The sequence below is a fragment of the Melospiza melodia genome, chromosome 4, assembly GCF_035770615.1.
Source record: "Melospiza melodia melodia isolate bMelMel2 chromosome 4, bMelMel2.pri, whole genome shotgun sequence".
Lineage (NCBI taxonomy): Eukaryota > Metazoa > Chordata > Aves > Passeriformes > Passerellidae > Melospiza > Melospiza melodia.
The window spans coordinates 8,058,073-8,346,430 of NC_086197.1; the positions used below are offsets into that span (position 1 = coordinate 8,058,073).

General features: G+C 40.0%; 1 protein-coding gene and 1 long non-coding RNA gene across 5 annotated transcripts; one reads left to right on the plus strand and one right to left on the minus strand.

Moving 5' to 3' along the window:
- Positions 1–4,571: 4,571 nt before the first annotated feature.
- Positions 4,572–110,102, minus strand: GRM3 (glutamate metabotropic receptor 3). Of its 3 annotated transcripts, none has more exons than XM_063153776.1 (7): positions 109,408–110,102; positions 71,030–71,127; positions 50,991–51,594; positions 37,189–38,044; positions 15,587–16,653; positions 11,923–12,097; positions 4,572–5,119 (listed from the first exon to the last, which is right to left on the minus strand). In XM_063153776.1, exons 3-7 carry the CDS (start codon positions 51,486–51,488, stop codon positions 5,046–5,048), a joined length of 2,670 nt encoding a protein of 889 aa, XP_063009846.1. In that variant the 5' UTR covers positions 51,489–51,594; positions 71,030–71,127; positions 109,408–110,102; the 3' UTR covers positions 4,572–5,045. The 3 variants fall into 3 exon arrangements, with proteins under 3 accessions (XP_063009846.1, XP_063009847.1, XP_063009848.1); XM_063153777.1 differs by having other exon boundaries at positions 71,020–71,127; XM_063153778.1 differs by lacking the exon at positions 71,030–71,127.
- On the plus strand, positions 109,493–221,224 carry LOC134417051 (uncharacterized). 2 transcript variants are annotated; one of them, XR_010027491.1, is made up of 6 exons: positions 109,493–109,612; positions 131,418–131,626; positions 183,740–183,878; positions 186,447–186,554; positions 193,007–193,351; positions 221,209–221,224. It is a non-coding gene; the product is annotated as an uncharacterized LOC134417051 (long non-coding RNA). The 2 variants fall into 2 exon arrangements; XR_010027490.1 differs by lacking the exons at positions 183,740–183,878; positions 186,447–186,554; positions 193,007–193,351; positions 221,209–221,224 and adding an exon at positions 160,026–161,137.
- Positions 221,225–288,358: the final 67,134 nt, after the last annotated feature.

A 288,358-nucleotide genomic window follows, 5' to 3' on the forward strand; every position in this document is an offset into this window, starting at 1 on the left:
GATTAAGCACATTTTACTGGTGTCTGCATAAATTATTGGCAAATTAGCAGAACGTCATTGTCTGAGCTTTGGCAGAGCTTGCTAGCGGGGAAATGCACAAAGAATGTGTTCTGGCTTGGCTCCGATTGTGTTACTTGGTGTTTCTAATACTGAATACAATTGATTAACTTTTGGGGAAAACTATGTCTTAGAGCCGCAGAGGGAAATTACTGAGTAGCTCCAATGATCTATAATCTTTATTCAAAGAAAGGATTTTACTATTTGCTTTTGAAAAATAGGTTCTGGGATTCTTTGATAGTAGAGGGGAAAGTTTGCAGGCTTTGTCCTTCCAGAGCCAGTAGTACCTATAAAATCAAGGTAATTAATTATAATCTGATAGCAGCAGATGTCACCGTTTAGGAGCCCGTGGTTGTTGACTCTTCTCCAGCAGTGACCAACACAGATGCTTCAGTGTAAGGGTGGAAGCAGCTACAATTCATGCTGACACCCCAGTGGGGATTTCCTCCTCAGCAAGCAATGCTGCTGGTTGGTCCATGAAGCATGAAGGACTTAAATAGCCATTCTAGATATTATTTGACAGCTCTTTGGGAAGTATGTAATCTAAATATCCCTTGTTTTGGTTTAAAACCATTCACTCTTGTTCTGTTACTGCCTGCCCATATAAAAAGTAACTCTTTTATAAGGCTGCAATGAGGTGTCCCCAGAGCCTTCTCTTCTCAGTGATAACCTCAAGAGAACTCTTGTGATGTTCTCCTTATCTTTGATGGTGTTCTCTCTTAGTCTTTCCCCTTGTGTGCTCCATTCACTAAATTCCCTTGGTTTTATTTCTTGTTGGACGCTTGGGAACTGTGCTGTTTTGGTAAGATGTAAGGGGAGAGGAACAGAAATAAAAGGAAGCCAACTCATCCTAGAACATGCAATGTGTGTCACAGTATGCAGTGACATCCCCAGTCACCTGGCTGGGTGTGCCCACACCGAATTCACGCAGCAGGAACAAGGGAGACACAAGGATAGAGGGGTTTATGGGCTGCCATTGTGTTTTGGTTATTCCTCAGGATCTGTAGAGTTGGAGCTCATCAGGAAGAATTCTTTAAGGTCCGTGTACTGTGAGACTGATGCTGTAACAACACCTAAAAGCCACAGCAGGGTTTTGTGATGTGTGTTTGCTATCCCATCCTTTTCCTCTTGCAGAACCAGCCCAGCCTGGTCCTGGCCTTCTCTTCTTGCAAGAAGAAAGCTCAGTTTTGCCTGTGTTTGTGTGGCTGAGAAGCTTTGAGCTGGCTCTGGATAAACAGAGTCTTCTGCCCTTTGTCTTGTAGACTGCAGGCATCGGTGAGTAGGCAATGGCACCATGGACTTCAGACTGTATGTGGTGATGAGTAAAGGGTTTCCTTTGGTCTCCCTTACTCTAACTGTACTAATTGGGTGAAAGATTGCAGTGGAAATGTCCTTCGAGCTGAAATTTCTGGGTGTGGTCAGGGTATTTTGGACATATTTTTTCTGATTTCCAGAATTTGTTCCGTTCTGGGGGGACATAAAATATTTTAAATAGCTTTTAATTTTTCAATTTGAAAAGACAATTCATTTTTTAAATTAATTTGGCTATGAGTGAAACCATCTGTGTTCAATTAATTAAGGAAAAACAATCGCTGGAAGAAAAAAAAAAAAAATTTGGTTTACCACAGTAGACTTTGGTCTTGCTTTCAAAATTGAAGAATTGAACTGAAGATTTAAAAACCAAACAACACTTCTAGAAAAACCAAAACAAATCACCAAAAACCACACCCAAACCCATGAACAAAGACAAAACTCACAAACCTTGTTTATTTCAGATTGGCCTGCAATAAACTTTTTGAGTCTTATTTTTCTATTCTGCTAATAAATAAAAAGTGATCAGTTTTTCACAGACCTTTCTGCAATTGTGATTTTTATCAGAGAGCTGAGGTACCTGGAACTTATGACTTCTGAGTAAAAAACGGAAGTTTTCTTCAACCTCCAGTTAGGCATTGTAGATGCTGGGTTAAGCCTTTCTCTCATTTACAGCATTTCCTCTGATTTCAGCGTTTTACTCCCTAGTGTGCAGGGCTCAGAGCAGTGTGATTGCTCCCAAGGCTCACAGTCAGGGTGCTTGGGAGGAACTGTGATAGGACCCCTTCTGCTTTGAGGTGAATTGCTCAAATCTATAAAAATGATGGGAAAATAAAGATACTGGAAAAGGTTTGTACTCTAAATTCAAGTTTTACATAAATGGGTAAAAAACTATAAACAGTTATAAATAGAGAAACTAAAATAGTGATGTGAGACAACAGCAAAGGAAAAAAAATTTAAAATTCCCTTTCTTAAAAGGTTTTCATGCCCGTATGGTGTGGAAAACCTCTGCTTTGTCGTTTTCCTTTTCTGTCCTGCAGTGTTTTGAAACTGGATTACATCATCAGGCAATACCAAACAATCTGCATCCGTGGACATCCAATGGAAAGTAGTGAAAGTCTTTCAAGACAAAGCCAAATAAAATACAGGAATGTCAGGAACATTCAGTGGGGATGGAAGTCCAGAGCTCTGCATGTTTTGGTTGTTGGGTTTTTTTGAATGAAAACCCCACATGCAAGTGGCTTTCAAGCCAACTAAGTATTCATAGCAGGTGTTCAGACACAGACACTGGGTCATTTTCTCAGTAGTGCTATCAAAATGGATGAAAACTCCAGCACAGTGAGATCCTCACCTGCTATAAATTAACTTCAGTAATGCCAATTTCGATTCTGGGGCTGGAATTCATCTGACACAATGCCTTAATTTTCAGTGCAAACTCTGTGATCTGTGCAAGCTGTGCTCGCCTTTATTTGGAGAGTTTCATCCCTGCCTGAAGTGTCTGCCTGAGAGAAGCCAGGGGAATTATCTCTACTTCCTTCCACTGAGTTCAAAGGGAGCGGGGCTGACAATCTCAGATGTAGCCATTTACTTAGTCCTTGTAAACAGTGAGTGTTAGATGAGGTGCATTTGACCCTGGTTGTGGCTTTCCATAAAAATTGAGAAGAAACTCTCATTGGCCTGGGCATTTTTAAGAGCTCCATAAAGACGAGACATCCGAATTATGGTCAGATATTCTGACTTTTTGTCACATGTGACCAGCCTCTCAGTCCACAATAGAGCACACCAAAGTCAAATGAATGTAGCTGCTCAACTTGAGGTGCTTTAAGAGGTCTGGATTGGAAAGGAAGACTCCCAGCCTGTCACAACTTGACCCTGGGCCCTGCATCAAGGTGAGAAACAAGCCTGAAAATCAGGCATGCCAGAGGTTGTGAGAGGAAGAAGCTGAATGCAGAGCTCTGCAGGTAGGGTGGGCTGATCTATTCTGGGGAAGGTCACAGGGATTCCTGCTCTGGACAGCTCCATGATGCAGAGGCTTAAATGGCTGCCTCTGCCATGGAAGTGTTGACATCAAGTGTTCTTTGCTGGTGGACATGTGGAGCATGTGGACATGCTTGTAGAAAATACAAGCATCCATCTGTAAGTAGGAATTTTAAGAACCTGCATCTTTAATTTTTGCATTCCAAGTAACAGCTACCTCCTTTGCCAGTTCAGCCCTAAAGGACTTGCAGCTTTCCAGAAATCTGTGGAAACACCTGCAAGGGCAGGAGAACTGGGCTCCAGAGAACATGTACATCCCACACCACGCATCCATGGTCTCTGACTTTCAAGCCTCGCTGGTGCTGCCTTTGAAGTCAATGAGAATTTTGCTATTGACCTCAGCTGGAATGAGATCAATGGGAACAAGCCCTTAGGTAAATATGCTCAGACACATTAATCAAAGGTGTGTTTGTTTCCTTAATGACTTTTTAGACCTGGCAGAAGGGAGGATTTCAAATTGTTTCAATAGAGTGAGGGCAGCTTTAAGAGTGCAGTTTCAAAAGTCAGACTTTTAAGGTATTTTGCAATTGTCTAAGTAGGTGGTATGTATGTCTTGAAGCATTTGGTTTCAACATAAAGGTCACCCCAGAGACGTGTGTAAATGCCTCCTACATTTCTCTTTTTTGATTTTCTGGTCTCTGTGGTGCTCCAATTACCTTTCACAGCACTGTTGATGCAGACAAGCTGAACCAGCTTTGTTTTGGCTGGAGATATTAAACAGTCCTACCTAATTTTCTGACAGATTTTCTTCCAACCTAATCTAAATTCTCTTTGTTTTTATATGCTACCAATCTATTCTGTTCATGACAGCATTTAGTCGTGCCAAATGAGTGAACCAGGAGTCAAAAATTTTTTTGCTAACATCTCATTAAGATGAAATTAGACATTTTTACATTTGAAAATTACCCTCTATTTTAATAACAGAAAAAGAAATTGAGGAGCTTAAATAATGTGGGAGTTTTTAAGAAGAGGGAATTTCTATGTGACTTTGAAAGAGCATTAATCATAAGCACATATATTGTGATATGGATTTCATAACACAGGCACCCACCAACACACAAATACCTGATTTTTTTAATCCAGAATTTTTTCATCCTTTTTACCTAACTCCTCTCTAGAAAAATAGAATGACCTTGAGAGAGTAAGAAACAAAAATGAAACCATGCTGAAAAACTTTTATCCTTTTATTATTGGTGCCTTTACATTAATACTGGTGTTTTGTGCTGAGAAAACCAACCTGTTACACGTAAGGTAACTGTAATATACAACATAGAAATGCAGTCTAAGTTAATTACAACAAGGAGCTACAAAAAAAATTCGTAGGAAAGAAGTCACCTAACATTGCAACTGTGCTTGCAACAATCACTCCCTTACTGCAGGACTATGCACATTGTGAACCATGGTTATTTACATGTCCCTTACAACCGTTAACAACAGAAGGGCTAAAATCAGTCTAAAAAGTTCCAGAACATCACTATATACTGTACAATCCTCAAAAATAATTTATTACACTGTTTCTAAAAAAAGGTACTAATTTTGCTTGGATGTCTTTTGTTTTCTGGTGTTCTCTGGAGTGCACAACATGTGCAAAATTTTTGCCTAACAGTCTAAAAACTCAAGAACTGAACCACGAGCCACAATCACAGAGACGAAGTGGTGGAGTCCAGAACTTCCCTCCCGTTGCACACGGTTGGCACGTACATACTGGCAGATGCTGGAAGAGAAAGAGAGGGGAAAATCAGCTGATTTCAGCACAGCAAAAAGGGGCAACATGCAGGATTAGAATTTGTGCTGGTCTGGAGCACCTCACCCCATTTAACCAAGGTGCCTAATGAAAATATGTCAGCAGCAGAGCTGGTGGAGGTGCTGCTTGCATCTCTACATGGCAACTCAGACCTCAGGCTGAAGCATCCTCTGAAGAAATCTGATTTCACTTTGCTGCCCACTGGGAGCACAGAGGGTGATTACACTTCTCCAAGAAGTGTTGGAATAAAATAAATGATTTTTTATTTTTTTCCTCAATGATTCTGTGCCACTGGGTCTCACTTTGTAGCACTTTGCATGGTAGTGTGAATTAATACAGCTATAATGGTATCAAAATACCTCAGTAGAAAAAAGTGAAGCTTTGGATTTTTTTTGTGTTTTATTGGCAAGAAATGCTAAGGTCTGATCCTTTGAGTTTTCGCATAATTGGAGCGGACATTCATGAAGAAAATAAATGTAGTTTTAAACCCAGGAGATAATCTACCATATTAGAATTCTGTGTCAATCACCTTTTAATTAATAAAAATAAGAATTCTAAGAACATACTGGGTGAAGGGAAGAAATTTTTTAATAACTGAATTTAAAAGCAAGATTATTTCTCACCTAATCCCAGAATAATTTCTGCCTATAATATGCTTCACTTCTAGGAGTTCTGGATCAGGATTCAGCGTGCATCCAGAGGTGAGGACCAGATTCTGATCAACTTGTTTACATTTTATACATCAGTTTTTCATTGCTTTAGTGTTATTAGGAGACAATTAATCTGAGTATAACAATCTGTTTCCAAATGTATTTGTATTTTGAGCAGAGAATATATTGCCCTATTCTGCTTAAGTCTGTGGATTCTAATTTAAAAGCAAATTGTTTTGCCCATCTTTGTTAAAATTATCCATTGGGCATCAGGAATGTGTTTTCAGATACTCTGTGACATCTCTGCTCAGGGCACTATAGAGCTGCTTTTTGAAAGATACATTAGGTTAATGGTAACAGTGACCCAGAGAAATGTGATGCCTTCATCAGAGAAAACACACGGCAAGCAATGACTTAGTAAACTCAATCACCCAGTGTAAAAAGCAATTTATGCAGCTGACAAGGGCATGCTCAATCTTCCACATCTACTGCTGGCTGCACTCTCAGTTGCACACTGGTTCTGTAAAGACGCCCAGTATAAATTTTAGAAAAATTTATTCCTTCTTCAAATCAGCTGGTATTTTTCATTCTTTCATTGACTGAATTATTAATATTTCATGGAAAACAGAATTGCTGTAACAAAAAAAATTTAGAGGGATCTACTAATAACTAATTTAGGGGACTAACCTACTACTTAGAGGGCAGGACATCTTCCTGAAGCAGGAGACCCAAGAACGAGCCCCTTTTCTGGATTAGGTCAATGGAATTTGGTCTCTCACAACAAGGATGTGTGTTGTGAGTCACAGGTGTGGAGGAGCTGTTGTGTGTAAAAGACCACAGGGCATCATGCCTGTGATTTCTAAAAATTAATTTGTATTTTGTATTCTGGTTTTATATTCTGTTTTTAAGTGGGTATAATGTGGCAGCACAATGAGCTAAACTATTTTTAATTGTTATTTTTATTTTCTACTTTTTGTTGCAAAACAGAAAAAATCAGTTCTGCTCAGGAAACGTGATTCAAATCCCTATTCTACTGCAGTTTGGCTACAGGCAAAAGCATTTTTTTTCCATGAACTTCAGTCGCTTAACCAGAATTCTTTTAGCTTCAGGCTTGCTTTTTTTGAAGTCCAACACACTGACAAGCATGAATAGCTCAAATACTATGGTAACTGGGTCAGGAGGATATCAAAATTGGACAGAAATATATGGTGGTAGGTGAGAAATGAGTGCCCTTGCCTTTTAAGTTTTCCAGGCTTCCTGCACAGCATGGAGCTCTCTTGCAGTGCTGGGATGCAGTTATTAACTCTGCTGGGTGGAGTAAAGTGCTCACACTGAGCATCCAGCTCTCCTGAGACAGAACAAAAGACTTTGCTTTTCATTACAGACCTCAGCAGTGTTAATCACTGGCCCTGCAGGGTTCTCAGCTGCACTCTGTGTCTGATACAGCCGCCAAGGGCTTTCCTGGAATACTGCTGCATATGCAAGAGACACTTTACCTTCATTCTGTGTTGAGACCAAGGACAAAGTGTGACATCAGCAGAAGCTGGTTTGGCTCAAGTTCATGCTTTTGATCTCTCTTTTCCTGGCTGTCCCTCATTTTGCTTAGATAAACCAAGGGAAAGAACCAGAGGTACAATGCAGGAGCCCAGCACTGCCGTGGTGACCTTGCAGCTTTGCCTACACAGCCAAGAACAGGCAGAGCTGAATTTACTGCCTGTGTGCCGCTTGGAGCCATAGAGCCAGAGAATCTCCTGTCTTGGAAGGGACCCACAAAGGGTCATTGAGTCCAATTCCCCTCTGTGCACAGGGCAACCCCAGGAACCATGCCATATGCCTGAGAGCATTGTCTCCTCTACTCGTGCTCACAGCAGGACAGCTGTGAGTTAATCTCTGTTGTGTCAGGGCTAGTTTGGAGACAGGCTCAGGAAAATAAATTCAGAGGGAATAAAATTGTCAGTCTGGCTATAAAAAGTAGGTTCAATTCTCCTTGTGTGTCAGGACCCAGGACATCCCTCTGGCTGTCCTGAGCAGACAAGACCCCTGCCAGGAGTCTCAGAGATCCCAGCACAGAGCCCAAAAATGCCTATGGTTTTGATTATGACCCCTGGAGCAATTTACCAACCTTAGATGAAGATCTGCAAGCCATGACAAATTAATTAGAATGATAGTGAATTTATCACAAGGTGGAAAAGTTTTGGGGATTTTAGAATGGGGATTCAGGGGAACAAGACGGAAGGATCTGGGTGTGTCCAGCCTTTCTTCTTCTTGGCTTCCATCTTCGGGCTGGTGTTGGCACTTTTACGTCGGTTTAGAGTAGAAGCTCACTGTCCAACATAGGTGATAGGTATTGGAAAGTAATTGTAAACATTGTACACGTAGTTTTAGTATAAAGACATAACACCGCCCTGAGGCAGGCAGAGTGCCTGGAACTGTCTTGCTGAGCGGATCTCGGCTGGACAGGAGAAAGAATTTTATAGATAGGATACAATAAACAACCTTGAGACCAAGAACTGAAGAGCTCTGACTCCTTCTTCAACCACTGGGATGGGAAAAGGGACTTTAGAACTTTTCTCAGGGTCATTCTGAGCAGTGAGAGATCCTGACACTTGTGACCCCTGTGCAGGCCACCTGGAGGAGCTCAGCTCTGTGGGCACTCTCCATGTGGACCTAATTTGGATGAATGACATCTGGGTGTAAAAGCTTAGTCTGGATCATGAAGGTGCTTATGAATTCAGGAAGGTGAGTTCTCTGTGAAGTTTTATGGGTGCTGAAGCCCATAAAAGAGGAAAACGGGGGAACATCCCAATGGGGGAGGCACTGCGGGGACAACAGAACTTAGGCAGCACATAATGGGAATTTTCAGAACCAAATGGGAATTTTCAGAACCGAAACAGTGTGCACAAATATATACATGTTTCAAAACATGTCATATACCCAAGCACACTCTTACCCTGCCTTTGTTTGGCTTAAATCTATATTCTTTTTCTAGTCCAGACTTCGTCTATCAAAATGATCAAAGCTCAACACTAACACTTAGACTCCCCAAAAGCATCCTGTGTGCCACCTTTTCTCAGAGTGACCAGATTTCATGGTTCAGGAAGCTGTGTTAAAACTGTCTGTGTGTCACCTGTTGTTCAAGAGCCACCATGCTCATGGCATTCATGTTCACTGGAGTGAAGAGATGGTGGCAGCCCTGAGATGCAATGGAGGTGGCAATCTGTGGAGACAGGAAAAGCACTGACCCCTGGAGCTCAGATAATGCTAAAGAGATGGCTTTTCAAAGTTACTAGAATGCCCTAGAGCTAATTCTGATGAGTTTGATATTAAGAAGTTTCTGAATGATGAAAAAATGCCATCAAGACCAAAATAAAAACAAGCTGACCTCGCCAAGGAGTGATGAGAGGGATATTTTAGAAAAAGATTAGAACCAATTTGGATAGAAACCATTTTAGAGTTTTATAAAACACTAAATAGTTAAGAAAAATGATGGAAATTTATTTTAAATAATTATAAATTAATGGAAGGGAGTAAGGGAAGATTTTTCATCTTGAAAATATTGTCACTGTGATAGACAGTGCTATTTTCCAAAATAATTGTCCTAGATGGAAACTATGGGGCTGTTTCCTTTGTGTGTGATGGACTTTTTAGCCCTACTTCCATGTCTTCCCATGGTCTAAAAAGCCCAACAAGGTGAGCAGCCCTGATTCAATTAGGTGGAAGCAGTAAAAGTAAATAACTGCAGCAACCTTTCCAAACAATGAAATTGTAGGAGGTTGCAAGTCTGGATTTTTATGCTTTTCTTAATATTCTGAAGCTGTTCGCAAGCCTGATAATGCAGGTTTTAATGTGAAGATGTGCACTGAGGATGTCTCTCTGCTGCCTGCATGCTTACACACATGTTATTCAGCCATTAAAATTAAAGTATTAAATTCCAAAATTCAATCCACAATCCAGTAGAAAGTATTTATGAATCAAAATTATTTCTGACTAAGCTCATTCCATAGCATGAGAGTGTTAAAAAACTTGGAGAGACCACTTACACAAAATTGATAAAGATTGAAAAGAATCTCATGGGGCTTACCATTTCACCAAGGGGCCACACTTCTAAGAGTTTTTGGGAAATGATTGGTCTTTTGGGAGTGTTCAGCACTTCAGGCACATAGTGCCATCCCATTAAATTCTCCAAAATAGCAAGGAGTGTTTGCTCTCTGGTGCCAGGACCGGATGCAGTCCTGGCTGATGACACTGGGGACCTATAGAGCCAAATGGCTGATGTCTTGTTAGGGGACCCTGGGGATTCCTGCAGAGTGTTTTGGGGTGAGAGAGCCAGGAATGGCTGGGATCCCTTCACTTCCTAATCCTGCTAATGTGATACACAGGAGGGTGCCAAATTGCTGCCATGCTCTGTCTGAAATCTGAAGTGCTTGAGACAATTTTGAAATTTAAGTGACACTCAAAAACCTCAGGCTATTGTTATTGTGAATATGCTGGAAAAGCCTTGCTCTCTGCCCCCCCTTTCCTCTGTTTCCTATTACCCTCCTCTTTATAATTGTAGTGTGCTTTTCAATTAGATTTTCAGGGTGAACAAGCTGTCCAGAGAGTGTTCAGAGAGCTCTGTGGATGGGGTGCTGTGTGCTCCCATCTTTGATGAGTTGAGTTAGGTAAGCTAGACAAAGAAAAAATCCCAAACAAACATACAGGTGACCTATTCTTTTTTTTTTGTAATCCATAAAACTCTCTGAGAAACTCACCCAGAAAAGCAGTGACAGCCTCAAAACAAAATCACAGCTTGTGATGAAGAGAGTGAAGATGAAGGGAAGAAGGGAATCAGAGCAAATGAGTTGTCCTCGCAACAGAACACTGATTGCTTCTCCAGGCTGTGGCACTGACAAAGGCCATTGATCACGCTCTGCATACAGATGCAGCTTATGGCATCTCTTGGATGCATTTTCTGCAGACTTGGAGCCTTTCCTTGTAATGCAGGTGATGAGCCATTGAGAGCACGCTGTGTTGTGGCCCAGATCCTGTCAGTGTGCTGCTCTGACAGGAATCCTCCAAGGCAATCTGCTCTTGTCAGAGCGACAGTGGGACACGGGGGCTGCTTGGTGTGTGCACCAGGCTGGAGCCAGGGCCTGCAAAAACTTCCTGCCGACTTCAGTGAGCCCCAGAGCAGGCTCTGAGCTGACCCCAATGCCAGGGGGATGAGTTTTCCTCTCCAGACGCAAAGGAAATGCTGCTTTCACAGGGTTACATTGTCGCCGCATTTCTCTTCACAGAGAAAAGCAAGGCACAATTCTTCCCAAGAATATCTCTGGGTTTCACATTCTCTGAATGTCAGAGAAGGAAAAACAATTCTTATAATTTGCTGTGCCTGTGTTTGTGCAAAAGTAGAATGCAATATTGAGATTGTTTGCCCAGAGTGATGGTGTTTTGTTTCCTTGGCCTGTCAGGGCCAAGAGTGTGTCTGTGGGGACTGTTGGGTGACACTCACGAGAGGAGGGCAGTGGAGTGCTTGGCAGATTCAGTTTAGATGTAATGTAATATAGTGTAATATAGTATAGAATAATATAGTATAGAATAGTATAGTATAATAAATATATCTATTATATATCATATATTATATGTTATATATTAAATATTATATATTATAGATTATATATCATATATTGTATATCGTATATCATATATTGTATATTATATATTATATATTACATATTATATATTATATATTATATATATTATATATTATATATTATATATTATATATCATATATTATATATTACATATTATATATCATATATTATATATTATATATAATATATTATATATATTATATTATATATTATACATTATATTTATTATATTATATATATTATATTATATATTATATATCATATATCATATATCATATATTATATTACTAATATAATATAATATAATATAATATAATATAATATAATATAATATAATATTTAACCTTCTGATAAGATGGGGTCCTCCTCATAATTCTCTCCCCTTCGTCAGGGCTTTCCCTGCAAATTCTACATTACATAGTTGAGCCCCCCTTGTCTTTACCCAAACCCAGCACACCCCCACAGAAAGGTGGCAGATTTGTTACTCACACTGGGAGTAAGTGGTCCCGGTGCCACTGACACTGAACCTGTTGAGGTGGAGTCTGTGAGTGACCACATTCTTCTGAGGCTGGAAAAGGATGATGTGCACTTTGGGTGCAAACAGGCAGCCCAGCACAACAAAGCCACTGAGACTCACAGAGATGCACATGGTGGTGGTTTGCACCTAGGAGAGAGTGGACACAAAGCACTGGGTTTCAGTATGGAGAGCTCTGAAATGCCAAATATTAGAAACATTATTACATAGCAGCATGAACCGCTGTCCTGGGAGTTTGTAATTGTGCAGGTTGGTGTGAGCCTCTGTTAAATCCTTATCATCCACAATCCCACTATCATGGGAATGAGATGCTGATGCTGGTAGTGCCCTGTGTCTCTGCATCTCAATGTCATTAATTGTGTTCTCCTTTGTTTTTGTACAGAAAGGATAGATCTGCTCTCTTTCTCTCCTACCCCTGATCTCTAACTTGATGAGAGAGCCCTCTGTAGCGCTTGTCATGCAATATCTGAGCCATGTTGGCAGCAGTGGGAACCAGCTCACGCAGGGTGTACATTGTGTGGGTTAACATCAGTTGTCTCATGCAAAGCATCCATCTGAAAACCGGTATAGTCTCTAGCTCCAGTCCTAATCAGAGAATTGAGTAAGCCTTTGCAGAAATATAGGTGTGATTTGGAGTAAAGAACATATCTGGTGACTGTTTTCAGACTGGGTCTGAAAGGTGCCCTGATTTTGAGACATCTCTTTTTGGGCTCAGAAATGAATTGTTTGTAATGCTGCAGGATTTTAGAATAGTTGCCTTGGGGCATTTGTTAGTATAGCTTTGCTGGCACTGTCTATCTTTTATTCTTTTTATTCAATAGTATAACTAGCTGCCAGTTTACTGCCTCATTTTCAGTTTATATTCTTTTCTTCCAAGCAGATTCCTTAATTAAGATGTTGAATTAAACTGCTTTAAACTCTGTTGCTTAATTTGAACGATTATACATCTATGGCTCATTTTTCTTTAGTTATACTCCAGCAGTTCTTTGAGATTAGCCTTCTTCCATGGGAATGCTTCTCATATCTCCTTGTGAGAAATAATTGGCGCAAATTGGAAAACAGAGTAGGGAATGGACATTGTTGCTTTATTTATATACTGAGCACAACTGGTGTTTTGTCATCAATGAGGATAATTAATGTGGTCATTTAATAATTGCTCTTTGCAGATTGTGGGTGTTGCAAGCACCATGGAATGTGCTCAGCTTTCACAGGGTGAGTGAACAAGGAAGATCCATCAGAGCCTGCATGATAAAGGAATGCCTTAGCTTCACATTCTCCTTCCCCTCTCTGCCTTTTGTCCACGGAACTGTGCTGTCAGGTCAGGTGGATGTTGAACTGGTGCTGTATGGGTAAGACAAGAAAGGAATTTTCTTATAAAATAAGAGTAAATGAAGCTACCTTTATTTTCCTTTGTTTCAAGTTACGTTTTTTTCGCTATCAAAGCCCTCTCCCCCCACCCTGCTTTTCCTAGTGTTTATGCTGCCCAGAGCAGCTCAGCTGTGCTGGCATAATTATACACTCAATCAATTAAATGATTTGGGTTAAAAATAGCTCCATGCCAGAGGGTTCCTTTTAATCCAGGTCACTCTGGTGGTTCAGTGTGTAACCCGGCCTCACAGACTGGGCTGGTGTGCTGGCAGGATGGAGGGAATCCCACTAGACCATGACTTATGCTAAGGCACAAGGACAACAGGGAGGAACAGTTTTGGGACTGCCAGTATGGCTTCACCAAGGGCTACAGATGCCATTTGTCTGGAATTCTGTAAAGCCTTTGATAGGTGCCCCCCAGCACCATTCTCTCTAATTGGACAGGTATGGATTTGATGTTAGGTGAATAAGATATTGGTTGGATGGTCACACCCAGAGGACAATGGCTCGGAGTCCTGATGGGCATCAGTGACAAGTGGTGTCCTTCAGGTGTCCATATTTGGACCAGTGTTATGCAATATCACCCTAAATTACATAGATGAAGGGATCAAGTGTATCCTCACCAAATTTGCAGATAACTCCTGGCTGAGTGGGGCTGTTTCTAATGCTGTTTATTGTGATGCTACCAGACTAGGGCTACGTTAGGATGGCACAAGTTGATTCAGAGTCAACATGTGACACCACATGGAAATTAAATTTGGGCTTTTCAAAGGTACCCCAGAAGTGTAGACTTGTCATGAAAGTACCAAAAAGAAGTTAAAAACATTTTCTGCTCTTTTTGTAGTACTTGAGTTGGTTTGTTTGGAACCTTGTATATAAATTCAGTTCCTACAAGTGGTTCTGAAAACTCCACTCAGGAGATAAGGCTGAAAAATTCTGCTTGAACAATCAAGTCATGCTCCTCTTGGCCATTAATGTCTGTACTGCCCACTCATGTGACTGTCTGCACTGATGTTTCCCTCCTCCTGTGTCTGTCTTCCTGATTGCTTTGGGTGTCCAGAGCTGTTCCCTAGTGCCTTCCTTAAACTTTTCCTTCATTAACTTCAATCCATTACTTGCTATTCTAACTTCTCCTGAGACTGAATAATCCCTTCCTCTCATTTTGTTGCCTTGAAATTATTTATGGTCTGTGATCACGTCTCCCTGGGTTTACTCTTGTCTAGACTAAATATATTTAGCTCTTTTACTGTCACTCTGCGTGTCTCTCTGCGTCATTTGTTACTTATCCTTGTTTTCTAGAGGTTTTCAGTACATTTCAGTACATTTCCAGATGAGTAAAATAGTACTAAATATATTATTCCAGGCCACATCAAAAGTATGTTAAGTGACATTATTAACTCCACAGTTTTATATGCTGTTTCATGTACACACTCTTGGCAATAACATCCCCCTAAGGTAATCTACCTTTCTTCTGGGCAGAAAGTTGAACTAATTCTCTGCAAACTGCTGCAAGGACCAACTCACACAGTCACTTCTCACATCGTAATAACTGTGAGATTTCCAGTGGAGCAGATCTGAATCTTTTTTCTGAGACAATTCCCTTCTCTTCAAAAATACGATTTTATTGAACTTGAAGCTTTGCAACACTATCTGACCTGACAATTTAAACGCTTTAGTGTTTCTAAAGTTTGCTAGTGAAGGCTGACCAATATTTGCTGCTCAGTGAGGTATGTGTTTTATAAAGTGCAGAAAGAATAAAAAGTTCTGTACTTAAACAGAATATTTGTTGAACTTTTTTAAAATAACCCTGTTTCATAGGAAATTTTGAAATTTGATCCTTATATTTTTATTTGAAGGAAATACTATGCTTTAATACCAGATTCTTTTGCAGAGGAGACTGGTTAGTACAGATTTTATTTTAAGCGGAATTTCTGCCAAATAACTCATTATGACTGATTTTAGGTCATTTAGGGCTGTCACTTCAGATAGTGATGAACCCAAATGAATACTTAATCCATATGTTACACCTCTATTGCAATCAAATTAACAGAATTAATCCCTTTCAGCTCTGACTGCACATACTATTTTTGAAATTATAGTATGGTGAGCCAAAATCTGGTAACATAGAAAGAGAACTTGTTTGCAAGGGACCCAGGGCCAAAAGAAGTGACAAAAAGCCTTTAGTGAATGCTGACATGGTCCTTTAAAGTGTTGCATATGATTTATGGAAACAGATGTCCAAAGACTTACTCTGTAGTCACTGGATGTCACATAAAATATGGGGAGAAAGGCCAGCCAAATGATGCACGTTGTGTACATTGTGAAACCGATGAACTTGGCCTCGTTGAAGTTCTCTGGACATTTCCTGGTTTTGAAGGCATACACAGTGCATAAAACCACGAGGATGACATCGTATGTCAAGGACATCAGCATACTGGAATCTTTGACGTTGCATTTCAGGATGACAGTCTCCCTCTTCTCGGGAAGCGTGTATCGCCGGGTGCCCGGCGCCTCCAGGATCAGCCACACGGACACCACCACCACCTGCACCAAGATGAGGCTCAGGCAGATGAACACCTGAGAGCTGGGGCTGATGAACTTGGGCCTCTGAGCGCCGTTCTTCACGCCATCGAATATCCTGGCGATGCAGTTCGTTTTGGTCAGGAGGGCGGAGTAGCAGACGGCAAAGGAACTTCCCAGCCCCAAACGGCGGAGGGTGCAGATGGCTGGAGAGGGCTTGGCTATGAAGAAGAAGGTCATGCTGTAAGACAGGAAGACTCCAAAGAGCAAAATGTAGCACAGTTCACGGCCAGAGGCTTTGACCAGGGGCGTGTTGTTGTGCTTGATAAACACCCCAATGACCATGAAAGTGCAAATAAAGCCCAGGCATGCGATGGTGACAGGACCTATTGCCCAAGCATCTTCCCACTTGATGTAGTCTTCTGGTAGGTCATAGCAGCCAGTCAGGTCAGCTGTGGGCCATTTTCCAGGCCCGCAGTCTGCACAAGTGAATTCATCAGCCAGGTACTCATAGGTTTCACAGGGGATACAAATCCAGCAGCAGACATCTCCTGGTTGCATGTTCTTCATCTCATTGGGAGCGCAGGGGTCGCTGCACTGGGAGACAGGGACAGAGTTCCTGGACCAGTGGATAGAGTCTACCTCCAGTGACAAAGTTTCTGCCCACTGACCAACCTTCACGTAAGAGTATCTGTCTCCAGTGAACTGGAAATTGAACACGTTGTATCGTCCTATCCCGTCCCCATAGGCATCAAATTTGACCATGCTGTCTGCGTCATTGGGAGGGTTGAATGGAGCTGAGGAAAAACAAAAAAAGAAAGAAATAGAGAAATGTTATTACCAAAGCTACATATGGTATTTTTTTCCAGCCCTTTGGCAAGCACAGGCACCTGCTTATAGAACTCAATTCAGTTTTCAACAGTAAGTCAAGAGGTTTGTGTCTGTCTCAGTTTTGAACTTGGGAGAAGAGCTCAGATAATGGAACTCCACTTTACATTTATAAATCTAAGATTACCAATGTCCTTACTTTATTTTGTCTTGGATATGAAGCAGTTCCCTAATTATTTCTCCCAGTATGCATCACATACTGCCTCTCACATTTTCTCTTGAAAGAAAGAGGAGGTCTGCTCCTGAGTCTCAGCATTTTTTGGTGAAACTTGGCTGCCATGGTATAAGAAAAAATTAAACAGTTGGGTCATTAAATGACAGTTTTGATGCCAACAGTCTGGAATGCAGTTGAATAGAGGAATAATTTTAGGATGATGAAGAAATAACTGTGAAATCCTCACAAATTTCTTTCTATGTCTTTTTCTCTTCTCCCTGTGTTGTAAGAAGTTTTGAATACCTTCTATTTTGCTTCAGTTTTACCAATTTCTGATATTTCTTGTATGGTCTGAGGTCCCCAGCACATGCTGCTTTGGTCCGGTGTCTTGTTTGGAGAACAGATGATCAAACCTCAAACTGAATCTGGGACTTTCTGTGAATTCAATATTGCAACACTTCTAACTGGTAAGCTCTGCAGAGTTTTGTTTTTCCTCCAGCTGAGGCTTACCCAGGGAATGAAAAAATATTAAAAATCTGGGAAGAAATTGAATTTACCATGTGATTTATTGGTCATTTACTGTAGCATCAAAGGTAAAAAGCTTTACAGGCAGGAAGCAAAAGGATTTTTTTTTACCATTGATGAACAATAAAGGTGATTTTATTTCCCAGTGTCTTTGGCCATAGAAGTGGTTCCACTGTCATTGCTGGAATAAATCTCTTTCCCTGCCTCTGTGTCTATACTGTGCTTGAGCTTGAGCAATATCGTATAAGGGTGTAATACCTTCCTCCACTTCAATCTCCAGATACTTTGGATTTCTTCTGGTGGATTTATTTAGCTTCTTTAAAACACAGAGGCCAACTTCTTTCACCTTTATTCCTGCAGAGCATTACCTTATTTTGAAGGACTCTGGCTAAGGTCAGTAAAAGGGACACTGGGTGTTGGCACAGAAGCCCCAGCTGGAGGGTTGAAATTGTGATCTGAGCATCCTCAGGTGCTGCACTTGGAGGGCATTTCCTCCCAGATTTCTTCTTATTGTAGGGCAAAGTTGGAATATAATTTACAGCCACCTGCAAATTGAGTCTTCTGAGTCTTCTGAGTCAAGACTCTGCTTGTTCTCATCCCTGCCCTCTCCTGCTCCTCCCCACCTCAGCTGTGTCAGCCACAGTGGTGGACAGCCTTGGTTTGCAGGATTTCAGAATCATGGAATTGCAGAATAATCCAGGTAGGAAGGGACCAGCCCCTGATCCAACCCCCTGCTCAAGGAGGGCCATCCCAGAGCACATGGCACAGGATTCATCCAGACAGCTCTGGAATATCTCGGTGAGGGAGGCTCCACACCCTCTCAGGCAACCTGTGCCAGTGTTCAGTCACTGCACACAAAAGGAGTTCCTTCTCATGTTCACGTGTTCAGTTCTGTCTTTGCTTCTGTCTTATTGCCATTGAGAAGAGCCTGGCTCCCTTCAGATACCCCCACACACTGATGAGGTCCCCTCTCAGCTCTGTCTTCTGAAGGCTGAACAAGCTCAACTGCCTCAGCCTTTCCCCATAAAACAAATGTTGCAGCACCCTTATCATCTTTATACCCCTCTGCTGGACTTGTCCCAGGAGCTCCATGTCTACCTTGTACTGCATAAATTAGGACTGGATAGCCCAGGAATCTTTAAGAAGTTTATTTTATCATTTTTTTTGGTCACTCTTGGCATCTAGTTGTAACACACTGTAGTCCAACAAGACCTCTGAGAGCACAAAATTAAGAGCAACATAATCCTCCCCCAAATGGCCAGTTCTGCTGGAAGTGACATGCTCTAAATTAAACAGGTAGATAAATTAAAAATATAGGTCAACAAGAAGAACATGAAGCAGCTTTCCTCCTCTCCCTCCTCCTCCTCATGCCCAGGCATGCAGGTTCCCTCATCCAGGAGCAGCATTAAAACGAAATCATAATGCAGCACTTAACAGCTCCTCAATAATGTGCTGTCATTGCCAGTGTCTTATTTCATTATTCATAACACTTATATAGATTGTAGGAGCTGTTAACACAGCAGCCCAGCTTTAAGAGCCAGTTTATTCACTTCAGTGTTATCCAGGCCAGCTCCTGAGCTGGCTGAGAGCCTCTGACTGCTGCTGGCACCAGTGGGGCTGCAGGTCAGGAAGACAAAGTGCAAACTCCTTCTGTGACATCTCCTGTCAAGGGCATAGCTTGAAGGCCACAAGCAACCCAGTGCAAGTTACCTGAGGGTCTGAAACACCAGCACTTTTCAGGAAAGAATTCCCTCTCCATAACATGTTTAACAACTTCTTATAGAAGTTCTGAGATAATATTTGTCATTTAAATCGAGAAAAGTATTTGTCATTTAAATAGAGAAAAGTATTTTCCTTAGATTTTGCAGGTAGGTTCACAAGGCAAAGCAGGTAATTTCACACAGAGTTAGCTTGAAGCTCAAGTATAATTGCCTTCCATAAGGCTGTTCCCACGCTACAAGAAACAAAAGATTTTTGTAGGACAACATGTTCTAAGTTAACCAAAGCTTGCAGCTTGAAACGTTCATTTTTAGGGGCTGCTGATAGAGGAAAATAAATCACCCACTTTCAGATGGAAAGGATGAAATCATTTAACCAAACAATGATGTATTAAATTATAGTATGGTGAGCCAAAGCCTACAAATGAGCCCACTGGGTGGCAGCAATTAATATACCCACTGATTGCAAATAAAACCACTAAGGCATTTTAACGTATCATTTATCAACATGTTCTAGATCCTGTAGAAGCACTCCCAAAAACCAGTGTTTTCACAAAATATGATGCAATAATAATCATAAAATTAAGATGTTTATAGGCAAGAAAGATGCTTATCACAAGAAGGCAGGATCTTATGTTTTAGAGTAAAAATAACAGTTTTTGCAAATTGATCTTTCCAGAGATGATGTCAGGCTGTCATAAGTCACTCTGCAAATTCTTTTGTATATCTCAGTTTTTAGACCTGAGAAACCTGCAATTTGTATTGCAGGTATTTCTGGCAGGTCTATTTCAGAGTTGTAGCTCAGCTCTTTTACATCCATCCCTTGGGAGAGGACAGACAAGAGTCCCTGGATCTCATCAGCTGCTCGCTAAGAGGCTGAGTGACAAAATGAACTTTGCCTCCTTTGAGCCTTTGAATCTTCTCCTTCCCTTGCACTTCATGAAACGAGCTACTCCTGTGTAAAGCACTTATACAAGAGGAATTTTGTAGAAGAAGTTACCAAGGAAAAGAAAGGATAATTAGAAAAGACCTAAAGCAGTGATGCTTTGTGCTCCAGCTTGCAGCATTTCAGCAATGAAGGTGCAGCAGCAGTGGCATTTATAAGAGCAGGAGGGCAGAAGGCAGAAATCTTTGGAACCCCAGTGCAGGCAGCTCAACTCTGTCAGCTCCCTGGAGAAATCCTGCTGGAGGAGAGGATTCCACTGTGCAAGTGGAGGACAAACTCCTTCAGCTTCAGATAAGAGAGGAATAACTGCAGATTTATGACATTTAGTAGCAGATACAGATAAGAATATAAAATAACATCATAGATTTTATGTAGTGAATAATGTAATTTGTTTCCATCTCCCTAGGTGGGATCAATTTTTCCAACATTCATATAACTTGCAAAAATGTGCTTATCTGCTGTTGGAAGCAGGTGAGTTGCTTTTATTTAGAAATCTTTAATATTTTTGGTGTCAGTGATGTACAGCTCTTGGAGACATGAAAAATTTCAGATAGAAAGTTCTGGATGGGAGATTTCTTTTATTTTTGGGCAAAACCTTTATTTGAAGAGGCAAGATGAGAAATACATTTAAATACTTCTAATTCTGCACAATGCCTCGGTTGAGTGAAAAACACTCCAGGATTTTTTAACAAGGAATGAATAGATGAGGAAAAACAAATCAGTTTTCATCCTAATTAGGCACTGGAAATCTTTTAAGAGGCCAAGCAGCCTAAGGAAAGATGTGTGTCATCTTAACTGGCTTGGAATCAGATGGGTTTTGTTTGTCAGCAGCATCTTTGGGCCAGGAAGGATATTTTGCGTGGAGTCTCTCATGTGTCTGGCACAGATTTGAGTGCGTAGATGCTGTCCCGTAGAAAACATCCTCAGGAACACTTCCTGGTAGGAATGACGACAGATATCCCTACATCCAAGAACATTCTTCATGTCCATTGAAACATGCCTCTGTTCTTTCTTTGCAGAGTGCGTTCTTTCTGAACAAGGCACAGATTACAGAGGCACAGCTCACTAGCTGGGAGGTAATTCATTAATAGCAAGGCTTGATGAAAGCACTGCAGCTTTTCAGCTTGGCAGTTGGGAGATTTCAGTTGGTTCAGAAAGAGGTGTAAAATGGGCTATTGGGTGCACTGAAGGTACCTTCTTCCACAGCTTGTTGGCCCCAAAGACTGTGAGGAGATCCTGATTAAATAGAAATGGAAAAGTAAAGAGGGAGCAGGCTGGAGTTTCTGGAAAGTTGAGTAAAACCTCCTTAGTCTCACTAGGTGGTGCTGCAAAAACTCCAAACTCCTGATTTAATGTTGAAAAATAAGAAATTTTTTTATGTAACAGAAAAATATAGTTATTTTTTAATCCCCCCTACTCTTCCTGTTACGTATTGAGGGCAATGCCTTTTAAAAACACTTTCATGGAGAGCCTAGATAATAATATAACAGGACATGTTGTGTTTGTCCAACAGGCTCATCTGTGTGTAGGATGCCTTATCTTGAAAAGTATCAGAAAAGACCCTGAGAATGTACATTTCTTTTAATTCTCTTTTATTTTTAGCTCAATATGCCTTGTTGAGGTCAAAGTGACTTATTTCTGCTTGGCTGAACATTTAGACCAAGCAACAGAGACCTGATGCACCCACTCCTGTTTCAGCTTCAGCACAGCACAGCTGGTTTCATACATGATTGACAGAAGGCACATTGAAATTTGGCAATTTAGAATTTAGTATGGGGAAAGATCAGAGTGAAGTGTCACTAGATTGTACCTCTCCACAATTAACAAAATACCAGTTTCCACAGAGACCAGCCCTTTTAATCTCTGCACTACTGTCTCTGGATGGGTTTTGGTCATAGGAAGCATTGCTTCTTCTCATTTAAGAAATGAATGAGACAAATGAGACAGGTTAGTCCTCTAAAAATGTAATTTTCCTATCTATGTCTACAGACTTTCCATTCAGGTCTGTGGTTAAGATAGACACTTGCTGTAGAGAGTTTTGAAGCTAGTTGTAGACCCCCCACATCTTTTGCACTAGTCAGAGACAGAAATGTTTTTGTTGCAAAGATGTGCCAAGGGATAAATGTGGATGAGTTATCCCCACACTTGTGTCCTACAAAAGAGAATGAGTATTGAGTATTTCTAGGGCTCACTATAGAGTGATATCTAGAATAGCCCAGCCAAACTGTCCTTTTTCTGTTGACCACCAGGAGAGTGACTATCTGAAATACACCCACTATTTATGTATCTGGAGCCAAGTGGGATGAATATCACCAATGTCTGGGGCAGAAAGGCTCCCAGCTGGAGCATCCACGGGTGCAGCCTGTCCAAGCTCTCTGCAGTACCTGAGAGCAGGTACCAGGAACATTTGCAAAATAAAATAAGAAGGATCTGAAAAATGAGAACAATTCCTTCAGCTTGTCATTATCCTCATTATCCTCAGCCTGGCTGAGCACGGAGCTCCCAGCCTACCCTTCCTGTGAATTGCTTGCCTCGAGCTCAATGTTTTACATTTCCAGGTATGTGTTGTCCTCTTGCTTGTGCAGCTCTTGGGCATAAGTGTGGTCTTTAGGACGTGGGGAGAATGAAGTAGACGCTAAGTTACAAACCTTCTTTAAGAAAAATAGGAAATTGCCCTTATTTCTTTTAAGGAAATTTAAGGAATTAAAAAAAGGATTTAATCTTAAAGTGTTTAGGTTTCAAGACATGGAAGTTAAAAGCATGTAAAAATTCTGCGCTCATTGTATTTCTCCTTAAAAATACAAACAATCTCCCCTGAAATTAAGAATGTTTCTTGCAGTTTTTCAGTTTAACTTTTAAATAAAACAAATACGTATGGAAAATCATCCAAGGTGTTTTTCTTTTTTTTTAAATGTCTGTTAAGTTGATAATTAATATGAGTAATTCCTGCGATTCCAACATAGAAGTGCCTTTCAGTTGATACCATTCTTTTAATTTAAGTTTATCCACTTAAGGAAATGGTTGTCACAAGAGGCAAAATGCATGCAATGTAATTGAAACCAGCAATCAACTTGCAATTACAAAGGAAATTAAACCATGACTTCAAACTGCCTAACTCCCCCCTCAGGCCAGCTCCCTATTTTGTATACAGAAGCAAGGGGAACCCATTCCCATTATGAAGAATTATGGCCACTGTTTGGGGTGGCAGCACAGCTCAGGAGCTGGAACTGTGAGCTCTGGGCTGGCCTTTGGTAGCTCCTGAAATGTTTTGATCCAGGGAAAATTTGAGTTGGCTGGTGGGTTCTCTGTCAGATGCTGGACATTAATGTTTCTCTCAGAGAACATGATTGATTTTTTGATCGTGATTTTCTGTCAGTTCAGGGGTTATGGGTGCCCTGTGTCCAATTTGAACATTTGGCTGAGGGACATTCCCATGTAACCTCCTCAGAGCTGGGCACTGGTGCTGGGTCTTTTACCCCTCTCTTTCCAGTGCATCCAAGGTGCAGCTGGAAGTTATTGAAGCTCTGTTTTAATTTTACTAAAATTTACTTTTGGACTAAATCTAGGACATGGTTATATCACAGGGGCATGAATGTTTCTCTTTTTGGAGGCACTGTTTCATGATGTGCTAATTCCACCCCCAGACTGAATACTGTACTGTAGCTGTCTAAGGAAGTGTTAAATACCTAATAATATTTTTGCCCTTCTTTGTCAGCCTGAAGGAAATATGAATAGATTTAGTTATTAAGATATTAAAGGAAGTTGGTTAAAACATTCTCTCCTCTGTGGGGACTAAAGGATTAGAGACGTGTTTCCAGACACAGCTCTGAATAATTTAGTTAGATAGTTTGCCCTTAGAGATCAGAAGCAAACGAACCATGAAATAGACCCTCTGGCTGTTATTTCCTAATTGACTTGATATGAAGACACTCCCAAATCAGGTGGACTGACATAGATTTAATTACTTATACCGCAATGCTATTATTTAGTAGTAGTAATATTGTAGCTGTGACAGTCCAAGATACAAGAAATTTTAAGTGTCTGAGAAAGGCAGTATTTCTCATTTGTCTCACAGATGGAAGAAGTGCACAAGCTTTCAGGCCCAAGGTCACTCCATGAGGTCACCAGCACCATTGCTCAATAAATTTGACCTCCATTTATTTAGAAGGAACAGCTCTGCTCCGAGTTTAGTATATCAGGTTTTTATTTCCTGCTGGAAACACAATTTCCCTTTGCAAACAGCCTCATTACTATCCATTTGCAGAGTAATTGCTGAAAGCTTTTTGTTCACTTCTTTAGAAGTATATAGTTCAGAAACAGAAGGTCTGATCGAGATGCAAGACAAGATATGACAAAGAGATGTTATGCCAAAAGCTTCTTTTTTTGCAGATATGTGGGCAGTCTAATAAAGGTATTGCCTCTTCTTGCAAATCTTATGACTCTATGCTATTATTTTTGTTAAGGAGCTACTGAAAACTCTAGGCAATCACCCTACAAATTGCTAATAATGAGGTAATTTGCAAAATGAAATTGTATTTGCAGTAGGAAAATAAAACCCTAAGTAGTGAATTCTAAGGAGTGCATGTATTTGAAATAATTGAAGCTCAAATTTATTGAACATTTTGTGGAAAAAAGGGAGCTGTAGAATGCCTCAGAGCTGGAATAAAGACACAATACCACAGTGAAGCACGGGAACTTTTAGGCTCAGACATATTATCCAGCTCAGTTGTAGCATTTGGCACATCTGACATGTGCAGGTGGAGGACAAAGAATTGGAGTACAGCTGGAAAGGTGAATGTTTCACACATCACATGGTGTAAGATTCTGGAGTGGACCAGTTTTCTCTAGGAATATAATATGTGAATGAAAAAGAAGTGACCTATATTTCATGAACAGAAGTTTAATTAGAGTGTCTATTTTGGGAGTGCAGTTTGCTTACAGACCTCCTATGGAGAGTGGAAAGAAATTGGCAGCTCCAAAGGTGAGCTCTGACTAATGTGAGATGCCACCAGGGAGATGGGTAACTTCCTCCATCAATAGTTCTCCAGTTATACTACAAAAGTGTGTCAAGGAATACTTTATTTCTCCACTGAGAAATGGTGAAATAAAACTAATATTTTCAGTAAGGCCCACCATACACATTAAATATGCTCATCTTCTCTTATAAAGGTATGAGCCTGGATTTTATTTTTACTCTTTTCCAGTGGCTGGAAATGCACATTTACTGAAATTGCAAGTTAATTCAGTATTCAGCAGAGTCCATCTCAGCTGACCAAATGCTGAGTCAGCCAGAGAAGGGAAAGTGGGCTTCTCACAACAATGAATTTCAGTTAAAAGAGAGTCAGAAAAAGGATAAGTCTTGGCTTTTGAGGTTATTCCTGAATATCACACACAAGCTGCCAAGGTAACACGTCATCTCTCCCAGCATCTTCAGTGTTCATTTGCATGTGTTATGCTACAATGCACAACCTGCCTGTCCTATTAATACTTGCAAATTCTTCTGTTCTCAGGGATAAAAGATAAAGCTGAGAGCACAGAATCATTTTTGCTAATGCTTTTCTCCACTGCATCAGTTCAGCGACAGCAATCATTGGACCTCAGGGGAAAATGTAAAATGAAAATGTTGATTTATTTGCCTGTTTTATGGTGGAAGCAGAGACACATTGATAGGATTAGGCTGATGAAATGTTTTAGAGATCTAGAAAAGACATTAACAGTACTGCCTCAAACCTTCCTCTGACTTGAGATAATTTCTTCTCCAAAGAGCATTTAAAGATGGGCTTTTTATTCTTTCAGTTACTGGAGCATTAACTAGCCATTAGCTATTTATTCAAATGGATGTGCAAATGTAATAGAGGAAGTTTAACAAACTTTTTCAGCACATTTTCATCAGTTCCCAATACCAGTTTCATAGTTTTTTTTTAGTCACAGTCTGGTAGACATGTATCCTGGTACAGCAGGGCAATCTTTGACACAAAGCTGATCACTCGGAGCAGTGACCAGCTACTGCCTTCATCAGGGCAAAAGAGAAATGTCATGGAAAATTTTTAATTTTACAGAAACCACAGGTAAAATTTATTATTTGGGGCATATGGTGTATAGCTATTTATGTCAAGGGAAGGAACCACAAGAGCTCAACCTTTTGCTGTTACAGGCAATGGTATAGTTGCTGCTTAGGAGAGTCAAGCAAGCCCATCCCATAAATTTCTACATATGATCAGGCATGTCCTGGTTTTTTGAAGGAAATTAAAACTTGTAAAAGTTAGAGCCACAGAGAAGGTGTTCCCACAGGAAGAGAGCAGGACAATTCTGTAGTAGAGGTACAGGAAGATTCTTGAGGCTCCAGAGCTGATCAGGAATGGTTAGCTACTGATCACTACACAAATTAAACCTTGGGAAAAAGGGAAGGTGGTTTTTAGGGCATAATTATAGAAAGAAGAGCATGTTTGCAACATGTGCAAAACATCCTGTGAATGGTGAATAAACAAATGCAGGAACAAGAAGGTACAAGGCCTATAACAGCCTTTTCAACAAAAAGAACTGGGACTGTCCCCTGATCGTGGATGCTGGAACTCACCAGCGCTGCTACCTGAACACCAGGAGGTTCCCCCTTCCCTTTGGTGTGTAAAGAGCACTGGTTTTGGATTTGCTGCCCACCCTTTATAAATGCAACCTCAACAGGCATATCTAAAGTATTATTTCTTATTACAGAATTGAGTTAAGCAGAGTGAAATTTTAAAGAACAGTGAGTGAGTGCTCCTGTGAATGTGTGTGTTCATGCCTCTCTGTGTGTTTTCCAACCCATACAACAAATGTGGTTAATACTGGATCACAGAATTATAGTGGTATCAGATGTAGCCCTTAGGAATCACATTCCACCCTGAAAATTCATATTCTCTCAGTACAGAGTTATATGGGATTTCTGTAGCAGGTAAGTCCTTCATGAGGACTCTGTTCAAGCCTGGGCTTCGCACAGCTTTCTCACACCAACAGTTTCCCTGTTTCCTCTGAGCACAGTGCTTTCCCCTCCCTGAATAAAACTATGATGTTTTCTTCACTGGGTCTCATATTTCACCCACAGAACTGGTAAATATTTCCTATGTACAAAGGAATAGTTGCCTTTGCTTATTCCATCAAATTGTCTGGCATCTGTGTATAGCAGCAAGTAGAAAAATGTACTGCATGAAACCTCCATTGAATTGAGGAGCAATTGCAGATGGAAATACATTTAAAAAGTGAATATCTCTCAGCCTTCAGAAATGGTCATGAATTTCTCTTAAGAAGTCTGCTAGATGCATATGTGCCATTATTCTAGAAGAGATGGGATGATTAATATATTGCCAAGTAGAAAGATGGGCTTGTGCAAGAAAAGCAAAACTCTAGGAGATGGAATTCAGATGCAAGTCTGAGGGCAGAGGCCTTCAGATTGTGAGGTACAATAACCTCTGCTTTCCATCTACTGGGTGTTTGCAGCCACCATTCCCAATCCCACAGCTTCTGTCTCTGATCTGTTCTTCACATGCATTCAGAAAAGAGTGAGCTTTTGTGTGGAGACCCTACATTCCAAATTACTGATCTTGGTAATTTGTTTAAAAAATACATGCCTTAAGTTTAAGGATTTCCATTTGGAGACATGGTCCTTTCTGACTTAGTGCTGATCTCCTTTTCATCCCAACAGAGAGCAGGTGAGCTGTCCATGGATGGAGCAAAAAGCAAAAGAGCAAATCAAATGATTGCTCCTATAGCCATGCTACAGCTGGGATTTCATGGACATTTCTGTTAGAAGTTTCTCTGCCTCTGATATCCCTGTGCATGAATCGTTCCTCTTGCCTTGAAGAATTTTAATATTCTTTGTCTTCATTTGTTATATGCTCACACAAATACACTTTCAAGGCAGGAAGAAGGAAACAAAAGGAAATGACTCACCCAGATAACAGCAGTGAAATGTATTTTTTACATTATATTCTATATCTGCTAACTAAATAACCATAAATATTGCAGTGATGCCAAGGCAGATATTCTCTGAGATGCTTTTAGAGGCGTTTAGAAACTTGGCTCTGACAAATGAGGAAATGAAAGTCATGCACATTTGTCTGTCAGGTCCATCCAGTTTGCAGATGATGGGAGCTGTGTAGAAGGTCAGTTTGTGAAAAGCACGCATATGTAAAAGCTCCATGAAGATGTAGAGGTGGTTGCTTTTTGAAAAACTGGGAAGAATTTTGGGAAAGATATGTTAGTGGAAAATGTACACAATGGCTCTTTTGAGTTTGGGTTGAGTTTCTTTGTCCCTTCTCTTTGTCCCTGGATCACTGAATGGTGGAGGTTTATTGCACTGAGAATCAGAAATGGAAAAGATAAACTTGAAGGGAGTAGTTCAGGCTTTGCAGAAAGCTGAAATAGATTCACATGCTCATCTGGGCTGCAGCTTACAAGTACAAATACAGCAGTTGTCTTGGGACAAGTTTGTCTGCAAACTTGCTATGTGGAATTGATGTGGGATTCAGGCCATGATCTGTGTCCGGATAGCAGCACCAGGCTGGGTTGAGTGTCAGGGTCTCACTAAAGCAGCTCTACTGCTTTTGTCCCTGTTTGTGTTTAACCACTGTTAGCCTGGAAATATCTTTGTACTGTGCTCTACTGGGTGAAGTAATTATCTTCCAGGGGTGTTTTGAAATTAAAGTTATTTAAAGGAGAAAAGATACTTTTCTATAGATTATGCTTTCACTTCTACCCTTGTAGTATAATTATTTGCTGCCAACAAGGATATGGATTTTATAAAAATAACATTTAGTTATCTTTGGGATTAGACAACTGGATTTGTGACTTTCTGTAGTTTTTCTTTATCACCTTTGGAAAAGATGAGTTTTCTTGGAGACTCCCTGGAAATGCAGGGCACACCTAGATTACTCAAAAGAATAGAATGGAATCACCTTCTCATGCGCTGTCCTCATCCTCAACACTTCTGTGCTCATGTTCTGAGCCCAGCCTTTGCCTTTGTCAGCCCCTATCGGAGAATCCCTGCATGCAAGTGAGACTAACTGATATCAAGTGTGGAAGTGACAAAGTGCTCTTCTGTAACAGGTGATAGAGAAGAATCTGGTCTTTCCATGGGCTTTTCAGAGCCAAATTAGAAGATAAAATGTAAGGGATAGGAATCCTGAACCAAAGTCTTCTTTCTCACCTGCCATCTTCTCCTTCAAGGTCACAGGAAAAAGCAGACCTGACATCTCTTTACTTATGTGTAAACATTTCTCCCAGGTAAATCTGCATGAAAAATAAGAATATAATTCCATGGTATGTCCTGGGTTGCCCTCCTACTGTAAATCCCAGTAGGATTTGGAAGGGGAATAGGTGGGGGATGAAAAGATTGGATGAGATATCCTGCTCTGAGGACTTGTACTGACCTTTGGTGTTAGGGATTCACATATCATTTGCCAGCAAAACAGAAGAGAAAATAATAATTATTATAAAACAAGCATCAGGCAAACACAGGAGCCTGTGATTTAGAGAAATTAGGTTACCAAGCCTTCTGTCTTTCAAATATGTGCTCTGAAAGAAAATCATTGCTGTTTGCCAGTCATGTGTTTCTCCACAAACACAGGGTGTCTAATCTCATCCTCATTTACACACTCCCATGGATGCTGTGAAATCTAGAGATTTATGACTGCCTAAAGGCTACATTATTAATAGGAGATAAGCAGCTGACTATAAATTACATAAAAGGCATAGACTATATAATTTTATGTTCAGTATTTCATAGCTCAGCTGAAGTGGTGGGTTGTTTAAATATTCAAGTAGAGGAAATGGAGATGGAGATCCAGTTGCAATTTTAGGGATGCCAAAGTACTTTCACCTAATTATGCCACCATAACAAGTTTTGGGCTGTTGCTGGCCTGTGGTTTCTGCAGGCTTTCCAGGAATGACACCCAGCTGGGTAAAGGCCAAAGGCAACATCCTTGCAGAGACTTCCTGAGGACTGTGAAGAGAAGCTGTTGCTGCTCTGCATCCTGCTAATGCTGCAGTTCCCATCCTTCTGTCCACGGGAGCTCAGTGCCCACGCCAGGCAGAGAGCAGTGGCAGCCAGCACTGGTGGCAGCAGGCAGTGGTGACAGTGGTGGCACCAGGCAAGAGGACCTTGTCCCCAGTTGGATGGGGAGCAATGGCCCAGCACAGCTTGGCCTCAGCTGCTGGAGCTTATCTCAAGGGGTGAAAACACAATTCAGCCTCTGCTCCTGCTCCCTCAGGCTAATCACTGTGACTCAGTGACAAAGGAAAACATGAAACAGCAGCTTTTTACCATGGTCTCTGGCTTGATAGCAGGCACCATTAGCAGGTATGTCACTGACCTGCCATCATGGTGAGAGAAGTTTTAATGGGAATTTTATTTGGAACATGTGCCCTAGAGGTGATGGCACCTGTGCCCCTCTGCCAGCCCAGGTATCCAGTTCACAGGGTGCAGTGAGTGACACACAACACTCCCAGAGTGCAGACAGTTGCTTGCCATCATGATATCTCAGACCTAAACTAGGTGTTGAAAAGGTTCTAGACTATTTTAGTTTCAACCAGTTTACATCTATAAAGACCTGAGCAAAATCATCTGATTACACAGCTGCCTTACCTTTCAGGAAGTTAGCTTAGAGACCACCTAACCTGCTTTATTCTTTATTTTTATGATTTAATATATTATGAATCTATAGCATGCACAATCAAAATCTATGGAAATGCATATATATATATACTAATATATATAAATATATTAGTATATACACATACTGAGATCTTCAGGAGGACTAAGTATAGATTGGCTTATTTACTCTTGGAGGGTAAATTTATGTTATGTGTATTATAAATTTATATATATTATAAATTTATATTTACTCTTGGAGGGTAAATTTCTATTATATATATTATAAATTTGTATATGTTATAGATTTATAAATAAATATATATAAAATATATAAAATACATATATACTCTCATATATTAGAATATACACATACTAAAATCTTCAGGATGACTAAGTAGAGATATTGGCTTATTTATTCTTGGAGGGTAAATTTACCCAAAGTAAAAGAACAGCAGATCCTATGAGGCCTCTAAAGAGAGGAGGAAGGAGAAAGTAGATGAGGCCATCAGGATTACCAGGCCATCAAAATCTCACTTCAGCTCTCTGTGTATTTACACCAATGTAACTCCAATACAGAGAGAATATGGGAAAATACTGTGCAGCTTCAACTGTTCCTCTGCTCTGGAACAGCAAGTCTCAAGTGTGCTTTCAGAGACTGTCCCTTATCTGCTTGCAAGGTTTTAAACACTATGACACATTTGTGGTCCCAGGAAAAGGCAGTGATTTTTTCCTATAAACCCTAGACATCTTTTTCATGTATATCTTTAATTAGCATCTTGGGGAATTCACTCATTTTCCTTGCTTTTATTAGCTACAAATCCATCATGTATTACACTTCTACAACTTTCATGATTAACAAGTGGATGCCTTCTGCCCATGTGAGCTTTGCCTCCATCTGAAAGAGTGTTCTGGTTTATTCTACAAATAAGCATCACCAGGAAGGCCACGAGGACCTCCCTGTTACTGAGTGCTGAAGGCAAGGGGGGTCTGACCTGATGAGAAGGAGCTCCTGGATGAGGTGATGGAGCAGCAGGGCCATCTGCTGCAGAGCCTGGGCCTTGAGCTTTAGCCCTTACAGGTACTCCCTGCTGTGAGTTCATAGCTGGCCTTTGAAGTTTCTGCAGCTGTAATCTGCTCCTGATAGCAAATGCAGCATTCCTTTGGTCTGTCTCCATGCAGCCTGCCTGAGCACTGAGTTTTGAAGTGCATTTCTGACAGGAAATATTTATGGCTAAATCCCAGAGCAGGGACCATGCAATGCTGCTGTGCTCAGAAGTAAGGTGACATCTGCTTGTTGCAGACCATGACTGCAGCTCTTTCTTACTTGGATGGAACAGATACGATGGAAATGGTCTGTGAAATTGTGTTCCCAAAACAGAAGTCACCAGTGCTCCAGAATAAATGAGAAGGTGAATTTGTGCTTCTGCTTCATGTTATTTCAGTGTTGACTGGGGCAGAGTGAGGAGGAAGAGAAGGAAAAATATAAAACACATAGAAATGTAAGACCAGGTAAGAATAGAATTTTTTTCATAGAGTCCAGTGGAGAAAAGGGGAGAAATCAGACCTGACTTACAAGCCTTTTCTCATTTCGAGTAGTCATTCTGGTTAGCCAGGGGAGAGGACTTGCCCAGGATAAGCTATCTTTGATGACACAGGCTTTTCTGTAGAAGAGATGGATTTCTGAACGCAAGACAGAAAGATCCGTGACAGTGACTCTGGTAACTCAGGAGGGAGAAGAGGATAAGAAAAGACACTGAGTACTTTAAATATGCATTGCCTAAAATTTTTAATGATCTTTTTTCCAAGTCTACTACTTTAGCCAAATTCCTCCAACTATTAGCTGTGCAGGTTCAGAAAACTGCATGAGACACGTGGACATGCGTACATTCCAAAATCCAACCCCCCTCTGCCCATATGCTCCCCCTCTCGACTGAGGACCCTGTCACAGCATCAGCCCTTACTAACTGGAGTGGGAAAAGCTGGAGTCCAGCCCTCCAATCATGGGTTAACCTGCACAACAAATAAGCAACCCTGGAGCTAATGCTGGTCTTTCATTATCATGGCTTCCCTTCCTCACCCTTCTCTTCCAGTCAAATGCCCTGGAGGAGCAGCTACACCAGGCAGCAACATGTAGGGCACAGCTGTGAAGGACCCTGCCACTTTTTTATCCCAAATGATGGACACCCCTCTCACACTGTCCTGGCACTTGTCAAAAGTGAGGCTTGCAGTAGTGCTGTGGGCAATGACAACATTGCTTTTCTGTGTCCTGCTGGTGGTTTAAACAAGCTAAGTTAGTCAGCAAAGCAGTTTGCTGCACTGTCCCCTCCACCCCTGTGAGGGAGCAAGGCTTCTGGATGTGTGGGTTCATCCCTGGAGCCCCTCTGTGTGCTGCCCTTCACCAGGGCATGGCTGGGTTTGGTGAGAAGTTGAGTTTACTCTGTGCTCTCTGCCAGGGAGACCTTTACTTTTGCTCAGCACTTCTTTGTTGTTCTGGTAATAGAAGTTAACAGCCTCTTGAACTGGCATCTCTTTATCAGCAGAAAACCATCATGATTTAGAACATCAAGTGCTGCACTTGTGCCCTCAGGAGGGAATGTAGAGGATGGGAAGATCAAGAAGATGAACCAGCCTATATCTCTTTGAAAGGCCAAACAAACACTGAAACTGAGTACATTTATCTAAGGGCTGGACTTTGTATTCTCATATCCTGCTGCTGGAAGCTGGAATTAGGCACAGGTATCTCTTTTTCCTTTACTAAAAAGATTCAGAATATCACGACATTTGTGATATATGTCTTACTGACTTGCAAGAAAATTATGTGCCTGGTGTATCTCACAGGCAATAAGGAGTGAAATCTCACCCTGTCTTCATCCCACACTGCAGTTCTGTGGAGTTATTTTGATTTAATGAAAAAGGAGAAATAAGTAGGAACCCAGAGATATTAGTGAAATTACCTGTCACACAGCATGTCAGCAGCAGTGGCAGCACAAGGATGTACAAATCCTGCCAGTCTCCCACAACCACTCTGCTGATAGCTGGTCCCTGAATATTTCCTTGTAAATCACATTATTGCTGTTCCTGGGACTCTCACTTCAGGCTTTCAGCTAAGTGGCAAAGTGAAAATAAACCTTAATCACTCCATGCTCCATCTGTAGTCAGTAGCAAGGGACATAGGAACAAATCATACCTCACACGGGCTGGAGCACATTCTGTAAGTGCTGATCCCTTCCATTAACTGTAATCAAAGACTAATCAAAACTAATCTGAGTGTGAAGGGTAAATGTCTAAAATTGTTCCATCCCACACCAGTCATAGGAACTCACCCAATCATTTACTCAGACTGGTGTGTGTGAAATTCATGTTCCAGCAAACTGGGGCAAGACATTCAGGGCCATTTGCTTGGCTTCTTCCACCATTTCTTTGCTTCATTTCTGTGCTTGCAGGGCTTATCTATGTGGACCTCTGCCTTTTAGCAGAGGAGGCATTGCTTAAATAGCTGCATATGTGTTTGCAAATATGGTTATCACTGCTCTGTTTCCTGCCTGCTTCCTTGTGGTGGGTCTGGATGGCTAGCCAGGCTAAAGAAGAGAGAACATTCACAGCCTGACTGGTTGCAGTGCAGCTGCTGGACTGGTAACTTCTGTGCCACCCTCTCTCTGTGCTGGGAAAACACTCAGGTGTGGCATTCACATTCTCTGAAAAAATCCCTTCACCCAGGATTTTTCCCCTGGGAAGCTGAGAATCATCAGAGAAAGGGGAAACAATTCTTATCTTATTTACTTCTCCTGTGTTTTGCTCATCTGGAATGTGTTTGGTGATTGTTTACCCACAGGTGATTGTTTCATTGCATTCTGCTGTGAGTTGCTTTCACTCATTGGCCAATCAGGGCCAAGTTGTGTTGGGATGCTGGAGAGAGTCAGGAGTTTTCATTATTAACTTTTTAGCCTTCTCTAAGTATCTTTTCTGTATTCTTTAGTATAGTTTAGTATAGCATTCTTTAATATAATATAGTATCATAAAATAATAAATTATCCTTCTGAGAACATGGAGTCGCATTCATCATTCCTTCCTTCATCGGGGCACCCCGCAAATACAATACTCAGGTTTGGAGGTGGAAATATAAGAGCATCATTGATCAAATGTACCATGCAACAAGGTCCTCACATTGCATTAACAACACACACAAAGATCTTCTTCAGCCAGGAAAGAGCAAAGAATAATTCTTGGTCCCATAAAAAACAATGACAAGACTTATTTGTATTAAAATCTCACATATGTATTAATTCTTCACACCCTTCTGAAAGGAGGAAGGGATGGAAGACTTGCTTAATAACTCACTACATAAAAATCACTCACTTGCTTTAGAAATAACTTATATTAAGACAGGGATTCACATTATAATGGAAGAACTAATAATAAAGAAGATGAGCAAATAATGTTATAAGCTGTTAAAAAATGTATATGGAACAAAGCCATTGGAGAAGAACTTGACAGGTTTCTTAATGTTTTAAATTGGAAATGAAAATTAATGGGAAATAAAGCTCTTCAGAGTTTCAAAGATTTCCATGCTGATTTTTAATACAATTAATTTGGTTCAAAAAAGAGCTTTCTGTTTTCAAAACTGAAAATTTAAAGGCTTCAATTTTTTTCCAACTTGAACAGCTTCATCTCCCAATTCATAAAAAAATAAAAGTTATTTCAGTCAAAATTAAAGCTATTTTTCCTGGCTCTAGAGAAATAAAAAAAATTTCCTGAGATTTTGGTGAAAGAAAATTGGGGTTATTTTGACTTTATATCTAGATGTTGAGTGGGAAAATGCTTGGGAGCTTAAAAATATCTGCATGTTAGAAAAATTATTAAGAATCCTATATTTAAACAAAGGTTGCTTAGTCTTAAGGCTGGAATCAATAGTATTTTCATTTAAGCTCATAAAAATACCTGTGTTGTCAGAAAAATCTTCAAAATAATTGAAGTTTAAAAGATTGAAGTGCCTACTCATTTAGGTGGTCATTACAGTAGTGAAGCATTTCCCTAGCAGGGACAGAAGCACACCACTGCCTTCCCTCCTGATCAGCATGCCAGGAATGAGCTCCCATGAAGTGCTGTCCTCCTAAAACCAATTGATTTCAACAATTTAAAGACATTCAAGTATCTCTGAGGATAAGTGCAGGCAAGCAAGAAAAGAGCTTCTATGTTGTAAGTGCTGTGAGGAGGGGAAAGAGAAAGGACTATTCTTAATTTCTAGAGGTCTAAACCCAAAAAGTTTGTTCTATTGTGACTTGAGTACTTGGCTACAGCAGCTGCATCCCACTGGGAGCGGGAAAAGCACCAGGGGTGTGGTTGATAATATCTAGAAGTGATCTGGGTCAAATGCTGAGAACATCTCTAAAGGAGGGGAAAGTTCAAGCTCCAATTCAACAGTTTTATGTAGTTTTCAGTGTTATTAGCATTGTACAAATACTGAAGGTCTCTTGGGATTGAGCATGCTGCACCCTACACATGTTTATCCTTCAATTCCTCTTGGAGCTAGGTCTCACTCAAAGCACAGTGTGATGGTTCCTTACTATCAACTCAGGCAGTTGAGAGTATCAGTTTCACAGTACATAGAAATTCAAGTTCAACCTAGATACTTCAGAAGAAACTCAGACATGAAGAAACAAAAAGGCAGGATGTTCTACACTTTACTTCTTTCCTCTGTAGATCTATTTAGCTCTGCTGAGGTGTAATATTGTTATGGCATAGTATTAAAAAAGCTAAACTCAGCCTTATGTGGTGGCAAAACCACAGAGATGCCATGTGCTGCGCAGCCAGTCCCCATGAAGTTTGCTTATATCATTCCAGATTGATCACCCTCCTCCACATCTCCTGCACATGTTTAATGTAGCTTTTTTATAGTTTGCCATTAAGCCTGTAGTTCCGTTACACAGGTAATGGCACTACCCCATATATTTAAATAGTTTATATACATCTGGTTCTATGACAGGAATTATTACTTTACTATTGCAAGGACATTGGCCATGGTCCAGCAATTATGTAAATTTGCAGCAAAGCGAGGGAGAGAAGGCCAAGTCTTGGCATGGGATTAGCAGGCGGCTGCCTGGTGTAGCAGGTGGTGAAGGGACCATTGGCTTTCAGACATGCCCAAACTGGCTGTGAATTAAATGGGTGTTGGTGTGTGGAATTTTAAAGGATGGAGTGCAATATTGCCAAGACCAGCTGTTACCACCTTCACCTCTTCCTTCTGCTGGAAGCAGGAGGAACATCAGCCTGTTTTTTTTAGGATTCTCATCAAGCTCCTCTTCCTTCTTTTTTCTGCCTTCTTGTGACAGAAGTGACCTTGCCTGTACCACCCTGGTCTGAACTGTGTAAATAGTTGCTACCAGGAATTTGGCTGGTTGTTACCATAACTGATGAACATTTCCTTAATTACACTGCTTAATTACATTCTCTAGGTACCAAAAGAGGAGGTATTACCTGTAAAGTTTACTTTCAGGAGATAATCTTTGTACAGCTTCCTGCCATCCAGATGCTTCATGGCATCACAGAGTTTGGTGGTGTTTGGGCAGAGAGTCCTCTGCATTTTATGCAAGGCGTGAGCCATTGCATACACAGCATTCACAACAAACATGATCTTGGACTCTTGCTCGTAGTTGGAGCTGTTGATGGTGAAGTGCTTTTCACAAGCTTTTCTGTGCGGTTTCCGGTTCTGCAGGTTACACTGGAATTTTTGCTCCCAGAAGTCCTTGAACCAGGGGTTGCGCCTGTTGTTGTAAGGGCTGAGACTCTGGAAGTACCTGTCAAACTCTTTAACCGGGTGGGAAGCGAGCTCCAAGGTGATGGCCCCGGAGGCGATGTGCTCGTTGCCCTTGACGATGCTCTCCTGCGCGCCCCAGCCGTCGCTGGCGATCCAGGTGAAGGACACGTTGAAGCGGTTGGCGGCCGCGATGAGCTCCCGGGAGTCATCACCTCGCATGAAGAGCACCACCACCCTGGCGTTGGGCTTCTGGAGCAGCTCCCTGATCACACCATCATAGGACTTCCTGATGTTGGAGCGTCCCACCTTCTCGGAGGTGGCGATGCAGATGTTGCGCAGGCGAGCTTCCTGCTCGAAGGCCTCGATGCCCGTCTCGCCGTAGTCTCCCTCGGAAGCCACCGTGGACACGTAGGTCCAGTTGAAGAACCGCAAGATTTCAGCCATGGCTTTGGCTTGGTAGAAGTCCGGGGGCACGGTCCGCGCGAAGTAATCGTAGCGGGATTTGTCGCTCAGCTTGGCGCTGGTGGAGGCGTAGCTGATCTGGGGGATCTGGAAGAGTCTGAGCAAATTTGCCACCTAGAGACAAAGCAGGGTGCATGGGTTATTAAAGAGGGGTATTTATAAAATGGAACAGAAATATTTAGGGAAAGGCACTGACAGTGTTTTTTAATGAGAGATGTTCTGGCGATCACAGATTGAGGGTGTTGATAGAGGATGTTAATAACAAACTCCAGGGAAAGCATTGCACTGAGCATATGCACAAAACCTGTTCTGATGCCCAGTTAATTCCCTGGGTCCTGCTGGGACTGTAATGGACCTTTGTTTTCATGAAACTCAGCCTGTTTCAACAACAGATGATTAGACACAAATGGACAGTATATTTCAGTTTCAGACTGTGTTCCTTACTAAGGCCTGGGCATTTGCATGCCTTTGCTGTTCATAGTAGGATTCATCTTCTCCAAGATTCATTCCATTTGATGACCAAATACACTAATAAGACATAAGTTTCTCTTTTGTGCAAATATCACAAATATACAGGCCTTTTGTAAAACTTTCTAATTTCAGTTAATCAAGCTAAGTCCCCACCTCTCCTATCTTTTACTCATTTGACCTTTTTTTCTGAGACATTCTGGCTGCAGACCAGCTGAGATGGCACATTTTTTGCATGTTGGTACTCTTCAAGTGTTTCACACTGTCAGAGTACCACAGAATCGCATACTCACAGAATCATAGAATGGTCTTAATTGGAAGACACCCTCAAGGATCATTGAATCTGACTTTTAAGTGAATGGGCCATGTGGGAACCAAACCCATCACCTTGGAATTATAAGCACCGTGCCCTGCCCAACTGAACTAATGTCATGTTGACCTACAGTTTCTAATAAAAAATAAAAAAATTTAATAATCTCTATTTATCATTCCCGTTTGATTTATGTGGTCCAAAGTCCTACTTTTTCTTTTTCTTTTTTTCATATTTGACTATGTCCAATACTTAAATATTTCCAAATCTACTCTGCTGCTCTCACAGAAGTGCCACTCTTGATCATATCTGGAAATAAATGAAGAAAGGTTATGGCATTTTTTTCCTATTTTAGTTTCTTAAATGACAAAGAGAAGATTGGTGACTGGAAGTTCTGTCCAGTAAATAAAATTTGAAGCTAATCTTAGAGTACAGCCTGATGAAATAATTTGAAAAGCAACAATGTGCTTGAGATTTCTGCACTAGTGTACTCGAAATTCCCAAGGGAAACTTATTAAAAATTGCCCAATCCTTTAATTTTTTAATCTTCCCCAGATGTTTCTTTGACCAAAGATTGTCTGTAAGAATTCAAAGGCAAAGGACTGTTTTGAAAAAAATATTGTAGAAGAGGCAAGTTTGGAAGTTTCAGACATCAGTAGCCCATTAGAGAGTCTGGTGGAAAAAAACCAAAAAAACAAAAAACAAGCAGAAGAATTTTGTTGCTTTTCAGCAACCTGTATGACTTAGGATTTTATAGATTTAGATTCTGTCTTTTCTGTGATGCAGACACTGAACTAGTGCCCTTGTAAACTGGGGTAATCTCATCTGGGCCAGACTCTGCTGTGAGCCACATATGTACAGGGGCTTTCACAACCTCTGGACCACATGGAACTGAGGACTTCAGGAGGTTCTTATCCTCCTGTTCTTCTGCAACACCAGTAAAGACCGAGTGTCCTGTCCAAGCTGTGGAGTTGAAGTTTGCCTTCACAAAAACACCATTGTTAGTGTTTTATTTTAGTTTAAGCCAAAACAAAACCTTTCCTACAGTGCTTGGAAGGAGTATCCTGGATTGTAGCTGACAGTGCAGTTTTGCCAGTGGGTACAGGCACAAGGCTGGGAATGCTGCAGCTGAACGAGTTACTGTCCCTCAGAAAGAAGCTGTTGTGTTCTCAACCTCCCTGCTGGATGGTAACAATCGTTAAACTGCCTTATACTGGAAATGTGGGATTTAATTTGCATCTGGTGATGGAAATGAACAGCTTTAAAGCAACAGGATCGGAAGAGAGGCTTGTTCTGTCACCAAGGTACAATGGATGCTTTGAGCATTGTTAAGTCCCTGTGGCTTTGTAAGTTTGATTACATGCCCACATATCCACATGGTTTGGTTCACATGTCCTCTCTCAAGAGCACTCCGATTTGGAAATGAGAATGTACTCCATGTAGCTATTCTGGAACATTTCCTGCAGAACTGTGTGGGCTGGAATTGCTATTCTTGTCTCAGTTTATTCTAGCAGGAGTTATTTCATTTGTGCTAAACCATAATGAAGATATGCACACATACCATTCTGCATTTCCCCCCTCAAATTTGCTAAAGAAAAAGTCCATTTTCAGCAGCTCAGGTAATGCTGGTCAGTGAGTGGACAAGCCTTCAACTCATCAACTCTCAGAAAGGTTCTCCTAACAAATACGGCAACTTTATAGCTAGTTTGGTTTCATTTTCATTTTTTACTTTTTCTGTTTGTTTGTGCCTTTTTAATTTTTTTTTCTTTTAGTCTGAGAAGCAAAAGCATCCATAGAACTGCTCTCCCAGTTTACATAGGGGCCCTCAGCCTTGGAGGCAACTATATTTCCAAGGTCCCTGCAAACACCTGTAATTCTCATTCCTGTGCTCTAGGAGAAGAAAGTTTTCATGTGTTTACAGCTGTTTGCTGTAAAGCTCTTCATTACAAAGCTGTCCAGATGGTAGATTTTTCATGGACTAAAAAAATACAAGGAAGTCTGATTAATCATAAAGAACAGTGACCCAATCATCCCTGAGAACTATTACTGCTCATGGAGTTCAGTTAAGTTGTATCTGTTATTAATTCAGATCAGGACACTCATGAAATTCTCAAGTGGGGATTTTCTGGAATATTGTACATTGTGGTATTAGGGATGTATTTTTCCAAAAAGCTCAAGTCTCAGGCACTTAGCTGATGCAATTGATTTCAGAACAGTCCCTTTTCCCAGCCATTTTCATGCTGATCTGAGCATTTGATAATGAAAATATTATCCTGGTTAAGAGGCTAACAGTATCTAGCAGGGTCTGCAGAAGAGCTGATATCTAAGACTGTGTCTGCTCAGGGAAGTGGAGGACAGTGGGATGTAAACCAGAGTTATGTGCACTGAGATTGAACCACCTGAGGCACACCTCCAGTGTAGCTCCATGCTGCCTTGGCATGTGTGGAACAGCTTCAAAATTGCAGTGCAGATCCAGCTTTTGCTCAGTGAAATAATTTATTCTGGCAAAGCTCCAGGGAGCAATTTAATCAAGCCTTGGTGCATGCAATTAGTGCCTGAAATCCATATGTTGGTACTTAAGCAGCAGTAGTAGCCAGGTTTTTTCACTGTCAAAACTGGTGGGCTTTGCAGACACCTTTGAAGATAAATCTGGATGTTCTGCATCTGCAAAACTAAACCAGCCACTTAGCAGAGCTTGCTGTGAGTAAAGGATGTGGATGAAATCTGCATTCAGAGAGATGGGAAAACTTTATTGCTCTTGTGCTGCTGGGTTTATTAGTGCAGCCACCATCCTGGCTCTCACTCAGCTGCTGGGATGGTGATTTGGTGGGTGATTTGTTGAGCATGGCCGTAAGTCCAGTGCCAGCCACAGGGACACGCTGGCACCAGCAAATCCTGCAAATGGAGCGGCTGTGGCAGTGCCAGGGGAAACCAGTGTCCCTCTCCCTCTCTGCACCTGTCACTCCTGCTTCTCTGAGCTGCAGGGATAGCATAAATGCTTGTGAGATATTGCCAATCTTTTTGAAACACTGAAAATGGCTTCGTAACAACCACCTGCAAGGAGCCATGAATTAGATTCAGCTATCAAACACATGAACCTGTGTTTGGTTGTATTTGTGGCCATTCAAGAATCCTGCTGGTAAATGGAGACAGATAAGCAACACCTCTATGTCTCAGTAATCTTGATCTATCTTATGATTTATTGAATCTCACAGAACATTTTCTTTAACCTTTATAAGATTTTTATTTTTGCTGGCAGTAGAATTTATTCTGATGTTTTGGTTAAAAATTTCCCTTTTTAATGGCCCTGAGATTATTACATTGATTTTTTTGAATGTGTATATGGGACTGGAAAACACAGGAAATATTTTGGACAAAAGAAGGAAAGATAAATCTCAAATGTGTTAGATAGAACAAGTAGAGTGTTTTTACCACAATTCACAAGTGTGTATTGCACATTTGTTGGACAGAGGAGGCCCCTTGTTAGATGACAGTGCTCTCTGCCCTTCTGAAATTTAACCATGAGAGAGTCTCATGGCACTTAATGTGGCTTAATGAATCTAATTTCACAGAGCTCCTTTGAGACAGGGAAGAGCTACTCTGAACAGACGATAAATTAGGCTGTGGAACAGAATAACATTAAGGTAAAGTTTTTTCTCTGCTGAGAAACTGGGCAAATTTCTGTCTCTCTGAGCTGCAATCTGTCCTAATGGAGATTCTGTTGTTGCCTTTGGTCTCCTGAGAAAGTCTTTCTGTCTCTGGGAATAAGTTGCAAGTCCAGATTCCCACAGCAAGACCATGGCAAAGCCATGTCCCAAGGTTTTTCCTAATTTCATTGCTATAACACAGGGCCTGAGCTCTTGCTTTGAAAAAACATGGACTGTGGCTAGTGTATGTTTTATCCAGTTCCTAAATGATCTGCCTTGAAATCTGTCTTGTTGCCTTTTTGTTATTATTTGGGCAGCTGGAAGTCAAACTGCATCTAAAACATTCATACCAATACATAATACAGGGTTTTTTTTCCTGATTTAATTGTTTTTTTGTTTCTAAAATATAAAAATACACCAAAAGTTTGGCAGAAAGAGCTATTTTAGAAAGGCAGGAAAGAAACACTTGTTCTGAATGGGCTGGGATGTGGGTGTGTGGTGGGTGGCAGGCATAAACCTAAGGTAGAGAATAAATGAGGTACCTCTCTAGCCAACAGCCTCCTGTGCAGTCTCCCCATGGTCTCAACTACTGGAATGTACATTTTTTCCTCAGGTTAAAATCTCCCTTTTTTCCAATTTATGAGTATTTTTTTCTATCCTCTGGTCCTGCATGATGTTGATAAAGACATTTACTTTGTGCTCCTCAGAGCAAACCTGTACACACTGAAAAGCTGATATTAGTTTCCCACCAAACCTTCTCCAGGCTAAACACATGCAGTTCCCTCAATTTCTTTCTGTAGGGTTTGTGCTCCTGATTATCCTCCCCATTATTATATTTGTATTTATTGAATCATTCTTTTACCAAGGGGCTGAAAGTTAGACGTAACACTCTAGATGCGGTCCAAAGAGAATAGAATAAACAGAAATACTTATTTCCATCTGTGTACTGGCCATGTTCTGCAGATACAGCCCAGCAGGCTGTGAGCTGCCAGACTGCATCTCTGGCAATAAACATGAGCAATACTGAAAAGCTGGGCTCCACCATAATTTTCCCCCTTCTCTTGGGATTTAGTAGGCTCCTACCTGGGGACAGTGTGTCCCTGAGTGACTCAGTCTGGACACTTCTGGCATCCTCACATAATTTGGGAGTATTTAGGAGGAGGAGGGTTCAGTGATGCAGATGCAGCTGCTCACCTTGGACCCAAGAAAAAATTTACTCCAAGCTAATTTGCTTTCAAAGGGAAATGAGGACCCTAAGGGCCTCACTGCTTTCAGACCTGAAAAATCTTTGTCAGCCTGCAACATCACCTCTCCCTAACCCATTTTTAAATGAAGGGTGCCATCTCTGGGATATCATAATAAGCACTAATGAAGGCAGTGGCTGCACAGGGGCTGTGTCATGACCTGCAGCAAAAAGCACCAATTTGGCTTCAGCAGAACTGCAAGCACTGACCCCAGAAAGTCACTGCGAATGCCAATATCCCAGTTCTTTAAATCACCAAAGGTCACTTGTAAGGAACTCAACCAGATGCAGTGAGGTTATTTAGGAATCCCAGCCTGGCTTTTTCTCCTGTGGAATCTTATGGTGCATTGCAGGACTGAAGTGATTTCCATCAGCTTTTACACTCTTTGGTATTAAGAGACCTGTTTCCTACTTTGTAGGTATTGTTCCTTAACAAAATAGCTTCCAAAAGATAACTGAGGAAAAGATAATTCACTATCAAACAAATAAAAAATGTCTGGCATTTTTTGTTAGTGGGAAGAGGGGTGAAGGGTGAAGTCTTGCTCTTCTGAAAATGAGGAGCAATGAAGCTGGGAAAAATATAGTTAAGTGTTTGCAGTGGACTCAGTAGCTGCCACACAGAGAGAAGCAGTGTTTGAACTGTGAAATAACTTCATCTGCAAAATGAACATCAGAAATAAGGAATACTGTCAGAATAACAGCTAGGATTTCTGCACAGGACTTGAGATTTTCTTTTCATATTTGTGTCTGTCCTGTGCAATAAAAAGCAAACCATGGAGGGCATGCAGAGAAATGTTGTGCTTTGAAGGAATTGTTTGGAAATCTTTTTTCCTGCAGGGGAAGGCACAGTGAGCTGTCACATATGCACTCTGCCTCCACACAGCATTACTGTTGCAGTGAGGTAAAATGAGCACCAAGCCTGCACCTGAAAAGAGACTTGTGCAGAAGATCTTGCTTTGCCTGAGAGTGCAACTCTTCTCTGAGACTTCATAAACCTGCCTGTGACTCATGTCCCGTTTACACAGGATCAGAAAAGGTACTAAAACTGGGGCTGTTGGTTCTAAAGGAACATGGAATTGCTTCTGGAATTAAAAGAGTTATCAATGATAAATATGGTAATTTGAGACTTGTTAACTGATGAGTAAATCCTAGTCAGAAGGGGTAGAATAAGTATAGGTGATGTCTAGGTGACCCTAGCTAGTTCTTATTCTTGGCCACTTTCTCTTGTAGTGACATCCTTTCCCACTTGGAGCAGTTTATGGCTCTCTACAACTCCCTGAAAGGAGATTGCAGTAGGTGAGGGTTGGTCTCCTCTCCCCTAACAAGTGATAAGACAAAGGGAAAGGGTCTCAAGTTGAGCAAGGGGAGTTTAGATTAGATACTAAGAAAAATTTCTTCACGGAATTGGTGGTCAGGCATTGGAACAGGCTGCCCAAGGATGTGATGGATTCACCAGCTCTGAAAATATTCACAAAACATAGATGTGGCACTTGGGAACATGGTTTAATGGTGGGCTTGGTAGTGCTGGGTTAAAGGTTCCACTCAATGATCTTAGAGGTCTTTTCCAACCTCAACAATTCCATGATTCTCTCATTGTATGGTAGAGCTCCTTCCTTCTTACCTGTGATCTCAGTGGTTACTTATCCACCCCTGTAAAGTCTTACAATTTCCCCTTTGCAAAAGGACAAAATGCACACACTTAGGAAATAAAAATTATAGCCCAAAATGAAATCAAAATGATTACAAAGTAATCAGTTACAGTGGGATTTTCAGAGAAGCCAGAGGGAGGTACCCACATTCCTTTGAAATCTCTAGGAATGAAATGCTCAGTGTTCTTTGGGCATTTGAAAACCTCAGCCTAGTGGCTGTTCAGGTTCTGAATGTGGAATAGAAACAAAGAGAGGAACAAACAGCAAGGATCTGGCTGAGGGGTGGTGGAAAGAGGGGAAGAACAGAGATAAAAGAGGGGAGAGTTTAAAGGAGACACATGGAAGCTGGCAAGTGCCTGTGTGGCTTAAATGCTGGTGGTAGGTGGCCCAGTTCAGAGAATGGATTTTTTAGTAAGAATCTGGTTCACTTTCACAAGCACAAAATCACCAGAGGCTGTCAGTCCACAGCACAAATGGGTTGTGTGGCTTGGCAAACCTCTGAAACCCCCTGCCCATGTCTCCTGCCCACATCCCTGTGGGGTCCATGCACAGTGGGACAGAGCCCTGTATGCTACGTTTTGTTTACTTTTTGGTTCATTTAAGGATTTTACACTATTTTCAGTGGTGATGGAAGTCAGCAGCTATTGTTAAGACTCGGGTTGAAAGACGGTTTATTCTTGGAGGAAGGAAATGGAGGTGATTAGCTTTCAGGCTCCATGAGCCCTTGGCAGACTTTTGTGGCTAAGGAGAAATGACAGCCAGGAAAAGATTGCCAGTAAATGAGTACATATTTTGAATTTCATGCCAGATGGTCACTCAGGAGTGGCTTTAGCTTTTCTGATAGCAGTAATGCACCGTTAAACCTGCTGCAGTCGTTTTGTTACAGTTTACTTGAGACACAGCACAAATAGTATATACACAAATAGTAGTTTTAGTTTAAAATCAATAAAAGCGATGATGTAGATCAACACATACAAAAGACAGGTAAAGAATATTGCACATGTATATCCAAGCAGCATTTAACCACAACAAGCCCTGGAACTGAAGAGAAGACAGCAGGGCACTGGTTTCTGTTCTGCCATTTTTTCTGGATGAGGCTCTAAATTGGAAATAACTTTTGTGGTTGTGATCTGGAGGTATTGTGTGTTGACAGCCAGGTGACAGCCAGGATAAAATCTTTACATCATGTCAATATAATATACATAGACATTAAAAATCCAGCCCACCTAAAGGAATGATTTAATTTTTTTAAGAGCTGACTGCAGGGAATGGACCCTAGTCTTCATTTTCAGAAGAAAAATCCAGTTTTCAGAAACAGGGAAGAACAAACCCAGCACTTGAATAAAGGTGTTCCTGCTCCCACATGCATATTCCTGAAAAGAGCAGACCTAAGTATCTCAAGCATGGAATTGGGATTGGCTATGCAGGTGCTCCTCTGCAAATGAATACTGCCTCTGTTTCTTATTATCTTTACTGTGTCAATCTCTCCAAGGAAAATATGTTTGAAATTTCTGTTGTAAACTAAGAGTGGATAACCTGGCTCAGATGAAAAGCCACAAGCCCAAAAAAACCTCCCCAGATTTGTAATTCTTCATTTCCTGATGCTAGATTCAACTCAAGTCAGAATTTTATTTCATGAAAACAGCTTTTTAATTTTTTTTTTAAACATGAGCTTTTCCATTGACTAAGAATCCTGGCTTGAGTTTTGAAGAATCAAATGCTGTGCAGATTGGGCTCACTGCTAATTTAAACACAACATCTAAAAACTAATTATCCAGATCATCATTAACGATAATAGCCTAGTCTGACCAGAAAATAATTAAGCATTCTGCATTCTCTTGTTGTTTTTAGTCTCTGCAAAAAGTGCCTATCTTACATACTGACTCAGTGGGGAAGGTGTTCATTGCTGATTTACCAGCAAAATCTTTTATTCCTTAGTGGAAGGGTAATGAAAGAAGTACAAATCTGACAGCAGGAGCATCATGAAGTGATTTGGCAGACAGCTGTCCAGAAAAAAAGCAGGAGAGGGAGGGCAAAGGGAGGGGAAGAAAAAATATTGAAATATAAAGACAAATTCACAGGAGGGGGAGAAAAAAGCCAGGAATAATTTTTGTCTGAAGAACTCAGCATGTTTTATTTTAAGGCTAAGAAACTGCACTGTGGACTTTATGGTGTTTACAGCTCTCAGCAAAAGAAAAATGTTTGCCAGGGCTACATCTGGAAGCATCCAGCACCCTGGATGCTGCTTGAACACTCAGGGAAAGGGGTGCTGAGCCTTGCACACACACCCCTGGTGGAATATTTTGACTTTCAGCAGTGGTGTGATTCCAGTTGTTACTGGAGCTACTCTGTCCAGGTGACTGGCTCTGAAATTGGTATGGCACCAAAATGCTTGCCTTTAATGCTTGAAAGTCCTTACAATTTCAGGCTTGAGTCTGCAATGTCTATTATTCTTGACAGGGATTTTCTTTTGAAAGAGAACTTGTGACTGACTATCTTAGCAGGATGGGCAACAGGAGTGAATAGCTTAATTGTCTTTTCTAGGCTTAATTACATCTTTTTTATAGGTGGTGTGAAATCTAGAGGAAAGCTAGAAAAGAGAGACTGAAGGAAGGCCAACACAATCCATGTAAAGAGAGAATAAACATCTGAACACTTTTTTCTAGAAGAAAAAAAGGAAGATGCTTGATGACAAGTTGAATGATTTGTGAAACTATTTGTTTTTCTGAAGAACAGTGTTAAGAAAGATCTCACTTTTAAAAACTTTTGATAAGTCTAGGGAAGATCATAGAGTAATATTAGCTATAAGTATTGTTCCATCATCCTCCTTAGGTTTTAAAAATTGGATGACCTACAGATTTCCATAGACCTATATGACCATTTTTTACATGTACTGATTGAGAAAATCTCTAATCAGGACTTCCAATTTCCATTGGACAGCTGCTCCAAAAATAGATTTTGGAATATGAAACATCTATATACACTCATCTATATACACACATTTATATACATATATAAATAATGTATACTTGATTTGTGCTGCATCCAATCTACTGCCTCAGATATGGATTTAGTTTCAGTGATCACCAGAAATGGGCTTCAAAGGGACAGGCTGACAGATCTTGTGCAAGAGGCCACTGAGTACTTTACAAATGTGATCTGACTCCCTCTGGGTTTCTGGGAGGGAATGAAATACCTGCACAACCTTCTCGGCTGTCACTACTTTTATAGATATGTCTTTTAGGCTACCTTATATCTTCATGTCCTTTGGACACACTTGAACTTAGAGTAGACTGAGGAACACACTGACCACAAACCAAAGGTACAGCAAAAAAACTCCCACTCCCTCACCAGTGGGATAGGGCAGTCATATGATGCTTCAAAGTATTTTGCCCGCCTTCAGAAAGTTGTAGCTCTGGGAACTGCTGAACCACAGGAAGTATCTAATAAAATTTCTTCTTTTTGTTTCTAGTCACTTCTGGAACTCATTCAGCTTTTAGTGTCCACAACAACCTACCATTTGCTGGTTTCATTTGATGCATTCTTTGTGTGATTGGAAGAGACAATGAAAAATGATTTCCTTAACAGTTTGTGCTGCCCAAGGTTCTGTAGCTACCATTTCCCCCCTTCAGATATCTCTTTTTCAGCCTGAAACTTACTTGTTCTTTGTGCTCCAAGTGATCAGACCCACATAACTGGTGAAGGATACACTCCTGCTCTGCTAGCTGGTCCACAGAGGGACAAAACCACTTCTGCTACAAGAGATGGCTGAGGTTCTGCCCTGCAGAAACTGTTCTCCTGCAGTATGGGTAAAGATTTGCCCTTATATTCCCTACTATGAATACAAAGATGGGTTACACACTGGAATGCAAAAGGAAATAAAACACAATTTCTTTAAATTCTTCTGTGCTCGTGCATGTCCTATGGGATCTGACCATGCTCCCAACTGATGGGATTTTATGCCTTCACAAGAGCAGCAACCAGCTCCCCAGAGTAATTCTGATTGAAATGAACATTGGATGAACTCTTGCCCTATTTATGAAACAGGCAAATGAGGTTCTGTGGGCTTTCTGTCACTTCTGGGATAGTCTGCAGTACACAAGAACTCTTATTGCTGTTGACACTGGTGCAGCCATTAAGGCTTGTGCTCAGTCTGGAAAAATGTCCTACACTGAGTCTGAAAAAACATCCTGCACTGTCAAATCTTGATCCCTTTGGAAACCTGCAGCTGACCATGAAGAAATACCAGATGCAGGGTCTTAGTCTGCATCAGTCTGGGCTTCAGACAGCACCCATTGTGATTATGAGTCGTGTGAACTGGCTTGTTTTATTTGACCCAAAATAATGTGAGAACAGAATCACAGAATCATTTAGGTTGGAAAATATCTCCAAGATCCCAGAGTCCAACCTTTGATTGATCACCACCATGTCAGCCAGACCTTGGCACTGAGTGCCACATCCAGTAATTTCCTTAAAATATCCAGGGATGATGACTCCACCACCTCCCTCCCTGGGGAATCTGTTCCAATGCTTAACAGCCCTTTCTGTGAAGAAATTCTCCTGATGTCCAACTTGAACCTCACTTAGCACAGCTTGAGGCCATTTTCTCTCAACCTGTCGTGGGTTGCTGGGGAGAAGAGGGCACCCTTCATCTGGCTAACTTCCTTTCAGGTGTTTGTAGCTACAAGGTCCCTTCTGAGCCTCCTCTTCTCCAGGCTAAACACCCCCAGCTCCTTCAGGAGGACACTCTTCACCATCTTTCCTGTAGACCCTTCACCATCTCTGTTGCCTTTCTCTGGACATGCTCCAGCACCTCAATGTTGCAATGAGTGGCCCAGAACTGGACACAGGATGTGAGGTGTGGCCTCACCAGTCCCCAGAACAGAGGTCCCTGCCCTGGTCCTGCTGGACACACCATTGTTGACACAAGGCAGGATTCCATTGGTTTCTTGGCCACCTGGGCACACCTGGCTCACGTTCAGCCACTGTCAGCCAGCACCCCCAGGTCCTTTCCTGCTGGGACAATTCCCAGCCACTCTTCCCCCAGCCTGTTGTCCTGCAGGGGGTTGTTGTGACGCAAGTGCAGGACCTGTACTTGGCCTTGTTGAACCTCATACCACTGACCTCAGTCCATTGATTCAGTCTGCAGAGTCTTCCTACCCTCCAGGAGATCAGCACTCCTGCCCAGCTGAGTTCATCTGCAAACTGACTGAGGGGACACTTATCTCCTCACCCAGGCCATTGATAAAGATATTAAACAGGTCTAGCCCCAACACTTAGCCTTGGGAAACCCTACTAGTGACTAGAAGACAAGGATTTATTTTTTAATTTTAAATTTCTGTTGTTAAAATGACGAATGTTATGAACAGGCAGCATGGCAGGAACACATGTTCAGACATGTAGGTGGTATCATTTATGATTGATGTGAACATATATGTGCATTTTAAGCTGTAGAAAGTGTCATGAAATGCAAAGTTTGAAATAAAGTTTGTAAACTTCAGATGCCTTCAGGGTACACCATAACAAGAAGAAGTGGACAGCTGCTGGAGGTTTGAAATACAATAAGTATTTTAAAGAGTGAATCGAACTAATGTAAATTCAGTACAAATCATATGCTAGCTTGACGCCTAGGGTAAAGTGATCAAGCTAAGACTTGCTTTACTGGCAAACTTACATAACCACTGGTTCTCTCACTGGAACTGCAGATTAACAGTTCTCACCTGGTGGGGCTGCTGTGACTCACCTGTATGGAGACGCTGCTGTAGGAACCACCAATGACTCCTGCAATGAGCAGTGGCAAATTCTCCTGGATGGCATAGGAGCCGTCAGGGCACATGTACTCAGTTTCATCCACTTTAGTCAAAGATGCCCTGACAAACTCCAAAGACTGTTCTAAGGCATATGTATCCCTGGAACACGTGTCCAGGATGTGAACTCCAAGTTTAATTCCCGGCAGCAAGTAGTTGTCTTTGTTGATTTCATCAATTGCAAACAGCATGGCCTCCAAGCGCTGGATGCCTCGGTCTTCATTGATTCTCCCACATTCTTCTATCCCAGTGCCTTTCTCCTTGATTGGGAATAAGCCTCCCAAGACCAGGTCTCCTTCTATCTTAATTTCCTTTCTGACAAAGCTGTGGTCACTTAGGGAAAGGAAAACTCCTTTGGAAAATAAAGCTAGCGCAACAACTTGGAGTCTGGTGAACATCTTCATTGGTCCTGTTTTAGCCGCTCTAAGAAACATTGGTGGGAGCAAAAACACTCTTCAGTCCTTCTGATCCATTGCCAGATATGAAGTGCTGTCCCACAAGCCAGTGAAGAACAAGCCAACAGGTTTTTCCACTGGACCTCTAAAGAAGAAATGTAAAGAATTAGAAAAGGCAAAAGGAGACACAGGGATGTGAGATGCCTTAATCATACAGCCACCCCTCCCTGAGGCAAACAAAACTCTTCCAAGCAAATTAAGGTAAATACATAAATAAGTAAGAGAGACATGAGAGAGGAGAATGAGAGACATGACAAGAAGGAGTCTTGTGTTTGATGCTTGCTCAGGGCAGGAAAATGCTTGCGGCTGGACTTTCTCTCTTTAATGTTAATCGCAGCTCAGGGCTCAGATCAAAGGGAGAACACAGCAGTGATGTGTGTGCTTAGGATATGATTTTACTCTCACTAACGTCAGGACAGTTTGCCAATGACCTGAAAAGGAGAAAAATCAAACCTGAGAGTGAAGATTGCAATGTAACAATTTTGTAAATAAATATGCACATGCAAAATCTGTTTATGCAGCACAGATGCATGACATGTCCGTGGATTCCTTGTCAATATCTCTTCAAATTTATCAAAGTGGCTGCCTTGAATTCCCAATCCTGAGATGAATTGTGTGGCAATAGTTAAGCAGAACACTTTAATAATTTATTTCTGTACTTACCTTTTTCTTAACAGAGTATATACTATTAGAGTTGCAGGGTTATCTATAATTTAGAAACACTTAGCACAAAGAAATTGAAATCAGCAACAATTAAGATTTAACACTGAATAATGAATGAGCATGCTTATTGCAAGGCAGTTGTTTATCCTAGCACAATTTCAACATTGCTGTACCAAATTGAGTGAAAGGATAATTTTTTGTTCATATTTATTCCAACATTGTTCTCTCATAAATCAATAATGGGTCAGATGCACTGTTAAAGGTCTCCCTCTGCTATCTGAACAGTCTGAGCTGCAGACTGTCTCAGCAGAATTTTCCATTCAGAAATGTCAATGGAAAAAAGGCTTCCTCATCCCTAAATGATCTTTAAGTAAGTTAGTTTGTTTATCACATGTGGATTATTAAACAGGTCCAGAAAATGTATTTTCTGGTAATTTTTAACAGAAGAAATGATGTTGACTGTGTTCAGCAGTACTTTCTGTATCAGACTTAGTACTCTAATTTACCAAACATTATTGAATTGTAAAGAGAGCATATAAAATGGTGATACTACCCCATTGGAAATCATTATCAGACAAAAATGTGACATTTGTCACATAAATAGTTGTGTTAATAATTCAGTTCCATTGCTTTCACGGCTAATCCACTGTTTAGATAAAAACAGGACTTGGGAATTTTTTTAATGCAATATCCATTTTTTTTACCTCTGTGGCTTCTGTCGCCACTGTATCTCAGCAAACATTCATACATGCAGCTTTATAACAGTGGCAAAATATTTGTTTTCCCTGTTTCACACTTGGGAGAAAGAGACACAGAGAGATGAATTGAGATTCTCGGAAGATTCTAAATTCAGATTTTGATCTGCTCAGCACTCACAGTCACTATGAAATTTGGAAAGGTCAACTGTGCCCTGAACCCCCAGGTTCCCACTGAGTCACTGAGTCTGAAAACTTCCTAACCAAGTTCTTCCAAGGCTGTTCTTGAGTGATTTACCTAAAGTCATCAGCACATTCAAGAACCAAACTTTGATCTTTCCCAGTGCTCCTCTGATACCTTAGCAATAAACCTCCCTTGTCTCCTACTGCTCCCTCTGGCATTTATGTGAGTCTTTTATAAGGTCATATTAACCCAATCTGCTTTCAACAGCTCTTCAACACAACCAGGAACAACTGAATTTCCCCAAGAAAAGGCTTTTAAATGGGGCCCTCTAGAAGGTTTTCTGAAACTACCCTGGGACAGATCTAGAGCTAAAGCAGGGAGGATGCTCTCATTCCCTTGAGTCCTTCAAAAGTGCTGATTTCTATAAATGTAATCACCTTTCACCTCGCATCTCCTCCATGTCTCAGGAATGTGTGAGTCTCTGATACATCAGCAAGAAAGGATAGAAAGGTACTGAAAATTATTTCAACATTGCACTTGGACAACTGATTTCCTCAGCAAAGAATGCAAAGGATTTCTGTGTTCTGTCATTTATGCTTGTTACAATGGTACTGCTGAGGGAAACTGGGATCAGTGATGGGATCAGTCCCTGCAGAACCCAAGGGCTATTTGACCAGGTGAGGATTGGGAATGACCATTTCTCTGATTCTTCCTTACCACTTCATGTTGGCAAGGTCTGAAGGTGTCCAGGGACGTGAAAGGAGGAGGTGGGAGCCCCATTCAGGTTGGAGAACACAGGTGACTGATCCCCACAGTCCTGCTCTATCTGGGGATACACAGCTTGGTAAGGGGTGTCCATGGGTGGGGGCCACCCACCTGCACTGATTGTCTTACCCTCCCCAGCGCCTGTGGGTTCTGAGCTTGTCATGGCGGCTTTGAGACTACAGGGTGACCCCATGCATGCAGAGTCTTGGTTCCCAGGAAAAACATTGTACTTTATGTGTTCAAATTCTCTCTTTATAAATGGGAGACAGCAAACAAAAACACAGCTTGTGGTATAAAGTGTCCTTCTCTCTTCCATCAGACTTGGCAGCACTGCCATGTAGTGACACTGAGTGTCCTGCTGGGCACCAAGGATGCTGAGTAGAGGTTCAGAGTGAAGGTGTTCATGCAAAAGCTGATTTGTCAGGGCAGGTTTCCCATTTGGGTTGTGAGGGATGGGTGCCTGCAGGGTTTCTCATGGGTGGGATTTCTGGAGGAAGCTGTGAGGCAGATTTGGGTGGTCACTGTGGAGTCTCTGAACAGACATCTTGGTGGGTAGGAGACTATTTTAAAGCAGATCACAGCGATGGGCTTGCAGCTCAGTTCCTCTCCTGTTCTCTCTGGTGTGCACCTCCCACATGCTTTCTCTGCAGCTTGTGTAACTCAGGACTATATATACAAACATTTCATACCTATTCCAGGCTGATACTGCCCATATTCCTCCTCTTAAACCTGGTGAAGATACCACTGAAGTAATTTCACTACATTTATCAGTCCTATTGGCTTTTGCAGAGCTGTCTTCTACTAAAAGCATATTTCAAAAAGAAGTGCTTGCTGATCAAGTGAAAATTCTTTTATTTTTTGTTTATATTTAAAGTTTTAATGTCAGCTACAGGCAGGGTTGTGTTGTTCTAGGTATTCTGTTAGTACTGCATTCCTGCCCTATAGCCTTTGGATCTCTGGTGGAAATAGAAGTAGAGTCTGGGTGTAGAAGCAATGTAAACATCAACATGGAAAACAAACAGGCTGAAGGAGAAAAGTTTCCATATCTGCATCAGAGGGTTTCTGCCAGCATTGCTCTATCTGAACTTTAGCCAGAAGGACTCAGCTTGTGAAACATCCTCATGTGGCACTCCAGACCCCCTTCTCTTTGCACCACAAGAATCCCACAGGGGGAAGCTGCATCTGCCCTTGGGGGACACTCAGCACATCCCTTACTGAAAGCAACTCACTTGTGGACAATAGCAGCTGTGCTGCCCTCACTGGAAATCCACTTACCTCTAGGTCTGAGTCATCAGCTTTGGTGGATTACTTCTCTGTGTGTGAAAAGTTGATTGCAAAAATTTACTATTTCTTGGTGTAAATTTGCTTATTTACTAAGAATGGGTACATTCTTCTTTCTGTGAAAGCAACTAAACTGAGAAAGAAGTTTGGGGTCTGGGATTTCTGTGTTCAGTATCCCACTGATATCATCTCCAAAACTAAACCTGCCTTCCAGGGCTATATTCACATGTCAGCTCTGGTCCTTTGCAGGCCTTCTGTGTGCAGCTCACAGAGCAGGTCCACCTGTGCTGTTGGTTCAGAGATGAATTCTTATCAGACTAAGCATTTTCAGCCTATTTGTCTTGTAGGTGTCAAACTTCAAAGGGAATTGCAGTTGAATTTTTCATTTAGCCAGATGACTTATAAATCAAACATTATTGCTCATACATCAGTGGCAATTTTGTCCCTGCCTTCCATCATACCAGCAGCAATGCCTGGTACTGGCAATCCAGCACCCAGTAGCCATGCATTTTCCAATCTGCCATTTATGAGGATGGAATGGGAAGCCTTACAGAGCTGAGGCACTTCAGATTGCCTAGCTATTTTTCAACACCATTAACTAATGAAAAGGGCAATTGTCGCAGACATTTTTTATGAAAAATCCTTTCTTTAGGATTTTTCCTCCTGAGAAGCTGGGAGGCCTCAGGAACAAAATGTAAACATTGATTATCTGCTGCTGTGGAATGCAACAGGTGCATCTGTGATTGGTCTCATGTGGTTGTTTCTAATTAATTGCCAATCACAGTCAGCTGGCTCTGACAGAGAGTCCAAGCCACAAACCTTTGTTATCATTCCTTCTTATTCTATTCTTAGCCAGCCTTCTGAGGAAATCCTGTCTTCTATTCTTTTAGTATAGTTTTATCGTAATATATATCATAAAATAATAAATCAAGCCTTCTGAAACATGGAGTCAAATCCTTGTCTCTTCCCTTAACCTGTGAGATCCCTGTAAACACGGTCACAGGCAATCTACATGACAGGGCTAAAACTCTGGAGAGGTTTCCTCTCCTCCCTACCATGTGTTCTATCCTAATTTTCCCCACATTTGCTCCCCCTCACAGTATTTTGCAGGGCTCATCTGTTTATGCAGCTTCCCGACAAAGGATGCAACAGGAGCTGACGTGGGTGCTGGAGAAGATTATGTTTAGCTTTATTGTGGGTGGCTCCCCCTTGGCAGTTGAGGGTTTATACTGCATTATTCAGAGCTATAATGTGTTATTGTGGGGCCTGGAGCCATATGCCACCTCGGTATCACCTGCTGTCCTTTGTAAACTTTCTTTGGAGGAGAACCATGCCCAGTGTAAGGTCACAGAGGAGGTTCCCACCACACCTGTGCTGTCATGGCATTTTACAAATATTGAAGCTAATAGTTTCATCAATAGATCTTTCTCCAAGGTCACCCATCAGTGAAGTATCTTTCCCTGAGCCCTTGCTGTGCCCTACAAATTTTATCTTAGGGAGGCAAATTTTTAAAACAATTCAAATTTCAGCTCAAAATTCCAGTGTGTCTTTCAAGAGTCACACAAGAAGCTGAATGCCAAGATTCCCTTCTCTCAGAGATCATGGATAACTTGCACAGTAGCACAGATCATCCAACACATTTATCACATTTATATGTGCCCTGGCAGAGCTTGACCTTAATGCCTGATGAGAACTGCACTGAAACATAATGTCTTATTTAATCAGAAAAAAGTGACAGACAAGCTTGGGTCTCCTTGCCAATTATAATTAGAGATGCTGTCACCTCTGGAAGAGAAATATTTGTAAAGTGACCCAAAGCTTACAGTGACAGACCTGTGCCAAGCACACAAATTGCTCACACCCTGATTCTGGCTGGCTGAAATCTGGTAGCTTCAATCAGGACATAAAAGAAAGCAAAGAAACAAACAAACCTCGGAAAAGTTGCAGAACACGTGATGAGGTGGAGAAAACAAGGAAATTTCTTCTATGGAAATTGAGAAACTCCTTCATGAAATCTTAATCAGGTACTGGCATATAAATTTGTTGAAAATTAATGAAAGTGCTTTAAATTTCAATTGTTGGCTGTTACATCTCAGATTTTTTTTCTTGCCTTGTAAAATATGACAAAAATGGCTTTCCAATTAGGTACTTTTGTGAATTTCATTTAATCTTGAAAACCTGCACATGAAAAACATCAATTATTGCAATTAGCACCAGCAGCAGCATGAGGCTACAAACCATACAAGTTCATGCCATGTCTAGTATATTGTAAAAGAGTTCAAAAAGCCCTAAAAATTTAGGGAAAATTTCAGTATAAAGACATATAAAGTAAGAGAAAATACATCAGAGTAGGAGTAAATCACCAGTCTTAAAATAAAAACTTATATTCTGTTGCTTTAGAACAAGAAGAAAAATTCAGAACACTGTGTTACTATTTGCACTGTGTTAGCATCAACATCTGATGCTTTATGTTTTCTACAATGTCAACATAGAGCAGATGCCCAGCCCTCTCCTCAGAGATCTATGATATGCTGTTTCAGGAAAAAGGATTTAAAATATTAATCACACGGGAAAACAGATGTCTTTGACGTGTTACTCTTCAAGTTTCCAGATATTAAATAACTCTATAGATTAGAACTAGAGGTATTAATTCAGCCTGGTGAGGAACAAGGCGCCCCTGAAGATAGCCAGATATTAATATGGTGTGGAAAAATGAATCTTTGTTATTTGTTAAAATACATGAGAGCATTTGGCCCTGTCTGAGCTCTTCCAGAGTGAGTTTGGTCTCAGGAGAGGGAGTTACAATGAGCAGACCACCAGAGGCAGAGCTCTGGGTCAGGCCATGCAGGCTCCTAAATCACTGGAGTTTCTCCCTGCTCTGACAATGAGTACATTCAAGTGCACTGAGGAGTCCAGCCATGAGCCCGAGGCTCTGTGCCATCTGGGCAATTTGTGGTGTAATGATCTTGATGTAATGCAGGGTTAGACCTTTGAAAGTCCCACCATCTTCCCTTCTGTCTCCTTTGGAATCAGCTGAATCCTACTGCTTTTTGTCCATCTGCTCATTTCTCCCAGGCTCTGGTGACTGCTGAGAGCCCACCAGCAGTGACTGCAATGAGCAGGCAAGGGCTGTGTGCTTATTGATTGTGTGCTAGCTGGCTTTAGTCTCAGCCTTCACCTGTGATCCCAGAAAGGCATGGAAATGGGAAAAATGGGAGTATAAAGCCTTTGGGGACAAAGGAGCAGCTGTCTTCTGTGACCTGTGGATGTCACTGCAATTACTCCTCCTAGGTGGTGTGGGGGAGCACCAGCACCAGGCTAAGGTCAGCAATGTCAAATGCTGGGTGAGAGAGGTGATGGCACAAGTGAGGAGCAATCTTGTCCAGAGTAAACCATGATGTTTCCAGTGTCATGTGCTGGGGATGAAATATTTAGCTAAGAGAAGCTTTAACACTTGTGCTTAATGTAAGTGAGGCTTAACTAAGTGAAGTTAACACCATCCAAAGTACAGCCCCCCAAGGAGTATCTGTGCATTTAGTCTTTAGACACGTATTTAACCTTTCCCTCTTAATTGATTCTTTACCATCTATTTTTTTCTGCCCACACAGATCGTTGCTGCTTTGTGCCCCTAATCACTTCTCAGCTCTCTGCAGTGCCTGCAGGGTTTTCCTTGAGGCTGCACCTCCCCTGAACCTGTGTTCCAGCTGAGGAGCTCTGCCTGGGCATTCTTGGCTCACGCCAGAGTGAGCTGCCAGATTTCACTCGTGCTATTGTGCCAAGATGTTTTCCTCATATTTTGGCAGTACAGAAAATATGGCTGAGCCTCTGCATATGTGGAGGGCAGAGAGTCCTTTGCTAATATTGTTTTTGTTGAGGCTTTGGCTGGCAGCACAGGCAGCCTCAGAGTCACACCAGCCTCACAGGGCAGCAGTGTGCACCCTTTTTCCTCTCTGGCTGCATGTGTGGTGACTTCTGCTGCCACCCAGGCTGCTCTGATGGGACCCAGTCCTGGCTTGGACCTCCAGGCAGCAGCACTCAAGCCTGGCTTGGAGGTCTCCACATCACTGGTCAGGATGGGAGAAACTGGAATAGTGGAGGTGATGGCCAAGAATGGGCAAAGTCCCCTCTGTGGCTCCTTCTCCCTTGCCCCAATTTAGTGATGAGTCAATAAAAGCCTTCCCAGGCTGATGCTCCCATCACTGTCTGGTCTGAGCTGTATCTCCCAGTTTGCTACAGCCATACCAAACACTCAGCTGGAAATTTTCCAGGTTAAGATGGTTCTTCTCACTTGACAGAGGCAATATTTCTCCCTCTGCCATATTCACTGCAGGCACTTAGAGCAGGAGCTGCTGCCTTGCCCGTGCCTGCGCAGGGCTGAACTCTTGTCTCATCACCCTTGACCAACCATTCAGTGATGAGATTCCATCTGCTCAACTTGCCCACTACAACATGGCAACTTTTCTGACCTTCTCCAGGAGAATCTCCTGCCTATTCTGGTTAAGCAAGTCCCCAGGTGTCTCTGGGACCCCCAAAGGCATGAAAACATTTCTAATGAAAATACAGGCTTTTCTTTGGGTTTGCCCAGCATCTACAATATGAGGTCAAGGCAGGTGCCTGATTACCCTGACAGGGTTTCACCTACTGGCCACTTGTTTTGTCATGTTCCTGGTAACAACACAAAGCAATAGAAAGGGATCAAAACATGGAAAGAACATTCAGGTTTTAAAGACCTATTTAGCAGTGGGTTGTAGCTTTTTGATGTTTAGTTGTTTTCTTTCCTTTTTTAAATATAAAAGGAATTAAAAATGTAATAACAGTAGCCTCTGTTGAAATGATCCTTTCCTACACCCTCCCCCCAGAGCCCAGACTGGTAACTCTTCCATCACATGAATGTTACCTCCAGGCAAAAGCATTCAGCAGAGTGTGAAATCACAATTAACAGAGCAAGTGTTTTGTAAGTGAGCAGAGACGGCCACAAATTACATCCTGCTATTAGCTGACTTCAGATCAACATTGTTGAACAGCTCCATGATTACTGGGCTGTGGCGTGTATTAAAAAAACATTAATAAAACATAATTGATCGTGAATTGTGCTTACTGCCTTCATAGTTCTGATCACAAAAGTCTCAGAAGTTTGCTGGAAACAAAAGCTGCCCTCAGCTATTTGTGGGAACGGGATTGTACTAAAAATTTTACAGGATTTGTTTTGCAGCTGCTGTTAATCAGTAAACTACTGAAGCCTGTGGGGTTTGCTGGCTGATAGATTCTCTTTGCCTTTTTCTTTTCCAGTCAGCAAAGAGAGGCACAAGACTGCCTCACCTCCACCAGAAAGCACCACTGGAAGTGGGAACAAGAGCCCAGTCTGCCATGCCCTAGGTGTGTCCTTATGTCACCGACAGGGAGCAGGAGCTGGTGACTGCTATTTACTGAGAAACAGGCAAATACAGAGCTATACTTCAAAAATACATTTATGGCTCTCTATTGGGCCCCAGATTATATTCAAAGCTTAAATCAGGTATTCTTACAGGAATTTGGAATGTTAATTCTGATTCATGACCCTATCTGGGCTCATGGAGGGACAAGATATGTCACAGAAGTTTATGGCTACATTATCAAACTCGGATGCCCTGCTATGAATTTATGGACTTTGAAAATGCTGTTCACAATCAGCCAAATGTGAGACTTAAAATGTGGGACTTGAGGCCCAGCCAGTGACACAAATGGACTGTCCTTCTTCATCAGTTAGTGCTTCAGGTACCTAAACCTCACTCAGGATGAGAATTCCTGAAACACTTCAGACCCTGCCTGCACTTGCTGATCAAGGTGATGCTTAACTCCACTTCTAAGCCAAATTTAGTTGGAGAAAGATGGAACTCTACCAAAGTCCTCAGGGAAAGAGGCTGAGGGATATGAGGGGATCTTGCCCTAGGTGTAACTATTTAAGACATTTCCTCACCCAACAGTGAAGTGGCATATAGTGAGGAATAAATCTCACAAGTTCTGAATCTCTCTTGCTGTGACCACTAAAAATGCTAGTGCTAGGAGTGTTGAAAAATCTTAGAAGTGTGTTGAAAAATCTTCGAAGTGGATCTAAAATTAGGTAATATAATGCCTGCATTATTTATTGACTTATTTTCAGCCTGTGCCCTGGTAAATAAACTTGTATCAACAGTGGGAGTAGATTGCTTAAAAGCATTTCCTGTTAAAGAGCTAGCAGCAAGAGTTATTTTTAATGAAAATAAACCAGACAAAGCAAATTTTTCCTGTTCCTGCAAAGATTTATTTCATAAAGGCAGCAATGAACATGCCTTGTCCTGAGCAAGTTTCTTCTACTGCTAAGAAATGAAATGTCAGTCAGTTACCACTAAGACTTATTTCAGTTTAGTACTCAGCTCTTTGCAGGTGCATCCTGGAACAAACAGCTCCAACCTGCACCAAGCTTCTCCTCTTTCCATCCCACCTGTCCCTCCCTCAGATCTGATGCAAACTGCTTGCTTGGCTCCTTCCGTGCAGCTCCACAGCAGTGTATGTACATGCAGACATATATTTTTTATGAGAGGAGCCAGAACCTCACACCCCCAAGACATACACTGCATGCTCTCACTCTAAATGGCCATTGCTATGGCAACAACAGCTTAACTCAGAATTTAGAGAAGCGTTTAGCACAAATTATGAAAGAAGAGATGAGACACTGGGTAAAGCCACACATGGTTTGGTGGCTCACTGTGTGTCCATTCACTGATTACTTCGGGACACTCTGGGGACCTTCCCACTTGTATTCTGTCACCTTCTGCCCAGCACTGTGCAGGAAACAGCTTTCTCTAGCACTGCCTTTGTCTTTACTCTTTTCTGTGCTGACAGTAAATGGACTTTCAGCCATCTGGTTGGCCACAGAACTGAATTTGCAGTCCACCCAGCTTGGTCCTCAATCCCTCTGCCAGAATAATTCATGGCCTGGGAGTGTGATGGGGATTTCCTTGCTAATGAAGGGAAGGAAAGACACAGGCCCTATTTAGAGTATCTGGAACAGTGCTGGTGCTCTGATGAAGGCCCAGCTGAGCTGTTGGATGGAGCACAGTGCATGTCTGTGACACTTCTCCTTGCAAGGAGTTGCTCTGTGGTGCCAAATCTCCGACATAACAACAAAGCAGAGGAAAGACAAACATGAATAAACTCAAAAATTCCTAGTGAATTCATGTTTTTCTAAAGTCTGTGCAAACTTTCTCCTATTTTTTTATATAAGGTCACATCATATATAAGCCAAGATGAAAAGTCTAAAAGGAGAGGAACATTTTAGAAGGGCATGAGAGGGAATAGATTTACAATAGATATAAAGTTTTTTCCTGTGAGAGTGAAGAGGCACTGGAACAGGTTGCCCACAGAAGCTGAGGAGCCCCCATTGCTAGAAGTGTTCAGCTGACTGGGACTTGCTATGGGGGTTGAAATTAGATGGTCTTTAAGGTCCTTTCCCACCCAAATCATTCTAATCATTCTATGGTTATTCTGTGGTGATGATGCTTTGCTTTGGACAAAGCCCAAAGTTGGTGAAAAACATTCAGGGAAATGTTCGAATCTAAATCGTATCGTAGCCATCTAAAGTGAGAGTCCTCCTTTGGAACCTAAAGCTAAGCAGGATGAGCCCAGGTGTTAACTGTGCTCCTTTCATCCCTCACAAGAGGTGGACCAAGAGTTCTGGTCAAGGAAGAGTTAAAACTGCTTTGCATGCATGTTTGTATAGAGGCTTATAATTTCTTGGAAGGCACCGTCCACAGTAAGGATGTACTCTGCCTCACTCCAGGAGGAGTTAGATCTGATTTATTTTGGAAGGATCAGGACTGGATATTCTTTCTGTGTGGCCTCTGTGCCTTGTAATAACAAGCTCTCTTGTTATTACAATTCTCATTGCAATCTAAGATTAAGATATCTATCCCAAATTTCACCGAGGCCAGCATGAATGAATAATAATCCCATTAAAGAATTCAAGAACTGGCCAAGAGTCACTAGTTGTATTTGTTAACGAAACTGAACCAGTGGTGAGGATTTCATTGCTTTGCTTGCATGTTCTGCCTTTGACTGGGGAGAAACTTCATGACTGCCAACATTTCTACTGACCTCAGGAAGGCAGAGCCATCCTCATGGCAGCAGGCACACAATAAAAACCATTCTGTGCTAATTGCCTCAAATTCTCCTGTCAGGCATCAATTGAAAAAGGAGAGCTGAGAAACCACAAGACCAGGTGCGTGAGAAAAAAAGTAGGTTAGGAATTGTACATGCCAGATTGCGAATCAGGCTGCACTCCCCTCAAGGGCATTTTCTTCCAGTTCCACAGCTTGTTTCATGGAGAGGAAGATGATGGAGAAGAACCATCTCTGGAGATTGTTTTTCCCAGGGCTGTGGTGCTATCCACATGCCAGTGTTGTGCCTCTGGGAGGCAAAGGGCCCTACATCACATATGATGGACTGCAGAGGGGTCTTTGAGCAAGGAGAAAAATCAGGAAGCAAACAGCTCAGGATGTGCTGAGAGTGGGGACAAGTTCTGGGGGTCTCACAAAAGTGACTGGGAAGAGGGGGATTACAGAAGAATAAAAAGCATGGAAAAGTGAAGGAACTTGAGGGGAAATTTTGAAATTCATTTTCTAGGGCAGATATCTTTGACAAAATTCTAGATCTTTAAGCTACATGACAGCTTGCAGGGAGAAAGAAATGCAGTTCCCTAAGTTTCAAATTGAATGACCTTCTGTGCTTTTCAGGGATATCACACTCAGTTTGTCAGCAGTGAGATACCCTCCCTTCATGGCTCAGGCCCAGCTACCTTTTCTCAGGAAAGCAAAATCAGCACAGCCAGCATCTGCCTCTCCCTATTCCACCCAGGAATACACATGGAAAACAAGGGAGGCCTGTGAAAGCAGGTGACAAGATTTAAAATGGGAACTCCTGTGGCGTCTCTCCAATATAAAATGAAGACAACACTTGAGTAACAGCCTACTCTTATCACAGGCTGCACGTTTTTGGTACATCCTGGTAGGTTGTAGAAGTGACACCCACATTTGCAAAAAGAAGGTGTCAAAGATGGCCAATACTCCTGACCAGAGGAATTCTCACTGGTTTGGATAAGCTGTTGACTGCTTTGACTGTGCCCTACCTGTAACTTTCCTGTCTAAAACAAGTCTGCAAGGCGTGAAATCAGGGTTTGCTGAATTCAGAGCCAAGCTTTCCCTGATGTCACTCAAGCACAGGCTATCCCCAGGTGACACTTGTGCTCCAGTTTGAGTGTATTCTTTCTGACATAGAATAAGACCAGGGCATTTTATTTTTTCCAAGACAGATACATCATCTGGCAGTTTCCAGCTGATGTAAGATAGGTTACAATAGTGATACAGCCTATCTGTGGAAAGCCTCTTTTCCTGGGGTTTCCTGCAGGGGTTTTTGGTGTTTGCTGTGTGGCTGAGCTCACTCCTCAGCCTTTCTTCATCAAGGGTTTTTAATCATATTTTTCATTCCTTTATTCAGCCACCTTCCTTTCCCTAAAAAGGAAACCTCTAACAAATTAATGTCTTCAAAGTCTGTATTTTGTATGATTTAGTTGACACTGGCTAGCATTCAAACTTTATTGGAATTGACAGTTAATGTAATTGCATAAGCCCTATTTCCTTAGGAAAATAGCCTTCAAAAGACCAGGGCATGCTGCAAGAACTCCTCCATCCTTGCAGGGTCCCAGGCTTTAACTTTTTAACCTCCCCTATTGTTATGTAAGCACAGCTTTATTCTTGGAATTTGTTAATTATAGAACGTGATTCATCAGATATATTGTAGACACTGTAATAGGATGAAATAAATTGCACACTACTGTACCTATTTCTCTCCATGGACAGTGAACAGGGTTTGTAGAACTGGACAAAGGAATTTTGTGGGTGGAGTGGACTTTTCAGGTTCTCCTTTAGTCAGTGAGGCCAATATGCCAAAAGTTGTTGGCATGCAATTCATTTCACAGAATCACAGAATCAGTCAGGCTACAAGGGACCAGTGGGTCCCCTGCTCCAAACTCCCTGCTCAAGCAGGGTCATTCCAGAGCACAGGATTGTGTCCAGATGGTTCTTGACTATCTCCAGTGAGGGAGGCTCCACAGCCTCTCTGGGAAATCTGTTCCAGTGCTCGGTCAGTGCTCAGGACAGAAATTCCTCCTCATGTTCAGGTGGAGCTTCCTGGGCATCAGTTTCTGCCCTTTGCCTCTTGTCCTGCTGCAAGGCTGAACAGGCTCAACTCCCTCAGCCTGTCCTTGTAAGACAGATGCTTCAGTCCCTTAAACATCTTTGTGGCCTCTGCTGGACCCTCTCACTTGTACTGAGCATCCCAAAACTGGGCACAGCATCCAGATGTGGCCTCACCCGGGGTAAGTAGAGGGGCAGGATCACCTCCCTTGACCTGCTGGCAATGCTTTTCTAGTGCATCCCAGGATATCATTGTCCTTCTTGGCTCCTGGGGCACATTGTAGCTCATGGACAGCTTGCTGAGCCCCAGAAGCCCCAGGTCCTTTCTATTTTAGGCTGATTAACACCCTGCACTCTATTGACTGTATTGATGAAATAGTCACTCTGGTCACATTAGACATCAACAACAACGATATCTCCATAAGAGGGACTCCCCTTCATCCTCAGATTTTCAGTGTAGCAGAGGTTTGGTCCCTCTGTCACATTATTTGGATGTTATCAGGCCTTGCTAGTATCAGACCTTGTGCCTTAGCACTAAAAGCTCTCCCCTGTGAGAAGGAGCAATATCATGTGAAATAGGGAGAACTCACATTTTGCAAATCCATTTTTTTCTGTGGGCAGTGTTTCAGTTTCATTCTGGGATCATTGATTTGCTGGCTTTGAGCTGTTTTCTTCATCAAGCCCAGAGGATAAGCTTTTTTTGCACTGCATCTTTCTCCCTTCTATGGCTAATGCTAGTTTATTCTCCTTCAAATCTTATGTAAAGCTTTTACAGGAGAATGCATCTGTGATATGCTCTTCAGCTGTTTTTTTGGAAAAAATATGAATAAACCAGAATAAACTGGAAGATTGTCAGTGTATTTTGCAGATTATCTGTGTTCCAACTCTACTCACAGGAAAAATGCAAAGTCGATTAAAACCCACCAAGTGTAATAAATATGTTTTTTGATTCTGTCAGCATGGCTAAAGATAAAAGCTAATGGCAAATCCATAATACAGTCATACAGATCAAATGATCTATCAATCCATAAGCTTGCATTCATGACAGATAAATGCTCTTATTATCTTCACAGCATGCCCCAGTTAGTCCAGCATGAACTTGGTGAGTTAACTTGGCACTCTGCTGTCAGGGTGTTGGCATGCAGGAAGTTTGTTTGCTACAATAGCATTTTAAATGCTGAAAGCTCCATTTCTTCAGTCTGTGAGCTGTTGCTTTCATTGATTACTGCTCAGCTCAGCCCCTCAGCAGCTCCCAGGTGTATCCCACTAGTTTTTTCCAGTTGTGACCTCTTTGTGTTCCTCTTCCAAGCCTTCCCCCTCCTTCATGCCAGCAGCTTCTTTCTCCCAAGTTATTGATGCACTGAGCCTCAAGCAAAAAACACTCTACATTTCCACTCACCTAGGGCTGGAGACAACCACGTGATGGGAAATATTTGAGGCACTACAGTCAGGGAAAACTTGTACATTTTTCAAAATAAATTCAAGAAGCTGTGTCAGTTATCAACATGAGACTTTTGTCTGGTCCACTGGTTCAGTGAGTCAAGGGTATTATAGACTTGAACTACAAGTTCTCTCATATGAACAGACTGTTTTGAGCTAGGACTGTAATCACAAGGAATAAAACATTGTCTAATGCAGTGGCCAAATCAAGTACCAGTGAAAGAGGCTCCATTTGTGTCAATCATAGTTATCTTGTTGATGGATCTGCCCCATCGTTAATGTTAAAACCCTTTTTGTTCTCTTGTTCCAGATATTCAGAATTGTTCATTCATCCTGAATGGATATTTTGTGCTTAAACTGAATCTTAGAAGCTTATTTAGAACCACTTAAGATTTTAAATTAAATATGAGTGTAATGTGAGGAGGCATAGAAATGAAAGATCCATAATTTTTCAAGTGTAAAATTAAATTCCTCCCTCCTTGCCTCTCTGATTTTATGCATCTAGTACAAAGTATATGGAATTTGAGTAGGTGTACTAAGAAATTCAGAGCGTTTTGATAGATATCTCCATGTGAGAGATACATAACTATTGTGGGTCCACAGAAATATATCAATTGATTAGTTTCTTTTCTGATAGAAGCTGCAGATTTTCTCCATTTACCTTTAAAGGCCAACAGAACTGACATATGATTTTTTTCCTATTTTATCTATTGCATCTGAGGATCCACAGGGAAGAAATTAAAAACTCATCATCTGGCCAGCATGGAGGCTCAGAGCTTTGATGGTTTCAGCTGTTAAGCCTGCTGTTCCACAGAACCCATTTCTGACTCCTAGCTCTGCTGCCCAAACCAATGTGCTGAGGTTTGGCTGGAAGTGATACAATCCCAGGCAGGGTTAGCAATTTACAAAATTTCCATCAGGCTAAGCATAGCAGTGAGCATATATGTGCATGCATGCATGTGGGCTTTGTTGCTGTTTTCAGCATTCAGGAAACAATTACAGGAGAGCATTAGCTGTGCTTCAGTGCAGACTGTGAGTCAAAGTAATGGCATGATCCTCACTCAGGGACTGAGAGTGTCCCACATGGATCAGCAAGGCAGCAGGGAGCTAAACCTACAACACAACTAATTTTCTCCAGTTTTGAACACCTAACCCTTACACTCAGAATTTATTTTTTTTTCCCCATGGAATTATGAACAGCTCTCTCCTTTTCAGCAGCTGAACCAATAAACAGGATTTTGTATTTTTCCACAATTACAACTCCCTTTATTGCAGGGTATAATGCCATCCCTGTATTTTAGCAATGGGAAGCTGTGGAGAAAACCAAGTGTGGCCTGAATCAGTGGCAGAAGAAGCAAAGATCACTTCTTTTCCAGTGTCAGCATAGAACTCTCAGAGATCATGAATGCCTAAGAACAATGAGGAGAACAAGAAACTGCAGGAAATGGAGTATTACCTTCATTGCAGCCCAGTCCATACACAAGAAGAAATGGTTCCTGTTAAAAGACTGATATAGCTGCTAAAAGTAAACACCATATAGGTTACCAAAACACTTTTTCAGGTTTTCATCATCCAAAGGTAATTTTTTTTCCCTCAAAAACATTCATTTAATACCTGTTTCTCTTTACCTTTGCTGCCTCACTTAAACTAGACAGCTATGGCCACAGTGCTAGTCCTTTACAAAGCTATTTGTTCATAAAGATAATTAATTTCTGTGGGGAAATGCATAGCCAGCAGCAGAACCAAGAGAAAAGAGCTCTGTGATAATAGGTCAGAACGATTTAAAGTGCCCTGAATACTCATTGTGTTGTTGATGAGAAGGAGCAAACCCTGGAATTTTCTATGAAGATGTCCTTCAGCACTTTTTGAGTGTATGACAATGATCTAACTTAATTACTGACTTCCCCAAATCTCAGAAAAACTCATGTACATCACATATTTCCTACGCTCATTAAAGCACACGAGATTATTTTTTTCTGGTGGTTTTGGGTTCACAATATAATACACAAAATCCCCTTCCAACTGTTGTAAAGGCTTCAGTCTAGCAGGTAAACCAGAGCACTGAAATCTGGTTCCAGTCTCTTCTCTGTCTTTGGCTCACCTCTCTGTACCTATAGAAAATAGAAGATAACATTACTTTGTGACCTTGCAGTTGTGTGCTAAGGATTAATACTTGGAACGCTCTACACGCCCCTGCAGTGCACAGCAGCCAGGTCAGTGAGTACACTCTGTTCCTCTTTGCATGGAGGTAAATTAGGTGTGCCTCTGATGGCAGCAGAAACTTGGCCCCATTGGATGAATCCCATGATCTCTAGGCCTCAGACAGGTTCATTCAGCTGGCACCAGCTTCAGACCTAACTTCAGTGCTGTGACATACCTTGCAAGGAAAGGCAGCTTCTGGGTTGTGGGAGAGGATGCTGATAGGTAAAGCAGGAACTAAGGGAATGCTGGTAAAACTGGAGATACTCTCTGGAGAATTTTATCACCCGCTCCCTTCTGAAAGGGCTGGTGGAATAACAATTCCATAGGGCATCTGCTGCAAGCACATAGAGAGAAAATCATAAACTAGCAGTTTTTCCAGATCTCCCTCTACTTCCTGGGCACATGGATGTTCCTTAGGAAAACCCCATGGGATTTTCAGAGAATGTGGGTTTGGCTGCTGCTCCAAAGTGCTTTCTGGAGAGCTTTTCTAATGGCTGTGGGGAAGAGCAGGGAAGCCAGCTGAAATACGAGGGTGTCAATAACACCTATTGACTGAATCTGAGTTCCCTTGGGCCAGAGCTGCTGCTTAGACAGACACCCTAGGCAGAGTGCTTGGCAGGCTGACTCTGCCTTCTGAGGCCAGGTGTCATCCTACAGCCAGGAGCAGGGTGCTGCTGGGAGCTCCTCACTGCACTGAAAATAGCCAGTCCTGAGCTCCTGGTGCAGCCCACAGTGTGTTGGGGATCTGGGCTACAAGGGATCCCCCTCCCCAAACAACCCTTCGTCCATCATGCCTTGCCAAGCACCAGCTAAAACCTCAGCATACACCAGCTGGGCAAGCACCCGTTATTATTTGTATTAATTATTAATGCATTTCCATTTTATTTAATAACTGAGTTACAACTATTCATATTACCGTCTCCTTACTCCAGCACTTGCACAGACTCAAAGGGCAGATGATGAATGCATTTAATACTTCCTCAAATGCAAATGTTTTTGTTTGTTTTTCAATGTTTACTTGCTTGACTGGAGCATTTCACTTGAGCCTCATAGCCCAGTTAGTTACAGCAGACTGCAAAGGGGGATTCATGCCTGGGTAAAGGTAATTTGCTTGCTTTACAACACCAAGATAAATACTGGTCTGAAGCACCATCATGAGGTCAATCAGGTCTGAGATTTTAAATGCCAAAAGATTTACTATTGCATCCTGACAGCCCCTCTGCTCCTCCTCATGTTTTCCACAGCAATAAGACTAATTTAAAGCTTTAAATATGGAAAGCAGAACAGGAGTCATTAATTTTACTTGCACAACAGCATTCATTACTTGTAAGGCTTTGACAGCCTCCTGAAACCCAAAGGAATTCAGATAGCTAGGGCAACAAATGCTTACCAATACCTGCATTGGAAGGACACAGGGGTCCTTTCACAACCTTTTCAGGGCTGAACACACATTTTTGTCCTACAGGAAGCTGACAGTGATGAGAGTATATAGGATGCTTTACCGCTACATTCACATGATGCTACTTAATTTCCCATTTCATCTTGTTCAGCACAATCCCTTTGTGTTTCTTAAATCAATAGAACTGCAGTGAACCAACAGATTTCTTCAATATTTTGCAGGATGCTCTGCCCCTACCATCATACTTAATACCTATTGTTTTCAGTAAGACAAATAAACTCCTTAAATGTTATATTTGCCACTTAGAAGGAAGTTGACTGTGTGTTTTGGGGGATAAGATATTCAATTGCAGAAAGATAAACACATATGCATGGAGCTGAATGCTTTTGGAAACAAATTCTGTGGGCTTTCATATTTGTATCACTGTCATGATTTTGGATGGAAAATGGAAAACTTGTGATGAATGCATAATAGGCCATTGCATTTCCATCTGAGACAGAAGGAACGTGTTCCCTTCTTCAGAAGGGAAGACAGATGAAGGCAGGCAAGCTGCAGAATAAAACAAGAATTAAGTGATAGCCTCTTAATGATCATTGTTCTGCTATCTGTCCATTATCTGTCTGGGTGTAGGTAGCAAACACCAGATGAATTTAAATAAAAACCCATTACTCACGCTCACTTACAGACGTGATGATGGGAGTTGCTTGACAGGTCTTACACAGGAAACTGGGATGTAATTGAGCCCGGTGCTCTGCTGATTCTCCTCCAGCAAATTCTCTACCTGTGCAGGAATATTTTAAGACCTCACTAACTTTGACAGAGTGTTAGGCATTTTTTTTTTTTTGCTTATTTGTGTTTTGCATCATTATTGGGTCTCTACAATAACAGATGGTGAAATCTCCCGAGTAAGCCAAATGCCAGCCATTTTCCTTACAGGATGTCATGCGAAAACACTAACAGCTCGGTTCCTATTAGTACTAGAAACTGATGGGCCAGCTCCAGCACCTTTTAAAGTTCCTGAGTGTCTTTGGATCAGCTCCATAACACAGCTGAATGAGGCAGACAATCTGCTTTAAACACTCCTTTATTATTCCCAGAGTTTCTGCTGAGTATCCTATCAAACAGGTTAAAAATCTCTCTTCAAGAGCACTTTCTTTTTAGAATACACAGGTTATTTTAGAGTCGAGTAAAATCAGGACAGTTTGCAGGTAAATTTAAAATACTCATTTGTTTTTCCTTCCTGAACCAGGGACTTCTCACTTCTGAGATAGCCACTGCTGGTGGTTTGTGTTTGCTGGCAGCAAACAGTTCTACAATTGCACTTGGCATAGGTGACAAACAGCTTGGCCAGGTTTGTCTTTCCTTGGTCTTTTTCCTGTGCCTCTTGCTGTGCCATATTGAAGGAATATTGCTTAATGGCTATAATGGGATATTTACATCTATTTCATGCTCCTAGAGTTGTGCTAATTGACTCTTTTCTCTCATCATGATCAACTTATCATCTGCAGATCATGAAATCTCAGTGGAATTCACAGATTTCTGTCAGGTGTGACTGTAGGGACATATCTTTGTCCCTGTAAGTCCCATACTCCCCACTGGTTATGTGAAAAATTTTGGAGTCCTTTCACCAAATTCATGGGCTTTGAGAGTAAGTTTGGATGTATTTATAAAATCCACAAATTTAGATTGCCTTCTATTTATATCTAACTGCATTTCATGTTGAAATTCTTATTTTCAAGTACACATATCTATTTATGATCACTTTTAAAATTACATTTCCTTTTGAATGGACTGTTGGTGGTCCCCTAACAAAGAGGGGTTTGCTTTGTTGGATCTCCGATCTGAACAGGTCCTGAACTGGGGACCGGGTCTGAGTCTTTTCATTGTACTTAAAGAGAAAATGGGAGAAGTGCTTCTCTTCTCCTTCCTGGTTCCTCCCCTGGAGGAGATAACCAAATGTCTGACAAACACTGTATTTTAAGCAATATAGTTTAAGTGCAAGCAGGGGTCCTAAAAGGGTGACATGCTCCTTGCAATAGGCTTCAAACACTCTCCAAGAGGGAGTCCTTCCCTCTTTATCTCTGGGACTGAATCCTGAGAACAGTCAATAGCCAGTAATGGACACTGAGTGACACAGCAGCAATAGGGACAGGATGTCTGTCAACTTCATACAACCCAGTTATGTACAGATATTTGTGGATTTTAGCTTTCTTTCCTCTAGGTCCCTTGTTTTTCTGAGAGGTAAGTCCTGAACTTATCCACTTTGGCATTTTCTGTGAGAGAGGAGAGAGGTAGCGGAGACAGAGGAAAGGAAGCATTTCTTATGAAATGGCTTCAAGGAGAGTTAATTTTTTTTGACTGATGTCTGTGAAGTTTTCATATTTATTCAGAAGGAAATCATGCTCAGCAATTGTCATTACCTCCCAGAGAAATGCTGCTTTCTTTGAAGGTATATTTGACACATATTGTGTCAAAGCTCATGGTCTCTCAGACATGACATGTGACAGCTGAAATTATTTGACATGCTCCAGTTAAAGGAATTGAGAACCAAATTCCCAGGGGCTGTGGACAGTTTCTGTACATAAAGCTCTCTTTGAGTATAAAGGAGATTTTTCAAAAGCATTCAAAATCGGTTTTTCCTGCTCTCATAGAGTTAATTCTGGATTCTTTTGATCACCAAGGTAGTTCTTCAGTATATCTGAGCCAGTTTGGCTGAAACGATCTTAGCAAATAGGATGGGTCATGGACCACTCTGATCTGGATACCATCTGACACAGCTGTGCTGTGCCATTTCAGAGAAAATCTCTGGAGCTCCAGAACTGGCGGGTCCCATCCCACAGATCTGATGTGAATGCTGCTGGGGCTAAGGTGGTCTCCAGTCTCTTCCCAGGAGCTGTGTTGGGAGAGTTAAATTGGTCAAACCTCTGCGGCTGGAGACTGTTTTAGCCATTAAATGACACAATCATATTCTGGTGTCTGTCAGTGTTTAGCAGCTGTAGCTGCAATCTTTGAGCTCCTCTGCCACCAGTACAGATGATTAGAACTGTGCACAGTCCCTGACATAAGGAGCTGCACCCTCATGTGTATGGCTATGTCATAAATCAAACCTCTGTGGGACCATCCTGAGGCAATGAGATCATTGGGCCACAGTAGTGGGCACTCATCCAGCTGCCCCTGCCAGCCTCTGGAAAAGGGGGCCCATGTTGTAAATATAACTGCTGAGTGGTCCCCACTATGTGCTCAGTCCCCCCACACATCAATGAATTATTCAGAACAATGCCACATCCCAAAAGAACCCCAGGGATCATTCAAGCAATTTCTCACTATGGGCAATCAGGATTGTATTGTCAATGTCTTTTCACTGGCACTGTTTAGCTCATTAGTAATACAAAAAGTCCTCACCACTTCTGCTGGAGAAATCTTCCCTGATGCATCCTAGCACTCAATTTGCTTTGCTAATGGCTGCATCAAGATTGTCCCTGGGCACCATGCCCCTGTTGAGAAAACTCATGTGCCTCTTCCTACCAGGTCTCAAGTATAAACTTCCAGGTACTAACTGAAATTCCTCACACTTTCCTAAAGTTGGAAACTCCCAGTCAGTGAATACAACTTCCAGAATACAGACAGAAAGGGTATTTTCTGCAAGTGCAAGGTGGTGTTACTACCATTGCACAGGATATAATTTGAAACTTATATACTATCCAGTATTATGAAAATAATAATTGAAGTAGGTGTAAGTACAGAGAAGGACTACTGCAAAGCACAGGGGACTGTGGGACTATTTTAGGAGAGAACAAATGCGGAGAGAACATGTTTAGCTTAGTAAAAGGAAAACTGAAGTTTTTGACAGCTATCCACAGACACCTCAGGGGTCTGAGTACTCGGAAGGGAGGAGAGTAAAAGACATTTCTGGAATAAGAACAAATGACTGTAACCTGGTCCTGAATAAACAGACAATGGAAATTATAAAGAAGTTTCTAAACAGCAAAGGAATGAAGTTTTGGAGAAGGTTTCTGACTGCAGGAATAACAGTCAAAAAAGCAAAATTTAAGAGGGAGCTGAAGAATTCCAAAGAAGGGATAATATGACCTGATGGTTCATGACAACAAGAACTGAACTCAGTGACCAAACTCATCCCTTCCGGTTCTATCTCTGACAATCTGAAAAGTATTTAACAAGACCATGTCCCATTGATCTGCAATGACAGAGAAGGTGGAGACTGAGTCTCAATCTCCCCAGATCTAAATGCAGCAAGATACCCTTGAGCAAAAGTCCTGCCATTCCATTTAAAGCAAAAGAGCCCAGGAATAGCTTCTGTGGTGACAGCAACTTGATTTACCACAGTTGTGAAAGAATGGGCTGAAAGAGTTATTTTTCCTGAGCAGTAGTATCTTTTTTCCTGGATATGCTATAAACATGAGGAATAAATTGGCAGATATCTAGATACAAATTTTAAATCAATGAAATCTGAAATGCAAGAGCTTTTGTATCCAAATGGCTTTTCATGCCCTAAATTTTCTGAGTTGTGCTTAATTCTTGCAGCACATAAGGCATGTAAAAACCACCCACTCACTACTTCTGAGCCATTTTTCTTCATCTAAATTAAATTTCTTTAGTTCCATTCATCTTTACAGCTCATTCAACAGGTCCCTGTGCAGCAGGGAAGGGAAGCATGTTTCAATGTGCTAATCCAGCTCGGAGATGGATTAATTGACTCACATGCCCCTCTGATCACTAGCCAGATGTCTCTCCCCAGCTGGCAAGCCTTACTAATTTTCTTGTTGTTGCTGCCGTTGTTAATTCTGGGTCTCCAGCCAGCGGGGGCTCAATCAAGGGCAGCATGCCCTCTGCCGACATTTTGTATTCTTTGGTCTGCTTTCCCTTGGGCAAAGACATTGAGCTGTGACCCTCCTTCCCTGGCTCCCTGTCATCTGGCCTGTGGCCCCTGGAGAGAGCTCTGCTGGTGCAGTTGCTCTCGTGTACCCGGCACATTGGGCCACCACAGGGCTGTGCTGGGAATATTCAAGGCGGGTGAAGGAGGCATACGGGGCTCAGAGGGCCAGTTCCAACAAGTGACCCAAAATCTCAGGTCTGTGCATTGAATATTTTGGGAAAAAAAAATAAAAGACTCACAACAAGAGTGAGAAATATTTCCTTTGTCAGGCTACAAAAGGAAATTTCTGTGAAATTATATGAGATAAAAGTCGAGAATGATTAAGAGGGCATGACTGGAGCAGTTGGGACACTGAACTGGGGATCAATGTAACATAAAGAGTGGTTTGAAGGTGGGATGTATGTGTGCTCCAGGCTCTACTCCAGAGAATACTCTACTCTTCTGTCATTGCCCTGATGTCTTGGGCAAGACACTTCCCTAGTCTGGTACTTTCCAACGCCTATGAGAGTTTGGGGTACTTTTAAGGTACTTACTAGTGAGCAAGGCAGTGTGAAAATGAAATATCATTTGCATCACTGAACATGCAGCCATGTATTTTCAGTGTGAAGGCTTCTGCCATGACTTGCAGTGATTTGGCTAAAACCATGATGTTACCACATGGAAAGGTGTCAATTTTGGCAGACTGTGGAACATTGTTTCCTCTTATCCCATTGCTTGTCTTGGGTCATCACCATGATCACATTGAGTAGAAACTTAATGTACAAAAATTGGACTGCATGGTAAAACTTTTATTCACCCCATCAGCGAGGAAGTCACTCAATAACTCACACACAGGTTATCAGCAGTGGTCACTGAGGGAGGGCAGCTGAGAGCAGAGGCAGCAGCAGGAATATTTGAAGATTTGTACTATTTAACGCCAAGACCCTGAAATTCAGCTGTGCACACAGCTAGAGCATTCTATGAATTGTAAAGGTGGAACACTGGTTTCCTAATTTCTCACTAATGGAGGTTATTTATCCCAAGTTGTAAAAAAAAAGGAATTCCTGGATTATATGAATATTTGCCTTTTCCTTCCCTATTCTTTTTATTTTCTTCCATTTTCCCTTCCCAAAATTAGTTCAACAAGATAGAAAAGAAAAGCAAACACTTCTTTCTTTTTTCATTTGAAAAGAAGTAGCAAAATATTGTTTCATGACAAGGTCAGAGGAGCACAGCTTGGGAAGAGAGAAGTAAGAAGTTCAACTAAGGTGTGAACATTAAGAATTCAGCTGCATTTCTATGGGCCCAGCACTTACTACTCCTACTAAAATTGTGGATGAGCTTGTTTCTCCAGCATCTGAGCAGTTGCTTACAATTCATAGGTGTGTAAGTAAGAAGAAAATCTCACTCCTGTAATTTAGTATCTTTGGTCTTTTTTTAGTTTAAGTACATGCCCTGTATAAATCTCTTTCCAAAACCACAAATTTCTTCCCACATCAGGCATAGCCCCAGGGAAGTCGTTTTACAGGGAAATAAGGCTTCGACCTTTGATCACTGTAACCTGGCTTCTCACAATCCTGAAAAAAAACAAGTTTCTAAAAAATTGAAATGTGAACAACACACACCATCAATATCAATTACTGCATTGTTGGGTGGTAAATTTTCCCCACAGGGGGTGAGAAATTCACTTGATGTACTTGGCAAAGAGTTTGACTCTCCTCCCCACTGGCAGAGAGGTGGTGCTGACAATCTCTCTGTTCTTTGATGGGGCACAGAGCAGAGCAAGGGAGAGCAGAGTCAGACTCAAAGCTCCGCGAGTGCAGAGAAAAGCCGGCTCTGTCAAGAGAGGATTTGCGCAGTCTGAACAGCGAGCTGCAATCTTTGAAGAAAAGACTTCAAAGAGAAAAGGAGAAAAGAAACAATGTCTAATCTTCATACAAATGTGCTCAGGGGTCTCTGAAATTTCAGAAACTTCTAAAATCTAAGAATTAATTATCACTTGCCAGAGGGAAGCTTTATTCACAGGTAACAGTTACAGCAACCCAAGTCCTCTAGGTGTAAAACTCGTGCAGTTATATTCAACTAAAGCTCAGTAAATCACCCTCCTTCCTTTTGGTGTACTTGCACACTTTCCAAGTGTTTGATGTTATGCTTCACATTGTTTATGTGTGACACATGACAGCAGCTCCTAAAATTTTGTCTTTGAAAGGAGATGTACTTGGAAATATTTTGGTACAGGAACTGTGACTCACAGGTTCACATAAAAACGTGCAACAAAGCAATGCAGCTCCTCAGCTCCTGTAGAGCAGTGCAGCCCTGTTGGCTTCTGTTTACTGCAGGAAAACACAGGACTTTTATTCATTTTTCAGCTCCACAGATGCATAAATAACGAGGAGCACTGGGGGTGACTAAAAGCAAAGCACTGCTGCTCTGATTCCTCTTAGCAGAATGGGGTGTTTAAAATGACCTTTAGGCCAGGTATCCAGAATATCTCAGCACCTCATAGATTCTAATTTTTTGTTCTTATATGACCCTTTTGTGTAATCATTCCTCATATTCATTTTACACTTGAAGTCTGAAAGCTAAGGACGTGCTATTGCCCATGGTTGCAGGGCAAGTTAGTGGTGAAAGGAAGAAATAAGCATTTAAATACCCAGAGAACTCAGTTACATGATGGTGTTACTGTGGTCAAGAAATGGAATGATTTATTGTGGATGTCTGACCAGAATCATGGTAGGTGTAGTTTAAGGGTCATGGTGATGTGCAGTTTAAATCCTGCATTTTCTGAAGCTGAGGGTGTGAACCCAGCTGGCTGGCGTGGCTCAGCTGCTGCACAGAAACACATTAAACTGCAATAACTTGATTGTGAATCCCAACCCTCTCTTTTTAAAATCTCAGTCTGTCTTTCATCTTTAAGAATTCAATGAAAACAGCTGTTGCAGAAGCTCACGAGAGAGCTGTACCACAGCAGGGAAACCACAGCTCCCTGACATGAGCAAGAGGGTCTTCAGACCCAGAGCAGCTATATCTGGTATAAAAATAAAAACTCACCTCTCCTAAAATATCAGTAAGCCAAGGCACCTGTACTGTCAGGGAAGGAAATGGAAGACAGAGGCCATGTCCAATGCAGCTACTTTGAAATAACTAAACCTTTTGGCAGGATTGGATTTGCTTCATTTTATGTTTACATCCATATGGCTTTTCGGGTTAAATAGAACCTGATATTTGCCCACCAGCATCCAGGAGATGTCTGTGACTTGTCTCCCTGTGCCATGAATACTTTGCATCCTAATAATAAGTAGACCCAACCATTGTGCACCACCAGCATTACCAGAGATTGCCAAAAACTGAGTAGTTTGTAATATGGTTTCGTGAGTGTGATGGCATTTGGTCAAAGGTTGGACTTGGTGCTCATGCAGATCTTTTCCAGCCTTAGTGATCCTATCAATTTATGGTCTGCCTCCTCTTGGGAGTCACTGGCCACCCCAGAATATCTAAGTAACACAGAGGCATTGCATTATCCCAAGTTAGCACCCAGAAGGATGCAAAAGGACAGAGTTTGACCCTGGTGTTGCATTACAGGCAGGGCTGTGGGTGTTTGTTTTCACAGGAAATTTTCTTCTGCGAACAATCAGAAAAATCTCAGGCAGTCTCCTCTAGCTGCCTGTGGCAGCTCCCCAGACAACAAAATAAAAGGTAGTCGGTGCTGCCTCTCCCTCCAAATGGGAAATCTTGATAGATATCTCAAGTATTTGTTTAACTGTGGATAGTTGACACAGCTTGTGAGAAATTAATCCGGGAGGAAAGGAAATCTCCCAAACTCCTCCACTTCCTTTGTCCCCGGCTCCTCTGGGCTCCTGCTGGGGGCTCTGCATCATCCCTCCAGGAAGGTCCCTGCCAGGGCAGAGTCCTGCAGCCCTTCCTGGAGCTGGAGTTCTCTTGGAGCTGGGATGCAGGAGATGCAGGGGATGCAGTGTCGGGATGTTTAACTTAGAGTGACTCTGAGAAAAGTTACAAAGTCTCTTTTCTCAGCTTGGCGCTTGGAGAATGAGTCAGAGCTCTTCATTTCTTGGTCTCAAGTTTGTTTATTTTATCTTATCTATAAAAAACTTTTCTCTTGCATTGCTGAAGTCTGTCTAGCAGGACAGTTCCATGCACTCTGCCTGTCCCCAGGGTGGTGTAATGGCTTTATACTAAAACTGCGTATACAATGGTTACAATTACTTTCCAACACCTATCACCTATGTTGGACAGTGAACTTCTACTCTAAACCAATCCAAAAGTGCCAACATCACAGCAGAAGATGGAGGCCAAGAAAAAGAAGGAGAAAGGCTGGACATGCTCAGTTCCCTCCATCTTGCCTCCTGAACCCCCATACCAGAAACCCCAAAACCTACTTTTCCACCCCATGATAACTTCACTATTATTTTACCTAAACTGTTGTGGCTTGCTGATCTTCATATAAGGTTGGTAATTTTCTCCATGGGTCATAATCAAACCCACAGGTGTTTTGGGCTCTGTGCCAGGGCTTCTGAGCCCCCTGGCAGGGGTCCTGGCCATCCTGGACAGCCAGAGGGATGCTCTGGGTTCCCACAATGCGGGGATGCGCAGGGAGCGCTCCGCTCTCCCGGATCAGTGGGACCGAGCTGGGACCAGCCCAGCTGGGGAACTCAGGCACACTCCGGCCCTGAGTGAGTTCCAACCAAACCTGGCAATCTGCTCCTCAGCTATTTTTGCCCAGCAGGGGATATCTGCTGTGTTTGTTGGAAGATTTTTTGGTGTCACTTTTCACACGCTCGTTGTAATGCATTGCCTGAGGCATAATTAAATTCAAAGGGCATGCCTGTGTTGAAAGGGAGGGTTGCAATTTGTTGCTGTTAGGATTTTTCATTAAAAACCAAGCAGTTTTTCTGACTGGCAGGGAAAATGGCTGCAGAACAAAAATGCTATTAAATAAGGAGAAGGCAAAAGCTTTTCTTTATTCTTTCTTTCCTTTTATTTTTTTTAATAACTACCTTCCTGACATCTCCACACTGACTTTGAATAAAGTACAGCATTTAAAAATAGTGGGACTGTAAAAGGAAGACGAGGCAGAGAAAAGAGGAGCCTTGATATTAAGAGAGGTCTGGCAGGTGATAGGTATATTATATATACCAGATTATATGTGTATATCTATCAAAACACAGAAATATCTGTAGCTATCTGGGTATGTGTGTATGTATTTTATCTCCAGAGGAAAAATTTGCCTTTGCTGCTGAAATTTTCCTGAAAGCTCAGTTAATTATTTCTCATAATACCCATAGAGGCAGACTTTAGTATCATCCTTATCCACAGATGAGGAGATAGGAATGAGCACAGAGAGAAGGATGCACAGAGAGATTAAGGGATTTCTGCTACAGTGGATTCAGTGCAGAGCTGGGAATTCAGTCCAGCAGGCAAAATCCAAACCCTATTAAAAGCCATGGGAGACTAACTTTTGAGAAGCCTGGATTTGGCAATTTTTGCTTGCTTTGTTCAAACCTCTCTGATCTATTCACAGCTACATGTGTCCTGATAATGCTTTCAGAACAAAACTACACCTGTGACTGTGTACAGCTCCTGGTCAAATCTCAGCTGAGTTCCTCACTCTCATAGTTTCAATACAGAGGCTGTTTCTTTGAGGGACTCTGTACCACACATTTACATATATCTTAAAAATAGTCTGGAGTGATAAGTGAAGTAATTTAAGATCTTCCTAAATAGAATACTATATTCTCCCAGACCACCAGGGTCACAGAACTGAAATTTTACATCCCTAGTTGCTATATTCCACTTCACAGTGCTCTCAAAAAATGACTGGAGGGTTTCAGCTAAACAGACGAGATACTTCTAAATTAGATTGGGTAAAGAAAGCTCATTAAAGAAAAAAAAAATTAATGTCCTCATTTTATAATGGCTTTGTTGCCTTCTTGCTTATATACTTGTTCCAGGGCAGTATTTTCATGTTATTAGGGTGTTTTCAGCTCTTATTTTTAAGCTCACTTCATTAATGTTGGTAGAACACTTTGAAGTAGAAAATGTGCTAAGTGGTATCACTGACACACTTTCAAGGCAACGCTTTTGCCTTCCCAGAGGTCACCTGAAGCAAATTTGTCACACCTGCACAAATGTGCACAAATCGGTGCTGGCAGCGGAGGGACAGATTTCCCTGAAAAGTGCTGCAGCAGCTGTAAGCTGGCTGCAATGCCTGGAGGAGGATTCCAGCAGGAAGCTGGGGTCTGCCAGCCTTGCTGTGAGGAGTCTGGCAGGGAGGCAGCTGTGGAGCTGAGCTCCTCTGTCTGATACCCATGTGCTGGATAAAAATTCCCTGAACTCATCTGGAACTCTCCCAATGGCTCCTCCAGCGCTGGGCACCGAATGTGCAATTTCTTTTTCCTCAAAAGCACTGTAATGGAATGAGGAGCGTGGGAGGGAGCACAGGGTTTGTGTGGGAAGGGCTGCTGTGGTGGAGATGGACCTGCTGCAACATCCTTGAACATGAGGGCAGTTTCATAGAATCACAGAAAGACTTTGGTTGAAATGAACTTAAAAGCTCATTTCATTAAAGGTTCCCATGCCCTGTATCTTTCACTAGACCAGGCTGCTCAGAGCCTCATCCAACCTTGTCTTGGACACTTCCAGGGATGGGGTGTCCACGGATTCTCTGGGTGACACTCAAGTAAAGAATTCCTCCCTAACATCTAACATCTACGTCTTGGGGCTTGTCCACTGACCAGAGGTTTGCCAGTGGTGCAGTTCTGTTGCACACCAGGATTTACTGCTCTCATCCCTCCTGCCTGGAGCATCCCAGGGCACAGGACAGGTTTCTAACCTGAGGCAAGGCCTCACCTGTGAAGAGTGGTATCTAAAAAGTCCTATGGCGTGTTTGACAAGTCTGTGGCATCAAGGTTAGCTTTGAAAATCACTGAAACCATGGTCTGGCTACCTGTATCCCTTCCCCACCACCCCCTGGAGTGTGGGATCACAGGAAGGATCCTGTTGGCCTTGGGGTGTGGTTTGGACATGGACAGTGCTGCTGGCAGTGTGAAATGAGAAGCTGTCCTGGCACTGCATGGCAGCCTTCCCTCTAACTGCAATAGCACAGCTGCCCTGCTTGCTTGTGTCTCTGATCTATTACCTTGTCATATTTCAAAAGCTAAAGCAGGTTGAGCTTGGTCAATGTTTAGATGGAAAGGTCTCCAAGGAAAACACGAGAGCTGGAGGAAATGTTCCCTGAGTCAGTCAGGGCAATAATCCAGCGTGGTGTTATGGATGTTGCTTTTGGCCTGATTGCAAAATCAATGTATGGGCCACTAGTGGTCTGTGGGGAGGGACTGTAATACCCAACATGACTGGGCAATAACTGGTTGGTCTTTCTTTTCCTACAGGGGTCAACTCTACAGTGGGTGTAAATTGGATGAAATGAAATGATGAATCTGGCTGATTGCTTTCTCTGTTTTGTCTCATTACTTGGATTTAGAGCTTTGGTTCTTTTCCTTTGTCACCTTCCTTTGTATGTTTCATAATTCCCTAAATGGCATGGAATGACACAAAATACAAACATTTAGCAAATTTTTTCCTAATAAATTTCCCAGCTTCTGGAAATCCCCAACTTAAGGGTCCTCTTAAAGGTTTGGAGTTTTTTTATCTGCCTAAAACTATTGTTACGTGGATTTGAACTTTCCCTCATCACTCCCACAGAATTGTCTGAAATCTCAGGCTGCTCACAGTGGTCTGCAAGGTTGGATCCATTATCTACCAGTTTCTAATACTGAGCATGACCTCTGTGTCTGGCCCTCAAAGAAAACCAGCCACATCTCTTACTATTAACCCTGTAGATGTTCTGTTTCAGATACTGGACTCTGTCTGCCATTGTCCTGGGACAGTGCATTTTCCACATTGATCACACAGCTTTTTGAAATGGCATCCATCAAGGAACATGGACATTTTTCTCCTTGAAGCAAGGTGCATGTAATAGAAGTCACAATCCCTTTTGTAATAGTAAAGACTATATTAAAAGAGCACTGATCTGAATTTAGGAGATAATGAAAATGAACAATTTCATCCATGCACCAGTTTGGCCTTTCATGCTTTTAAACAAATATCTGTTTTTCATCTATCCTCCATTTCTAGCACAAAAAGAAATAATTTCCCATTACATGATTGAATTCAGATTCAGAAGCCATATTTTCATCTCCTAATTATTTTTTTTTTCGGTTTAACAAACCACAAATTTGAAGTATGAAAGGTGCTAAATGATCTCATACTAAAAACTGCAAAGCAAACAGATCATCTCTACCCATTCTGTTATTTTAGGTGGTCATTTCACGAATGAATCTACCAGACAGTTTTGAGGATGGCAAGGTGTTTTAAAACCCATTATGCAAAGACTCTGTGACTGTAGTAATGAGCTGTGGCCCTCCACTGGGAAAACAGAGCCTTGATAAGCACACTACAAAACCCCTGTCAGGAGTACAAGTGCTTTGAAGAGAGTATTGAAAGGGATTTTGCTTCAGAATATAAGAAAGTATGTAATATGAGATTTCTCAAAGGAGAAGATTATGCTTTATTTGGGCTTTTCTATACAGATTGAAGAACAGAATGTGAGAAAACTTCACAACTTCTTTAGGAACACAGATATTTTCAGGCTGGACTGCACCCAAATCCAATCTAGCCCAGCATCTTGTGTCATAGAGAGGCCAGCACCAGATGCTGCAGGAGAAGGTACAAGAGCATCTGAACACGTCATGTTTCCACAAGTGGGGAAAACATCTCCCTAATTTCCAGTTATTGCTGCTGCTGTTATGTGTAGATTTATTTTCTTTCTACAGCACAAAAATTAAACAGAGGTGTCTATTTCAGACTTTGAGGATCATTGCCCAAAACATTAATTGCTTCCTCCCAGTCATACACCGAATGACTATAATGAAGCCAAAAAACCTGACTCCCACCCCTGCATTCAGTAATTCCAGTGGATATTTCCAGTAGAGATCCCCACAATCTGGGATGTGGCATGGAAATGCCCATTCTCCTTTGGCCACACAGCAGTCAAGGCAAGTGGGAATCTACCCTGTGGTTTTAAGTGAAGTGAAGAACTTTTTCAGCAGGTCAACACCAACCCCCCCCAGCCCTCACAGAGGAGATGTGGGCCAGGCTGGGATTCTTGGTGGGGTTGGTGTGGTTCTTATTGGTACTGGCTGCCTCACAGATACCGTACTGACTGATTCTGGGCAAGCTGCTTCTCATCTCTGTGTTGTCTCTACAGAGCAGTGATACTGACATTTCCCTTCTTTGAAAAGCAGTGTGATTGACAGCTGTGGCTAAAAAATAACTGTAGAATGTACCAGAAGAGATTGTTTCTTAGAACTATCAGCTCCACCACTGAAACTTCTTAAAACCACCCACAAAACTCTTCTGTAGACAGAGAAAACCACATTCACCTCCATGCAAAGCTGTTCCTTCTGTTCCTCTTTAAGAATTATCTGAGCCTTTGACTTTTAATTCTGAGCTTTGGGCTTCTTTGTTGTGAATTTTATTATTATTGAAAATACACAACATAAACTTAACTGCGGTCAGATCCTTCGTTGAGCTGCAGCGGAGTAAGGGCATTTGTACTGGAAATTAATATGGTTGGCATGTCTGCCTTGTTGTGAGGATAGTGTTTTCATGTTCTTTTCCTTTCTTCCTCGGCTTTCTTCTCTTTTGTATGTGCCTGCCTCTTTCCCATTCCTTTCACAGCCGCTATTTTTGCTCCAAGCAAAGAACTCAGTCATGCTCTCACTCTCTCATGGGCTCTGTGTACACTTGAGGTCAGGCTAGCAAACCTTACTGGTGCCAAACTTTGCACCCTTCCCTTGCCCTTTTCATGCCCTCTTCCTGTCACAGTTTTCTCTCCCCTGGGTTTTGCCCATGCCCCAAGGGCAGCACTGCTGGCACACCTGGCTGGGCTTTGCCTGGTTGCTCCCAGTGGCTCCAGCGCAGGGCTCCTGCTGGACACTGGGCCACTCTCTCACCTCTCCTCTGATGTATTTTATCTGTTCCAACCACAGGATTCTCAGGGAAAGGGACAGTCTGTTACTCTTTGTCATCACCCACTGTAGCACAACGGAGCTCCCCTGAGGTTCAAGGCACCATATGCTTCTTAAAAAGGCACAATCTCTTTGATGTGCCCTCACATTCCTCTGAACTCACTTCACCCTCATGTCCCTTCTTCTTCTCTCTACTGTTCTTTTAACAATGTCTTCCTTCTCAGCCCTGTAGCCCTTCTTCCTTTTCCCCCACTCTCCTTGCCCTCCTCCAGGGCTGTGCTGCCAAGCCTGGGGCAGCTGTCCTGGGCTGGAGATGGGGCTGGGACCAGGGGACACCCAGGATCTGCAGGAAGAGCTGAGCCACTCTGTCTCCTCTCCCTTTTGAGGGAACAGGGATTCCTCTGCCTGAACCTCAGCGGGCAGGGACCTAAACAGAAGGCAGAGTCTGAGCTCATCAGAGGTGGCGTGGCTTGTAGAAAAGGCTGTGTGTGCAACAGGGAGCAAACCTGTCTGGGAGGAGTGTTTAATGTCTGATTTTCAGAGTCTCATAACTTGGAGGCCTGCAGTAATTTTGTTCACTTTCACTGCCTTCCATTTTCTCATATCTGCCCTAATCTGTGTGTTTCCCTGTTGCCACATTTCTCTTCACAGAGAAAAGCACAGCACAATTCTTCCCAAGGGTTTCTGAGATTCACATTCTCTGAACCTCAGAGAAAGGGAAAACATAATTCTTATCACTTGCTGTGCCTGTGTTGTGCCAAAGTAGAATGCAATATGGAGGTTGTTTACCCAGAGTGAGGATGTTTTGTTTCCTTGGCCTATCAGGGCCAAATGTGTGTGTGTGTTGGGACTGTTGGCTGACAGTCACGGGATTCTGTGCAGTGTGACCGGTTGTGTGCAGAGTTGAGTGCTTGGCAGATTCAGTTTAATGAAATGCACATAGTATAGTATAATAAAGTAATTAATTAGCCTTCTGAGAGCAATGGAGTCAGATGCATCATTCTCTCCCCTTTGTTGGGGTTGCCTTTGTTTTACAATATTTCCCTTTATAGTTTTGTCCAGCTGTATTCAACCTTCTTCCTACCATTCCCATCAGTGTGGCCTACGGGCTGCACCATTCCAAGCAGTGTTCCTAAAGTTCCTTGGGAGGGGTGCTCCAGTCAGGCAACAATTAATTCCTGTATCTGTAATTTGTTTATCTTTTTCCATAGAGTCTTACAACAAGCCTCAGGAGAGGGATATAAATGATGAATGCAGGTTAATAACGCGGGAGTCTGCAGAAAATTGCATTAAAATGGCACAGCAATAACGGATATAAAAACAACTGAAGCATGTGGTAAAGTCCCTACAATATAAAAATATTTCCACTGGTGATATACATTATAGTTTGTGCTAAAAAAAAAAATCTGAAATTTTAAAGTGATAAAAAATTAATACCGCCAAACTTCTAGTGAGAAGAAAAAAGGTTAGGTAAATTCAGCAATTCCAGTATATTGTTACCATAGGTGAAAAAAATAAGCAAAATGGGTGAACTTAATCCGATTTAATCTTAATAATTCAAAGGCCTGGAACACAGCCATGTGTATCAACAGAGCTCCCTCTGTCACCAGTGCAGAGAGGCAGAGACCTCAAGGGAGACAGGATCATCCCAACTCAGAAAAAATGCTTAAAAACCAGGGGCACTGTCACTCCCTGAGCTGGAGGAGATAAATTCATTTGGTCTTACGTAGGCAGGATGTCCAACCCTTCCAACAGCTACACTTGGGAGCTTCCTCCTTCCCAAAGCCCCTTTGAAAAATGACCTCAGGTCACTACAGCCAGCCCAAGATTGGCAGAACTATTTGTAGTTTCTGGCATTCCAAAAAGGAGGTAAGAACAATTCTATTGGGTTAATAACACAGAGGCAGCTCGTGGATTTCACTGGTTGCACTGGAAAATCTCTGCCAGATGCGAGGTGTTGGAAGCAGAGCTATACACTCATCAGGATGCTCAACAGCCCATTTATCATCTTTGTGAACATTTTGTGTGCCTGCATGAGCTGGGGGAAGCTGCCTGTGTGAGCTGATATCACAGAGGGGTTTCAGGAGACCTGCCACAAACCTTCAATCAGGCAAACAAACTGGTGGAGATTTACCCTCTCATGCCAGTTCATCATTCTGCTTTAGCAGATTGAAAAAAGCTGTCAAAAAGTGATGTGGGAAGCCATCACACTAACAAGGCAAGGGAAATCTGCTTCATTTTTTTTCCAGTAATAAACAGAATGAGGACTGAACACAGTCTTGGGGGCACCAACTGGACATCCCACCCAGCAATCCCAAACCAGGCCATGCTCTGTGTCAGGACACAGGCATTGTGGAGATGTGGCTGCCAGGATGATGGGAAAAGGGTGGGAGCTACCTGCTGAGCTAAGGACACAGGAAGGGTGTGTAATCATAGTGAGATATGTTTCTACTGCTACACATCATCATAAATAGTGCTGGTGGTGGTTTTAGAAATGATAAAGAGGCATTGGGTAAATCCTTTGGCTGGAGGTGCATTCCTAGGGAGCCAAGAGTGCAAAATCCCACTTCAACAGGATAATGTAGAAGAAAGTGCTGCAGAAAAGCATTTAGGTGGAGAAAAACTTAATCCATATAGTTGTCTGTTCTTCCAAAGCATTAGCCAGAAATCCCTCTGAAATGCTGTTTTTCAGTGTGTGTTCTGATAGCTCTGCTATCAGTCTGCTTGTAAGGTTTTGGGTTTGGTTTTGTTTTTTTTTTAAAGTAAAATTTCACTTTTCAGCCTGTGGGTCTGTGATTCTTCATGGGTCTGTGATTAACTTCCTGATATCTATGCTCTTCTACTTGTTTGAGAAACACAATCCTAATGATAATATATTTTATTAATAAATTATTTTATTAATATATTTTCAGCAGACTCAGATTCCAAAGGGAGGAATAGGAAAGTTTTAGCAATAAGGAGTGAAAACCACTGGTACAAAAGCATTGTTTTTGAACTCAACATAAGAAAATTGATAAAGATTCCTCTGGGCTTTTATTTTTTTTTTATTGGCAACTCCTTGATTAATGGAATATCACCTACCCTTGTATAAGGAAAGATTGAAATGCAGAGAAGGTAGATGGTGATAATCGTTGATAATATCAACAAAACCACTGTTATTGTCCAGAGAGTAGTGAGGAAAGTGCTGAACTGGAGTTCAGACTGCCATTTTTATTGCGGAAAATATAAATGTAGCATTGAACTCTGCAAGTTCCCAGCAGGCTGTTCTTAGATAATCATGGCATCTATTTTAGTAAAATGCAGATTTTGAGGGTTCTTTATTATACAGCAGGATGGCTGATCTATAGAAGAAATGTTGCTGGATTTGCCACAGCAATCTGCAAGACACAACATCACCAGCCAAGTGGTAAAAATATGAGGACATTAAAGATATTGAGGATTCCAAGTGATCCAAGATGAGCCTGCAAAGTGCATTTTCTTTTGCCTATCTTGAGTTTGCTCAGTGGAATAAAAGTCTGTGAGGCAAAAATAGTTCACAAAAAGAGAAAATGCTTTCTCCTTGGTGTTGTCTCTGTTCCCAGCTTCCTACAGGTTGAGATGAAGTTTGTGCTGAATATCCAATGGGGAATTAGCAGGTAGAATAGGGTTCAAAGTCCTACCCTGTTTAATACCTGCAGCATTTCTCAGCTTTCAGAACCAAACCAAACTACAGAAATAATAATCCAGGAAATAGATTGTCAAATGACCAGACAAAATCCACAATCAATGGGAACAATGAGGCAAAATCCACATTTTTGAGTAAATCATGTGAAGGATCACTGAAATCACAGATCTCAGATGTATGATACAAGCTACAAATAAAACTTTATGAAATTACAGTCTTTGCTGTCATCTCAATAATCTTTAGCTGCTTGTTCGTCTGTATTTGTGGAAAACATGGCCTTAACTCTTTAAAATTAGTTATGCTAGTCTCTTTTTAAAAAGATAGTAGCATCTTTAACATTCTCCTAGAGCTGTTTTGCTTGACTATGACATATTTATTTGTCACAGACAGATGTCCAGAATTATGAAATGTCTAGCCTAATTCACAATTTTTTGAACACAACGTGACATTAGGAACTGAATAATTTTTAGACGTGAGTTCTGTACCTCTAGTCATCCACTGACAGTTGGAATTTATTTTAAAAATATGGTAACTCTGGGCTGGAGCAGTTTAAGAACAGTTTGGACCTAGTAATATATGAGTCATAAGGAGAGCTGTTTCCTGGTTCTGTGAGAACTTGTTGACTGATTTAAGCAGTAAATATGAAGCCTGGTGAGACATAAATAAAGGTTTAGTTATAAAAACAGCTCCCTTAGTCTACTTAACTACAGCTATGATCACAAGAGGGGTTGGTACTAGTAGATTTCTGAATTCTAATGGTACAAAAGAATAACTTGGTCTGCTTCCCTGATATTTATTGTGCTGTAACTCAAAAGTTATTCAGTGAAAATCAGTGGAGATCCTTCAATTTCGTGCCAGAGAAATATTTTCAGCTGTAAAAACAAGAAAAAAATTACATTCCTGGGGCACAATGGGAATATGTTAATATTACATTTCAATTATTGTAATGCAATTCTAGATTAGGAAAAAACCAAAACATGAAAAACACTAATGCAACAGCAACATCCTGGTGGGTCAGTCCTGGGGACAAAAGGTAGCAGGGTCAGGGCTATGAGCAGTCCCTGTGTACGTGCAGTGGCTGCCTGTGTTGCAATCAGTCCTCTGCCACATTAACAGATATTGGGGCAAAGGTGTGTGATCACAGACCCTTGGTACAAGGAGAGAACAAAAAGGTGAGAAATTTTCCCAAATCCTTGAACTCTGAAGTTTAATACACCCAGGCTATAAGACTGGAGCAATGCAGACGGCGTGTTCTTTTGAAGTTCAGCAGGGGAATGTCCTTGTAATTGTTGCTATTACCTGGTTCAGGTAATAGCAACACAAAGCAAACACAAGGCCAGAGGAACACCTTGAACTGATCAGTAGGACAATTTTCGTATGTAAAGGAATTAACTATTTTAACCAAAATCACATCCATTGAACAGAAGATGGATGTTATAAAGGCCTTGTCCTGGTCCTGTCAGTACTCCTGTCTTTTGGGGCTAAAAGTTAGCTGACTTGGTGAACAAGCAGAAAATCCAGCAGGTGGGGAAATCTCCACAAGATGATGGTACACGGGAATCTCCAGGAGGCTTTGACAACACCAGGAACGAGTTCTCCTAGCTCTAACTGAGCCAGCTTCAGAATGAGCGACATTGAAAGAGTGAGAGAGGAGGAGGAATAAAAGGTAGCTTTGAGAAGGAGAAAGGAGTACACGAGGGAAATCATGAGAATCCACTCCTGGGGGCTATAGGACTCAGATTCCTGCTGTTTTATGCAGAAAAGGCAAAGTCGAGACTTTAATCTGGGACCTTCAAATGCATGGCAGATTTTAACAGAAGGCAGCAAAGGCTAAAGAAAGAAAAGAAAGAACTCAACCCACCAGGCACCAAATTTAAACTAAACTAAACTCTGGTGAACCCTGTCAGGGAATCTGTGCTCAAAAAGGAAATTAGGGAACCCGAGGTCTCAGGGGCTCTTGACGTGAGGAAGAAGAACAGGTATTTATGATACTGCAAACGCCTCTACATGAAAACTGCAGTCTAGCAGAAGTGACTTTCTGACAGCACCACTTGGAAGGAAATGTATTTGCTTTAATTTGTGCAGTGCAACCTCCTCCACACTCAAACCACAGAAGCTCTGAGCCCACATCAACTTTATGAACAGGAAACAGTGTTTTAGTTTAAGAATGTTAAATTTTTTTGGCTTAGGAAATTGTTGCTTCAGTCTTTTTTATAACCAAGATGAAAGTTATCACATATGCATAGTATGTAAACTGAGAAGAGTTTGCGTATATGAGTCACTTAATATTGGACCAATGTGTTGACACTATGACATGACTGAAAGAAGAACTTAATGTTTTCTGAAAGGTCTGAAATGCAAATCTTTCAAATCAACAAGATCAAAATGAACAGTGAGCTTAGACTTGAATGCTTGCTAGGTTTTCTAATATATTTCTTTCTCACTTTAACAGAGTTTTAATTTGGCATCCCTGAAGATTATGGATGGCCAATTCACATATCTACTAACTAAAGGCACAGGGGCCATAACTGACTTTCCAGCTTGGCTTCCTGTATAATGCAAGCAAAAAGATCTCCTTGTGTTAATTCCCACATCAAGATTAAACAGTTTAGCACTAAGAACTTAGGGAGCTTTGCACTGGGTTAAAACAAAGGCTCCTGTAGCCCATGTCTGTCATTGGGCTGACAGAGGCCATCTACCTACACTTAAGGAAGTGTAACAGTGCAAGACATCCTCCTCAACAAAAGTGAGTTGCTGCTTTCATGTGTGGTTAAAAAGCCAAACCTCAATAGAAAGGCAGATTCTGAATTCTGGGACAGAAAATTCATTTTTCAAGGCAAACTTATCTCCAAATAATAAAGATGGCATTGTGGGATCTCAAACACATTTTGCCTTCTTCCTATGCATTGCAGAGAGAAAAGTGTCTCTTTTTGGAACAGAAACAGAGCAGACTCTTGTGGAAATAAATGAGGGAGGACAACTTGGCAAGGACCAGAGAAAAAACCAGCAGCACCATGTTTTCCTCTCTCGCTGACATTGCACCTTGTTTGAGTTCAGTTACAGAGCAGGATATGAATAAAGATATGACTAAAATTCCAGTCCTGTGAGAAATATGGATAAAACAGCCTGAACTGCTGGAGTCCCACCCTAGACATTTAGGTGAGATTCTTTTAATGAAACAGTCAGATTATATGGTTGTGCATGTGATCTGCTTATTTAAAGGCCCTTTTATAGTCACTTTATTTAAATTAAAAAAAAAAAAAACAACAATTTTTGAACATTATTTCTCTCTTCCTAGATGTTTTAGATGCCTAAAAGAGGTCGGTTGAATCCCTCCTTAAAAGTGCAATTCTTCTTTTTTATAATAAATTATGACCTTCCAAATATGTAGACCTCCATACTGTGGCTTGAGGTTATGTCTGCTGAGATAAATCCCACCCTCAAATGCTTCTTTTCCTTGGTTTGTATAGAAAAAAATGAGGCTGTAGAATGAAATGACCAAAAGAAGCACCAATTCCTTGGTAGCCACAGAAGTGGTGAAAAGTATAAGTCATTACAAATACTTCTCTCTCCCCCTGTCCCCTGAAGTTCACAAGCTTTTTCTGAAAAAGCAAGATTATCTTGTAAAAGGGACAATAGTGAGATACTATGGTGAGAGACTCAGACATCTGAGTGGGAGTCTAGAGACAGTTTTGGTCTTTTAGAGGGATATGAGGCAAATTAAATATTACTTTCATTGTTGGTGCTAATCCCAAGTAAAAGGCTCCAGCAGAAATCCATTCATTTGCCTTGAAGTGGAAAGAATGACTTGCCTGCTTAGCAAAGGTTTTTATGTGGTGTAAGCGTCTGAGATGAACTGCAAGTATTTGGTTAACTGCGAGGAGCTCTCAGGAAAACTAAATGATACTAGAGACCCAGAGGCAAAATAATTAACATAGTTGTGTAACCAGCTAAGCCTTTGCAGTTGCTCTCCACACACTTGGTTGGGCTGCAGAAACACACGACCCCAAGGGCTGGGGGCACAGGGTTCTCAGCCTGCAGACAGCAGGAGGTTTGTGGGCAACAGTGAGGAGATCACTGCCTACGTGCCAGGCACCACTCCAGATCCTCCCTACAGGCCCAAAGGTCCTCTGAGACATTGCAATTTTGCTCCAGAAGAATGTGCCTGAGCTGAGAAAATAACAGTGTTTTGTAATTTCAGGTATTCTTGCCTGCTGCCACTCTGAAAAAGTCAGCAAGGGTCTTGGAAGTTCAAGAGGACCACCCCCTAAAGATGCAGGAGGCAAAAAGGAGCTTGCTGGGGAATCTGTCCGTACTCTGAAGGCTCTTGGAAAATTTCAGGGAGGAAAGTGGCTTAGAGACATCAGAAAGATGTTATTAAACTGTGTTCCTGGGTTCTGCAGTGGAATGGGAGGATTAAAAAAACAGAGGAAGAGCTCCAGGCCCTAAAGCATGGCTGATAATCAGCAACGAGGACAAGAGCCCTGGAAAAGTCTGCACAAGTCTCTGACCACCAGACAATGCCAAGCTCCTTCTTTCCATCTGAGGAGAAGTGAATTGATCCTGATACCAAGTGAGGTTGATCAGGGGCCAGGAAAATGCCACAGTGAATCTTCTCATTGTGGAAATGCCCTCCAGCCTGAGGTCTAGCCAAGGATGCTGTCTCCAGCTGCTTTGCCAGAGAAGACCAAGCCCTGGTAAAGAGCAATGAACAGGGAGGATGAAGTGTTATCAGTAACTGTTTACTCAGGAAAGGCTTTGAACCAATTTGTTTCTGTTGCAGTAATCAGCTTAGGAAGCACTGTGACCCTTGAAGGAGTTTTTATTGATCATAGCAGAATAGGCCATTAATAGAGAAGAAATTATCAGAGAAAAAGACATTTCTGCCATTCTCAATGATGTTTTCATCAAAGCTGTTTTCACCAGCAATAGCTCTTTCTTTTACTTACACTCTATTTCATTTTCAAACCAATGCTATTTTCTTCACCTGAACTAAGTCCTTTACTTTGATAGAAACTAAACATTTCCTTTAATGAGCATAAGAGATAATAATGTTAAGCATTAGTTGGAACCATAATGCAACAAAAACTCCATGCCATTTAAAACCACTTAATGCGCAGGCTGACGTTTGTCATCTCGCTAAAAAGCACAAGATTAGAAGTGCTACAACTTAGAAAGAAAGCATTATCCCCCTGATGAGACAGTACTTCCCTTTGTACTAATCACACAGCCTAAAACATGTCTTTGTATCTATTTGTTATGTTAAAAACCCTAACAGCATGTTCCTGTAATAGGTGACAAAGAAAAAACCCAATCCTAGGACTCTGTTTTTTTTTTTTTTTTTTTTGTTTTTTTTTTTTGTTTTTTTTTTTTTTTCAGGAGCATTACTTTGGCTCTTTCCAGAGGCAATGAATGTTTCATGGCTTGATGGCCAGTTCAGCAGACTGGAAGATCTCTCAGACTGAGAAGTGTGCCAGTTTCTAGAGAAGGCATAGATACACCAGCCTGAGACTCACAGTTTTCCAAATCCAATCAGCAGTCTCAGGTTCATCACAGCTGTGGCCAGACCAGATTGTAAGCAAAGATGCATCAAGCTCAGGGTGTGAGAAATTAATTGGGATGAAAGAACTTTGGTGCCAGTCATTAGCTAAAGCAGAAATGAACTTAAATGTGTAAAAATAAATATTTAGGCTAGACACTAGGGGAAAATGTTCTCATCATAAAGGTGCTGAGGCACAGGGACATGCTGTCTGGGAGAGTTGTGGAGTCTTTACCATCACAAGATTTCAAGAAAAAGTACCCTTTTTCCAGAAGTGACACAATAATACTGACTCTGCTTTGGGGCAGGAGATTGAATTGTCTCTTCTGGCTTTATTTATGTTGCACAAAACCCTATATTTCCTGTATTTACAAGCTATCTCTGTCCTTGGAGCTTGTAACAGTGCAGTTACACTGATTTACACTAGTTGGGGGATTGGGACATGTTCATGACTCATGTTCTCATGCCATCATCTCCTCAGCAGCTTCCTACTGGTGATGGCCAAGCTCAGAGTGCAGCAGCCACTCTCAGTGAGATGTTTTATGTTTTATTACAGTGCAAAGGTTTTGCTGCAAAGTCCTCTCTACTGCTTGAGCAGTAGAGAAGGGAAGGAAGGAGCTGACTTTGAAGACCCAAAACTGCAGATGTTATTATCTGTTGAAGCCATTAAATGATGGAAGTGCAGCACTGCTGACAAAGTGAACAGCACTGCCAGTTGCTGTAACATACACCAGCTCCACCATTTCTTGCTAATTTATCACAATCTAATATTTGACCCACTGAATTCTGAATTAAATTTTTATTAAATTTTATGTAAAAAAATTTTTATTAAATTTTATGTAAAAATTTCATACTGTATAAATATACATATTTATACAGTATGAAAAAATCAATATGTTTTTGTTGTTCACCTGATTTAGTACAGATAAAAGGAATATTTCAGTATTCTCTAGGGTCAATGCAGCGAGGCCTTGAATGAGGAAAAATGCATTATCTTTTGAATGGAAGAAAAACTTCAGAATAGAAAAGAAAGAGTGTAATGTACATGACATAACTTTCCAATCCATGACACGAATATTTTTCACAAACTCACAATGAAACATAGTGTCCTTTTAGAAAACAACATCTAATTTTTTATCTCTCTTTAAGAAAGAATTATTAATTTGGAAAAATTTTTCTTTCTGAATTTCTTTGCATTTTGTATGAGCCTAAAATCTCAAAGGAGTTATTTGAATTTCAATACCATCTCATACTTTTATTAAAATATACTATAACCCTGCTTCAGTAATTAACATGAAGATAGGACTCTTAGTCTAAAAAATGAAATCTCTCTGTTATTTCAGATTTTCCCTAAGTATGCTTTTGATTAAATAATTACAGAACAGCAGTGTTAGCAATTTATCTATGATAGAGGGCATGTCACAAATTTCCTACTCATGTTCCTGCAGTTTCTGCTTTTGCTGATGTGCTTTATGAGTATTTATTAAAGATGAAGCCTTGAGTTAATAACATAAACTACCTACTAGTTTCATAATCATCACTGCAGTGCAGAAAGCCTCAGAGTTACGGTAGTTCTGCATTGACGACGTCAACAGATTTACTGCATTCATTTCCTTATGCAAATATTCCAAAAACATACATAAGTTTATAACCTTCTATAGCTTGCTGCCTACACATGAGGGTATCAAAGCCTGTGAACACGCAGAGTAGACTTTAAAGTTGACAGAACAAGTCATGCTGCTCCTTCCTTTCTTGTTTCTCTGTTGTCCTAATATTAGAACTCATTTAATGCTTGGTTCTGCAGACACACAGGGGCTTCTGCACAGCCCCTAGAGTAAGAGGGGAGACTGCTCATGGTCTTTTCATGATGTGTCTGTCTTTACTGAAGTCACTCGTAAGGAGTCTGGGTGTGAACGGAGCAGAGGCTTGTGATCCCCTCTTGCCCTGTACATACACCTGATTTACCCTTGCATGGCAGAGCTTGCCTCTCTCTTGCAGGACAGCCTTGTTAGCTCCTGCAATTTGTCCATTTTCCCCTCTCTTCCCAAAGAGGAGTGTGGTGCTCTCTGCTCTGACTGCCTCTGCTGCACCTCACCATGAGAGCTTTGCAAAATACAGACCCTGGGATAGGAGCCCTGAATTATGTTCAGGTCACTGAGAGAAGAAGGGGGTTAGAAGGGACCCTGAAAGTCCTGACCTTGATCTTCCTCTGCTATTACCCAAGTCAAGATAAATTTTATTTATGTCCAATCTAACTCCTGTCTTGGGTAACCTTTTTTTGGTGACAGGAACTTCCTCGATTTCCCAGCAGTTTATTCTATCTTTCCCATTCCTTACAATTAAAAGCTTTTCCTGAGGTCTAGTCTTCTGTGTGACAGCTTAAGCCTTTTACTTACCTGTGACAAATCTATTTGTTCCACACAATTCTCCATGTTAATATTCTGTGCACTCCAAGAGATTTATAGTCTTTCTTAAAACATAATTCCCAAAACTGGGCACCACACTCCAAAAGTGGCCGTACTAGTGTTGAGTAGAGATTAATGTTTACATTCTGTATCTTGAAGACAATATTCCTGTTAATTAATCCTAGCAGAAAATGTCCTTTCTCCACAGCAATATGATACCATGGTGTTGAGTCGTGTTCTGATTCTGAGCTTCCATAGCCTTAAACCTATTTCTGTTGCACTGCTACCTGGCCTGTGGCTCATTTCCTGTATTTGTGGTAATATCTTTGTGAATAATTTTATGATGTCTGTTTTCCTCCAAGGATTATTTTGGAAACCAGAATCTGACAATATTAATGTGTAACTGAGATGAAAAAAAAAATTACTTTTTAAAACTTGGAAGACATGATGATCAAGTTAGCTATCAATAACTCTCTGTCTACTTATCTGGCAAACAGATAATCAATCCACATCAAAATAATGAAAAAACTAATTCATAATAATAGGCAGCAATCAGCAGTAAATTTTAGATCAATTCTTTTGGTCAGGTACAGTCTGGACCACTTTCATTGAACACTGCATAGATCTATGCATAATTTTGCATAAAAATATGTCTTAATTAAACATGGGGAGTATCTGGAATCAATATAGAGGGAGAATGCACTCACATTAATCTTATTGAAAGAATTTACATTTTATTTTAGGAGAAGAGCAGTACAGAGAGTTCCAGTCACATCTTGAACTCCTTCTGCTATGGCTGTCATGGAAGTTTGGCTTGAGAAAGGACTCTAGGATGCAAGACCTGCATTTCAAGTGAGGTTTTATTATTAATAAATAAGCATAGGTGAATTAATACATGCAAAATAATTTTGACATGGATAATAATGGAAATAGCTAGAAAAAATATTGAATGGATTAGCACACTTAATTGGTCTTAGGTTGCCTAATGAACAATTAGCCTTGTGTTAAATCCCTCTCAATCCATTTGTCTTTGCTGCTCTTAGTCTCTAAAGATAAGCATGGATCATTCCAAATGTGCTTTTATTTTTGAAAACTACTTATATTAGTATTTAATTATAATCATTGGCATGGAAACCATCTCATAAATGAGAATGGACAAAAATGGGATACGCCAGAGGACCTATTACCTGGCACTTTAAAAAAAGTGTTGCAAAAAATTGCAGCACTCTAAAATAATAGTGAGATGAATCCCGTTGATTAAATAGAGATGAATCTACCTGGAAACTGGTTTTTTAAGGCCTTGGGAACACACTGTTGGCCATTCAATAAGTGCCACTACAATGCCAGGCCCTGCCGACCATGATCAGACAGTGTATGTTAGGTACTGGATTTATTTTATTTTATTTATTTATTTATTTTATTTTATTTATTTTATTTAATTTTAGGTATGGTCTAGGTTCCAGAGCCAACATATCAGATGAGCATTTGGGGTTGCCCATACTACAGGTGGAGAGAAAAAACCATCAAGGTGCATCCATGGGTTGCCTGAATATGCCTCTCTGTGTCTCCCTACCCCAGACTGTAAAACATTTCTGTCTCAATTTCTGACAAATCTTCCCTTTCACCCAGTGCATCCCAGGAGCGATTATTTAGCTGTCCAATGTGACCAAGTTAGACAGAGAAAAGGGACTTCTCTCATACATAATGGTGGCTTGTGCTATGGTAGGGTCAGGCCAGTTAAATCTTCAAAGCAGCTGTTTACCTGTTCAGGGGAATTCAAGGCTTGGGAGTTAATGGTCAGGAAAAAGTGAGTTGGACTGGATGTGTTTTAATTCACTGAGGTATATTAAAACAGCATGTTGATTAATTTGAAGGCTAGAGGGAACATATTTTTTTTAATATTAAGGTGGTCCATCAATTACTACAGATACATGAGCTTTTTATTTTTTCCTTCCTAAGTTTTTCTTTTTCTTTTTCTTTTTCTTTTTCTTTTTCTTTTTCTTTTTCTTTTTCTTTTTCTTTTTCTTTTTCTTTTTCTTTTTCTTTTTCTTTTTCTTTTTCTTTTCCTTTTTTCTTTTTTCTTTTGTCTTTTTTTTGGTTTTGTTTTTTAGTGGTAACTAATACTCTCCTATGCATGAACCTAACAGATGTAAAAGGTTCTCTAAGGAGCCTTTTGGGGCAGGTACCTGTGGCAGCTTCATTAGGACCTCTCTGACATTATCCATGTCCTGGACATTTTGGGAAATATTCTAGACAGGCCAGGGAAAAGTTTGAGTCTTAATAACAGAAGAGAAATTAAACAAGCAAGGCACAAAGTGTGTCTAGGCATCATGAAGTTCTGGATTCTTGCCTAATGCCGCATTCATCAGGCTTAATGTAGATGAACTCTGTGTGGGTTTGCCAGCAGCAAGGTTGAACATCTCATTTGAGACCTCCTGGCTCTGTGACCATGAACCTGAAACCTGAGCAGCTTCTGCCTTTCCATGGGCCTACAGCTGGAATACCCAAAGGAGGACCCACCACACATCTGTATCATCACTCTGCAATATTCATCAGCATATTTTATGCTTGGAGCTGGTCTGGAGGCTTCACATGACACATGGTAGACAATGGAGCAGCCAAGCATCTCCTCTCTTTAGCCAAGAGAAGCCATGGCCCACACAGACCCTTCTGGCAAAGACAAAGCAACAGGTTGTTCAAACTGCCTTAAAATTTTTCTTCTGAAATATTAATGTGGGTGTGTGGGCTGAAAGCTGGTTGGAGGTGGATGTGGTTGCAAACTAAGAATGACCACAAGAGGTCAAAAAAAAATATACCAAATTGAAATGCGACAGGACAAGTGCATCACTGTGGCTCTGTGCAGCTCCTGGGGGTTCTGTGGGCAAAACGCTGGCTGGAGGGAGGCTTGGAGAGCAGAAGGAAGAGATGGTACAAAACATTTCTTTGAGAAATGCTGTATTCAAGACAAGGGAAGTCAAGCCCTTCATTGTCTGTACTCATCTTTTGGGTATGGGTCCAGACGAGCTACTGGAGAAGGCAAAAAGGAAAACAGCAAGATAAACAAGCTACTTAAAAAAGCAAATGTCAAAAGAAAACCAGTTATTTCACTGAGTCAGGAGGAGATGACTGAGGGGAACATTACCTAAATGAGCATTTAACAGCCAAAATCTAATCCCTTTGCAATATAAAAGGCTGGGATGGAAAAGAAAATACTGAATTGCTTCAAATTTCCGTAGCAGAGAGGATAAGAGTGATAGGCTTGGTTGCAAAATGTGGGATTCAGTTAAACTTTTGGAGACCTTCTGTCCATAAGAGCAGTGAAGCACTTAAGACATATGCTTTTGCAAAGACATTGTGAAAGGTCTGTCATTGCAGATTTTAAGGAAATTATTCAACAAGTATCAGTTAATAAAGACTTAAGGACAGTTTATGCAATCTTTGGAGGGGGAGATGGATCAGCCGAGGTCCTTGCTGGTGTCCTTATCTGTGGAACTCTAAATGCTGCGTCCAGGCAAAGGGAACACTGTGTACAATCTTTGAAAATGAAGAATCTTTCATAAAAAGGGCTTCTTTCCATCCATTTCTACCCTAATGGACACTGCACAGGTTCTAATTGGAACCTTGTGCCCTCGCCAGGAAATCACAGGACTAAGAAACCCTATTACTCTGCAGCTGCTCCCTGGACATTGATTTAAGATAGTTAGGTCTAAGTGGAACTATTTGTCTGCTTCCTTCCTTAAGAAAATGTGAAATAGACAGGCAGATAGGTAGAAGTAATGTAAGACTTGACTTCATCTCACCTACTGGCCAAAATACCTACATTTTAGGGAGTGAAGCATCTCTCAGAGATAAGCATCCAACAGGGCACAGCTGGGTCCAACCCCTCCTTGCTACTGCAAGCTTCAATTTACATCCACCCTTTGGCCAAAAACCTGATATACTAATTAAATCTCAGCTCCCGGGGCCTGGTGTTACTCCCAGACTAAACTCATCCTTTCTCCATGCTGAATAATGCCACTAGGAATATGTTTATCTGAGCTTGATACTCAAGGTATTAGCATTAATCACTAAGCTTTGTCCTGGATATCTGCTTTTGGGGAAAAAAAAAAATCTTGTTTAGATGACTGATATTATTGAGAATTTCATAATCCTTAGAAATCTCAAAAATGCCAATGACACAATAAAACTAAAGCATCAAACCTTATTCCTCAGAACCCTCTAATGCTGTTGAAGTGTCTGATATTTCTTTCAGTCTCTGAAACTGTTAAAATAGAAACACCTTTCCCACATTTTCCTTCTCTGCCTTTAACAAATGATGGTTCTTTTAACCTCCTTCTCCCCTCTTTGTTTGCTCAGAGGATCAAAGCCTTTTTATTTATTTCTTTTTCCTCCCAAGCAGTTTCTGGAGTGTTGAGAAAGCACCACCAGTATACTGAGTTTACATTACAAACAAGTTAAAATTCCCAGTCTGTCAGAGCTTTTCTCCTAGGATACCAAGGAAAGCAAAGTTCAGCTAAACTGCACAATTATTCGGAGATCACTTCTGAGAGAAGGAGCAAAGGTTGCTTTAAGCAGAGCTATTCTCTTCTTAGAGATTTAAAGTCCACTTCAGAAAGGAAAGTTATTATTCTCTGAAAATTATCTGATTTTATTTGTATTCCTGGGGTGACTCCATTAAGTCATGCTCCCTTTTCACCCATAGAATCATCTTAATCAATCAGCTGTGGGATTTGCCTTATGTAAATGCACCTTATGACAGCCACAGAGACAAGTGAGTGGATGAAAAAGACATGGGCTGCATGTTGCTTTTGTTGGAACAGCAGTGGGGTTTGTTCCACTTCTAAGACCAGAGGTAGACAGTTTATTTCTTTTCTTGGTTATGAAGCAAATGCTCTGTTTTTTTTTTTTTTTTTTTTTTTTTTTTTTTTTAGGTAAATGCATTTTGTAATAATAGTGTGACAAAGAAGCTTGAGCTGTATGGTTTGGGAGTATTTGGCTAAAACAGACTTGAGTGTTTGTCTACCATTCCCACGCTCCTTTTCCTCAACTTCTGAGAGCAAAGACTTTCCTGATAACTCAACCCCATCATCAGCCAGTGCAGGATGAGCCTGCACCTGTTTAATAAAACACATTGTCTACTGATCTCTGGTATTGTCAGGGCTCTTCTAAAGCCAGGGTGGCCCCGAGAACAAAATGAGCAGCACAATTAAGAGATCCCAAGGGAGCACAATGAAACGCTTGCAAGATTGATTTAACAAGTATACTTTAGTGTCTTCTTACAGGGCTTGGAAAATATCTAAGAAGATTCTTATAAACTTTGCAGATTTTCTAGTAAAATATTATTTTATGGGCAAGTATTTAATAATAAGGGAAACAAGAAACGTAATAGTCTCTATGCAAAAAATGCACTCTAATGTCTATTAGGTGTTGCAAGGTATCCTTTTCACATGATTTTGCCAAAGTTTAATCCAATATTGCTACATTGATTCCCCATGTGGGTGGTTTTCTCTCCTGGTTTATGCAAGGCAGAGTTAAATACTGGCAGAATACTTCCATAACAAGGTAAAATCAAGATATTTCTTTTGTGGTATTATAGAAACATCTGGAAGTTTTACAAAGGAATCAAATGCAGTTTCAGTTGATACACAGTGAAGATGTCTTTCTGACTGACTAATGTTTTGTAAAAATGCCATTAAAAATCTGTGATGAAAAGCAAAGATGTCCATAGTCATATTCTTGACTAGTGACATTGAACAATCAAATACACACATAATCTCACCAAAAATTTTAAGAGAATTTTTGAAAACTTTTTGATTTGTTATGACAAGACCAATTATATTTTTTGCATAAAAATAACAATTTTTAAATGGTATTGCAGAGAAATTTATTTTTTGGCATTTCTTAGCCACGTGAGCTGATCCATACATACTTTTTAATATCTCACACTGAACCCTACATGTGTTACTGCACAATATTTTTTTTCTTTTTTTTTCCCTCCATCTTTTTGACTATTTCTCTGCTTTCTCTTGTCATGAAAATACAGATAAATAAAAGGGAAAATTAATAATTCTATGAGTTCTGGAAACCTCCCCAAAATTTGCTTCTTGACTTTTATCACATTTCTTGCTAAATGAGTCTAACAGTAGGGCAGCCAATTTCTGCTAAGCATTACAAATGTAATATTTTTAAACACTAGCAGAACATGTCTTCTCATGCTTTCCTGGCAATCTCTTCACTAGATGATGCAATCAATGTGAATTTAATTAGTAATAACAATATAATGCGTAATGATTATAAAGCAATACAGAATTTGCAAGGCAGTAAGTACTGGATCCAAAAATACCTCAGCCAAAAATCTCTTACAGAACACACGTGTAGAAATGTTCCCTCAAGCACAGCTGCAGGTGACCCATCGTGGAGGCCTGGCACACACAAGCTGGGGACAGTTTGGGATCTAGGGAGACTTAATCACAACTGTTATGGAAAATAACCGTCCTGATGTGCAGGTGAGCTGTACTTTTAACAGCTCAAGGTCAAAAAGGTCAAAAAGGCTTAGGAGGTTTTCAGAGAACCCCAGATTAACTTCCCACAGGGCTTCTTTGCTCACCAGGGAGGAGGAGTGTGTTTAACCCGCATTCCTAAAACAGAGACAATTTCTGAAGCCCTGCCATTCCATATCTGTGGGGCAGGGAGTCACACCACAATATTTAGGAACCTTTTTGGGGCTGAAAAAATATTTGGGGCTGAAAAAATATATTTGGGGATAAATTTCAGGAATTTAGGTGTGAAACAATATTTTTTAAGATTTTCAAACTCTTTTCAACTTGCACCCCATCCTACACCTCACCATCGGTTTGACTACACAGTGTTCAAAGCCTGTTGCAAGCCATTAATGTCCCTTCAGTGTTAGATTTGGCATCTGACACATTAATTTTGCTGGAAGCAGTTTAGAATCTCTCAATATAACCAGGCAGCCCCTTGTTGCTCTCTTATGTCATCCAGATTCTCTGCAGGGCTCATCCCAGAGAGGAATCCCAGTGCTGCAGGGATTCAGGTGAGCTGCCTGCAGCATCCTCCTTCCCAGAGCACAGGGCAGGGTCTCTGTGAGATTTGGAGGACCAGTACCACAACCCCATCTTGTGCAGTTTTGTGTCCCTTCTCCAGGTGCAGCATTCAGGTAACACAAAAATTGTCCCTGGTTTGTGTGTGGGCTCGGTAGTGGATCTTTTCGTGGGAGTGGAAGATAATGTGTAAGTTTTACCCTCAGCTGAGGGTGCTGTCGGTCTCTACATTCTGCACGTTTTCTCCTCTCTCTGTCTTCCACCAGCATGTCATGTTCTAGACAAAGGTTTTTCTAGAAAGGTTTTTCTCAGTTTTCAGGTTCCCTTCAGCTCTTTCCTCCTGGCAAGCCCAGGCCCCAGCTCCTCCTCTGACCCAGTGGGAGATGACTTCTCTGTACCTCCCACATCCTTTGATACTCTTTTCTTTCCTTTTTTTTTTTTTTGTCAATCCCTTCTTCCAGCCTTTTTCAGTGCTTTTCCTCTGATGTCCTGCCAGTCCCCAGTCCTTTCATTTGGCTTCCCTATTTTATTCATCCCTTTGTTCTCTCCTCAAGCATTTCTCATTTTCTCAAGAGCATTTTTGTTTCTTCTCACTGGCATACTCTACCTCACCTATTGAGCAATGCTTCTTTCAGGTACCCTGTTCCTTAAAGGGTGCTCTAAACTAACATGTTCATCCTTCTTCACGTGAAAAACCAATTATCCCATGATTTCTCCTACTACATATCTCTCCTATGAATTTGCTGGCTCTGTGGTCTCCCACTTAGCTTTTTACTCAATCCTCTCTTGTGCAGACTTGCTTGATTTTCCTCTGGATTCTGACAATGCCTCCATTGACTTCACCACCTTCATCTGCCTTAAAATCTGTTCTTCCCTCAACTGGCTTATCATTTAATTTACTTCTCTTCCAGCTTGAATAGTCATTGGAGTATCTCTACTGATAATTTTTTTCCTTTTCTATCAAGCAATTTGCTTCTCTTTATTTTTCCCATTTTTTCTTATACAGAGATATTTCCCTCAATTTATTTTTTTATGTTTTCATAACTTTTTTCCCTCCTCTATTCACTTTTCTAACGGAGAATTTCAAGATCTGACAGCATCCACCAAAAGCCCAAGTTCCCATTTCATCCATGAAAAGTTTATCAGTGATTCCCTCTCTCCACACCTTGCTTGATGCATATTTGATCTTGTTTTTGTACTTGGTGATCATGCTGTATCCCTTTGGATGCACTGGGAAAGTGACTTGGAAGGTCAGGGTCATCAGTGCTATCAAGTTCAAGCCTCTTGCCAGACTTTAAAGTGTTTTGAAGCAAAGGTGCTTCAATGACTGGGGTTAAGGCCATGCTTTTCCACGTGGGTCTCAGACAGTTTGGAAAAGCTGCTAACCTGACTCTTACATTTTTGGGAAAGCCTGTTGATTTACATGAGGAGCTCATATGTTCCTACTCAAGCAGTATCATTGCTGGCTATGCAAATACTCCCATAATCTCAGCATAGCTATGAAAATGAGCATAATAATTGCTCCAACTGTATCATTTTATATTTTAGAGGACCAATATCAGATAAAAGCAATATATTTCTACAGCCTTTTTTTTGGTGTAATTTGCTGTAGCTCTTGTAACTTCTTTTTGGCTTTAATAGGTTCACAGTGATTTACTCCCCATGAAAATTTACTGCATTACTCTCAAAAGCCAGCTGGAGACAAGATAGTATATTTCTTGCACTATTTTTGAAAATCTGCACATCCCTGAAATTAATGTCTGAAAACCTCTTAAGACAATAGATAAACCAACAAATCCATTGAGATCACATATGGCATTCTGGGCTTACCTGAAGAAAGAGACCTGAAGAAATTGCACTAATCTGCAATGGTTGAAGCACTCTAACAATGAACTGTGGCTTTGTCCCAGTGGAAACACCTGACAATTGCATTGAGGCTATTCCCAGGCAGCATTGTGCCTTGGAGGAATTTTTTTTTTTTTTGGTCATTTTACTCTCACTGCTAAAATAAACTCGGGATTTTCAGTCAATCTTTATTTTCATAAAATAAAATGTGTTTTAAATTTTTTTTCTGATAGTTTAGGGCTGGATTATTAGCTAGAACTCATAGCAAGAAGTGCTTATAGGCAGAGACCTAGGAGGATGGTACCACTGAAGGATCCTGCCCTCCTTTCCTGCCCCCTTTGGACTCCAGGTCCACCAGGGTGTTGCTCTGCAGGGGCAGGGTGGCTGATTCTCCCTCTGGTCACCCCGTTTGGTTGGCTATGGATACCCCTGCATTGCAAATGCAACCCACTCAGGGATTAAAGAATAGACTTATTCTCCATACTAGGAGAGAGCAAGAGGACAATTTTATCTTTAACTCTCTGACCTGGACTAAGTTCTTGATTAAGCTTTAAACCAGCTCTCAGTTTTATACCAATGAGCAGTAAAATGCCCCAAGAGTGAATATTACACCAGCTTCACAACAGCTGAGGCAGCTTGCCATAGTTATACACGTTCCCACATAGACAGTAATGCTGTCTGATCCTGGACAGTGTCAAACACCTTGGTGGTGTTCTGTGACATCCTTGACATCCTGAGAGTGACTTTACCAAAGACAAACATTCATACTAACTGATCAATAGCTATAGTACAACAAGTTGGAGCAAACAAGGTGCAACCATCCTGATACAGGACTTTGGACATGTCTTTCAAAAACTGATCAGAGAATGAAGCCCCTTCAGTAGGATGTTGTTGGCAAATTTAACAGCCTCAAAGACAGGATCTCACACCCTGTGAAATCTTGAGGCTGGCTTCTCAAATTACACTGCTACACCAGACTTTTGGTGGGTGCACAACTCATGTACCCACCTGAATTCTTGCAGGCAAACAGAGAATTTAGCCCATGACTTTAAAGATAAAATTGTAATTTGACCCCATAACGTTTCAGAAGCAACATTAGAACCAGGTCTTTCATGTCTTGTATTCCATACAGAACTCTGTGAGCCACAGGACAACTTATGTTCTGTAGGACACTGCCATGGGCAAGTTGTGTTCACAAAGAACATCCAAATTGTTCTTTCTTTAATGTCACTACATGCCTCTACGCTGCCTTCGTTTCCAAATTCAGCTCCACTTATGTAACACAGACCACTGAACTGAATGATAGCATTGTTTGTAATGTATTTCTTTTATTTTGGCTTTCCAGGCTGATTTAGTGCTTTGCTTTGTCACATTTATTTAACTGTAAAAACATTATGTGAATCCAGAAAGATACTTTATCCCTGCATCTTGCTTTAGATCCAGTCTTTCAATGATAAAATTAGAATCTTCCTCCTAGACAAGGTGTCAACATTTGCCTAAAAAAACTTTATTCCTTTATTTGTAGAAGCTTATAAGTAGGTCATCAACACAAGTAACCCAGGCAAGCATCAACAGTGATTAGAAAAGCATCTTGGCTCCAGGATGAAAGTCTAGTTTTAATGCACTTGATACCAATGCCATTTTACTTGTCTTCAAGTTATAGAGCAGTAAAGCAACCAATATTTTTTTCTGTTTTGGAGTGTGTTTTATGTTTTATATATAAAGGAGGGCTCTAGAGGTATTGAGAGTAGTGGAGAGCAGTATTCCTAAAACAAACCACAAACAAACAAACAAACAAGAAAAAACTCACTGAAATTAAAGTATGAAATATAGTAGGGGAAGATTAGCTTGCATTGCTCTTCAAATAATCAGTTCATTAAGAAGGATTTGCATGAATTGTTACTGATTTCACTCAAAGAATGAACATTACAGAAGTATAATTTTTCTATTACCTAACTATGAATAAAATTAGCTTAATGTGCAATATTTCCCAACACAACTGGAATAGTTACCTTTTCTTAGAATACATTTATCAACATAAATAATAGCAGAAGAATTAATAATGATTTAGGTGCATTTCAACAAAATGAAAAACATAATTTTTCTAAAATATGTATTTGATCAGGTGGGTTGTGTGATTTTCAAATTGTTTTCATGAATATTTAATCAACATGAGACATATACTTATGCAAGCTGAAATAGGTACCAGTCTGTGTCCCAGGCTGTTCTGTTTCACAGTCTTCCAATTTAATGTTTTTAAAGATGATTTACCTAATTAAAAAACCACCACCACCAACAAAAAGAGCTAAAATCATCTTCAGCAGGTGGCATGAGCTGAGAAGCCAAAGAACTCCCAAACTACCAGCAAATCCTTAGTTCAGTTCAATGCAGTATTAGTGAGATGCCTGCCTAGGTTTTTATCAATTGCTTGAGTTTTATCAAGATTGCTGAAATACACAGATGTGTACATAAAATGATCCACTGAACCTCTGTGATAAGATGGGGTGATAAAGCCCCCAAAATCCAACTCTCCCTCCACAATCCTGCCTATACCCTGGCACAGAGATTCACTTTCTCACACCCACATGCGTGGCTGGCACAGACACGGATGGAAGGTACGTACCCACACACCTCTAGGTCTACAGAGGGTTAGATAAACCCTGTCTGAGGATAAAAAACACATTCCTATGAATCTGGACATGTAAAACATCCACATGAATCCAAGCAAACACATAGGCACAGATACACACACCTGCACACCCAGAAGCACAGGGACATGGCACATCCAGAGGCACAGACAGCTCCAGAAGCACACACACCCCTGCACAGCTCCTGTGCACTCCCATGGACACACAGATTGCATATCTGAGGCAGAGTTACAATGGCTATATCATCCCTGCTAATCTCTCCTTCCTTTTTGAAATAATCCAATTTTAGGATCCTGGAGCGAGCCAGGTCCCTGCAGAGGAGATACTCCCAGAGGAGCAAAGCACTTCCAATTTCTTTAAGGTTCCCCACCTCTCTCCCAGCAGCAGATCCAGGGAGATGAGCTGGGCACTCAGCACAGCTTTCCCAGCTGCTGGCTCGGCACTTTTCACCCCAGGATAAGGAAGGGCATAGGATGGCAAGCTTAGATCTCGTCCCTTCACCCCCAAAGCCTGTGGGGGCAGGAACCTCTGGGCAACATCTGCACACAGCTCCTTTCTGCACACTGCCCCAGCTTCCCCAGCTGTCAACCACAGGGGTGCCCCTGAACCCTACCCTTGCTCTGCAAGTGTAAAAGCCCTTGTTCTCCTCCTGCTCCCCCCTTCCCCGTTTCTCCTGCCTCCTGAATCGCGTCAGGAAACCTCCCTGCATTTTGCCGCTCCAAACTTTTTCTCTGCTGCACAACCCGCAGCCCCCGGGGCAGCGGCTGCGTCCGGTCCAGAGGGCAGAAAGGGGGCTGCAGGGACCCGGGATGCAGGGATCCAGGCTGCAGGGTGTGGGATGCAGGGAGTGGGATGCGAGCATTGAGATGCGGGATACGGGGATGTGAGGACCGGGATGGGCGAATCCGAGACGCAGGATGCAGAGGGAGGATGTGGTATGCAGGGACCAGGACGCGGGATAGCAGCGCCCAGCTTCTTACCGTGCAATGAGGACAGGTCCTGGTGAGGGTCTCCGGCTGCCCCCGGGCATCGCGGGCTTCCCGATGTGCTCGTTAAACATCCACCGGGGAGTGTCACCCCCCAAACTTGTGCGAGCCGCTTCCTCTGGGAACAATCACCCTTTCTCCCCCCCGCCTTGGATCGGATCCCGATGGAAACTCATCAAGGCCTCCTAAGTGGTCAGAGGTAAGCTGTGAGGGAAGGAGAAGAGGGGGACAACGGGACGGAGAGGTCGCGATCACCAAGCGATGATCCCCTTCCTTTCCCCGCTCCTCTGGAGCACCCGCTCCCCGCTCCTCCGACCAACTTTGGCTCCGCTCAGCCCGGCAGCGCCCGGGACCGGCGCTGTCAATTGGGGTCCCTTTTCGCAGCCTGGCATCTTTCTAGATTTCCTCTCCTTTCCGGGCAAAGGGGATTGGCGCAAAGCTTTAAATTAGGAGGCGACCTAGAGTTGCAAAGACAGGGAGTGGGAGCTGGCTGGCGTTCGCAGCCCGCCTCCCCCGGCGCTCGGCGCTGCGCGGAGGGGCCGGCTGAGCCCTATCCCTACCATTTATTCATTCACTGCCTTCCGAATTCCCGCTCCGGAGCTGGCTACGGCTCCTGGCACGGCCGGGAGCGGGGCTGAGGCGGGAGCCCGGGGAAGGAGCGAGCCCCATGCTGCGGGGCTCCCCGCGGCTGTTTAACTGCGCCGGCAGCGCGGGCAGAGCGCAGCCCGGCCCCGGGGGGAGGACGGGGCTGGGGGGGACGGGACACGGGGACGCTGCTGTCGCCTGGCAACCCTGCATCCCTGCCCCGAGCATCCCTCCCCCAGCGCCCTGATTGGACGGGGCCGGGGCGGGGGGAGCACCGGCGCTCCTCCGAGGATGCTGCGCCCCGGCACTGCGACTTGTCGCATCCTCAAAAAGCCGGGAGCGGGCAGGGTGAGCGCAGAGCAGCCGGGAGAGCCCAGGCGGTTCAGGGCGTTGTAGCACCGTCCTCCTGCCTTCTCGCTTCCAGCTGGCTTGATCAATTTGCTTCTGCTCTGCATCTCCTAGAAAAAGAATGTACTTGTGTATGCATGTATGTATGTATGTATGTATGTATGTTTGTGGATGGACACATAGATAAATGGATAGATAGATAGAAAAATGATAGATAGATAGATAGATAGATAGATAGATAGATAGATAGATAGATAGATAGATAGAGAATATACCAATATATGCACACAAATATATGTATATATGCATATGCATTTGTATATACAGATACATGTATCTGTATTATCCATAGCCTTTATATCATCTCTTTATATTCTAACTGGGAAGAGAGCAGAAATATAGTTACTGAGAAAAGATAATTTCAGAGTGCAGCAAAGCTGGATGCAAAGGGAAAAAGAAAGGTACTTTTTGGCTTGTATATATTTGAAAAACTGTAGGTTTACATCAGCTGGAGTTTTAACAGAAGGTTGTGGTCCTAAAGAAAGAATTAAACCAGGTGAGGGGAGTGAGCTGTAAGAGTCAGAGAGGATGGATGCATTGACTTCAGAGGGGGTGAGTTTAAGCCATGCTGCATGGGGCATTGCTGGTGTTATGTGTGGCTTCATTGCTTATTCTCTGCTATGGGGGACAGTGAGCAGCTGCTTCCTGCTGGTTGGGTGTAGCATGGAGGGGGTGTCTGTAAAATCCCAATACCTCCCTTTCCATACAGCTCCAGTTGGGACACTGAGAATTTCTCAGTCTTTAGCAGGGAGAAGTCCATTGTCCACTTCTCCCTGAATGTTCCCCTCCACCTTTGGACTTAACCCCAGGCAGATCCCCACCAGTGCTCAGTTAAAGCAAGGAAAGACACACTGCAGTCAGGAGCTGCAATCCAGCAGCTCACATGGGGCCACTATTGTTTCAGCAGCCACAGTTCCAATAAGGAGTTAAACCAAAGTAAAAGGAAACAGAATAAAATAATCTGCTTCTGCTTCGTAATATTTTATGTTTAGTTATTTAACATCTGTTTACTTTTGTGATCTACCATTAAATTTGAGCTACTTGGCTAATCCTATGAGTTTTTTCTTTCTTGGAAGCCAAGGACATTTGCAGAGATGTGCTTGTTAAAACTGTTTCATTAAGGACTAAAGTTAAGTAGGGAGCAGAATGAAAGACAGCAGTTTCTCTCAGGTTTACCCTACTTTAGATTAGATAAAAATGTACATGAGACATTGCTGTAACACAAGGGTAAACTGAAATGAATAGGAAATCAGTCTCATGTCTTTTGAATCATACCACAATTTGACAAATAGGTTCAGAATACAATTTCTTCACAGTCCTGCAGGCTGATTGTCAGGAAAGACAAGGGAAAAGAATGATATGATTCTCTATTGCTTTGTACATAGCAATCATGCCTCAAAGTGAGTATGAAAGTAACTTTTTCATTGGGTAGGATGTTAAACCCACTGTGTATGAAATTGGCCACCACAGGCACCAAGTGGAATTTGGCTGACATGTGTTGTCTGATTTGCAGCAGGTCATTTACAGCAGAGGAGGTGACCCAGACATTTATTCTGTGCTTCAAAAAACATCAGTGGTACCCATGGTTTACTCCCTCTCCATGCCTTGCTGCTGTGCAGTGTCTGATATCAGTCCCTAACATTGCTACTACTTGCATTTACACCTGATTCATGACTGCTGAGAAACAGGAAAATAAACCTGAACAGGCAAACAAGATGTAGGCAAAGGCAGAAGGGTTTAATTCCCACTTTCTTCCAGGGTTCTTCCTCAGCCAGTTTTCCTGGCACAACAGGGTCTTATTTTAACCATAAGACAACCTACCCCTGTCTTTCTAAAGCAGAATTTCAGACCTCCCAAAAAACTCACTTCCTTTTCAAACCAGGACAATGACCCTGGAAAACCACGTGTATTTTTGTAGGGAACACAACTGTGCCTCAATTCTGTTTTGGGATAGCTGGTGGTGCATCCATGTAGGGTGCTCTGAAGATGCAGCCATGTACTGAGTGTGTGTTTTCAGCCTGTCAGAGGTTCAGGCTCACAGGTACACACAGCGGGACAGTGCAAGGCAATACAATGATCTCAGGGAAGCTCTGGGATGAGCTGTGTTTGGGTGCTACTGGCAAATCATCCATTTCAGGCTAAACTGAGCACCTCGTGCTACACTTAATTGTAGATACACCCACGGTTAGACACAGAAATGAGGCTGTGTAACTTCTGCTTGGAGAAAACAACCAACAGCCCTCAATGTCTATGGCCTGGATCCAAAGAAGGGGTTTTAATATGAAATGTGTTTGTTTCCTTCCTGACTGTGAAACAAAGGTGGTAAAGAAGCATTACATTTTCTGAAACAGGAATATTTTGCCTTTGTGAATTATCTATTAGTGAAATAGTAGTTATATCTAGCTAAATGATCTATTTATTTCAAATTCAGATCTCACACAGCACCAAATTGAGTTCATAGAAAGCTTTGATGAGCTGAAGAATTTGTTTTTATAAAATTTGTGAATGTGATTAACAGGCTTATCACCACAAATAAACAGATGCATGTCTTTTCCTGCACAGAATTTTAGCATGAGCTTCAAGACTATACACATGGGAACTTTCCAATTTTACATTTGATAGGAAGATTCTGTTCCAGCAAAACACTTTGTAGGGTTCCCTAACTTGCTATAAGCAACTGTTTTGGGACACACTCAAGTTATTTGCTGATTAAAGACTAAAGCAAAGCTTTAGGAAAATTGCAAATGTGCTTGTGCAGCCAGTGAGTGACCTATGGATTGGGCCTGGCCTACCTGAATAATTCATGAGGCTTTTGGTCTTTCCTCCTTTTCCGGGGACCTCACAGAAATGGGCAGGAATGGGGCCATAGATCAATGAGGCTTTTTCTAGCAAATTGCTCCCTGCCTCCTGATTTCCAACAGCTCTGCATGCCCTTCCTGTGTGGAAGTGATGTGTGAGTGGGCAGGATCCCGTTCTGTGGCTCTGCCTGAGCTGACAGCGCTGGTCATCAGCCCAGGGCCAGTCCTTGCCTCTGTGGTTTGGGGCACACGTCAGGAGCACCCAGAGATGATACCACGTTCTCCTGGGAGTCTGCCAGTCTCAGGGTACAAAACTCTGTTTAGGTGGTAGAAGTCACAGGAGTCCAGGACGTGTCTCCACAACCCTACAGCCATGCCAGTCTCTGCCTCCTGAGACAGAAAGGCAAAATGTTCATAGTGGTTGATGCAGGGATCTCCAAACCCCCACACTGTCTGACTCATCCCTACCTGCCAGTTGTGAGGGACATGGACACACTCCAAAGGAACAATCCAATGGCACCTGGCTTTCAGAGGAGTATGGGATCCCCAGGGAAGATCCACAGCAGCGAAGAGTGTAAGGGGTGTTGCTTTGTCATGCTCCAGGACCTCATGGACTGCTGTGGAAAATTATGCACTGTTGTGGTTGCTGGCTGGACACCAGCACCCAACAAAGTCCCTCTACTTCCTCAGCTGGGCAGGGTGTAGAAAATACAACAAAAATAGACTCTTCCTTTTCTCTTAACAAACAACACTGATGGTCTTCATCATGAAGCTCATCATCAAAATGGAATGTCTTCCTTTCTCATTGTTAAGTGGCTTTGAAGAGATTTTAGGTCAATACACATGGTGCAGAAAGTCCTCATGTGCTGTTCCTCTCATGGCTGGTTCATGTGGCATCCCTTGGGCCTCCAGTGACATTGTTATTCCCTGTTAGATGTCCTGTGATGTCTTTCTTAGCTGGCTGAAGGGATGCTGGCCTAGTACCAACAGGAAGAACGTGCCATTGCATTCTCAGGCTTTTTTTGGGCCATTCTGAGCCTTGCTCATGCCCAGGGACAGTGGCAACTCTGGTTATAAGGCTCAACACAATAAAAAAACCTGTGCTTCATGTGGTATGGTCTGGCACAAGGAAGAAAGACTTCATTTCACAGTCTGTGCACATGTAGCAGCATCCTCCCTTCTGCCTCCATCTCCCATGACCATCAATGTCTTTACCCGTCTCTTCTCCTCACCTTTCCTCCAGCAAATTTTTCCATTCCCTTGAGTCTCCCTCTGCCTTTTTCACCTTCTCTTTTACACTTCAGATAACTGGCTGCCTGCTCATGCCTATTACCCATGTCTCCAGTTAATCCCAAGGTCTCATTGCCCCTTCTCCACAAAGAAACCTCTTTCCATGGAAAAAACCCAGCAGCTGTTGTTCATCTTCATCGGCTACAAGAGGCGAAAAGGTCTGGCTTCACTGTGGGAACCAGCTGCCCTCCTTCCACCTCTGCTTCCTTCTGAGAAATCAGGTTTCCCAACATTCTGCTGGAGACACACGTGACATCCAGATGTTGTCCAAATGGGGCTCCTTCATAAAAATACATGAGCAGAAAGAGTCCCCCCAGGTCCCTGCAAGATGTACAAGTGTACACACTCCACTTGCACCCTCCAGCCCTTCCCTAGCCAAAATCCTGCTGCAGTGTGTGCAGGTGCAGGGATGAACGTAACACAGGATCTGCCTGACACGTGCAGGACACTTAAAATCCCTGCCAGCTCATGGCTGTGGGTCCAAGGTCCACCACCCTTCTGCATCTCCTCACTCCATCCTTCCAGGTCTATGATACAGGAGGTGTTATCTGTCTTCTGAGAGGGTGCTCTAGACTTTCCAAGGAGGTGCAGGGAACAGGGTATGGCACATTCTCTGCCATATTTAAAGTAACATGAACAGATGACCCCATTCTACAAAATACTGTTATCTCTTTTACCATGTGAATAACTGGGTACCAGATACGAGAATTTCCTACATATTTTAAGTCACCTCTATGCTTCTGTGCATTATTATTCTCTTTATTAGTATCTGAGCTGCTAGCAGTCTGGCTTCTTCAAACTACTTTTCCTCCCGCCTGAAAATCCCCTAACATTTCTTCTCTGTGAAACGCTTTCCCTTCACCCATAGCTCTTCTCTGTAGGAATTACTGCATTTCCATATTTTGTTTAAGGTGCTTAGGAATTATTGACAGGTTTGCCTTGCCCCTGGGGGGTGATGTGACACCGTGGAGCTGTGAACCACTTAAAGCATTGAGTGGCTCATAGGAGGGATTACTTGTGACTCTGAATTAGGGCACGGGCCAGGAAATGTAGCACAGTGCTGTCAGGGGCTGTGGCACACAGATCCATTTCCTCTGTAATCCCATCATATCTATGACCTACCACACACAGAGCAACGTAAGAGATCTACATTTTCCCATTAGCACAAGATCCAGGCTTCCTGTGAAATAAATTTACTCACAGTCCCTGCACTACTGCTTTGCAAGCCTGGAAACCCTGTTTTTATTATGTCAGTGAGTTTATTTCTGAATTCTTTCACACTGAGAATCCATCTGGATATACTACTTTCAAAGTTTCCTGCTGAGATTCTGCTTTGCCACTAGTTAAAAATGAATGGATAAATTTATAAACAGGAAGTTTATTGTATTTTTCAGCTGAAAGATATTTTAGAGTTTATCTTGGCTTAGATTTTTGTTAGTGGCATTTTGGTTTTTATTGTGTTGTTTTTTTATTCTTTTTCCCAACCATTTAATTTTGCTAGCACCCCTGGAAGGAACAGTGAGTCCAGAATTAGAAAGCTGAAATAAAAGGAATGAAGTTCCTGGAAATGAGACTGGAACAAAAAAACCAAGAAATCCAAATCAGTCACAAGCTAAGGATCTTGACTTTCCCTTAACAAAGACAAACCATTTTCCAACAGGAAAGACATACCTGGCCTTGGAAATCTGCTAGTAGCATAAAATATAATTGAGCAGATGGTAACAAAAATAACACTTGAGCTGTTTAAAAGCCTTTTATTGAATGCCTCGTCTTTTTTTTTTTTCCTTTCCCCTTCAGAATGCTGTTGTCCCCTCTAATTTAAGAAAAGACAAGAAATACAGGCAGATTGTGAGATCTGTATGTTTTTCTTCCGCTTGTTCTATTTAAACTGCACACCATTAAATGTGGTTAAGAAAATAACTTAAAGTTGCAAAGCAATGAGAACAAACATTGATAGTGGAATCTTAATTCAGCTCCCTCGTGCATGTGGATACACTCTTCAATTGGTTTAACACTGTCTTTTTTTCTCTTTCAGAAACTCCTGACACATTCAGCACCTTAAAGAAATAGGGTTTTGTCAATAATTTGATTTCCCTGCACTGCACAGTGACTCTGCCTTGCCCTTTGTATACTGTGCACTCATCTTCTGCACTACAAGAGAGAGTGCTCCATTTCTTTTCAGAAAAACATTCAAGTGTTTTGAAACTTTTTTTGTTTCATTTAGTTTTTGCTCCACTCCTGAGGTAGGGCTGATACTTCTGTTTCCCAGGTAAGACATATGCATTAAAACCCAAAAGTGTTAGTGACTTCTTAGAACCTGATTTTTCACACTTAGGAGCGCTACACTTTCAGAATAGCTTACATGACACCTTGAAGCAATGGCTGGTGCTCACCTTTTATTAAGTATGTGCTCCCAGCTGTTGGTTTTTATCTGGTCCTAGAGTTTGACTAGGAGAACATTATGGTTTTCTTAGACTCATTCCCACAAGTGACTAAATCTTTTTGTGTGAAATTATGCAGAGAGGCAGAGAATCAACATGGGAAAGTCCATCTCAACAACAAAATTTTAGTAAGGGTGTAAGCTGTTGTAAGCTGAGTAGAAAAGAAAAGAAAAAAGAAAAAAAAAGGAAAAGAGAAGAGAAGAAAAGAAAAGAAAAGAAAAGAAAAGAAAAGAAAAGAAAAGAAAAGAAAAGAAAAGAAAAGAAAAGAAAAGAAAAGAAAAGAAAAGAAAAGAAAAGAAAAGAAAAGAAAAGAAAAGAAAAGAAAAGAAAAGAAAAGAAAAGAAAAGAGAAAAGATCCCCAAAGGAGAGATTCTAGATGGATTTTGGCCTGGTAGCTCTGTTATGGTGTAGAACGAGCACCTCGTGTGGTGACAGATATCAGATCCTGGTCATGGAACAGAAGTAGCTTTTGTTAAGAAGAGTGTTTTGTGATCATACCAAATGTCCATCAAGGAGAGTATTTTCTGTCTAATCCTGGTCAGTAGCATGTACTTAGAAAAACTTGGGGACTGGACAAAATAGATAATTTTTCTCTTGATATACCACTTATGGCTTCCAGCAACCTGTGCTTTAGGGACTTTAATCTTCTTTTGATCCCATTATTCTGTTTGCCTTTACAAAACCCTGCTGTGGGGATTTCCCTCACCAAAATAGTCAGTGTGTGAAAAGCACTTCCATTTTTTTTTTTAAATTTTAATCTTGCCTCAGCAAGAACCTTGATCTACTGTGTTCTGGGAAACCACAAATACATTTTCCTTCTTCATTCTCTTCAATCTATTCATGGCTTTAGACATTTTTCATACCCTTCCCCTGTATAAAAGATGAAAAATCTCAGGCTATTCAGTTTTCCCTTCTCATGACTTTCTTCTGTCCACATTTCTGCCCTTCTCTATTCTTTTTGAACTTTACATTCCCTTTTTGTAAGATCAGCACACCACCATTTGGAGACCTCCAGGTGTGGGAGAAATACCTATTATTACAGTCTCATAATGATGATATTGGTTTTCTATTTTTTTTCCCTCTTCCTTCCTAAAAAGTTCTAACATTTTCTTTTTCATTTTGACACAGGAAAGCTGAGCTGGCATTTTCAGAGAAACTGTCATAAGGAGTAGTAATTAATTTAGAGGCCATTGTATCACATGCAGAGCTAGAGGTTTTTTTTGTCTAATCTGCTGTTTTTCACATTCACTGACGGTGATTTTCATCTGTCATTCTATTGTCCAGTCAGTCAATATTGTGAAATCTTTTTGTGCCTTGTGGCTTCTAGTTTGGGTTTTTACTATTCTGAATATCTCTCTATATAAGTAAGTCTTGTGTCTCATTAGTCAACCATTTTCCAGATCTTTCCAGACTATGTTAATCAATATTAGTCCCAGAAAAGACAGCTGGGGAACTCACTGGGGAGGGAGGTTTTCCTTTATAATGGAAATAGAATATGAATCCCTTCCCTTTGCTTCCTCATTTTCAGGCACCTTCTATCTGCTCTTGTCTTTGCTCAGTTTCCTTTAGACTCTTTAATGAGGATATTAGTCAGAAATGTTGCAAAGATCCAAATAAAAGTCACCTGTGTCTTATAGGGTCAAAGTGCTCCTGCAGCCACATGCAGCACAGCTTTTCCCATATGGAAACCTATTCCCAACAGATTTTTCCTCACATTACTAAAGGCCATTCCTCACCAGTTTTCTTAGCAATTTTCTGGTATGACAGACAGGCTTATTCATCTCTTTTTCTCCAGATCACCTCCAAAATACTATTAAACAACAGCTGACTTATTCTACTCTGGTAACAGGGCTGAATTAAGAAAGAGACTACAGATCACAGATCAGCAGTTTCATATCTGAATCACTCTATCGCTTGGGACTCAAAGTTTTTTATTGTTCATTTTATCACTTTTTTTTATATATTCTTGCTCTTGACAGCTAGATTTGAGACAGATCACCTCTAAAGAAAGGCTGTGGTGAACACTGATGCAAAAAAATAATTTGTGTTTTCTGTTATAGCCTTAACATCCTTCAGTGCTTCTTCTATACCTGGGCTATTTATTGCTCCTCCAACTCTGCCAGCTTTCTTCTGAGGTAGTAAAGTAAAAAAAAAATTGCCATTGATAGTTGTGCTTTTTTTCCCCACATTTCACCTCAAAACTCCTTCCTGTTTAATGTTTGACACTGAAGCTTTTATATATCATAAAGCAATTGCCTCAATCCTCTCTCTAAGACCGATAGGCAGTTGACTACAGGAGAGGGAATGATGTAAATGAGCTGTACTGAAGATGAACTTCCCAGCTGTTTGTGGAGACAGGGATATTTGTGGCCATTTGGATGGCATCTGAAGTGACTTGAACAAGTGTGAGGTAGATACCAGAACTCATAGCTTCAGTTTAGTGGAATATCAAAGTACCCTTGCAGCTCCCTCTTCCATCAGTCCAGCCACAGAGGTTTTACTTCATCAATTCCTACATGGCTGTCAGGGCTTGCTGTGGAAAGTCTTGTGGAGAAGTAAATGGGAAATACTTAGTTGACATTGCTCAAAAGAACTCTCATTTCTTGGACTGGCAATTTCATTTCTGACTTCCTCCCCTCTCTGGTCATACTTCTAAACATTAAAAGAGTCAGAGATATTACCCTAGCAGTAAAACCCCCCTTTTTTGATTCTCTCTCTGTTTCATATTTTCTGAATTGCTTTTATGGAAGCAAAACAGGAGAATATGAAGTGAAATGTCTAACCTATTATACCTGACTGATCAATATATGTCTTTTTTTGCACTACAGTAGAAAGATAAAGTTGGCTTATGTGGTTTCTCAGCTTACAACTAACTTTCTTTACTTCAGTCTAGGCAGACCTAAAGGAAACTTGTGCATACTAAAGAGTAAAAAGGCTTGAGGACATATGCAAAAAAAAAAGATACTTCCCTCTGATTTCAGCTCAATGGGACTTGCTGACATAGTTCAACAAGAGAAAGAAGAAAACTGGCACCAGGTGCTTGCAAAAGGCCTGACAGATTTATTACAAACACCAACTACCTGTACCCAGCATGTAAACACATATTGCTGAGTACTGGAGACAACCTCACGCTCAGAGGGTGGCTGTCAGAATAACTTCAACTTTCTGAATTTGCTAGTCAAGATAAACACCTGCTACTGATGAGGCAGATGAGACAGGCAAAGGAAAGGTTTGACTTGCTGTAGATTATGATCAAAGCAACTGAGACAGAACCAAAAAGGTCTGAAAATCTTTTGACACATCGGCTGTGAGTTGTGGCACAGAAAATAAGACCTCAAGAGTGTAAAATATCTGTGGCATAAGTAGGTAAAGTGGATTGGCCACTTGCAGATCATTGGCTATACTCAATGGAGAGAAGCAACAATTTTTTTTTTTTAATCTTTATTTTAATTTAGGATGTATAATTGCTCTTACCTATTTTTTACAACTCTTTTTATATGTAGGGTGTTGGATGACTCACACCCTTAAAGTGCCTGTTTCCCTCTGCTGATTGTGAAACGAGTCTTGGTTGCACCCCAGACATTTGGCCAGATGTGCAGATGTTGTAATTGTGTAATCACACAGATGATGTCTGTGTGAGCCCTAAATGAGAGTGAGCCCCAAATGCATCTGGTGGAGGGGTCAGAGGGGTCTGCAGAGGGTTCCCTGTGGCAATGCCACCCTCCCCTCATGGTTCCCAGCCCTGCAGCTCCCACAGCACAGCCATGGATCCTTCCTTTCCTTCCTGCCAGCACTGTCAGTCACTGAAACTGAGAGGATTAGGAAAGAATAAAGAAAATCCCTACTGCTTTCTGCCTCGGGGCAGAAGAGGACTGCAGGAATGGACATGCCAGGATCACCTTGATTTATAGAGTGGCATCCTAGCTGTTCCCGTGTATTTAATCTTTTTGTTCCAGCTGGAAGTTGAAAAGTCTGTACTGTGAACTTGAATTGTATACTTATAAGACTAATTAAAGAAAAAAGGAGATGCAAAAAAAAAAAAAAGCCTGGTTAGGATTTGTAAAATTTAAAATCTATTTCCATGTGACAGCAGATATTCCTATAGGAAGTGTGAGAAATAACAGTGAAATGGAAAATAAAAGCAACAGATAGAATTTTTTGAGGTTTTTTTTGTTAATTAGTGTTAGAGAAATAGCAGAAAACATTTTTGTATACTGTTTTGCTCTGACTGACACATACATGTTCAAATTTTAATGTTGCTAACAGCCATTCTCTCAGCAAAAACATATTTTTGTGAATAAATTGTCTTTATGTTATTTCTTCCAGTGCTAAAACTCTGTCAAATAATTGTGTTAAATACATATCTGTGATAAAAGATGAGTGGGATAGGGTGCAGGTGACTGCATGGAAAATGAACTTTGCAGCCTTTCACTTGCACTGTTTCCTAATAAGTTTCTCTCAGACACCAGTACTGTAAATCTCTGAGATGCTCCTTATACAGCAATCACAGCAAAATAAAACTGAACTCATCTCAAAAATGAGTGACTTTTTATCTAATAAGCATTCTTCACTTATTTCTCTGCCCCCAGAATTACAGTTTTTTCAAACATAAAAAAGCAAGATCCAGCATGACCCCATTTTACCCTATTTATGTTAATTTACTACACATGCTCCCCATCACAAATCCTTCCAGTTTCATACTTACTGTCTGTTTTTAATGTGGAAGTTGCTACCATGGGAAACATGGTAAAATGGTATGATGTGATAAAATTTACCGTTCCGTAGAATCATTTAGGTTGGAAAAGCCCTCTAAGATTGCAGAGTCCAATCATTAACCCAGCAATGACAAGTCCTCCACTAAGCCATGTCCCCAAATGCCACATCTGCACATCTTTTAAATACCTCCAGGGTTGGTGACTGCATCACTGCCTGCTATTTTAGTATAGGAGACTTCTACGTATTTAAGTTTTAAAGGCCTTGACTTATTAAAATGAAATTAACTTTGTGTGTTTTGGGGATTTGGGGATGAGATTTGCAAGCAGATACTAAGGCTTTGAAGATATACAAATGTTATCTAATGCAAATTCCTCTGGTATTCATAAAATCTCATCTCACTGCACCTCATTTTGGATGTGTCTGCAACCTGCTGCTGCACAGCGTGGAATAAGCCAGCCTCCACCTCCTGGGGAAACACCAATGAAATAATTATCTGCTTGCTAAACATTTCCTGCCTTAGCTGTGAAGCCTCATCCAAACCTGCTTTGCCTGTGACCTTTCACAAATCCATTTCTCCAGGGCTTTTTACACCCAATGGATGCTACAGGGAGCTTGTGGCATGTTCACTCTGCTCCTGCAAATCCTGCAGGCAGGGGGATGGCAGCTCCCACACCACTGACAGGGGCAAAATCTGATTTCTCTTGGGTCCTGGGTCTGAGCTTCTGCTTGAGGGCACTGTGAGAATAGGCAGGATTCCTCTGATTAAAGACAAATATTTATAATGGGGGCATATTTGTGAGCTACTCACCTGAATCTTCCTTTATATGTGTCTACCTAAGGATGAGGTGAAGAGACTTCTGAGGGTGCCTTTTCCTCTCCACTGCTTCCAAAGGCAGCCAGCTCAGGTGAAAATGTGCGTCCTGTAGGATTAGGAGAGGTGGATCCATCTCTTCTCCTGTGTATGGGTCACTCTGTGGGGCTGCTCACACTTTCAGGGTTACTCATGTGCATCAGTGCTTCCTGCAAAGGCAGATCTGCCCCTCTCTCCAGAAATGGGCTCATTTCTGCTGGGTTCAGGCTTGCCCAGGGAAGCTGTGGAATGCCCAAGCCTGGAACTGTTCAAGGCCAGTCTGGATGGGGCTCTGAGGAACCTGGGCCTGTGGAACCTGTCTCTGTGATAGTGGGGCCCTGGAAAAGTGTTAAAGATAGACTCTGAAAATGTTAGGCTTTGTGTTTTGCCAGATCATGGGAAATTGCACCTGCGTAAGCTGTATGATAAATGATATCATTGTTAAATGTGATGATTGTTTAGTTATTTTATTGTATAATCATAAGAAGAGTCATGAGAAATTATGTTAGAAGTTTAAGGGGGCCCACGAGCAGCCATGCTTGACTGAAATCTATGTATAATATAGAACAATATAAGTTTAATAATTAACATGAAAGTTATATAATGATAGAATATAAAAACATGTTCATCCCGAACCCATGTCGGAGTCAGATTTGGGTTGGTACCCCTGACACCCAGAGTTGTTCAATAAAAGCACCTACATATAATCATTCTCATGATTATGTGTTTCTGAATGCTAACACCTGCCCACAGCCAGGGGTTAGAACCAGAGGATTTTTAAGGCTCCTTCCAGCCCAAACCATTCTAGGATTCCCTCTAGTATTTCCAATTTCTTCAGAATTGCCTTCCTTACTCTAAAAACTGCACAGAAATCTTAGCAACTCAGCAGCTGCTGAATTTTCTGATGCCACTCTATTTCAGTGCCTGATTCGATGTCTTGGACCATGGTATCCTCTTTCCCTCCTTCTCTGTCCCAAGATGATCCAATTTGACCTGGAATTTTGAGGCTTGCCTTTAAGGTCTGGCACTTTAAACTTAAGCATTGAATGCTTGTTGTTCAAATCCCCTTGGATTGGCTGAAAACAGGTTTTCAGTCTTCCCTGTAAGGAGTACAAGAGGTGGAAGAGCTACAAAAAAATGGCTCTTTTATATAAACCAGTGGATCACACAGAGCAATGGATACATCAAAGCATTTGCATGCCTGATTTCTATTTCTCTCAGAGGGAATGCAAGCAGGTAAACATTTTCCTAGATCTGGCCCAGAGGCTAAGCAGACTTTCAAAGGATATATAACATTTAGGTGTTTTGTAAGTAAACAGTCTTTATGTGCTGCTGCACCGAAGCAGCCTGTGTTTAGTTTTCACATGCAAGAAAATTTCAACCCATCCTTTTAGTCACAAATGTGTGTGGTGGTAAGTCAGACAAGATGGCAGCCCAAGGAGACTAAATTACCCAAAAATTAATTGGGCAAGATGACATTCCAAGGAGACTCAATTACCCAAATATTTTTAGTATGAAAGGAAAGTGGAAATACAGCCACAAAACATCCTGCAGACAATAAGCTCCAAAGTGACCTCAGAAGTTTTTTGGTTCCTATTTCTGCCTGCAGACAGGAACTATTGTGTTTAAATCAAATCAGGCAACTTAATAATGATATCTAATCAACAAAGAAGATAAGGAGGAGGCTACTGTACTCCTTCACCTTATCTTAAGACCTTTTTCTGATCCTACTGCTGGAATGTGGAGGCCACACCAATTTGACTTAGTCTGGGATTACAAACTCTATTAGTTCAAATTGCAACATATTTCTACTTTTTCCTTTCCCCTGCTTCATTTATGGCTAATGGCAGCTGTTCCGGATGGCCTCAACAGAAAAACTACTGTGTTCAAGAACCAGCACACAACTTTATCTGTAAAATTGCTTCTTGACACTTTTGACTTTAGAGCTTTGTGTATGAATAATCCCCTATTCTATGCAAGAGGTTTCATAGGAAGCGTCTGAAAAAGCCAGCACCTAAACTCTTATTTCCTGAGTTTTATTCCAAAGCCAGAAGTGTCATTTTTCTAAGCACTCACCAGAGTGACCCTGCATCAGATCCTTCACTCCTAAGATGAACTGTGCTACCAGAGGCTGTTTTTGCTATACTTGCAGTCAGCAGCATCCCAGCCTGGAAGAGTGGGAGCTTTCAGTACTTTCAGCACGGATGGCTACACCTGACTGTGCAGCCTGTTTATAGGGAGGAGATGAGATCCTAAGTGGTGCTTTTCTGACTATTTGCAGAACTTAATGATGGGAGGACTCACTTCCTTGACTTCATGAGCTATTTTGATTTCATGACCTCCTTAAATTGGGAGGGGAGATTAGATAAATGTTCTGAATGTAGGCACCTGGGGTGTCAGTCACCTAAAGGCAGGCATGGAGTGACCTTTCAGATACCTCAGAGCATCTGAGCTACCTGCCTATCTGCGATACATAGGAATTGTCAAAGGCCCACAGCTCTCTGGAGCTGCATCTAGAAGCCTGTCAGAATACAACAGAATTTTTTGTTCAGACAGTTGATTTTCACCTTATCCTGCAGATATGACTCACCCTTGAGCTTAGTCAAGAGGAATCCTTGTGCACCTCTGTCGCAGATATCTTTTATGAAAAATCCTTTCCTTAGGATTTTTCCTCCTGAGAAGCTGAGAGGCCTCAGGAGCAAAATGTAAACAATGATTATCTGCTGCTGTGGAATGCAACAGGTGGATCTGTGATTGGGCCATGTTGGATGTTTGTAATTAATGGCCAATCACAGCCAGCTGGCTCAGACAGAGTCCAAGACAGCTGCCTTTGTTATCATTCTTTCCTATTCTAGTCTTAGCTTAGCTAGCCTTCTGGTGAAACCTTTTCTTCTATTCTTTTAGTATAGTTTTAATGTAATATATATCATAAAATAATAAATCAAGCCTTCTGAAACATGGAGTCAGATCTACGTCTCTTCCCTCATCCTAAGATCCCTGTGAACACGGTCACACACCTCTCTACAAGTTAGAACCATTACGCAAATATAAAAATTAACCTCTCTTGTTCTCTTAGTGATGGAATGAGCAGATGCTTTTGCTTCGGTTTTGGGATGTTGTTAAAAAAAAAATCTCAGGCAAGGAAAGGAGAAAGGATCTTACCCATCTCTTTCTGTCTAAGGCCCAACTCCTGGCTTCATCTTCAGCTATATAAACTGTCTTGTCTTTGGTCAAAATCAATGAAGTCATGCCAGTTGACTTGATGGGGATATACCTAAAGTTTAACTAGATCATTGACTTCAAACACAACAAAAAGACAATGGCTGCATCTGTATCTTTCAACCTTAAGTTCCCCAAGCACTAAATTAAATTGTGCAGTGACTAAGAATAGTTGTGCCATTAAAAATGTTCAGAGACAGTTAAAAGCCCAACTGCTTACCCATGACCCAAATCCAAAATGGCCTTCAAATTTATTTTAGGATGCAATGTGATGGTGTGGATTTCCCTTTCCCTTGACCTGTTGTGTAAATTAGACCTGTGGTGGAGGAGCATGATGTTCCCAGAGAAGTCTCTGGGGTGAATTTCCCTCCAACTTCTAATGGTGTGATGTCAGAAGTAACCCTTAAGCCAATTAATTGAATTACACAAGTAAGTTACATTTCTGTGGGAGTATACCCTAGGCAAAATTACTTCTCAAATTGCACCTGGACAGCAGTGTTAATGAGGGCAAAAGAAATTTGTGGTACTAACAAAGGAGAAGCTTGATTAATAACTCATCCATAAAATGTGCATGATATGAATGATTGTGAATTCCTTACAGAATTAAAACACAAACAAAAATCCCCCTCTCTCTCCTCAGGGATGAGACCCATGACATTTAATCCATGTAATTGTCAATCTACCATGTAAACATTCTTTTAAAAGTCTTTAAATTTGAATTTAATTGCTACCAGCTCTTGATTACATACACACTACATAATCTATCATTGAATCAAATAATTATTATTGCTGTTGGGAAATAGGGAATTATGCAAAAGCCTAAAGGAAAACTGCATGGCAGGTGAGAAACAAACAAATGAGGGTGGGGTAATCAATCTCTGTACCATAAAATGTTAATGTTGCCCTAATAAATATGAATTTTCTTCTAATGCTTGATATGCTTCCTACCAAGCATGTCACTTAGCCTGTGGCATGCTTTAGTTTAGTTTAAAGTGGCACTACTATTAACACTTCAGCAAAATTATAACAGTCCCCTTTCATTTTCATAAAAGTAATTAAACTTATCAGTTTTCTTGTTATGCAACAAGCCAACCAATAAATGGACAAAAGAAGTTCAATTTGTTTTATTTTTGAATTAACATCCTGTGTACCAGGGATTATTCAGACATGAGATTCTGAATTAGTGATTTTTAAAAATAAACTTAAAAAAAGAGGAAATAAGAATGATATTGGAAGAGAAGCATTCCTGTCAGTTCCTGCATTGACAAAATTATATTAACTACAGGATAGCTACTAATACTTCATTGCAAGCTCACCATTTTTTCAGATAAAGCTAATCTGGTGACTCCAAAAAGGAGACAGAAATTTAAATTGCATTTAAATAAACAAATACCTTACCATGGTGAGAAATAAATTGTGTGCTTGGACAGACTGGACTTTTCAGCGTACACTGAACCCAGAGGATGCACTGAATGGAAGGATGCATTCTTCTCATGGAAAGTAAATTAAAGAACTCTGAAAAGAACTGTGCCATGAAATCTGCTCAGAGATAAAGGAATAAGATGAAAGAGGAAATAATATTTTTGGAGATTTCATAATTTACATTGGCCAAATTTCAACCCCCTCATGAACAGAAACGCTTAAAATGTTTTAAAACCAGTCCTAATATATTATTCAGAGACAAGTGCAGAAGTCTGAATTTGATTTATGACCTCAAAGAATGAAAAGACAGGAAGACAGGCAGCCCCCAAGGCTACTTTGTCCAGGTGATACCTTCCCCAGTCTGACTTGTAGTGCTCCATGTGATGAGATTCCCTGTCCTTTGAAGGTCAGTTATGCTGGAACAAAAGTCCAGCAGGGAAGTCGTGCTTATCTTCCAGCCAAAAGCTGGCCTGCAAGGAGGACACCTGCAAACTCAGCAGCCTCTCTCTATAACCAGGAGAAGAAAAATAGAGAGATGTGTGTTAAACTCAGCTGATTTCAGCTCATTACACCGCGCTGCCAGCAGGGCTGGGTGCTCCCATGTGTTGTTTCTGTCCCTCTGCTGGCAGATTAGGGACAGGGATAAGGGAACTGAGAGGTGGAAACCCACCAGAGTACTTCTGATCCCAAGCTTCTGAGAGCTAGAAAAGCTCATGAGAATGTTGCCAAGTTTTCTGAGTACATTCTTTAAGACTTTCTGACTCAGGAAAGTGATCAGTGAGGTGTTGTGGTGCTGTAATGTCCCATTTTAGACTTCCAGGTCACTTCCCCAGGTGTGCCTGTACCTCTCTCCCTTCCCCCTTGCCCCCATGCTGAGTGAGTCCTGTCAATCAGGCTTAACATTCCAGCAAGGCGTCGCGTGGTTGGTCAAGTTCAAAGGATGCCCCTCAGGCCCAGGGGTCATTGGCCTGTCTGGGTGTCATCTTCCCCTGAGACCCTGCCCCTCTCACCTGGTTGGTGGCTCACCTGTACCTCCCCTCCCCCTGTCCCTGAGCTTAAAAGGTGATCAGAGCATGCGGTCTGTGTTCTGTTGGAGCAGTTGCTCACGTTCAGACCTCTGTAACCATGGAATAAACCTCTGGACATTAAACCCTCCAGCATAATCCTTCCTTTTTCTCTTCACCATCGCCTGAAGCCATTCCTCCTGACGTAAACGGGGTTCCTAACAAGCCTGGACTTGTTCAGTGCCCAGCTGCAATCTCCAGCAAGCCAAGGTGTCTCTGGGGTGACACACCGCAGTTGCTGCCTTTGGCCCAGCAGCGAGGGTCAGACTGGCCCAGGCACAATCTAACTGGTAATATTTGGATTCATATTCCAATAGTGAGGATTTTCATTGTAGCGAGAATTTATTTTTCCCTTTTGTCCATGACACTTTCATAACACCCTTGAACAAAATATTGTGCTTGATAGTCCTGTGGGAAAGATGCTTGATGTGATATGGGTAACACAATCTTTGTTCTGTGTCATGGTTTGACATTGGCACAGTGGTTTTAACCCTGTGTTCTCAGAGGCGGATCCAGTGCCTCAGTGGCCAAACCAGGTGCCAATATTAAAATCTGAGCACTCATTGGTTTGACTACAGCATCCCAAGAAACCTATTTCCTGTCAAACCACTACATTTGTCACAAAACTAGTGTTGGACCAGATCTCCATAATGGTTTAGATCCCTAAGTGCATGTCCCATCAAAATTTTCAAGTCTTCTAGCTTGAGGTACTTTTACATCCTCGTTTTTATTCAGGCTTGTGCACTTTAGGTGCCCATATGTATGCACAATTGAACATCTCACAAGGTGTCTATCTTTATCAGCCTGCTTTGCCCTTATTTTCTCAGTGTAACAGCTGTTTTTAGCTCATCTTAGTCTTTAGAAAATGAGCAGGGTAGAAATTATCTTTCTCTTTTTATACACATATGCAGGCAGCACAGCACGAGCAGGCAACAGGGCTTCTGCTGTAACAGTGAACACAGTTCTTACCCTTAATTGGATGATCATAAGGTTGGAAAGCAAGAAGATTCTCTCCAATCAATACCATTTCTAAGCAAGTATTTTCAACTGCACTTTCAGATTTCATGAATTGGAAATGAAGAGACCCCTTTCCTTTGGGGATCTGTGACCTCACTGAATACTGAAACAAATACACACCAGACACTTAACTTCAGAAAACATTTATGGAGTAGGGCTTTGCTTTCACTCTCTGGCCACATCTGATGGCAAATTGCATTTTTATTAATTTATGTTCTTTATTATTGTGGGCAGAAAGACAAATAACTGTCTCAGTATATAAACACTTCCCTGGAAATGAACAGATGAACAGATTTCAAACCCAGTTTTCTTCATGCTCATCTAATTAGCTTTCTTATATTGAGAGGTTGTGGTATTTCAACAAGTAAAAGATGCTGATTTTCAAGTGAAAGTTTCCAGCTAACTCTTAAATAAATCTGTTATCTTGTTTTGGAGACATATGGAACAAACTTTAGATTCACCCAAATTCCTTTAATTCCTCAATATATTTAAACTATATAATCATTTAGCTTGTAAAAGACCTCAGATCACTGAGTCACAAGTAGCTGGACCTTCATGCAAAGTAACACATGAAGACAGGAATAAAATCTGGATTTTGGAATCCTAGTGCAATGTTTTCAATAGCAGGAGTCTTGACTTCTCTTCAAACCAGCACCTGGGTTTTCTTGCAAGCCTCTAACACCTCCCAGACCAGCAGAAGGGCAGCAACTACGGCCTGTGCACTAAACTGCAGTGACAGAGAACACAATGAAAACAGCACATTTGTCAAGGAAATATTTGAACATTTTACAACATTTTAAGAGAGCAAACGAATCTGTTTTCCCACAGCTAAAAGGATTACTCACCCCACCACAAGTTTTGATGTCTGTTTTAGTGATAATCTCTGCTGCTTTGAAATACACAAAATAATGAACAGCTGCTCTGGCTGATGAAATGCAGAAGCAAAGTTGAGGTACTAATCTCCCATTAAAAAAAAAAGTTTATTGCATCTGGAATAAAAAGGCAATGAGGGATTATTGTTGATGCAGAACAAGCCATAATAGAGATAAGAACAAAGTAAATGTATTCATCCCCCTCCTTCCTGAAATCTGACTTTGCTACCTTGTGTGAACATCCATATGGTTCTTGGGAGGGCTGAACTGCTTCACTTTCCAGTGCCGTGTTTTGATGCAGTGCCTTTACCTGTCCTGGTTTCATCTGGAGAACAGTTAATTCTTTTCTTAGTAGCTTTCCAGTGCAGTGTTTTGGATGTAGTGTGAAAATGATGTTGATAACACACTGTTTTAGCTGTTGCTCGATTGTGCTAAATCAAGGGGTTTTCATTTTTGCATGCTCTGCCAGTGAGCAGATGTATAAGGAACAGGACAGGAGCATGACCAGGGCAGAGACTGGAACTGGCCAGAGGGATGCTCCATGCCATAAAACATCATACTCAGTACAGAAACTGGGGGTTGGCCAGGAAATGACAATTGCTGCTCCTGGGTAGGCTGAGCATTGATTGGATCCTGGTAAGTAATTGTATTGTGGATCGCTTGTTCTTCTCTCAACTACAAATCTCATTATCATTATAATAACTAATAGATTTGACTACTTCAATTTTCAAATAACTTTTATCTAAATTAATGAATTTTACCTCTTTTAAAAATTTTCCTCCCCTTCCAACTGTGGAGCCAGTCGAGAACAGTGGCTGCATGGTACTTAGTTGTAACTAGGGTTAAACCACAGCTCTGCCCTCAATTACCTATTGGTTATGTTTTTGAACTACAAGAGAACTATGCCTCTTTTTGTTTTTATACCCATTAATTATTGTTATTCTAGCCAAAGCTTGCAAACTGTTAAGCAGAGGAGTGTGCAAGAAATCTACAAGGAAATTGAAGAAGGAAGAAGAAGCAGCAAATGCCTGTGAAATTAACCTGGCTGATCTAAGCCACTCCTCATAAAGATTCCCTTACCAACCCTTTACCATTTCAGTGGTCCTCCTTTGGGCACTCTCTATAGCTCAGTGTAGTTTTTACGTTGTGGTGCCCAAAACAGCACACTGGCTTTGAGGTGAGGGCACCACAGCACAGAGCAGGGTGGGACAATCCCCTCCCTTGCCCTGCTGATTCCCCTGTCTGTCCACACAACCAGGGTTTCCCTGTCCCAGGAGCAGAACCCAGCACTAACCCTTGTTAAATTTCATGTGGTTTTACAGGGACTGACACCCCCTGTGGAACAGGCTGCTGCCCAGAGGGCAGAGGTTACCACAAACACAGGTGCTGAAGTGAACACTGACTCATGAAGCTCTGCATGCAGGGCCCAGGTGGGCTTGGATTCTTGCTGACCTACAAAGAATTCCCACATCGTGGCCAGTTTTCAGCTGGCATAGATACACGGGGTTCTTCCTGACCTCACAGTTTGGAGGTAAGAGATGGGCACAGTGCAGTGCCATGCTTTTAGCTGGTTTAAGAGTCTGCTGGTGTTAGCTCATGCTGAGCAATCAATTCAGGCAGAGGGCTGTGACTTCTCTCTTTTCCTGCCCTGAGCAGCAACTGGGTACAGGGAAGAATCTCTCTTGTGGTTACCAGGCCAAGGCAGTGGAAGTGAGTTGCTCAGGATTTGAGAATTTGATTTATAATCCTTTTTGTTACATTGTTTTTAAGAGATGGTTCACATATAGTTCACATATAAATCTTTATAAAGTCATGAATGTCCTATAAATCATCTGTGTACATGATGGGTTCTGCAGAGAAACAGATACTTTAAGACTAATGTAAAAGCTTCATTTAGGAAAGCTCTATGTGCACATTTTATACCCTTATACCTACTGATTTATTTGAAAACAATTGAAATAATATAAGAAAGAGAAAAAAAAAACAGCAATGCTTTTTGGAATAAGCATTGAATATAAAAGATCAAGCAAACATTGTTGCACTTGATATTTTATCCAGGGTTTCAAGCCCATCAGGATTTAACATTTATTAGAGATTAATGCAAGGATGAGGGTAAACATGATGGTAATTCAACCAGAAACAGGGCAATTGTCAGAGGATGTTCTCTCTGCATGTGTGTAGCATGTCACCTCCTAGAAGGAATCAATCAAAAGTGAAGGCCATGGAAAAACAATCCCAAATAGCATGATCCTGTTTGGGACAGAACCACAGGTTGTGCAAATTTGCAAAGCTCAGTGATTTTCTGAGTTACTAAAAGAGGGGATCTACCTATTTGCAGTTTATTTTTTAAATATGTATTTGCAAATGACAGAAGTGTTAAGTTCAGTGTGCCTGATTTTCTTCTCACTTATGTCAGTGTCAACCAGGGATATCTTCACTGAATTTACTTAACATACTTCTCTCTGCCCTCTGGCTTCCCTGTAGCTAGTCCTAATTAGAACTGTGCAAAGAGTTGGATGGGTAAGTCACTCTCTAAAAAAATAAGATTAAAGAAATATTGAAAAAACCTTAGATTGAATAAAGGGACTGAGATGCCATTTTGTGCCAAAGAGATCTTATCTTGCAACTGAGAGCATGTTTACCTAAGTAGCAAAGACTCAAATGACTTTCAGGCTCTTGAGTGATGTAAGCAGAGATTCAGAGAGGTCCCATCTGTGCTCCAGGCCAGGTAAGAAGCAGTTTGGATGTGGACAATGCATACACCTCCAGTATCTGAGGTGTATGCAAAAACTGAGAAAACCTGCTTTGGGTTTGTAATAGCACCTATTTCTTTACGTGTTGTCTCCCAGAATATAATGTGCTATTGTGGAAATGTCAAAACAAAATATTTCAGTGTTCTAAAAAGTTTTTTGTTCGTGTTTGTTTGGGTTTTTGTGATACATAAATATTGTAACATTTGTGGTGATGGATTGTTTCCCTGAAAACCTCTTTCATGTAGGACAAATAAGTAATTTGCTAGGGTTGTGGGTTTGGTTTTTTTTTCCTTTTTTTCCCCCTTGAGTAATAGTAATTTGCATCTGTGTAAAGCAGAAAAAAAAAAAGTCAAAGCAATGAGATTATGCTGAAAAGTGCCTGATACAAGCAGGAGGAGAATGGGAACTGACTGACTGATGGAACTAGACAGCACCTCTCAGCTCAACTAAGCAAAGGTCCATTATTCCTGGGCTGCTGCATCAGCAAAGCAATTAAATTAAGGAATTCTACAGACTTCCCACATAGTTAAAAGGAACTAAACCAGATTGAATGTAGAGCATTACACACCAGGGTAGGAGAATAGGAAGGGTGGGGTTAGAAAATGAAAATCCTAGGGCACAAAACAAAGAGAAGCAAAATGCTCTGCAAGGCCAAGGAAATTATTATTATGATATTGAAAAAGAAATGTTATTACTGTTTGGAGGATTTAAATTCTATTTTATGAACCCTGGTTTGTATTTATGACCTTCTGAGATCTCTGCTAAGATAACTGTGCTCAATTCTCCGTGCACCATGAAGTGTTTTCTTAGACCATTAGTGCCTATATGGGTTGAGTGTGTTGTTAGTAGTAAGGGTGGAGATACAGAAATATCTGGCTGTTCCATAAATAAACACTGTACACCCTGTTTGTGGGGACTGACCAATATCAGCTTTTTTCTCTGAGCTGTGAAGCTGCAAGCATCTGCCTTCAAGCTGCATGACTCCTTCAGGGACTTCTCTGAATCCAAGTAATCTCCTTGAGCAATGGATTCATTTGATGGTTAACAGTATTGCTGCCAAGAAGAGATTTGTCATATCTTTAGGCTAAGAGGAGGAATTCTGCAGTACTAGCTAACTCCTCTCCACAGGGGAAATCAGCATATTCTTCTGGATATGCTGCAGTCCTGTGATCAATATATTTGTTCACTTTCAATCCTACATGTGAAAACCAGCATTCTCATTTTGAAAACAGCTGCAAGCAAACAGTGACCTATATATAGGATTTGTCTCCTTTCCAGCTTTATTCTTAACAGAATTTATGTGGAATTAATTGTAAATAGCTGGATTTGAAGGTGTCTTGTGTTTTTTTGGAGGAAAGTTGGCATTTAAATCTTATTCTGCCTAGCTAGTCAATAACAATGTTCTTAGCTTCTGAAACTTGGACAGATTTATAGCTTCAGCAAACTTTCACATTGCCATTTTTAAATACACATCATATATTTCACAGATCTTCTCAGCAAAATTTTTAGACGTGCCAACGCGATTTAGAAGTCTAGAGCATATTTAAATACGACTGAAGCATTTGGGAAAACAAACCCCAAAGACTTCCAGTAAGATTTAGACCATCCACAAGTTAATTTCCAAAATGTCACATGTGCCTGGATGTAAAACTATCCAGTGCTGTGATACATATGACAAAGACATTCATCTTAAGAGCCCAAGTTCTTAAACTAGTGGATGATTGAAGACATTGATAACTTCCTGCTGCAAGGGCCTGTCAAGTCCATGTATTTGTGGTATTCAGTATATGGAAAAACAGTGAAACACTGACAGTGCTGGGAAGATCCCTGAATCTTGTGGCTGCCCATCACCTGGGGTAACAAGCAGAGCACAGACATCTAACCCAGCCCAGTGTAGCAGCAGTTCTCACGTACCCACATATAGGAATAAGGAGCAAGGAGTGTTTCTGGTTTCCCAATAAATTGATTGTGTTCAGACGAAGTACAAAGTCTGTTCAGGCTCAAATGCCCCCATTTGCTGAGAGAGAGGACCTTAGAGCTGTCATGTGTGAGGAATTTTCAGTGCCATCAGGAAAGGGATCTCTGAACTCCTCCTTCTGAGGGTTGTTCGCTGCACATGGGAGCACTAAGAGGTGGCTGAGATGGAAATAAACAGCTGGGAGAAGCCTTTAACTCAGCTAAAGCTGATCTCAGCAGAACCCTTATCCCAAACCTTGCCTTGGGCGTGGGGATCAATGCCTATTCACAAAGAAATGGAGCTTGTTTTGAGGTGTCTCTGTCTCCATTGATGGATTCCAGGCTGCTGGGTTAAAGACCGTCTCCATCGGGTTCCAAAACCCAGTGAGTGCTGCAGCCAGGGAAGTTCTCCTTCAGAAGTAACTTTCTTCTTTCTTTCACTTCTTTTCTTTTCTTTCTTGTTTAGGGCTTAGCTAGGTGCAGGTTGGGACTAAGCCTGCAAGCTGTCTGCTGGATGTTTTTGTCAGTTCCACAGCTGCAGTGAGAGCTGTAAAATGATCAAACACATCAAATTTCTCGCAGTGTCCGCAAAGACTACTGAAGCTCACAGCTCTTGAAAAGGCTTTCAAGGACCCTGGAAGCCCTGAAGATACTTGAATGGAGCTAGGCTTTTAGACTGAACTGCAGAAAGCCTCAGTTGCTGCAAACCCACTGGAACCTGAAAGTGCCTTTTTTGCTGACTGCTCCAGACTCTCAGACCCTGGGAGCCTCTCTCATGGCTTCAAGCCACAGCTAAACAGCATAACCCACCTGGTTGTTTTAACAAAGCTGGCATTTTAGAAGCCACAAGGCCTAGGAAGACTGTCATATTCAGCTCTAGAGATTTCCTCCTTACAACAGGATGTTTGGGCAAAATTTCTGCAGCTCAATAAGTAACAAAAACCTATTTAAACACCAGACCCAACATTTTATGGTAAAACTGGACTGTAGCTTGTTAAGTTGCAGCCACCTTTATAATGCTGCCTGATGTCTTTCATTATGTTTTCACAGCACTTATTCCAGTGGAAAAGAGAAGAATTGGAATGTATACAATGTGGGATGAAAAGACTATAAACACTAAGTTGACCTATCCCCCTTCAGTTACCTTTGTAATTTATGCTTAGTACTAATTAGTTCTAAAAATTCCCATATTTTTACCTGCAGGATGTTTTGGAATTGCCTTTTCCTGCAGATATTTGAATTGGATGACTGCTCAAATTACACGTCTCTCTCTGAACTGTTATGAATTAATGGGAATGTGGACAGAACTTTGCACTTATGTTTTTGTTCAAAGTTAATTTGCACAGCTTTTATCTTCCTGGGATCTTTTCTGAATTTAGGTTTTAGGATCACAGCTAATCCTGGAAATAATTTCCAGGTACAGTGAAGATGAAGTCATGCTTGCCCAGCCTCTGTGGTGAAGTGACTAGCTCTTGGATGAGAGGGAGGCAGAGGGGATTGTCTGTCTGGGCTTCAGTGACACCTTTGATGATGTCTCCCATTAGACCCTCACAGAGAAGCTTCTGATGTACAGATTGGGGGAGCAGACAGGGAGGTGGATTGAAAACTGGCTGAATTTCTGGGTCTAGGGGGGTGGTGATCCACAAATCTAGCTGGAGACAGTGCCTAGCAGAGTTCCTCAGTGACCAGTAGTGGATCCAGTCCTGCTAAACCTCTGGATGATGGGGCAGACGGTAGCCTCAGCTGGTTTGCTGGTGACACCAAACTGGGAGGAGTGGCTGTCACACTAGAGGGTCATGCTGCCATCAAGAATGGCCTCAACAGGATGGAGAAATAGGTCAACAGGAATGCCATGAGGTTCAACAAAGGGAATTGTGAAGTCCTGCCCCTGGGGAGGAGCACCCTCATGCACAGGTGTATGAGGGTGGCCTCTTCAGTGGAAAAAAGCTTGGCAGAAGAGGACCTGAAAGTCACAGAATCACAGAATCAATTAGGTTGGAAAAGACCTCTGAGATCATCGAGTCCAACCTATGACCAAAGTCCTGGGGGACACCACGAATCTCTCAGTATCAAAGTAAATAACTGTACAGATTCCATTTAGATATCTGTTATAAATCCCACATTTTTTATAAGGTAGGTGTAAATTGACCTGAGGGCCATCATTCAGTCCTCAAACCTAGATGACATTTACTGCATCTTGGTTTTCATATCCAACTCTTCTGAACTTGCTGTTAATTCCTCCTACAACTTTCCAGATGAAAAGGCCTTTTCTTAATAGCAAAATACTGATCTGAAAATGTTTCATAATATTTTTTAGGGTAGGATAACTTCACCTGGGCATGTTCCAAGGAAACTTTTCTTGGACGAGCTTCACTTTTTAAAGCGAAGAATCGCAGCGCAAATCTGTTTCATCATCTAAAATGTAAAGACCATTTACATAAGGATAAGCAGGGAAAAGGACAGAGTAATCAGGATTGCAAGCATCTGAAAATAAAGATAAGACCAGATCTAGATCTAGTGGTATAAGCTTTCTGTGTGGTGCATCTCAGATGATAGAAAGCAGCTGTAGAGTGGTACAGCCAGCATTTGTGATTCACTGTGTCAGTGGAGCAATGCCAGAGAGTTCTGGTGTATCAACAAATCCAGGGCAAGTGGCAGCTGCATCCTTCTAGACAGATAAAGCTTCTTCTGCTGCAAGTAGTGTGAAGGAAACATTTGCATGCACACAGCAGGGTATTTGTTTGCATGTGTACATGCATGGGTGTTTACACGTACACACACACAATTCTGTGACTGTGGTAGGCCTGGTTATACCAGCTGGTGTTACATTTACCCATCATCTCTGCTGATAAGAGCAGTTGCCTACAGTCTTGCTAAATATTAGTCAGAAAGCTGAAGTCTTCCACATCATCAATAATCCTTTTTGGACTCAGGCAGAATAAAGGAGGAAAATTACAAACAAAACAAAATCCAGATGCACATATTAGGTAAAAAATTCTGGTGTGTCTGGGCATGTGGAGGAGAGACTGGAACACATTGTCTCTAAGTGGATGCTGGGACTGGGAGGATATGTAAAATGAACAGAGTACCATGAAGGGATGGAGGTTCAGGGAGTGGGACAGTTCGGAAAATTGTTGCAAGTACATTTGTTGGTATACATGGGGGCAGCATGAGAATCTGGAATCTGGAATATGCATAGATAGGATGGTTTAGGGCTGCAGATAAAATGGAATAAGATATAACATAAAAGTACAATAAAGAAAGATCTTAGAGCAGTAGGGAAGAAGACAATCATAGCAGGGGTTCAGGAAAAAAGACTGGCCTAAGACCAGGAAGGGGAAGGAAGTGTGGGAGTAGGTCAGTACTGGATAGGCCTGTGGTCCAATAACAGCCTTCAGTTGGGTTCAGATATGTGAGAATGTAAAAAAAGAGGGAAGTCTCAAGGAAGAGTAAAGACTAAACTGACTGGCCAAAGAGCTACGAAGCCTTTAAGTCATATTTGTTTGCTTTGTGGGAAATGATGGGTGGGACACTGAAGCGCAAATTATCCTTGCTGGGACTGAAATATGCTCAGGAGAGAGTGCTACTGCTAATTTCAGTTGCTAGGCTCAAAATAATCTCTCTTAATCATCCATGAACTGTTGTTTTTTTTCCCCTGAGACTTGTAATTTGCTAATCTCCTTGTTGATTTTCTTATATACACTGAGTAGAAGAAACCAAATTTCAAAACACTCCACAAAACATTCTAGAACTATCTAATCTTTCTAAAAAATATGTTCTTCATGGTTTTTTTTCCTCCCTTGTGTTGAACAGCAGTATTCTCAGTACAGGCTTAGCTGTTTTGATTTAAACAAATTATTTCTGACTCTGCCTGGATAGCCCTAGCAGGGAAAAACCCTTAATCAAGATGTTTAGCAAAGCTATGAGGCACTAATAAAAGATCCTGAAAGAGGGAATATCAAGCATCACTAATTACAGGAAATGCTGGAATATTTATAGACACATACAGAGATATTTGTAGAACAACCTCTAGGCTTTAAACTTTCCTGGCCTAATCTCAGCGGAGAGACCCTTTCAAGTGATAACCTAAATATTTTGGTTCTGCATGTTTATAAGCAGCCCATGGATTTCCTTGAAAAAAAGTGAATGGAGTCTGGCACATGTTTGAGGTTGTGGCTGACTGTACATTTTATTCATTAGGGAGTATATTTTGCTATAAATACTTTATTTGTTTAGAAGGAACTGCATTTTGACTTTGATTTTTTGAAAGATAAAGCTGAAGCAATAGTTTGTAGTCATGTTTTATTATCTGCTGGAGCTTCAATTAGTGCCTAATCCAATGATTGCTGAAAACACTTTTGATTCAGAAACAATTTATTTTCTCATATTACCAACAATGTGACACTTTGGGGAGTTCTTTGCAGCAGAACTCAGTGAAGTCACACTAGAAGAAAATTTAGCTTGATTTAGGTTTTTGAGCATTAGAACCCTTCATATTGACCTAACAATTGTCCAGGGTAATTCAAAACATATTTAGAATGGCTAATTTCACATTCAGCCCTAAAAGCTGCATTTAGGCTTGGTGTATGGTATGGAAACACAAATCACCAGGTATGGAAAGTCAGTGATATTGTGGTGATAACCAGGTGCTTAAAAAACAGTTTACAAGCAGAACTCTTATCCACAGAAATTACATTCATTTTCCAATTATATAAGAGCTCAAAACCTGTTGTTTTAAACATTAAATCTTATTATAGATTTCTGTGGATTACAGGAAAAAGTGCATTCCCTCCACACTCAGTTTGCCTTTGGGTGGGAAAGGAATGCTGTTATTCACAACCATTCAAGCCATGATGACGATGCCCATGGATCTGTAAACTCCTGTTCAGACCCAGGCAGCAGGAAAGGGGCTGTGTTTACTCATCTGGCTGCAGGGAAGGGCTGTATTCCCTGCTACAGAACACCCTGCTTGTTGCACACCAGCCTGTGCCCCAGGAACAAACACTGCAGCTGAGGCGCATCCTCAGGCAAATACCCCAGAGTTCGACATTTACTGAGGTGTTACCAGGAAATGACCTCTTAGGGCCTAAGAAAACCTAAGGATAGAAAAAAAAAAAAAATCCGATATTAAAATTCCATCTTCTTGGACAGTCTTAACCACTCCACTGAATTTTGTGACAATGTCCCTTTACACCATCTGAAATCTTGGACCATGGCCTTTTAGGGTAGGCATCAGTTTCTCCAAATTGCTCACCAAGAGGAAGCACAGCACAAGATTTGCTGCTGTTCAGCCAGATATTTATCATGATACTCTACTTCAGCTGTGTCCTGCTGCTGTCAGGCATCATCTTAATGCTTCTTTTTACCTAAGATAAATAAATTGGTGTCGTCTTGAAGATTTAGCTGCAACTGCAGTTTATAGGTAAAAAAAAAATGATAGCTTGCAAGCAAGTTTCTTAAAGCAAACAAAACCCCAAAACCCTCATAACACTCCCAAATTATAAACTTCAGGAGAAATTAATTAGAAATAGTAACCAATAGCAGTAGTGAAAATAGTGACCCTTGAAAATATTAGAGGTCCCCTACTATTCTTTAAGTCAAGCAAATATAGGAAAAAAAACAGGTATTGGCATTTCTTTTACTGCTTACATGAGCCATAAAATAAAATGCTTGGAAAATACCCATATTAAATGACAAATGAGGTAATTTAGAGCACAAATAATACTTTATTTATCAGAAGTGAAATAATATAAATCAACCCTTGCAACTTGTGTATCAATCTGCTCTTTGGAGTAAATAGAAAAATAAAATATTTCCTTAAAAACACTCAGATGATTTGTTTCAGGGCTCATAAACATCTTTTATGAACAGCAGTTTAGTAATACCTAATGTTAAGTAATACCAGTGGTGCTGTAACTAATCTAGACTACGCATGCCAAAGAAATAATGTTGCCAAAGAAATAATGTTTAGAGAGTTTTATTAGACTGATCTAATTGAAAAATGAGATCTGTTGTAGGGCACAGAAACATTGTGAAGCTTGTCTGTTTTTTTTTTCCAAACTGATGTGATGCTATTGTTGCATATATTGCTTTAAAAGGCACAAAAATGCTGAGGGCAAGCAAAATGTACCTGGGCTTTTTGAGGCTGGGTCTTGAAATCTCCATCCAGGGGGTACAAGCCAGAAAAAGTGAGTGGGGTTCCTCCTTTCACTTTGGTGCTCTCAGAGACCTGAGTGAGCAGGGTGGGTAGGTTGAACCCCTTAATGCTTGGAGGAGTGCAGTATTTGAATATCTGCAATGCCATTTTCTGATCCTTCTTAAAACAGCACTCTGCCATGATGCACACGTAGGCTGGCTGTAGTTACACTTTTTACGCGCTGTGATAAAATTCCACCATTAATTAACAGAATCCCTTGCTACTCTGCATTCTGTCCATCCACTGATTCCTGCCCTATACTTTATACTGTATCCTTGTAAGCATCTATTTACAGCCCTTATCATGCTGAAAGCAGGGTCCATGACTATGTTTCCTACCTCAATGACTTAGGAAACAGCCCTAACACTGGTTTCAAAGGCACTGTGGTGGTTTCAATGACTTACTGTGTTGGAAAGCCTGAAGCAGAAAAAAAACCATGCTACCCAAGATAGGTAGGCTGTTTATGCTGGGAGTAGGATTCAACTCATTCTAAGACAGATTTATAGTAGGAAAGACTAAAAACTTTTTTTTTTCTCTCCTCTTCTGAGTATGAAAAATATGTTTGAAATGTGCCTTACCTAGATGCCACTGATATCTGCTGTGTCTTTTTGTAATTTATTACATACAAAGCAACATATGTCAGCTCCAGCAAGCAAGATATTTATTTATCAAATGAATGAATAAATATATCCATCACTATTCTTTGAAAAATACTGGGACATATAAGCCAGGCACTTGAAAGCAACATTATAGCAACAGAAACTGTAAGCGATAGCAATAATGCTGGAAAGCTTTTATCAAATTAAGTGAAAGGTTTGGATCAGCTCCCAGCAGCTACAGCTTCATTTCTCAGAAACCAGCGGCTGGTTACCTGCAGCACCTTTGCTTGCTGCTCCAGCAGAGTCCTCGTGTCCTGAATGGGTGCTGGGAATTGCTCCCAGGCTCTGATCAGTCCCACAGATTGAGACAGTCTCACACAGCTGGGAATGGGTATGGATTAATCCTTTCATTGAAACAGTGGGATTTGAAATAGGAGTTGCTAATTTTGGTTGGCAGTGTCTTGACGGAGGGGAGACAGGCAGATTCCTTCTCCTCCATTAGTTCCTGTTTCTCCTGTTTTATTAAAACAGCTCATCATATTTGTAAGCTTCAGTGAACAATTCTTCTTAACATACTCCCACACAAGGATCCATCGAACAACTTGCATTGTCTCAGCTATTTTAAGGATAAACATTTCTTCAGGAGTGCTCATGAAACCTGCAATTGCTGAAGTTTTAAAACCAATAAATATCACCTTCTTCAGTCCATTACAGGGGGTAATTTCTTTGCTGCTTGTTCAGATACAGCTTAGGAGGAATAACTTATAAACAATGTTAGAAACTAGGGTAGCACAGTAGGACCTTGGCTCAGGAGTGTGTTAAAAACAGTGTTCATTCCTGGAAGGAATGTTAGATGAAAAAATATTAATCAGTTACTAATGATACAAGTAACCTTTAAAATGAAGGAATCATCTTTCTCTGGATTTATGTTTTTTGTTTTATTTTTCATACTACTTAAGCACAAACAATATTTATCTAAATCAGACAAGTTGTTAAAAGAATTCTAATGGATAATACAGAGAGAATTTAGTAAATAAAGATTATGTAGAGACCAATTTCCCGAAGTGCCTTGCTCCCTTAGGCTTATTCCTGCTTTAAAATAGAATTCAGGGATGACTTAGGCTTTTGGGAGCCTTGCATCTCTAATAATTTGTGGGAGTAAGGTTCCTCCATCTCTGAAAGTGCATTGCATTCCAGCTGCCTTAGGTAGCTCTAATGTAATTTGCTTGGATGCAAAAAGCAGTGGAGTAGCTTTGCATGGCAGTTTGCCCGGACTAATATAGCAACTTCTAGATGTTAATTAGTCACAGTGGAGCTCCACAATACAGCTTGTTTGTTCAGCACTTGCTCAGGTATCTTCATGCTGCACAGCTTTATGGCATATAGGTATAAACCTGGGCGCTTCTAAATTTGTAATTTCTTGCCTGAGAGGAAATTGATGTAGAAATACTCATGCAGATTCCATGTTTTGCAGCTGCCTGCTGATTTCCAGATCCGGTGCTCTCAGTCAGGACCAAACCTTCCCTGCAACACCTCACTCCATCAGCAGGGAACTTTTGACAGGACTGGGTGTGAGATGAAACACTTTTTAGCTCCTGCCATGCCATGCTGTTAAAATGGGAGTCATAAACCCCAGCTCTGTCCTACATTGCTCTGTTGATGTTGCAGAACTAACTTAAATGAAGCATAATTTAAACATATTTGGAGGAATGGTTGCCTTGAGTAAATGATTCCCAGCAGAATCTGTAGGAAGAACCCTCTGTAAATCCTTTCTATCTATCTTATAACTTAAGGAATACCTGTAGGCTTCCTCCAGGGCTGTACTCAGCATCCAGTTTGGTAGCAGAGCTGCAGATACAGTGGGAAGCTGTAGAGATCCAGTTTTACTCCAGTTCAGCTCTGTTTGGGATGGTTCAGTTAGGAGTTCAGCTTCTCCACTGGAGTTAGGATTAGATACAAACTCAGAGAAGCATTAAGTGACCCACATTTTTCACTCCTTTTTTCAGTTTTCAAAGCCCCATCTGTTGCCTTTCCCTGTTCATTAAGCTAGGAATAATAACAGGTGTAATGCTTAAAAAGATAATATTTTGAGAAAGAAAGGGCAATTTCTATTTGGCCCTTTGTCTTGTGTAATTCCACTTTTCTCTTCTCTGTGTGTGTAGCACTGGTGAAAGGTGCCAGACTGACATGCTTGGGGAATGAATAACTCTTTTTATGCACAGTTGGTGTCTGAGTACATCAGAGGTTTTGGGTTAGCAAATCTCCTTAATCCTAAGAAGCAAATCGCTAAAAGATGTTGTTGGTAAATATTAATTATTTTCCCTGAGATGGAACTCAAAGTCAGGGAGGAAGAAGATAAAGAAATATGGACTTGCCTGATAATTCTGAGCATATCACCAGGAAAGGCCTCTCTGCCAGGTTGATAAGGGAGTGTCCTGATCTCTCATCTTGTTTTGAATATGCCTACCAATTTCCTATCAAATGTCACAGCCTCCAACCACTCTGCAGCTAACCCATGCAGTGCAAACACAAAACTGCAAAACACTTAGCCTTTAGCTCCTCGGTGGTGCATTTCCTTTAAAGACAAAACAACTGTGACAGTTTTTCTTAAAATGTGAGTTTTCTACTCATGAAAAACAGCAGTTCAGATTTCTAAAAATAACAGTCATCTTTGCATGCCAGAGCTGAGAGGTCTAAAGGAATGTGCCAATTAATTGACTAGGGAACTTAAAAATGGAAACCTGTCAGATGGATGTGTCTGGACCATAGATCAGGAGGAGAGGAAGGTGGGGAGCAATGTGTGTGCTGGCATTTCTAACCAATCATGCAGCTTGGGGTAGGCGCTCTGAGCCAGGTGATACTAATGGGGAAGGAGCTATTGCTCCCCATCCTCTCTCCTTTGCCAGTCTTAACTGACTCATTGCTTTGGAAATTCTTGGCTAACATATTCATTCATTTCTCACAGAAACTAAGTGTTGCAGCTAGAAATAAAACAGAAAGCTCGTAGTGACAGATCTATGGAGAATTCATAATGCATGATTTCACGTCTCAGAAACTTCAGAAAAGTTATAATTTATTCCTTTTCCTGCTCTGCAATATGTCTAATACTCTGGTATAAAAACCTGCGTGATCCAACTGCTCATGTTAACAGCACTGTTGAGAAATATTTGGTGGTTATGAACTCTTCACCCCAGCATGCACAATACCCAGGACACTGGGACCAGCTGCACACCTGGAGGAAGAATGGGCCACCCTCAATACAGCAGGGAATCTGAAGGCTGATTTGTTTGGTGTCTGTGCCCTTAACATTCTCCCTGTACAGCTCACACAGCTTCTAGCTCCATCCTGGTTCCTCTGCAAGTTTTCTGGGTGAATAGAAGGCCATATACTTGCTTTTCAAAATTATGAACTGTTGAATATTGGAGCAGTGCCTGTGTTGAGTGGCTCTGGCTTCCCTCACTCCCAGTGCCTAACAAGCTGAGTTTTACCATGGTGGTGGATCTCCTTTGAGTCTCTTACCTATCTCTACCAATATTTTTTATCAAATGCTTGTGAATCTATCCTTGGACTAGATTACCGCCTGTGCTCCAGTAGAATTAAGCAGCTTTTTAGCAGACTAATTTAGCATCTCATGTATTAAATTCATGTTTTTCTGAGCAGGTGTCAGAATGTTTTTCATGTCAAACACTTGGACAGCTTAAGACTACCTTTGGTGATGACTCATTGTCTTTCAACCCAGAAAAACCCCAGCACAACTTTTTCTCCTTGCAAAACTGACTTTTTAAGAGAACCTCTTTACAATACACATCTGATCTAGATAGGTAACTTTGATATCACCTCCAAAAAAAATTCCCCATCAACCCCAAATATTTTGAATGCAAAAATTCTTTCTGGCAGTTATGATTGATAGTGTCTGAATGCAGGTACCTTCCTTCTCTATGTCTTTACTTTCAGTTGACTGCATTGCTGACCATCAGCTCCCATAATGCACAATCCTCAAGAGAATGAGTTTATAATCCCTCACAGGAGTCAGTTAGCTCTAAAGAGATTTTTTGCAGAGGAGAAATGTACCAAGAAGAATTAAGGAGCCACTTCCCAAAAGGCACTGCCAGAATATTTCAGACAAAACCTTTTTTTTCACTTGAGGAAAGTATTTTAAATTTTGGGGGTAGACCCATTTTTGATACCCAGCCAGCATATTTGTGGATGCTTTTCTTATTAATTATTCAGTTTTCCTGTGCATCCTTCTTGCCAGCAAAACTCTTAGGCTGCAGACAGATATCTGAATGCTTTGCAAGGACAGTCTGCACTGACAGCATAGAGAGCAGGATGGAGTCAGCCAACTCAACCAGCTGCCATAGTGCTGAGCTGTCCACAAACACAGAGGCCTTCCAGAGATGGAGTTATGACTGCAAGAGTCTCACAGTCAGCGTATTAATTTGGTTTATTGGAGTAATGTGTCTGATGCCATATGGTGGAGCTAATCTTGTTTATCACCGCTTCACTGCCCCATCCATTTGGTTCATAGTAGGAACTCTCACACAAATAGCTACTGCTGAGAACTTCTGCAGAGACAGAGGCAGGTGTGAGTGGTCTGGGGAGGCCTCAGGAGAGTGCAATTGGAGGCTGAATAGAGAGAAGAAAGTTCATCCTTTCTGAATTACACCAAACCACCCAGCATGAGATAGATAAACAGCTCAAATCTAAAAGAGACTTCCAGTGGACTTAGTAAACATTTCACCTCCAGATTTTTAGACTTCAATCAGAATATTTTATTAATTATGGAAGGTTTGTCTGTAATGAAATTCTTTACAAATTCCTATGTACTGATGCATATTGGATCCAGTCTAATTCTTTAATGATTACAGGTTTCCTATTCATACCTGTAAGGTTAATTCCCAATGCAGTAATTATGTTGCCTCATCTCACCCATAACCTGCCTTTGCAGTAGTTACTGTTATTTCACTGCCCACCTTGGGCATCTCTGCTGAATTTGATGCTCACCTCAGTTATCAGCAACAGAAGATTAGCCACTGACCACAGAAATTGCCTGTGAAAGGTCCATGTCTTGATGTATTGCTTGGCAAAATAAATGCTAGATTGGGTGTGGAAACAAAAGACCTTTTTGTGGGACTTGACAAGTCTTTGAACACACTCAAAAGGGCCAAATGGCTTTTTGTTACAGCCTTGAGTTGGCAGCAGAGTTTCACCTTCTACAATTTTGCTGTCACCTTTTTATTCTCATGTATTTCAAGAGGTGCAGGATTACTCCCCGTGTTAGATTTGCCTCTGTTTGCCCCCTGACTGAGGGCGGGCACTCACCCTCTGTGCTTCAGCAGCCACTGGGAGAGCGTGTCAGGGTACCAGCTAACAGAGGGATGTCAGCTCCTTAGTTCCATCAGGAACTGGTGTGTGCAGCAGCTAATTTACTGCTTGAACACCTTGATTCAAATGGGTGAACCTGTATAAAACCTTTCTTTTCACACTGCACCGTGAGTCATGTTAGGAAGGCTGCAGGGTGCCAGCTTTCTAGTGTCTGTGAGAAGCAGAGCAGTGTTCACACTTCCCAAAGCATTAGTCATTCAAATCCACCCTCAGTCTTTCTCATGTCATACATTTATTTGTGCATGAGCAGGTAAGCTCAGAATGAGTTAGAATCTCTTCTTGGAAAGAGGGAGACATGCAAGACAAGGTTTCAAATAAAAATCCTGCAACTTCACTGTTGTGTGTTTCACCTCTACCTGTGGCACCTGTAAAGCTATCAGGTTGGAAGAAACAGCAAAAGCTGTTTGCATGTTTTTGAGAAGTTTTCCTTCTCATTCTTCTATTATAAGGAAGAGATCATCCCAATATTTGAGAGAGAAAAGGATAAAGTTCAACCATGCAGACCCATCCTCCTCTTTCTGGCCTTCTTGACACCCACTTGGCTTTCACTCCTGAAGCTTAGTTACAGCTGTGTAATCACTGCACACAACACACCAGCTGCAAAGAGAGCCTGGATAGCTGCTGCTGTCCTGTGCCAGGACAGGGTGAGGGTGAGGAATAAGAAACCCAAGAAAAAAGGAGGACATTTTGTTTCTCACCCCTACAAACAGTGGCTCTCTGATGTCAATTCCCAGAGAGTGAAAACACAGCAACAACTTTAGCTCTGTGCTGCAGCCCAAGAATGAGCAGTGCCATCAAACCTGCCTGCTTTTGGGTCTGATTCTGCAGGTTTTACACCTGTGTAAATATCAATGTGCACATGTATATTTACATCACCTGAAGACAGTCAACATTGTAAGGGATGTACAAAGTCATGAAGGGATATATCTCATTCTACATTGTTTGGAATTAGACTGCTGAGGAACAAGGGTTAAAATATCTGCATAATCCCCAATCCCTGCAAGCAGTAATCCTTTCTCTATCAGCACAGAAATGCACAGAAAATTAAAGGACTGGCAGTACCCTGCCAGAACAAGTGCTTTGTTGCTCAGACTTGTTTTTGGAAGAAAACAAATTCTAGAGAAAGGAGATTTATTTCCTCCAAAATTATCCTTTCTTTCCATACACACACTGACAAGAAGTAACCTGTGAACAGTGTACTCCAAACACAACACTAAAATGAGGAACAGAAGAGCAATACCCATTATTTGGAAACAACAAAAGATGAAGGAGAAATTGTATCTTCAGCAATCCTAAATCCCTCTCCAAGTGTGAGGAGGGCAAGCAAGCAAAAAATTCTTTTGCAATTTCTTCCCTCTCCCTCTTTGAAGCACTGGCATCACAGAAACAAGCAGCTATGATGTCTCACAGGCCCAAGATTATGTTGTGCTCTAAACCTCCTCCTTCCCACCTCTGGAAAATTTGTTGTGCTGGCTGCACCCATTCTCACACAGAGTGTTTTCCCTGAGACATCAGTGTCAATGAATTTGAATGAATGAATGAAATTTTGCTCTCATTTTTTCAGACACTTGAGAATGCATTTGAGAGACATTTGTGATGGTGTTCACAGGGGTCTTAGGATGAGGGAAGAGATGAGGATCTGACTCCATGTTTCAGAAGGCTTGATTTATTATTTTATGATACATATTATATTAAAACTATACTAAAAGAATAGAAGAAAGGATTTCCTCAGAAGGCTAGCTAAGAATAGAATAGGAAGGAATGATAAGAAAGGTTTGTGGCTCAGCTATCTATCCGAGCCAGCTGACTGTGATTGCCCATTAATTAGAAAGAACGAACATGGGCCAATCACAGATGCGCCTGTTGCATTCCACAGCAGCAGATAATCATTGTTTACATTTTGTTCCCGAGGCCTCCCAGCTTCTCAGGAAGAAAAATTCTAAAGAAAGGATTTTTCATAATGGATGTCTGCAACAGACATTGGACAAAGGAGCAGGCAGGACCCAAAAGATGCAGCACCAGCCCATCATCCTTCCCCAGCTGACAGCTACAGAGTGGTCTGGTGGTGGGAAGAGGTGGCTCCCAGCATCCCCCAGCCCTGCAGTCCATGCTGACTGCCAGCTTTTCCTGTTCCTGGTCCATTACTCTCCCAGCTCCAGCCTGCACAGCAGCTGTCTCTCACCAGAAAGGAACTCTTTTCCTTGACCTCAGTGACGCACTTCAATGAAGAACAAAATGCCACAAACCTTTATTTTTTTTCCAAGTAACACAAAAGAAATGTGACAAGGTGGCTTAAAACTTTGTCAAAAATCTTGTTTTCTGTAATTAAACTTGAGTGCAGATGCTCATTGTAATTTCAGGAAATTACTTAGGCTTATTTAGCTTTACCAACCACAGCTCTTTTATGACTAAGAGCACCCTCAGAAAATTTCTCCTTAAAATTTTCCCCCACTGAGGACTACAGACAGTGAAGTTATTTTAGAGTTGTCAAAGATAATTTTTGTGGATCAGATGATATATAGCTCATTGTCTAAGCCATATCTCCAAGCTTTTGATTACCTCTTGGCTAATAAGGATTTCCTCACAGTAACCAGCTAGAGAGTATTGTGTTAAAAAGAAAAAGGCTGAAATAATGAGCTGAAAAAAAAATGCATGGAAATGGTGTAGATCTTCTATTGTGGGACCTATATTTTTTTCTAGAACAATAAACAAAGGAGAAACATATTTCTGGCTAAAATAATTGTGAAAAGCTCATTCATACAAGTCCCACTGAAAGAAAACTTTCATCTCTAGATTCAACCTCCATTATCTGACAGATAATGGAACTATCTGCAGGAAATGAAAATCCTGACAAAGATTAAATGTGGGATTCACCTAATCTAACTTCATCTCCTTGGAATTCAGGTGACTAAATTAAACCCATCCTCTTGGCTCTCTATATTGAGTATAGAGTGGGAGAAATACCTCCAAAGACAAATTAATATTCTGTCTTCCAGTCATCTGTCTTACACAGGTATGAGTTGCCTTCAAGAGGGATGTCCATCTCTGCTGACTACTGAAAGAATCCTGACAGGCTTGGTAGAAAATTCTTGACTATGAAAGGCCAAGTAGGCTCAGTCCCATGGGTCAGGGTGAATTGGTCATGCCCAGGAACAGTGGAAGGCAGTGGTTTGTTTTGACTTGGGGAATAGCCTAGGACAGAGCCCAACACTGATTTGAAGGCATCAGATACGAAGCACAAACAAATTTGTATCCTTTCTCTGCTACTGCCATAAAATATGGTATTTTTTCTATTAAAAATGCAGTGGTGTTGTCTTGAAAAATAGTTGTCTTTATGAAAACATAAAGAGTTCTGAATTCAAATACATGGACACTGAGAAGGTTTTCGTCCCCCTTAACTCACTGACTTCATTTTTTACTGTGAGTGTCAAAGCAAAACCTCTCTGTAGACACATTCACTCCTACAATGTGTTACGGATTTCCACTGGTGAACCATTAGGTGTTTTGCAATTAACACAGCATGAAAGAACCATCACTTCTGTGGATCTCTGAGTTCACACTTTCCTCTAATGGGAGCCAAGATAAATTGTTCCAGTTTCAGTGTATTGGCTACCAAATTGACCCTGATCCATAGCTCACTTCAGGCTTCGGTAATTCCAATAATCTTGCAGTAATTTTGGATCCACCAATTGAAAATGTCTAAAATTCAGTCATGCTTCTCTAGGAGCTAAAACCAGAAGAAAACCACATATATTCTGCTCAGGTTTAATTTTTTTTCCTTCTCTTCCTGTGAAATATAAGACCATTTCCACATCCATTTACACTGGTATTTTTCCCGGAGATGAAATACTGCAGAACCTGACCTGGTGCCTTAAGGCAATTCCTTAATGATGGAATTATCTTTATTAACAGATGACATAATTTCTCAGAGTGCAGAATGCAGAGTAAAGAGAGGTGAAGGGACAGAGGCAACTCTCTTTATGCCCTCACCATATTCAACAAATCTTGTCCATAGAGGAGACTGACAGTGCACTTTCTATTCTGGGTCCATTTGTATATATTCTTCAGAAGAGGCAGCACATGAGTGATGCTGCTGATTGCTGCTGTCAGTTTTCAAGGTGGATGCTAAAAAAGAATGGATATTTCTCAGCACCAAAACTCACCTCAGTGAATGCACACTGTAAAATTATTGTGCTCATGCTGGGTATGTAGCACAACATGTGGAATTCCTGGGTCATAAATCTTAATAGGTATGGGACGGGGCTCTGGGGAGTTTTGAGGATGTGGGGCATAAATTTCACAGGTCCTACAGAGCAGCTGGTTACAGCTAGGTCCTGAAATGGTGACTATGAATAAAATCAAAAAGTGATTCTACCTGAGTTCCTAATCCTGGTGAGCAGGTATGAACTGAGTGCCACCCATATGGCAGGAGCTGTGAGCAATGATTGGCATAATGGTCTGTTTGTATTCTCCCAACAGCCCTAGGAGCAATTCCATATAATGAGATTCAAAGCACAGGGGAGGTGCTGGAAGGCAGTTTGTGCCTGAGCCCTGTCCTGTGTGAATGGCATGGAAGTGCCACACCAGTGGGTTTTGGTCACATCAGGGAAAGAGTCATCAAGATGTTGGAGGATGGAAATGGCAGATCAGTCCATCACTGGTCTCCAATATCTGATGCTTTATATATCTCCTTTTAGAGCTACATTAAAGGTGCTCAGAGCACCCTTGTTCCTCCTGGAGGTCAGGCCTGGCTGCTGAGGCTGAGTCCCTCATGCTCCAAGGTGATCAGGAAAAGCCCAGAGCAGCCTTTGGGGAGGTTACAATGAGCAGGACCCATCTCATTTCAGGGCACTCCTCTTTCAGCTCCCACCTGTGCCAGAGATCTAGCCACATCACAGTAAAATACTGGGCTGTAACAATAAATAATTAGTAAAGAACTGTCAGAAGAAATATCTAACAGACAGACAGTATTTTTTTTTTTTTGGTAGAATCAGATTCTTCCATATTCTTGCCAGCCTGAGGCATTTTTATAGGAACTTTATCCAAACCAGGACTCCCTCAGGAACTGAAATTTGAAAATTCCAATCTTGCTTGAGACACCCCCCTCCTCCCATCTCCCCTCCCCCAGGTTTATGCTATGTGTTTTCCTTTGTCTTGCTGTTTTAAGGTTGCATTCTTTGGCTCTTGAGATGCTCATGTATTCTCTGCCTGGGGTGCACACATGGAGCAAAGGGGCTGGGGACAAGAGCCTGGTTTGGGATGTGGCATCCCGCTCTCCTCCTCAGCCTCCATCTTCCAGTCAAGGAAAACAAGATCATTCTGGCAGTAACCTGATTCCCAACCAGTGCAGAAGAAATCACTTGCTTCTCTCATCTCTGTGAACTGCAATATCCTGCAATGTCTTCCCACATATTCAGGCATCACTGTTGGATGACACAAGGCAGGATTTCTTCGCAGAAGGAACTTAATGGGTAGGAAAAATACTGCCTTAGTGTGAGGCTTCCTGTTGATTTACAGTAGTATCTGACTTCTCCCAGGGTGTTTTGTCTCTGAGGAATTTTGAGAATGAATCTCTGTTCATGCTAATTTTGATATCTACTTTATGTTCTAACACTCCAAGCAGAGTTTGTCGTTTGTCTTACTGGGAGCTGGCCAGCAGCTGGCAACTTTGCACCATTGACCTCCAACAGAAAGAAAGCCAAATCCAGCTGAAGTTTGAGTAGCACTTCTTGGAGCATAAGAAGTAAGCTAGTTTTCTTCTTCAACTGTAAGTATCAGATGCTTGTTTATTGAAAAAAAAAATTAGTTAAGGGTGACAATTTTTCATACATGTCTTTAGAAAAAGGGTGTATATATCAGAGCCATGATCTCATGTATCATAAGTCTTCCAAAAGTAAACCTGGGAAGGATTTTAATTATCCTCCTAGTCCCATACCCGGCACTGAAAAAGGCAAGTAATATGTACTGAGGCCACCTCTAACAGATATTTGATTTATAATCCCAGGGAAAACCAATTCTGCAGCCCGTCTAGGCAACTTGTTGTAGTGCTTCCTTACACTTAGGAAATTTTCTCTAGTATCTAACCTAAATCTTTGTTTCTGCAAATTAAGACAATTACTTCTTGTTGGACCACTATTGAACTGTCTGAACAATTGATTGTTCTTCTGTGGTGTTACTATAAAAACAAAACAAAACTAGTGGGAGATTAGAATCATATCTTTGTTTAATCTTTTCTAGATTAAATAAATCCATGGTTTTTAGTATGTGCTCCTAAACCTCTTATTTTTTTCCAGTCACCTTTGGACTTTCTCTATATTATCTATTATCTCAATCTTTGTCACACTCTTACAGATTAAATGGCCCCATGTTTATTTTATAGTCGAGTCTTTAATAACACGTCACATATCAATATGACTTTTTAAAAATCATGCAAAATTTTCCTCCTTAATATGTATTTTATTTGCTGTATTCTTTCAGATATTATACTGGTTTGTAGCTGAAGCTTTTTTTTAGACTCAGTGCTGGATTTCTTTCTTTCAAATGGAGCATCCTTCATGCTTTTATTAAATTTCATTTGCTGATTTCAAACCAAACCTCCAGTCTACTCAGATCACTCTGTAGTTTGTCATCTGAAAGTACTATTTCACAGATGAAATGCCTTCACATACTGCTGTGAAGCACCACTGACCTGAATAAGTCTTCATTTCAAGGGCTTTTTTATTGAGATTCTGGATGAGGTCCAGGTATGAAGTCATTACATGGTCAATTATTTGCCAGTCTGCCACAGCAGTGTTTCAAGCACATGTGCTGGTACTTTATGTGTGTGGGAAATAACATGAAGAGGAAGAACTTTAAAATACAAAAACTGACATTTCTGCTTTTCCATAATACTTTAGAAGAGTTTTTATATTTCCATTTTTATTTATATATATATAAATGAATGTGTGCACCTAACATTGATTTGCCCACACACTGTCTGTTTAGGCTTTTGGATGTTTCTGACATTAAAAATCCTTCTCTTCTACTATTTGGTTTTCTTAGGCTGCCTCAGGGGTCTCTTGCACATAAATAATATTTTTTCATATGGTCTTTTTTCTTCTCCCTGCAATTATCTCTTCAGACTAATGAGTACTTGAAAGAGAATTGTATCTGAAACCAATGGGGGTCAATAGGGGTGACTCAGTATTATGCTAATTTAGTTCTTGAGTTCTATTATATATTGTCCAGTTCCATTCATGTTTAAGAGTGAAGAACAGAAGCTTTTGTGTTTCAATGTTTACATGAGTTTTCCCCTTTTGCTGAAGCATAGTGGTTGATATTTGCATTTAATTAAGGTTTAACTGGAAGGGATACTGGAGTTGGCTTCATTAGGTTTGAAAGGTGTCCTTGAAGCAAATAGATATTAACATCCTAGCTAAGAGAGAAGCTAAAGAAAATAACAGTGATGAATTAAAAAAATAAAAAAATAAAAAGAGAGAAAAGAAGAGAGAAATATCTTTCACACATCACAGGGTTTTCTCCAGATTTATCACAAAAATGAAAAGCACTTTGAAGATGGGAAATTGCAAATGCAGAAACTGTGTCTTCGTATCTCCAATACGTGTAGCCACATGCTTCAAATGAATGTGACTGATAGAAGTGTTACCAGAAAACTGCAGCCAAGAATCAAAAAGGGACTGCTGGATTTTAAAATGTGTGATTCATTTTCGTGTCATTAAGATGAGAAATGTGTTTTCTTTTTCCCCTTCTCTCTCTGGTGCTTGAACCATTCCTTCTCCTCCTTTCTTTGGAGGCACATTTAAACTTTGGTGTGTGTGTTCAAGCACCTGACTAGGAGGGGCAAACCATTTATTTTCTTTCTTTAAATGCCAAAATGTCATAAATCCCCACCTACATGTATTGTCTTAGCTTCTGAAGATGTTAAGAGAGGTTTCCTTCTGAAATGTTTTTCTGGAATATCTGTGCAAAAATGACTGATTTAAAAGCAGTAAGATATACTTACTTTGGTAATGGAAGACAGACAGTTTTCAGAACTTTGACATTTACAAGTTTGGCAGACAGTTTTGCCTTCTAAAAGATACTGGTTTTCAGAAAATTCTATATTACAATACATAAATCCACTTCCAGGCAGCTCATAATAAACATCAAAACTGAAGCATGTAAAATCTGAAGCTGCATTCACAATCCTTACTGAGATACCAGATTTCAGTTTTAATCCATGTTGGTTGCCAAGGTCTTAAGACCCATAGTACATCTGATCAAATTTTCTGTTCATAGGATAAATTTCCTTTAATGCTGTTGTTGGTTTCCTATCAGCTGAACCATTTCCCCAAGGAATTAATCAACAGGATGACATTCAGAATAAGCTTCTTGGCAGCTGGAATGAGAGGCATAAGTGTCAAATTGGAGCTACACAAAAATTTGTATTTAATTTGATTGAGATTAAAAAAATAACACAAAATATTTTATAAGTATAATTTTTATCATTTATTTTACTATGTTTCTTATCTTTTATCATTATTATTTTATGTATCATTTTAACTATGTTTTTATTTATTCATAATTGTTTGATGCTAGCAACAGATCCCAATTTTGTGTCAGAGTACCTAATACTTAGAAATCCTTAGAGAGGAAATATAATAACAACAACTGACTAATTTATTTGCTATGAAGTAGAAGACATTACATTAATATTTACTGGACTTTAAAAAGATAGTCTTTGTTCTTGTAAGCAACCTGAGCAATCAAAGAAAGAAATGCAAAAGTTCTGAGTAGAAAGCTGCAGTCACTACTCAGCAATGCAAAGTAGAATGACACATGCAAATTAAAGTGCATACGGTATTTTTCAAGCTCTCAAATCAAATTTGTTGGGATAAAAATGGTGAGAAAAAAAACTTCAGACATGCTCAAATCCCATTTTCTGAATTGATTTGAGAATCACGAGGCTTGAATCTCTTTGTAGGTCATTGAAACTTAAGAAACTGAAGGTCAAAATGCAAATGCCATCACCTGTACTTCCTAACACCTAGAAATGGGAAATCCAGGCTTACCTGTGATGTTTCACAATGACTCAGATCACCCAACAGCTTCCAAGGCCTCTTTTATGTCACTTCAGAGAGTCTGTACCCTTGGTGAGAGTCTTTGTTAAGGGGACAGCTGATGAGTATGAATGGAAAGACAGCAGACACAAACCAGCATGTCAGGTACTCCATCCAGCTGGAATTCATCACACTTTTCTTTGAGTGGGTGCCTGGAATGTGCATGATACGAGCAGATCATTAGAACATCAGTTAAAATAATCTTTACCTGGTCCTTAGCTGTTATAGTGTTTCTGGTGGTCTCTTCGGTTCCGAATTTATCAAATGACTTTGAGATGTATTTCGTTCAGTGGTCTGTCCACTGTTGATTTGATGAAAGAATAATAATTAACCATGGTTAAACATAATCACAGAATACTCTGAGTTGGAAGGCACCCACAAGGATCATCAAGTCCAACTCTCAAGTGAACTGCCCATATGGGGATTGAATCCATGATTGGTGTTGTTATAACCATGCTCTTACAAACTGAGTTAATCTCAGGGTCATGGAATTGACTTTCAGTTGAGTTATTCCTAGTTTCTTGTTCTAGTTTCTAGATGATATTCGTCTCGGTCACTAATGAGACCAAAATTTGCTTAGCCAAAGAACTACTGTGTTTTTTAAAAGACATATTAAAGAAGGCAATTGTAGACATTTCTGCTCACCCTGAGGTTTCCTTAGCCTGGCCTAAGCATTGAGGGTATTAATGACTTTTATTTTAAACTACTTTCATATCAATCAGATTTCCAATGCTTATTAACACTGATGTTTCCCCTGAGCAAGAAAAGCACACAAAATTTAGTTTATATTCTCTAATGTGTTTATGGTGCCCATTTAGAATGATTTTGAAATATCAGTCCTGGAGGCAGAATTACTCATGATTGCATGCAGAGAACTTTTATACCTCTTCTGCAGTGAAGCAACTTGATTTCTAATGACACTATGATTTTTTTTGTGTGTGTCCCTGACCTAGGTAAGGCTGGTGTTGTTTTGCTATTCATTAAATGAAGAGAAAATCTTCACATTTCTAGATGGCGCAGCAAGAGTGCTGGAACTTTCAGGTTTGAAGTATCTCATTTTTACAGTGGATATTTGCTGAACTTCTATCAATGTTAAAACTCTTTTTTGAACCTCCAGAATCTTGAAGATTTTCCATTGAGCACATGACTGTGTTTCTGTCTGTTGGATTTATTTTGAGAACACGGCAGTGTAGGGGACTGAGTAAAGTGAAGAAGCAAAAACAAGCAAGGAACAAATCACAGCAGGTTGGAGGAGTGTCTGAGAAAAAGTTTAATCCACAAAGTGGCAGCATTAATGCAGCAAGAGTGGAAAGGAACCTGAGACAAATACCTTGGATGGTGGGAGGTGTCTGGAAGCCCTTGTGAATGATGGTAGACAGCATATGGTGTGTGGGTGTCCACTGTGATCTGTTTCCCCCCAGCAGCACATGAACGGTACCCAATCTCAAAGTCATATTTCCTCTTGGTTATAGTTCTACATGCTCTTCATTTTTATCCCTCTGAAATTATACATTTGAAATGGTTTCTGGTCTGTTCTAAGCATTTAATTCCTAGAAAGATATCAACACACCAGAGGGACTTGTAAGAGGAGTGGGAAAGAAAAGCTGTGGAGGTGATTCATAGTGAAAGAAAATCTTCTCCATAGGTAACAATGGTAATTGTGATAACAGTGATTGCTGCCCATTGCCCAGGAGCAATTTCAACATGTGTCCTCACCAGATACCTTCACAGTATCTATTTTTAAGGGACATTCTTTATTGTGTAACAATATGTTTGTGTATTTAGCAAGATTTAGAAAGGAGAAAGGGGAATGGCTGTAGGTCCTGATTGCTAGAGCTTAGAAAATGGAGACAGGGGGGAGGAGATAAAGTGTTTTAAATGCATATGTTTAAGAATTGTCAAAAAAGAAAAAATGGGGAAGAAATAACAATAATATTAATAGTATTTATGAAATCCCCTCCATTTTGAATGTGGAAACAGTGAATGAAAAATTACAGCTGGGTTAATGAAAGTCAGCTGGCTAGAATAAACCCTGAACTCCAATTATGCAACAGCAGAATTTTCAGGTCTTCCTCTCTCACTCTTACATCCTTCAGGACAAAAAGTCTGACAGACATTTATCCTGGTGTCACTGAGATCACATTTTGAGAACAATGGTAGAATTTAAAAGGAGATTAGGTCACAGTTTGGCTAACACAACCTCTGTTGTCACTGGTGTTGTGTCAGAAAGAAAGACCCCCTGTCAAAACCAAAGTGGCTCTGAGTGAGTGGCTGTGAGGGAAAGCTTGTTTTCCATTTGTATGATGAGAAAATCAAGCCTGACAGTGAGAGAAGCATGATAAGTAGAGGAGAGCAAATAAAATCCCCTCATTGTTTACGGTGGGTACTAAAATCCTGCTATTAAGATTTATAATTGTTCAAGACTTTATTATTTAGACACTTAGAACTCATCCTCTAACTCATATGTTTTAATTTCAGAGTAATCAAATAGAAACTGAGAAATCTTCATAAACAAAGGAGCACCTAAACTCAGAACATTAAATCACAGCAAGATATTTTGATTTGAGCATTGACATCTTGAACTGATCATAAAGCTCTTGAGACCTGATATTTTGGGCTTTACTCTTAACCCAAGAGCAGATTCACATAGTTATCTTTGTCTTCTTTGTAAGGGTTATTACATAAAGGGTTATTGTTATAGATGAGTGTGTACTATATTGTAAACCATAATTAACTAACAGAGATTTAAGGGGAAAATAATGAATTTTGATTAATTATTACTTCGGGTGATATAACTAGCATAGAAATATAGCAAGGGATTTACTCTATGCTTCTGAATTTATACCTGAAATTGTCACTAGTTTACTGAAAGCACTGAAGTTGTACTTGCAAACACTGAAAGCAGCAGACAGTATGTTTGCTCTACTGATATTTCCAAACTGTGCTTTTACCACCACTTTTTTTCTAAGCCTTTCCTTTAGTATTTGTTCAAATCTTGAGATCAAGTTCCATCAGTGCCTATCAAAACAGGAATGACATTTCTGGGCAAAACTTATTGAAGCAGTCATTTAGCACTGTCACCATATATTAGAGAGTAAACTTTAATTTGTCAGGTAGCAAACCTGCTTAGAAACACAACAACACACTGGGTATGAAAAACAATTTGATATAAATGATGCACCTGAACTCATGACTAAGCATCGTGTTAGCAATGTGTGCTTTGTGCCTCTATAGAGTTTTGACTCCAAGAGATGCAGCCTTGTCTTGGCAGGGTGTGTGTATCAATGTGTGGAACACTTGATGTGAAAAACAATCAGTTGTGACAATCAGCCAGTCAGCAATCTTGAACACTTTCCATCTCTGCTCCATTTATGGGCATCAGTAAATAAAGCTCTGTTCTTAAAGCTGTGTTTTCATTTATTTTTTTCTGCCAGCTAGTGCCAGGCAACTTAGTGGAGCCTTCCAACATTGCCTCCGTATGGAAATAAATTGAATCAACATTGTATTTTTTCCCCCAGCATAAAATGTTCCTTCTCTCTTTTGCACTCCTTTTGCTTCATGAGAAAACAGCTTCAAAATAAACAATTAGAGGGACCCTGTAAACTTTGCTATCAGTTACTTTTGTGTTTCTTTTTTAATAAATAGTTACAGTAAAGAGGAGAAGAGGGAGAAAATCTAATTCTACAGCTGCTGGTCCTCAGTTCATTCTCAGGAGAAAATTAATGGTCTCCAGATAAATATTACAGAGCTGAACCTTTGAGGAGAGATGTGCTTCAGTCAGATCCTTGCAACTTGAATTTGGATTTTAAAATGGTTTTGTTTTTTCTAATATAAATGGATACTTGGGTTTTTTTCTGTGTAATTTTCTTCTTGGTTTACAGCTGGGTTCAAAAAATCCAGTGGATGACTTTGCCCCTGTGACTTCCCCTTCTTTTCTTTCCAGTTCTTTCATGAAGAATGACATTTTCTGTCCATAAGGATGAATGTTTTCAAAGAATCTCAACATCTGTAACAAAAACAAAACCCCCCAAATGACAAGAGCAACAACAACAACAAAACAAACAACAAAAAAACCCCCTAGGGCCTTGTGGAAAACATTCTGGGCTGTGGGAGAGAAATCCTATAGTTCATGTCCTGCCTTTCAAATGTGCTTTCACATGTGACTTTAAGCAAATTACTTGATCTCTCTAGCTCTGTATGTACATGAGCTCAGCAATATTTTTTAATCTATGGATACCCAGGAAATAGCAGTCTTATCAGTGCTTCTTTATTCTGTTACAGTTTAGATAAAACTATCTTTATAGAGGTTTAATAGTGTTTAAGACAAAATGGATTTTATACACAAGTTACATTTATTTCAAGAAAACAAATGGAAGAAGAAAATATCTATGAATTTTCAGCTTATCTGGACAAAGACTTTTATTAGCTGTTTCCTGGGTAACTTTTTGCAAGAAACCTTTAAAGATAACTTTGTTTTTGGGAGTACAGAATCTTGAAATATGACAAAGGCTGCTGAGAAGTCTTAATACAAAGGAACAATGTATCCCAAGGAAGCTTTCACGATGTCACCTCTACGGCTGAATCTCTGAGGAAAAAAAAAATACTCTGCAAAGAAAAGCACAGCAAGAGAGCAAAGATAATCAGATGTATTAACACCCAGAGTTAGCAACATCAAAGTGGGTAGGTCCTGGTTTGGTTCTGTTGGATGTGCTTTGGGTTTTTTTCCTGAGACCCTGCACTAAGCTCAGTAACTCTTCTACAGACGGAAGATTCAAGAGCAAGAGGGAACATTTTGCCTTCCTCCACAGCAGCCTTTCTGAAGTAGATTAGATGTGCCATGAGAGATGATGCAGGGTGATCTGCAGAAGGAGATGATACAATTAACAACCACCAATAGAAAGGAGAAGAAGTCAATAAATATTTCTATTTCATTACTGTAAACTGGAAAGAATAATGTACTTGCACAACACAAAGATAAAGTACCTTTCAGTTCACACATCATCTACTGAGGGTAAGCAATGAGGAATTTGTGTGACCCAGATGACTTGCACATCACAGCCCAAACTGGTGATGAGCATTTTGACAAATTGTGAGGAGAACTCAGAAGAAGCTCAGAAGAGTTACAACAATCTGTCAGAAGCATTCAAAAGGGACATTTCATGAAAATGTTTTGCATGTTTCTAGGCCAAAGGAAAATAATGCTATTTTATTACTGTAGATTAAAAGCTTCAAATTTAAGTAATGCCAATGTACTTTATAGCTGCTCAAAAAAAATATATATTTTTGAGGAAACTAGTTTTTGGATGCCAAAACTACCTGAATTACTAAAGTAATTATTAATAATTACAGTAATAACTCAGAGTTATTAATGCAATTATTAATTATTACATTAACTACTTAAACTTTTGTAAGGATTTAGAACCTTGTGACATTCTATTTAAAAAAATTGCACTGTGAACTACTAAGGACGAGCTGATGAATGGTATAAATCACAAATTATGGATAATACAAAAGGAGCTTTATTCATGGAGAATTTTCATTATAGGTTTTCCTAGTGGGAAAAATCACCATGGAAAATCTACCTGATACAGCTCAAGATTTTTGTCCATGATTTCGTAGTAAATCTATCTACACTGTCAATAAAGTATGTGACTGGTAAAAGAGTAGAGAATTGGTGAAAAAATGAAGTAGAGCAGTCAGACACAATGACCAAGACCATCTGGTGAACTGATGTATTCAGTTAAGATGCTTTTTCAGTTCAGGTAAATGAAAAAATGTATCCATGTAAGTATAGAGAATGGAGATAATTTCCTACAGCAGAAGAACTGGAACTGCAGAAGATGTTTAAAATATACAGGGACAATAGCAGAAAAAGAATCAGTGGATTCAGCAGTGGTTTTCTGTATCAAAAACACTCATTCCAACTCTTGTATGTGGGAGCACTTAAAATAAGAAGCATGTTATTACATAGCACTGAAGAGATGATTATTATCATACTAACAGTTCTAGAGCTTACAACTTCAAAGAACTATTAGAAAATTGGAAAAGGAATCAATTCTAATTATTCAAGATATGGGGAATATACATTCCTGTGAATCCTATTGGGGTTTTCAGCCTTTTTTGTCTAGCAGGGAAAGCCTACATGGATGTCTGGACACTTAATGTCATTCAGTTGGGTCAGGTCAGACACTTAATACAGTGATTATTTAATAATTAAATGCAAATGTACTTGAGAAATTATTAAAAATTGTGTTGGATTCTTCTCTCCTCATTTATTCATACCAGAGGGTATATTTTGGTCACAGACTATTGCCTCCATAAAGGAATAATGTGGTGAATCATCAATATCTGAGATAGGAAGAAGTTTGGACGAGATGAGGATATATTGCTGCCTACCACAGAAAGAGGAGGTTATGGGAAGGGGAAGCCTGGCACTGGTGCCACCCCAACATCTTTGCATCAGGTCTTGGCTGTGCCAGCTTTCAACCCAGTTTGAGCAGTTTAGGATTGTGACAAGATTTAAGTCTGAGTAGCAGGGCAATAATTCCCAGTGGCCTATCATCAACATTAATGTGATTTCCACATCAACAGGAATAATATCATAGAGATAATAGAAGTTACATTTATAGAAAGTGCATATTACAAATTCCTCCCTCTCTACTCATTCCATCAGGAGGAGAGCTGTTCATAGCAGAGCTTTATAGCTATAACAAGAGATATTTTCTCTGTAGAGGTACTAAGTTAAATCCCAGCAATATCACCCAGCAGAGCAGCTATCACAATATCAGCTCCTATGCTGGCAACCAGAAAATTTTCTTTATAGCACTCCTGAGTGTATATTTTATGTACTACAGCTAAAAATATCAATTTTATTCTTTCTTTAGTAACCTCTTCCAGAGATCATGCATCAACTTGCATATCATATTTCATAAATAATTATCTTACAAGGAAATTTAACTTGGTGTAAAAATAAAATGTCAATCCCATTTTTCTTCTACAGAAATGTCCTTATGCCAAGACAAGATGAAACCTTCACCATATGCTCATAAATGAAAGAGAAAATATGTTATCTAATGGTTCTATGTTAGCAAACTATTTTAATTGATTTATTTTTCTTAGTAATTGCACTGCTATAACGTATCTGTGTTTAAACTGCCACCAGCTCTGTCTAACATCTCCTATTTTAAACACTGGGCAATGAATGCAAAGAATTTATCATATCCTAACAGATGATGAATGGGGGCTTTATATTTTTAATGCTGTCTAAACTGATAGCACTTAAAAAAAAATCTGAATTCTAAAAAAATGTAGATATTTGTTTGAGGTTGGTTATTAACACAAAAAAATGGGCTAATAAAGAATGAAGACAACTTACTTTCTTTTTGTCCTCTTCCTGGTTTTATGAACATATACAAAGAATTTTAATATTGCAGATACTCATATTATTCTTGTTTCAAAGCTGTGTGGATGACTTTTTGGACTGATATTCCCTAAAACAAGGGATTGAAAATCATATTGTACCATAAAAAATTGAAATAAAAGAGAAAAAAAGGAGGGAGGTACCAGTGAAGTCACTAAGCAAAAGGTTTTGCTTTCAAATCACCAGGACAAAACTTATGACATAGGTGGCCTCCAACATTTTTCCTTTAGCTTGTCTTAGTCAGTGTTCTATAGAAAAACAGAGAGGAAAATCTGTACATTGTCATGCAAGCAACCATTGTTTGTAAAATCACAGACACTGCTTTTAAAAATACCCAATGAAATATGAAGACATTTCATCAGAGCAAGTATTAAGTCTGAATGTAATGGTGAAGTTTTATGGTGTCCTGAGAGTTAAGCTGAAAATCTTGGGAAGACCATATTCTGTTCCTGGTACTTGTGGGGGGCACATTGTGGCATGTTCCCCCCTCATCATCTCATCCCAGTCCTACAGTCTGCTGCAAAAGTGTCTTCATGATCATGGTCCTCAGGACAGTTGCCCACTGAGCTGGAAGGATTGTTACTCGTGTGTCAGTATTCAGGGAATGGCCCATCTTCATTATAAAACAGCTCCCAGGAAAGGTGTTATAAATGTGGATTATGGAAAAAATTATAATTTTCCTGAGTACAGCCATGATCCAATACCTATTCCTGTTGCTAACAGTCTCCATGGACTTTGATCAAGCACTTAAACCCTTGTCAATTTTTTCTTACAGCTGAATTATATTGTCCTTATTTTCCATCTGTGAACATTGCTTAATTGAAAGCTAGAAAAATATTTTGATGGATTCCTGCTGGAAAGGTCAAGCCATATATCCCCATGTAACTTTTATTAACCAAGTTTTATACAGTGAAAATGGATGGGGAATCACCAGTTGGAAAAAGTTGCCTGATAATAATGGCTGGAAAGTCCCATTAAGAACAGATCTCCTTCCCTGGTGATTCCAGACAGCTATGTAACATGGCAACAGACTGTGACCTATCGTTCAAGGTGTATGATTCATTTTTCAAAGAAACCTGGTTTAGGCATCTAGGAAAACTGTTTTTCCTGTCAACAAAGCAAGAGCAGGAAAATGATAATTTGAAGAACACATTGAAGTTAGCCGTGGAAAGGGCTGCAGGGAGAATCAGACAAAAACACCAGAGAGTGTTGGTTAACCAGCTGATGGCTGGGAGTTGTCAGTATTTAGCTTCCTTGAAGAACTCAAATCAGGAAGGATCTCTGGCAGATTTGTAGTGCAATGCTCAAGCAGAGCAAATTGCAAAGTTAGATCAGGTTGTTCAGATTCTTGCCCAGCTGAGCTGGCATAGTGCCCCACGACAGCCCCTGCAGGGCACCCCTAGGATTGAGCTGTGATGGGGCTCTGAGGAACCTTGTGTAGTGGCTGCCATCCCTGCCTATGGCTGGGTGTTGGAACCAGATGATCTTTAAGGTTCTTTCCAGCTAGAGAAGGAGCTCAGGTGGATTAAACCTAACTGATCTTAGTAAATCAGAGGTAGCAATTAAGAATTACTTTCTTGTCTTTCACTTACCTTCCACAAATCATATTTTCTTTCAATGCAATAATACTGGACCTTGTTCATTCTCTTGTTTTATTCTTTTAAATTTCTATTCAAGTCCATAATTGACAAAACCATAATGAGAATAACATATTAAATAGAATGAACTAATCACTTCTCTTTAATTATGAGTTTGAATTGATTACATCTCAAAGAAGTGCATGATAATCAGGAATCTAGCTTTAAATGTGTTTAAAGTATTTTAAAATCCTCTGTAATTTTTTTGTTTCTTGAACACGAAGAATTACATAGTCCTTTCCATTTTCATTTTTCCAAGACATGCCAAGATATCATGACATTTGAGATTTTTAGTCCACATTTTTCAGACTGAGATATCAAAATCTTAGCACCTTGATCCAAAGTCACCATTCAGAAAGCAATTTGGTTTTCAGATGTTTGGCCATTCCGTTCTGAAAACGTCTTTAATTTGCTTGTGTCTCAGTCAGTTAATTCCCCTGACTTGGCAGGAAGCAGACTGAAACTAAGTGTGGTTTTCAAACAGCTTTCTGAACAGCCAGCAGACAGGAGATACATCTTTGCTCTGTGAACAATCTAGGCCAGATATTTTATGTGTAGCTTAGCAGTGAATGACTCCATATTTCATTAGCAATCTCCAGTAAAATTCTGTTCTCCTCGTGCCTTTAGCAAAATGCAAGAAATTACAAGGATGACATGAAGTGCAGGAGAGAGGAACATTATAAAACGAACTACTTAGAAAGGGAGAAGTGGCAGTGCTCACTTGCTTAATATTTGTATAAAAACCTCCTGAAGATGAGAGGAATAGCAGCATTCTGTTTGTTTTTTGGTTTGTTTTTTTTTTTTTTTTTTAATGCATTGGTGTGTTGCACATCCTAATTGAAACCTGTGGAGCAGAAAGCTGATCTTGCAGTAATGTTTGTGGATACAATTATGGAAATCCTTTCAGTGTGATTAAATTATACAGTGCCTGGATATTGAAGTAGTTTCAATAGCTACGTCTGCGTTACAGTCTGTGGCAGAGTGTGAGGTGACACCTCCCTGATCAATCTGTTTAGGAAGGACATAATGCACAGCAGTTTTCCAATTAGCAAGTTTTTTTCCAGCAGCAAATAACACCCATAAAGGAGTCAGTTCTTCGTGGTCTATTGGACAAATTTGAATGCAAATGATGTGAAGACATCCTGGAAAGACCACTAAGAAGAAATGATTAGTATAAAATGGTCATGTAGCAGAAGAAAAGGCATGTTTTAATATTAATGGGAGTAAGAAAAGTTTTTTAGTTTATTATTCATTGCAAAATCCAGGTCTTGTAGTGCCTTTTACAAATCTAGGTTATGGAACTTGGTACAGTTATTTGTTTGAGATAATTTGTCCAACTCCACAGAAACAGAGGTTGATTTAGTTCTTGTTGTTCATTTCAAAGAGGTGGTTGATTTCTTCTCATAGGTAAAAAATGTTTTAATTTATTATCTGGTGTGAATACCTGGGCAAGAGTCCAAAGATTCAGGATTTGTTGTTGATAAACAAAACTTAAGAATAGAGGAAGAAATGTTTTGCACAGCAAAAAAAAAAAAAAAAAAAAAGAAATTGCTGTCTAACACAAAGATATACTTTAAAAACAGTGTTTCCTGGGAAGAAATACAGTCCATCCAAAGTATTAAAATTCAAATGCTTAACAGTTCTGTTTTATGAAAAATCACCTAACTCCAGAACAGTGTAGGTTTTCTACAATATTCAGGCTCTTAAAATTCACCAAAAAATAGTCAGACTAAAGTCTGGCTTCCCAAAGCACAAATTTCCTTTAGCTGCTTCCTCGCTTATACAGAAATTAATTTTTTTAAGGCCATTATCAATTTGAGCATCTTCATAACTCAGGGCTAGATTTTACCCAGGAAGTGCTTTAATCGTCCAGATAAGCTTCAGTTCATTGCAAACTCACTTCATTTTCATTTTGGGTGAGAATCACCTATGATTTAAAGGCTGGTGGAGGAAGGCATATATGCTATGTCTATTAGTAAATGATTCAAGTGGTTAAATATGTTCCTGATAAAAAATTGCATCTCATTTCCAGTTTGAAGGTTTGGCTCTCAGCCACTGGGTCTTGTTATCACAGATGAAAGAGCCCTCTGATATCAGGCGCTGCTCCCTGCGTAGGTGGAATGTTCCCCACGTTGTCCATATTAATCTGATTCATTGCTGCTACTACATTATCTTTCATCAGTTTTTCTAACTGTCAATTTTCAAAATAGTGCTGGTTTTGATATGCTGCTTGTTTTTGTAGCTGAGAAGCCATGAAATAGCTGCAGAGGACTTAAAAGAGATCTTCATCTGGATGAATTATTACTGATGGGAAAAAAAAATCTACATCTTTGAAGGATGTCTTACACTTCGAACTACAGTTCTCTGGCAACTTTCACCACAGAGGTCTCATGCTTGCTTTAATAAATGACTGAAGTGCCTAGACATTTATTTTTCTAAGTCTGGTTCCCAAAATGGAAGCTGGAACTCCCTTGGTAGGCACCTTAACTCAAGTTTTTCTGACTCAATTTCCAGCAACATCCTCATGATTCTTACTAGCTATGTGCTCTAGTAGTGCACATCTGGCCAAGAGGAAACACAAGGCAGGTGGATTTACATGGAATTTAGGAAAGGTCCCAGTGCCTGGGAAGTCTTGGCCACTGCAGAGTAATCCATGCAGTGTAGCAGATAGCCCTGGGAGCTGACTGTAAAGCTGCTTAATATAGCGGTGTGTCTGAAATTCCTCCTCTCCTGTGCAGCTTAGACATATGGCTTAGGGCTCATGAAAAAGAGATGGATTCCACCATCCAAAAACCTCTGCTGTGAAGAAGCCTAAAGAAACACTTCCCAAGAACTCAGAAGAGATTGCAAAAGAGACATTATTTTCTCTTTTCTCTCAGACCTCACAGGGGTTTCATGCATTGGCCTAGCAAGTGAGGAAAGATGCTGTTTTCATCAGATTCAGCTCCTGAAGATTCTGTGAGCACAGGGATTAGGCCCTTTTTGTCAAAGGTGTACAACAGCATCCAGAAATATCACTTACAAATCTCTCAGGTTCCAATTAATCCCTCTTTCCCAGGAAATTGCACAGTTACATTTACTACATTTACTTTCTTTTCCTTTGATTTCTTTTTTAAGTGACTAACAGAGCCACGACAAGTATTTTTTTTCCAAAATGTAAGAAAATTTTGTTTATTCAGAAGCATTTACTAACAAGTCAAAAATCAATAAAAAAACCCCACAATACTGCTGTCATACTTGTATTCAAACATATCCAATACACATTACACCTTCATTTTTGTGGCAAACCTTTCTCCTTTGTGAAAAGCTTGTTTTAGAAAGTAATGGCAAGAATGCTGAAAAGAGTGATTTGTCAGAAGCTGTGCTTCCAATCTGTTTGGAAAGAGGTGAAAGTTTTGGCTGGTTGCTTGCCTTGAAATTTTTCAAGACGCTTTTTGCTCAGATGAAATCACAAGTAAAAGCTCAATGTGGATGTACTGCTGGTTGGTTGAACTTACATTGACTATTGCAAATAAAAAAACTACCCAGAGGCCATAGTGTGGCTTCATTTCCATCTTGGAATTTAAGAAAAATTGTTGTTTACCCTTGAAAGATGATATTGAAGGATTAAATAGTGCCTCATTATCTCACCTACTTCCACTTCTACTCAGATTCTTTTCTTGCCCTTCTCCCTGTCACTGACCACACTGAATACCCTTCTAACTGAGAGAGAATTAAGATGTGAAAGGAGGCTCAAATAATGCGTGCCTCATCTAGAGCTGGTGGGTGACAAGACTACAAATGAGATTAAAGTCTGGGGTTTTACCTCCATGGACACTTCAGGGAAATGCAGAGAGAAAAACACCAAAACTCACTAATTTTGAATGTCCTCCAACATTTGACAATTTGATTATTTTATTCACATTTCTATTTACAGACTTTGAAGCTACTCACTTAGGTAGTCAGGAACAGAAAATTTAAAAGGTAAATAACTGAAAGAGTTGAGAGTGAAAGAAGTGACCCTCTTTGCGGGGGCTGACAGGATTCTAGGGCTCTTAAAAAAATAAAACACAGTCCTTTGAGTAATCCTGAAAACACATGAGAATGACCATGGAATTTAGTTCCTCTTTAGGGATCAAAATGAACAGCAACTTTATCAGGATAATGCAGCATTCAGAGCCTGGCCTTGAACAACATAATGTGAACTGACAGCCTTTCTGAGGAATTTTGAGGGTTTGGGTCTATCTGCAGTAGCTTCACATTTCCAAATTTGGCTCTGAACACCAATAAGAGGCATTTAGCAGAACCAAATATTGCATCCAATTATCTGAATTAAAGTCCATAAGACCATCCTTCTTCCTAGACTGAGACATTTTACTAATAAAGGACACACAGAAAACATCCCTGATACCTTTTTTCAGAGTCTGCATCTATTATACTCTTGTCGTGAAGAAGGGAAGCAAAATGTCAGAACAAAATAAAGGAAACTTATCAGTTGATAAAATAAAAAAATGTCAAATCTGCTTGCTAAAATAAACAGATGGAAAAGGCAAATTATCAGAGAATACTTGTTTTCTAGCAAAGCTACTGGGAGAAATAGAAGGAATATGAGCAAGTGAATACACACAGCATTCCTGAAGGAGAAATAAATAGGGATCCTATTATGCTGCTGCTTATGCACAGCTTGGAAACTTCACTATAAAAGCTGCAGGGAATAGAAATACACTGTATGCAAGCAGAACATCCTTGGACTGTTTATGACACTACATGTATGCGATACCCTGAGGTTCCTATAAAATACTTATTATTTGCCAGTTCAAGCTGTTTGGCTTAGCTGTGATTTGGGTAATATTTTCCTCCACTGGAAGAAGTGCTATGCTGCTGGTATAGGCTGGAGTACTACAGCAGCACATCCTCATCTTTTTCAGATTGCTCATAAATTTCCAGGCCACAGTTATCAACCACAGATATTGTAAACTGCAAGTGACTCTGCCAGTGGATCCATAGAGCAGGGAATACACACCAAAATTTCAAGTTCATTTGTTCCTCCATTTGCACGGCTGTGTATTTCTTGTCACAGATTTAAATGCATTAATTTGACATACTTGTAGAAGTCCAGGGGGATCTCTGTTAATTTCAGGGCAAAATACAACACTGAATAAACTCACAGGCTGTTACTATGCAAACCCAAGGTTTTTCTTGGTTTTGTTTGAAAGAATTTTCAGCTACTTCAATCAAGAAATAATTTGTAAAAGGACAGAGAAGGAAAGGCAAAACAATGACAAAATTTGAACTCTGACAGAGAACAAGAAAGCTTTTGATTAGGGGGAAGACAATTTGAGAAAACTTTCCCTTCCTGAGGCTGCACCTACAATCAAAGGACTATTGCAAAACCCTGGGTATCAAAACAAAGGAGTTCTTGGTGAGTGGACAAGGATGGGAGAAATTTCATGGGGTATATCTATAAAAGCTTCAAGGACATAGAATCCGGAGTGAGAAGGGCACACAGAGGAGTTCACTCCCAAGGATAAATCCAACCTGTGCGAGGCTGGAAGGGAGCACTGGGGAGATCTACTGCAGTGTGCGTTAAACCCCTCGTGTTGAACCATGCTCCGCCACGCTGCTTTGGGAAGTCACGTTCCTATTGCAGGGCTGATTTCTCTGCCACTGCCACCATGGGCCAGACCTGGGCACACACAGAGTCCAGGAGGGCTCAGGGGCCATGAACAGCCTGAAGGCTCAGTCACAGAAGGGTTGGGTTGGTGACTCTCACCTCAGAGTGGCCAGGCCATCAGCTTTTTACCTTTAAGGACACCTTCAAAGATTCAACAGCTTAACTGCCCATGGGAGAAAAACTCAAGGAGAATTTTGCTCCAAAGGAGTTTTTCTCTCATTTTCTTATGATATTACATATTCTCTCAGAGTAAATAATCTTTTTGATGATTTTCCATTAACTGATACTTAGCTCTGGGAAAGGACAAGCTCATTTTGTGAAAATTGCCAAAATTGCCCCTGGATTAGGGTGTTGCATACCCCATTGCTAGGGACATGGCCTACTGAAGAAAACATTACAATTTAATTATATTGGTGAATGCAATATTATTTGTGAAATAAAATTGCCTTTTTCTGATATTTAGCTTTCTTGGATCTTTAGAGAATCATTAAACAAAGTAATTCCCTATTACCTCAGTGAAAAGGAATTAATGAAAGAGCAAAGTTACAAGAAAGGTCTGAAAGCAAATGATTATGAGTTAATAATGTTTCAGGAATTTAAATGTAAAATTCTGCTAATAATCAGAAGAAATAGCTATGCAGGATCAAACTATCATGCAGAGCCTCCCACAATGATTTATTCATTAAAGAAATGGAAAATTATTTTCCATTACTCCAAAGACTAACCTCACAGTGAAAAATAAATTGGCATTTATAGTGCTTCATCTCTAGAGTGAACAGAAAAGATATTTGTGACTTGCAAATAAATGATTTATTTCTATTAAAAAAAAAGAATAGTTCAATTCACTTTCCTGGATACCCTTTTCTAACATTTTCATACATTATCCATCAGTGTGATAGAAGAATTAAAATCTCATCATTTAGGACCATATTCTAATTGAAAGCCTTGGAATTATTTCAGTGTTGAATGGTCGTTCTCAGTTGCATGCAAATTTTCCTCCCCTATGTGACTAAAAGATACTGGTAAATAAGTTTGGGTGTAAACCTCCTAATTTCTCTCTTATTCTTGAGAATTCTTGGAAAATCACTTCACAGTCTGATGTCTTCATATGGGAAGCCTGTGAGACTAATAAAGGACTAATGTGTGATAGGCTGTCAAAAATGGAATAATACAGAGCTCCCTTCAAGTAGTATGAAGAAAGATACCAAATGAATCTCTTTGGGTATTCTACATCATCTGATTTCAGTTACCTATACTTAAACTGTCAGTGTTCTTTGAGATATCCCAGATCATTCAGGCTTCTACAAGAGCAAGGCAAATGCTCCATCAGACTTAAAGAATACCAGAACACTTCCATTTTGAAAAGCAACTATTTGGGGCAAATAATTTTGGGTCATGGAATTCCACCCCTACATTTCTAGGTGTGGGGTGTCTGAGTGTCACTGTCATATTTTCTGAAAAATCCCTTTGCCAGGATTTCTTTTCCTGGGAAGCTGAGAAGGCTCAGAGAAAAATGAAAACAATAATTATCTGATCCGCTTCTCCTGTGTTTTGCTGCTTTGGGATGTGCTTTGGGCATTGTTTACCAACTGGCCATTGTTTGATTGGTTTCATGTGAATTGTTTGACTTAATGACCAATCACTGTTCAGCTGTGTCGAGGCTCTGGAGAGTCATGAGTTTTTCATTAGTATCCTGTTAAGCCTTCTGTAAGTATTCTTTCTCTATTCTTTAGTATAGTTTTAGTATAGCATTCTTTAATATAATATAATACCATAAAATAATAAATTAGCCTTCTAAGAACATGGAGTCAGATTCTCAATTCCTCCTTCATCCTGGGTACCCAGGAAATGCCACATCTGAGCTTCTGTCACAGGTGGACAAGCTCTAACCAGGTCAGTCCATTGGGCTGCAGAACCTTTTGGATGACCTCTTACCAGATCTTCTAGAGAGCATGGTTTTCCTATAGTTCCTGTGCTGTGTGTGCCAATTGAACGGGAGCAAGGTTCAGATGGGTTATCAATAGAATTTTCCTCTCTAATCAGGACAGCCAACAGTGAGACAAGTTACTGGCAGGTGGTATAATTTCTATTTGTGGAGTTTTTCAAAACTCAGTGAGACAAATAACCCAGAGAAACCTCAAAGGACCCCACCAATGACTCGACGACCTCACAGATAAACAGAAAGTTGGAACAGAGACCACCTGAGGTCTCTTCACACCTGATTTATCCCATGATCTCCCAGTCCTTGGATACTGTAGAACACTTAAAAATATACTAACACCAAATGTTGACCTTCTGGCAACTGCATTGAGCTCTTGAGCAGCTCTGGCAGTAGCTGGAGTTTATACACCCAGACCACATACTGAAATTTATATATTGCCTACTGAATTTGGACCCTAGGCATGAGATGATGAATCCTGCTTCTCACATGATAGTTGAGCATATGTAAAAAAAGGTAGGTTTCACCAGACATATATTTTTTCCATTTAATTCACAGTGTGTTTATCCATGTGTGAATGTGAGACACATCATACAGAGATACTAGAAAATACTATGCCTGGTTTTCTCTATCTTTTGAAAAAAAAAGTTTGGTTTTTTGGTCTTCTGTGCAATCAATTTTCTGCTATTTAAGCCTAAGAGTAGAGTAGAACATAAGTGTTCTTTTATTTTAAAACAGAGTGAATAAACTGTTTTGGTTAAAAAAGCATCAAGGGGTGCTTTATAGTGAGAATTTAAAGCATTCAAGTTCTGAGGCTCATTGAAGAGAAGACATAAAAATGCTGAATACTCTATTCCCAAGTAATTTACTCTAATTATCAAGGAAAAGGGGAACAATCTCTCCTTCTAAAGATATTTCCTTCAGAAAGGCTGTGACTGTTCTTCACGTTTTTAATTTGAGAAATTGGGAATAGAGGTGATTTTAGAAGCTTTCATTTTGAATCAGTTCTCAAGTACTTATTAAAAAAAAATCAGAGTGCTTTTCAAGTAGCTTATCTGATTCATAAACCCAAGAGTTCTGAATGCCAGTGTTGGTATTGAACTCTCCATAATAATGCCCTTCCAGAACTTTACTGCAACTTAAGGCAAATCTAGAAACTACATAGACCGTGCAGTCAAGTCTCTTTTCCTTTGGTTGATCAACTCTGTGGCTGGGCTACTGAGTAGCAACTCATAAATAGTACAAATTTCTGTGTACAAAACTCTGCCAATTTTGAGAGATATAAAGGAAGCATGAGGAGAGAAATACATTTTAGTAACTGTCTTCACAACACTCCTGTATGGAAGCCAATTTTTTTCCCCAGTTGTACAGATGAAAACCAAAAGCATAGGTTCTCTCTTCTGAGCTAGTAATCTAGGGCTTCACTCATATGTCTGAAAACAGGAATACAGTGTCAGTTGAAATGCCCTCACAAATCCATGCTGTCTCTAGCTGCCGGTCCAAAAGGAAAGCTCTCCTGAAGATTGGTCCTACACAGACATCTTGGATTCTTCAGAATACCTACTATGTCACTATACACATTTCTGCAGTTATCTGAATAACTGAATATTTAATCCTTCCTTGCAGTCAAAAAAAGTAGTAAATAACTCCAAGATGCAGCTCATGACCTTGTTCACACATTTAAAAGGTTCCGATTCATTAAAAATGTAATTCAACGTGCCTTTTATAAAGCTATGAAAGACTGAATTATATTGCATTTATATGCAGCTACAGTTATTTTATATTTATATTATATCAAGTGCTGAATTTAAACCCAGTACAACATAAGTGTGCTCATATTGAGGAATTCTTCCTGTAACACATGTACCACAACACTGCAGTTTTCTCCATAGGCACATGAAGCCGCTGAGTGAGACAAAACACCAGCACAGAGTGGCATTTGAACTTCTCCAAATGTTTTGAAATCTTTCCTAAAAAAGTATTTTAAATTGTAGAGAAGTGTCACAGAAATCATGCTGGGATACTTCTTCCTGAAAAGAGGTTGTTGTGAGTTGGGGGTAGGTCTCTTCCAGTAACTAACAAGTGATAGGACAAGGGGATATGGCCTCAAGTTGCAGCAGGGGAGATTTAGTTTGGAAATTAGGAAAAAAAATCTTCACTACAAGTATCATCAGGAACTGGATCAGGATGCCCAGGGAAGTGGTGGAATCCTCTTCCCTGGAGGTGTTTAAAAGATGTATAGATGTGGCACTTGGGGACATTGTTAGGAATCGAGCTGGACTTGATTATCTGGATATATACTAATATATACTAAATTATAATATTTTGCCTTCTTTTAAAGGATCTCAAGACACCCACACAATCAGGAAGCCTCTGTGTTTCTGAAGGCTCCCATTTTGCCAATCACAGGGAATGCTGAAAGCTGACATTGAATGAACCTATTACAAAGCCCAGACATTTGCCCATAATTGCATGCATCTGCAGTATCTGCTGGAGTGAAATAAAAATCTTTCCAATTGTCTGCCTTTATCACATATTCACATAAATAATGGAGGCTTTTTTCAATTTTGCCCTTATCAAGGTCAAAAATCTCTCTCCATCATTACTAGCTGTTTCTAAATTAACACAGTTTTCCTTTAAAATGAAACACACGGAAGTTTTATTGATTATTTTCTCAATAGAGAAAGTTTCAATGGTAGATTATCACATCAAATATTCCTAACACTAATGAAAAAAATTACTAATGGATAACATGCTCTTTATTATCTAGAGAGCAGAGTGTCACCTCAAGTAGATTAATTTTATTATTTAAGTTCTGTGAACTGCAGGACAGCTCATCTAGAATCTGATATGGATAAAATTAAGAGAGGTTTTGAAAAAAACAACCACTAATTTTAATTTTAATGCTCACCAGTGAAACTAAAAATGGCATATAGCCATTTAGCTTCATTAAAAGCAAAGACTATTTTGCTCTATGATTAGGCTATAGCCTTTTAAAAAAGGCAAACAAATGAACATATTAGAATACACTTTTGAATTAAAATTGCCATTTTGAAAATAAGAAATTATTTAGTCTACTGATTCAGTTTTTCTCTATTTTCAGTACAAAACATTCAGAAATGTGAGAAATTCACAGTTTAAGTGTAATTAAATCAGCACTTCCCAAATACTGACACAAACCTTTAGACAGAAAGGACCCCTGAGTTTAATTTTGATGACTCCTAGCTCCCAAAAAAACCCCTATCAAGAGACTGTGATTGCAGTTTCTTGAGCTTATCACTGACTTTTATAGTTGCTCACTTTCCAGAAGGTCTTTGTTTCAACCTTCCAGATCTTATCTTTACAGGAAGCTCTATTTAAATGAAGAGGCTGAGTTCTTCTGCAACACAGTTTTGTATGGATCCCTGAAATTCACCTGGTGCCTTTGGTTTAGAATCACAGGTGTCCACACCCCAGTTGTACATGGGTTTTAAAGTTTACTGCATAATAGTTTTTTTACAGCAAAGCCATCACTTTTAAGTACATAAAAGCATCTCAGGTGCATTAGCAATGTGCTTCTCTGGGGCTAACTGGCTTTAATAGCTGTAGCTCTCATATATATGTAAGCTATTATATAAATACACAGATTGATGCACAGTGGATCAAAAATAACACTTACTAGTGCATATCACTGTCCACTTTCATGCTCTGGACAAGAGTGTGGCTGTACTCTTCTCTGATCAGGATCATGGTGGTTTTGAAAACACAACAATGAAAAGGACTTGTGGATATTTCCTATTGAAGTTTTGCAGGAGCAGGTAGGAGCTGCAGTTTCAGGACTGGCACAACAGTAACCAAGTCAAGTCTTGCCAGTGCAGCTGGTCAGTTCAGCAAAGACTTTCAGATATGGTTCACCATAATGCACCAGAAATCTGCTCTGAGGCAGTGTCATCCTGGGTGCATTTGAGAGCCTTGGGGAGTTTATGCCTTGGAACCAGTCTGAGAATGTTTTGGAAGATGGTTCCCTATGAAGAAAATTAGAAGAATAATCAATATTACAATTCAGCTCCATTTGTAATATGTATATTTAGATTCATATATAATAGATGTATTGTCCAGGAACAGGTAAACACCAAATCAACTTGGTCTTAATGACAAAGATAATCCAAATAAAAAAAAATTCTGGAAAGCATACAACAGATGCAAAGCAGAATAGCTGTCAGAAGAGACAGCTCTAGTGGCTGAATACACAGCATCCAGCCCCCTACACAGTTTCATGTTTTGAGAACCATCACCACCAGAATATGACACACATACACTTCATGAAAAAGCCCCACCACAATTAGAATTTATGCAGTTAATTGCTGCTTTTGAAAATACACAAAAAATTCCCTTTTTGCCAAGCTCTATTGATGACCTTTTCAAGGTGCTGCCTGTGCAGCCAGGGAAGAAACTGGCTGCAAAAAAAAAACCCCAAACTCTGTACATATCCTTACTACTGTGCTGTTTCTACAGTGCAATTTTTATGTTGGCTGTTATGATTGTCATTACAGAAAAGCACATATTGCCAGTTATGCATATCTTTTTATTTTGCTACCATGCATAGTAAATATTATAATCAATAGTTGACTACCACAATCTTAGCAATTACTATGCAGCTTTAATACTGAATCACTGCCAAGAATATTTTTCAACATCAAGACTGTCTTACTCTTCTCTCTGTAAACATAGCAGTATGTTCCTCTCCAAACACTGCAGACAGGGACAACCTTTGTCCAACTCCTCTCCCATGGGATTCAGCAATTTAGGTCAAACCCTAAACACACATAATGCATAAAAATAAGAGAATGCTGGTAAATCTTAAAACCTTTACAGACTGAAGTTACAAAGAGATGTCAGGACAATCCAAGAGGTGAAGAATATAAATTTTATTATTTAGTTAGTATTAAAATACATTCTAGTAAATATATATATAAACCTGTGGGAATACATCCATACATACATATATATATACATATGCAACCATTCACACAATGAAACAAAAATGTATGCATGTATGGACACAGATAAAACTTTTTGCATTATAGAAAATTTAAACTTTCCATTTAAAGATATTAAACCTGTATGAAAAAATCGCAGAATAAATTCTTGTTTCTGAGTCTATCTCAGTAGCTGTATCTTTTCACCGTAGGACTCCCCTCTCAAATTGTTTTGACAGAGATAGGATTACTGCAAAATTGGTCATGAAAGAAACTAATCTTTTATTGCTACCCCAACTGTTAGTATATTCTTATCTGCATTGGCAGCGTTAAATCTGTAGGTAAATATGAATTTGCTGGCTACAGTATAGCTTCAAAAGATCAGCCTCCTGACAGGAAAACCAATATAGCCTTGATGCTAATCTTTATTTCTACAGACAGTTGCTAAGTATAAATACACTCTATCAGCTATGCAGCTCTAATCTAAAGCTGTTTATTGCCACAACAAAATAAGAAGTGGAGTAGAAAGCCTTTGAAAGCAAACCTAAACTTCAGAGGATATGTTAATGATTGATGACATTTTCTTGTCGGTTGTTATTTGTATGAACAGATAGCACTACTATTTTGGAAAAGAAAATCTTTAAAAATGCATAGGGGTGTTTGAAAGAGGAGCATTTACGCATCGCAGGGTCATACGTGGTAAAAGAGATGGGATAAAGAGATGATATTTTGTCCAGTAACAGAATGTCAACACTCAATAGAGCAGTAGGAAGAGTTCAGTATAGTTCTGCCTTCAAAGACTGGCGACTGCAGGGGCCGGCTCATGTAGAAATATCCCAGCATGACTTTTGTGAGACCAGGACACAATTTAAACCACTTGTTTTTGGAAAATATTTCAAATCATTTGGAGAAGTTTCAATGCTGCTGTAGGCTGTTGTTTTGTCCCACTGTCAGCATCAGATCACACTCAGCAGATCGATATTGCCATGGCAAAAGCTGGGGTGTTGCAGCACATGCACCACAGCAAGGATCCTTTAACAACGGGTATTCTATGATTCTGTGGCGAGCAGAGGCACCACCCTTTTATGTCCTGACTTTAAATTCAGTATCTGATTTAATATATGAAATAACTACAGCTGAATATAAATGCAATATTAATCAATCTTTCTTGAATTTATTGGAGACATGTCAGCTAGCCTTATTAATTTCTATGGAAACATTTTGAAGACCTTTGGGAAAAGAAACAATTTATTCCCATTTCTTCTTTCACAATGTTATGCAGACTGGACCTTATCTCACTCAGTCATGAAATCTGGATAGGCCACAGAGCTGGGCAATAAAGACCTGCATGAAATTTAATGAGAGTAAGTGTTGGATTTTCCACCTGAGATGGGACAATCCTGGTTACACACACAGCTGGGGTATGAGAGTCTGCAAAGCAGAACCATGAAAAGGAAGCTGAAAATTTGGGTGGATGGCAAATTGACAAACAAATGACTAATGAAAAGGGCCAACCTTATCCTGGGGTTCATCCAGCACGGCATCCATCACTGCCTGGTCGAGGGAGATGATTGTTCACCTTTACTTTGCACTAATTTGACCTCGACTTGAGTGCTGTGTGCAAGTTTGGGTGCCTCAGAGCAAGAAGGATGTAAAGAAGAGCTTCTAAACGAGGGAAACCAACATGGTGAAAAGCCTGGAGGACAAGACTTGTAAACAGCATCTGAGGTGCCTTGCTTTGTTCAGCTTGGAAAAGAGAAGAGGCTGCACCTTTCTCTAAGAAATACAATCAAGATGCATCAGGGGAAGCTCAGATGGGACATGGGGAAAAGCTTCTGCATGGAGAGGTGGTCATTCCCTGGAAGAGGCTATCCAGGGAAGTGGTCACACATCAAGCTGCTCAGAGTTCTAGGAGGGTTTGGACAATGCTCTTATTGTAGGGTTTATTTTTAAGTAGTTTTGCAAGGAGTGGGGAGTTGTACTCAGTGATCCTTAAGGGTCCCCTCCAACCTGAGATATTTTGTGACTCTATGATTTTAAATCATAAATTACAATCACCACACATTTGCTGGGGGCTTTCACTGCCACTCTGCAGAGGTTTGTTGTCATGCACTCAACCTGGTTGTGTTCAGCCTCTGCTGCAGAGGAAGACAAAGTTTCTTTCAACTTTAGGGGTAAAAGGCCTTTGGGGCACTGGGGCAGATTCAGCTTCAAAACTGATTGGGCTCTTTCAGTACTTGGCTCCCTAAATCCTCACAAAACGAATGCATGCATGCATGCTAAGTTCCCCTTAGAAAATGATCTTGGTCTCAGAGATCATGTTTCACATTTTCTTCCTTACTATTTATGCTCTGCTCTGAAAGTAAATGAATACTAAATTGAATCAGCAATTCAGGCTTGCTACATTTCATTGATCTATGACAGATCAGAGCTTGGTGCTGAGCTAATGTGGCCCCAAGCATCAACCTTTACCACTAATATGGTTTTAAAATTCTCTGCTCAAGTCTATTTATTATGAATGTAATCTGTTTTAGAAAAGCACCTAAATCTCTACTAATGATTCATTCGGTTGCATGCACTGTCCTCATTTAAAATGTCCAGGTTAACCCTGCTTTTCCTGATTACTTTAATAGTGCACATTTTTCTATATTACCTGGTTTGCTTCCACTCTCACTCCTTTTCAGATATTTTTTGCCTGACTCCCACAGATGACAGACTGGGATGATTTATTTCCTTATGCAACACCCTTTGTATTCTATAGCTATTTTTTGCCACAGTAACACTTTATTACCTTCCTCTTCCAGCAGCTCACTCTCTGAGCCACAGGTAAAATTTAGGGAAGTTTTCTGAAATTTCTTATGATCTGCCAGCCAACATTTTATCTGGGATAATATACTCCAGATTCTTAACTAAAAAAAAATTATTTCTGGACCTCAGTGCTTCTCCAGTGATTGTCATCCATCAACACTAACAGGAAAGTGAGTGAATTCAACCTCCTGATGTCAGCAGATAGAGTTCAAAAACATTTACATTTGTCATCTGGCTTGTCACCTTCAATAAGTCCCTTCTTTACTCCTACTTTGCTTATTTGATCCATGGCATCCCTTTCAATTTCTCCTTACTTTCCTCACATGTACTTATTCCTCCCAAGCACAAAGCAGGGAAAAGGATGTTTCTGACTATGTACTAAATGCAAAAATAAAACCCTGTGTTCAACTGGAATAGTAATATTTTGGTTCTTCATGTAAAAGGGCTAAAAACAAAAGCCAAAAAATCCCTAATATATTTTTGGTCTTAACACTACTTGTCAATCTATTGTACATGATATTTCTTGGGGTACTATTTTATTTTATTTTATTTTATTTTATTTTATTTTATTTTATTTTATTTTATTTTATTTTATTTTATTTTATTTTATTTTATTTTATTTTATTTTATTTTTTAATTTAATTTTATTTTAATTTCCCTTAAAGAGTAGGCAATTTGTCAAACAAAATGCCAAAAATATGAAACCTAAAAGAACATTTCCTTTTGAAATTCTCATATAATACATTTCAATATTTTACAATGGAAATCTTTATTGAAGGATATTGGCCATAATAAGGCTTAAATGGTTTATCAGTACAACTTGAATACACAAAAATGTGAATTTACTGTCCATGGAAAATTTGTGTCCACATCTACATACAAACAATGAGTAATAAGATATTGTTAGTCCTATTAATGTTGTGTACTTGGGCTTAAAATTTACACTGTCTTGTTAAAATAATTTCAAAATATGTTCTGATTTCAATAAATGCCCCTAGTGCTTCTGATGAACAGTGCATTGTCTGCAATCAACTTTGAAATTTGAAGGCTTTGGATTTAATAGGGACATTCCAATTAATTTAATGTTAGATATATCTATCTCTCTCGTGGAAATACCTTCTATCTCTTGAAATTTCTCATATAAAGGCTAAAAATAACAAAGTAGATAATCTTGCAAGATCTCTATTGGATAGGAGAAATATTGCCAGGCTGGTTGCTCTCTCGAGGGTTTGTTTCATGGGAGATTTCAGGCTCAGCTCAAATTTGCCCTTGAACATGAATGCTATTCACCATTTGACTGTACACCTCGGTTTTATTTATCTGAGTTCTGGTAGGGCAGCTCATTGTTTCAGAGGAGTTAAAAAAAAAACACCTGAAAAGTCATGTGCATCTCAGTTGTGCATTTCTTCTGGTTGTCAAGGAAACCACCCCAGGATTCCTGGCAACAGACTTCATCTCAATCGGTAATGGAAACACCACAGGTATTAGGCAGTCAGTCACCTCCCACCAGGGGCTATTTTGGGAACAAGTCAGTAGATCAGATTCTCCTCTCCCAGCAGCTCTGAAGCTGTGTGAGGGTTTGTCGTGTGCCTTTGTCTCCATGGGGCTCGGCTCTCTGGCAGTTTCTCTGGGCACAGAGCCATCCTAGAGGTGAGGCTGTCAAACCCTGCTCTCAAGGTACAAAAAAGCCTTCAAAGCACTATGGTAAACCTGTCTCTAACTTTCCTAAAGTATGGAATGAAGGCTAAAAATTATCAGGGGGAAGAGGGTAGTGGCCTTTGCTTCAGATGGGCACTGTTTTTCTTCACGTACCACGACTGTAAAAAAACTGCTTACATTACAGCCTTAAAAAAAAATATTAATAATGGATACCTGTTTAGTAATTCAATGTCCTGAAGATGTTGACTGAGATCTCCAGTCCTGGAAATGGCAGAACACTGTGGTTATGGTTCTGGGGTCATCTGTGAGTGCTGCAAGCAGTCACACCGACTGAGTCAAAGTGCCCCTGCAAGGAGACTGTTCCCAAACTGGGTTTGTCCAGAGAGCATCCAGAAGGGTAAAGTACTTTATTTCCATGAGGGGGGAAGTAAAGCTGAAGGGTGTGATTGGGGATGTTCATAGGAAATGACAGAGCAAGAAAGAACAAGCTGGAAGAAGGTTACCTGAATGCTATGGGGAGAAAATAAGACAGGATAATGTCTTGTCACAGTAAAACTGGGATGCACATCTGAAATGGATATGTAAAGCAGGGATTGAAAACCTGTAGGGTGAGAATGAAAGAATGATAAGAAATGTTATCCTGGGGAGAAATGATTGTGGACAATTGAAAAATCAAGAACAGGGAATTTATGGTAAAAATAATTGGGCCTGTGCCGTCACAGAACTGCAAAGTGTTTCTGTTTGTGAGGGGAAAATCTGGGGTAATCTCTATGCAATTAAGCATTTTGGAAGGAAAATCTGAGGTAATCTGTAGGGACCAGAATGGGCACTGAGGGAGAAGTGGGTGCCCCAAGTGATGCTGAGGGCATAATAATAATAATTCAGGTAACTCTGGCCTGAATGTGTTGTACTTTGGCAGAAGGTGAGGGACAGCGAGGCAAGACGGACCAAGAGGAGTGGCTTGGAGCTGAAGAGGGGGCACAAGAGGCCCTCTGGGCAAAGAGCATTCCTGGCATACCTAGGGCACCTTCTCAGTGCTGGGCAACCTCCATATAAGCAGGGCTGAGTGTTTGCTGTGGTTGGCCTTTTGCCATTGTCCTCCTATGGCTGCCCAGAGAGGGGGCAACCCCGTAAGGAGGGTGAGAGCCTCTCCCTCCACACATGAGGGGGGAAATGGAAATCAGTTCCTGGAAGAAAAAGTTAAAGAAATAATCCCATTCACCTGAAAGTCATCAACAAAATAACAGCCATAAACAGAATATGTATAAATAATACCAAATTAAACCTAATTTCATATCTTTTAGAGTAAATGGGTGTATGGAGAATGTCCTACATTGCACACCTCAGCTTCAAGAGCAAACTATTTGATAGTCTTCCACAGTAATTCATAAAAACAGAGGAAGGAAAAATGTAAGAAGGCAATTTAGTGCATAGCATAGGGAAACATGCTTTGAAATTATGTGTAATGATGCAGTGTTGAAATTGAAGGATGAATTTAATGTTGTCCCTTAAGGACCAGTTTTGAATCTGTTGCTATTCAGTATTTTCATTAACGAGCTATTATGATCTTTGCAATTTTGCAGGTGGCATTGATTGGAGAGTGCCTGAAGAACTGGAGGGCAGGAATCCAGGTGATGCTGTGGAACTGGAAGTGAGAATTGACAAAAATGCTGATACTTCATGACTGGGACACGGATACTGTTCTTAGGCAAAACCAGTCAGGTTTCCTAATGCAGACTAGTGAAGAAATAGTTGGGTTGCAGGTTTATAGAAAAATATATTTTTATTATTCACAAACGACCATGAATCACAATGACAGGTTGTAGGACAACCCCCACAAATTAAAAAAAAAAATAGTATATGCAGGAGTAAGCCTCACGACACAATCCTTCTCTCCATTCAGAACTGAGGGAGACCTGAGCTGGAAATCTGGATTCAGTTTTTCTGGGCAGCCAGGAATACACTGAACCAACAACCAAACTGGCAGAAGCAAAATGCTGCTCCAGCTCAAATTTATGATACCACAGATATATTTGACAAGGTAAAAACAATGAAATAAAAGAGGAGAAAAATTACCTGTGCAAAGAGTAATGCAGCAAAGGAAGAAGAAGAACTGAAAATTGTTACTGTTGAGATTTGTTACAATAGTCACACAACAACCCAGTGGAAGTTTCAATTGAAAAGTTAAAATTAGATGGGAGTTTAGATTTGAGAAGGATAAAATTGTCATTATAAGAGAGAAAGACACAATTTCTATTAGAACCATTTTTTTTAATCCTTAGAAACTCAATGCTATATGATCTTGAATGTTGATTGTTCTGTTTTCTGACAAATCTAGGGGGAAACATGTTTCAAAGACACAAAGCTAAATTTGTTTGCAAGATGGTGTCTAAACTGCAGGAAACCAGTTTGGGAGATCCATAGACAATGGATAATGTGTATGTTTGTATTTATCTCTGAAGAAAAATTCTATGGAAACTTTTTAATTTTCTGTCACAAAATGGGCAGGGCTCATGTAAAGGAAAAATTTTTGTATTGAATAGATGTGAGTTGCCTTCATGACTGGCCCTGCCTGTAAAGGAGTGAGCATGACATGCTATGGCATATGCTGTGCCAACTTTAACCTTGCTGCTTCAAAAGGCTGGCTAAAAATAACCCCTAAAAAATATTGCTTGAAGTAATAATTGCTAGCAACAAGGAAAATTTACAGTTAACATAGTGAAAGAGAACCAGAAAAATTTTAAAAGCTTAGTAAAGGAATGATAGCAGCTTACTACACTCTTATTATAAGACTCCCTTCTAGTCAGAAAGATTAACAATTATGTAATTACTGTTAACTGCATTAGATAAAAGCACCAGAAGATCATGAATAGAGAAACCAGTGCTGTGTTAATGAAGTTGGAAAGAAACTTTGCTCTTTACGCTGTCTATTCCCCTATAATTTTAAGAATTCCATATGTATAATCTTCTTTTATCAACCAAAGAAATAGATTTATGCCTGTTTAAATTTATCTCTCCATCAACTGCTAATTGACTTTTGAAAACTTAAATAACCTCACAGTTTGCTTGTGTTCCCCTGCAGATCTGCATTCAGACCCTCATTTTGTAGTCCCCTCATTATTGTTCCCTGCATCCATATCTTCCTACATGTCAGCCTCCTAAGGAGAAAGTTATGGGAATTTTTTCCAACAGTGGGTTTCATACTAAGAGATGTAGATTTGTTCTTTTAAAGGCTAAAGAGAATTTCATGGTTATTAACATGCTGGTTTTTTCAATGCAACTTCTCTATGTGCTTATTCTAGGCAGGGCTGCAGGCATCAGCTTTTATTAAGCTTATTCAGAACTTTCCATTGTAGCACCCAGTTTGCTTATAGACTTGAGAAAGCTTTGGTTATTTCAACCCAAATTTGTCATGTGAGTTTGAAACTGTGATTTTATATCTTTCTAAACTTGAAACACTCCATTAAATTTTGCACAGATATTGGAAATATGGGTAAAAAATAACAGACAGAGAAAACAGTTTCATATCTCTGACCTTCATCTGTGTAGATCAAGAAGGAAAAAAAACCCAAAAAAGCCTGGCCTGAATTTTTTTGTAGAGCAAAGGAATCTTTTTTTAACCCCTGAAAGAGCAGGGAAATGACTCACCACTCTTATTTGAGGTAGGGAGCAATGGCACAGAGGGTCCTTAGTGTTTTAAATCTGGATGTCCTTTGAGAAGGAGGAGAACAGACTTGGGTTAATTTCACTCAAGAGTTCTCAGAATTCCCAGGACACCTCCAGGAGTCCCTCTCACTGTAACACTGAAGATGCACATGTTTCTCTAACACAGATCTTCAGGACCACAGGGAAAGAATTTATATTCTGTTTACCATAATTAATTTTTACGACAATCAATAGATAGGAGGAAGAAATATCAGGGAACAAAAATGCTATTGAGGGGGAAGAAGACACAAGTTGTACGTCGCATGTTGTAAATCCTAATACAGTGTTATTCAGAAGTTTATAGATATTTATGTCTTTAGCCACAGATCAACACTGATTTATAGGAAAGTTGAAAACTCTTGGCAACTTAAAACTCAATGAATTGAAAAAGAAGAATAGGCTAGATGCTGTCAGAATGATCCCAATGATAAAACAGAGCATGGCAGGAGTACAGTAACTCAGGTTAGTGCATGGTAACAATGATGAATAAGATCATAGAGTCAAACCATGAACCCAATAGTGCTAAGACTACCATTAAATTACATCCCCAAGTGCCGCAACTGCATGTCTTTTAATTCCCTCCAGGGATGGTGACTCCACCACTGCTCTGGGCAGCCTGTCCCAGTGTTTGACAACCCTTGCAGTGAAGAAATGTTTCCTAGCATCCAGCTAAACCTCGTGGCCCAACTTGAGGTAAGTTGAATGCATTTCTGTCTTATGTTCAGTCACTGTCAATGAACACCCTCAGGGTCTTTTTCTACCAGGAAGTTTGCCAGCCAGTGTGGCTCTACATGGGGTTGGTTGTGTTCATTTACCTTATTGCACCTCATAAAGATGGCCTCTGTCCTTTAAACCAGCCTTTCCAGATCCATCTTCCCACCCTCCAGCAGATCAAAATTCCTATCTAACTTTTCATGTACAAACTCACCAAGGGAACACTCAATCCCCTTGTCCAGATCATTGATAAAGATATAAAATGGACCTGGCCCCAACCCTGTTTTTTTGCCCAGCAAACAGTGCACCAATCCTATGGAAGCCAGTTTCTCCAGGAGAATGCCATGGGAAATGGAGTGTGAGGCTTTACTAAGGCCTAGATAAACAATGTCCACTGTCTTAGCTCATTCTCTAAGTGGGTCATCCTGTCATAGAAGGAGATCAGGTTAGTCAAGCAGTACCTGCTTTTCATAAATCCATGCTGGTTGTCCCATATGATGATGTGCTCCACACCTTCTGCCTTACCAAGGTCACACTGCAATGAGTCACATGGCATAAAGGCCCAATGGAACTTCTATATGATGTTAGAAAATCTAATCTAATCTGATGTGCCCAGCATGGATAGCATCAGTGATATGAGAGGTTTTGTACATGATACAGTCTCTCTGATGAAGAGATGAAAGTTTTATTATGAACAGAAATACCTGAGCTTTTTCAAATCCTTCTGTAAGTCTTAGCTCCATTTTATCTTGTGACAATGACTTGCACAGATTAATTACTTGACTAATAAACCACTTTCTTCTTTTCAATATAAAACTTGCCTTAAAACTGTATGACACATCCACATTCCTCTCTTTACTATCCATCACCTCTTTTATTTGTCATCTATTGAAATGCGAATAGCCGAAATGACACTGCTTTGTACAGATAGTTTTTTAAATTATTTTCATAATCATAACTGCCTTTTTAAACATTTTTCTTTATTTGTTTTATTCTTCCATTTCTGCCATATCTTGGGGGCAATGAACCTTAGAAAATCTATAAAGTTGTCCTTCAAACCACAGTCACTCTTTGCTACGGCTTATACTGTTTGAGCAGCTAAAATGTTGCTGATAGTTTTATGTTTTCTGTCTCAAGAGTACTTTGCTTGCAGTTTTCATATCAATGTAATGATAGCTTTATTTTCAGATTTGATTTTTTAAGTTTTTTGGTGAATATACTGCTTTATTGTCTAATTCTCTCCCAAGAGGCTGAATAAGTAGGGCCAGTACCACATCTCCCAAATAATAGCCAAAGTTACTAAGTTCTCATTTCTTTAAACAATTAGAAATAGCAGTGGACATTTGTGTTTGTTAGAGTAGTTTTGATCAAAAACCTGCCCTCTATAATGTCAGCTGGTATTCACTGCTTTACTGCTGGTGATTATCAGTGCCAGCTGGATAGACTGGGTAGTGTAGAAGAACTTCAGAAAAATTCCCTTGCATTTTCCCCAGAGAGAAACAAGGGATTAGGAGCTGAAACCTCCATTAATAATAACCACCAGTTCCATGTACAACAGTCCAGTTGGATCTTTCATGTATCACAGACCAAAACATTTTGTTTGCTAGTTTGTTGGATACATTAGGTAATTCAGGTTTATTTGAATAAACTATATATTTTTAGCTCCAGCAATGGTATTATATTTGACTGGACCAACATAAAAACATATTTGGTCTTTATGTCTCATCTGAGCAAAGAATTAAAGTGCTGATTAGTGGAGAGAACTTGAAGTTCTGATAGAAAAAAATGCCAAGATTTTTAATATATAAAAAAGTCTTCTAAATCCAGTGTATTAAGCAGCACCATTCAGAACTTTATTAGATATTAAAGTAAAGAAGCAAGAAAGTTTGCTGAACAAAGCAATCCCATTAAGTTTTCTAATTCTCCTTCATAGTTTATTGACATGAAGGTAAAGTCATTACATTAATACTCCCTTTTGCAATTAGCCTTATTGTCCATGACAAGTCTCATAAAGACATAGCACTTCATTAGTTTCAAGATGCATTGCTGTACAGAGTGTAAGGGAATCAGACCTGCCCCAAACTGCTGTAGACTCCACATCAGCGAGATAGTCCTACAATTTCATTATTGTACATTATTGCCTTAACTAGGGAACTGGTTGAAGTTTCTAACCTTCAGTGTTTTCTGTATAAATTCAATAGTGTCACCACTTTGCTTGCTGTCTCCTTAGTGACTAATTGATATTGAGCAAATTTTTAAGTACTTTTCCCTCTCAATACATGTGAAAGGTACCACATGACTGACAGACTCTCAAGTTCTGTCTGCATTAGTTAAGTTCATTCAGGAATGGTGGCAATGCAGGAAAATAAGGGTAGCTAGTAAGTCAGATGTATAATAATAGCAGGACACAAATTTATTATTTTTTGCTGAGAAGTTATACAAGTGAGCAATAACAGCAGTGTCTTATAGATGGAATAACACAAGCTCAAGATGAGAAAGTGGGATTTACCTTACTTATTTTGGTATTAAAGAGCTAAATATCTAAGTATGAGTGAGTTATACTTTAGAGTCAGTGGCAAATGAGCAACTCACCTGAATCATCTTAGATGCTTATTTTGAAGCAATATGAATTGCATTTGGTGCTTGGATTATTAAAAGTTTTTATGGTCTAAGCCCAGCCGACAACTCAGCACCACAAAACCATTCCCTCCCTCCCCCACCAGCAGCACTGGCGAGAGAATGAGAAGGGGAAAGGAGAGAAGATTCATGGGTTGAGATAAAGACAACTTAATACGGGAAGGAAAAGCTGCCCACAAAACCAGAGCTAAATAAGGAATTCATTCACCACTTTCTATGGGCAGGCAGGTGTCCAGCCATCTCCAGGGGATTTGGGAAGACAAACACCATAACTCCAAACTTCCCTCATTTTTTCCTTCTTCCCTCTGCTTTGTATACTAACAGTGATATGTGATCTGTAAAATCCCTTTGGTCAGTTTGGGTCACAAATCCCAGTTGTGTCTCCTCCCAGCCTCCCATGCACCCTCAGCCCCCTGAGCAGCATACCAGAGAAAAAGCAGAAAAGGACTTGGTTCTGTGTAAGCTTTGGTCAGCAATAACAAAAACATCTCTATATTATCAATACTGTTTTCAACACTCATCGAAAACTTAGCCCCATGCTGAGCATTGTGAGGAAGATTAGCTCTACCCCAGTCAAAATGAGTAGAAGGGTGTGGGTAAGTTGCTTAAATTTGTGCATTCAATAGCAGCTGCATAAATGTATTGAAAACTTGCAAAGAGCTGGCAGGTAAAGCAGAGGAATTTTGGGAGGTATGGCTGTATAGTGGACATCAAAATTTCAGTGTCCTTTTCTATGAGCTACATCTAGCCATTAGGTTAGAAGGAGCACTCCCAGAGTGATAAAAATTTCTGTTTTACCCCAAAGTTAGCTCTGTAGTACAAACTCCAAGGAAGAAGAGGTTTATCTCCAAAGAGATATATTTATCTACTTTCTGAAAAGAAGTAGCCAGGAAAGATCAGACAACCCATAGCTGAGTGTGTGTTTCTCTCTCTCCATTGCTTAAAGCTAGAACTTGGGTCACTTAGTGCTTGCAAGTACTTAGCTGCAAGAAAAAAATAAAAAACATATATGTATATAGGCTAAGAGTGAAACAGCAGGAACCTGGTAGAAGCTGTCCCACTGGTCCTATTTAACCTGCACTCACTACAGCCTTTGCATAAAACTGCCTGTGCTTGGACAGCCCAGGAGCAGGCTTACAGCTAATATAAACCCCCCAAATTTGTTCTATAACATTCCCTAGTCTTCCTTTTGCTAACACATGTTGTTATAGCTAGAAATGGACCTGTATTTTTCAAATTATGAATATACCATGTACTCTTGAGCATCAAGATGAATGAAACTGTGATCACATCAGTGAAGCCCAGCAAATTACAGTCAGGCAATATTCACAATTCACATAAATGGAAATGGTCAGACATTTTTTTTTTTTTTCCTTTTAGGTTTACAGTTAATGAGACATTTCCATTAGAAACCCAGACAGGGTAGAATAGTTCCAGCCTTTGTGCAGGTTTTTTGGAAGGGAGACCTATTCTGTAGGGTTGCTTAGCTTTTCACCTTCACTATCATACAGAGTATCTAAGGCAAGTAGGTTCTTAATTTAGATGCCTTAAAACTAGGTGGGATGAATCTGGGAGTATTTGTTAGGCTACTCCACAATGCTTTAGCACCAAAATCAAGGAAAGGAGAGCCACCAGAAGGAAAGGCAGCACTACCAGGTTCCTGCTATTTACTAAAAAGAGTTAGTGCATTTCATTGAAATGCTGCAGGTATTTATCTAGATTATTCAAGAAAGAAAATTAACAGTTCCAACCACCAGCTACAGAATCTTGTCTCTTTATCTGAAGCTGTAGCATTTTGCATTTCCTCTTTAATATAGACAGCCATAAACTGAATATTATTAAGATTTCTTCACAGGGGGAATGGAAAGTAGAACTCACTACAGTGTCCCGTGTTTCTTTAATTTCACAGCTGAATTACCAGAGACTTGCTTAAAGAGGAAAGTCTACAAGAAAATTCAGAGCTGCTGGAAACACGTATATGTACATATAAATATGTTCAACCCCTTGGGTGTTATTAGAGTGGAAATAACATCTAGTATATGCTAAAGCTATGTGCAATGAAGAAAGGGGGTCATGCATTTTTTAATAGGAAATGACAGAGGGCATTTCATCACTGCAGAACCATGTAGTTTTTACTTAAGCTAATTTTAAAATAGTAGCTTAGCTGGTGGTAGTGGAGAGCTCAAAAGATGCTGAGAAAACGAAGCATTTACCTTGTTTTCTTAAAGTGTGGTAGGAGGTCTTTCAGCTCAGAGTGACCTCCTCATGACTGACATTTAAGCCAGGTATCATAAGTTGATCATAAGTTTGATCAACTTATGACAGAAAAAAACAGGAAGGATATATTGAGAATTTGCACACCAAGCAAAACTTAAATGCTCAAAGGCTTAGAACATTTGATCCTTTGACCACTAGTATGAAGCTGTGCTTACTTGAAATTTTTTTGACAGGTAGTGTCCTAAAAGATGGGACTGCAAGTCTTAGGCATGTGAAAACCAGTAGTGGACATGGATGCCAGACAGCTCCTCCAAAACCTTTGAAGACAGAATAAAGACAGCACTTAGCTTGCTTGAACTTCTAGATATTAGAGACAGAATTGATTGTAATGAATGAAATTTGCTTAAAGCATTAAAGAATAAGTTGATTCCTATCTGTGATGTTTTCAAATTCACCCCTTATTGGAGATGATTATCTTCCGTCATCTTCAAAGAATGTATTTGCCATGGTTCTTGGGCAGAAGCTATTTTTCTGAGATAATTTGTCCAAAAAGACAGTACAGACTGCTGATGAGAATCACCATTAAATAAGCACAAGTGGGCTTATTTCAGGGTAGTGCCATGATAACATCCATACCTACACTACAGTGACAAGACAGGTGCCAGGGGATCTGTCAAGGACACAGCACTGGTTTTGGCAGCAAGGGAATGTACAAGGCCCTAACAACCTCCCAAAGATGCTTGTCAGGCTCTCCTGTATGCTCAGCACTCCAGGGTGTTGGGAGTGCCCTGTTTCGGCAAGTTTTGTAATCACACAGCTGTGGTAGTGTGAAACACTATACTGGGGAAAATCAGCAATTGTCTCTCAGGCTTGGTTTCTCGCATTCTGCATTCTTCACTGCAACACTTGTGATTGCACTGCAATGAGTTGTGACCCAAAAGCTCTGGTGAGAGCCAGGCTTCACCACAGTCCTGCAGGGAAAAAAAACAAACCATGAAAGTGTTTTGTCAGCTCATGAATCATTTTTGCTGCTGTTGAGCTGGCAAGCACAGTCTGAAAGTTATCTGACTGCATCACTACTTTGGCTTTGAGTCCAAGCCAGTACATCAGTCTCACATGTGGTGCTCACTGCACCTTGAAAGGATTCTCTTAGTCTGGCCATGTTGTTTTTCTGTCTTTCTCTGGTAATACTCTGTGACCTACATTTCTCTCCCTATTTAATATGTTTGTGCCTGATTTGTGCCTGGTTCTGCCCCTCCTGCTTGCTCTCCAAATATCATTACTCCTTAACTAAATCTAGATGGCTAGAATTAAAGAGTCTTCCTCTGCTGATAATTATTTTATTTTAGTTGGGGAGTAGCTTTCTATCTTTATCTGGGTCAGTATTAAGCTTAGCTTCCAGTGTTAATTTTCATGCTAAATATTCTTAATTTGTTCCTCCTTTATAAGAAGCTCCTTGATCCAGTAAATCTTCTTGTCCCTCCTACAGTGTCTCTAGTTATGAATTGCCATGATTCAGTGAATCTGCAGAGAAACTATTTTAATTATCCTCCCTTTCTCTCTCTGTCTTCTGCCAGGATGTCTAAGCCTCCTGTGGAGGGAACATTCCTATCCTCCTTCAGCTCCCCTGAGGCAGTTGGAAATTTTTCATGTCAAGTTATCTTTTTGTCTCCCAAATCATTACTGGATAAGCACTTCTTAGTGCTGCGATGTTGATTTCTGTAGGGAGATTCCAGCTGCAGGGAAAGGAAGACTTGAGCTCAGGAGACACTGCCAGAGAAAATGGATATACAGTTTATGTGAGACTTGGCAAAGCCACAGAAAGGCCTGATCTGCTGCATCGCTCTCTGGACTTCAAGTGTCACAGATTTCTGCTCCATTCAGTGCAAGAAGGAAAATCATGTTTGGATGATTTGTAGTTGGTATGTGTTTTATTTTTTGGATCCTGAACCTCATCAAGCTTTTGGGTAGTGGTGAAAATGGGCAATGGGATAGAGAATCTCCAGTTCTCAGATGTATTGAATCCAGCCCAAATAGCAGAGCTGTCTTTGCTCCAATTCCAATAGTTCTGAAAACTGGTTTCTGGGCATCCTAAGATGACAGAAGAAAGCATCACAAACTTTGCAAAATATTAGGGCTTTGCTTCATGCTCTGACTAACAAGGCAATCACTTAGATGGCAGCTTAAGCATTGGTGCAGTTAGCTGAGAAAAATAACAAAAGCCTGGATAAAGTGCTTCCCTCTCAGGCTCAGCACTGTCAGTCATCCATTCAGGCTTCAGAAGTTCCCCGGTGCTCTTTGTTTAGCAAGAGGCTTACTGGAACCACCACACACTGTGTCAAACTACCAGGAAATCCTTTATCAGTTCATCCTTTTGAAACTGTCATTGAAGTGTATGGACCTAAAGAGTGATAAGCATTAATAATACCGTGTTCTTTTTATCCATGTGTCGCAGTTTAGTCTTAGTTGGCTTTATCTTAAGCTCAGGATTTGCAGTCTAGGCTAGTCTGCTGCAACTCTCCACCTCCTTGTCCTTTTAAAAATGGTGCTTAACCCATCACATATGGATAGATAAGACCAAAAAAAAATCAAACAAATTTTTATCTAAGTCAGAAGTTTATGCCTGTTGTTTGTAACTTGGACTTCTTTTGGCAAGTGCTTCAGCATCCTGTCCACGATCCACTGGCTTAAGTCCCATAAGCAGCACAACTTGTCAGAGCGATACTCTGTTGATGTTGATGTTTTGCTTGCTGAATTTTTAATTTTATTTGGGGTTTTTTTCTTGGTTTAGAAACAAACATTAAACAAGTATGTCTGTTATTTAGCATTAATCAAACAAGTAGTCAAGTGGAGATTTGAAACTGGATCTGAAGGATCCAGTTCATAAGGATTCATAATAATTCCAGATCATAAGGATCTGAACTGTTTCATGTGCATTTCTCATCCTGGCATCATCAGCCCATAAGAGCATTCATACAGCCATACCCAGTCATGCAAGCACAACAGGACCCAGAAGGATCAGCTGAACATCTGGGTACAAATCCCATTGCTCACTGTCCAGCACAGTTTCACTTCCCAGTGGTTTTATCTTCTCTTTTTCCAGGATTTGAACCAGTATTCAAAAATGCATTTGTGGAAATCTTCTTGTAAAGAGAACTAAACTTGCAGACCAGTGTTTTTTTTTATATGGTGTGAAGAATCTGGGTGTGTTTCAGCAATACATTGCCTGCCATACATCAGGGATGGCTTTGGGGCAGATGTCATGGAATGACACAGAAAGGAAGATGTAATTCCTGCTCTTGGAGCTACTAATAGATAATGTATGTGCTAATCAGAAATATGAGTGTAGACTTAGCCAGTGCACTGCTAAAGTAAAATCACTCTGCCAGAGATTTTACAGTTCTCAGCAAGGTAATTTGGTTAAATCAGGAAAAGGACACAAGGATATAAGTGCAACATTAGGCAGCTAAATTCCAAATCTGTGGAATTTCTAATCTGTGTTCTATAAATAGGAAAAAACCAAAACACATAGAGCCTACGAGTGCCCTGAGATTCTGTATATATATTGACAGTCTGGAGCAGCTAAACATCCATCTCACAATAAATCCTGCCAGGTGTTGGGCTGGCTCTAACTGTCCTGCCACTTACCTCATGAAAAGCCTTTCTCCAAATATACACAATATTAGCTGCAGAGATAAACACAGGGACTGGGGAAAAAAAATGTTGTTAGTGACCATGGCTTTTTAGGTCAGAATAGAATGGAACAAAATAATTCCAACTGGAAGTGACTTAGAACAATCATCTAGTCCAATTGCTTGATCACTTCAGGGTCGTCCAAAAGTTAAAGCGTATTTTTAAGTGGACTGTCCAAATGCTCCTTAAACAGTAACAGGCATGGTACATAAAACACCTCTCTAGGAAACCTGTTCAGTGTTTGACCAGCCTCTCTGTAAGGAAATGTTTCCTAATGTCACGTTTAAACCTCCCCAGACACAGCTTTGAACCATTTTCATATGACCTATCCCTGGATACCACAAAGAAGAGATCAGCATCTCCCCCCTACTTCCCCTCCTCAGGAAGATTAGACAGCAATGAGGTTGCCCCTCTATCTCCTATTCTCTCTCTCTCTAGTGATTTTAGTGCTTCAGTGCTGAAACACTTATCTAACACTGCCCTTGAACACCCATCTCAACTCTGTGGTGACCCTGACTGGATGCCTGGTACCCACCAAAGCCACTCTGTAACTCCCCATCACAACTGGACAGAGGAGAGAAAAAAAAAGGGTTCATGTGTTAAGATAAGGACAGAGAGAGATCATTCACCAGTTACCATCAATGGGCAAAACAGATTTGACTTGGAGATATTAATTGAAGTTATTGCCAGCCAAAATCAGAGCAAGATAATGAGAAGCAAAACAAATCTTAAAAATGCTCTTACCCTACACATCCCTCATTTCTGGGCTCTACCTCCTCCCTCCAGTGGCACATGGAGATGGGGAGTTCAGGCTATGGTCAGTTCATCACACATTTCTGCTGCTGCTCAAGGAGAGGAGTCCTTGCCCTGCTCCAAGGTGGGGTCCCTCCCATGGGAGACAGTTCTACATGAACTTCTCCGGTGTGAGTCCTTCCCATGTGCTACAGTTATTCCTGAACTGTTCCAGCCTGGAACAGTTCTTTCCACAGGGTCCTTTCCACAGGGTGCAGTCCATCAGGACTTTGCCATGGTCTTCCCCACAGGCTGCAGGGGAATCTCAGCTCCAGCACCTGGGCCACCTCCTCCCCCTCCTTCTCCACTGACCTTGGTGTCTGCAGAGTTGTTCCTCTCACATATTCTCAGTCCTCTCTTGTCTGGCTGCAATTACATCTGCACAGTAACTGTTTTCTCCTCCTCAAACAAGTTATCCCAGAGGTGTTGCTGCCATCTCTGATGCTCTTGGTCTTGGCCAGCAGAGGTTCCCCCCTGTAGCCCCTGGCACTGCTTCTGTCGGACATGGGAGAAGCTTCCAGCAGCTTCTCCTGCTGTAGCCTCTCCTCAGCTATCCAAACCTGGCCATGCAAACTGAATACAGACACAGAGCCACATCTTTAAAAAAGCTGACACGACTCTGAAATCAGACTGCATGGAAGACTGTTCTCATTCCTTCGTGTAAGAACAATGTTATCATTGGAGTGCTCATTTAAAGAGGGGTAGAAATGTAAGCATAGTCTAAAGCCCATGGGTCACAACACTTGCAGGAATGGACCTGGTGTCCACTAAAGACACCACATGGATTACAGTAAAGAAGCAAACAGTGGTTTAAGGAAGATAAAGGAAAAAATGATTTTGAAGTTTTGTTTTGTTTTTTAAGATTATTGGCATGACTGAGGGCATTGGGAACTCTGCAGTGATTTCACTGCTTGATTTTTCCTTTTAAGGAAAGATTTTCCAGGAGGTAGAATTTAGGAACAGAATGATCTCCCCATGGGTCAGCTGAGAATGAAATATCTGACAGCACAGCCACATAGCCTCCCCTAGCACATGCTGACATACTTATAGAAGTTGGCATGCCTAAAGGCTCCTTATTATTTATTCTGCCTCTCCTACAGTCCCCTGAAGCACAAAAACTCAGAAATCTGTGAGGTCTTTCTATGCTCCAGCTCTTTTGCTCCCCCATTTATATTCCCTAGGGTAACCACAGGAGCAAAGAATAATGTCTAGAACTTACAGTAGCATAGGTATTCATTTATATACATCTTATTGTTGCAGACCCTTGTCCATCCCCTTTAAGGATACTGGATCCTAGGCAACAGAATATATTTCTGTACAATAATGCTGAACAAGTTCATTAGGTTCAATGTACTAGTTATGTAGATTTTCTCTCCTTGACTTCAAAAAAAATAAAAATAAAATTTAAAAAGGCATTCTCTTTCCAGGGTGTAAAAATTTGTTAAGTTATTATCTATGTGGCAAACTTTAATATATTTAGTAAAGGTTCCTAATAAAATATTTGCTTTAGCCATGACCCAGTTTTGGAAAAAGTGCAGTTTTAGCTACAAAGGTACAGTCCTGAAAGAACACAAATATGCATGGCAATATTTCAAACACAGGTTAGTTATTAATGAAATTGAAGGGCTTGTCTTTAGCCTAGTTATGATAACATTGAGTATTTTTCCATTTATAAAACGTGCTTTAAAAGCAAAAGGATTTTAAAAGAAAATGAAAATTATTTGTGAAAAACCCTAATTTCAGGGTCTTGCTTTTCAAATATAATTAACTTCTTCTGTAGTATTTATGTCTGTGTGTAAAGACTTGCTTATGCCATCACTACCAACAACAGTTACTCCACAGTTTGGTGAAGCACTGACTTGCTGCAAGTCTATCCCAAAAGGGACACTTTTCCATAGTGCATTATCTTGCCCCACACCGAGGCTGGTGGTACCAAGGAACCAGAAGAAGCAGAATGGTACCAAGGAACACAGTTCTACAGTTCTTTCTCAGGCATGAATTCTCTGCGCCTTCAGAGTGAATTTTTGTCTCTCATCAGCCGTACTGTTGTGACTGGTACCACTGCAACTTTCATCTAAGTCAGGTAGCTCTTCTTAAGCTGCTCTTCCATTTTCTCTGATGGATTTCCTGACCAAATACTCCTTACCTCTCTCCCTTTCTGTTCTCACTATCCTTACCCTGCCCCTATCTCTTCATGCACCCAATCTTTTCCATTGTCCTGCTGCATCAGAGCTCTTTCACATGACCCCTTGGTACCCCTTCCCAATTTCTTGTCTGTACTCCAGGGTTCCACATTTCAGCTCTTTGGACTTTTTTTTTACAAGAAGGCCCCAGTGAATCAGAATAATTTCTCATTGTACACCTGCTCCTGTTTCCATGCTTACTGACATTGTCCTGGTCTTTCCACCTCATTGTTTCCCAGTCCAGCTCATCCCTGTGTTATACCCCAGTACTCCTTCTCAGTCAGCTCTAGGTTATAATTCCACCATTTTTTTTGACAGCAGTTTTTCCTCACACAGACCCTGGAACTGCTCTTCTCTGCTCAGTTTCCTGCCTTATATTATCATGCTCCAACTCTCCTCCTTCTTTGCATTCACATGACTGATCCTGATATGTGTGGGGAGCCATATTGGTGGGTGTAGAGAGACAGAACTCATGGTCTCCAAAACTGCATAGAAAAGATATCTTCCTCTATCCAGCCCTTCCTCTGAATAGACAGAATAGAGAGCAGCTGGATGTGAACCATCAACAAGGATTTGCTGACTAATATTATTCCTTAGCAAGGTGAACACGAGGACAGTAAAAAGGCTGATATAACAGTGTCCTTCCTTGCCAAGTCTCTAATTCCTGTTCTACAGTGTAAGGACACTGGATCTTCTCAAAGGTTAGCAGAACTTTAATATGGATAAAACCAACTTTTTCCCTCCCTAGTTACATTCTTGGGAACAGCTGAATAAACTTGGTTATAATTACAAAAAGCAGCCAGAAGCAGATACCAGCATAGAAAATGTCACCTTGAACAGTCAAATTTAAAAAACATTTAAATTAGTAAGTGAAAACATGGGAAATATTCTTATAAGAGGAGGTGCCATCCCTACCTAATTATAGATTATGTTTTCGTTCTTGATGTAATATGATTTAAATTCATTATCCATCTGTAGTGAGAGAAAAGATGCATTTTAATTCACATGCCTCATCTAGCATTTCTGGGTGAAAAAAAATAATGATAGCAATGGATTAGAGGTCAGTCTCACCAGGAGGAGGAGTTACTGGTTATCAATGTGGTGAAAATAAAACCATAAAACCCTTTCAAACCTTCTGAGAATTCTCTTTTGTAGGGAAGTCTTCAAACCATGTCAATAAATCTCAACAGAGGCCCTAATTTAATAGATACTCTTTTACTTCCTCATCTTTTTGCGTATGACTAGAGTGGTGTATGATTACAATATGACTAGCTAAAGAAATGACATAAAGAGGTCCTTAAATTCCTCCAGAGTGATGGTCAGCTATATTTGTTAAATTTAAGAATGGTGTTTGCCAGCCTATGTGGTTTAAAAAAACCTGGATGCTCAGTGCAATATCAAGCCTTTGCTGAGCTATATAACTAGTGTAACATTATTCCTCTCCCTCACAGGCACATTCTTTTGAACTGAAAAATTTAGTCCAGCAGTTGAAGACTGTTACACTTTCCATTACAAATTACTTTAGAGACCATAACATTTAGGCACTTTTAAAACTGGATGAATGTAATAAAAGCGACACTGTATTAGCATAAGCTCAAACTATTGTTTGGAGGTTTTTTTAGCTATTTCAGCTAAGAAGCCTTTGTTCTTTTCTTTTCTTGTCTGCTTAGCCCTTCTCTTAGCTATCCCTCAGTATCAGTTTCTTGAGCTGATTCAAAGCATTAACATGAAAACCAGACTGGACTAAAGCAGTGCACAAACACCCCTTGGAGATTTTTTAACTTTTGTAATGAATTTGAGTTTCAGAATGTGCTACATATAGCCCTGTACTACAAATGCCACTTTTATGTCTTTAAGGTAAGTATTTTTTATGCAGGTACAAAATATTGTGCAGTGAAAACACACACGTGAGCACAAACAGACATAAATATGCAGAGTTTAATTCCTCCTTTATGGCCTTTCAGTACTTAAAGAAAGCTTATTCAAAAGCTGAAGAGGGACATTTCATATGGTCAGATAGTGACAGGACAAGGGAGAATGTTTTTAAAAACTAAAAGAAGAAAGTTTTAGATTTAAAATTAGGAAGAAATTATTTAGCATGAGGGTGGTGAGGCCCTGGCACAGGTTGCCCAGAGAAGCTGTGGATGCCCCATCCCTGGAATTATTCAAGGCCAGGTTGGATGGGGCTTGGAGCAACCTGGTCTAGTGGAAAGCATCCCTGCCCATGGCAAAGGGGGTTGAACGAGATGACCTTTAGGATCCCTTCCAACCCTAGATATTCTGTGTATCTATGATTTTACACAATATTTTGCTAGAGTTTATAATGAAAATCTCTAGGATAGACAAGATATAGGAATTGACATAAATTCTGTTATAGATACACTTACATCAGCAGTTCAGTGATGATTTGCCCTAATTAGACATCTGACTCAGTACTCCACAGAAAACTGGAATACTCATCTGGAGAAACAATACAATACACACCCTTTTTTCCCCCCAACCACAGTATCCAAAGCAAAACAAAACAGCAAATCCCCCCCACGCAAAAAAACCTACAAACAACCCAATATCAAAAAATTAACCACAAAAAGCTCTAAAAAGCAAGTAACCAACCACCCAGTGACTGGAGGTTAATATCAAGACAGCATCTTAAAATAGGAATTTACTTATTTTTTGCAATATAATGTCTTTGGATCTGAGCCTTCATTACCCAGTGCAAATAAAAACTCAGAACTAGTAGCTGTCCAATAAAGATCTAGACAAATCTAGAAAAATCTATACAATTAGTCCAACACAGGATTCCGTCAGAAACAATTGTCAGGCCTCAAATGATACTGGGCAAGTAAGGACTTGGGAAAATAAGAGGGAATGTGGCCAAGCCCTTGTCTGTTTAATCGAGCACAAGATGAAGTGAAAGACACAATATGAGCCAGTTGCTGCTCAATTACTGTTGAAATTTTGTTAAATGAGTTGACTGCTATCTTATTTACATAAGAAAATCTCCACTCATGCTTCACTGAGCCTTGGCCAGACCTTAATTGAGACTTTATGGTTGAGTTCTCAGCGGAGGTGAAGAACTGGAACGTTAATTCCAGGTGCAGTGATTGGCCTGAATTCAGTCACATTCATGACCTTGATGAGCAGCATCCATTCATGCAAAATTCCTGTAACAAGCCAACACTTGAGCTGAAATTAGACAAGCAGTTGCCTATAGCTTGAAGCCAGGCTTGAATGCATTTGGATTTCCCTGTATTTATGTATACAACAAAATTATGTTTTCCGTGGCTTTTCTCTGGCTTATCCGTAGGTGCTTGTACTGAGAACTTTTCCAAATTAGGTCAAAACTTTTTTTGGAAAATTGTCAAACTCACCACACTTAACAAAGAAAGGAGGGGTGGTTTGTTGCTGTTTAAAGTGCCACACAGGTTGCCCTTACCTGTTCTGCATTTCATATATAAGGTGGGTTTTTTCCAAGGAGTGATAGAAGGACTATTTATCTCACAGTGAATTTTGATATGCTCAGGAAGTTCTGTAACCCTGTTGATAGCTGAAGCATGGGTTGTTTGGGTTCAGTTCTCTGCTGTGACAGTCTTTCCTGAGTCGTCTTTGGTAAATTATTCAAGACCAGCACCCCACTTCCCTCCCCAAAGTCAGTAAGTTTGAGGATGTGCATCAAAATGGAAGCAAGTTTTTAGGTTTTAAATACATGTAAAAATTTTTTCCCTAAACAACTCATTGGAGTAATTCAATCTAAATTTAGTCTTTGGCATGCAACCAATTACCAGACAGCAAAGTTTTTATGGGCTCTGCAGTTGTTATGTTTGGGGCTGATTTTTGGCTCAGTTTCTAGAAGATGAGTTGTGCTTTCTGTGCTCCACTGGCAGGGGCTGGATTCAGTTGCTGAACACAAGATGAAAGTTTGGTGTTTTTTCTGACTTTCTCCATCACAAATTTTCAGTGGTTAAGGCTTGCAAAACAGCAAACATATATGATACCTGATCCCAAGCAAAGCTCAAAACAGAGCCATAATATAGAAGAAACCCTTGGAAAACCTTGGACACATACTTTTACTCTCTGACAGGGTACACCCAAAACTCACTAGAAAGTTAAGATGAAAAACACATCTGCAAATATGACACAGAAGCCCATTTTGGAAATCACTGAGTTAATGAGATCAAACAGCAGAGCAGTGAATATAACAGAGAGAAACCCAGATTCTTTCCAGTTATGGTAAAACTGTTGAATTTTCTAAACATTCCACTTTTTTCCCTCAGAGATACCACTTTCATAGCAAACCTACCATACGTAATTATAGATCTTAGTGTTCCTTACTAGCTGAGATTAATACTGAACCTACAAACTTTTCCTAGTAAGCCTGGTGTGTAGTTCACCAGAATTTTATTCTTAGATCAGCAGCTTGCTATGGCCCTAGGACAAGCACATCTTCCTCCATCTACTCCCCGAATCACCTCACCCCGTTCACAGTCTGTGCTCCTGTGTCCCTCTCTGGGGCAATCTGTTCAGAGCAAGCTGGCAGGCATGTTACAGCCCTCAGAGGCTCAAGCACCACAGGGAAGCTCCAGGCACTTGCAGAGAACAGGTGTTCTCTAAGATGGCTATTTGCTTGTAATAATTGAGGGAAGAAGAACCAGAGGAAGAAAGCTGACTATTGTGATTTCAGAAGGTTGGGATTGCCTTCTGACATCAGTGACTGGAATAATGTCACATGTAGGGAAACAATTAAGTATTGGCTTTTTAGAACAATTTAATTAGGATTTTCTATTTGCATGGGGTTGATTATGCTATATAATAGACAGGGGAGAAGTACAGAAACAAACAAACAAATTCTTTCCACTCTCCAGCAACTTTCCATGAATGTACATAGGTTGGACCTTAATGATTTCTCCATCCTTGGGAATACATTATCTCTGGGTGTACCTCAGTCCTGGAATAATTTGCTTGGATATCCACAGTACTGACTGGAGCAGTTCTCTTGAGTGAGGAATATGCTGTCCCCAAAAGGCTGTACTCCACCTTGGCTCTGCAATTTACAGGTCAGAAAACTTTCCATATTTGTTACAGGGCTTGCAAGGGTTTTTCAAGGTGAAGAGAGAGACGAGAATGTTGACCTCATGTTCAGAAGGCTTGATTTATTATTTTATGCTACATATTACATTATTACTATGCTAATAGGAATAGAGAGAAAAATTCTCAGAAGCTTGCTTAGCTAAGAATAGAAAAGGAATGAAATAACAAAGTTCTGTGTCCAGGCAGAAAGCAAGAACAGCTCTGCCGTGAGTGGTCAGTAAATCCAAACACTCACCCAAGACCTATCACGGATCCACCTGTTGCATTCCACAGTAGCAGATAACCATTGTTTACATTTTGTTGCTGAGGCCACAGCTTTTCAGAAAGGGGAAAAATCCTAAAGAAAGGATTTTTCACAAAATATGTCTGTGACACATATTAATTGAAAAAACCTTAGGTAGTGGGAAGTGCCTGGGGTTCTGCCCTAATTTTTTGCTCATATATCCATTTTGAGCCTTTCATGCCTGGCTATCAGTTATATCCAGAGGTTAATTACTGCTGGAAGAATCCCTACACAGCATCCCACCTGTCACAGCTCATGTCACCCACGTTGGTGCTGCTGTGAATCTCACAGCAGCCGTGCCTTAAGAATAGGGAGCAGAAATCCCAGGACTATCACAGCCTCTATGGTGAACTCCACTGAATCCACTGATACCTCGAGTTGCATCCAGAAACAGCACTTCTGCATTTCTGGAGCACTGCATTCACAAAATAATTTAAATTATTTGCTCATGTTTTGTAATCAATTCAGACATCTGCACCCACAGCATAGAATTTCCTTCCAGCAGCTGAATCTCATACACAGTTTTCAGACTCAGTTGCTTGAGGTCTAAATGCAGCTGGTCCCTTCACCAGGGCAAGGAATTTTGCCTAAACATTGAGGGCATAGCAAACTGAAACCTCTTGGATCACTGCTGGGTACCAGGGCACAAGGATCTCCTCCAGAGCCCAGTTCATTAAGAGCTTCATCAACATCTACGGATGGAAGCACAAATTTCACATTTCATTACAAGATTAAAAAGGGCAAGCTGCCCCTGGGAATTGTTTTGCAAAATGTAGTATGTGAGAGAAGAACAAACACCAAAAATTCCCTGCCAGATGCTTTCTTTTAATTGTAAGATTTATACTCCAGTAAGACTTAGTCCTGAAATATTATCTTGGCATTCACACAGATATAACCTATGAATCTTACATCATACAACTAATACCCTCAGCTTTGATCTTCAAGGGGTGAAAAATGCTAATACTTTATACTACATTATTTAGGGGCTTCCTAGAGTTCAATATATTACCACAGTCCTGTTATTCAGCCGTGAATAGATTTCCTCTTCAGGAAGGTTATATTCATCTATGCAGGAGAGAATGTAAGAAATAATCCCCCATCCTGTCAGGCAATTAAAGCAGTATTATTCTTTGCAATTTTAGGTTTTAATTTACTGTATGAATACCTATACTATTAAATAAAATATTTTTATGGAAAAGTTCTAGGCAATAATGTTAAAGCCTAACACCTCCTACATATTCTTCATTATGAGCATATTATGGTCTGGCAGAAAACCAATGTACTTCAATATTTAAACAGAAATTTAGGAAAGGAGATGTATTGTTCTTATACCTATAGACAAATTAATTACTTAAAGAGGGTTATTTTATTGACAAAATTTATAAAAGGTACAGTTAAGGTTAAAATGTGATTTTTGTTCTCAGTTTCCCTGCTTTTCCTGTTTTTATTTTCAGTCAGTCATTTGTGACATTTTGAAAATTAAATTGTGAAATGAAATTTTCCTGTGCTAATGACAGTTCAGCAGTAATTCTTAGGAGGTGTGATGATCAGAGTAAAATTGATTTAGATGTTTATGACTTCAGACCAAAAACCAAACTACATTCTTCAGCAGACTGAAGAATCAGCAGATTGAGGTGCCACAATTTGGGGCAGATTCCTTTAAAGACTTCATGGGTTTATGGCTATAAGCACACAAAAACATTTTTTCACAGATGCACAGTATAATTTTCTATATGGATTATTTTTTTAAAAATTGATTTTAAGATATGTTTCAACAATATGCAGAAGTAAATTCAACTGGTATTTTCTGATTATATCATGCATCAAAAATACATATTTCAGAAAGAGCACACCAGTTATGAAAAATTTTGCTGTCTCAGAGAAGCCGGTAAGAATTTCCAGTTTAGAGGAAAGAGAAAGGCTGTAATTAGCCTCATTAGGTAAAATCTTTACCAGTGTCTGTATCTGAATGTGCAAGCCTCATCCTTCTCTAACCAGTAAAGAAATGCTGCTCCTAAGGCATGAGTCAGGTAAACAAAAAGGAGATGAGTAAAACCACCAATTTCCCATCATCAGTTAAAGAAAGAGGGTCAAATTATGATGCAGGTGTTCAAATTGTATGTGTGTGTTGGGTCAAATATGCGTTCCAAATATATTTTCATTGTCTGAAAATTTATTTGAAAAACAGAGCAGCAAGTGTTCAAGTCCCTGTTTCAATAAACATTTCCTGTGCAAAGAGGATCAGACTGACAAACCCCAAAGCAGCTGGATATGAATAATGCTTATGTGGGCTAGGGAAGGATCAGGTTCAAAGAAACATGCAAGTGGATCAGTCTTCAGTGCTGCTCTGCTTCCCTTGGCCACAAAACACTTTGGGTTTGCCTGAGAAGTGGTGGAAATCCTCCCTGATCTTTGAAAAAGGGAAGAGGGAGGAATGGGATTAATACAATATAAATAAACTCAGGTGAGGCGGTATGAGCAGGAGTTCTCCTAGAGATTTATTAGTGATGTAAAGACACTGTAAAACGGAGCAGAGATGTTGTTTTTTTTTCAAATGCTGGCTTCTCTTTGTGACATTTATGATGAAATTCTGCATTACAGTGTAGCTTCCTGCTGTGCTTACCTATTTTGAAAATGTTGCTACCTCTCTATTAGGGTAAATAAAGTGAATTTATTGAAAATGTTGCACCTGCTTTGACACACAAAGAAGGAAGACCTAAAAAATCGATAAACCTGTCATTTTAACTTTGAGAATGTGGTAGATACTAGAACAGACTGTTAAACAATCAGTAGGTAACAACCAAGAACAATATGCAGTACTTGAAAATGTCCAGTGTGGATGTATCAAATGAAAATCGTATCAAACCTATGTAAGTTCCTTCTCTGATGAATGATCTTGTTTAGGATATGAAAGAGAAGCTGAAAATGTGAAATGTTCTGACTGTATTAAGCTTTTAAACATTCTGTATCAGCAAAATTGGATATTATAGCCACAGTGTGCTGTCAGAACCCAAGAAATTCCTCTGGCTGCCCTGGTGGTCTCGAGCCCCTGCCCAAGGGGCTCAGAGACCTCGGCACAGAGCCCCAGACCCCTGTGCCTTTGATTTAGCCCTTGGAAAAAACAATTACCAACCTTATATGAAGAATTACAAGCCACAAAAATTTAAGTAGAATGATAGTGAATTTATCATGGGGTGAAAAATAGTTTTGCAAGGTTTTTAGAATGGAGGTTCAGAGGGCAAGATGGAGGAATCTGGGCCTGTCCAGCCTTTCTCCTTTTTCTTCTTGACCTCCATCTTCTGGGTGATGGTGGCACTTTTACATTGGTTTAGAGTAGAAGCTCACTGTCTAACATAGGTGATAGGTGTTGGAAAGTAATTGCAAATATTGTATATGCAGTTTTAGTATAAAAAGATAACACTGCCCCAGGGGAGGCAGAGTGCCTCTGACTGTCCTGCTGAGCGGACCTCAGCAGGGCAGGAGAAAGAATTTTATAGATAAGATACAATAAACAACTCTGAGGCCGAGAAATTAAGAGCTCTGACTCCTTCTTTGAGTGCTGGGCAGGGAAAAGAGACTTTCTGACATATCTTGGGGTCACTCTGACCAGCTAGAGAGTTCCAAGAGTGGGTCAATGTTCAACTGACTAAAAATGGCACTTAGGGAGTGATTTTCATTCCTTTCTCTATCAAAAAAGAGAAGGTAGGTTTTGCAGGGCATCCCCAAGAACTGCCTTGGTCCTAGTCCTGGTTAATCTTTATATTTGTGGCATGGATAAAGGAGCAGAGCACACGTACAGAAGCTCTTGGGTGAGGAGGGTTGTGGAGGAATGGATCAGAAATTCATAACCATGCTGTTAACTGCTGCCAGCATTTGAACCATGAGGATGAAATCCAATAACCACAAGTGCCATGAATAGTAATGCCTGTGGAGGAAACCTGAAGTGCACAGACACAAATGGGAGAATGACTGGAGGAACAGCAGGATGGGAGGAGAGGTCCAAGGTCACCGTGGCTCACAAACTGCATCTGAGTCGACAAGATAATGTGGTTGCACAAAAGGCAAATCTCATGCTGGGCTGTATTAACAGCATGACTACGGAAGTAATTATTTTGCTGTACTAAACGGTGATGAGGCCTCAGCTGGTGCACCATTCCCCAGTCTGAAAATAAGATAGGTGTAAATAAACTGGACAATCTCTAAAGGAGAGAAAAAAGACCAAAAAAACCACAGTTTATGTCAAAAGGCTGGAAAAGTCTACATATTTAGTCAAAACAATATCAGGTAGAAGCATAAGGATATATGAAATGAAATTAAGTAGTATTAAGACCATGATGGTCATTTTTCTCCTTCACATCTTATATATGTGTTGCAAGAAACGGTGACTTAATTCAAACCAAAATGTTTGAGGCAGAAATTTCAATTAAAAATCTTATGACTTTGAGAGATAAGGAAAATTTGTCAGTTTTGTAACTGATGTTTGGATAAACTACTTGGTCTCCTGTGCTGGAAGTTTATAATAAATATTGGAGAAGATTTTTTAAATATTGCATGGATTTATTTTTTTCTCCTTCAAGGGGGGGAATAAATAACTGATCACTCAACATTCTGTAACTCTTATGTATCTATAAAAATATTGCTTAAACAAAAATTATTATAATAGGATATTTAATAAGTCTGTATGCTTCGGTTTTGTACCTAAAAAAGAACATGGAGGATTTTTCATAGCACAAAAGGGTTCATGAAAGTTATGTTAAGTTTGCACTTTGGGATGTTGGAGTAGGATTATGTTTTATTAGAAAATGTCAGCATAAACAAACAAGCACACAAAACCTCCAAAGAATAAATTGCCTTTTTAAGTAGAAATGTCACATTCCCCAACCATTTTTTAAAGAAAAAGTAAAGGCTTTTGTAGAAACAGAATCTTTCCTGAAATATTCAGTGGAGCTGGAAATACATTTTTGAAGAGTTTTACCTGAAAAAGTTTTGAACAGTTCTCTTTAGTAGTGAAGAGATTGGTATTTGCAGGCATGATCCTGTGGGGCAACGATTTTGCCCTGTTTCCAACCTTGCTGCCTTTGAATTAACAGAGCACTTTGTTCTTTCCACAATCCTTTTTTCTCAGGGCTTCTTCTTACTTTTGCCTCTCACTACTGCAAATAATTCTCCCTCTAAATGGCAAAGGGAAATTAAAGAAGACAAGTTTAGATGAGTAGATAACAAGAAATCATGGAACTTCCACAGTGGTCCCTTTGCTAAAGCCTTGGAAATCTGTCCTTCACTTCCCAGAACATCCCATCACCCCCAGCAGGAGTGATGGTGCTGGGGCAGGAACACTTTGTGGTGTGAGGTACTGAGAGCAATTCAGAAATAACAGAATAGTTGAGGGTGGCAGAAAAACACCTGTCAGGGAAAGGATGAGAGATGTTGTACCTTGAGTCAGAGGGGTGAAGCCAGATACCATGAGTTAAAAATCTTACTTGTACTGTTAGGGTAATTAACCAGCTCTTGCGTCTTTTGCAATCTCACTGCTGTCTTTATAATCTCAAATGAATCAGTTCCCTCATCCACAGTAAATTATTTGCAATAGAGATAATTTTTTGAATATTTTATCACAGTCCCTGCTACATTGGCTCGAGGCTCATTAAGAGATTTTTGGTGCTCCTGTAATATGAATAAATATCTTTGAATATATTAATATTTTTTTAATGTACGTATAAATGTATGAATAAAGCTTCATCTCATCATAGTTACACTAACTTGAAGTGGAGCAATGCATGAGTGACTCAATCAGAGACTTATTGCTAGCTCATCTTAACAGCCTTTGTCTTATTATTTTTTCCCATTTTCTGTGTCTTGTTACATTTGAAAAATGAAGGGTGACCTCTTTTACAATTTTCAGGGGTGCAGTGGGCTTCTGAACCCCAATTCTCTCAGCTCCAAAGCCCCAAAGGCTCACCTGGGCCTTCTGAAGTTTTTTTGCCAGAGGCCCCTGGTCAGGCCATGCTCCCTGGTCACAGTGCAGAGCACATTTTGCATATTTTTTCTGCCTGGACCGGCTCAAGAGCCACCATACAAACTGTCTCCTGTTTGAGATGCTCAAAGGCTTCTTGTCGCTCAAGGACTCACTCAAAATAGCTCTTCTTTTGGATCATAAACCAACTATAACCTGGAATATGTCATCTCCAGAATCCCACAAGGCCTAGGAAAGCTTGTGCTCCCTTAGCTGGTGGTTACTATTCTATTTATCACATCCATGTGCATGTTACATCTGAAGACAATTTATTAAGATACTCAAATGAAACTTAGTCCAAAAGGTGCACTCCTGAATAAAAGAAAATTTTATAAAGTGGGCCAGGCTGAGCCTCTGTAGGCAGATTGCAGCAATAGGTGAACAACTCCCACGTTTCACCCAAAAGGTCTCGTTCATGTTTAATTATGCCTCAGCAGAATAAGGCTCTATGATTTTTGCAGAGGTGATTTACCATTTGTTTTCATGGCAATGTTGCCCTGCTAATCTGCACATCTTTTAAGCTCCTACCATGTTTGTATTTACACATATCTGGTATAGGTGAAAACATTCATTATACTGGTTGAAACATTCATTATACTGCTTGAGTGATTAGAAACTTTAAAGCATAGACCTTTTCCATGAAAAAACATTCCTGAATTATATTAATTTTGAGATCAAACAATTCAGGTTTTAAGTCATGGCTGTTACAAGCTGAGAGGTTCTTGTTATCAGTAATTTTAATGCTTTCATGAAAACTGCAGCTACTCAACAATATGGCAAAAAATTATTCAATATGTAAAACTACTGAAAAACAAAGTTTTATCTAGCTGGTAAAGAACAATTTGATGGCAGTCATTCTGGTTCAATAGCAGCTATTAAACTTTTAATGGTTTTATGCTTTAAAGAATGATAAAAATCCTACTAAATAGTACTTCTGGACTGGTTTTAAAATCAGCTAATCATGTATGATTAGGATGATAGCATTTATCACCATTGTAGCTGGTGACAGTAGCTCGTACTGTATTCTGCATTTCCAATGTCTATCAAATCCTTAGAAAATACAATGAGATAAACAGTGTATCATTACACATATTAGAACTTCAAAAAGCTGCTCAACAATGCCATATGCCTCATGTCTCCACCATGTCACTTATTCTCATGATTCACATTTGATATTTTCTGAAAGCTTGAGTTTTTACAGACCTGAATTCTAAGACACTGTCTTTTTTATGCCAGAAATCAAAGTAGAATGATAGAGAAAACCTTAGAAACATGAACTTCATATAAAAGCAAAAGTATTAAATCTTTTTATTAGGAATGAATAATAAGAGGATATATAATTACCATACAAATTAATGTTTCTGTGGCTTTAAGGAAGATAATAATAACAACTCTGATTTTCACAATAACATGAAAAAAAAGCAAAAAAATTTGCTGCTTATTTATTCATGTCTAGCATTCCATGTAGTTTTCAGCCCAACACAAGTTAGCCAATGTGTGTGTGAAGACACACTGTCCTGCTAAGCATCTCTTTAAATTGAAAAATTTGGATGGGTCTTGAGTAAATGCTGCATTGCAGTACACTACCAGGGCTCCAGATCTATAGAATGAAACTTTTTTTAGTATTTTCAGTTCATGCTGCTAATTTGGAAAGTGGAAAAGATGTTAAAATGCTTTAAAGACAGAGAACAGTGTTTGAGCTGATTGATTTTTCTACTTATATTAGAAACCAAAAGAAGCTTCTAACAACTGCATCAAAGCTGCTAACAGCTATGGCTAATTTTCTCTCTCAAATCCACTGGGCTTTTCCTCCAGAGTTTAATTGCAGTTATCCACTTTCCTAGAGAAACCTCAGTTCGTGTCTCATGGCGCTGCAGAGTCTTTGCATCTTTGTGATTGATGAGAAAGGTCTGAACAATGGACATTTATTGTCATATATTTTTGCACAGAGCACTGAAATGAATTCTGGCAGAGTTGGTTTGGGTTGGTATAGGCATATTCCCCATATTCTGTGGCAGGAGAGATAACTCCATGTCAGTTTTAATGCAATTAGCTCTTCAGCCAGGAAGTACAAGAACCACAGCAACACAGTCACCAGAGCAGGCAGCAAGAATGCTGTCCCAGGAGTATTGAACATGCTCATGAGGCCATTCTGTACATACTTGGACATTGTCACAGCCAGCCTGACAAAGACATGCTTTTGGGGTTTTTTACTGTGTGTGGCTCCTGTGCCATGCTTAGATCCTTCCCAAGGATTCAGAGGAAAGAAATCAAGTTGAAGGTTTCTTCTCAGCTGAGATCATGTAAAGCTTTTTATTCAAGGGTGAGCAAAATTGCCATAATCAGACAATGAATCAATAAGCAATCTTTGCAAATGGTATGGCTGTGCTAATGAATGAGCATAAACAAGTTTCCGTGGCCCAGATGCTGATGCATCACTGCCCTCTTCATTGCACACTGCAGAAAGTGGGGTTTGAGCACTCAAGCCAGAAAAACACATGTCATAAGCAGAAGGGAATAGCCAGATACTCACACACCCATGACCTTGCTAATGAGCTCTGATGAGTTTCAGAGGCTTAGGTTCAGGGTCATACTTGCCTGACATGCATTCAAATCTGAGTTGGCTTCAGCTCATTTGGGGTCACTAGCAGAGGCTGATGCTGGGTTTGGAGCTCTGCAGTGTACTTTGCTGCTCGAATTCATGATTTCTGAGTAAACCCCCTCAAGCTTTAAGTTTCACTTCTTCTGCCTGTCTGAGAGGGGAATATCAAGATTCTCCCTATTACAAACTGAAACCAAGGCTTAACTTCCAGTTTTCAGTGAGATATTCATACATAGCACTGCAGTCCTCTGGTAAAGGAAAGAAAAGCAGTGAATAAGTAACCTATACTCTTTTAAAATTATTAGGAAAAACCAGTTTCCAAAGAACAGTGTTTTTAAAATAAAACTGCAGTATTTTGAAACAGATCAGAAATTGGGAAACCTCTTCCTTAGGGCCTGTTCTAGTCTTAGAATTCACTCCAGCTTACTTGGATACTTCACCAACATGTGCACCTTGTAATGGATAAGGTTTTATTACCTTCACTACGAAATTAGAAGTTGTCCAAAGTACCATAAAGATGACTCTCAAAACACAAATATACCTCAGGAACTGCTCTGAATGCCACTGGCATAGCTACTGTACTCTAAACTGATCAGCAAATGGCAACTAAGAGGTGTTTGTAAAAAAGCAGAATAAAAGCTCAGGCAGCTTAGTTGCACCCTTCCATGACAAGCTATTCTTTTTCACTTAAAGCCAAATCAGACATATTACGTGATCTGCAGTCAAAAAAGCACAGAACCCCAGACCAGTGGTATTGTTGCTACGTCCTTTGTGGTCTCTCTGAGATCTGACTTTGCCCGGTCTTGTCTTCTGCATGACTGGGATTCAAACCAAACATCTCAGAGCAGCTGGGCAAAGCACTGCTGGTGTCAACAAGCAGTGAGTTACATGCCAAAGGACAGCGTGCTTCCTTGGGAGAAAGATGTGATGCTCTACAGGAATGTCAGATTAAAATCAAGTATCCTGCCTTTCAGGGCTACCAGACATGTAAAATATTCACCTTTGTGCATCACAATCAGTATCAAACTCAGAGTAGGAAAGGGAGGGAAAAGCTTGTGTGGATTTCATCTCTGCCAGAGCTGAGTTTGATTTATAAATGGGTGGTTGAGTCTTCTGGAAAAATCTGTCCTGGTTTGGCTCCTTTCCTTTTCTTTCCCTTGCAGTTTATACAATAGGCCAGTTAGAATGGGAATAGAGGGAGGCTAAATGATTGCAAAACTGGAGTTATTTTGCAGGGAGTGGAAATGAATAGGCAGGCCTGACTGCTTTCTGTGGAGTGTGGACATTGTGGAGAATCCAAAAGGTGACTGGAGAGGACAACTGGAGCCCAGGTGGGGCTAGGACAGCTAATGGTACAGACACTAATTAGTAAGAAAAAGAAGGGTGACCAAATCTAAAGCATTTTATGTTATTTAAAATCTTTCTTTTTGTCTTGCACAGGTGTGGCATACACATGAAGCCAGGTTTTCTCGAAGAATTGGACTCAGTTTGTCTTGCTTTGCTTATGTGTCTGTCCCTGCTGGTGTTTTTTGAACTGGTTAATTCCCTCTTTGACTGAGGGGGCAAAAGACATCACAAAGGTTAACTTTGATTAATCACCTCTCATGATGGTACATGAGAGGTGATGGTCAGGAGAGACAGAAAGCTTCATAGTGTCCTGGAGCCTCCAGACTGCCTTCAAACATTATTGACAATTAGACATCAGAGAAACTGCTCTGGATGCAGTTCATTAAGCAAAGCTTGAACCAACACTTGTAATCAGCCTTATCTAGCTTATTCAGTTCTGCTGCTCCTGCTAATATTTCCTAGTGGGACAGATCTCCCATTCATTTGTATTATCAGGATTTGTTTTTCCTCCTGTTACCTTCTCATTCTTTCCCTCTGTAGAGGAGGTGTCTTTTGTTTGACAACAAGTGATTCTAATTAATAATTTTGTGCTGCTTTTGAATTGTGCAGCTCTGATTAATTTGGGGGACTGGCTATAGGGTTGAGCTGAAGTGGCAGTGAGTTGTGAAGGCAGGCTCTATTATCTGTAACAGCACAAAATGCTTCTGCAGAGTGGTTTGAAAATTTAAGTATTTCTTCCTTCTGTAATATGCTATGCTTGCTTAAATCTTTCAAAGAAATGTTCCTATTATGTGCAATGAGAGGTTACCCAAAAGTTAAGAAGATGATTATTCAAGCAGTGGAGCATTATAATTCAGAGGCTAGTCTACCATTATTTCAGTCTTATTGAAGATTGGCATTATTGTTATTAATACCTATAGGATGAATTTAAGAATTTCATTGTATGCAGAGACAGAATATGATTTCATAGTCATAATGCTGGGTCCTCTGACTTCCTTGAAATTTCCTGCTGTTCCAGCCCAGCAAAAATTATTTTCCATTTATGTAGACCTGCCAGGATAACATAATAACATGTGAACTCATAAAAATCATCTAAGTCACGTACTGTTAAAAGTGAACTGTTAATACAAGAGGTGTGAGTCCTTGTAGGAGTAAGAGCTATCAGTATGATTTCTATGCCTTGATTCAAGCTGTTTATCTAATTCTGAATTTGTAATGAAGTACACTGAAGTGTGCATCATATATATATATATATATATATAGTATCCAAATACACATATAGAGAAATAACTACAAAATAACTATAGGTAAAGGATCTTTTCTCAAAAGGGAAGTGAGCTTGAACGTGGCACTGTACAGCTGTGTGGCTGCTGCTGTGGGAGCTGGTAAGAAATAAATACTTTCTACCCATATTGCACTGCTCTCAGCTGTATCAGTGAGGATAAAAGGGAAGGTTTTCCCTGGTAAACATCCAGCTCTTCAAGCTCTGACTTCTCTAGAGTAGCAATCTTCTTAAATTTTTGAATGTAGAAATGTCTGTGTATGTGCAGTTTATTCTGGTGCATAGCTGAAACATCTAGGGATTAACAGAGTACAAATACTAATGAATAATGAACCATGAAAGCAAACAAGAAAACTTCAGACATCATGAAATCTTAGAACATCCTGAGTTGGCAGGGAGCCATCAGGATCATCAAGTCCAACTCCTGGCCCTGCAGGAGACACCCCAGGAACCCCACCCTGTGCCTGAGGGCATTGTCCAAATCCTGCATGACCTCTGTCAGGCTCAGTGCTGTGAGCACTCCCCTGGAGAGCCTGTTCCAGTGCCCAACCACCCTCTGGGTGAGGACCCTTTTCCAAAATAAACCTCCCCTGACTCAGTTTCATGTGTTTTTTTCCAGTCCTGTCACTGGTTATGAGAGAGAAGAGATCAGAACCTGCACCTTCGCTTCCCCTTGTGAGGACATTGAATGATCCATTGAATGATCTACAATGGTCCAGGTCATCTCTCTATGTTCCCCTGACAGAGCTTTGCACATCTATGGCAAGATGTAAAATCTCCTTTACTCCTCAGACCCCATGTAGAATTTGGCTTTCGTATCAGTCATGAACTTAAACTTTACATGTTTTGAATGGAAAAAAAAAATTTTCAACTGACATATTTTTCTCTTGGTTAAATGTTGCTCTCCCAGGTGAGCAGCTGAGGTAAAGGTAAAGGTGTCAGGTTGACTCATGAAATAAGAGAATAGTGATGTGGCTGTGAGGCTGATATCAACATGAAAACTTCTGGGATTTTACTATCTTGACAATTTATGATACTTTCCTGACAAAGGTCAGCAGCCTGGGAGTTTGTTTGGAGACCATGCTGCACGACTGATGAAAGGTAAATGGCATCTTTGTCTCTGAAGTCTCACTTTCTTATACCTTTTCTGAAATTGTAATGCAGACTGCAAAGAAAAGGGCTTAAAAAAATCCAGATAGATAGATAGCAAGGGACCAGAAATACAAATCCTTGTTTTGTTCTTTAAAGCCATTAAGCATAAAATGACAAAATGAGAGATATTTTCTGAATATCTAAAGCATCTCTTATTTGCTATAAATGATCTGCTGAACACTTTCAGTGTAAGCCAGCTAGGAAATATCTGGAATGATTTTGTTGGCTTCAAGTTTATTAGAGGGTTTTACTGCTGGATCAAGAATAGGGTACACAGGAAATTACAGAGTTGCTATTGCTCCATGTTACTATAATTACTATTAATCTAATAAATATATATACAAATTTTGTATTTGACAATAAGGAAAGATTAACAACAAAAATCAATGGTGGGCAGGGAATGATAGGATTATGTAGGTTGGAAGAAACCTCTGGAGGACATCTGGTCCAATCTTTAGCTCAAAACAACATAAAATTTGATCACACTAGAATTGAAACACAAGTGGAACATGTTTCATGTTGCAAAGCATGTCTGATGGTGGTGGTACAGATGGAAAAGATGGGGTCCAGATGACAATTCCATTGCTCTGTGTGGCACTCAATTCCCTTTGTGTGTGTAGTCTTGAAGCCATCCTGCGTGACTGGCCCCCATGCTTTTAGGCAAATTGAACCCTTGTCAGATGTAAGAACTAGACCTGATTAGGTATTATTCAATGAAACATTTTTGGTCTTTAAATCCCATTTTTAAGCTGTTTCAGGACCAGGATAAAATTTCTAGTGGATGGTTGATTGAATCATCTAGTCCACTTCAGTAACACTAAGAGAGAAGGGGAACAAAGAACAATTGTCACTCCCTGTGTCACTTAGGTAATAGAAATAAGTGGAAACAGCAAATGTTCAAGGAACAGAATCTGTTGAGTAAGGATATTCTGACCTCTTGTAACTGAAAGGAAATTTTGTCATTGAATTCTCTAGGACTTTGCTTCTCCCTTCATTTCATTTGAATAAATCTTCCTTTCATCCTTAATAAATCTTTAAATTAAATAGTGAATTTGGCAAAAAATGTATAAGGTGCAAAATGTAGACTCATCTGTTCTCTACTGATGTTAATTGCTTGCCCAAGCAACAGAGCTATTTTAAAACTACATTTTTCCATCTGTGAAAGGATTATTAGGGATCTCTAAAAATACGCAAGGACTGTCATATTTGCTGCTTCAGTGGTGTTCAGTCCTTGTTCCACTGAATGTTTGGCCAGCATTCATGTAAAGATAATTTTATAGGTGTCTTATGCTTAATGTGCATGTAAGACAGCAATTTCCAGTCTATATAAAAGATATGAATATATCAATCTTGCTAAAATAAGTATGAAACATTCCTGCAAACTAATTTAGGTGATTTCTATGGGTGAATTTATGTTTCTATGAAGTATCTTTATTTATGAGTAGAGTGGAATTAAACTATATGGCTTATAATGTCAGTCTCTATCATCCTAGAGAGGAAACTGAGAGTCTGTTCAGTTTCTTCTTGAGTATTCAAGACCCCTCTCTGCCCAATGCTCTCTGCAAAGTTGGTGGTATTGTTCTGCATAGTGTTCCAGGGATTCTTTTTTTTTTTTTCCTTGTTGTTTTGCAGAGAGATTCAAACCTCTCAAGTCAAAGAGCTGGAGCTCTGAATTACTCTTTGGGAACATTTCTCTCTCTTCTCTCTTTGGACTATGGCAGTAATTTAGCATGACTGCACTCCTGATTCAGGAACCTCCTGCAGCCATCCAAAGGAAAGTGAGCCATTGAGACTACCCAGTGAATGGCTCTAGAAGATGATGTTAATTTATTTTTTCCTTTTCAGGGATGACAAAATAGTAAAGACAGTTCTACTGAAGAAGAATTGCATAATCTCTGCAATTAATGAAATCTTTATTTTAGGAAGGTCAAGCAACTGAAGTGTCACTGTGGCAGAGTCATTATGCTGCTTGCTGTAGCACTGTGAGAATAAAAGACTTTGAAAGGAAAGCAGTGTGTAGACTTTTGATAAACACTGTGAAACAGTTTAAACACAAACAGTGCAAACTAATAAAGGTAAGGAAATATACTAGTTTCAAAAAAAACCCCAAAAAACAACAAACCAAAGCCTGAACCTTAAACTCCTCCCTCCACAAAGATTTTTTTAAATATTGCCCTAAGCTGTATTCAAATAAGATACAGAACTGAAGTGGGGCAAAAAGAAAACATCAGGAAGATCAGCTCATATGGATAAACCATTTAATTACTGCAGATGAGGGACTGGGGTTGCTGCTCCTTGGTTTGACAGCCCAGCACAAACCTCTTTCCATGAAGAACAGAAAACTCATCAAACAAACAATGAGATCTGGGGACTTTTAAATAATGGCTGCTCCTTATCAGATCATGAGAAGGGGCAGCCAGAAGGGAACAGGGTGGGAGCAGTGGGTGCATTATTGACCAGCTCAGTTTACAAAGAGCAGCTGAGAGCAATTTGTACAGAATTTAAGAGTGGGAGTCCAGGCTCAGCAAATGAGCTCAGATGAAGACCAGATGAGACATATGGGCCAGTAAGAAAAAAAAAAAAAAAAAAAAAAAAAAAAGAGATATATGATCTCAATGTAAGAAGTAAACAGTTAAGACTTGATCTTTCTAAAGCAATATCTGAGACTTTTTGGGTCAATTACAATTTGCTCCATGGAGAAGTGAAATTATTTTAGAAATGGGGTTTCCTTCTTGCCTATTTAGATGTTCAGAGTAGTTTTCTTGTTCCCTGAGTTCTCTGAGATTTCTGTTTTCTGTCTTGCTTCTGACATATAAATGCTCCAAAGCAGATGATCCCGAGCTCAGCTCTGCCATTTACAATCAGTCCTCAGGGAGAATCCCTTTGGCTTACAGCCTTTGGCTGCCACTGAAGCTCTGGCAACCCAGCCAGTGCTTCAGGCAGTAGATCCTCAATTTTCAATTCAAAAGAAGACATTTGATTTTTTACTTCTTGTCTGCAGCATCAGTTCCGTGCAATTGATGTCTGCCTTTAACATTGTCTGAAATAAAAAAAACACCTAAATAGATTCCAGTGTAAGATAGATACCTGCATTAGATAGATGATGATAGATTGATGTAATTCCTACATTAATTAAAAGGTAATATGATAAATGGCAAATGACCAGACCATATGGCAGTTTGACATAAGGGTGGGCTAAATTTCACATTCAATGCAGCTGATTCGTACCATTGCTGATGGAAGCAGTTTTCCTTTTTCCCCTGGGTCTCAGCCAAGCACTTGGTCACCCACTTTCCTAAAGTCAGGACATGTGTTTGGTTTTCAGGCTGGGGTGTTGGAAGTGTGGCTGAAAACAAATCCACTTTTGTGGATTTGTGAGTGTTTTTAATCAGATGGACTTGTGGGAAGCTCTGGGAACACACAGCTGAGAAGAGGAGGAGAGGCAAACCCACACCTTTTTCCAGGAACCCATCCATGCACTGGGTTAAAGTACTCATGAAACTGCATCCCCAAAGTGAAAAGATTAGCTAGCCAGCTAACAAGAACTTTACATTTAAAAGAGTCAGGTTCTTATACTCTAATGAACTCCCAGGGACTTTGATGAGAATTTAATCAAACTATGCATCTTGAATATCTTGCTCTAAGTTATTGTATCATTTTTCTCTCCTACAAGGCCTGGTCTGATAAATACATTTTATTAAGGAAAATTGGCTTTAATACATCAGTAAGACAGATTAAAAAAATGAAGTGATTAAGTTATTTACAGCTCATAAAAATAAATCCAAACCAAAGACAAGGACTTTTCTAACCTGTGGGAAATGGTGCACACATTTAGTTTTGATGTAGCAATATTTTTTCTCCTTGTGGATCTTCAAGCAGCTACAAAAAAATATAGTTAAAGGTAACCTTAAATTTTTCAGACTTTCCTTTACAATGCCTGAAATGTAACAGCATAGGCAAATAGGAAAAGCCAGTATTTCTGTGTGAGTACCTTTGCTTTGGACTGGCACTTTCCAGAATCTTCAGCACAGAAATAGCACGTAATCTGATGGTATTATACTGACACCTTCATTCCTGAATGCTGGGATGCCATTCAGAAATAAAGACATGAGCTAGTGTATTCTATTTTGCCTTACATACTGAAGAGCCACAGAAAAGTAAAGCTGATAAAATGGAAGTACAACTGCAGGAACTCTGTTTTGGCTTAATTGTTAAGATTCAGGACACATATGTGGCATAATTTGAAAATAATTCAAACTGAACAAATACTCTGAATAGTTGAAGGATGTGCGAATAAGATGTGGGTGGAGAGCTGCTATTAGCTCTATTCCTCCATGGCTGGCCTTAGACCTACGGAGTGTACACAGCAGAGCACGTTCCTACTCCTTGGCATGGAAGTTAGCTGTGAAATCTATATATAATTGGAGGCTATTGGCTAGGGATAGATCATCACACAAGAAAATTCTTTTTTTTTACCAGAAAAATACAAAGTAGGTACAGTGCAAGGTCTTTAATTTAGTGATTCATTAAATAATTTGTCCTGTAGTGGTTGGGTAGCAACAAAAGAAATTAGATATCTTTAGGATTCCTGTTGCTCTTGAGACAAGTATGAATTGTTAGGGTGGTGAGGTCATGCAAAGACAATACAACTATTGGATGTATCAAATTAGAGGGTTTATTTACAACAACAAGTAAGATTTTAACTCCACTGCATAAACCTTAAGATGGCTCAATGTAGAACCATGTCTGTAAATTACATATCAAGCAGAGTCTATCAAAGTCTCTTTGAATGATTGGGGAAATACAAAACACACTTTAAAAGATTAATCAGCAGTGCTTGGCTTATTTAATTATGTGAGAGGGAAATTAATTACTTTGTGTAAGTAAGTACATTTTGGCATGAGAAGAAAACATTTAACAGTAGCAATAAAGTAGAAATACTTATGTTAAATGATGATTCTGGCAGAAAACCATATAGACAAACTTATCACAGATATTTTTATACCAAAAATTAACTGACATCACAAGCATTGAAATAGCTTCCCAAATAAGACAGATAAGGTCTCAATGCTGCATTATTCCAACATGAAGCTAACTAAACTTATGGGGGAAAATCATAGGAGAGAGGTGAACCCAGAATGAAAAATTGAAGTCTCTGAGAGGAAGTTATGGATTTTTAATATGTTGATATTCCCCAAAATGCAGGCAGCAGGATATAAAAGAATGCATAACGGTGATTTACGTGGTAAATCCAAATTACTGCTGTTTGTCTCCCAAGGCCAAGAATATCTTTTCTGTCTTTTTAATAATGTGACTGCCATTAATTTTTCCATTCCTCCTTTAGAAGGAAGATGAGTGGCAAAGCTGAAGAGAAGACACTGGGTGAAGAGTCCTCCTGCTTTTAGTGCAAATGAGAAGCGTCCCATAGTCATGGTCAGTGAGATTTGCTCACAATAATCTCATTAATCACTGGATTTTCCCACCAATAGATTGTCTAGTGGTTTTCCTGCATTTATTTCTATGGGGATCTCAGCTCACCCTACAAATCACCTGCTGTTGCAGGAGTATAAAATGTTAATGATAACGGCATTGGAGATGTAACACAATCTCTTAATAATTTGCCTCTCATAGCAACAATGGATGCTTGGTGAACAAGGCATGAAATGTTTCCTTAGCTATGTTTAGGGGTTTCCTGAGATAGAATTTTTATTCCACAATAATTCTAAATGGGTATATCCTCTATTGTCTTTGAATCAGAAACACCATAGATTTCTTAGGCTTTTCTCCAGTTTTGGAATACAGTGCTTTGTATCATTTAATCCTTTGTGGACTGATGGCTGTGAAGGCAGAAGGGGTGAGAAGGACTTGGAGAAGATGTTTGAAAGACTCATCAGACTGAAGACTGCAAGCGTGAAGGATGAGCACTGACAATCTATGAGTCACACTCATCTTTTGTTCTTGCCTCATTTAAATCAGTCTTCAGGCCACCCACAGCTCTTTGTTTAATAAGGGTGAGCAGAAATAGTCAATAATTAACTTAAGAAGATCAGTTAGAGAAAAATAAGGACACAGATTACACCCATAAACATGTGGCTCAGGTGTAAAACTTGCACTTATTTTTGTACTTGGCCAAAAACAAGCTGTGTACAAGAGATTTGATTATAAACCCATCAAGTCAGTAGCTGATGCTGTACATAATAAGAAGTGATGAAGTGTGACGGCAGCATATCTGGTACATTATCATAGTAATTTGTAGACACGCTGACTGGAGAAATGCATTGAGTCACAAGGCTGCCATATCTGAGTGAAGAAAAGAGCTGTGAGAGTGTTTAAGGGTGATTTTGGAAATCATTGCCTTTGCAGGGCTGCACAATGGGCTCTTCAACAGCAGGGTCATGGATCTACGCCAGTGTGAGAAAACTAGCACCTGTCATAACTATTAATTTTCCTTCTTTCTTTCTTGCTGAACAGAAATAAATGTGATTAAGTATGTACTTCAAGATTAGTCTTTGCCCAAAATGTACAGCAGTTAATACAGTAAAAGATTTTAGAACATAACAAATGAAAAAATCCTTTTATTATCTTAAAATTACAGTCCTTTTCTTCTAGCTCCATTTCGCCCCTTCAATTTTAAAGTTCTGAGGAAAAGTAGGAATGTAACGTTATCCAACAATCCCCTGCAAAAATATTTCCCTCTTTATTATTGCATGTTAAATGTCTGTGACTGAAACAAGTCTAATGGAAGTGAAGCTTGGCCAATTGTCATTCCAAACCTAGGCCAGATATTAAAGATCAAACAAGGTAAAAAGATGGCATATTATCCAGCTGGTTTTGTACCTTCTTATTTAACCTTATATTTTGCAATATATCTGGAGCATGCTGTTCTCTCTTCATTGCAAAGCAACCAATTTTTAGGCAGAGTTGCCCCAAGTTTTTTCCTCCGTATGGCTCTACAAAATGGTAGAATAAAGTCTTACCAAGAGCAAGTCCAACCAGTAAAAATTTAGCAAACAGACTCTGCCTCATTGGTGCCCAAAAAGCTCATGGAAGTGCTTTGTTCATTTGCAGCCAGCTCCAGGAGGAGCAGCATATGGCTTTTACACCGCTGACGTCAGTGAACTTAGTCTGTGTTTACACTCATGCCAATAAGATCAGAATTTGTTCTTAGTATTCCAGAAGTGAAAATCCCCAGACATCATAAATAAATTTTTCTATACAAGCCCCCAAAACCTCAGAATGCTTCATCTCAATATAACACAGGGATGAATTTCAAGAAATGACAGATTATCACAGCCTCTAAATAACCAGTTTAGGCCACAGCAGTGCTTTTCTCCTTAGCGAGAGTTTCTTTACTAAATGCAAGTAAGCAGATTACCATAAATCCTGTTAACTGTTTTAGGAACAGTATACGGACCAATTAATACTGAGCCCCAATTCTCTCTCTCATCTCTCCCTTTTATAATTCTGCTTGTGCTGCTGGACAAGATTGTAAGAAATTAGCAGAGACTTTAAAGCGGTTAATGTGAGTTGAACAATTAAATATATTACCCAGAAAAGCTGTCAGCTGGAATATGTGCATGAATGAGACAGAGGGCCACAGGCAGAGAAAACTGAGAGAAAAGTTTGTCTATGCCAGTGCTACAGGTTTACTGTATTTACAGCTCATGGTAGTTGGTGCTCTAACTGAAGATGTTGAGGACTGTTTTGACCATTTAAAACTCACAATAAAAGCTGATTAGTAAAAAGGTTTTGTGGGGAAAAAGAAGGTGTTACTAGATCCTTGGCATCTTTCATTTATATTGTTCCCAAGTCAGGAGATATTTTTTTACTTCAATATCACCAATTCTTCTTTTGTTAATGGATAACATTGTCTTCTGTATTGAAAGCTGAACTGAGTGCAACAGAACACAAGTGGCAGGAGGGAAAAGGAAAAGGAGAAAAGGGAAAGGGAAAGGAAAAGGAAAAGGAAAAGGAAAAGGAAAAGGAAAAGGAAAAGGAAAAGGAAAAGGAAAAGGAAAAGGAAAAGGAAAAGGAAAAGGAAAAGGAAAAGGAAAAGGAAAAGGAGAAGGATGAGTAGAGGATAGGGAGGGAAGATGTGAGGGGAAAAGAAACAGAAAATTTGGTGTAATTTAATAGTATAACTGAAGTTTTACTCCAGAAAAAAATACAGAAGTCTTGTGGTTTTGACCTCAGCATATCTGAGTCTTCAGTAGTTATATCTCAGCCTTTAGTTGCTATAAATACTCATCTAATGCCTTAATCATAAGAGTGTTCTGAGACTTTATTTTTCCCTTAAAATGTTCTTTCCAAAGCAGGTGAACAGATCCTTTCTGACTAATTCACATTTGTGAGAAAAATAAATCTGCTGCCCTGCCTCTGTTTCTCCATGTTTAGTTTGCCCTTGCTCCATGTCCTTCCCACATGCAAAGTGGTACCATCTAGAGGAGGAATTTGTTGTTGTCAATTGCAATCACAAAGCACAGAACTGGCCTCCAGCTTATTAACAGTAGTTAAACATGACAGACTGAGCCACAGAAAGGCCAAATGTTTCCTTTAGAGGAACTACACACATATGAAGAAAGAAACATGTCTTCCAAGCACCCAACTCACTGCATCATCCCCTTCTTCTCAATGGATCCCATCTTTTTATGAGCTGGTCACAATCCCTCCTCAGTTTTGACCTCAGTTTACAGGTACACGTGTCTGAAGGCAAGAGACATTGGATATTTCAGAGTAGGTACTGACTAAGCACAGGTACTCTAAAAGACATATTTGAGAGACACAAAGGTTCCAGATTCAGACTGAAAATCTACCAGTCCTCTGAAACTCCTATTTTGGGAAATTAGGAGACAAGCTGACATACTGCCCATGCAAAATTGCCAGCCTTTGAGCTGCTTAAGGTGTGTCTTGGCTATTTGTTTCATAGAATCTGCAGGCATGTCTGTACTGCTGTGTTAGATGTGTCCTAGAGTTCTGCCTGTGTTCTGAGATGGCTAAAATTTAGCTCACTCTTGTCTGTGAATCATTTAGCTGCATTATCATATCCATTTCATATGGAAAATTTGGTCTCTGCCTGTGGCAGTAAGAATGAAATGACTGTGCCTGCAGAGGAAACCAAGGATGCAAATAGCTCTTACACAGGGAAATAGATCCCTGAATTTCCTCCATTTTTCTGTTTACAGTCTCAGTGAATATTCTCTGCCTTTCTGTTTACATTCTATTCCCTGTTTGTTTTTTATTTTTTTTCTTCTTCTCTTTTTTTTTTTTTTTTTTTCCCTAGTAGTCTGAATTAAATCTAGCCTGCTCCAAAGATTTGGTGTGTATCTGCTTGGGTTTTTTGTTAATGTATGTTGCCTGTGGCATCACCTATTGCAGACACAGATGAAGGCCAATACATCATTATCAGCACGTGGAATGAAGAGGCCTACTTGTGGAATTGTCTAAGTGATACACCTGCTTATTTGTATTGTAATGAGGCCTGAAGACAAAAACCCTCCAGGTCACTCTGTCTGAGTCATTGCAGAATGTTAATATGGCTGTAATGAATTGCACCTCATACAGGGATGTTTGCACTTGGATGCAAACCATTCAATTACTTCAACAACCTTTAGAGGCCAAACCCCACCTGTGCCCTTCCAGAGGCTGTCAGTTCTTCACTGATGTTTGAATCAGAGGCATATATGCCATGGGATACCTCACTGCTGGAATTTTAGGACTATGTTAATTCAAAAACTGGAATTAATACAAAAAAACCTGAATAATATTACACAGGTGAATGCAGAATTAGCATTAATTTGTCTTCATTTTAAGTACATAGATTGTCCACAGACATGCCTGTGATTGTTTTCTGGATTCTCTTTCTTGTCTACTAATGGAGAGTCACTGTTCTCATCTTCTCTTGACAGCTGAAATAGGCACAACAAATTACACTTTAGAAGTGTCTATTTGTGTCCACTGAGTGTAAAGGAGTCCAGAAAACCAGGTCTAATTTAGACAAATGCATTGAAAACTTTTCGAGCAAGATGGGACAAATTCCACTTCACATCTTTTGAAATGATAATGGCACCTAACTTTTTGCATTTCTTCTGTATGCTATCCAGACCATTTGCTCTCTACAATGGATGGGACTCATTTCACTCAACTTTAGACAAGCCTGGTGTAGACATCTATGTATAAATGGATCAAACCAGGCTCCAGTTTTCATCCATGAAAACAGTTAGATGCTTGCACTACAGATATTTGTATGTATCAGATGAATTGGACACAAGGAGTCTTTATTTGCCTGCTCTGTCTCTTGAGGTTAGGCATCCTGGAGAACAGAAAACTGATGGGCAGGCAAATGCAGATTCCCTCAACATAAAGTTGAAGAACCATAGGAATATGGTGCCATGCATTCTGAGTGCATGAGGAAAGGATCAAGAGGCAGGTGTCAAAAGTGGCAGCAAGTGAAATCCTGGTTATAAATAAGGAAAAAAGTCCTCACTTAGGACATTTAGTCTAGCCTGAGAGGCTCACAGAAAATACTTTGTCACTGGTGCTGAAAGCTTTTCAGCTTCTTGTTATGCCATGCTGGCAAGGGGGCTGGGGGTGCATGGGAAGTGTTGAGGAGAGAGCCAGGACAGGTGACCCAAAGTGACCAAAGGGATGTTCCAGACCACAGGACATTGTGCTCATTACATAAAGTGGGGGGAAGAAGGAGGAAGTGGGAGGATGTTTGGAGTGGTGGTGTTTGTCTTCCCAACTCACCACTGTGATTCATAGGGCCCTGCTCTCCTGGAAATGGCTGAACTCCTGCCTGCCCATGGGAAGAGAGAACTTAATTCCTTGTTTTGCTTTCCTTGCATCCACAGCTTTTGCTTTCCCTATTAAACTGTGTTTATCTCAGCTCATGGGTTCTCTGTCTTTTGCCCTTCAATTCTCTCCCCAGTCCTCTGGTGGGAGAGGGAGCAAGGGGCTGTGGGAGGCTTGGTTGCTTCCTGGGGTTAAACTACAACAGCTGCACTCTCTCAGTCCTCCTGAGATAAATAAAAACTGATCACAGAGCCTTAATGCACAGGCTCCAGGAGAGACAGTTGTGTTGTGCCTCAGAGAGTCACTGGGCACCAGTGATGCTCTGTATTGCTGCTGCGTTAATTGGCCTGTGGTTGATAGTAGGAAAATGAGATGCTTTAAAGTGCATTAAATTCCAGTTCATCCAGTGCTTGTCAGATTTATTTTCTGTTTGCACCCTGCTGCTGTTTGCTGCTGGCTCCTGCCCTGGGCGTCCCCTCTGAGTACAGAGAGTTACACAAAATGTGAGCTGGGGCATAAGGTTGCCCTTTGCTTTAAGGGCCACATGAACCTCCAGCCACTGAGGTTCAAAGCAGCATGAACCACTTAGAGCATCAAGAGCTGCTGGCAAGGGAAGGGATGGGTTGTGTGCAGCACAAAGCTTTATTGTTATGACTTCCAGGGACTGCTATTTATCAGTGGCCTACCAGACAGCTACCTCTCTTTTATCTTCTGTTCCTGGGTATTGCAGAGGAGGTGAAAATGGGAGTTGGATTTACTTGACTTGGAAGTGCTGGGTTAATGGTTGGAGTCAGTGATCTTGAAGATTTTTTCCCAATCTGAATGATTCTATGATTCTATGGTGCAGAAAATCTGATTTGTTTATCAGGAGCTGTGAGAAATGGGGACTGTAATTTGTGCTCTTCACCTAAATATGCTGTTTTTCGAGGGCGTTAACTAGCACATTTTCACACTGCATTTTCAATCTCCCCTCACTAAGCACACATGAACTTTTAAATTCAGATGATTTTTTTATCAAGAATTACACCTTAAGGATGAGTTTTTTGGGAAGAAGACCAATCTTTTTAAAATGAGAACTTTGGCTGGAACTCAGGGAAAATAGGAAAATTTATGGCCTTTGAAAGAAGGGGTAGGCAAGTCAGGATGACTAGAAAGATGTTGTGAGGCTATACAGGAAGAAATTTAGAAGTCTGAAAGCCCAGTTAGAATTTAATCTGGCTACTGCTGTAAAAGGGTATAAAATATTTTTTCTATACATATATCACCAGCAATAGGAGAGCTAAGGAGATTCTCCATTCTTTATTGGATGTCTCGGGAAGCATAGTGACAAAGGATGAGGTGTTTAATGCCTTCTTTGACTCAGCCTTTAATAGCAAGACCAGTTGTTCTTTGGGAATCCAGCCCCCTTAGCTGTAAGGCAGGGACAGGGAGCAGAGTGAAGCCCCAATAACCTAAGGAAAAATGGTGAGTGACCTGCTCACCACTTGGGCACACAAAAGTCCATGGGGCTGGATGGCCCTGGTGAGGCTGCACCTGGAATTCTGTTTTGGGTCCTTCACTCCAGGGAAGACATTGAGAGGCTGGAATGTGTCCAGAGAAGGACAACGGAGCAGGAGAAGGGTCTGGACCACCAGCCTGATGAGAGGCTGAGGGAGCTCAGATTGTTCAGCCTGAAAGGAAGTCTGGAGGGAAACTTTTGCTCTGCAGCTCCCTGAAAGGAAATTGTAGCCAGGTGGGAGTTGGTCTCTTCTCCCAAGTAACAACCAGCACAACAAGGGGAAATGGTATTGAGAAGGAGGTTTAAATAGGGTATTAGGAAAAATTTCTTTACCCAAAGGGCTGTCAAGCACTGAAACCAGCTGCCTGGGGAAGTGGTGGAGTTACTGTCCCTTTTCAGAAGGTACTTTATAAATAAAAGGTACAATATAAATAAAGTATTTAAAAGATATGTGGATGTGGCAGCTGGGGATGTGGTTTAGTGGTGGACTCAACAGTGCTGGGTTAATTGGACTTGATAATCTTAGAGGGTTTTTCCAACCCAAATGAATCCCTTGATTCTATGATCTATAATTGGCCAAGAGATTATGATATCCATAAATCACAAAGAATGAATGAGACCCACTCTTGGAGAAAATACTGTTCAACAGGGCTATATAGGAAATGCTGATATGAAGACCGGATGATAAAAATCTGGCATTTCTTTCTGATTTCAAAATAGCATTTTATTCATGGAGGGTAGAGTTTGATGGAGAGGGACAGCCTGTTAGCTTCCCTAGCTACATTTCCCTCTCAGCCTCTGACCCACCAAGAGGAAAAAGTCAGGGATTTTGTTCCCCTTACTGATTTATCTGAAGCTCTAGAACCTGAGGGAGGACATCTTTTTGCCCTGTTCAGCACTACATGAAATCCGTGTAGGAAACAATGAGCAATCTATTGTTTTTCACAGATGCCTTCCTCCTACATAAACCCCTCAGTAATTAACGGCAGCATCTTCAAACCAGCAACGTGTGAGATAAATCAGAAGGAACAGGAATGACAACGTGATAATAGCCATGTGTTTTGATGCAGAAGTGACATGATAGTAGTATCAAAACAGTTCATCATCCTCCATGATCTTGCTGTCATTTATACCAGTGTTCAAGTTTCACGTGTCACACATGCCTTATGTGCACTGCATCTGGCTGCTCCCACCACCACATTGCTCTACCCCACTGCCAGGATTCAGCTCAGGGCACAGGGAGAGGAGAGGATCCTTTTCCCTTTGAATCATAAAATTCATTGGATTTTAGGGACCTTAAAGATCATCTAATGCCATCTCTCCTGCCACGGGCAGGGACTCCTGGTTAGACCAGGTTGCTCCAAATCCCATCCAACCTGGTCTTGAACACTTCCAGGGAAGGAAGTCCTCTGGGCAGCCTGCTTCAGTGCCTCAACACCCTCACAGTAAAGAATTTCTTCCAAAGATCAAATCTAAATCGACCCTATTTCAGTCTAAAGCCATCACCCCTTGTCCTGTGTCTATGTGGACTTGTGAAAAGCCTTTCACCAGCTTTCCTGTAGGCTCCCTTCAGAAACTGCAAGGCTGCTCTAAGGTCTCCCTGGACCTTTCTCTTCTCTTGGCAAAACAACACTCTCAGCCTGTGGTCACTGGAGAGGGGCTCCAGCCCTTTGGAAATCTTTGTGCTGATCTTCTACAGCCGCTGGTTCTTCATTTTCTCAGCCCCTGCCTTGGCCTTCTGCAACTTGGGCAGCGTGGCTGGAGCAATTCCCAGTGAACACTGAGGCAAAAAGTCATTGAACAGCTCAGTCTTCTCCATATCCCAAGTAACCAAGACTTCTGTTTCCTTCTGGAGAGGGCCCACATTTTCCCTAGTCTTCCTTGAATCAACAGTGTACCTTTCCTTGCTGTCCTTGCCATTCCTGGATGACTTTTACAGAATTAAAGATAATCTACAGATATTTGTGCTCACTGAACAAGTTCAACTGTTTCTGAAGCTGTACAGCTTTGTACAAAATGTTCATAAGTAGATGTTCCTTGCACAGCTTCCCTCAGTAGTGCAGGAGGAAAACAGATATCAATGTGGTAAAATAACACATGCTAAAATTAATGTATTTGGTGCCTTTTGCTCTCGACTCCTATTTATCTGAGACAAGGATATCAACATATCTAGGTCCATATAAACCATATTAATTAAATATACATACTCAATAAGTTTCCTTGACTAGTTTTTATAGCTTCTAGATCAAAAAACATGGAGAGTATAGAGCTTACTGAGTTTTCAAATGGATATTATGTCAATTTAATATGTAACAATGTTCATAGGCTTTATCTTCCATTTTCCACATTTTCCTGAACTCCCTTATCACCAAAAAAACATTTGTACTGACAGACTGTTGAAATATCTTTCTATATCTTACCAAGTTTACATATTGGGTTATATTTCTCCTCTCCAGCTCTCAGCTGGAGGATTGGAAGTAAAATCCATTCTGTACCCATTTAGGGAAGAGGGCAGTTAGATCAATAATCTGTGGTAGCTTCTTGGCAGAAAAAAACCAGATACATTCACAAAAGTATTGATTCCATTAATCCATGTTCCACTGCAAACTGCCAGCAGGTCAGGTCAGTCACATTCCTCCTATTTTTTTATTGAAAACAAATTTAGAATAGATTGCAGGGAGTAAGGGCACTCTTATCAAGGCACCACAAGATGTTAAGCCACAGGATTTGTGTTCCCCCAAATCACAAGACTCCCTTAAAGCTTGTGATATTTAGAATTTTGACAAATGGTGTCCTGTTCTTGTGTATGTGTGTTTGTCCTCTGTTTAAAAACCTTCTGGGTTTGCATATGTCTCTTTGAGAAACCAACAGAATAGAAAAGATAAATGTCAGGCCGAAAACCCACACATAAATCTACCCTGGATTTTGTGGTTTGACTCTTCCTTCTCTCTAGGAAATTCTGAATCTGCATACCCTGCTCTGGCTCTTGGAAAATGCTTTCTTCCAAACATATGTGCTTCTGCCTTGCCCTTCAGCTTACACTCTCCCAGTTTGAAAGATGAGTAAAAGAAATTTTCTCACAAAGATGTGCAGTGTGTTGCCTTTCGCCATCACCACTTGCCAGTTCTCATTATTGCTGTGCCTATTCTTTGCCTGGAGCAATATATTTTTTATATATTCTGTTAAAAAGCTCTTGACATCCTCCAGGAAAATAAAGAGTCTGAACAACAACAAAGTGCATGTGTGTATGAGCATGCGGAGATTTCTTGGCAGCTTCTGTGCCTATTGCTTTACTTCTGATCATGTCAACATTATTTTCCCTTCAAGCAAACAAAGTGCTTTGAAGTGATGTCTCCCTTGACAGGGTGAGCCATTGACAAGCTGTCAAGAGCAGACAATAGAGAAAATGGGATGCATGTCATGTGTGAGGGAGCTGTGCCACAGCTTTGGCTACCAAGTGAAACTCACAGGGACCATCACATGTGTGTGAAGGACATGGTGGCAGTATCAGTGGGAAACTCTGAAGTGCCATTTGCTGTATAAAAAAATATTCTGTTTATACGTGGAGGAAGTGAATGGGAGTCAATCAAACAAAAGGCTGAGATACAGAAGATGCCAGACAGAAAACAAATGGCCAAGAGAGAAACAGATAGGTAGAAACAATTGAGTAGTTATTTTCTCTTAAAATTTATAGAATTATTTTCTCTTAAAATGTATAGAATCTTAAAGGTTGGAAAAGACCACCAAGATCATAGAATCCAATCACTAAACTGTTAATCACTACTGAGGGAGCTGGCAGATCTTACACCTTCATGGATATGTCATGATTGGAAGCTTCCTTAGAAAGTGAGAACTCTTGATTCTCAAGGCAAACACAAACAAATGTATTTTATCCATTTGTAATTTATTTTAAATAAAACCTACTGCATTTTTTTTGCCATTTCATCTGAATGTTAGACAACTCTCTTGTTATACAAGTGGCTTCTATTCCTCTCAGAAAAAGAGGTTATAAACCCCCCAGCCATGCTGCAGCAGACAGCTCCTCATGGCAAGCAATGGATTGAAGGGGTACCAGCCCCCTCCACTTCTCCTATGGCATCTGAGTTATTGCTCATATTGCTGCCCAAAAATTAATGACTCCTAGGAAAAACAGTAGATCAAGAAGTAGACAGCCTTACTCTGTGGTTTCATCTATTTTATGACAGAAAAAAATAAAAACCAAACCCATCAGATTTTATGTCTGAATAACTCCAAGCACAAGCACTGGCTCTTTCCCTGGGCTCAGGGAGGTAAATGAGTGAAGAAGAGACTAATCTTGCCCACTGTCAGTCACTCAGCAGCTTGAAGGTTTCATAGCTTTGGGGATTATTGCAAACCCAAATGTGAAATGTGGTCACCCAAAACATTTCTGCATCACAGAGGTCCCTCTGGGCTTGGCACTGGTGATTTTGTGGTTCTAAATTTTGTACTTTCACAGCTGAAGTGACAGATAGGCATAGAAACCTTCTCGGAGGCATTTCAGCCTGGGCACTCCAGTTAGTTGTCAGCAGTCCTTTCTTGATCTATTTACAGCAGATGACACAATCTTTGTGGCAGGGAAGGTCCTGATGATGAATGTATCTTAACTCTCTACAGAGAGGCATGTAAATTTAGTTGGTACAATAGAATTAGCATAATTCACGAATTAGGTCAATTTCAATTACTTACGTATAGAAAGTAGATTTTCTCCTAACAAGATTAATCTAATTTAAAAATCCAATCACATCGCTTTTTTCCAAGAGATGGAAAAATGGGTATTTACTGTTATCAGATGTGTGAAGCAACATCACTGTATATTTTCACATCTAGTTGATTACTTAACCATCTGTTCTCTTCAACAACAGAGGATACAAGATGGGAGGAAGAAAGGGGAAGAGAAATAAATGGAAAAATAAATGGAAATATCACTGTGATTGTTTTTTCTAACCTCTCTCTTAATTTTTCATTTGATCCATAAATCCCAGGGTGATTTATTTTACAGTGGTATGTGTGTTAAAACAAGGCCTATATATATGTAAACAAACCTTTTATAATTCTTCCTTCTTTCTTTGTTTCTTCTCCCCTTCTTTTCTTTTTTTTAATCAATGATGTAAATGTATCACAACTTTCTTCATATCCTCTGTGGATGACTATAAAATGGAGGTAGAGGGAGGAGAATTTTGTAGGCAGAACATTATGTGCATTAGATAAAAAATCAGTTATTTAGTAGCACATACTTTAAAATATTCACACTTAATTTAACTCATTTCATTCTCTAGAAGGAATGTGGGTGTGTTAATCTTTTGAGTTGATAAAAATCATTCATCTAGATGGACAGTTTAGAAATTGACTTCAAATTTTCAGTTACCTTTGTTCTAATGTGTCTTCTTTGGCTAAAATTTATTTTTCAGACATCATTTGAAAAAAGAGCCCCAGACAGATTTCATATATTAGTTGAATTACACATTTTAATTTATAGACCTTGCAATTGTTAAAAAACCTCACCGAATAACCTTACAATATCTTTTCCTTGATACTTTTCCTCAAATTCAAAACCAAGACCTCCTTCATTTTGATAGCTCTGTCAAGAACAATTATTTTGCCATCCCCTACTATGTTGTTTTCCTTTATAATTATTGAATCAGGTTGCATATAAAATTATGAAAAAAAAATTCCAACACAGGAAATCTAGAGATTGCACAAAGGATTCTGTAATCACAGAATCTCACTGAGCATGCCTAATATACAGGTGATACAGCATCCTTTGAAACAGGCATTGTGTACATACATACATATATATATATTTATATGCACACATATATGAAACACCATTGCCAACCTCATAAATAGCCATTAGAGACACTCCAAACCAAAACCACAACTTTTTGTCATTTTCCTGGCCAGCCAAGTTAAGAAACCTGAGTGCAGGTCAGAGAAAAAACCATGGAACTCACATGCTGATCACACAGAGCCATTCTTTGCAGGAATACAAGTTGTCCTATGTTAAAAGACTGACAAAAGCTAGTGATAACTGAGGTTAAGGCAAACCTGAATTAACTGGGTTTTGGCCTTTACCTAACTGATCAGATGCCTGACTCTTGCAGCTTTGGTACAGTAAATTACCATCAGTCAAAGGCAGCAACAAATTTGAATAATTTAAGTATTATCTGGCTTGAGTGACTGAGGAAGTTGTAACAGCAGTGCCCTGTGAGTTGCCTGAGGCTTTGGGATGCTCAAAGCTCTGTGGATGTTCAGAAACAGCAAGTTTAATGCAAGAGAACGTGCTTTCTTGGTGTCTTTTTGTTCACAGCTGTTTTCTGTCCACATAAAATGAAAGGATTGGGTCTGAGGTTTCTCTTTACCTGTCTGATACTGAACAAATGAGGTGAGGAAATCCAGGGAGATTTTGGTCCGTGCTGTAGGGGCAAGATGGGTGGGAATCACAGCAGGGAAGATGGAAAATATAAGAGATTCCTGGGAATAAAAACTATCATGGGGTGTTTCTTACAACCCAGGAAGTCATTGCATTAACTGAAAACAATCATAAAGTCAAAGATATATCTTGGGGGAACAGGCAGATGGATGGGAGGGAGTTGTGCACAAACCCTGTTCATTTCTTGCCTTTCTCCTTTAGGAACTTTGATGGTTCTCTGCCTAAAAAGTGAAATAATCTAATTCTTATGCAGTAAACCCTATATTTTGTGTTTCTTTGAAAGTTCACTGCTGAGAAGATCTGGACAGAAACACCTCAATGCAAATGTTGGATCTTTCTGTACAGCTTTGCTGGCATGGACCAACAAGGTTGATGTCAGTGGCTCTAAGCAGACAAATGTGTATTGGGGGAGGGAAGGAGCTGTGCCCCAACACTGTGGGACCAGGTCTGTGTGTAGAGGAGTGTGTGACAGGGCCCTCTGCTCAGAGTCCACAGAAAGGAGGAGCAGGAGAATCATGGAATCATGGAACAGGGTGGAAAAGATCACTGAGTCCAGCTGTATTTGTGGCACTGCCAAGTCCAACACTAAGCCATGTCCACAGGTGCCACATCTACCCATCTTTCAAATGCCCCCAGGGATGGTGACTCCACCACTTCCCTGGGCACCCTGTTCTGATGCCTGACCACCCCTTTGGTAAAAAAATCTTTCTGAATATCCAGCATAAACCTCTCACTGTGCGATTTGAGTTAATTTCCTCTTGGGCTTGTTACCTAGGTAAGAAGAGTGACCCCCATCTCATTACACTCTCAAATAACTGTAAAGAGTGATAAGGTCTCCTCTAAGTCTCATTTTTTTCCCAGTATACTGGAAATTATTGTACTTTCCTTCAGTTCAAGCTATTGAATGAGGTTTTCTACATGTTTTGAATGGGAAGCCCAATTTTAGTTTCAGCTTGGTGGATTAGGAGATGAATTTGATTAGCAGGTTTACCGATCAACCCTGTCTGAAAATGCCTGCACTTGCTTTGTATTCCTCCAGGTATAATACTTGGGAAAAAATACTTCCAAGAGTAATGGTTGGGTTTTGCTTTCCAGAAATACCCTGCCACAAGTCTGTGGTGTAAAGCCATAAGTTAAGTTTGCAGCCCATCATGTTTCAGATCAATACACTGCAGAGAGCTGACACAGATCCTGCATAAAGACAGATTGCACTTTCAAGGGAATTTCATGCCATTTAAAAATGGAATTAAGCAAGATGGAAATGCTAAAAATACATGAAAGATGAATTTTAAGCCACTAAAGGAAAACCCTGAGTGTTATTCTGCTTATTAAAAGACAACAAGCTGCCACAAAATAAATATTCTCTGCTAATTAGCTAATATTTAATCAGCACAGTGCTGTGTTCTAAAAAAAAAAAAAAAAGCTCCTGCTGGCCACTTTTTGGTAGTGGTCCTTTAAAAAGGTAGATAGAAAACTCAAGCACGCTGTATTTATACTACTTTTTTCTTTTCTTCTATGCACTGAAGCAGGAGCAGGCTCTAGTGCTTCTCATAATTTTATTTATGATCCCATGCCCTCAATCTCAGAGAAAATGGAGGTCACACTGCTTCTGACACATGTTATCATGCAGATATGTAAGTTTTTAAATGGGGTGTTTACGTCTAAATTTCAAGGTAACATATATTTTTTTATGACTTCCAATTTGGCTTGTTTTTTGGGATTTTTTTCCCTCTACAAATGGGACTCCTGGTGCTTGTCCAGCTCACTGAATATGGACAGGATATGTCTGCTGACTGCATGAGATGCTAATGTGCTGGGGCTGGGCAGAGTTACCTATATCTATTTTTATAGATAAATATAAATATATCTATATTTATCACCTTAGGGCCCAGACTTCACCACCAGATTTCTGCAGAGCGAGTGCAACAAAAGAGGAAGGGCAACAAAACACTCATTGACAAGAAGAAAAGAAATTCTTCCAAAGAACTGCATAAAGAGTTGTAAAAACTGGCACAGTGGTAGGCTGAATTTTGATAAATTGCCTTCCACTTTGGCACCTAGATTTTTCCCACCTTTTCAGGTTTCAAATTGATCTCTCAATGAACTTCTGAAAAGGCAGAAAATGTCTAATTTCCTATTTACAGCTGTGACTGGTGCATGAAAGAGTATTTCAAGCTGTGCAAAATATCACCACCTGGATAAAATTTACCTAACACTCTCCCTCTGCAGTATACTTTTTCTTCCCCCAGCAGGCCAAATGCTGCTTCCCTTGCTCTTAGTGGATTTTGCACATCCCATGGTATTTCATCAAGGATGAAAGGGCTCTGGTATGTTATTTACCTTTCAATGATATGCTGGAAACTGAATTAAGAATGTCTTCTAAAGCACAGTTGCCATTTACTGCATAGAGACAGAGATACAGTGATGTGCAAAAAAAGTTATAGATCCTCCACATGTAGTGATGCTACAAGATCACTCTGGATGCTGCCTTTGGGCTGGAACAGGGTTCTCTGTGGCAGTACAGGACATTTCCTTCCTTCTGTTTTGAATCTCATCCTTCATCCCGGGCTGCCTTCCTTCCTCCAAGCACAGAAAGTCTTCTTAGCTTGTATTTCTCAAAAGCAGATCCTCGGTTATTTTTGGAGGCTTTTTGTTCAATCTTCTTTGAACTGCTGGAGGTTGTGGTATCTTCTGGCTCCAGCCAGCTTCCTTTGAAAACCAATTTTATGATTTCCCTTTGTTTCCAGACTTGGAGAAATTTTGCCTTGTCAGAAAATGCTAAATTTAACATGCCCAGAAAGGAGTCTGGTGATACTGCAGTTTTTGTAGAGGTGTCTTTGCATTAACATTTCAATTTCTTTGACTTTTCCTAGACAAATTCATGAAACTCTTAACACCAATCAAAGACAAAAAGAGGTTATAGGGTCAAAAGGCAACATATTTGCAATTGGAGGTAAAGTACATTTGTGTTCCTTCCCTTCTCTAGAAGAATTTTTGCACCCTTTACTAAAATTGCAGGTCACTGGCACTAACCATGTTCAGGTGTCACTGGGGATAACCATGTTCCTGTGTAGGAAGTAATTACAGAGGCTTGAAGTTGTGCTGGAACGTGTTTGTTTCCTTCAGGGTTGTTTTTGGTTTTTTCAGCTAGAGATTACAGATCCTTTAAGTTGTAACTTGACCAGTTATAACCTCTTGGACATGGAAGATAAGACTTGTTTTGAAATATCAGGCCTTTTTATGACAGAGGAGGTGCAAGGACTGAAAACAGTGAGATTTGAGATCCTCTGAGAGCCTCCCTGACCTCCAGCTGATGCTCTAGAAGAGCATGATCCTTCTAGAGGTCTGTTATGTGTGCTGGCTCTCACCAAAACTCCTGCACATTTCCACATAAAACAGAAATAAATGGATGTTTTTGCTTGTAAAACTGAAGCCTGTCTTAGGTGTCTTCTTTTATGATTGGAAGTGTTCCCTAGGCCCCAATTAGATTACATTAACTAGATTTACATCAGCTATAATGGAGTTTGGATAGTCTATTCATATAATGACAGCTGCAGATAGACACTTAAATTATGTCTTGTCTTGCACCAAATCCAACCCCAAACCAGTTATCACCAGGAGTGAAGGAAGTCAGCTACAGTCAGGGGAGGACTGTAAAAATACTCTTTCAGTCTTTTTTCTTTTATCTGTTGCATCTTTAAGTTTGGTGAGTTAGTTGTCCTAGCTTTTACTCCAGCAGAGCCTGACTTTTTTAAAAATTTAAAAATCTTGAAATAATTTTTTTAGGAGCTCCTTATAGAAGACTATCTAGACTGTTGACCTCAACATCAGATCCACTGTGTATGTGAAATATGTTTGTACAATGGACCTGTGACTCTGGTGTTCCATGAGCACATCAGGCAGATGTCATTTCCAAGAAAAGAGGCTGGAATTGAGGCATCTCCTGTCCACAGACCCTGTCTTGGGAGCAGTGGGATCTTTGGCTCTTCTAGCTGACGCTGGCTTTTGGATCCTCTCTGGTTCATCCCACTAGGCAGAGTTCCAGCTTTTTGGCTGATCCCAGTATTCTTACAGCCACTAGCTCCTGCAGTAGTGAGTCTGAGTAAGAGCACAGATTTTCTGGAAATAAGTCTTCACACTGTCCCTTGATATCCAGATAAAAATATTCTTACAGCCTTTAGAGTCTCATACAGACCTGAATGTTCTAACTCTTTTTCCCACTACTTTTCTGTCTACTGACTGAGATTTGCTGTGTAATGTTGCTTGTAATTTTTCTAGCTTATTTTCAAGTCTGTGCTTTTTTTCTCATTCATGGGAGGTTGTCTGGTTGCCAGGTCTCAACCCCTTTGACAGATGATAATCTTCAGAATGTTGCACTGATTCCTAAACTGTGTTACCTCTCAAATGGATATTGGTTGAGCAAGACTCCTTGCTGAGCAGAGTACAAATCAGCAAAATTGGTGGGGTTAGAATGAGACTCTTCAAATGCAATTATTACAGAGATACGAAGCAGGGTGCCAGATAAGATTGAAGAGCACCTATTACAAAACCAGCTAATCTACTTAAATAAAGTATACCCACTTTGGTGTTGAAGTAGGTATAAATTCACCCACTTGATTGCTGTTACTGTTAATGCTAGCACAGCCCTATTGTGGGCTGTGTTACCCTATTTTGGACTAGCCAAGAAAGCAGACACAGAATGTCCTGGTTGATGAATCACCTAGAGACAGACTAAAGAGTAACAAACTTCTGAAATTCACCTGACACAGGTAAGGAAGAGTAAGAGACAGCAGGTAGGATTTCCCCCCATTAATGGTACTCACAGCCCCAGGCATACTCCAGTCAGACTTCAGAGGATTAATCTTGTGTTGGTGTCAGAGATCAATAACTCTCAGGCTTTTATTTATGATCTCTTTACTGAAAAGCTCTGTGGCTCAGCTCGTGTTTTCTGATTTCTTTTCTCTTGTTCCTGTGAACTCCAGTTGAGAAGTGCAGATAGACAACATGCTCTAGAGAGATGATGTACCTTGAAACTCTAAGCAGTAGTACCCTATTGCTTTTTCCTTTTGAGTTTGTTTATTGCGTTGGATCCATGGGGAACTGATCTACATTGCCTGTGAGCTAGAAAAAGTATGTTGGCATGTGTACAAAAATGATTACAGGTGGATGCAATGCTTTGCAGCCAAATGAATTCCCTGACACAGCTGGAGTGGCAGGCATGCCCCAGGATCAAGAGTAAATGCTATGGTGGAAGGAAGGAAAACTCCTTTAGGCGGTGCTGCTGCTGCACCTTCTGTGTTTTAAACAATTCCAAAACCTTTTATTGAGGCACAGTCATAAATATGAGATATCTAAAGATTCTTTTTTTAATAAATACAATATACATCCAAAGGGAGGGCATTATCTGTTTGCTAAGCAGCTACGAGTTGTGCTTTGGGATTTGACACACACATCTGCCTGCCAATATCTTCACTGTTTGCAGGGCATCTTTGCCATGTTTGGATCTCTTATGACTTACAAATTTCCTTTTGAAGCAGATATTATAGGGTTTTTGTCTTTAAATTGAGGTTGGGGAAGTTAACCTGCAAGTCCCTTGTTCATAATTTGATGGTATAGATATTCTAATAGAGATTTATTTCGTGTTATCCATCTAAGAACAAATCTGCTGGAGCAATGAGGACTCCTCTGTAGTTTGTTTCATATAGTGTTTATTTTTGCTGATTTTGGCTGTGGTAGAGTTCATTCGCTTCACAGTAGCTGTGTGGAACTGTGGTTTGGATTTGTGCTGAAAATGCTATTGATAATTGAAGGATGTTTTTGTTATTACTGAGCAGGGCTTACACAGCCAAGTCCTTTTCTGCTCCTCACCCCAACCCACCATCAAGGAGGCTGGGACAACACAAGGATTTGGGACGGGACACAGAGAGACAGCTGACCTCAACTGAGCTAAGGGATATCCAGACTGTATCATGTCATACTCAGAATACAAGGCTGGGGAAAGAAGCAAAAAGAGGAAACCATTCAGCATGATGGTGTTTGTCTTCTCAAGTCACTGATATGCATGAGGGAGTCCTGCCTTCCTGATGATGGCTGAACACCTGCCTACCCATGGGAAGTAGTGAATGAATTCCTTGGTTTGCTTTGCTTTTCTCTACCAGTCTTTATCTCCACCCATCAGTTTTCCCACTCTTACCTTTCTGATTATCTCCCTGGTCCCACAGGGACTGGACAGGAGCGAGCAGCTGTGTGGGGCTGAGTTTCCAGCTGGGGTTAAACCAGGACTGTTTGCATATTATTTGTAGCTGTATGATGAAAAGAGAAGGCAGACAGTAGTTGCTGAATATGAAATGTGCCCTAAAACCATCTGGAAAAAAAAATACTAGATACTATCCGAACGTATTTGGCGTGACAGAGGAGGCTGCTGACAGAGGCTGCACCAATCCTATTCAAGGCTTAGAAAAGATTTGTTCTTTGCAGAAGCTGCATGATAAACTCTTGACTTGGCAAAGTCAAGAACAGGAACAGCTCCTTAGTCTCAAGGTAGGCTCTGTTATTAGATAGTTTCCAGATACTTTAATTCAGCTATGTGCAAAGGAATGTTTAGAAAAGCATGTTGATGACTATTTACAACATACTCAACAAATAGAGCAAGCACAGCTCTTTAGAGTGCGAGTGCAAAGTGGGATTCTGTACAGTCTTCCATGAGCCAAGATTGTTTACTCATTTATCCAAAAGCAGAGGAAGAATTCAGGCTGTGTAAAACAGGCTGAACTGAATTTCCACTGGTCACAGTGTAAAACAACCTTCATCTCAGGCGGTTGTTCAGCTACAAGGTTTAGATAAAAGAATTGTTCAGGTATCATTGCAATATCCACTGGATGACAAGTTGGATGCTCTGGTAGCTCATTATTTAATGTTTGAATGTTGATATAAATAGCAACACAGCATATCTTAGTTATCATGCATTATCGTGGTAAGTGATGCAAGAGGTGTCACCAAATTCAGTTTTGAGATTTCTTCAAAGTACAATATGTTGATACTTGTGTGTGTAAGAGAGAGAAAGGGCTCGAAGTTCCCTTTTTAATAATGCAGTACCAATGTAAAAGCTGCATTGAAATATTATTCCATTCAGGTAACACTTTGAAATATCATCAGAAGTATCTTTCATATAAGGCCCCAAGAAATTAAAAAACAAACAAACACAAATCTCTATTTTCCTAAAGTAATAGAAGCTGTTCTATTAGAAATCACAGAAACACTGCTCTCCAAGACAGCCTGGCTTTCAAGAAAAACAAGTAGTCCAAAAGTTTCATTTAAAAACTAAAACAGAATGAGTCAAATAGATAAGTAGTAGAAACTAGATCTTGATTTTCCATTTAGTTTGGTTTGGTGAAAAGCTGGGTACAAAAGCAAGGAAGAAGAAAGAGTCATTTTAATAATAAAATGTGCTCCCCTCTCAGGATGGGTGTGTGCCATGATAAATGATTTCAATCTGTAACCTCTTTAGTTCTCAGTAAAATTGTTCTTTCCATACAAATCATCCACCACTGAACTGAATTCCCCCAAGTTCTCTGAATCGGTGATGAGGGCCCAAAAATCAGGCTCTGAACACATGCTCAGAGAGTTTGGTCTAGTACTGGAATCATGACAAAGTTTGTAGTCTTTTATTATTAAGACATTATACCAAATTAAAAGAGACCTGGTTAGACCACAAATATACCCTAAATACCCTAAAGGCATCCTTTGTAGAAATAGTTTACAAATAATATCACTCCTACTGGAGAGTTAGCACCGTTAGTGGGTGTCTCTACTCTGTACAGTCCATTCATGGTCAGTGCTGAGAGGTTATTATAGAAGTAAATTATAGACACTGAAGATGCAGGTATTTTACAGTGCACCTCTCTGTGTAACTGCTCCTCACTGGTGACTGAGGTGGCTGAGCATCTGAGGTGGCTTTTCTTAACTCAGTACTCACATCAGCCTGGAGTCCAATGGTGGCCAGCGTGTCTTGAAACTTGAAACCAGTTTACCAGGTGTTTCTTGTAAGCTGTGCTGAATTTACCATAATTAGACTCACACTTCTCCAAATCAGTTAATTTTAAATGTCATTGTTTTAGCTACACAAGCTCTAGTCACATAAATTATAGCAGTGTAACCTTTTATAGAGTGATACAACCAAAACAACTTGTGGCTAAATTATTGCTTTCCCAGTTGAGTTGCATCCATAAAATTGAGGTGTCCAGCTTCTCTGTGACTGTTTCATGAGTAAAAATAGAGTTCTGAGACAAAAAAAGTGCTTAAATTCTCTCTTCTCATATTTTTGGGGTGTTAAAAAGTAATCACAGACAAATCATCTCTTGTTCTTTCAGCTGCAAGGGAAGGAACTCTTTGGTTTGCAAACGTACTCCTTCCCACTGTACTTTGTGCCTCAAAATGTTCACAATAGTAAAAATAAAGATGATTTTATAGGCACAATGTTTCCTGACAACTTTTTGTGTGCAGCACATCTTTGCAATGAGTCCTGTCATGTGAATGTGGTGGGAAGGTTAGACAGCACAGAGGTAACTCATTCCATTAGAGCTTATTTATTTCCTCTTTTAGCTAGAGACAACCTAGAAGTCAGCATCATGTTTCTAACTAACAGGAAGTAAAGGCAAAGTTGGTCAGCCAATTGCAGCTCTATATTTACTTTTCCTTTCACAATCACAAGAAAATAAAATTACAGAAAACATAGAAAATGCAATGAGAAGAGTGGGTAGCTGACTTCTAAGCCATATTCTGAGGAAGAAAGCAGGAGGGACTGTGAAACAAGAGGATGCAGGCAGAAATCTGAGCATACTCGAGAAGACACTGAGCCCTGAGCACAATCTGTCCCCTTTGGCAGCACAGCAGACTGTCACTCATTCAGTGTGGGACAGATTCTTTTTTGTATGGAAATGTATTACACTGCTTTAAAAAGGGGCTCCACATAAATAATTTCTAGGTCCAGGAGGTATTTTTTGGCAAACTTCAATAGTACTGTTCTTGCTATCCACATTCATTCCTAAGAGGATGGATTGCATTGTTGTTTGAACACATAGCTCAACACATGAATGGCATTTTTTGAAATATACACAGAGTTTGCTTGTTACAGCAATTCCTTTTGTTACTCATTCCACATAGTAACTTGTATATCCATTAGTGGTAAGATGTTCCAAGGGAAAAAGTTGTAATTGCACATATTTAAAGGGTATACATCATTTACCTTTATTACAACTCTAGTTGCAGCTGTGGTCTCAAAAATCATCCCAGTGTGCACCATGCTGGTGCAATTAGGAGAGACTGGTTCTCTGTCCATATAATCCTTCTCTGGATGGGAAATGAGAACATTGATAGAACAGAGAAAGCATTGTACTGTATTACAACTCAGTAGGTCAGCCTGGCCCCATGACAGTTCCTGGAGTGGTGAATCAGACTTGGAGAATAGTTTGGGAATGGAAACTGAGTTACAGTGTTTGCAGTAAGTATAAAAGCTGATGTGTGGGTGTTGCAGCCACAAATCCTGTTATATGCTAATGTGATTTATGCACATAGCACCCAAATATAATTATCAGCGTTAACCCCTGCGTACCTGCTGCATTTAAAATTAAAATGAAGTTATGCTATTTGCACTTTCAGAACAGTTGATCTCTATTACACATGGACATTTAATAATTTGGCTTTTTTTTGCTGACTGAATCTGAATACACTATGCCAGATTCTTTCATTTGAGCACTGATTGGCATTCTTTTTGAACCTGATGAATCTTGCATTCAAATGAACTATTTAATTGCAAATTCTTTTTTAAAAAACATGAGTTTTAATGAAGGTATTCCTTAGCCAGGAAATGAAGGATATAATAGGAGACAGTTTGATACATTGTTCGGTGTGAAACTGATGTTTAGCAACAACTTTTCAACACAACCTTAATTCTGGAGGGAATTCTGAGTAAGTGGACATGAGACACCCAATGCAACCAAGTAAATGTGAATCTTCCAGTCTAGAGCTCTCTTGAGGACCATAGTGTTAATCAATGTGTCTATACTGACTTCATTCTCTGCTCCAGGATAAACAGTATTTATCTTCTGGACCTCTTTTTGCAGAACTGTTTGTACCCTTTATGGTTAACAAATTGGCTTTGACCTCTCTGAATAGTATTTAGGGCAGTCCTGGATTTGATCACTCCCAGACCATTCTTCACTCAGTGTGTTTTGTGTGCCCAGCCAAATATGTTTATGAGCCAGCTTTGTTGAGGAAAAACCTTGCTGATTTGCAGCAGAGAAAAGCTCTGGCTGATAAAGCTGTGGGCAAGCAGGAGGCTAGAGAGTGATCCAGCTGCTGGCGCTGACATTCTCATCTCGAGTGTTTAGGCTATGGTCTAGCAAAGCACTCCCACTCCATTTTTATTTAATAGAATGACTACTTCTCTTAACTGGGGACTAACCTTCCTTCCTACAAACTGCTAGGGATGTCTGAGAAAGATCTCTTAGGGCAAAAATGGAAAAATTACACTTACACTTTTAAAGACTAAGGCATTCTAGAATGCAAATCCATCTGCACACACCTTGAGAGCAGAAATTGTGGCATTGCATATGCCTTCTGTGCAATACTTCATCCAAAAAGCTGTAACATTCTACACTTGTAAGTGATGTCAGATATAACTCTGTTTAGACTAGCAAACCAAAAAATGTATTGACTTAAGAAAGCAGCATTTTTTATTTTGAAAATACCAAAACAAACTGTTGGCAATTTTGAAAAAAGTCCCTACGATCTGTTTGTTTGCTCCTTCTGATTGGAACCAAGACTTACAAAAGCTCAATGTGAGAAAGTTTATTGTCTTGTTGAGTCATTATTTTTCTGAGAAGAAAAATATTTTCAAAATCTTCTCAGCCATCCTGCTAATTCCTGATTTTTGCTGCTCTAATTTCCATAGGTAAAGAAGCATGTGCTAGTGATTCCAGAATTACATATAAATATTTTAGTTTGTTTAGTTTGTCATCTTGAACTCAGATCAGATTAAAATTCTACGACCTTCAACAGCCAGCATCTTTCTGTGAAGGGATTTATTCATTCCTTTCAGTTTGACTCTTGTGCTCTTAACTTTGATACAGGTTTTTTCTTTCATGAAAGGATTTCTGTTGTAACTCCATTAACCAAGTTGGATGGATATATGGATTTGTAGAGTTTATTATTATACTCAATTCAATTTGAAAACTCCCATAGTAACTAGACCTTTATTCCACATCTCTGTCTTGATCAAAATACTGAAAGTTTATGAGGTGGTAGAGACTTTCTCCCTCAATGTGTAATCTTGTATGTGTTACTGGACCCATTAGAGGGAAACTGTGCTGAAATCCCATTAAAATGGTCAAGACTGCAGCTTAGCATCTCACAGAACACCAAATGGAAGACCATAGTGGATTCACACAGGAACAGGTTATTTTTCCAAGAAAGACCTGTTCCAACACACCTGACCTGGCTTGCTTTGGCCACACAGGTCCAGCCTGTCCTTGGCATGGCCATCTCCCTTAGCCACTATTGAGGTGCCACATGGAAACATTCTTCATGCCATGGCTTCCTGAGCCAACTGTGCCAAGAGCTCCATGGTTTGGCCTGATGGTTTGGTTTCACCACAAAAAGTAGAGACATCATCAATTTCATCTTAAAAATGGTAGCTTCAGAGTGCATGATGGTTTCAGCAATATTCAATCCCTCCCCCAGGCTCAGATGGGTGGTTAGCAACAAAAGAAGTTGATGCAACCCTGTGAAAGACGCATAAAATAATCTGGGAACCAATTAACAGTTTAATTGGCAAATAAACCTATTCTTTACCCCCAAATGTTTCTGAGGATTGTGCAAGTAATGAGGTGGAAAAGATTAGCATCAAATAAAATTCCAAAAATAAGACAGCAAAAAAAAGTGCAAGACATTTAAAAGGTCAGCTCAAGGAACATGAAAATCAACATTAAACCTTGACTTGTCTAGCTGGGGGATATGTATGGGTTGAAATCTTTATTTCTGACTAATACAGCATAAGGCCTGGAGTTTTTATAGTGAGATTGCTCTCATTTACAAAAAAATTTAAAAAACATTGGAAGGAATATCCTTTTTTAATTGCAAATAATAACCCCTCAAGGTCACTAGCACAAAATTTTACATGGCCATTAACAGGATCCTGATAAAGATTAGTCCTCCCCAGAAAAAGCAACAGCTATTTTCCAGAGAATGGAAGTCATAAAGCTGTAAGGTCCTTTCTTCAGGGCATAAACCAGCTGCAGACACAGGAAGTTAAGAACAAACTTCTCCCCATGAGCTGATTGTTATTTAATGGGCCTTCATCATTTTAGTAATGAATGACTGATTGGAAAATTAACTTATTTATTTTCTTGTGTTATACTAACTTGAAGAAAAGAAATCCACAGGAACCAATGGCTAATTTTTTGAAGATCTAGGCACTAGTCTGCTGCCTGTCAGGGCTGGAATTAAAACAAATTTGCTCCCTTGCAAGTTATATTAGGCTGTAATAACATGAAATGCGTGAAAAACTTCCAGTTGTGATACCATGACAAACTCAAGCAAACACATACAGTTTTTAACTATTGCATATCTCTGGTTTTGTGCACTTTTACATGAGTCGGGCAGAAAAATCACAACTGTGTGGAGTGATACTATCTCCAGGGAACCAGCACATTCAGAGCCAGTGAGGGGATTCCCAGGAAAATGCCATCCATTTGGTCTTAAAGAAATAGTAAAAGCTGCATTTTCTTCCCCAGAAATACATATGGATATTGAATACCAAGTAGCAATATGAGCCGCTTTTTCTGTAGGCTCAGAAGGAACTGACCAATAAATCTCATTATTTCCATGCTTAGGATGTTTGAGTCTGTAGAAAGACTTAATATGAAGCTGGATTATAAAAACTGTGGGATATGTCTAGACCAAGCCAGAAAAGCAGATTCTACAGAGCTGCAGTTTGCTTCCACCCAGCAGAATAAAACTGGAATCAAGCAATGAACAAATTCTGAATATCAAATTAAGAGCTTCTAGCTCTTCACTCTATCAGATGTTGATAATACAGAGAGAAGTAAAAGAGCAAAGGCAATTCCCCAGAAGGCCTTTGGGGAAGATTTGGACTTCCAAATCACTGTAAGATTCTTAGAAAAGGACTTCAAAACAAATCACTTAGCTTTCCCTCAGAGATCTACACAGGATCAGAAAAAATTAAGTCTCCTTATTCATCCAGTTAGAGTTGGTTCTGGTTTTATCTCTGAGGTCCTGTTGGTTCTGGTTCTGGTTTTAGCTCTGAGGTCCTGTTCTCCACTGTCACAATTTCCAGTGAGGAGCGGCAAAGTTGTTCTGCCTCTTGAGTGTGAGGTTTTGAGAGATCCCAAGTATCACTTTCCTTTCAGAGAATTTGGGCTTGACTTCTGATTTCTTTGATCAAAGTCAAAGACTTTCCTGAGACTGTGTCCTCTGGCTCCTCCATGCTCTATAGCTCTAGTGAAAGACAAAGGGAATTAGAGGAGAGAACTCAAAAGTAACAAAAAGTGAGAGGATGATGAATCTTCCCCAAAGAAGGAGAATGACAGACTGCAGAAGAGAACTGAAGAAATATAAAGTGGATGCTGGACAACCCAGGGCTTCCAGAACTCACAGCTCTGATCAGGTTGACTACAAATGCCAAGGTGTTGAGGGAGTAAAAGGTGGGATAAGCCTTTCACAGTCAGTTTGAAAATGATCAGTTGTGTATTGAGTGTGTTGAGCTTCCTTCCTATTACAAATGCATAAGAGATAAACAAAATTGAGAGGTACTTCACCAGGTAGAGCTACCTTTCTCCAAAATGCACAGCAGCACCACATCCTAGCAAAATATAAGGTACAAGTTAGCAGGTAATATATTAATAGATTATAAACTAATAGATTTCGTTAGAAATAACTTGAATGTAGGAAGTTTCAAATGAAATAGGACAAATCACCCAGCAGGCTGCAAATGAATCCAAACTCAGCAGTGGGTGCTGTTTCTCACAAGTACAGTCTGTCTTCAGAGTACCAAAACCAAAAATTTCAGCTCTGCAAAAATTCCAGGACTGCAATGTAGGCAGCATCAGCAGCCTCAGCCTGGAGTCTTGAGAAGTTCTCCTTGTTATGAAGTTTGAAAAATATCAGGATTACCTGGTCTGAGCTTCCAGCAATACAGGTGCAGTTTGGATGTCAGCAGGACTACCATGGAATTAGTCCAAACTCTGCTTCTGAGTTATGCAGCTCTTACTTGGAGCTCCACAGGTCTTCCAGGGCTTATCCAGCTGTCATGTCTGAGCTTTGTAATTTAATTTTTTTGTAATGTAAGTCTCCCAGGCCTAAATTACATTCTTCACTTTGTTTTTTTCAAAACTCCTTATTGAAGTTACTTTCTTTTTTCTTCCCTGTAGAAAAAATTGAAATTACTGTTTTATATTTCATTTAAACCCTCAGAACTTACACAATTAAACATGTCTACACTTGAAAACTTTTATTCCTCCATCATCTCTGGCTTTCTTTTTGCTCTCCTTAATTTTGTTTTGTCACCTTCCTTCCTTCCTTCCTTCCTTCCTTCCTTCCTTCCTTCCTTCCTTCCTTCCTTCCTTCCTTCCTTCCTTCCTTCCTTCCTTCCTTCCTTCCTTCCTTCCTTCCTTCCTTCCTTCCTTCCTTCCTTCCTTCCTTCCTTCCTTCCTTCCTTCCTTCCTTCCTTCCTTCCTTCCTTCCTTCCTTCCTTCCTTCCTTCCTTCCTTCCTTCCTTCCTTCCTTCCTTCCTTCCTTCCTTCCTTCCTTCCTTCCTTCCTTCCTCACATAAATGGCTGACACAAAGGCTTGTTGTTTTCCTCTGACCTCTCTTTTCATGCATGCCAGGGAAGAAGTGTTTCCATGGCACAAGGGAGCATTATTTAATTTTCAAAACACTTTAGTATGTATTTGAAACACACCAATGTGTTTGGGACATCTACCCTCTGCAGCAGCAACTGGAAGCCACATGAAATATTATAAAATGTCTAAAATGGAATAAGATATTTAAGTCTGGGCAACTGAATCCTGAACCAGATTGTCTCTTCTCGATTCATCCACCTACATCCAGTGGCTCAATCATCAGACCTGAGCCCTCTGGTGTTTCATTGGTAAATGCTGACATATTTCAATATCTATGCTTGTGTACTAGAATAAAGTTGGTTTTGGCCTTTGTCACTTTTAGTTCTCAGAGGTAATCAACACAGCACTCTGTAAATTCTTTGGAGCCTTTCCTGCTACAGGCAATAAAAGATTTGCCACTAACTTCAGCACAGCCATTTATGAGTGCCACGTTTAATTAACACGTAATTCAGTGTCTAATAGGATTGATGTGTATCTGAATTAAAACTGCAAATAAAATGGTGCTAAGGGATAGAAGCAGAGAACAGGCTTTAAATCTCATTTCAGGACTTGAGTGCGAATGGCAGAAAATACCATGGGCTTCACAGACAGGGAAGAACTTGGCATGAGATAAAAGGCTTAAGCCAGGATTCATCCAACTTCCAGTGTTGCTCAAAGGATGAAACCATCTGAGATTTATATATTCATTTCTTGACTTGCCCACACAAGGCTTTGAATGCCACTGGAATTTGATTTTTAGAGGACATCAGAAAAACCGACACAAAACGTTGTATGAAGAGTCTGCAGGAGGCTTCTGGCTGGTCCACCAGGCTTCTGAGCAGTTTTGGGATTGAAAGTGGTTCTCTTCAAGATTCACATAATCTCATTTGGAGCTTTCCCTCTGCTAGAATGCAGTGTGAGACAGGCTTTCAAGCCCTTTCCTCCGGTGTTAATCCTCCAGTGAATATTGACTCAGGGTTTTGAAGAGCTGCTGAAAAAATGACAAGTCAATGAGCATTGCTCCCTTCCCTGCCTGTCTGCTCAAGTGAGCCCAGTGGGGCTGGGAGAAGGAGAAATAAAAGAAAAAAAACCCAAACAAAAAGCCCCTAAACCAGAAACATTATATTGCTGTTTAAATTAGGAAGATCAGGTCAACAGGAGGATAGGCTATTTGTGATAGCTTAAAAATCCTGTTGTTCTTGCTGTCCCTGTAACTCTTGTCTGGACCAAAGCAAGTGCTGTAACACGTCTCTCCCTCGTGCCCTAATGCCAGGGTAGGATAGTGCCAGACTCCCATTTTTTAAAGAATAGAACACTGACACAACATCCCTCCTTTCTACGTTTCCCTGTGTTTGGAGGGAACAGCTGCATTCACCCTGCAGAGGTGTGGGGTGTCACAGTGAGCCAGGGGCCTCATGCTGCTGGAAGAAACAGCAGCTTCTGCTTTTCTTGGGGGTGCTGAGAACAGCTGAAAGCCACATTGCCTCTTGCAGAGGTAAAATCCTCAGTTTGCCAGTTCTGTGCCAATGGGCGAGAGAGAGAAGGAACTCCCTGTCACAGGACCATGGCACAAACCAGCAGCCAGAGCTCCCATGTGGGGCCCAAGGAAGCATAGGGCTGCATAAGCTCAGCCTTGGTGTCTTGCCTGCATTTATTTAGGTCCCAAATGGCTTCAAGGTTCAAATTTACATTCCTGCTTTCTTTCCCTCCTGCCAGATTTGTCTCTGCTTGAGTCTCTTCTGTGATGTCGGTTTAGGAATCTCCACCCCCTCTTTAGCAAGTGTTAATTGTTATCTGGAAAACTGCAGAATTCACAGCCCTGGGAATTGAGATTTTCAATTTTTACATTTCAATTTCACATTGAGATTTTCACATTCACAGGGCAAGAAATAAGGGCTTCCTTATGTGTGTCACAGGGCAATGTTGTGTGGAGGTTCTGAAGTTCCTGTATTGTCCCCTTAATTCCCTGATAACTCAGCAGGGGCTATCATCACTGGGAGGCAGAGAGGCATTGATATCTGATACTTAGATGGACAAGAGCAAGAATTGTTTTGTGTATTAAGAGGTTACTAACTACTGACAACGCCAGCAGCCAGCTCTGATTCACACTGACATTCTCTCCATCCTTTCCTCCATCCCTCCTCTCATGTTCTTCCTCTTTCTCTTGATGTCTGCTTCACTTTTATTTTTTTTGCCTTTTAAAACTAAAGATATAAAAAACTTTTCTCAATTTCTCCCTCTCGTAGAAAATATCCTGAGAGCACAGATTTTAGTCAATATGTCATCAACTCCTAGTACTGAGCAGGAGATTAATGTTCCAAGTATAATATATAGTTTGCTACTTTGGGTTAAGGAGATTATTACAGGTTGTATATAATTATTCTCGTTTATCAATTTTATCTAAAAGTAGGTGCAAAAGTGTAGCAAAGATTAAGGAGGCAAAGGAAAATCCAGCAAGAATGACGTCTGAACAACAGTATTTGTTTTATGTGAGGTACAAATTGTGGAAAAGAATGTTCTTCTTTTCATCCTAAAATGGAAATAAGGATCCACTTTCAGGGAAGTGAAATGGAGAAGAGCTGGTAAGGGTTTAAGGGTAGTGTTAGTGGCATGACTAATCAAGCAGAGAGAATAAATTGAATAAGAGTCACACTTTCTACAGGCACAAAATGATGGAAATAGAACTGTCTGTACAGATGCTAATTAACAGGGCTCAGTGTCTCTCAGCTTTGGAGTTCAAAACAGTGGGAAGTCAAGGCAACAAGCAGCAGGAGTTTCACACACCCTGACTTGTCCTGGAGGAATTCCTTGCAGCTGCCAGTGGCATAAAATTATCACAGATGCTGTTATTATTATTACTTTTGAGAAAATGTGTTTCCAAGTAAAAGAACATTATTAACTTTTCAAAATATCAAACATATATATGTAAATCCCTAATTAGTTTACATGTTTTCTGTGCCCATCTGGACACAACATTAGTAAGGTCAGAACTTGATTATTGCATTCATTTTCTGGTAGGATGTCTTAAAGGTGAGGTTCCTAGACATCTCCTCTTTAACTCCTTGTTAAAGAGTAATTATAGAAGTCTTCCAGCCAGGAAATCCAGGCTCTTGCACTTGGGAGTTTGCTACATCAAGAATCTCTTGGTAATGTTCATGGTCCATTTCCAATAACCATGGAATAGAAGGCAGTTCAGAATCTTGTAGGGATGTTCGTGTTAAACCATGTTTTTAAGGGATAAGTGAGATAACAGATTTGTCTTACTGTCAGTCTGATACTGATGTCAGGACTTGAATAGCAAGGATTTAAAGGAGTGAGATACTACCAACCAAAAAGGAAAACAGATATTCTTGAACTGGCTTTTATGGAGTCCTCTGAATAAGTGTATAAATGGCAAGTTAATGCTGAACAGGTTTATTTCTGTTGGACTGCACAGAGATGAGCTATTTGATCTGTATTATTATAATATAGTATATATTATAATAATACAGATCAAATAGCTCATCAAATATAATCAATCAAATATAATATATATCAAATATATTATAATAAATAAAATATAGTTATTATAATTATAGTATTTAAAAATGTTTACTAGCTAAATGCAGTCTCATAGCTAATAAATTTGGTGTTGGCTGCAAGGTTGGGAAAGTGGGATGAACTAAACTAATAGGTGGTTGATAAAGAGCCATTAAAATCACTTGTTAAAGAGAGTTTGTGTCAATTAGATTAGATTAATTTGCCCTTCTTTGGTCCTTTGGGAATCGGACATCCAAGCCTGACCCCTGGGTTCCCTTTGTGCTCAGCAGAGAGCAGTGCACACCTCCAAAGGGTGCTTTTTCTCATCCTGAGAGGATGATGATGATGATGATGATGATGATGATGATGATGATAACCTTTTCCCCCTTAATCAGAAAAGAAACATAGCTGTTAACTAGAAAGTACAGCAATTACCAGCATCAAACTGATTAAAACTCTGAGAGTTGCTAAAGGACAGGAATGTATGCACTGCTGCTCAATCCACTTACTTAGCAGAGTATTGAGGGACAATTTTGTCCTATGCAGAAAGAGAAGAGATGGCTGATGGTTACATGACTGTATTTTCAGATTGGAAGTAAGGCACTTATTTTTAACAACAAAATTACTTATTTCTCAAATGCTTTAAGGATAGTTGCTCTAGATCTTGCATAAGGTTTTTGCATAATTAAATAGGACTAGTCTTAAAACTGTGATCATGTAAAAAGGAACAAATTCAGTGAAATTCATGACCTACAACTCATAAGTCCAGCCATAAGCTCACAGCACACATTTTCTGCTCTACCAATGACTAACTGTCCACATTTCTCTCTTTAGGTACTGACAGTATAAGGGCAGGAATAGAGGAATGGGAGAAGGAACAATATTGAGCATGATCACTGCAGCCAAACAGATTTGAATTCTTTATTAGGATTTTACTTCACATGAGGAAACCAGCTATAGCTTCTGATCAGCTAGTCTAAATTGAATTTTTTAAAAAAACTATTTTTGCATGTACATATTTCCCCTTTATTGTTTTTCAGAAATACAAAGCTGCTTACCTGTGAACAATGACTTTCTGCTCTGACCATAGCTCCAAAAATCAGGCTGTTAGCCAAAATTAATATAGCATTCCTGCATTTTTTTCAGAATAATTAATGAGGATATGCAAAATCAATCCAATACCTATCCCTGAGGATGTCCAACCCGATCTGTCTCAAGTCCTTTTATTTCACACAGCTGACCCCTCCCTTTTAGTCATGCTCCAAATCCCTTCTTACTCATGAATTTTCCTTATGAAGTACTCATGTCCCATGGTGTCCCACACTGTCAGTGTGATCCCAAACAGGTTTTTGTGCACGTCAGATGAAGTTTTCCAATTCCCAGGGAATCCATCCCCAGAAGGGTCCAGGCAGTGATACAAGGAGCCAGGGAGGCCCATGCACTCCCCAGCCTTCAGTGAGTTCACTTTTGATTTTGCTGCTCTGCTGTGATAGGCATGAGCTCCAGATCTGAGCACTTCTCATTTTCAGCAAACTTGGAGTTTTAGCACAAGCTGGATTTTCTGCAGCAGGGAGGATCTGCTGCAGCTAACTCTGGCTCCTAGCCTGGGAGGAGAATCTCTGTTCCAGCAGAGATTAATTTCCTTTGATAGGAAAGGAAGTTGTTTCAAAAACAGAAGCAAATTACTTCAGCATCTACTAATAATGTCTTTATTTATGAACTCAAAAGTTAAAATATTTTATTTATTATATTCAGCTATTTGTGATCCAAAACACCACCAACAACAAAAAACAAAATAAAACTAATATTTTCCATTCCTCCCTTTAGGAATGGAAAAAATTTATTGCTAATTAATATTAAAGTGCTGTTGGTACTTTACATTGGAGGCTGTAAAGGTTATTGAGAAAAAGAAATCACTACATACACAGATATATACAAATGTATGGCTTCCATTTCAAAGGAAGTAAAAGGTCTTTAGAATGAATTGTGTCTGTAGATGAATCAGATGGCATTTTCAGAATTGCTTTGGGACAGATTTTTCAGATGTTTAAATATTTCCTCTATTGGGTGCTGCCCATTTAATGCCACATTTGGGCAGAGCTCCAGAACCCTGGTTCTGTCAGTGCCTGCCCCCATTGTACAAACCCCTCTACTTCTCTGAGCTAACTCTGAGCTGTTCAACCTTGAAAATGGGATACAATGCTGATGATAATGCAGTCAAAATGTGCTAATAAAGTTTATGCTAGTTAAGCTGGAAATGATCAATGAAGGTGGCATTTGTCTCTCCCGATATCCATGTTACATCTGTGCAACTTGTAGCACAGATGGGTTTCATCTGAGCACATAGGCTATCTGAAGTACTTGAAGCCCTTTAAAAACAGTGGTGAGAAATAACCAATCCTAAATCACAGCTCATCTGATTTGGATTAGGTGTCTGCCTTCAGACAGGCTTAGCAAAGAAAAAGATTCCTACTATATGGTTGTATAAAGTTAGAAGATGCCAACACTACCCAATGTGCCAAGCAGTCAGATTCTATGGCTTCCAGAGATTTAGATTCCTTTATCCATTTTATATTAAAGAGTTTTATATGGATAATTTTGCTTCAACTTGCATGCTCAGAAGTCAGTAATAAAACACTGGGCCCTTGAAATACCCTCATGTCATGTCACTTAATTCAAAGGTTGATTTTCTCCCTTTGCCTGAGAAATAACTAAAGAACAAAGCTTTCATGAATTCTCATTTGCAAATTGTAATTGCTTCAGGAATAGAAACACTTATCACACATTTCTGACATGGTTGGTGGTTTTTGATTTTTTTTTAAGGAGGAAAAAAATCCCAATTAAAGGAAAAACCACTACCCACTCCTGGAATCCATTAATAAGACTCAGACCTTATAGTAACAAATGAAAAGGTTCTATAGCCTAATTTATTTAGACTCTGATGCCCAACTAAAATTGTGTAAAAAAATGCCAGTAAAAATACAACTTTGAATAACAATGTAGTTGAAATGCATGCATATCATACAATTTATAATAAGATTTACTGACTGTAATTACCATGCACTTTTTGTGCCTCCAAGAACTACGTGAAGCATAAGGATTTACTAACTGTGCTGAATTTTCAATATGTGTCAGAACTATGGCTGTACAAAACACAGAATCACAGAATAGTTTGATTTGGAAGGAACCTAAAAGTTCACCTTGTTTCAATACCCTGCCCTGAGCCAGCATTCCTCCAGACCAGGTTGCTCCAAGTTCCATCCAACCTGGCCTTGAACACTTCCAGGGATGGAGCATCTACAGCCTCTCTGGGCAACAAGTTCAACTGTCTCCTCACCTTCATATTTTCCTAATACCCAATCTAAACCTATCCTCTGTCAGTTTAAAATCATTTCCCCAGTTCTATCATCACACGCCCTGTAGAAGATCCCCCTCCAGCTCCCTTGTGGGCCCCCTTCAAACATGAAAGGCTGCAGTGAGTCACCCTGGAGCCTTCCCTCATCCAGGCTGAGCAATCCCAACCTCTCAGCCTTTCCTCACAGGAGAGTTTTGTGGTATTTTTGGGGTCCCCCGACGAAGGGAGGAATGATGAATCTGACTCCATGGTCTTAGAAGGCTAATTTATTATTTTATGACATTATATTATATTAAAGAATAATATGCTAAATTATACTAAAGAATAGAGAAAAGATACAGACAGAAGGCTAACAGGACAATGAAATCTTGTGACTCCTTCCAGTGTCCCGACACAGCCTGGCACTGATTGGCCATTAAGTCAAAACCAATTCACATGTTGGATAAACAATCTCCAACCACATTCCAAAGCAGCAAAACACAGGAGAAGCAAATAACATAATATTGTTTTCCTTTTTCTCTGAGACTTCTCGGCTTCCCAGGAGAAAATCCTGGGCAAAGAGATTTTACAGAAAATATGATGGTGACAGAGGTTTCCGCCTATCTAAGCACCTTCCTGGCCCCTCTCTGACTCTGTCCAACAAAACATGGCAGTGAATCTTCACAGGGGCTCACCTAAGAGCTCCTTTCTTGATGTCAAACCTGAAACCAGAACCTTCCTTTTTCTCTTAAATACCTCAGAAGCCCAAACCTCAAGACAAAACTCAAGGTCAAAGACAGGGCTTCCTCTTTCCTCTGTCAAAACCTACAGTTTAGCCACAGAGTTCAGAACTTCAAGGCAAAATTAAAATATTAGAAAATTATTTAGTCTCACATGTAAAGGGTAAGAATAACCTCATCTCACTGGAGTGTTTTAGAAGTTGCATGTTTAATTTGACCATATTATTTAAGATCTTTTGTAGTCAAAGGAAAGAGAAGAATTTCTAAAAAGGCAACTCCTCCCATGGTAATGAGATTTCTGCACCTATGTTTCTAAGATAAGCAGGACAAATCATGCTTTGGAGATGCCTGTCTTTCCTGATGGATTAAAAAGAAAGCCTAGACAATTAGCTTAGGCTTATCAGCTTTTAAATGTCTCGAGTTAGATGAAACAAAGGAGATCCTAAGGCTGCAATCTAATGCAGTGTGTGCTCCAAAACCATAGTTGTAGCAGGTGCTTAACTTCTGCTTACAGGGGAAAAGAAACTTCAACTTTTATCTTAACTGCACACAAAAGTATGAGCAAAGAGCTAGGATTTTCTTTTGTGAACACTGTTATCACATTTGGCGAAATGAAAGCTTTGTAATGAGGTTTTGTTTTTCCCTCATAAAATTCATTTCATTGAATTTCTAATTAAATAGTCCACAAGGAAGAGATTATTAAGACAAAGCATTTTCATTTATTAGTACTCTCAATATCACGAGAAGCAAAGATTTGAATTTGTTTCCTTTGTTACATATTTTTAGCTATATGTATTAAACTATGCTATTTTTAAAGTTAAGACCTTTGAGTGAGACCTTTCTTTTTAATCAACAGGATTTTTAAAGTGGATCAGGTAATAGCATCTTTAAATACAGGTTCATGGGAAATGATGTCAGTTTAAAGTTTGATTTAGGTAGCCAAATATAAATGTAGAAATGTCAATATATGGAATAAAAGAAATTTTTTTCTTGTTTTAACCAGTATGAAAATTAGTCTAATATATGTTTTTATGAAAGTCAATATATGGCTTAGAAAAGACAGTGTCCTGAAAATTTTGCAAGTTAATGATGAAAAGGGAAGACATTCCCATTCTCTCTGAACAGCAGATTAGTGAGTAAGTTGAAGATAAAGAAGCATAAAACATCTTATCCAGTTCAATTTCAAAGGGTCAATGTTTACAAATACATATAAATCCATGTTAACTTAAGCTGCAAGATGTATTTTTTCAGGCACAGAGGGAAAAAGAAATATATTCAAATTGAAAAAATATTTGAAATAATGTACATTCTTTACAATGCTCAGGAACAACCAACCTACATGTAGGAAGAATAGTTTGGCTGTGAAATCAGATTTCTTTTTCTTTGTGATTACCAAGGTAAGATGGAGACTGGCTCAACTTCTTTGTGCATTTTGGTTTAATGCTAGCCACTAGAAAACCTGAAAACACATATTCTTTTAATGTGATCGAAACAGTAGAAACAAAGATGAAATAAAGCCTTTATGCAAGTCTTTATGCAGAAAGTCAGATGATAATAACTTCTAGTGATTTGATTTTGAGCCCTTTGAATTTCAGCTGTGTGCTGTTTTGACAGAATAGTCATGTTTGTCTCAGACACATTGTTCTGAATATCATTATTGGACAACTGTAATAACTGCATGTGGAAAATATTTATCTGAATCAAATAAACTGCTGAAAATTTATATCATAAAACTGTAGAAAAGAAATCTATTTCTATTTTCAAAGATGGTTACTTTGCATAATTTCTTGGGAATTTAACCTGGGAATTTTAAGTGAAATAAACTTGAAAATGTTTATTCATTTGGTTTTTTGATTATTTTCTTTTTCTATCTCTCAATTTTGTATATTTATGTATACTCTTCTGAATATACATCTGGGAAAAAAAGGATTGATATAATAGTCTAGATTACCTTGGATAAATAATGTCCTCTTATTGTATTTCATTTTGATCCTGTTATATTTGTGGATTAAAAAATAAAGAAAAAATACCCCTACCCTGGTGTAGATTTTCCCCCACATGATCATATCACAGACTGGAAAGCATGTGGCAGTGTTTCTAATATCATAAACAGAGCCATAACTGTTTAGTCAGAGACATTTTGAATTACAACATTTCCTCCTTCAGGTCTTTGGATTCAATTCAAAACTGAAGCCAATAGATGTTGCATCACAAAATCTGTGGCTTTTATCCATCAATTCAACTCAGAATTTTGCTCTTAACCATTCATGAAATAACAATATGTTTTGATAAATGCAAAATAACAGTTGCTTAAGAAAATGGCATTTGATTAAACAGTATTTTCTTTGAATAACTTTAATTATCCGATTAATAGGTTTTCAAAATCAAAATGGATGCAATTGAAGAAAAGCTCAGAAAATTAATAATACCTTGAATGTATCCTCTAATCTCTTTAATAACAAAAGCTGACAGCATTTTTCTGAGTTTGGTAAGAAAATTACTTGGTTATTTTTCCTACTTAAATTAATAAGACTTTTGCTATTATGTGCATTTTTCACATCACTGGGTCATAAATCTTGGAAAATAAATATTCTGAAGTGGAAATATAGGGACAATAAGGAGGACAGGGGAAGAGCTATGGATGTCATCCATCTGGATTTCTGGAAGGCCTTTGACAGAGGATCCTAAAATATCCATCCCTAAATTGGAGAGGTTTGTATTTGATGGATAGGCAGCTCAGGAATAAGGAATTGTCTGGATGGTTGTGTTCAGTGAGCTGTGGGCAACAACTCCATCAGGGTTTGACCCAGCCCAATTTCACATCTCAGAATCATCAGCTGGGGTTGGATGGGACCTTAAAGATCAGGCAGGGACCTGGTGAGTCCAGAGGAGTATGATGAGGATGATCATGGGGATAGAGCTCCTCTCTTGTGAGGAAAGGCTGAGAGCATTCAGGCTGTTCAATCTGGACAAGAGGAAGGCTCTGGGGAATTTTATTGCAGCTTTTCCATGCTTCAAGGCAGTGTATAAGCAAGATCAGGACAGGGTCTGGTGTGATAGGGAAAGAGGTAATGATTTTAAACTAAAGGAAGGTTGATAGATATAGGGAAGACTTTTTGCACTAAGAATGTGGTGAAACACTGGCAGAGTTTGCCCAGAGAGGTGTTGGAATGTTTCCACATATGGAAATATTGAACAGGGCTCTAAGTCACCTGGTCTAGCTGAAGATGTGCCTGCTCCCTGCAGAGGAGTTGTGCTACACAACCTTTAAAGGTCCCTTCCAGCCCAAATTATGCTATCTACCTATGACAAGGGAAAAGAGACATAATTATTTTAAGGATTCAGACACAGGTTTTGCATATCTATAAAATACAAGTCATGAATTTAGATCCAAGATATGCATTCAGACCTTCAGAGAGTGAAAAACTGTTCTGCTGAAGGGCAGACATCTCTGCAACCATCTTGTATATACCCCTCTTCATTTAATAATCCACAAGTTTATTCCTATCACTGGCAACCACAACTACAATGACAACAACAAGATTTACAATTTGTTGAAGTCTACATAAAAGCAATTTTTGTACCTGATTATGTCTTAGGAATGTTTTGGTGCACCCTTGCCACTGACTGAAATTTCTCAGCACCCTGTAGAGCAGGGCTGCTGTCTTGGAAGGCCAAGCAGAGGAGAAAGTGCAATGTTCACAGCATGTGCTCTTCATGGACCACATGCCAGCAACATCAGGATTTTCACAGTATTCCTTTGAGACATTTAGCTTCCACATCACACAGCTGTGCTGAAGGTCAGCACAGGGGATATATCTTCAATTTTGTCTCATCTGGAGCTTCCAAACCAATGCTCTCTGTGGATTTGTGTTTCTAATCTCCCCAGGCTGTGGATATTTGACCAACTTTATTCTCTCCCCAAGCTCTCCCTTGGGGTTCAGCCTGAGCAACCTGCCCTGGGCTGCTCACCTGGCTGCATGAGACATCAAGGGCTACCAATCTAGTGGGGTCAGGGAAGGAAGGAGAATCTGGGCTATTCCTTCCTTCTGTGGAAATAAAAGTTGTCTTGTTACTTCCAGAGTAAAAGCCTACATGGTGTTTTATTTAACAAGTATGTTTCAACCAGTAAAAACACACCTTAATGATGTTCATGCACTTTAATTGAAACTCTTGTGAAATTACTTCTTACGTTTCTTTTATAATATTTTTTCTGTACTCTTTTTAAAAATTATTTTTATTTTCTTTTTTTTTAATATCCTCTTACAGCCCTTCTTAAAAACTAATGACCCAGGAAAACTCCTTCAGAGCTACAATAAATGAAAGGGAACAGATAAGAAAATCTCTGCATCTCCCTTGGAGCCAGTGCATCCTGCAGATATCTCCCAGGGGTTGTCATTAGCCCTAATGGAAAACAGCTGAGCCCCAGCACAGCTGTCCTGCTCTTCACCAGGCAGGTACTTGTGCCTGAAAGGGGATGGATTTGCAAATATTCCCTCTGTGTTGCCAGTGTAAGGTGCTTAACCACACAAACTTTGGTGCCATAGGGATAAGCTAAGCTCAAACTTCACTCCAGAAGGAAAACTTATCACTGCATGAGGAATTTCTTCTTTCCCTTAAAGAACACATTCATAATGTGTGCAAGACTAATTTGTGTCTGGCATCTCGTATATAAACTAGTTATCAAGGAAATGTCTATACACAGGAAAGATACAAAGATAGCTCTAGGGGAAGGATACAAAGATAGCTCTAGGATGAAGCATAACCCATCCTTAAAAAGGCACCTGGCATAGGTAGGATGATTCACTATCTCTAGTGCCTTCCCTTCTCCATTGATGGCATGAAAACTAAGGACATGATTCATCTGATCTCAGTTAAATGTCAGATTAGAGGAGAGAAGAACTGTTCCCCTAAAATACCTGTTTCTCCAGTGATGACTATAAAAGAAAGGAAGAATTATGTTCTCAGGGACGGATATTCACTTTTAGTTAGTTGAACCCCACCCTATTTATCTAAATCTGTGATTAATGGATTTCTTGACAAGGGCCAGGAGTTGAACTTGATGAACCTGCTGGCTCCTTTTCCACTCAGAACTATGATTCTATCAAATTTTATAGGACTGAAGTCATTATGTAAGATCAATTCATTTGACATTATTGCACACCAAGAATGCATTAAATTCCAGCTGTTATAGGGTTTCCTCACTTTGCTTCTAGACTATTTTTGGTCTTTTTACGCACACTGCATATCATATTAGCTCCTTGTTCTTTATGGGTTTTGAGTTACAACCCCTACACAGAAGATCAGTGCAGTCACATTGGATGAGACCAGAAATCCTCTCTGGAGTGATGGCCAAGAGAAGATCCCTTCCAGAGGAGCACAAGAACCTGAAAACATCTTTGTCACCTGTTACAGTCCCACAGCCAAATAGTTGTAGCTCAGGCACTTTAGAAACCTGTAGAAACATCAGCTGGGTTGGAAGTACCTCTATCCTCTATGAAACTCACCAAGATTTAAAACATTCCATGTTCCTCATTAGCATACAACTGGACTTTGAGAACTAGGGAGATTTGGGATGTTTTATAGAACTGTCAGAGTCCTTTGGAACTGCAGTTACATAGTGGTGACTTTGGTGACTTTAAACCACAGAAGTTTTCTTGATTGTTTGTTCTGTGGGATTTTAAAAACCATTTTTATTTAGATCTATGTTACCTCTCTTACCAGGGGGGCATAACCTACCTCATTCTAAACCTCGACCTCATTTTCTCAGTGTGTTCTCTTTGTAAAGATAAAAATTCCTTAAAGAGGTTGGTGATGAAATCAAGGACTTACTAGAGTATGTTACATAAACATGGGGTTTATTTCCAGGTAAATTTCAGGCCTTAGTGGAAGTCAAGGTTTAACTTTGAGCTGGATCTCCATTAAAAGGCAAATTTCTCTGACTGAGATATAAATAGATCTGTGTTCCTTTTCCATGAGTGTCAGAAAGTCACTGGATGCACAGATTACCCCATGGGCTGTCTGTGGGCCAGGAGGGAGCCTGTGACAGGAAAACAGCAATGCCTCATCTGTGCCACCCTGCTGGGCTGGGTATCTGAGTTTGATCAGGTAAGCATGCTGGAGGATCAGACAGACCGAAACTTTGTGCAGTATTTTATCTGCAGCACATAGTGCTTTAAAGCTCAGAAAGTCATTAAACTCCAAGCTGACACAGGGAATGCCTAGTGGGATTAACCTTCAAAAACTAATTACCAAGGAGATCAACAGAAGGCAGCCTGCATCACCACAGTTGTGACAGCCTACTCGAGGAGTGAGCGGTGTCAGAAAATGCTGAATAAAAAATCTGCTTCACTGCAGATCCTTTCCCCATGTAGGTAAAGTTTTCCAAATGATTACCAATGACAGATCAATGGAAATCAGATTTCTAATTACAGATAGGGGTCTGCGTACAATTGCTATGATAATTGTTTTTATTTTATCTTTTTTCCTGTAGTTTAGAGGACAAGTTTTGAATAAAGTATTACACTAGGAACTAGGAAGGATCAACTCCCATATTAAAGAAAAGGGGTGGGCCTGGCTCATCTCATTTAGACACCCACTGAGCAAATAACCCTGAAGTTTCAGTGATGATTAGTGAAGAGATAAAGACATGATGAGTATCTGATTTGTCTGAATCATCTAAGGCCAATAACATCTTCAATATGCCTTTTTTTCCCCCTACTCTCTCTTGAATATTAAAAGAGCCTATGATGGCTGCCTGGAATATACAGTGTGGGTTTTAAATGTGAAATGAATTCCAACTGCATACCAAATACAGCACAAATAAATGCTGAGCTAATGAAAGGGGCAGTACTCCATCAGCTGCCAACCCCAAACCAATACAGACCAATATTATCTGGAAGTCTGTTAATTGCTCCTCATATTCCTGTCCCTTGGATGAATCCGATCTCAGGTGGTATGACAAAGAGCCAGGCAGCAGATTATGTTACACATCACCATTTATATCACTATATATGTTACACACATATATAGGCATGTAGGTTGTGTGTATGTGTGTACAACTGTGTATAACAGGACAGTATTACAGATAAAATGTTACACTTGTTTTTTGTTTTGTTTTTTTGTTTTTTTTTTTAATTTATTGTATATGTGTTTGTGTGTGTATATACAGAGAGAGAAATGTTTTATCACCACTAACTTATTGTAGTTTCTGGACACAAAACTTTTAAACTTATGCAAGCAAAAAAATCCTAAAGAAACAAAGACTGGTTTTCTCAATTTTCTACAGATGCTATTAGGTTAACAATCTCTCTTGAATATCACAGATACTAAATCTTGAACAAGACATTGGAAAGCAGAAATCCCAGAGTTCATATCAGCAGAGGTAAAGAATTCCAGTTAGCTCAGAATTCTGCACAGTCTTGCAAGCTAGACACATTTCCAAAAGCTACCATCTAGTTGATGCTGTGATCAGAATTCTTGGAACACGTGTTAGTTATATAAATATTTTTAAATCAATCTGATGATAGCAGTAGTACAGACCATGCCCTGACTTCAAGAGATCCTCAGGGAGGACTCAAAACAAATTAGTGCATTTAATTACCTTCCTGAAGTTCCCAAACAAAATAAATGTCTATTGAATTTCCCACCTCTGTTTAAGTCTAAATTCACAAATGCTATTACATTTTAATTAAAGTTAACTCAATTTCTCATTTGGTGGTTATTCTGGATTTCTTGGTTTTTTTTTTTATTATTATTCTTACAATTGAATAAAGATGCTAATGGGGGATTAGTTTGTAATAACAGCTGACAGGCCCAAGGATCCATTCTGCTGTCTGTGGATGCAGAACAATCCATAGGGATTGGGGGAACCCTTCTGTTGCCAGGAGTGATCCTCTTCCTTCTCAGCCAGAGGCTGCACACTGCTGAGGGATTCCTCTGCCCTGGAACCTGCACACTCCTGCCTTTGAGATGCTGCTTGTCTGCTTTGGGCCAGGCAGAACAAGGGGAATTTGGCTTTTGCAGGATCTATTTACATGACCCTCAGGGAGAGCTCCTGTTCTCAGCTGTCTGGAGATGAATCACCTTTGGAACAGGAGCATGGTATTTGATTGAGCATTGAAAATATTCAAAATGCTTCAAAATGTTAATAAGGACATTGCACAATATCTGGATAAGAGCAAAGGGATTTGTCTCTTTGAGGTTATTTAGTTTGACATTTCTAACATTGGAAAGATGGTGTTCAGCAGTGTCAGTTTATTCATTTGCAAAAAAAAAAAAAAAACACCTTAGACAATTCAATATTGGATAAAGACTGTGAAAGGGAATCTTCTATCCTCTCACAATGTGAAGTTACCAAAACTTAAACCGTTGAAGATCGGGCAAGTCAAAATGGAGCTATTCAAGTAACTCTTCTGACCCTAAAATAGCAAAGATCTTTATGAGTCATATTAATTCATCATTTTGTTCGGTATTGTACTGAAGGGACGCAAGTTAATCTCAGGCCTGCATAAAAATAGGGGTTCTATTTGTCAATGTTTACTTACGTAGCACAGCTGGAGGAAAAAGCATAATCTCAAAAAATCTTTGATTTAAATTACATTATTTAATTTATACCAAACCCTTCCCTGAAGAGATGAAGCACTATAGTATCCCCATGAAATCCAACAGAATAGATGAATTTTGGTGAAATTTATAGAAAGCAAACCAGCATTAAACAGATTGATATTTATATTTTGATCTCACTGACAGACCAGTGCACTGTAAGCTTACGTATGGATCAAGAATACAAAATTTCTGCTTTCCAGCTGCCTGATTGTGGGGGGTTATCTTCAGCCTTATGAAAATGTTGAAGCCTCCGTGAGACAAAAGTCTTTGAAGTTTAACTGAGTACAGATGCTTTCCTTAGGCTTTAATTGAAAGCAGTGACAACCAAACTGTCTCTACAGTGTGACCCAGGTTTTAAAAGAGATTTATACAAATAGAGTAGGACTGAATTCTAAACTTGCTTTCTTCTCCAAAACTCTATCCCTAAAACGTTCAAAAAGAAGGAAATTAATATAACACATTAACATAAGACACCAATGTATATCAGATAACATATCAACAGGAAGAAATAAAGAAATAGAGAATATCTCATGTCCCAGACATCATTTTCACTAAAAATCCTTTCTTTAGAATTTTCCCTTCTGGGAAGCTGAGGCCCCAGAAAAAGAATGTGAACAATGGTTGTCTGCTGCTGTGGAATGCAACAGGTGGATTTTTGATTGGGCCATCTTGAATGTTTACAATTAATGGCCAATCAAGGATCAAGCTATCTCGGACAGAATCTGAGAGAGTTGTCTTTGTTATCATTCTTTTCTATTCTGTTCTTAGCTTAGCCTTCGGAGGAAACCTTTTCCCTTTCCTTTTCTTTTTAGTATAGTTATAATGTAATATATATATATATATATATATATATATATATAAAATAATATAATAAATCAAGCCTTCTGAAGATAGAGTCAACATTCTCATCTCTTCTCTCATCCTGAAAACCCCTGTGACCACAGTCAAAATTTCATTCATTAATCTTTTTCTTACTCTGAGCATTTGAACAAGATATATTTCAGGAACAATGAAGCTAAGTTACTTTGGATTTTATTAAGTTTTCAAGGTGGAATTTGTTTTACTGACTCTTAAGCAAGATGCAGTGCTCATGGTATAATATAGTGAGTTAATAGAATTCTTAACTCTGGAAAATTTGAAGACAATGCATTTGGCAAGATTTCTCTCTTTTTTTAAAATTTAATTGATTTCTTCAAATCGTGATTGATAACCATGAAAAAGGCAATGAACTAGGTTAAAATACTTGTATGGGCAAATTAGGCAGACCCTTATTTTCAAATTGTCCGACTGATTTTAATTTCACTGGGTCAACATTTAGAACTCAGGACAGAGACTGTCTGATACAGTTTAAGGTAAGTACATATGCTGAGGAAATGTTGAAAGTGGTTCTGAAAGAAAGGAGTGAATGGCATAATCTGGGTTTACCTGTATACTACAGAAGCAATTTTCAGAAGCAGATCCAAGGGTACCTATTTTGTGAAACAAAAAGAGGACATCTGTGTTTTCATGTGGACTAAATAGGCTCCCCACAGGGTTTGGGAGCTCATGTGAGAGGCCCTGGAGTCAGGTTCTGGTAGGAAGCCCTGCTGGAAAGGACCTCCCAGCTCTCCCAGCACAGCATCTTCCTCCTGCTGGTACCAGCTGAACCACACCACTGATCCCCTGCTCCTGCCAAACCTGGCTTTACAAATCCCCAAAGCTGGAGTCAGCTCAGCTCCTCAGGCAGCCTCTTCTGCAGTTTGAGTGACTGCTCCCATCCCAGCTCGGCCAAGGCTGCTGAGAGCAGGAGCAGAGCGCCGCGCGATGTGGGAGCACATGAGGGCCTGCAAGCCCCTGTGGGGCTCACAGCTCACGGCAAAGCTGCTCCCCCTGTCTGGTGTTGGTCCTCTCTGAGCCCCAGCGCCTGCTGTGGCTCTGGTGAGGAAGGCTGGTGAGTCATTGCAGCCACCTACAATCCAGCAGGGCTGCGAGTCTATTTCTGCACGCAGCCAACAGATGGGACAATCCACAAAAAGCTAAATTTGGCAGGCATTACTGGAAGTCAACAGTCAATTAGGTAACTCAGCCTTACGAACAGAAGTGACTAAGGGCCATTAGCTTATGAGAACCAAAGAAAGCCAACTTCTTAACCCCAGAGGCGCAACAACTCTATATAGGTTTCAAAATTGGTTTGTCTGAAGCAAGTAATCAAGAAAAGAAGGAAGTGATTTACTGAGGGGTTTAAAATAGAACAGGTTGGCCAACAACAGCAGCAGCTCAGCTCTCCAGAGCACCTTGTGCTCACATTGTACCTAAACCAAGCTTTGCATAATAGAGGAGAGTTCACTTCCACGTGATTACAGTTATGGGGTCCCTGGAGGGAAAAGAACAAGCAAAGAGAGCAGGCTTTTCATCATCATTTATAAAGACTTTAGGGGGCTGTTTAAGATGGTGAAACGATGCTTACCTCCTTTTAACAACACTTTGAGGTACAGAGCTTTGCAGAACACACTATTTAACTGTTTGGGATTATTACTGGTTAGGGTCTTTCCATTTAGCAACCTTCCTCATTTCAAAACCCTTCATATTTTCCAATTACCATACTAACTGTATTAAAAAAAAAAAACAAAAAAAACTTTGCCTAATTAAAGTAACAAAGAGCCCTGAATGCAACCATATTTAAAATAAAAAACAATTTTATGAGTAAATCTGAGAAGTATAATGCTGGTCTCTCTATTTAAATGGTAAATTGAAAATTAATACTTATGCAGACTAAATCAACTCATCTAATCATGGAATAAAAGGTAATTAAGTGGACCTGTCAAATGAGAGTTAGAGCTAAATACAGCAACCCTTGATCCTGCAGAGTAAATCTTGACTTGTGTGATTAGTTGCTCTGCTTTACTTGAGGAAATTACTTGTGGCATCACACCCAGAAATTATTGCTTGATCCTGGAACTTGGACTGGATCTGTGCATCTCTGCAGCTCTATGATAGATGTAGAAATGCATATGTAAGTATCTCTTGAATCAGGCAGAATCCAAAATTAAAGTCATATATTCCATTCAGTGTCCAAATGAAAATCTCTGATTATTTGAATATGATATTACTTGCCTCTGGCATGAACAATGACACATTGAATTTCAACAAGGAAATTCTATTATTTTGCATTTTCCTTTGTTTGCTCATTCTATTTTTGCTTCAGATGTATCAGCTGTACAACAGAGAGGTGCTGGATGCACTCTCTGGACTGGTGCTGTACTTTTAGAGACCATTGCCAGTTACAGGGGGTTTGGAAACAAGAATTGCATGCCAGTTTGAGCCACTGACCTCAAGGAGATCTGTGAGTGATTGTGCTGTGTAAATCCTTTTGGATTTCACACAGGTAAAGTCAGCTGATCTAGGGCTCAGGAATATGAAGGAATCCTCCAAGGTTTCAACCTGCTTCTCCTGCTATCTTGAAGAATCCATACTGCACTGTTCAGGGGTAAATGCTGATAAGGTTAGACAGGCTCCAAAGTCCATTTGGCTCCAAGGATTTTTCCATTTAGACATCCAGCCTAAACTAATCCTCTAGGAGCCCTCAAAAGCCAACAAAGATGAAAAGCACATAAAAGTTATTTTCACTTTACCTCTCTTTATCTCTCAGTTTAGGGCAAAAAGAAGCATTTCTCTCCTGAGGCCATGTGGAGCCCTTGGGCTGAACCTCAGCATCATCTTCCAGTGAGCTTCCAATGGTTTGATGGTTAAAATCAGGTACTAATATTACCCTATGTAGGAACACTATTCAGTTCCCTCATCAAGATGTAAAAGAATATTCAGACTGTACAAAATTTTTGGATTAATATTTAAAAGGACGCCTTATGATCTCCCCTGCTGGGGAACAGGAAACCAGAGAGAACACACTGCAAACAGGGAAAAGGTTGAAAAGGTCAATCATCTTCTCAATGTACATCACACAGCCCACATCCAGTGCATGGATTATTCCTCCCACTTCCCTGAAATGCAACAAGCAATTATCCTGTAAAAGAATTATGGATTTAAAATGAGCCTCCTCTGTTTTTGTTTTTTTTCCCAAGAAGGGCAGTTTTGCTGAAGGTTTATTTACTGGTGTTCACATTTGAGTTCAAATGCCTGTCTTGACAACAGAAGGGAAGATAGAAGTCTCCTGACACTTTCATTCTCTTCCAGTGCCTCTGTGGACTTCAAGGGGTCTATGTTCATAGAAACATCTAGAAAATATATAGAAAAATGACCCTTTCTGAGTACTTCACTTGAACTATGATTCTCTATTAGAAAATGTGGCTTGTGTATTGACAGATGTGCAAATCAATACATTTTGCTGATCTCTAAAAGTTAGTGTTAGACATAAAACCAGCATTCTCCCCATTTTCTTAAATGTCTCAAGAAAAAGGGACGCTCTATACTTGGTGTGTGTCCCTCTTTTATTAATTTATTTTTGTGCGTATACATAGTAGAAATATAAAATTTTACACTAATTTTTTCCTAAATTTTCGCTATTTTCATTTTTCCTATTAAAGGGTTTTTTTTTTTAATTTATTTTTCTATTTTGGTGGAGATGATGGGATAATAGAGCTTTGAAAGCGAAGTGTTCCTTCTTAGTGAAATTTTTAATGTCCAGACAGAGGCTGGACCAAATAACCCCCAGATATTCCTTCCATCTTTACTTTTTATGTGACTCCATGATTTAAGATATTAAAAAATAGAACACCAAGTTTAACAAAATTGATTTTCTTAAGTCAGTATAAAAAAGATTCACTTGAGCTCAAAGAAAATTAGGTCTCGCTCACAATGGGTTCATACAAGCACCCCTACTTCTGAAGTAGAAAGTGAAGGAAAAAACAGTCTGTAACCCAGCAGCTCCAGTTTAATTCTTTGCTTCCCTTTTCACTTCTTCTATGGTCTTAAATACCTTTCTCTGTGTTTCAGATTTCTGTAAATAAAATAGCAAAAATATTCACTTGCCAAGTGTTGATGTGAGGGGAAATCCATAAAAGCTGCTTAGATTCCCAAGTTATGCAAGCCATGTATTTTTGCCACAGATAAAAGCCAAGATCCATTGGTATATCTCTCTGTATAAACACATACTTTTACTTCCAGGCTGTAAAATATTGCACGTGGTTGAAAGTTGGAAAAGGACCGCTTCCCAACAGGGCACAAAAGGGCAACAATAGAACTTACAAACAAAATGTTCCATGCTGGAGAATATGACATTATTTTCTGCAAATTTTGCCTGTGAGAACCTGAGAGACAACAGGTTTGTGGCAGCAGGAGGTGCCTCCAGCTGGCTCCACTTTGTGCCCAAGTTGCAATGAGGTTCTAACCTGGCATGCTGAAATGAGCAGCTCTCAGAGTACAATACATTCCTGACACAGCTCTGCCTCCCAAAATTTTAAAGGTCAACCTGAAAGTCTGAGGCAGACACATTCTACACACAGAAAAAGGCCTGACTCAGACTGGAAAGAAATAACTTTGCTCTAAGAAATCAGATCAGCTAAAAAAAAATTACATTTCCATGGCTTCTTAGCACCTCAGGTTTGAAGACATGAGTTACCTAAAAGATTTATTGGTGTGATAAATACAGATCTTTACTACCTAGCCAATAATTTGAAACTTGCAGACTCAACTGCAAGAGAACGTGAAATGCCATAAAATAGCAAACTGGATTAGTTTCCACCTGTATTCTGAATCATAGATGCAAAATAACCTTTAAAAAGTTATGTCAGTCTATTTCCACCAAGCTCTTGCTACCTGCAAGAAGATCTCCCTACATAGGCATAAAAGTTTCTGTTTCAAATAAATTTTTCATTTTAAAAACTGCTGAGACCACAACTCTCATTTCTGTTGGTAGGAGGTGTTGGTGTTATGTCTCTTTGAAAATTAGGCCACTTATTTTAGGCATATAAATATATTGGCCCAGGCTTCTTTGTGCCACTCTGGAGATGCAAAGCAGCCACATACCTGTCTTAGGTGGTCAATTAGGATGAGAAACAGGCTTGAAGCAAAAGCAAGACTTGTGAAACTAATCTGCTATAACTTTTTGTCTTCTGTTGTGCTATAAAATGTTTGCTAGGTGTGCTAGATTTATCACCAAAATGTCTAGAGTCGAGGAAACGATCCAAAAATTTTAAAGCTCTGGACTGAGATAAGTAGCCTGTCATAGCAGATTTAGCAAGTGATCATGCAAACCATAGGAAAAATACTCAGTGGCATAGAAAGAATGTCCTATTTACAGAAATGCTGTGTTGCTTGCTTTTGGTGGAAATCAGAAGATTCAATGCCTTTGGGGTCTATTAAGCAAAGCCTTTAAGTGCAGCTGCAGTGCCAGCTCTCACTGCTTCACTGATATTGCAAGGATATTTGTTGCTTTGGAGAAGCACCTGGGTTACTTTGAGTACTGGGAAATTTTTCTTTTACAAGAGAAATGCAAACTTCTCACCAGCACTGTCACAGAAGGAAACTTGAAACAGTGGCCTGAGTCAAATATAATTGATCCAAAAGATGTGCACATGTATACTGTACACATGCATAATATATTTATTTATGTACGTACATGCTAATGATATCAGGAGAATCATGATTCAGGATGGGACCATGATTAAGAGTTTTGTTTAAACAAGATTTTTTCATTGAATCCAGACTGAAGAGTCACAATTGGCAGATGTATCAACGAGCTTAGACACTTAACTTCCCCTTCATCAGGCAGCAAAAACAGGGTGTTTCTTTTAAATTTTTTTTTTTTTTTTTTTTTTTTGCAGTGGTAGGAAGACATTTGTAGGGGGATGCTACTTTTCTGCCTTCTAATGAGCCCAAAGGGGCTTTTAGAAGGGGTAGATGTGGGGGTGTTCTTATGGAGAACATGTTTCCTGTCATTTCTCTTGAAAGCAAGACCAAGGCTCGGTAGAAAAATTTGCATCTCATTTGGCCACAATAACCATAGTAGGATCTCTGTTTCACTAGAAATAGATATGAATGAATGGAGTGGCATTTTGTGCTTAAGAAGATGTAATATATTTTTTGCCTGAAATACATTAAATCTGGCTACAGAACCTATAATTACAGCTCCTGCTATTACACAGTTATAATTATTGAGGGACTTTGCCATATGTCTTTGTAGGCTCAGAAATATGAAAACCTTGGCATAAAAATATAATATATGAGATCATTTAAGTATTTAAAGGCTTCTCATCACAGGTGCTTCTGGTATTTTACTGTGGACCAAAAGCAGAGTTCAGTGCTATTTGAGCTATTAATGTTGTGTATTGTTTCCATGGAAACTTCTCAACACAATTCTCATTGTGGCATCATCAAACCCATTGTTTAAATAATGCTTTTATAATAGGAAGCTATCAAGTAATAATGAAGCAATGAAAAGATTTCTTGTTATAATGCTGACTGTCTAAGGAAAGCAGAAATCAAAAGGCAGGCTGCCCCTTGCACTAAAACACTTGGATAATGTGTATTTTGCAACATGTTATAATGTAGGTTTATGGGGAAAATTCAGCTGCTTTTTTTGAGAGACTAGCAGACAGGAATAAAAATAAAAGGATCACTTAAAAATGCTTTTTCTTATTAAGAGGTTTTGTTCCTAACGAAGGTAAAGATCATTCCAGTATTATATTGCATATATAATAAAATAGATACCAAATAGAGCAAGGCTGTACATGAATTTCCTAAGCTGTCATAGAAATCCAAGGTGCTACAAGACAGGCTCTTACACAACAAAAGAATCCCTACATTTCCAAGGTTAAACCAGAATCAATATCCCAGGCAGGAGTCACTCTTTGAAGGACAGCACTTGAGAATCAAAGTCTTTTACAGATATTTCTCCTTTCTCTAATGTCAAAAAATGCCTCTGGTCTGCCAGGCCGTGGGATGGCTTCATCAGTGAGAGCTGAATTTTCTACAGGTCCCAGATTCCTTCCAGTTCTTTTTGTCTTTCTCCACAAGGTCAATGCCAGAGACACTCTGAGCTGATGGTTACACCTCTGTGTGTTCTCCCTTTCTTTGTCAAGAACTTGCTTTGCATGTTCAGAGCATTTTGGGGTTTTTTTTTTTCAGGTTTAAAGTCAAAGAAAGTGAAGGAAGAAACATGATACTAAGAGAAAAGCTAAATCTAGGGAAAAGTAGAGCTGCAAATCAATAATGGTAGTGACTGTAATTCAAGACAAGGTTGGAAAGTTGAGGAGGGATTTAATTTACAGCACTGCTCATTTTTCTTAATAAGAAATCAGTTCTACTCTATCTTCTAATGAGATGTCACTGAATCATTTATATTTGTAAACTGCATGGTCTGGAGTAATTTTTTTAAAATTTTAAGAAACTTAATGAAAATAAATTTCTAATTATTTCTAATATAAAATAATTTTAAAATATTAATTTAAAAATTATTATTTAAAATAATATTTAAAATATATTTCTAATTATTATTATTATTCTATTAAAACATATTTCTAATTATTTCTATTGTTATGATATTAGAAAATATATTACTAATATTATATGGAACAGTTTGATTCTGTTCCATATTCTTGTAAAAAGTTGTTGCACTAATGTGCCATACAGATTTTTTATTTGCATTATATGTGTGTTTCATTTCATTAAATTTTCAATAGCTTTGCTATTCAAGACATTAGAGACTAGTTTTGGGTCTCTAAATAATGATTTTGGAAGGTAATATAATATTAAAGAGTGTCAGGATAGCACATAAATTAGTTAAAAATCCAGATGGGCAACTGCAACAAACTCTTAATGGTTTATCATTAGTATGCAGTTCTGTAAAGTATCTTACAAAAGATCAGCAACTTTTCCCATGATAGAGACTATAGTTTTTAAAAAATTATTATCGACATGCCCCCATTCACTTTTCTGGCCTCTATTTTTACTACAAAGCAAACCTAAATAGCATCATGGTTAGATTGAATTCACTGAGCTCAATGTAGAACTCTCCTAAATTTTTTATTGGTTTGGTTTTGGGGAGAAGCTTTTTGTTGGTCTTGGGATGTATTTTCATATTTCTTTTAAACCAGAGAAAGTTAATTTCCTAGGTTCACCCCTTGCTCTTAATTATGAAGGCACAGTATGGCCAAATGAGCCAGTTTTGCAGCAGATGTGGATATGTCCTGTCTGAGTATAATGTGCATTAATAGTTATAACTGCGTCTGTTTCATTCTGTGCATTGGCTCTGAAAACTCCCATTCACCTTTCATGCAAGCCTGGGCACTATTTCCTTTCCTTCTCTTGGACTGAAATGGGTTAAAAACAAAACTGACCCTTTCTCTGCAGATAATTTTGATGCCTTTTTTCATTCACCTTCCAAAACTCCTAAACTTTTATTCAATTAGGAAATTGCAAATTAATAGCTTCAAAATTAATATTGACAATTCACAGGAAGGAAGGAGTTGAACAGCATTCATCACTTCTGTTTCTGGCCATAACACAATATCAGCTGGAGCCCACAAATCTGGGCAAGGGTAGAAAATTGCCCAGCCCAAATAAGATCAGACCTTTCCTCTCTAATGAGTGCATGGAAAGCACTTTTAGCAGCACAGACTCATACATCACTCCTTTCTCATTTTCCAGCTTTGTTGGACACTCCTTGGATGCACCTGTAATGTACTTTTGACATTTACACTGAGATGAGATGATTAATTTTGTAGAGATGCCCGATTTGCTATGATAATCAGTGGCCTTACTAAAAGGCTTTTAAGCAGCTAGCTTGGATGAATGTTGTAATTTTGTAGAGATAAGAAATCTCTGTGCCTGCATCAGAGGCTGTGGTTTAACCTCGTGTGTTGAATGCCAGAAAACAATTTCCAGAATGAATTCTGTTCCCTGCAACAAATGATTTTCCCCTAACAAATTGCAGGAAGAATGAAAACACCAAACAAAGGGCATCACAGCAACTCGATTAGCTACCAGCAATTCCTTTGTAAGCCTTCATTTTTAATTGCTTTTGTGTCCCTCTCCCTTCATCATCCCCTAGTTAAAGAAGTATAAATGAGAGGTTGGACTCTCTCATGCTTCTCTGTTTAAAAACAGTCAATAATATGCCCTCCCCTTTCCTTAGCAGCTCTTGAATGCAAATTCCTTTTTCAGTAAGACTGACTCAGAGTTACCTCTGGAGATGTGGATTTTGTGATTGCCAGAAGATAATTGCTATGGCAAGTAAGAAGCTTGCTTATTTATTTTGATTGTTCTGCTCTGATCAACAGAAAATAATACTAATAGAAAAAATATCTGTTGATCTGGGGGTTTACTAAATGTTATTAGAGATAATTCAACCAAAACAAAATCAGCAGCCTGGTTTAATTAGCACTCCAATCCAACAGAATCAAGGATGGGAATTTTTAAACAAGTATTCATTTGCCAAAAATTCTCACAATTGTCTTGAAAAAATGAGGCTGTTATGGCCTCTAAAAATGCTCTGTATATGACACCCTACTATGATACTCAGGAAAAAGCTTGATCTTAAATATTATAAGCATTTTCCAAAAGAACACAAAGTCTTTGAATGTTAACTGATTGAGCAATTTAAAAGCGGAGAACTTTCTGGGAAGAAAAAGAAAAAAAAAGGTTTAAACAAAAATTTGGATTGTGGAAGAGATTTTCTGGCCAAGTACAGGAAGAGAGCAATGTCACAAAATGTGTTAATGGAGACCTTTGTGAGGAGACAATCCAAGAGCTAAAACTTCCGAACAGAGATACGAAACCTCACTGCTGTTTGTGGATATTCTGCCTGGTTAGGTCTGGCAGTGTACTGAGTTACAGGAGGGGTACCCGGGCAGTTCTTTATTAACACAGCCCAGACTGTCCTGGACTCTCTCCCAGTGTACCAGGAAAAGGAAGGACTTGACAGAGTGAGAAATTCCTCTGATGATGTCACTCCACCCACTCTCTCTTCTTCTTCTTATAACCACTGGTGTGGCCAGCAAAACAGCTCTTGAACAGTAACCAAACCAGTGCTCCCTTAGGGGTCATAGCAAAACCTAAATCCATGCTAACTTCTTGTGTCTCTGCTCTAAATTCCCACAGAGCAGCTCACATCCTTTTGTGATATGCGACGTTGAAATCAGCACTACATCCAGGCTTTGGTTTTCAATATTTTTCATGGTCAAATGAAATTAAGCAGCATGGATTAGGTGATCAGCAGCTCTAAAGTGATAGAACTCCTGATTCCTGTTGCCAAATCATTCCCTGTTGGTGGTGATTTATACAGACTAGCTCCTCAACTGCAACCTGTGCTATGAACATAACCTGTGTTATGAAGGCTTTTTAATCCTTCATAACCTTCCTTGCAGTAATGCCTTTTTCACAATAGCGGGCTCAGGCCCTGCCAGTCAACTTAGTGCCTGGAATGACAATGAATGGTGAAGCATCTTCTCATCTCAAGAGCAGGCACTTACCTGCATAAATCTCTCATGTAGAGAGATAAGCAATAGCTATAAACCCAAATGGGCTTTCCTCCTGAAAGGTCAGCTTTTGAAAGGATTTCCTTAGTCCCCTGGAGCCTCAGCAAAAGATAACATTTCAGAACTTGTCTTTTGCTTTCTACTCTATTCAATTAAAGTGTGCTGTTCACTTTGATGAAAATATGTTCCCCTCATGATTAAAAGACTCTTTTGATTAGATAATTTTGCATAGACAAGTGGCCTGTAATAATATTAATAATAAATTACAATATTTTTCAAACAACTTTCTCATCTGTTAAGAAATTGTAATTCAAATCTATATGGGAATTGACAGGTCCACGGCAAACCTCACCCACCAGTTGAATCTATTACTGTCACTGGTCACTAGAAGTCCTTCTAGGTGGATCACAGTCTTGATCTCATGCTATAGAGAAAGAAAATGGGAAAATACCAGTCTGAATTGGTGCTATGTATCTCAGCTAATCTTGTAGCCTGAAATGCAGGAAAGGGCAGTACAAAGAGCTGAACTGACAGGAGTCTTCTCTACTTTACCAGCTCAACAGTAACAAAAATAGAGCATTAATGCTCAAAGAATAAATTTTCCAGTATGATTTCTATCTACCCTAGTAATTTCCTCATTGGTGTTGTTCTGACATGACATTGAGCAAAAAAATCCCAGGCTCAGTGTCATTTTATTAATCTGTAGTAGACATTTGCCAAGGTACAAAGAGCACCTTTGGTCTTCTTAAATGATACATGAGAAGCTTGTAGAAAAATTGGAAATAAAACATATCTTTCTCTGGTTTGATTAGAATCTCCTTTCTTCTTTATTACTTAGGAAGAAAGGAGAATATTTACACAATAAAAATATAAGAATGTTTAATCTGCAATAGACTAGAGACACTGAAGCTTTACCATCTGGGCTGCTTGTATCACAATGATCCTTGGGGATGGAAATATTTACTTTCCTACCAAAATTAGGATCAAATATCATTTCACAGTAAAAAGAAATTGTACCTTTTTTTTCCTTCTGTAACATCATAGAAGAGTGGAAATACTCACAAGAAAAAAAGCATTACAAAAACTTGTGTGACTAAAGATTATAATATTTGGCCTCAAAACCTATTGCTTGTTTTTTCCACTAAATTTCATATTCTAAAAGTATATATAAATGCTCATTGATATTTCTGAGAATAACCACAAATTTATTTTTTTTTCTCTTTGTTGGCCAGTAAAAAAATTATGGTAAGGAGCTCATTTATTATGTTAAACCCAAGCTCTCAACCCAATTTCCCCTGCTCATCTGGAAATTAATGCCTTCCTTAAACTTGTTTGATCCTGGAGTTTTTGAAGCAAAGGCCACAGTATCTATGAGTGACAGGATTTTATCCCTGTGGGGCTGAGCTGAAGTCACCACGCTGTGACCTGTGCTGGGTAAGAGTTGGGTCCTTCAGAGGCAGCAGATAATGAAACACCAGGCTGCTGCATCAGCTGACTTTGCCCATCAGCCCCAGCTAAAGGTCAGATGATATATCTCAGGTGACAGAAAAATAATCTCAATTTTATCAAAATTATATAAATTTTATTTTTTTTAAAACACCATTTTCCCAGATCACTTCAAATGTGGAAGTAAACGAAGGTAACGATTTTGTTGCGAGTCGTTATCAAACTGCTGCTGGGTACAGTTCTTCTTTATATTATTTTTTTAATATATTTAAACTATCAAGTAATTGCTGAATCTGCACTTAATGCATATGTATTTTTGATATCTAATTGCATTGCAAGAGGATAATATATCAAAGTGCTCCTTGAGCCAGAGCATATTCATAAAACCTCTTCTAGGACTGATGGCACAGAAAAAGCAGATAGGATTCCAGCAAAATCCTCAGGTCACAAATAAAAGTGACATGAATCAGAAAGACTCTTTTATGAGAGAAAAGCATGCTAAGGGAGTTTTAAATTACAGGCACTTCCAAGGAAAGGATTATTTAGAAATCTCAATCTCTCTGAATTGGTCCTGGAAACTCAGTCTTAAACATGACACCGAGCCACTTCAGTGCAGCCCATGCCAAAAGCAGTGAAAACTGAGAGCCCTCAGCACTTTAGCAGCTGTGCTGTGTATGCAGCAGTGGGGAGCAGAGGCTTCAGAGCAACTGAGGTGCTCTCCTGGGACTTAGGGGAGTCAAGTTTTCATCCTGGATCTGCCACTAATCTGCTTGGAGCAACCTACACCCACCTCTGCTGGTTATTTAAATGACAGCGGCTGTCACAACAGAAGGGATCTGCACACACTTCCCAAAAGGACAATGGAGCTTTTCAGGGAACCTGACACAATTCCCTGCCCTGGACCTGGCTGGGGGGCTCTGGGGAGCTGCAGGCTCAGCCTTTGAGCAGGGTCTGTGCACTGCTGGTCCCCCTGTGATGTGCACAGTGTCTTTATATATATATATACTTGCAGGTGGCTGCCTGCACACACAGCTGACATTTCCCTTCCCTTCACTTATTTCAACACATGCAGGGAGGCATATTTTTCCCCCTTAAATTAAGAAAATATGTATTTCTTGCATTGAGAGGAATATGCTGGCAGCTGAATATAGTGGAACAGATTAGTGATCTTAAAATAGCACATTTTAAAAACCTAGTTGATTTTAAATATGCAATTACCAAGATATTGTTCTATAATACATTTCTATATGTTGCTGTATGCCATACAAGTCTAATATTATCCTATATTACCAAAGACATAGTATTATTCTTTAAAACTCCTCATAAATATAAAATTTATTAATTTTTGGGGTTTTTTTCCCTATACAAAAGCACAGTTAGTATGTTAACTTTAGTAACTGCATTTGTATGGAAGTGCTCTGACTTCAGTACATGGACATCTCCTCTCTATTCCTTCCCTTTGCTGCTTGTCACAGCAGAGAAGTAAAAAATTGTCTCTGACCACAGGAGCAAAAATAAATGTTGATTAAGATATTGATTTAAGACCAAGAAAATACCAAATTTCACTCTAATGGATAAAAAATGTGCAGTTTGAAAAAAAACGTTACAGCCTGCAGAAAGTTCTCATACAAAAATGTCACCTACATAAATACTCAAGTTAGAGGAATCTTTTAGGTATTAAACATCTAAGAAATAGCCTAACTTCCCTTTCAGAAGATGTGGTTTCCATGAAAATTGCGCTGGATCAGAGGTTTAATTTCTTTCATACATTACAGAGGCAAAGTATATCTTCCATACTTTTAACAGCACACAGTATGCCTGTTAACAAAAGGTTATTTAAAATTGCCCCTGTATTCTTTGTTTTCTCATTCTTTTCATTAAGTAACATATTAAAAACATTTCCATAATGCAAGCTTTTTTTAAAAATTACATTATTCAATAATATTATGAGATAGGAAAACCCTTTTGTTTCATTAGTTTCTCAAAAAAATTAGGTAGAATAATTAAAAACTTATGGAATTCTATTTCAGGAAATTGCTGTTAAGAGGAGAGTATCAGAGAGAAAGAAACCTAAGCAGAAACATTCCCTTTGTTCCATCTCTGTCCCCTTGGACAGTAAGATTCCTCATTTTACTGACACGCAGAGAGGTCTGACACCCTGCTCAAAATAAAAGAAAGCATTGACAACAAGAGGAAAACTGGAAATTATCTAGTATGCCTTACTGGAACACAGTGCTTCTGAGTTCCTAGGAAACCTGTAAATAGCCAGGGATGTAGAAGTGTTGTGACATTAGCCTGTCAAATATTTCTGTGTTAAAGCTCTTGTTAGAGACACATCAATAGTGGACTGTCCCCTCTGTGGAGCTGTTTATAATTTTCTGAATAACTTAATTATCTGTGAAGCATTTTCAGATCCTGAACATTTTATCCCTTTGTAATATAAAGACATGAAATGCAGAGAATGCAAATTTCTGCAGGACAACACCCAATGGCTTGGAGAGCAGTGCTGGACAAAAGCTGCTTGCAAATAAACCCACAGGGCCCAACTGCAACCTTCGATCTTCTCACTTAAGTAATTCTGGTTTCCTACAAAACTGCTTTTTGCTGCAGCATTTCTGGATAATGAAGAAGATTTAAGGCATACAAATACTCCAAAAATTATTTTTGTAACTATTTTAATTTATAAAATATCACCATCATCTAATACAGCTCAAGGTACAATTGCATATACCTTAATACAGTGAAAAAAGAACTCAATGGACATATAGCATTTTGTGGGCATCCTGTATAGTGTAGCTCATTTGGAAAACATATTTGATTGACATATGCAAAAGATAATTAAATGCCTTTACCATGACCAGAAATAAAACCAGACTAAGTGCAGAATAGGTTTCTCAACAAATCAACAGATTGTTGGAAGATAATTTGCCTCTTTTCCAAAAAGACCTTATACTTTGTCCTTTAAGGAAAGGATCAAATCCTATAGAAAGTGAGGACCTGGAAAGGAGTCAGAGATCATGCCTATGAAACTACACTACATTCCTTGGGAGATGGAAGGAATCAATACAAGGGCAAGTTTATATGAAGAGTGTCCAAACAGGAATACCTTGAAGTCTTTTCCTTCTGCTTTTAGCTGCCAGTGGAATTCATTGCTGACTTCAAAAAATCTATAACAACATGTCTTACAATATGCACCTCCAGTCCACAGAGCAACAGTGAGTAATGGTTTCGTGCTAACCAGGAATGTGCTAATAATACAATTTTTAGAAAATGAAGACTCCTACGAAGCCAGGTGTTCACCACAGCAGATGCTCTAAAGATGAGAATGTTCCCAGTCTAGAACCACCACGAAGGGAAGAGAGACTCCTACAAAGAGTGGGCTGAGAGGGATAGGAATGGGTGGAATGTATATAAAACACTGCTACAAGCTGTAAATGATTGTCTGAAGAGAGTTTCAGGTGGAGACATTTTTAATTGATAGTAGATGCGTTTGTTTTGTTGTCTAGTGGATTAGCAGATGTGAGAGATCTGAAACTCATCTGGCAGACATTGAAAGCAAACTTATTTCAAATGGACCCAGTCTTTGGAGACTGTCTAAGTCCTGAATTTCTAGAAGCCTCCATTTTCTCTTTATGTCTATAACTGAGAGCCATTTGACATAAAATTACACAATGTTTGCCTTTATTTCTCCGGTTAATTGGTAGACTAACACTTTGAAAAATGTCATGCACTGTCTGTCACACCTCATTTGCATCGCTCTTCCTTCTTTACCTAAACACCTGCCTGAGTCCTTTCATTTAGATAGCTGGTATTTTGTCTTAAATCATAAAATATTTGTGTGAGAACAATTCAGAGAGGTGTGAAATAAAGTCCTTTCTAATGGCACGAGTTCTGAGGAACACTGCTCTCTCACAGCTCTGAGGATTACACGAGTTTGAGCAGTCCTCTGACCTTCAAAGCTTCTCAGACAACCAGCAGCCATTAACTCCAGCAGGAGGCTAAACCCTGAATATTTTGGAGTGTGGGTTTGACAGACCTACCTGAGTTCAAAGAGATGTTCAACAGCACAGCAAAGACTAGATCGCAAATTATGGAAGGATTGTTGAACAAGAAAATAATCTCTTTCCCTTTATGTAGATGGGTGGAAAAGGCAGAGGATAAGTCTGGGTGGTTGGTATTTGAGCTTATCCACTCTCAAGGACTGTTGTGCTGCTGCACTGCTGTGCATAGGCAATTTGGAGATTAGGTTTTAGGTTAAGTGAGATATTGCCCCTAATCATGTTCCTGCCAGGGGACTCTCAGGGATGGCTTAGTGATGTTGCTGGCATGTTCAGAGCAAGTTAGTAAATGAAAAAAACCACCAAGGTTCCCTTATCATGCTGGTTCATGAGCCCTGGCAATACCAATAATCAGTTTGTCTAATATTAGACATCTATATAATAAGCATCTGTATCAGAGCTAATTATTCAGAATATTTAATAAGCAAGGGAAGGAAAAAAGCACTTCTAAAGAATGACACAGCTAATGGTTTTAGACATCTGCCTTGAAGCAAGAGGTAATCTATTTCTCTCCACTAGCTGTGGAGAATCTAGACAAGTAGCTTATGTTTTGTTCCACCTGGTTTTGTACCCCACTCTAGTGTATATTTGCCTAGATGACTGCTACAGATAGAATGCCCAACCTCCAGACTGTGAGGTGCCTGAATTTCACCCTCTCTGTGGCAGCTCCTTCTAGGAGTGAAGTTGCATGATTGCAGCTTCTCATGCTGAGAAGGCTTCAATATTCAGGATACACAAACAGACCCAAGGTACAATGGCCTGCAGACAGTCCTGATGCTGTCCATCTTCAATATTGAAGATAAAGTATCTTAGATATTAGAACAAACCTTGGGACATCATTACAATGGGCAGTGCACAGCTCATTTGCACAGGAGCCAGACAAGGGTATTAAAGTTTTAATCTGCTTTCAAATTTTCTCATGTTTTAGGATTATTTATATGCCCTGCACGAGCACTTGCTGTCTGGTGGACAACAGGATGTCTACCAGGACATCATGTACAAATTCCTGTGAGGAGAGTAATGGAGCAGCCACCACATGCAACAGACACAGATTAGGCAAATGAATTTTGGGAAATTGTAGAATTTGTGGTGGGTCCTTTTTTGACACCACAGAGACAGGCAGCCTGTAACACCAAGATCTGGCAAGCACCGAATATCTCCTATAATTTAAACTACTTCACATCTGTGTGGGTCAAATTTTTTTACTGGTATTTATTTGTTTATTTATTTAGGTTATCAAAAGCATGCTACTGGCAAGTAAATGTATTGCTAGAAGGTTATTTTAACTTAGAAGAGCTTTTTCTTTGCTTCAGCAGGAATGTTTTAATTTACTGAAACAAGTTCTCTGTCCTAGAATTTCCTGTGTGAGAAGGACAAATGTGTTTCTTTATTTACAGACTTGGTTGGACAGATGAGACTAGGTCAGCAAGTGAGGCAAGAGATGACACAACAGAGAAAGTTCAAAACCCTTACCAAAGCCAGGAAGAATATTAGCTATCTTTTGCAATACCAAAGACTTCTGCTCTTAGAGAATGCTCTTGTCTTACCATTTTCTCTTCCCAATAGTCCTGAAGCCCATTAGGCAGATTTCTTGCAGCTAAAACTGAGTGTGTTAATCCAAGTGCTAACATTTCTAGCAGCTATATTGTTTTATTTCTTCAGATGGCTTTGTTAGAGATTGCTCTACTGAACTCCAGCAGCTGTGCTTAAAGAGAAATGAGCTGCACAAACAAAAATTATCCCAACTCAGAATGACAGTTCCCTGTGAGCTACCTAATTTATTAGTCTAAAAGCAGAAGAGAATTTTTCACCAAGGATAAAAAGTAACCTAAAATACACATTTGAACAATCAAGAGGAGGCAACATTCACAGTTCTTAAAGAGGAGAAGGGTGCTGATATCAATTAAGACTTGAAAAATTTGGGTTCCCAGCATCACTTCTGTTTTAGCCATTAAAACATTACCTAAAGAGGCATATAACAACAAGGGGATGTGAAAAAAAATCTGGTTTTGTGGTTCTGTGTGGGATTTTGGGCCAAGATTTCTACAAAAAAAAAAGTCTGAAATTGTGTCTGACAACTAAGAATGAAGAATAGTATAATGTCCATACGTTATGCCAGAGCTTCACAGTCAACAGACACAAAAGAAATAAACGTTCATTATTTCCATCCCATGCTCATGTATCCAACTCAGAGTTTCTGAGTTTTGACAGGTATTCCATTCTGATGAAGGAGGATAAGGCATCCATTGCCACTGAAATTCAGATTTAGAACTAATTTCTGTACAGCTTAGATTGATATCAGTGTCTTAGCCTTTCTTTAAGGTCAATGTAGGTCAAATGCTAATTTTGAAAGAAACACCCAAACCTTTAACTTCTCTTGTGGCCAGACTAGAAGAAGACAGAAATTTCATAGAGACAAAGACTAACTTTCTATATTTTTTCCCCCCATGTTGGGATCAACAGTCTTCAGTTCTCAAGAATTTTCTCTAAATGGAGCAACTTTTCCACCTGATCATTTCAGCAGGTTCCTATTTACAGTGCTAAGCATGATCAATGAAGCATCAGAAATGTTTTGTATCTCTAAAAAACAAGACAACTTTTCATATTTTCTGCTTCTTTTCTCTCATTTTTCAACAATAGGCTTTTTTTGGGGGGCCTTATAGTGCCAGCAGGAATGTGTAAAAAGAGAATACTTGTTCTGGCTGTGTATTAATGCTTGGCACAAAGAGGATGTCTCCTCAGAGAGACTGTATGTGTAATTTTTTAATTATTTTTTCCCCAAGCTTCTCATCTGAAAACTGCCATTGTCTGGCAGTTCTGTCTTGCCTAGAGCCAAGGTGAAACTGAACTCTGTGCCAGCTACCTACTATCAAAGCAGATGAGCAACAAGGAAGTGAGCATTTTCCAGGCGCCGTTTTTCCAAGGAATTGTTGCCTCAGGGAGCCCTGGAATGCCCGTCCACCCTGTGTTTGCTGACCTGTGCCTGGGGACAGCTGCCAGGACTGATTCATCTCCAAAATGGATTAACTTTCATGGCTTCTTCATATCACTAGTGCAGGAGAGATTGAATGAGCAATGCTGTAAAAGATCAAACACATAAAAGTAGCTTCGAAATGGAGCATTTACCCTTCGTTTTACCCTTCCCAAGAAATGAGGGTGAGTTGGCTTTGAGATTCAGAGTCCTTTCCTTTGGGATTCAGAGTCCTTTCCTTTGGGATTCCAGTCCTTCCCAAGTGCTCTGTTCTAAGGGTGCAGGAAGGAAATGCAGGGTCAGGTGCGCTGTGTGTAACCTCATCAAGGGAATCAAAATACAGCCCGACACTGAAGTGATAAAAAGGGCTAAAAACCCTGAGTCAAACCAGATAAGCACCAGAAAAAGACAAATGCTGGTATGCCTCATCCACCCTAGTATGCAAAGGTTTCTATTTTTTAAAAAACCAGAATATCAGACCAGATCTTCAGCAAATGTGTTTCAGGGTATTTATATTAGAGACTGGGCTGTACCTGCTGAGATCTGATTGTGTGTTTTGGTGTACCAGTGAACCCACTGCTGTTCTCCACCCAGTCCAAGGACATTAGCTCCCTTCCCAGGTGATTTCCATCAGTGCCTCAGTTCATTTCAACAGTGCCCTTCTTCAGTGGATCTCCTTATCATCACCACACACACACACAGATTCAGATTGCAGCTCCTAACACACAAACTGCAGTCCTTCAGGAAATCATTACACCAGAATAATATGTCAGCACTTAATTTGTCCTAATTGCTATCAGACATCCAACCCACAGCACCAGAGCTAGCCTGAGGCAGGTGTACAGTGTAGATGCCAAGTGCTAAAGCATCACTTTGCCTTCATACTGGGCTCACAGCTTGATGATGTAGACCCAGCAATTTTTTCTGAAATAAAAATATTTTCAAAATCTTATTTCAGCAGCTTTCTCCTCTCCATGGTGGTGTCCTGCCCTCCATGCACGGAACATTAGTTTTGCATTTTATATCCTTGCCCTTCTGTAAATACCTGTCATCAAGAGTAGCCAAAAAAAGAGATAAAAATAATAAAAAGATGACTCTAAACTATGCAATAAAATAAGTAAACAGCAAGTGGGAAAGATCAGCAGCAATGCATAAGGGAGTGTGACAAAGCCAAGAGACACAGGGACTGAGCTTCCTGGGACTTGGAAGCTGCTAAGAGAGCAGTTTTACACTCCAGCCCCAAAGCAAGTACTGTAAAATTCCATTTGAATTTTTTTTTTTTTAGCTGGAAGCTCAAACACTGCCACATGCTGATAGTGATAAATCCAAAGAGGCACAACCTTTGCAAAGCAATTTTTATCAACACTAAGAGGATGCTGCCTCAGCAGCCTGGAAAAGCAGAAAACGTTGAGCTTCCTCTAACACATATGGTAATTTTTGCTAAATTTTTGAACGAGTGGGGAATTTGGTGCTGTATTTGGGAGCTTTACAGATAGTTGTGTTCACTTCTAATTAATGCAAAGTTAAAAAGGTAAAAAAAAGTTAATACATGTTGATAAAATTGTTCATGCCCTTGGGCAGGATGTTACACTTCTAAAAGGCTTTTCACATGAGTTTTGTGCAGTGAGGGCTCTGCCATGCAAAATCACTTTATCAGCTGAGGGAACAATATTGGAGAGGTCAGCTTGCTATAATGCAATGTTATCAATAATATTTTAAACTTCTTTGCTGTCCATAAACTCTGATCTCCATCATTAGGTGCCTAAAAAGGCAGTTTTCCTGACACAGTGTTCAACTCCTGATGAAGCCAATGGAAACTATGGCTTCACTGGTCTCTCAAATGAGGTAGCTTTGTATCTGCATCTGGTGGTAGATTTGGATTCCAGTCCCAGAGAACTGACCCTACTGTTCTGTGAACTGCTGCAACTATTTCTACTTTGAAGAAAAACATAAACAATCAAGAAACTATTAATATGATCAGACACATAATCACAAAAAGTATTGAAAAAAATCCAAACCAACTGACACATTGGCTATAATGTGGTCAAATTCAATCTCAGGATTAGCTGGTGCTTTATAACTACTCTTATGTCAACTGGAGAACTTGGAGTTCTGCTTCCATGTTTATCTCACAGGATTCAGGCTACATAAGTAGGTCCTTAATCCTGTGTGTGGTTGAGATCCAAAGGTTCCTCTGCTCCTTTATGACTTTCCATCTCACAAGAGAACACTTATACCCACAGAGCAGTTCCTACAGAGGATGTGATGCTGCAGGTATTATTGGGACTCTCTCTCCTTTTCCCCCCCACCCTTCTACTTGAAACCCTTTCCAAGCTGTTAAATATTTATCATGATACTCCCTTATAACAAAAGAACTTGTCCATTTCCCTGCATCCTTCACAAGACCCTCTTCCTCAGGATACGTCTGCTCAAATATCAACCCTTCCACAGGTTTGAGACCAAGTTTTCTTGCTTTCTCCTCCATTCTGGTGTCCTTTTCACATCTCCCCACATTAGGCACTGAAGTAGATCCTGCCTGCTTCAAACTTCTCCCACTTACCACATCTTTAATTCAGGACATGAACTCACGCCCTCCATTTTATACCTCTCTCTTATGACCCAACCTTGCACAGGCAGACTCAGACCTCAATCCTGTAACCCCTCACATGTTTCCTATTCCTGATAGCCATCCCAGCTTATGAGTTCCCTAACATTGCTGTCTGCAACCCCAGTCACGAATTCAAGTCCCCAGATGGAAAAGCTGCTGCAG

Excerpts from the sequence above, each read along its gene's own strand:
- GRM3 (XM_063153778.1), bottom strand. The coding sequence starts at position 51,488 with ATGTTTCTTAGAGCGGCTAAAACAGGACCAATGAAGATGTTCACCAGA. Across the intron at positions 38,045-50,990 it reads ACAGCAGCGTCTCCATACAG|GTGGCAAATTTGCTCAGACT; the intron begins GTGAGTCACAGC and ends CTTTGTCTCTAG. Across the intron at positions 5,120-11,922 it reads CGGGACCACTTACTCCCAGT|CATCTGCCAGTATGTACGTG; the intron begins GTGAGTAACAAA and ends TTTCTCTTCCAG.